The following is a 288,358-nucleotide window of genomic DNA, read 5'->3' as shown; positions in this document are numbered from 1 at the left end:
TCATCTGGATGACCAACATAATATACTAGAAATAGACTTAAGTATAGGGAACAAACTGGTGCTTGACAGAGGGGAGATGGGTCGGGGGATGGACTAAATAGATGAAGATTAAAAGGTATAGACTTCCAGTTATAAGATAAATAAATCATGGTGATGAAAAGAACAGCATAGGCAATATACTCAATAGTATTATATCATGTTATATGATGACAGATGGTGACTACACTTATCGTGCTGAGCACTGAGTACAATGTATAGATTGTCAAATCACTATGGTATACACCTGAAACAAATATGACATTGTATGTCAACTATACTTTGACAATAAAATAAAATTAAAAAAAAACAACATAGCAGAAATGAAGCTTATGTCACTTCTGAGCTGAGGTTTTAAAATCTATCTTGGTCATTCATACATCGCTGGATCCCTCACTGTTGGGGAAGCCAGCTGGCATGTCATGAACGGCCTTATAGAGAGGCCCATGTGTTGAGGAACCAAAGCCTCAGCCAACAGCCCTGTGATTAAAACTTAGAAGTAGGGGCGCCTGGGTGGCTCAGTAGGTTAAAGCCTCTGCCTTCAGCTCATGTCATGATCTCAGGGTCCTGGGATCGAGCCCTGAATCAGGCTCTCTGCTCAGCAGGAGCCTGCTTCCCTCTCTCTCTCTGTGTACTTGTTATCTCTGCCTGTCAAATGGATAAATAAAATCTTAAAAAAAAAATCTTAGAAGTAACATCCATGCAAACAGTGAGCATGAGATGCCTGGAGTACCTATAATAATTTCCAACCAAATACATTTTTAAACAAAATATATAACCAGAGATCATAGTAGTATTACCATTATAATAAAAAAGTCAATTCAATAGGACAGAATGATCATAAGTGCATTTACCCAATGAAAAGCTTCAAAATACATGAAGCAAAAATCATAAAATTAAAGGAAAAAAACAGATAATAATGGGAAATAAAAAAATAATGGGAAATAAAGGGAAAACCTCAATAATGTTGGGTATATTAACAGCCCTCTCTTAGAAATTGATAGAACAACCAGACAAAAAAAATCGGCAAAAACTTAGATCTGAACAAAACTATCAGTCACTATAATTTACTTCATATTTATAGAACACAAACAAAAATGGAAGTATACACATTTTTTTCCAAGAACACACAGTACCGTTCTGTACTTATACAGTCAATTGATATTTAACAAATGTGTCAAGTTAACTTCATAAAGAAAAGATGATCTTTTCAACAAATGATGTTGGAACTGCTTAGTTACATAGAAAAAAAATGAACCTTGACTTTTATTGCACACCAAACACAAAGATAACTCAAAATGGATCGTATATCTAAATGTAAGAGTTAAATTGTTAAACTTCTAGAAGAAAACACAAAAGAAAATTTTGTGACATTAGGTTAAGTAAAATTTCTTAAACAGGACAGTAAAAACACAAAATAGAAAAAAAACTGATGAAATGGATTCCACTAAGATTAAGAAAGTTTTCTGTTTGAAAAACTAATTAAGAAAAAAACATAATTAAGGAAAGAACAAAAAATTACCTACAGCCTGGGAGTATTTACAAAACATCCATCTGACAAAGGGCTCTTGCATCAATAATATATAAAGAACTCTTGCAACTCAACCACAAAAATACAACCCACTTTAAACATAAGCAAAGGATTTCAATAAACATTTCTCCAAAGATACACATATGGCCCATAAGTCCATGAAAAATGCTTAACATTAGTCGTCATTAGGGAAATACAAACTGTAACTGCAATGAGATAACCACTATTCACCCATAAGTATGGCTATACTCAGAGTGATGAATGATAACAAGGGTTGTTGAAAATTTGGAACAAGGTGGGAATATAAAATGGTGCATCCACTTTAGAAAACAGTCTGGTGGGTGCCTGGGTGACTCAGTGGGTTAAGACTCTGCCTTCGGCTCAGGTTATGATCTCAGAGTCCTGGGATCGAGCCCCACATCGGGCCCTCTGCTCATCAGGGAGCCTGCTTCCCCCTTTCTCTCTGCCTACTTGTGATCTCTCTCTCTCTCTCAATTAAATAAATAAAATCTTTAAAAAAATAAAAGAAAACAGTCTGGCATTTCCTCAAAAGGCTAAGAACAGAGTTATCATATAACCTAGCAATTCCTCTCATCAATATTTAACCAAGAGAAAGGGAAACATACATCCACACAAAAATAGCTATGTGGAAGTTCATAGTAGCTTTATTTGTAATATCCCCAAACTGGAAATAACCCAATGCCCAGTCACATACAACTAAAAAAATAAACTGGGTTTTATTCATAAATCATAATACTATTCATCAATAAAAGAATGAACTTTTCACACATATGGCATGGATATGTCTTGAAAACATTATGGTCCCCCCCCACCGGGAATAATTGGCAATATCTGGAGGCATTTTTGATTATCACAACTGGGAAGTTCTACTGGCATCTCATAGGTAGAGGTCAGCAATGCTGCTCAACATCCTAAAAAGTACAGGCCAGGTCCCCATAACAAAGAACAATACAGCCCAAATGTCCATCAGTGTCAAGCTGAGAAACCATGCATTAAGCAAAAAACATCAAATACAAAATATTATGTTGTGTATGATTCCATTTATATGAAATTCAAGAAAAGAACTATAGTGACATAAAGCAGATAGATGATTGCCTGGGATCAGGGATAAGAAGGAATGAAGTTAATGGGACATGAAGAAACTTTTTAGGGTGATGGAACATTCTACATATTGATTGTGGTGGTGTTTACACAATTGCATGCAATTACCAAAATTCATTAAAATGTGTACTTAAAATTGATTGTAAAAATATTGCATGCATATTGGTCACACTTTAAACAGAAAGGTATCACAATAGGGACAAAAGCACTGAAAGCAAATGTAAAGGAACGCCAAAGATGAGCTTTGCAAGCCTCATCTGTGTGAGTGAAGAGAACTGACTTTAAACTCTATGGACGCCTCCAGGTCTCTGAGCTGTTATTCAGGAGAACATACCAGCATACCCTGGTATCTTGAAAAGGAGTTAAATCAGTTTCCTACTTGATTCTAGGACGGACAGTGAATTACAAAGAGGTTTTATACTCTTTTAGATTTTTTCATTATTCACAGAATATTCTCATTAATAGCAAATCTGGTTCAAGATTATTCCACCAAGTGAGCACTTTTAAGAGATTATTCACTAAGATAGGTAGTGTGTTACACATACTGCTTTTATACATTTTTATAACCTTTACTATAAAGTTTCCTTGGTAAATGAATGAAACCTTTCCTGGAGCTGCTGAGATGAACTTATTTCTTTAAAATTCTGGGAACACTGGAACTCTCTTTATAACAGAGTACATTTGCTCAAAGACCATGAAAGAAACACCTATTACACTTCCTTAACAAATGCTTCTTTGACTGTGAAAAGTAAAGAAGGTAAAATTACAGTTGATGAAATCTAATCAATAAGAGGTGAGAGTTATTTCTCCTACTGAGGTTAAATCAGAACTTTTCTTTCATTTTGAGTCTTATTGAGACAGTTATATAGGAATACCCCCTCACCTCAGCTACTCTGAAAAAAAGTCATTTCTTCCATATGTGTCATTAGACCCGTGGAAAAAAATCATCTTGGAAGTAATAGAAATCATTCCATTCAACTCTGTGTAGATTTTTAATGAAAGCAGAGAATTACATAGCCAGGTTGCCTCCAGAGTTCCTGTAGGCCCCAGAGTTCTGTGTGAATCCTGGCAATCCTACTATAATTTTTTTCTAAGATTTATTTATTTATTTGAAAGAGATCAAGTGAGCACAGTGGGGGAGGGGTAGAGGGGAAGGGAGATTCAAACTCAAGCAGACTCCACGCTGAGTGTGGAACATGAAGTGAGACTCAATCTTAAGACCCTGAGATCACCACCTGAGCTGAAACCAAGAGTCGGGCACTTAACCAGCCATGCCATCCAGGTGCCCCAGTCCTACTACACTTAAGGAAAAAAAAACCCAAGAAGATGTAGAAAGCTCTTGTTCAGCGTTTAAACTGAGAAACAAGCATTTTTAATGCTGACTTAGAAATTATTTAGATTTTCCACCTTCTTCCAAGTTAGAGCCTTTAACATTTATTTTGAGAGAGAGAGAATGCATTGTGAGGGACAGAGGGAAAGGGAAAAAGAGAGAAGAAGATTCCCCACTAAGCACGGAGCCTGATGAGGGGCTTGGTCTTACAACCCTGAAGACAAGACCTGAACCGAAATCAAGAATTGGACCCTTATCCACCTGAGCCACCCAGACACCCCTAAGTGAAAGTCTTTCAATGTCAATAGCCTACTTTTGCATATTTTTCAAATGTCTTGCATGATCTTTTAGGTCTCATTTCTGTTGATGTGAGTCTAAGGGTTTTTAATTTGGGAACTTCAAATAACCACTCTGGGATGATGGCCACAGCCAGAAATGCTATCAGTTGGGCCAAGATGGTCAGTCTAATGATATGGAGCCAGGTTTTCGAAGTTGACTCATAACCATATCTTAGCACTAGTTTGGAGTAATGTGACTATAAAATAATTAGTTGTTTATACCAAATAAGAAAATATTATTATATCTTGGCTCTTATGTTGAGTTTCTAGAAATCCATACACATTAAGCAGGATCTTTCCAGTAAGACCCTCACTAGGAGCCAAGGCTGCAAAATATCATACTGGGGTTTGTTGCCCCATCTTCCCCACTCCTTCCACCTCCATCTCCGGCCTGTGTCTGCTTGGTATACAAAGCTTGGTTGGAGAAGTAGAAAAAGAGCTTTTTAGGGGCCTCGCTTTAAAATAGCAGAAAATGAGAGTTTTTGAGGAAGAGGATTCATGATTATTTAAAAATAGAATACTCTCAAAATATTATTACTCAGTAGCTAGGTTCTGTATAAATGTGTATTTGTACACATTATGCATAATTGCCTAATTACCTTTAAATTATCTTGCTATAGAGAAAGTATAGGGATTGCCTACATCATATACAAAAGTTACTAAGCAAAACATTTTCAAAAATACTCAATTGTTTTGAAGTACATTGTTTTGATACTTTAAGTAGCTCCAAATACCTCAAACTTGCAATACCACGAGTAAAACTAGCCCTGGAACATTCTCCCTTCATGTGATTTCAATGTGCCATATATGCTAGACATAGAAAAGTAAAGGTCTTTGGAGAATCAAGCAACATTTTAGATGTCCAAATAAGCCATTTTTTTGGTCATCCATGTCCTCTCCTTATACTCTCTATGTTCTGAACAATCATTCTCCTTAATCACCAGGAGTATAGTGCTCTATTGCCTTGTCAATGGTCCAAACCCAAGTATGCGCAACTCCCTATCCCATTCTGTTTCTCATTTATTAATATTGTCCCTCTCTCCTCTTCTCTCGCCTTCTGTATCCCTCCTGCCCTCTTTCCCTTTCTTGCTCCCTCCCTCCCTCTCCTTTATCTCTCCCCCTTCTCCTCCCTCCTACTCTCTCTTTTCTCTTCATTGCTTTCCCTTCACAAATCCCATCATACCCTAGATCATCTTCCTTCAGGCCCTTGCTCTCCATCAGGCAGCATACACAGAATACACACAGATGATCTTAAGGAGTACTTATGGGTTGATAGGCCAGGCAACCCAATGAATTTTAGTGCGATTCAAGAACCAGCTCCTCTTGGAATCGCAGCACATCCCTTCCTTGTTAGAATGATTCCAAAGTACAATTTTCCTTTAGAGAGTTACTCTAATTAATCCCACCCCTTCTCAAACCTGCCAACAAAAACTCAGCATCCTCAAAATATTTCTACGAGCAGAGGCACATATTTATTGGCACAAAAAGCAAGCTTCATCTCCAAATATGACTGCAGCACTGAGAGATTCCAATTCTGCCTCATCAATCTACAGATGGAGAGAACATATTAACTTCCTACATAACCCTACAGTCTACTCTTCAAAGTAAGATCTTTGCATAGACATACTTAGATAATATTTCTCAGTGAGAAACTAATCCCCTTAATTGTGAGAGAGAAAACAGTACTCAATGATAGGATAACTCAGCTAGTTGGAAAGAATGTTGAAAAGGCAAAACTCAAAAACAAGAAGAAAAAGTTTATTTGAAAATGATGTTTTGATACTGAGTCAATTAACTATCAGTTCTCATTCCTGCCCATACCAGACTGGAGAAACTCAGAGATGAGATACCATAAAATTGATTTAATGTCCATAATATGCATACTACTGTAGGGCTTAGAGTTTTCTTTTTAATGTCAAATAATTATTGTGGTCAGTTCATACAGTTGTCTGTGCACTAATCATAAGCATTGTATGTTGCTATTTAACTGTTCAATGTGGCTTTTCATTTTTTTGTGCTTATATGTCTATGTTATATGGATAGGGCTTTTCCCTACGTAGTCCATAAATCCCTGATGGGTATGTTCAATAAATAATCCTTGGGCTGACCTGAATTGAATGTGTTGGGGGGTGGGGGGGAATAACATCAATAATCTCCAGCTCATCCCTATCTGGCATTTTGATGGGTGTTTGTATTTCCATTTCAATAGGGATCTGTCTGTGTTATTAGGACTTTGCATGATTTCAAATAATGAAGTCACACTGGGAAGAGGTGATTTTGAAGAAAATGGAAAGTAATCCAGTTTATACTCATGCTGAGGACTAAACCAAGGCACCAAGCCCAGACTTGGGGGCTTTTGACAATTACAGGCTGAATGACTCACATCTTCCCCAGGGAATGGAAGAATGAATCACAAGGCCACTGAGCATAGATCAGGGTGGGGGGGGGGGGTGGGCAAGAAGATAGGGGGAGAGGTTCACACACCCTGAACATTGCCTCCTTTCCAACTCCTCCCAGCAGCATGCTAAATTAGAAAAAGAGAAAAGTAAAATAAATATAATAATGTCAACAAATGAACTAGAAGGGGGAAAAAAACAGCATGGCTTTGTTCCCTATTCTAATCACTTAGAGAAGAATTTAAAGATTCTTCTGATAAGCCTTAATGCAATAACTGAGAGTTAACTCTATCACTGGTCTCACACCTATCAATCATTTACCACACACAGACAAGCAAATCCTTCTGAAAACCACTGCTAGATTAATCCTAAGGCACTGCTTTCAGCATGTCATTCCTCTACAAGGCCATCCATTTGCCCATAGGATAAAGCCAAAACTAATCAACCTGACATTCCAAGTCTTCCATCAACTGACTCCACCCTATCTATTCAACCTAACCCCACACTAATCCCCAACATGATTGCTGGCCTCAGTTCTGTTAAACTGGCCCCCTTAAAATCACATACCAGATTCTTGCCTCTATACCTTCACTTGTTCTACTTCCTTACATCTGAAATGCTTTCTTTCCTTTCTCCTCACCATTCCTTCTTTCAAAGCACTAAATTCAAGATTCATCTTTTCCATAGGAGCTGCCCTATTTAACCCCATCCTTCAGTGACCATTTCCTTACTTGAAATGCCCACCACATGAATATGTATGTCGGTAACAAATACTTCCATGGACTTTAATGTCCTCGATATATGACTAGCTTCCACAATTCGATTCTAGGCAAACAACAAAGGATCTTTTTGTCATCATTGACATCACTTAACACAGTACCCAAGATACATCTGTATCTTCATATTAATAATCAATAAATAGAAGCCTGTTTTTAAGTCAATTTAGGGTTCACTTGGCATGAAACGGTATACTTGTTAGAACTTTCTTTCCTCTACATGGTTATATGGCATTTTTAAATGTCCAGATCCCTTTATTTGCTTCATTTTTCTAAAATGAACTCATTTTCTTTTTTTTTTCATTTTATTTATTTTTTCAGTGTAACAGTATTCATTCTTTTTGCACAACACCCAGTGCTCCATGCAAAACGTGCCCTCCCCATTACCCACCACCTGTTCCCCCAACCTCCCACCCCTGACCCTTCAAAACCCTCAGGTTGCCCCAACCTCCCACCCCTGACCCTTCAAAACCCTCAGGTTGTTTTTCAGAGTACATAGTCTCTTATGGTTCGCCTCCCCTCCCCAATGTCCATAGCCCGCTCCCCCTCTCCCAATCCCACCTCCCCCCAGCAACCCCCAGTTTGTTTTGTGAGATTAAGAGTCATTTATGGTTTGTCTCCCTCCCAATCCCATCTTGTTTCATTTACTCTTCTCCTATCCCCCTACCCCCCCCATGTCGCTTCTCCATGTCCTCATATCAGGGAGATCATATGATAGTTGTCTTTCTCCGATTGACTTATTTCACTAAGCATGATACGCTCTAGTTCCATCCACGTCGTCGCAAATGGCATGATTTCATTTCTTTTGATGGCTGCATAGTATTCCATTGTGTATATATACCACATCTTCTTTATCCATTCATCTGTTGATGGACATCTAGGTTCTTTCCATAGTCTGGCTATTGTAGACATTGCTGCTATAAACATTCGGGTACATGTGCCCCTTCGGATCACTATGTTTGTATCTTTAGGGTAAATACCCAGTAGTGCAATTGCTGGGTCTCATTTTCATTTTATCTTCTTTTTTAAAAGAACATGTTCTTTATGTTTTTTATGTTCTATTTTTAGAGCTCTGGTTTTTAGTGCACCACTGAGGGTATGAACAACCATCAGATCTTAAATGTTCCAACTGAGGTACTGTAATTTAACCTTTACATATATCTGCAGTTCTGTAACCTAGACTGATGAAAGAGGAAGAGCTATCCCACCAGGAGGCCTCAAGGAAAAGATGCTGTCCTTTAGAATTGAGTTTCACAGAGAGAATCACTTTCTCTCCCACTTGGATATAAGCTCTCCTTGGAGTCTAGAGGATGATTTCATGACTCAGAACAGATGGATTTTTTCCCTTTATGTATTATTCTTTACTTAGGTAAAGCACAGCTGCTTCCATTCCTTTTTTTTTAACCAAGTATTTTCTAAGTCACACTATTTCTTTTAATCTCTTCTGGGTATTTGGAATTTCAATCAGGGGGAATAATTTGTTAACATTCTTATAACTAAATTCATTCATTTTGTTGTCCTTTATAGACAGAGTATTGAAGGAAAATTTAAAATCTGCTACAGCAGTGAGTTTACATGGCAGATAGAGATCATGATGGTATGATTTTTAAGGGCAGGAATACTTACTGGAAATTTCTCAGTTTAAATCTGATCTACTTGCCCATGCCAAAATTCTGCTAGATAACACAGTGTCTTCTCTGGGCATCCTCTTTAAAATTTAAGTGTCCCTGAAAGCATTAACAAATGTGTCATTATACTATAGTTTAGACTAGTTTATCAAATTTCCCTCTTAACTGATAACTAGCTGTGTGCATTGAGGGAATGGAATTTGCAATAGTGTGTTCTGCTAATTAGCCACTCCGGAAATCTCAGAATAAGTTTGGATTGACTATATTAGTCTTATATTCCATATCTCCCAATACACCCATTATTTGCAATCATTCAAACTATGAATTGTTTTTAAATCATGTGACTCTGTGGCTTTGTCCATTATATTTATTTACTCCTCCATAGATTCCCTTTTATACAATCATAACTTTTTGCTATGGCCCAGATCATGCACCACATCCTTCAAGAAACACTCCCTGCGTATGTCACCTGGTAACATGCTTCATTCATCTTTTAGCTATTGGTTAATATGTTACCTCCTCTATGAAGCATTCTCTGACTTTTCCAGGCATCTGTTGGTATTCTTTTCCCCTAGGTTCCCACACTATAGCTTGAATCCTACCCTAATATATAATTATTGAAATTATTTTATTGTATGCCTCTCCCCCTCCATAAGACTGAGTTTTTCAATGTCATGGACTAGACTTCATCCATCTTTATTTTATAGCCTATTTTCCCCCAGATATTCAGTATTTGGTGAATTAATAAATCACAAGATTAGACTAAATAGAAAATTTAACAGGATCTGAATTCACTTCTACAGGTATCAGATGGTTCCTTCATCTTCAACCATGAAGACTACCCAACCACAAACAAGTATTTTATAAGGGTAAAAGAACAGAGCATTTAACTGTGTGTGGAAACATCAAAATAAAAATTTGGTATTCTGTTATACTGAAAAGAGTTCCTAAATAGATTTTTCATGTTTGGTCATTAAAGTCCCTCCAGGTTGCCCTTTTCTTACTTTAATTTCAGAGTTAAACAAAAGAGTCAGATGGAGAGCAGTGATTGTGAAAATGAACTCAATCATTTTTTTCATTAAATATTTATCAAATATACACCATGCACAAATATACAACAGTGATTAAAACAGACATAACACCTCCCTGCCCTCATGAAACTTACCATATAGTGGGAGAAAAGAAAGTAGAGATAGATAATATCATCTAATGATAAGTTTATACATAAAAATTCATCAGGATGAGAGGATAAAAATAATGGATAAAGATGTGGCTATTTTAAATAGGCATTTTTGAGATGATATTTGAAAAAAATCTAAAGGTAGAGAGTGAGTAATGCCACCATCAGGAGAAAGAGGGGCTGGGTCAACAAATGCAAAATCCCAGGACAGAGGAGAACCTTGCAATAACCTAGCAACAGGAAAGAAGCCAAAGCAGCAGAAATACTATGAGCCAGGAGTACCCAGTTTAAGAGATGAGTTTAGAGAAGTAGCAGGAATCTAGATCATACAGAATCTTATAGGTGATAGCAAGGTCTTTGGACTTTGTTCTAGGATTGACAGAAAGTCATTTGAAAGTTTTGAGTAGGAAAATTACATGATATAATTTATATATATTTTAGAAGGATCTTAGTCAGCTCAGGCTGCCATAAAAAACAGCAAAGATTAGGTGGCTTAAACAATACAAATTTATTTCTCACAGTTCTATAGACTAAAAATCCAAGATCAAGGTGCCCACAGAATAGAAGTCTACTAAGAACTCTCTCCTTAGATTTCAGACAGCTAACTTCTTGATATGTCTTCACATGGTCTTTCCTCCATACATACAGAAATAGTGAGAGGGAGCAAGTTCTCTTGTGTCTCTTCCTATAAGGGCACTAACCCCATCATAGGGGCCCCTTCCTCATGATTTCTCCTAAGCCTGATCACCTCCCAAATTTCTTATCTCCAAATATCATCACATTGGGAGTTAGGACTTCAACATGAATTTTAGGGGGACACAATTCAGTTAATAGCTGAAAGCTTAGTCTGAATGTTATATGGAAAACACACTATCAGGGGACAAGAGTAGAAACAAGAGAACTAGTCAGAAATTTATTGCAATAGGGGCACCTGGGTGGCTCAGTGGGTTAAAGCCTCTGCCTTTCGCTCAGGTCATGATCCCAGGGTCCTGGGATCGAGCCCCGCATCGGGCTCTCTGCTTGGCAGGGAGCCTGCTTCCTCCTCTCTCTATCTCTCTGCCTGCCTCTCTGCCTTGTGATCTCTGTCTGTCAAATGTATAAATAAAATCTTAAAAAAAAGAAATCTATTGCAATAATATAAGTGAGAGAGGATAGTGGCTTTGACATAGGTAGAAGTGTTGTTAGTTGTGAAAGGTGTTGACATTTTAGACACATCTGAAGATAGAGCCTATAGGACTTGATAATAAACTGTATGTGAGTTATGGAGAGAAAATAATCAAGGATGATTCCAAGGATTCTGGTCTGGACAACAGGTGAAGGTGGTTTCATTTACTATAATGGGAAATACTGGGAAAAGGTTTTGGGTGGAAGAAGGTAGAATGCTCAATTTTGAGCATGCTAAGTTTAAACTGCCAAATAATCCATGGGATATATCATTCTGGAGCTTGTGGAATGGGTCTATGATGAAGATATAAATTTAGGAGCCTTTAGTGTGTAGATGGTATTTAAGGTCAAGTAATGACATCACAGATGAAACAAATGTAGATAGAGAAGAAAAGAGAACTAAGGATTGAGTCTTGGGACACTCCAACATTTTAAAAGGTAGGAGTAGAGAAGAATCCAGAAAATAAGACAGATAGAACAGCTAGTGAGGCAACAGAAAAATTGAAAAAGCATAATAACGTAGTTTACTGGAAGCCAAGTGAATAAGCAGTATCAACTTTGAAGGAGTGATCACCTGTGCCAGTGCTGCTGAGAGGTCGGGTAAATGACAGCTGAAAATTGACATTGGAGTTTAAAACATAAGCCTCATGCCGTTTATTAATAACAGTTGTCAGAATGTAAATGAACTTGATGAACAGTAGCCACCTTCAGAGATAATTTAAATGGAAATAAGATAAAACCACAGGTTAGAAAAGAGGATTTTTATCCTGACAATAGTTTATGGAACATTAAACATTAACACTGCAAGGTTGTCTCAAAAGCCGTCTCTAGAAATCTATAAAACATGATAGATAATGATTTAGGGCTGCTGGTGGGAGAATTATTCAAAGGTAATCCTGCAGGGAGGTGTAGGCTAGGTTGTCTACAGATCATTTTCAGCTTTCAGGAACTTTTACTATCTTTTATGCAAACCAATGGCTTTTTTACAGAGATGCTAATTAAGACTATAGTTCACTTTTATAGAACTCTTTGTGCATGGAAATGTTCATGAGGCTTACCTCACATTTAACAAAAAAAGGGGAGGTTCAGTGTTAGAAGCAAATGAGATTGGAGAGTGGTGTGCAGAGAAAGAAGAGACTTAATGTAAATACTGAGGAGTATATTCCTGGTAATTGCTCATAATAAGACGATGTCATGTGTGGAGTGACTATTTTGATTCCTACCCATAGTAAATGCATTGCAATTTTTTTGGTCCAAGGATGATAACAAAGTTAATAAAATTTTGTGATGAAAGCCAAAGTCTCTGTTATACATGGCGAAGTGTTAGTCAAATCTATTGTTTGGAGACAATATAACACAGTTAGGGTTAGACATAGACCACATTCCTGTATTCATACACAAAGGATGAAAGGAACTTGAGGTCTTAAAGTCATAGAATGTGTTTATAGTTGTACGTCTTCTTGCTGAAAGACAAAAATACCAGAGGAATTACTCAAATAAAACTTGTTTAAATAAATGTCCATCATTTTCTGAAAATTCGACTGGTACTTTTGCTGGCAAAATGAATTTCCCTTAATAGCAAATATTCTGCGCAGATCATGTTTTTCACCCAAGCATGAATTCTGTCCAGAAAAAAAAAACTGTCATATTTATCTGTTTTTGTAAAAAAACAAAAAAGAAACCTTAAGGAGTTTTACTTAATGTAGAGCATCTAGATTTTATGTGTCTCTTGTGAAATCTTAGGTTCTGTCTAGATGATTTGTATAACAACAAATGTAAATGAATAGGGGCTCCTGGGTGGCTTAGTGGGTTAAAGCCTCTTCCTTCAGCTCAGGTCATGGTCCCGGGGTCCTGGGATCCAGCCCCACATCGGGCTCTCTGCTCAGCAGGGAGCCTGCTTCCCCCCCTCCACTCTCTCTCTGCCTGCTTGTGATCTCTGTCCATCAAATAAATAATAAAATCTTTTAAAAAATGTAAATGAATAACAAAGATATGCAAAAAAAAGTTAAGCATTACTACACACCTATTAGAATGGCTAAGATCCAAAAAACTGACACCACCAAATGCTGGTGAGTATGTGGAGCAACAGGGACTCTCATTAATTTTTGCATTTCCATCAATAATGTTATAGCCACTTTGGAAGACAGTTGGTAGTTTCTTACAAATCTAAACATAGTCTTATATGATCCAGCAACTCTGTTCCTTGATATTTATTCAAATGACTTGAAAACATGTCCATATAAAATTTGCATATGAATGTTAATAGCAGTTTTATTCATAATTGCCAAAACTTTGAGACAACCAAGATGTCTTTCATATAGGTGAATAGATTAAAAAAAAAGACTCTTATACATCCATTCAAAGGGATAATATTCAATGATAAAAATAAATTAGCTATCAACTCACAAAAAAGACATGGAGGAATTTTAAATGTATATTCCTCAGTTAAAGAATCCAATCAGGCATTCTGAAAAAGGCAAATCTATGGAGATAATGAAAAGATCAGTGGTATTCCCAGGGATAGGAGGGTGGGAGAGATGAATATGTGGAGCCAAAGGATTTTTAGGGTTGTAAAAATATTCTGAATGATACTATAATCATAGATATATGTCACTATACATTTGTCAAAACTCATAGAATGCACAACACCAACAGTGAACCTTAATGTAAACTGTGGTCTTTAGTTAATAATAATTTATCACAATTGGTTCATCATTGTAATAAATATACCACATTAATGCAAGATGTTGGTAATAAGAGAAACTGTGAAGGAGGACCTTTATGAAAGCTGTACTATGCAATTTTTCTGTAAACCTAAATCTTTTCTAAAACATAAAGGATATTAATATTTTAAAAATCCCACAAACTTCTAAAACTGACTCAGTAAGACATAGACAATCTAAATAGACCTATAATAAAGGCATGGAATTATTAAACAACAAACCTTCAAAGAAAAGTCCATATTCAATGACTTCTCTGAAATCTACCAAATATTTTAAAAATTAATACCAATCCTCAAGATTTTCCAAAACTAGAACACTTCCCACATCATTCTATAAGACTCTGATACCAAAACTAGACAAAATAATGCCAAGAAAATTAACTGACCAATATCTCTTATAGACACAAAAGTCTCAACAAAATATGAACAAAGTAAATCAGGCAATACATAAATTGTATTTTTTTAATTCCAAATTCTAATTTTCATTGCTGCAATATAGGAAAACAATTTTTATTGTGTAATAATCTTTTATACTAAAATCTTGCTATAACTGTTTATTAGTTCCAGTTTTGTTAATTCTTTGGCATATTCTACATACACAATCATTTCATCTGCAAACAGTTTTATTTCTTCCTTCTCAATCTATAAACCCTCTACTTCCTTTTCTTGTCTTATTGCATTAATGAGGATTTCCAGGACAATGTTGGCTAAGAGTGATGAGAACTGACAACATTTTCTTGCTCCTAATATTAGCAGGAAAGGACCTAGTTTCTCATCATTAAATAGGATATTAGCTGAAAGCTTTTTGTAGATATTCTTTATCAAGTTAAGGAAGAGCTCCTCTATTGCTAGCTGAGTTTTTATCATGAATAGTTGTTTATTTTGTCAGTGCTTTTTCTGTATCTATTGATATCATATGATTTTTCTTCTTTCGTCTGCTGATGTGATGGAATGCATTAGTTGGTTTTCAAATGCTGAACCAGACTGAGTATTTGGAATAAATTCCACATATTCATGGTGTGAATTTTTAACATGTTGTTGGATTTCATCTCCTAATATTTTTGCATCTATGTCCAAAAAATGACATTGGTGTCCAGTTTTCCTTTCTTGTAATGATTTTGTCTGATTTTGGAATTACTGGTCTCATAGAATGAATTAGAAAGTATTCCCTCTGTTACCTTCTCTAGATATTTCTTCTCTGATATTTGTTATTCTTCTTCTGCTTAGATTTAATTTTCTCTTTTTTACAGTTTGCTAAGGTAGAAGCTTATTAATTTTAGATATTTCCTCTTTTCTAAAATATGCATTCAATGCTACAAATTTCCCTCTAAGCTTTGCTTGTACGGCATCCCACAAATTTGATAAGTTGGATTTTCATTTAGCTCAAACTATTTTTAAATTACTTTTGAGACTACCTTGACCCACATGTTATTTAGAAGTGTTTTGTTTAATCACCAGAGTTGATGTTTTCCAACTATCTTTCTGTTATTGATTTTTTTGTTTAATTTCTTTGTAGTCAGAGAACATATTTTGTGTGATTAATAATCTTTTAAATTCATTGTGTTTGATGGCCCAGACCATGTTTTATCTTGGTGAATGCTCTGTGAGCTTGAAAGGACATTTATTCTCCTGCAGTTGGATAAAGTATACCATAAAAGTCAATTATATCCAAGTGACTGATGGCGTTGTTCAATTTAACTATGTCCTTACTGATTTTCTGCTGGCTGAATCTGTCAATTACTGGTAGACAGGTATTGACGAATCCACTGTTGTAGTTGGAGTCATTTGTCCTTGCTGTTCTATTGGTTTTTGCTTCCACAAACTAGAACACAGTTTGGCCAAGTTCTTTGTCACTTTATAACATGGATTGCGTTTCTTCCAGTTTCCAAAAACATGTGCCTCGTTTCCATTTGAGATTTCATCAGAATCTCCATTAATATTCTACCAATATTCACCATATCTCTACCAATAGTCTCTTCAAGGCAATCTAGTTTCTTCCTAACATGCACTTCAAAATGCTTCTGGCCTCCACCCATTAACCACTTCCAAAGCAATGTCCACATTCTTAGGTACTTGTTACAGCAGCATCCCACTTTATAGTACCAAAACTTGCTTCAGTCAGCTAGAGCTACCACAAAATAATGCCACAGACTAGGTGGCTGAAATCACAGTTTCACAGTTCTAGAGCCTGCAAGTTCAGGATCAGGTTACTGGCAGGGTTGATTTCTCTGGAGACCTCTCTCCTTGGCTTATAAATGGCCACCATCTTCCTTTGTCTTCATGTGGCCTTTTCTCTGTTCTTGAACATCCCTGGTATCTGTTTTTAGTCACATTGGATTAGGACCTTTTCCTTATAACTCAGTGAAATTAATTATTTCTTTAAAGGCCAGATCTCCAAATCCAGTCATAATGGGGGTTAAGGCTTTAACATATGCATCTGGAGTGGGTGACATAATTCAGTACATAACAGTATATTTAAAATTATATTCATTCCTAATGTATTATCTTTTGTCATTATAAAATGTCTCTATTTTTAGTAACATATCTTGCTTTAAATTTTATTAGTATAGCCACTCCAACTGTTTATGGTCACATGATACCTTTTTCATTGTTTTGCTATTCACATGTTTGTATCTTTAAAGCATGTCTGCTGTGAACTGCATATGTTTGGATTTTTCTTTTTTAATTTGGGCTAGTAATCCTTCCTTTTTATTTTTACTTTTAATAGACCTTTATTAGGAATTGATAAATCAAGTAGATTAAAAAATAATGATTTTGTACAAAACTGATAGCTTGATCTGTACCCCAAAGTAGAAAATATAGATTCTTTTTAAGGATAAATGAAACAATAATAAACATGGGCCAAGTATTAGTTCTCAAAAGAAGTTCCAGTAAAGGTTGGAGCGGGTCTTCTGAACACAGTACATTAAATTAGAAGCCAAGGATAAAAATTATTTAGAGCACTGGGTGTTGTGCAAAAAGAATGAATACTGTTACGCTGAAAAAATTAATAAAAAGGGAAAAAAAAATAAATAAACGTAAAAACCAGGAAACTTGAAAAAAAAAATTATTTAGAAAAGCTCCATAGACTTATAAACTAAAAAAGTAATACTGCATAAGAGATAAAGGGGAAATCAGAATGAAAATTATAATCTATTTAGAATTGAATGGCAATGAAAGTTCCACTCATCAGAGTTGCTAAGAAAAGTACATAGAAGTTCATTTATAACTCATTTTGAAAATAACTCAATTTAAACAAGGGCTCAGAAAGCTAAAGAAAATCGATGAAAGGAAAGAAGAAAAATAAGAGAAATGAAACAGAAACAGAGAATCTAGAAAAACAAAAGCTGTTTTTTTATTAAGATTTAGGCTGTATTTTGGTATATGTGAAATATTCTCGCATAATTACTCTTATAGAGATGAAGAAGGAAAAGATGTGCATTCAAAGAGGAGAATTTTAGAATTTTTCAATGAAGTTTTGGTCTCTGCTGTCATGTTATTTAATTACACAGATGTCTTTCTTTCCTTACTTTCTATTGTTAGTTTATGTTCTAAGAAATAAGAAAATATTTTCCCCTTTGGAGTTCATATGGTTTAGGAAGTAAATACATTTTCTGATACATTTTCTCAAGTATGTTTGTCCTACTATAAATTCAAAGCAAAATATTTAAGACAAAATTAAATATAAATGTAAAAATACATATTTAAGGCAAAGATAGTTACATGTTCCTCACAAAGGGGAATAGAAAGTATAGTGGCAAAACCCAAATTCCTACCTAGTTTGAGTTAAAGTAGAACGTTTCAGACATACATATGAGAATGTAATCCCTACCTTTTGATGGGATTTTTTAATTCCAGTGTAGTTAACAGTGTTATATTAATTTCAGGTGTACAATATAGTGATTAAACAATTCCATATATTACTCAGTGCTCATCAAGACAAGTGTACTCTTAATCTCCATCTGTTTCACCCATTCCCCCCAACTACTTCCTCTCTGGTAACCATCTGTTTGTTCTCTATAGTAAAGAGACTATTTTTCAGTCTTTTTTTTCCCTTTGTCCATTTCTTCTGTTTCTAAACTTCCACATAATGAGTGAAATCATATGGTATTTGTTCTGACTGGCTAATTTTGTTTAGTATTATATTCTCTAGTTCCACCCATGTTGTTGCAAATGGCAAGATTTCACTCTTTTTTATGGGTGAGTAATATTCCTGTGTGTGTGTGTGTGTGTGTGTGTGTGTGTGTGTGTGTGTGTGCGCCATATCTTCTTTATCCATTCATCTGTCAATGGATTGTCTAATCTATTCACATTTAAAGGTATTATTGATATGTTCAATTTACACCTGCCATTTTACTTGTTTTCTATAGGTTTCACGGTTTTGTTCCTGTCCTCCTTTACTGCTTTTTTCTGTTTTTCATTGAATATTTTCTACTATATATTAATTCCCTCAAATATTTTGTAAATAAATCCTTTATTTTCTCTTAGTGGTTGTTCTGTTGCTTAAAATATACATTATAGCTTATCAGAATCTATTTCATATTTACACTACCCTATTTTCTGTGGGCTATAAAAACATTACACCTATTCCCTCTTATTTCCTTTTCTCTGCTATTGTTGTACATATTTCATCTACATATGTAACAAGTTTAAAAGTGCATTTTTATAAGATAGGTCATTTAGAAACCTGAAAGGAGAAAGGAAACAAAGTATATATTTATAAAATTTGTCATATTAATCTTATTGTCCATTTCTGTTTCTCTTAATTTCTTAATATGGATTCAAGGTACCATTTGATATAATTTAAAGTCCTAATACATTAAATACATTTTTACATATTTTTTCTGTAAAGTTTAAATGATCTTGTTGAAATAGTTCTTTAGCACCATATTTTTAAATATGACCTGAGCTGAAACCAAGAGTTGGATGCTCAACCAACTCAGTCACCCAGGTGCTCCTAATATATTCCATTTTTATGGGTTCTGTATGATTTATCTTTATATCCACTTGCTCTTTACTCACATTTTTTAATTCTCTTTAATTTATTGAAATAGAGAAAATTATTTTCTACTGAGTTTGATAGTTATACAAATGAAGGTTTGTGGATGTTATTCTGTTGTCTTTTGTTTCTACTGGGTCTCACTCATGGTGACATTTTCTGCATGAATTCAATGAGGTTTTTTTTCCCTATTATTTTCCTTCAACCTCTATCTGTGGAATCATCCTTGGCTTGTGATAAAGGTCAGTTCCCTCAAGAAAGGGTTTGAGTTTGGATCTTTCAGGCCTTTGGATGAACAGTCAGTCTAGACTGGCTTTAAATACTCAGCTTTAGGTTTTCCAGGTCACCCATGTGTTGTCTACTTGGGCTGTAAACCTATATGAGGGCTACTGTGCTGTTATAAAATCTCAAGAGAGGATTGCCCCACATTCTTACCAATGTTCAAAGCAGGTAGTATAGTTTGGAACAGATTTATTTCTAGTCAACCCTTCAACTATGGGTATGACCTTTTGGGGCCAAAACTCTGTGGAAGGATCTTCTGTTAGATGTTCCAACTTAGGTGGGCTTTGTGTCCTATTCCTTGACCTCCAGAAGGCTGTGAAAAACTACCTCATTAGGTTCAGCAAATGCTCTTAAGGTAAAAGTTGGCTTTGGAGAGCTGCTTAACTCTTTTACATCTCTCCCTTCATTTGGTCACTAGATGATAACTTATTTTCTTTCCACCTACCTTATAGAAGTATTCAAGATTTATAAAGTGTTTTTGTTTTCTGTAAGAGAGTTAGTCCTGCATCTAGTCCTGCTAGTTTAAAGAAACAAAAATGATTGCCATTTTTTCCATGTGGTAACACTCAATTCTGGTAAGAATACAGTGAAATAGATACCTATATTATTTTGGTATAATCTTCTGGGACAATATGTGAATAAGCCTTATAAATATTTACATACTTGGTCACAATAATTGCAAATATAGGTTTATGATCTATCAAAAGGACCAGAAATTCAGGAAAGTAAGTTTTGTTTATGGCAGTATGGTTTATAATATGCCATGTATAAAAGCAATTTAAATATCCTGTAGTACAGAAATAGTAAAAAAAAGAATGGTATATCCATAGGCTATAACATTATCTAGCAATTACAACTGTGTTTTAGAAAAATATTTTGGGATCTATGAAAAAGCTTTAAGTATAATATTAAATATTGGGATACAAAATTATAAAGCATATTCTATGCTAGAAAAAAGTGTTGAGATGAAATAATTACTTGACATTTTGTTGTGTCTTTTTTGTATAAATATGAGCACTTTTAGTTAATTTTGAATTTTCTGTATCTTCAAAGTACTTTTTACAATGAACTCTTATTTTTATAAGATAAAAAGGAGATTATTTTTCTGTTCTTAAACAGAAGTCTTAGACAATGAAATGTTCTAAAATTTTGATACTCTGAAAAATTGACCTTCCCTAGTGTTTCAATAACACACTTCATTTTGCCAATGTTCAATGATTAAGAATACCCTGTGTAAAAAAGATATGATTTGAAAAATTATACCTGATTAAAGGTAATTAAGAAACAGTCTAGAAAATGGCCAGTCTGGTGTTCTCAGACATTTTAACAAGCAGAAAGGATTTACTACAAAGGTGATCCCATTGATTATGCAAAAGTGCAATCATTAAGAGGTCTGAAAAAAACAAGTGGACCTAAAAAAAAAAAAAAAACCTCTTTTCTCTAGCAAAAGTGAACTTGGACCAACTTTGCATGTTTTTCCATCTCTCTCTCTCCCTCTAAAGCTCAAAATCTTGCTATAATGATTGTCATGACATGGCCTCAAAAATGACTAAGCCTTGATGGATCTGTCACATTTGGCCCAACTTATATTTGTGAAATGTTTACAACTAGAGAGTGAAAAGCTCATAACAAAGTAATAAGAAGTAAACAGGTCCAATCTATGTAGAGAATAAGATTTACAAAAAGCCCAGGAGCCATGAAGAAGGTGTCAAAGTGGTAGTTTAATGCAAAATGAAAGGAAAAAGATTTTAAAAACTCAATATAATCAAGAAGTGGTCCAACTGCAACTGACTCTTGGAAAACCTGGGTTTGAAATGTGTGGGCCCACTTATATGCAAATCCTTTTTGATAAATACAGTACTATAAATGTATCTTCTCTTATGATTTTGTTAATATTTTCTTTTCTCTAGCTTACTTTAAGAATACAATATATATGGGTGTCTAGGTGGCTCAGTCAGTTAAGTGGCCAGCTCTTGATTTTGGCATAGGTCATGATCTCAGGGTCCTGGGACTGAGCCCTGTATCAGGCTCTGTACTCACTGGGGAGTCTGCTCAAAGATCCTCTCTCCTTCTCCCCCCCACTCTCTTAAGTGAATAAATCTCTGTCTCTTAAGTGAATAAATCTTTAAAAAAAGATTTGTTCTCTCTCTTAAGTGAATAAATCTTTAAAAAAAGAATATAATATATAATACATATAAACATGTAAAATAAGTTTTAATTGACATTGGTAAGGCTTCTGATCAACAGAAAGCTATTAGTAAATTTTTGGGTAAGTCAAAAATTATATGTATTTAAATTATATACATTTTCAATTACATGGGGGTATTGGTATCCCTAACACCCAAGGGTTAACTCTAATTCTACATATTGGTTGTAGAGGGGACCATTTTTAGTATAACAACTTTATGCGAGCTGCCTTTTGTCCTCAGTGGGAAATACTCTGGCACCATTCTTTACATGTGTTAAGTTCTATAAACACACAGACTGTTTTATTCACTGCTTAGTCTGGACTTATAGTAAACACTGGTACAACCTACTGGACTTCATGACTTTGGATTGGTGGATGCCTGTGTTGTACCAATTGTTTAAAAATCATACATATGACCCCTGGATGATTCTCAATGCCTATTGCTTTGTCTGGCACATTTTAAGCATACATACCCCCCCACACACACACACACTATATATATATATATATATGGCTATTGCAGTTATTCAAAAATTCTCCATCTGTCTTTTCCTGCCTATTCCTGCTGCCATGGCATAATTCCATGTATGACTTTCAATGACATATCTTGAACACCCTCATACTTATCTCAGCCATCATCAATGCCAAACTCTACCTGTTGATAGCTATCCTATCATCAGAATAATAGGTCTAAAATGCTATTTTTGTCAGGTCTCTCTCTCTCCTGTTAAAAACCAACAGAATACCAATGCCTCTCTTTCATCTCCAAAATAAAATCCAGGTTCAAACACTTCAATTGGCATCTAAGACTCTCCAAAATCTAGTCCAAACCTATCTTTTCAATTTTAGCTTCCAAAATTCTTCTGCAACTTTGCTTATAATGTTCTTCCTTATTGGATTATTCTCCTTGTTTCATCCAACAGCTCAAGTTCTAATTTCCCTATGAAGTCCATCCTCATTACTCCAACCCATTGTAAATTCTTCCTCTTACAAAATCCAATCTCTTAGGTTTTATATTTTTGTTGCAAAGTATAAACCTACCTTGCATTTTTAATATATACATATCTTATTTCAAAATTGTAAATTGTCGGAGTATAGGAACCATATTTGTTATTTCTTTGCTTCTTTGCTCACAATCTTAGACCAATATGTAAAGATAGTAGATAAGAACACAATCCTAGAATAATAGTTGAAAACAGTGGACAAGAACACTGATACTTGCTGGTTAATTGGCTCACTCCTCCCTTACTTCCCTTCCATTTATTCAACAAATACTTTTGTCTCTACTCTGTGCCTGGCAGTGAGGACATAAAAGTGACAAGACAAAGTCCCTGATTTCAAGGACTTTACTGTCCAGATTTCTACCACCAAAGATACTAAATAATCCACTCATTGTCCAATGGAAGAGGTCCGAACTATATTTTTTTAACCTGATAACCATTGCTGCTTTTGTAGAATTCTTTTTCTCTGAACTTTTTTATTGTTACATTTTTAAAGGAACATCTGCTGTTAAACTGAGGTTAGAAGTTTAAGCCAAATAAGAGTCATGTAGAAAACTCTAGGCTGGTGGTTCTCAAACCTGGCTGCACATAACAATCCTCTGAGGAGCTCTTAAAAGATATCCGATGCTTGTGCCCTAATGGAGACCAATTAAATCAGAATGGAGAGAGGGAGCTCATCTAGGCATCTACTTTTTAAAAGCTTCCTAGGTGATTCTAATGTGCAAAAGGTGAAAACCACTGCTCTAGGCTAAAACTGCATTTCCACAGATTAATTAGAATTATGTTGAGAGAATAGTAATAAACATGTGTAATATAAATATTCACAGGGAAATAAAATCATGCCATCATATCCATTGGTTTAAATAACTAAATTAGGTAATATTTGCTAAGGAAACAATTTCAAAATTCTTTACCATTTTTACCAGTGGGGATAAAGGAATAATCAGCTCTTTAACATATCAGCTCTTATATTTTTATTTTTCTAAATTATGAATTAAATCTCTCTTCACGCATTTTTAAAGTACTGGTTTGAACACAAGATCTAACAGGAAATGTGAAGGTCGACTACATTACACAAAGCCAATACTAGTCTAGAGCAGGGGTTCTCAAACTCCTCAGGCATCACAATCAACTGGAAGGCTTGCCCAACTCCAGACTTTCTGATTCAGTAGTTCTGAGTTGGAGCCCCATAATTTTCATTTCTGACAGATTCTCAGGTGCTGTTGATGCTACTGGTACAGAGATAACTTTAAGAACCATTATTCTACATAGAGTAACAGCTTATAATAGAGGCTTGATAACTTGATCAATTAAATGAGTCGAATGGTACATTTTAGGGCATAGGAACCTATGGTACGTCCCAATATGTGTAAAGGTAGACTACATTTTCATTATTTTTTTCTAGGTCTTGCTCATGAATCACTAGATAAAAAAGTCACCTGAAGTTGGTGGGTAATAGGGAGGGCACGTATTGCATGGAGCACTGGGTGTTGTGCAAAAACAATGAATACTGTTACACTGAAAAAAAAAAATAATAATTAATTAAACAAATAAAAAAACAAAAAACAAAAATGTCACCTGAAGTGATTGTTTAAAATGCTGATTCCTGGGTTCAATTCCGAGCCAATCTAATCAGGATCTCTTTTGGTGTGGTCCAGGAATCTGCATTTTGAATAAAATCTCCATGTGTTTTTTTTTTTAAAAAGATCTTATTTATTTTAGAGATAGAGAGAACACAAGTGGGGTGAGGAGCAGAATGAGTGGGACAAGCAGACACCATACTGAGTGCCAAGCCTGATGTGGGGCTTGATCTCATGACCCTGAACCAAAATCAAAAGTCAGATGCTCGGCTGAGACACCCAGGCCCCACTCCCCATGTGCTTCCTATGCACACTAAACTTTGAGAACCAATGTTCTGCTCTCTTATGCATTTGCTTACACTATTGCTTTTTTCTAGATGCCTTTTCTCCACATCTCTGCAAATACCCTGCCCCTTTCTTCCAAGTCCAGCCAAATACAACTTCCTCCGACCACTCCCCCTTGGTTTCATGACTACCACGCACAATAGATGGAATAGAGAAATACTGGGTGTTCTGGGATTGAGCAACTGGGACAATTGTAATGGAACTATAGGACTGGCTCTGAATTTTATACACAGAAGTTATACATCTGACTTCTTTATCATGAATGTGAAACCACAAGAGTTGTAAAGAAAGTAAATTCAAACAGTACTTAACCCTGAATCTCTTGGGTAAAGTAACTGTATTTGGGGCAGAGGCAATGATGGACCTGCCTGGACAGGAAAGGGGACAGGAGGAGAGAAGGAGACATAATGGATAACTTCAAGTGTGCAGTACGGGAATTGGATAGTTAACATTTGCTTAGAGGCCTTTCTTTACCTAAGAGGAGAACAAAATAGACAACTGCCTTGCTCAGTGGGTCTGGAGCCTATAATTGGGGACAAGGAACACAGAGAAGTTAGGTCTAATAGTTGGCAAGGACATCTGAGAGGGCTGGGGAGCTAACTGTGGAGCTAATACGTGACAGAGTTCTAAGTCTGGATTCAGGAACTACAAGATCTATGGTAGTTTTCTCTAAGTGTGGTACCTGTCTTACCAATAAGAATTTGCTACTCCTGTGAACTCTCTAGATGATTATGGTGAAGTTTAAGAACTGCTGGTCCACTCTACTGGAAATGTGTATGTGGCGACTACCTACACTGGAACAAATCCTTGTAGCTGCCTTCCATTCAGCAGCTAGTAGAAATTACACAAACTAATGTCCTACATCGGAACAGATGATACATATTTGGAAAGCACAAAAAGGACTCCCATGACTGTAGTTAGGCATTTTCTTCTATTTTTTCATCCTCAACAGTTTACATAAGATAGTCAGCCCATCAACAAATATTGAATGTTTCTGACCTATTTGTTATCACAAGATAATGGAATTGATAATTTTTTGTCTTAAGTCTCTGACAAAGAAAAAAATGGCCAAAACACTACATTTTTTTTCTTGTAATGAGACAGAACCACAGAGGGGACTTAAAGATCATTGATTTCTATCATTTCATTCTGGAGACATGGAATTGACTGAAGTTCAGAGAGATCAATGACTAATATGTTCCAAGTCCCTAGAGTGACACAGCCAGTGACCAGATTTCTCTCCCATCAGTCCTGTACTTTCTTAAATGTGTCAAGAATTAGTGAATATTCTGGCAGTTCACATCTGTGGAAAGAGGAGCAAACTTGCTGACTTCAGGGCCATATACATAGTGCTGTGGAGACGGGTGTATAGCTTCAGAAATTCACTTCAATGTACATTTTGCAAAGCCTTCACATAAGGGCAAGAAATTGGAAACTCTTTGCCATATACTTTTATATTAATATGTGCTTTCTGGGAGTAAAATGTACCTCCACACCATCAAAAATCGATTGCTAGATTATCTTGTAAGCTAAGAAATATAAAACATTAAGTTTAGTAGATCAGTACATTCTCCAGGTGGTACTTATTCTCATTTGACAACTGACTGGTCACACCTGCTTTCTTTTCCATAATATGCACATGGAATTATCTTATATAGAAAAAGGCCCACCAGACATTCAATTAACCCAGCTGTCACACATCTGTTGCTATCTCTATAAATGCGGCAATTTGCTGGTAATTACTCTTCTGATAATAATCAAAAACTTCACACCTCTTTTTTTATTGTGATAGTCTCTTACTTCCTCCATCCAAACTGCCTCAATGACTTTGTGAAACAAAGATTCCAGAACATATGCAACTATTTCAGATCTCACAAATGGACTTGTAAACAAGTCTGGCATCTACATTTAATGATTTGCAAGCTTAGAGATATGGTCTCAGTGTATTCTATAAAATTTCAAAACAAGAACCCAGACTAGCTAATAAAGTTCTGAAGCTGTTATTCTACTGCAAACATGACCATGAACTTGCTATGAAAGCATAAGTAAATTGTACTACTGCTTTGTACCTAAATTTTCTAATCTGTAGTATATGCAGGAAGACTGAGCTCTTCATTCCACTTTACAGAATTTGGGGGGCATAGTGCATGATTGCTGTGGTCTGAATGTTTGTGCTTCTCATTCCAAACATTGATATGTTGTTAACTTAATGCCCAAGGTGAGGATATTAGGATGAGAGATCTTTGGGAGGTAATTAAATCATGAGGGACAAGCCTCCATGAAGGGGGTTAATTCTCCCTATAAAAGAGCCCCGGGGGTGCCTGTGTGGTGCAGTGAGTTAAGCATCTGCCTTCAGCTCATGTTCTGTTCTCAGGGTCCTGGACTGAACCCTGCATCAGGCTCCCTGCTTAGCAGGGCATCTGCTTCTCCCTCTCCCTCTGTCCCTCCCCAGCTTGCTCTTGCTCTTACTTTCTCAAATAAATTAATAAAATATTTTTTTAAAGATTTTATTTATTTATTTGACAGACAGAGAGCACAGGTAGGCAGAGAGGCAGGCAGAGAGAGAGGAAGGAAAGCAGGCTCCTTGCTGAGCAGAGAGCCCGATGCGGGGCTCGATCCCAGGACCCTGGGACCATGACCCGAGCTGAAGGCAGAGGCTTTAACCCACTGAGCTACCCAGGCGCCCCAAATTAATAAAATATTTTTTAAAAAGAGGCCCCAGAAAGCTAGCTCACCCCTTCCACCATGTGAAGATACAAGAAGAAGTTCCTCACCCAACTATACTGGCTTCTGATCTCAGAATTCAGCTTCCAGAATTGTGAGGGGGGAAAAAAATATGTTGTCTAAAAAGCTGGTCTGTGATATTTTGTTAGAATAGCCCAAAATAGGGACACCTGGGTGGCTCAGTTGGTTAAGCTGCTGCCTTTGGCTCAGGTCATGATCCCAAGGTCCTGGGATCGAGTCCCGTGTCGGGCTTCTTGTTCAGTGGGAGTCTGCTTCTCTCTGCCTCTGCCTGCTTGTGTTCTCCCTCTCTCTCTGACAAATAAATAAAATATTTAAAAAAAAAAAGAATAGACCAAAATGGCTAAGACAATTGTTATATAAATTTCTTGGAGAATTAACTATGTCATGGTAAAATCTTCTCCTGGATTTGAAATATACAAATCTGGTAGCACAGCAGGTTTTTCTTAATAATAAGTATTACCATTTATTTTCACAGCACTTTATATTATTCCAAAGGGTTCATGCCTAAGGCATTTAGTACCTGCTATGTGCCAGACACTATGCTAAGTGCTAGAACAATAAAAATGACTAAAAAAGGACTAAAACCTAGCCCCTTGCTTTTGGGGGTCTTTGAGGCAGCCCCATAAATAAAATACCTCTTTCCTGCTTAAATTCTGAACCAACTCTATTGGCCTATGTAGGACATAGTAGTTAAGTTAGGTAGAGACCAAAATATTAACTTCACTTCTCATAAAACAGATATTCAAGAATCTGATGCTTCTAAAGCCAAGGAGATTTCATAATGTGAATCCCATAATTATAGGCTTAACCATTTAGCAGGTTAGGACCTGGAAAAACTGTCTCTGGAGAACAGTACAGTCTATATGCTTCCTGTAGGCAGCTGCTTCACTATGGACACTTAATTTCTGCAACCAAAATCACCAAAAAATTTACTCCTCTCCCATCCGCAGTAAAGAATGAGTAGAGAATAGAGGCCAGGTGTGTCACACTAATGGATATCCTTCCATCTGGAAAGAAATATCAGGAGTGGAGAGGAAGCATTCCCCTCCCCAACACCTGCCCTCAAGGACTTCATCTCATTGATATTCACAGAAACCCTGAGAGGTAAATAGAAATGTTTTGCCTGTTTATATAAGAGGCAGCTGAGTTCTACAAGAGGCACACAGCTAGGTTGAAATCAAAAGAATAACATCTCAATTCTTTATGGACATTGTTACCAATGCAATTAGATCATGGACTTGTCTACATTTTTTGCTCTTGCGAGTAAGACACAGGCCTTGATTGCAAATGGTCTTGTGACTAGCTAGGGTTTTGACAAACACATCTATCATCTTGTGTATAGATATAGTTATTTACTAATTTGCATCTTCTACCCAAAAAAGCAGGTAAGGCTTAAAAAAATGAATGCCACTATTGTAAACTTTTAGAGAGAAAGCAGCCAGGCAAAAGTGAGACAAACAGTTCAGGAAGACAAAATAAAATGAGGTGGTTGTCTAATTCTCAATATGAGAAAGAATGCTTAATTTGGTCAGCGGGCACTGTGTTGCCATGAGAGTTTTGGATCACTACTACTTACTAAGCATCTAATATGTAAAGTTGTGGTTAAGCACTGCTTACGTGCACAATGTGATTTAATTTTCACACCAAATGTATGAGGAAGTTACCTTTCTTCAGATAGGAACAACTTAATTAGATCAGGTGACTTGTCTAATGTCACATAATCACTAATACGTGCCAGGGTCAGCATTTGAACCCAAGACTTCTGCCGTCAGAACCCACACTCTTAACCAGTACATTCTACTGGTCTGTCAGTGAAGAGCATAAATTGAGTTACCTCTGAAGGCAATGCATCCAGTGAGGAACAATAAAATACATCTAAGAGAGCAGTTTTATTTCTAAACTTATAATACAGTTAGGTACCTACAACACAAATATTAAAAAGGCTTAAAAAAAAGTTTACAGCGCAGAGGTGAGCACAAATGGACATATTAACAAGCATAGGACTCCCGAGAGGAGTTGAAATGAAAAAGTGATCAAAAGCAGGAGTTAAGCTGACTAGCACGTGTGAGCTGTTCAAAGCTGGGGTAAGCTACATCGGGAAGTAGTAAATTCTCATTATGTGAGGGGCTTCCCACACAGGCTGGATGGATGAACACTTTGTCGATCAAACTGGGTTGTTTTCTAGGGCATCTAAAGTTCCCCCAGTCCCGAGATTCTGTGATTTAGTCCATTTATTTTGAATAGCCATTGTGCACCAAGTACTGGGATAAGGTCCTCTCATAAAGGAGAATAAGTCATAAGTTCAAAGAGACCACAGTCTAGAGGATAAATAGCACAAAACCACACATGTAGAATGAAGTGTTATATGGCATAGGGGCAAAGAAGATCTGCACCTAACTCAAACGGGAAAGGGAAATTAAAAGTGCAAATCAGACGATTCTTGGAGGTGATGCCTAAACTAACCCTTGAAGGAAGAGTAAAAACTAGCCAGGTGTTCCAGCTCTCTATTGCCATGTAACAAAGTATCTTTAAAACTCGAAACAACAAATATCCTGTCTCAGAATTTGGGTACTTACTTAATAGCTGGGCTGGTAGGTGGGCTGCAAGAAGTTTCACTCTCATGCCTGGCACCTTGAGGGAGACAGCTTTAAAGACTAGTCTCTCGGGGCGCCTGGGTGGCTCAGTGGTTAAAGCCTCTGCCTTCTGCTGGGGTCATGATCCCGGGGTCCTGGGATCGAACCCCCGTGTCATGCTCTCCGCTCAGCGGGGAGCCTGCGTCATCCTCTCTCTCTGCCTGCCTCTCTGCCTACTTGAGATCTCTGTCAAATAAATTAATTAATTAAAAAAAAAAGACTAGTCTCTCTCTGCTAGAACCTTCCTTTTTTTCATGAAGTCTCGGGGCTTCTCCATAAGATCCTGCCTGCAGGGTAGGTAGAGTCTTACAAGGTGGCTCAGGGCTCCAAGAACTACCACCCCGACAGATCAAGACAGAGGCTCCACTGCTTCTTATAACAGCCTCAGAAGTCAGGCAATATCACAGGCAACACAATTTATTGGTTACACGTGAGCTGGTGTGGGAGGGAACACATAAGTGTGTTCCCACACTTAATAAACCACACCAGGGAAGTGTGGTTTATCTGAAACTATCACGGAGACTGGTTACCACGCCAGGCTAAGAAGATTCTAAGGGTACAATTTTCTGCTAGAAGGAATATCATGCACAAAGGCAATAGCTCATGTAAGAGTAAATCCTGAGAAGCATCAGGCTGCCACTATTAACCCACACAACGTGTGAAAGGCAACAGAAGGGAGACTTGGGCTGCACTTAGCAGGCTCCTGAGTCCTGGGCCCCACACAGATGACCTTAAAACCAGAAATGAGGACTCCTTCCAACAGCCTGTTAAAACATGTGGACTACTCTGAAGGTCTGGGCATGCGCAGACATGCCTTAGCCAAAAATATTAACAAGTCATTATCAGAGGGACACCTGGGTGGCTCAGGGGGCTACGTGTCTACCTTCAGCTCAGGTCATGACCTCAGGGTCCTGGGATGGAACCCAGCATCGGGCTCTCTGCTCAGCGGGGAGCCTGCTTCCCCCTCTCTCTCTGCCTGCCTCTCTGCCTACTTGTGGTCTCTCTGTCAAATAAATAAATAAATAAATGTTTTTTTAAAAGCCATTATCAGAAACTGGCACTGAAGTGGCATCCAGGTAAAAAATCATGAGAATAAACAAGCAGGAGAGAGAGAATTCAAACAAGGAGCTGAGGTATATATTATTTAGATGCTCAGAAATGAGACCTCTGACAAATATGGTGAAGAAGGATTAAGTGGTAGAGGGAGAAGTCATTTTGACAGTCCGTTTGAGTTGGGCTTCACCTTGCATAACTCAGATAATGCCTTCACAGATTGATTGATTGATTGCTGGATTGATTTAGTGGAAGAGACCGATTTTTATTCAACTTCTTTGAAAACCCACTTGTGTATGTGCTGCCAAAGAGGGCACTGAAAACCCACTTGTGGACTTTTTTGGGGAGTCACCGGGGTGCCCCCAAAGAAGCTGAGGCAGAGAATTGTTTTTCACTGCCTTCAGTGGATTTGCATATTTTGAAGGGAATTTGCTCTTTCCGATAAAGGATTTATGTCTTTAGGTTCACTGGGTCATGGAAGCCTCACTTCATTCTCTTCCATGTCATTTTAGGATAGTTCGGCAGGCAGCTCCAAATCCTTATCAGCTTTTACTAAAATTGTTAGTGGCAGGAAACTCACTACAGAGAGAATAATGTTGAAAATGGTCAAGAAAGAGTCAAAGCTGAAGACAGCCAGTTAAAGTCCTTAACCATAAGTGGTAAGGGGCAGCTGCTATGCTTGGATAACAAGTAATTCAATGCAACCAATTAATGCAAAAGTTAACTATAACAAACACCATTTGAGGATTAGCAGGAACTTCTTTTTTGAAGATTTCAAATGAACTTGACTTTCAGTGTTACTGTACCTAATCTTAAGTATTCATAACCACAACTCATGTTAGCCTCTATTTGTCAGACTCTTGACTTATTGTTGGGGCCTCATAGGACTTTTTTGTCTTTAAAATTCTTGTAAATCTTTGTGTGCATCTTGCTTTTTTTTTATTAAATATAATCCAAGGTGGCTATGACTCTTTCATGCATTAATACCAGCATGGATCTATTTTTCTCAATGTGTTTGGAGTGTGAGACAAGTAGTGTTAACTTGCTGTGTAGTTCATATTGCCTGGATGAATCTTCCACAACAATAATTTCATTTTTTCCAGTATTCACTAGTGCAAGATATTAATGCATAATGGTAATACATTTCTGATTTAATATAAATTGAGGATGATTTCTAATTGTGCATGAATGCTGGCAACTTAGTGAGTTTTGACAACTGTTTAAATATATAGTGTTAAACTTAGGCTGGTAAACTGGGTCTTTGTCATTTGTGTGCACGCGTGCTCTCTCTCTCTCTCTATATATATATATACATATATACGCACATATATATAATGTGAAAATCACTATAGATAGATGATAGATAGATAGATAGATAAAAGAAATGTGAATGTGCATTTAGTGCCTTGAAAAAAAAAAGTCCTGAGAAACACCAAGCCACAAAACTATGGTGTTATGGCTACGAGTGCAGGCTCTAGAGTTAGACTTTGGAGCCAGTTTTCTCCAGTGCAAATTTTGTGTCCTAGAACCAAATTATTCAAGGTTATTAAATTTAAGTTAATTAATTGAATCAGTTAAATTAAAAGTTCAGTTCTCTAGCTTTCCCTCAATCACAGTGGCCACAATACCATATTGGACAACACAGACATGAAACATCCCCATCACAGAAAGTTCTCTTGGACAGCAGTGTGCTTGAAGGTTTTTTATAGGCTTCCATTTAACTAACTTGCCTCCTTAACTCTGTATTCCCATTACAAAATTTATCAATTGATAGCCAAGACATACTGAAATGCATGGATAACCACACATTTTTTCACCCCCCAGTTCAACTGCTTATAAAACATCCAGTTGTGTTTGTTCCCAAACCTGTGTATTCCAGTTTACTTACATTGTAATTACATAACTTAGTTTAATTTGCCAACAGATAAAATACAGACGGGAAAAGTCTTCTATGCAAATAAGTTGAATGCCTTGTTAAGAATCAATAAAGACAAGTTGAAATTTATTTGCTGCATAATTAGTCATAGGATAGATAATTATAAGATATTAGAAGGAAAAATATCTAGAACTCTATGCTCAGCTAACTTTGAGAGTCCTTAACTACTTACTCCACTTTAAAGAGCTTGAAACTGAAAAGTATTGCAAAATAATGGATGAAATTTATGAAAGAAAAATGAAGCTAAACTCCAATAAATAGAACTATTTATCAAATGATGGATAAACACATATGATATTCTAAATTAATATAAATATATTTATGAAGATAATAAGACATTGTATACTTCCTATGGGATATGACAATACCATATATTAAGTCTTGAAAAAAGAATCAAACCTCTAGATCCAATCAAGTCTCTAGATCCAATTGTGGCTAATCTCCAGCCACAATTACAATTTTATAGGAAATACAGAGGACAAAGGAACTTGTTAAATGTTCCCATGTACAGCATGGGAATGCAATCAGCAAAATCCATACCTTGGGAAACTCTACAAGACAAACTTTTTTTTAAAAGATTTTATTTATTTATTTGAGAGAGAGGAGCGAAGGCAGACGCTTAACCAACTGAGCCACCCAGGCACCTCTGACCTGGTTTCTTCAACACCTTGCAAAGAGAAAGAGATGGAGGGATAACTAACAGATTAAAAGAGACTTAAAATATAGAGCAATCAATCACAACATGTAGACCTTGTTTGGATCCTAATTCATAAATGGTGTGCAAAGTATTTTAACATGAGACAATTGGAAATTTGTACAACGGCAGGTTATTTGATATTATTAGGGTAATTATTATTATTACAGGTGAAATCATTGTCATTATGTTAAAAAAGAGTTCTGTTCTTTTACATACATATTGAAATATTTACAAATGATATGATGACTGAGATTTGCTTAAATATACTATGGGAAGGTATAGTGAAGGAGGTATGGATGAAGCATGATGGGATTTTTTTCAAAGATTTTTATTCATTTGAGGAGTAGAGAGAGAATAAGTGAGTGGCAGGGGGCAGAAGGAGAGGGAGAAGCAGACTCCCCTCTGAGCAGGTAGCCTGACGCTGGGCTCGATCCGAGGACCCAAGATCATAACCTGAGCTGAAGGCAGACACTTAACTGACTGAGCCATCCAAGCATCCCTGAAAGATTGATTATTATTGGGCCTGGGTATTGGGTACATAGGGACTCATTATATTATTCTATCTACTTTGTATACATTCTAAATTCTCCATAATACAAAGTTTTAAAAAGATAATGTATCATTTTCCTCACCAAGTTTTTCTAAGAGACCAAATAAGTCCCAAAAGCATGAGATGAGGAAAGTGAAAGCAAACTAATATAATAAAGATTAAGAAAGATCTAGTTATTTTCCATAATGACCCCCTCTTAATATCAAACCAAATTAAAAAGAAAAATATGTCCCTGCTTCAAACATGGGCGGAAGGCACTAAAGACTGCCTATTGGGTATTCACCACTGATTCGGGAATCAGCACTGATTGTAATCCCAGGTTCCTCACTAATTGCACTACCCATGGACAAAGTAATCAATGTTTATAAAACTCAGTTTCCTCATCTGCGAAGTGGAAGTAAGAATAAAAGTACCTGCATTATAAAGTCATTAGGAAAACTCAATAATATAAAGCCAATGTAAGGTGTTTTGCTTGTTTGCCACAGAGCCCACCTCGGGAACTAATAAGAGAATACACAATGGAAATTGTTAGTGAAGTGATAGCTTTGAAGGTCATACCAATGAATCTGGATTTGCTCTATTACATGAACTCTAAACACTCGAAACACTTGAGTGAGAGAAAATAATGTTTGAGAGAATTGATTTTGATGGGACAGAAATAGAAGGTAGAAAAACCACATAGTTGTTGCAATTTTTGCAAGAAGACCTACACTTATGTAGAGGCTATAGAAATGGAAAACATGGGTGCGTGTCAGTTAAGTGTGCACTCAGGTCATGATCTTGGGGTCCTAGGATTGAGCCTCGCATCAGGCTCTGTGCTCAGCAGGGAGTCTGCTGGAGATTCTCTCTCCCTCTCTCGGCCACCCCCCCTTCAAATAAATAAATAAATTGTAACAAAATAAGAAACAGAAAATAAAGGACATCCAGACACTCCTATGAAGAGGCACTGAAGTTAGAAAGAGCAAGGTGTCCATTTGACTCTTGACTACTAATTATCAGGGAGCCCCATCTTCAAACTACTCACCTCAGGTAGGTAGAAACACAGAAGAAAAGAGATGGAAAGAAAGGTGGAGAACAAAAGAGACATTAGTCTTGGGTTTCAAAGACTGTTGTGTATTTACTCACATTAGTCAGCTCTAACACTAAAGATGTCAGAGGCTTTATGCAGAATCAGGATAAATGTGTAAAGTAGAAGTTGAGGTTGTTTTTTTTTAAAGATTTTATTTTTATTTATTTGACAGACAGAGATCACAAGTAGGCAGAGCAGCAGGCAGAGAGAGAGGAGGAACCAGGCCAGAGAGCCTGATGTTGGGCTCGAACCCAGGACGTTGGGATCATGACCTGAGCTGAAAGCAGAGGCTTTGAGCCACCCAGGCACCCCGCAGTTGAGGTTTAATAACATCTGATGGCTCGAGATGGGGTGAAGAAGGATCGGGAAGATACCCAATGCAGTTTCCTGCAAATGACCAGATACATTCCTCTCCTGCTCAGCTTCCTTGCCTGTAACTCCCCACTGTGGGCAGCTAATTGCTCACAAAGGGAATTATGAGAAAAGCTAAAAGTCATTTACAACTTTCACTCTTACTCAACAAAATAGACTGTTTTCCTCCGGGAAGTGGTATTCTTTATAAAGTTACAATTTCTTAAGCAAACGTTCTCCAGGCCCACGGTAGTAAGAAATGCATTTAAGATTCTCATTCCTTCCTAACTCCAATCATCCCCAATGTTATTTTTCCACTTTAAAATTGAGCAATACTCCAGCTTTTCTTCGATGATAGAGCCAGTCTTGTAATGTTCAACTGGGTAGCTCGGAGGTTTCCCTCGGGCTACTTCCATCCCTGTTTCTCCTGATCAGCTAATTGAAAGGCAGCTCAAAAATGACAAGGTTTCTGCAGCTAGACTCCTAAGAGAAGACAACAAGGGACTGGAAGTTCTGTCCCTGCCAACCTTCTTGACTACAGGTGACTATAGAGTAAATCCCTTACATCTGTGCTATCAGGATACCTACTTTCAAGAGAAGGTCTTTTAACTCTGCAAGCGTCATGGGGCCTGATGAATCAAACTGATTTCTTTGAGTCAAATGAATTCTGGAAGCATTAAGCACTTTTACAGGATGCAGAAAAAGACTGAACTACACAACAATGGAAAAAAAATGCTTGATTTTTTTAATGGGACTGTAACCTTTAAAATGAGAGATTTAGAGCTTACAAAACATCTCTCAAATGCACTTCGTTCGTATTTGATCACTTTCTCAGCTGTGTACCTTTACAGCATATTCAAGTATAAACCAGATCACTGAAACAATAAGTTCATTCACAATTCATAGACTGTCCTCAGCCATGTAAAAAAAAATATTCGCCTCTGCCAATAACAGGCACAGTTTCTGCATTACTCCGAATTCCACAAGGAAGTATTCTCAAAAGTTGTTTCCTAACCTCCTTTTTGAAAACAATAACACCTTATTAATTTAGATGGCTGGGGAACTTACTATCACTTCATCAATATTGGTTTGCATAATCTGTCCCCAAGTAGTTTTTTTTTTTTTTTAATGTACTAGATATGTAACCCTGCTATGAGAACATGCCAACACCAGATGGCACTTGGATGCCACAGCCCCCAAGGTTTGAGCTGTATAAACTGAGATGGTTTGAGGTAAAAGACAAACGTCCCTTTGCACTGTGTTCATATCAAAAGCATATTTTATATAACACCCAGTGCTCATCACCCAGTGCCTTCCTTAATGCCCATCACCCAATTATATGCAACTGATAAATTATTGAATACTACATCTGAAACTAATGAGGTACTATGAGTTGGCTAATTGAACTTAAATTTAAAAAAAAAGAAAAGGAAGCATAATATAAACTTAAATAATAACTAAATCCTAAAATAATTCTTTAGAGAAAATATCCACCAACTGAGTTCCAGAATATAATTTTGTTCACTGCTTCTCAAAAGTCATCACACAACCTACCTCACCCCAAGCCCCAACCGTGTAATAATATTTGATTAGAATGCTAATCTTCATGTCCGCTATCTCTTGCACTTACTTTTCCTGATTTTTTTATTGTCAATATCTTGTTTTTAGCACCCTACCCTTGACTTAGTCAAGCATGATAGACACACCCTGCCTAGCTATCCCAGCTAATTGAAGGAACGGTGTTTCTTGTGGTCTCTCCATCTTCCTGCAGCTTTCTTGTTCTATTTGCTTTCTCTCTCTTCCTCTTCACTTAGGGAACATGATTTACACTCCACAGTTAGTGGTAGGATTCTCTTCATAATTTTGTCCCTGATTTTCTAAATTAGTTTTTTTTTTTTTTCTTGATGAGAAGAATTTACTCTGCTCTGTCGCTGGAGCGGACTGGAGCTTAGCAAAAATAGCAATTAAAAATGTACCCAAACAACCCAATTCAAATATAGGCAAAGGACTTGAATAGATATTTCTCTACAGAGAATACACAAATGGCCAATAATCAAATGAAAAGATGCTCAACATCATTAGTCATTAGAGAAATGCAAATTAAAACCACAATGAGATACCACTTCACATCCATTAGGATGGCTCTAATAAAAAATATGTGGAAAATAAGCCTTGGCAAGGATGTAGAGAAACTGGAACTCACATGCATCGATGGTGGGAATGTAAAGCAATACAACCACTGCAGAAAGTAGTTTGGTTGTTCCTCAGAAAGTTAAACACAGAATGACTATATGATCCAGCAATTCCATTCCTAGGTACATACCCAAGAAAAATGAAAGCAGAGATTCAAAGAGATATTTGTACATACATGTTCTGACTGACATTTTTCCAAAGCAGACATCCAGATGGCCAACAGCTGAATGAAAAGATGCTCAACATCACTCATCAGCAGGGAAATGCAAATCAAACAAAATGCAATGAGATACCACCTCTCTCTCGTCAGAATGACTAAAGTTGAAAACACAAGAATCAACAAGGGTTGGAGATATGGAGATATGGAGAAAAAGGAATCCTCTCTCACTGTTGGTGGGAATGCAAACTGGTACAGTCACTGTGGAAGAGAGTATGGAGGTTCCTCAAAAAGCTAAAAATAGAGCTACTCTATGATCCAGTGTTTGCACTACTGGGTATTTATCCCCCCAAAATATAAAAACACTAATTCAAACAGATACATGAACCCCTACGTCTGTTGTAGCATTATATACAATAGCCAAACTATGAAGGCAGCCCGTGTCCATCAACAGACGAATAAATAAGGAAGAAGTGTTACACACACACACACAGACACGAATATTACTCAGCCATCAAAAAGAATGAAATCTTGACATTTGCAATGACATGGATAGAGCTACAGAATGTAATGCTAAGTGAAAGAAATCAGAGAATGAAAAATACTATATGATTTCCCTCATATGTGGAATTTAAGAAACAAATGAACAAAGAAAAAAAGAGACAAACCAAGAAACAGACTCTTAACTCTAGAGAACACACTGATGGTTACCAGAGGGGAGGTTGGTGGGAGGTCGGAGGAAACAGGTGATGGGGATTGAATCCGCATTGTGATGAGCACTGAGTAATGTATAGAATAATTATAGTGTACACCTGAAACTAACATAACACTGTATGTTAACTACACTGTACTTAAAGTTTTGAAAATAATTAGCAACAAATAAGGAACAAAAAATATCTTAAAGGCTTCTCCCAAACCACTGAAGCAACCTCATTAAGTTACAATTTGATTTAGCATTCACAAAATTATATTACAGACCAAACATATGCCCATTAATCAAAGACTAAAATAATTCCTGAGTAAATGGTATAAAGTTAGCTTATGACAAAGTTGACCTTGAAAAACCTTTCAAATATGGTTCAGTGTGGTTGTAAGTTACACGTGAATATGTTTTCATAAGGATGTGTCAGTGATTCCTCAGTGTATTTTTTTTGAAATAAAATGTATCTGAGTGGCAGAAAAAAAAATGTGCCCATAGGCCACTTGCTGATAATGAAAGCCTAAATAAAAATTATTTCAATTTTAAGGACAATATGTCACCAAGGAAATTTCAAATAAAGGAAAAACAACCAGAACTTTACCTGGCTGTATCACAAACCCATTAGATCAGAACTAGCCACGCTAGACCAATGTTGACATTTAAGTGGCTATCAAACAATTTCCTCTGGTCGATGTAAACAAGAGGCAGAATTAATCAACTTAAAAGAATAGCAATTTAACAGTTCTTTAGCATATTTATGGTCTACATAGAAATGAATGTTACTAATTAGGACCAATTGCCCCCAAAGTTGAATTTCCCATAAATAGGAGTACTTAAATCCGCTAGTCCATGTCCCAGGCGGAGGAAAGAACGTGGATTCTCCCTCCACATCACACTGGCTGGGAACCTAGTTTATGAGACCACTGCACTAGTACTTTTCCTCTGTTATTTCTAATTCTTAAAACCCTGGGAGACAGACATTGGTATCTCTATTTTAAAGATTACAGAAATGAGGCAATAGCAGCTATGTGTCTTTGATCAAGGCCACACAGCTCTTCAGTCCTGAGACTAGGTTTCAAACACAAGTCTTTCCACACCAAAGCCTGGTGTGTGGCCTTTCTGATAACAGCGCTAACCTTCAAAACACTGGCTTGTTACAATCAGACTAGGTATATGAGGATTTGTGCTAGTCCTCAAGAAACAAAGTTGAATTTCTGAAAGAATGTATAATCTGAGCTTTTCCCTTCAAGTGGCCTTGCTCTTTAAATTTTTCTGATTTAGTGCAGTTTGACTGTGAAAGCCTTATAGCTCAAAGGTCCCTCAGTTCTCAGGTTAATGTTAGAGTGTCTCAGGGGACAGCTTTCTTCCTGATGACCTTGGCAAGAAAAGAAGTTAACCCCCTCATCAACTCAGTCTGTACGCAACACCAAAACATGAGAGAGCCTCAGTTTTCTATTCAAATATTGCTTTATGTAAATCCCTGGAGCCCAACCAAGCATCCAGGGTAAAGCAAATGTCTTCTGTAACTGCAAAGAATTCTGTTTCCAGGAAGCAGGGGATCTCACAAGCAGCCCCCAGCCATGCTGTCAAAGAACTAGCAAAGGAATCAAGAACAGATAAGAACAAGCAGATAAGGGAATTTCCAGTGTAGCCTAAAACAAACTAGCAAAGATGAGATAAGATGTTTGCAGAAAAAAAAAAATAACCTTTGGATGTCCAAAGGGCTAGCCTTTGACAAAATTGTGAAGGAGGTTTTCTGTTTTCTCTTTCTCTCCCTCTGCCCTCACCTCTGCTCCCCTAATTCTACTCCTCCACCCTACATAGTCTCAGAGCTAATGATATTTTTTGAGGGCCTGTCCAAGCCTCCTAGAGTGGGGCTCTCTCCTCTCTGCTACCCCCTTAACATATCTTATGTCCCATAGCATCCTCCCGACCTCTCCTTCCTGTGATTGTTCTCATTTAGGAGCTCTCATTAAACTCATTTGGTGAATTTATATAGCAACGATCTTGACCACTAGGAATGATGTAAAGCATTACCCCTACCAGATCACACATTTGCATTGTGATTGGACTTTACAAAACCTTAGACCTGCCTTTCCTCCTGAGCTAGTCACTTCTTTCCCTTCATCTACTTGTGAGCTCATAAATTCTGCTATAGTATTTTTACAACCTCTCCAACAGCAAGCAGGGAGAACATTTTGACTCCACAAGATAAAGGACTAACGGGCATAAGAGATGTGGCATCTGTTTGTAAACATTAATGGAGCAATGCCTGTTGGCTTGGTACTACTCCCTAACTTGCAGAAGCTTAGAACGTAGCTGGGGAGACAAAGTCAACACCTATGAAAAGTCAAACAACATCACCAAATAGGACGGCATTCCTTGATTTGATGATCTGGTCACCAGGTGACTCCAGTGGTCTGACACTATCTAGGGGAGGTAGGAGGGCCCAGGGAAAGACCCAGAAGCAGTATCCTCAGAGTATGTGGTGCAGGAACTAAACGGTGGAGGGTAAATGAAGCAGTGACAGGGTCACAAGGACACTGTGAAAACAAGCCCATAACCCCAGCATCTACTTCCATCCATCTCAGTGTGTGCTGGATTATTCCAGTGGTCAGGGAACACATGGATGAATCACTGTTTGATAAATAACTCCTGAAAACTGCCTTCCATCATTTTCCTGTGAACACACTGGAAACAGAATTGATGGATTTTTAATTAATTCTGTCTCTAATATCCAGATGGCAAGTTTAGCAATTACACGAAGCTCTGAAACCATGATTAAGTAACTGAATTTTCACACACATAAAAAAAGATATTTAAAACCACTACTTCCAGGAGTGGTTCTCAACCATGGCCCAAAGGGATTGGAGGGTATTGGGGAAAAGGAGGCTTAAAAAGAACTATTATGCTTTTCTTCACCCCTCCAAATACAGGCATGGAAGAAACAGCTGCATACATCCTTCTAAATATGGAAATGGCGGTAAAAATCATTCAAATGGTCTGTTTTCAAATTATTTGAACTTCTGTCAAATTTAGATTAAATACTTTTTTCTAAAGTACTTTTCTCTTTTTGTAGGCCTTGCGGTGCCAAGTATAATGTCGTTCACATAGAAGAAATTCAACAACTATTTTCCCATTGGTTGGTTGTTCTGGGAGACATCCCAACCTTTTAGGAAAAAATTCTGGTATAAACTGCAATTTTCCTAACTTTAAGCTCTATTTCAGAAAGCTGTCTCTGAACTGACTGGGCCCTACCTACTAAGAGGTCCATTGAGTGTTAACCACCAGCTTCCATTAGATGAAGATAAGATACTGATGAGAAAGGAGAGGATAAGACTGGAGTAGCTCCCCCAGCAAGATAAAAGGGAAGAGGTAAACAAAAAGACAGGTGGGGCAATAAACTCTTCCTTCCCTCCTTGAAAAGACAGTATCATGTACAAGGAAAACTTACAGGATTATAATTGTGGTATATATAGGCACATAACTTTGTGTGCCCCTGATATAGTCCAAAGTCAAGGATATGTCCTTGACTTTGGTTCTAGAGGACTTTCTCATGTAGGCCTTCCTCGGATCCTCTTATTTAATTACAGCCTTACTTCATCCCACTCACCCCCACACCTTATACCATTTTCCTCCCTGGCACCTACCGATGCCTACTTCACTGTACATATATACTTACTGGTTTGGTTTGTTATCTGTTTGCCCCCCTAGGATTTAAGTTCCATGAGGACAAAGGTAGGCATGTCAAATTCACTACCATTAAAATGCTCCTAAGAAGGGCAAAATCACAACATTCACACAAATACAGAAATAAATACGCATTAAAGATTTTATTTAACCCAGTAATGAAGAAACTGGGAAAGTGTTACAACCAGTTAAAAACAGAATCCAAAGAACAGACACATTTATAGATCAACAATGCTGACATTTTAGAACGTATAAATGGGAGGCAAAACTTTTTTCCACAGGGGAGGAGATGTGCTGATAGAAACAGATTTGCTTGTTTATAGTCAAGCATTATTGCCTATAAACAATGATTATTTTGCATTAATATCAGTTATCTCAAATCTACAGGGTTGCAAGATAACTGCCCTCCAAGCAGGATTAGATAACCCTGAAGGTCTGCTTCAAACATGGCCTATCTTTCCACTGAAACACAGAATCCTCCCTAGACCAACAATAGTGTCTAGCACAGTGCCTGGCACACAATGGACACTTGAAAGGGCAGCAAGAGGGCCAATATTATCAACATTAACCTCATTCACCAAACCAGATACTTGGACATCATCCCCAATTGCCCTCTCTTTCATGCTGTCCTCCCTCCATACCCGATCAGTCCCCACATGTTATCATTTCTACTATCTGAAAATATTTATTATCCTGCATAAGAGAAATCTGTTATAATGCGTGCATCTCAGGATGCCACTCCTATTCTAAAACCCACTACTTCAGAAATTAAGGCCTTTTATTCTGGGAATTAATTAATTAAATTAAATACTCCAGAAATTAAGGCCTTTTATTCTGGGAATATCTAACAAAGAAGAAGTACACAAAAAGATCATAGACAAATCACCAATTTAGCATAGCTGTTGGTACATCATGGATGCTCAGTAAGTATATGATTATTAATTAATTAACAGTTATTCAAAGCAGGACCTGTATAACTCATCTTTCCCCTGACATTTTTCTGATTATAATTACAGCTTATTCTATAAATGTATCTTCTTTTACTTTTCCCATTTTAACTCATACTTCATTTAAAAAAAAAAAAAGAAAAAGAATACTTGGATTCTACAAAAACTATTACTTTGAATCTAAGGTACTAGCATGTTAAAAGCAGAGTTAGCATCTCCAGCCTGACAAAATTTTACTTAGTTACAAGCCCCACCCCATGCCCAAGGGAGTCTCTACATGGTACTGTCAAAGTTCAGATTGGTGTAATGAAAATTAAAGACCAATATCAGAGTTTCACAGATGGGGAAATTGTTTCCAAATTAAGTGGAGCTGGCTGGAATGGATAGCCTCTCTGACTTCACTATGACTGATGTTATTTGGTATTTTATTCTCTTCAAAGGGAGGCTGTTGTCTAAAGAAACCTTTAGAATTGACGACTAAGATGCAGCTTGGCTTTATGGCTGTGTTCTCTCCAAGAGTGCATGTTTTCTCTTGGGAGAATTTCCTTATGGTTATTGTGCACAAGAGCTCACTAGGAAAAGAAAATGTCAATTTAAAAATTTACTTCCCAGATGCCCTTCACTATGGATTTGTATAATCAAATGCAGCAATTTATATTTAGCAAAATAAAACTTAAAATAAATTACAAAAAGCACTGTAGTGAGACCATTTTGAAATGCTGGGAGAGAATGTAAGGCTGACCTCAGAAAAACTCTAAGTTTTGATTTGCTATCTTCCAGGCTTCCTTTAACTGCCTATTCCCAAGGATACTTCTTCCTATAATTCCCTACTAGATAACCAGGGTCCCTCATGTGGGAGCCATGTGAGGTGTGCCAAGCTCGGACACTATCCTGTCCTCAGTCTTCAACCTACCCTTACCTCCACTAAACTTACCTGTTATGGGCATCTCAGTGAACTTTCTTGGTGGGAAATATCTAAGAAACTCTATTGAAAGGTGTAACCCAGTAATAAGATTATGTAATTCTCTTATCAAGTACAGTTGTATTTCACTATTTTTTTCCATCGAAGATAAATAACAAAGGTAGACGTTCAGGCCTTATTAACAGGATGCTATTACTGGAACTAGAATTCTTCCCAGGGTTCCTCAAAACACAAGGAATAGGCCTACTCATTGGAACAGCGTATGATTACCAACTACACTGACACTATACTTGATACTAAATTGTCTTGTCATTTATCTTGTTCTTTTAAAATTCAAGTGGAGGTTTTAAAAAATCCTGTTAATTGAAGCTTCAGGTTAGTTAGATTCAGGTCAATCAAGGTTTTACTCTAACAGAATTTACATAATGTGGTGACTTTCAGGCATGAGAGAATTTTTTGATTAATCAGTTCAGTTTGCCTGTAATATTGATTTAATGACCTGTTTGAATGAGTCACACTAATTGAACTAAACTGTGTTGTTTACAAGAGCAGCTGGTAATGAAAATAATGTATCCTATATCCTTCTACACAGTACAGTAGACAATGCAGCTCGTTTTACTTATTGTTTAAAATTGGCTTGCACGAACTCTGTTTTGCATGTACATTAATTTTTCATTTTACTTATTTCATATTGGTATGTCCTTTTATACATCACAAAATGAGCTAATTTCAAGTGGAAAACTAGCATAATGAACAAAAAGGTGACAACATAGTCTTTATTTTTATTTTATTTATTTATTTGACAGAGAGAGAGCACAAGTAGACAGAGAGGCAGGCAGAGAGAGAGGAGGAAGCAGGCTCCCTGCTGAGCAGACAGCCCCATGCGGGGCTCGATTCCAGGACCCTGAGATCATGACCTGAGCCAAAGGCAGAGGCTTAACCCACTGAGCCACCCAGGCGCCCCCAACATGGTCTTTTTAATCTTGCCCAAAAGTTTAGTTTTAATTTCTGTGATAGTTCTGAGAAAAAGTGGTTCTTGGTGCTCACATAAAATATTTAGGCAGGCATCAGATTGAGGATATATATTAATTGCTTAAGGTATGTCCTAGGGATATTTTTGAATGTGGATGAAAATGATAAATACATCCTTTCTAAGGTTTTACCTGTAACCATTTGAACTATGCCAAAATACCTTTCAAATGTATTGGTTTGTATGGAAATATAATTAGTCACTAAATTAAAACATTCAAATATTAAGGTCATGTCACTATAACTTAGTAGTTTTTAACCATCTATAGTTCTGCTTAAACTGTTCTTTTCCTCCCAGCCCATACCCCAACCCCAACTATAAGATGCTATGAAAATAGAGAAACATGTTTTGTACATCAGCCCTACTCTGTCTGGGTCCGGGACCATGCTAGGTACCATGAACAATACACAGATAAAACATTTCCCAGTTAAAGGCAGTTAAAGAACTTAAAATCTATTTGAAAAGGCAAGATAAATACATATAAGCAATAAACCTCAGTATGAAAGAAAGGATAACAGGAGAGCAGAGGAAAGGCTGCAGAGCAAAGATGGGAACATCAGCTGAGCCTTACAAGAAGGCCAATTATTGATGGGGAAAGAGGAGTAAGGGATCATTCTAGAGCAAGAGAACGGCACAGGCAAAAGGGCAGAGAACAAAGTTGACATGGTACGTATTCGAATGGGGAGGAGAAGAACAATTAGCCTGACATGGCTTTAATGGTTATATTGTCTGCAATGAGCTAGAAGGCTGCAAGAGTATTAGGTTTTGTCTCACACACGGGATAATTTGCTCTTCAAGAGCAAGAAACATGTGGGAGAAAAGCACGACAATGAAAGAGTAAGGGAGCTCATTAGATCTGGTCCCTTGAATTTAGCTAGATAACTATCAAATCATTCTGAACACCTATGAATTCAACCTGAGATGTAAGGGAAAAAATGCTGGAACTTTGCAAATACAAAAGTGACCACTTTTTGCAAGGTAGGAGTTTTAGAGAAGTGAATCTGAAATGATATATGGGAAGATAAACGTCAGGGGGAGGGAGCTTCTTTAAGCTGGAAAGTGATACAGCACCAGAGCCCCAAATTGGAACCTTTAGAAGTCTGTTCCATTGAGACAGATCCCTTCCTGAAAGGTGTTCAGGTGGTGAAGTGGGACAGAATCCTAGGTGGGACAGTGAGGTTTCAGGATCCCCAGGGTCGCTAAAGCACGGGAGTGCCTGTGCTGGCAGAGTTCCCAAACACTGGAGCAGAGAAATAACCGGTTACAGTCAGCAAACCTGGGAGTGGGCTCTTGAGATCAGTTTGCTGTAAAACATGAACCACAACACAACCAGGCAACTGCTTTCCATGTGGAACCCCTGCAAAGGGCAGAGACACAGTGACATTCCTCCTTCGCCCAGGAGGCTGAGCGCAGGTGTGCACTACAGACATCTGCAGAGTTTGGCAGACAAAAAAGTGAAGATTGTTTTCCCCTGAGAGTTTACTGAAGAGAGGGGGCCACGATGTTTCAACTCCAGGGTTGGGGACCAGGACATGGCCTTTTTTATTTTCATCCTCTAAAGAGGCACAGAAAGACTTCAAGGAACAGAAGCCACATAGAAGAACCCGGAAGAGCTTACACTGAGCCCAGTCCCTTTCAGGCAAGGACACTTGAAAACCAGAACAGCAGGCCTTTCCCCCAGATGACCAGTTGAAACATCAGGGAAATACCAAGTTTACCAAGTACACAGAAATGCAAAACTCCAGCTTTAGGGGAAAATAGTGTATAGAAACTAAGGTTTTTTTTTTTCTTCTTTTTCTCATGATTCTTTTTTCTTTCAGTTTTTCATTATTTTTTCCTTTTATTCTTTTTTCTTCCTTCTCACCTTGTTTCTTATTTTATCATCTCTTTGGGTTTTTTGGTTGTTTTGTTGTTGTTGTTGTTGTTTTTAAGATTTTACCTATTTATTTGACAGACAGAGATCACAAGTAGGCAGAGAGGCAGACACAGAGAGAGGAGGAAGCAGGCTCCCTGCTGAGCAGAGAGCCTGATACAAGGCTCGCAGCTCTATCCCAGGACTCGGGGATCATAACCCGAGCCAAAGGCAAAGGCTTTAAACCACTGAGCCACCCAGGCACCGCTATCAACTCTTTGTTTTTAAGTCTTTTTTTAAACTTTCATTTTTACATTTATATTTTCTAGATATATTCTTCATTCTTGGTTTCCTTTCATTGTATTCAATTTTATTTTTGAATAGTTATAAATTTTGCTTTCTTTGTAATTTTGGACTTTAGTGTATTCTAACAAACAGACCAAAATACACCAGGACCAAGTGGATCACCCTGTTTTGTCCACCTGAAAGACTATATTCTCCATTTTTTCCCTTTTTTCTTTTTCTTTTCTTTTTTGGTTTCTGACCTCTTCAGATTTGTCTAGTGTGTATTTTGCTTAGGTTGTGGTTGGTATTTTTTTATTTTGTTCTCTCGTTCATCCATTCTCCTCTGGGCAAAATGATAGAAGGAGGAATTCACAACAAAAGAAAGAACCAGAGGAAATACTCTCTGCCACAGATCTAATCCATACAGATATAAGTAAAATGTCAGTGCTGGAATTCAGTATAACAATTATTAAGTTACTAACTGGGCTTGCAAAAAGCATAAAAGACACTAGAGAATCTCTTAGTTCAGAAATAAAAACCAACCAGGTTGAAATTTAAAATGTTCTGAAATACAGTCTAAATTGGATGCTCTAACAGTTAGGGTAAGTGAGGCAGAAGGGAGAGTCAGTGATATAGAAGACAAGATGATTGAAAGGAAGGAAGCTGAGCAAAAGAGAGGGAAAACAACTAATGGACCATGAGGCAAGGCTTCATGAAATCAATGATACCATAAAGGGAAATAATATTAGAATTATTGGAGTCCCAGAGGAAGAAGAAAGAGAGGGACAGAAGGTATGTTGGAGCAAATCATACCTGAGAATTTCCCTAATCTGGGGAAGGAAACATGCATTCAAGACCAAGAGGTAGAGAGAATGCCCCCTAAAATCAATAAAAATAGATCAACACCCCAACATATAATTATGAAGCTTGAAAATCTCAGAGATAAAGAGAAAATCCTGAAAGAAGTTCAAAGCAAGAGCTCCTTAACTTAAATAGTAGAAACATTAGACTGGTATCAGACAGATCCACAGAGACCTGACAGGCCAGAAAGACCTGGCATGATATATTCAGGGTATTAAATGAGAAAAATACACAGCCAAGAATACTTTATCCAGCAAGGCTGTCATTAGAATGGAAGGAGACATAAAGAGCTTCCAGGACAACAGAAACTGGAAGAATTTGTGATCACCAAACTGGCCCTGTAAGAAATATTGAAGGGAATCCTATAAGAGAAGAGAAAGCCCAAAAGTAACACAGACCAGAAAGAAACAGAGATAATCTACAGAAACAGGGACTTTACAGGTAATACAATGGCATTAAATTGCTACCTCTCAAGAGTTACTCTGAATGTAAATGAGCTAAATGTTCCAATCAAAAGACACAGGGTATCAGATTATATAAAAAAGCAAGACCCATTCATATTCTGTCTACAAGAGACTCATTTTAGACCTAAAGAAACCTGCAGATTGAAAGTGAGGAGGTAGAGAACCATTTATCATGACAATTGACCTCAAAAGAAAGCTGGGGTAGCAATCTTAATCAGAAAATTAGATTTTAAGCCAAACGCTATATAGTAAGGGATGAAGAGAGACACTATTTCATACCTAAAGGGTCTATCCAACATGAAGATCTAACAATTATAAATATTTATGCTCCTAATTTGGAAGCAGCCAATTATATAAACTAATTAATAACCAAATTAAAGAAATCCATTGATAATAATACAATAATAGTTAGGGACTTCAATACCCCACTCACAGCAATGGACAGATCATTTAAGCAAAAGATAAATAAGGAAATAAGGGCTTTGAATGAGACACTGGACCACATGGACTTCACAGATATAATCAGAACATTCCATCCTAAAGCAACAGAATACACATTCTCAAGTGTGCATGGAACATTCTCCAGAATAGATCACATACTGGGTCACATATCAGTTCTAAACTGATACCAAAATCGGTATTATTCCCTGCATATTTTCAGACAATAATGCTTTGAAACTTGAACTCAATCACAAGAGGATATGTAGAGGGAGCTCTAAAACTTGGACGTTAAAAAGCATCCTACTGAAGAACAAATGGGACAACCAGAAAATTAGAGAAGAATTAAAAAATTCATGGAAACTAATGAAAATGAAAATACAACTGTTCAAAACATTTGGGATAGAGCAAAGGTGGTCTTAAGAAGGAAGTGCATAGCAATACAAGTCTCTCTCAAAAATTAGGAAAGTCTCAAATTCACAAGCTAACTTTACACTTAGAGGAGCTGTAGAAAGAACAGCAAATAAAGCTTAAACCAAGCAGAAGAGAAATGATTAAGATTAAAGCAGAAATCAATGAAATAGTAATCAAAAGAACAGTAGAACAGATCAATGAAACTAGAAAATTGTTCTTTGAAAGAATTAATAAGATCGATAAACCTCTAGCCAGACCAATCAAAAAGAAAAGAGAAAGGACCCAAATTAATAAAATCATGAATGAAAGAGGAGAGATCACAACCAACACAAAGGAAATACAGTTTTAAGAACATATTATGAGAAACTATATGCCAACAAATTAGGCAATCTGGAAGAAATGGATGCATTCCCAGAAACATAAATTACCAAAACTGATACAGGAAGAAATAGAAAACCTGAACAAACCTATAACCACCAACGCAATTGAAGTAGTAATTGAAAATCTCCCAACAAACAAGAATCCAGGGCCAGATGGCTTCCCAGGGGAATTCTACAAAACATTTAAAGAAGAACGAATACCTATTCTTCTGAAGCTATTTCAAAAAATAGAGAGGGACGGAAAACTTCCAAACTTGTTGTAAGAGGCCAGCATTGCTTTGATCCCCAAACCAAAGACCCCTATTAAAAGGAGAATTACAGACCAATATCCCTGATGAACATGGATGCCAAAATTCTCACCAAGATACTAGCCAATAGGATCCAACAGTACATTAAAAGGATTATTCACCACGACCAAGTGGGATTTATTCCTGGGATGCAAGGGTGGTTCAACATTCACAAATCAACCAATGTGATACATCACATTAATAAAAGAAAGTATAAGAACCACATGATCCTCTTGATTAATGCAGGAAAAGCATTTAACAAAATACAGCATCCTTTCTTGATTAAAACTCTCCACAGTGTAGGGATAGAGGGAACATACATCAATATCATAAAAAACATCTATGAAAAGCCTGCAGCAAATATCATTCTCAATGAGGGGAAAACTGAGTTCTTTTCACCTAAGCGCAGCAACATGACAGGGATGCCCACTCTCACCACTGTTGTTCAACATAGTACTAGAAGTCCTAACCTTAACAACCAGACAAAAAGAAATAAAAAGCATTAAAATTGGCAAAGAATTCAAAATCTCACTCTTTACAGATGACATGATACTTTTTGTGGAAAACCCAAAGGAATCCACCCCCAAATTGTTAGAACTCATACAAGAATTCAGAACTGTGGGGGTGCCTGGGTGGCTCAGTGGGTTAAAGCCTCTGCCTTCAGCTCAGGTCATGATCTCAGGGTCCTGGGATCAGGCCCCACATCGGGCTGTCTGCTCCGCGGGGAGCCTGCTTCCTCCACTCTCTCTGCCTGCCTCTCTGCCTAGTTGTGATTTCTCTCTGTCAAATAAATAAAAAATATTAAAAAAAAGAATTCAGAACTGTGGCAAGATATAAAATCAATGGACAGAAATCAGTTGCATTTCTATATAACAACATTGAGACAGAAAAAAGAGAAATTAAGGAATCAATCCCATTTACAACTGCACCAAAAACCATAAGATATCTAGAAATAAACACAACCAAAGAAGTAAAGGATCTGTACTCTAAAAACTACAGAACACTTCTGAAAATTTTGAAGAAGACACATAGAAATAGAAAAATATTTCATACTCATGAAGAATAAATATTAAAATTCTTATGCTACCCAGAGCATTCTACGCATCGGTGTAATCACTACCAAAATACCATTGACATTTTTCACAGAGCTGGAACAAATAATCTTAAACTTTATATGGCCCAAGGAAGACCCAAATAGCTAGAGGAATGTTGAACAAGAAAACCAAGCTGGTGGCATCATAATGGCAGACCTCAAGCTATATTAAAAGCTATAATCATCAAGACAAAATGGTATTGGCACAAAAACAGACATGTAGATCAACAGAGCAGAATGTAGAGCCCAGAAATAGATCCTCAACTTTACGGTCAACTAATCTTTGACAACGCAGGAAAGAATATCTAATGGAAAAAGGACAGTCTCTTCAATAAATAGTGTTGGAAAAATTGGACAGTCACATGCAGAAGAATGAAAACTGGCCTATTTTCTTGCATTAAACACAAATATAAACTCAAAATGTATGAAAGACCTAAATGTGAGACAGGAATCCATCAAAATCCTAGAGGAGAACTCAGGGAGCAACCTCTTCGACCTTACCCACCGCAACTTCTTGCTAGATACATCTCCAAAGGCAAGGGAAACAATAGCAAAAATGAACTATTAGGACTTCATCAAGATAAAAAGCTTCTGCATGCAAAGGGCAATACTCAACAAAACTAAAAGGCAACCTACAGAATGGGAGAAGATATTTGCAAATGACAAATCAAATAAAGGGTTAGTATCCATGCCTTATAAAGAAATTATCAAACTCAACACCCAAAAAACAAATAATCCAGTCAAGAAGTGGGCAGAAGACGTGAACAGATATTTCTCCAAAGACGCCATACAAATGACCAATAGACTCATGAAAAAATGCTCCACATCCCTTTGTATCAGGGAAATACAAATCAAAACCGCAATGAAATACCACCACACACCAATCAGAATGGCTAAAATTAAAGACAAAAAAGACAGGAAACAACAAAAGTTGGTGAAGATGCAGAGAAAGGGGAACACTCTTACACTGTTGAGAATGCAAGTTGGTGTAGCCATTCAAGAAAACAGTATGGAGGTCCCTTAAGAAGTTAAAAATAAAAAAGAAAATTAAAAAAGCTTTTAAAAAGTTAAAAATAAAACTACCCTATGACCCAGCAATTGCACTACTAGGTATTTACCTTGAAGATATAAAGGTAGTGATCCAGATGGGCACCCGCTCCCCAGTGTTCATAGCAGCAATGTCCACAATAGCCAAACTGTGGTTAGAGCCAAGATGTCCATCAACAGATGAATGGATAAAGAAGATGTGGTTCATATATACAGTGGAATATTACTCAGCCATCAGAAAGGATGAGTACCTACCATTTACTTCAACATGGATGGAACTGGAGGGTATAATGTTGAGTGAAATAAGTCAGTAAGAGAAGATGATTATCACATGTGGAATATAAGAAACAGCACAGAGAATCATAGGGAAAGGGAGGAAAAACTGAATGGAAATTCATTAGAGAGGGAGAAAAACCATGAGAGACTCTTAATTATAGGAAACAAACTGAAGATTGCAGAAGGGTTGCAGAAGGGGAGGTGGGTAGGGGGCTGGGGTAACTGGGTGATGCATGTAAGGAGGGCACATGATGTGACAAGCACTGGGTGTTATATGCAACTGATGAATTATTGAACACTACGTCTGAAACTAATAATGTACTATATGTTAGCTAATTAAATTTAAATTTAAAAAAGAACAGGAAACATGTTTATTACATTTTTCAGGCTTTTAAATACCTATTTCAGCAAAATATATGCAATAGATGTTAAATAAAACCTTGCTAAAGAAATTAATCAGAAAGAATATGATCACAGATACCAGGGAAGGTGGGCTAAGAAAGAACATCTGGAGTTAGATTACAATGAAAAAGCAACAGAACAGGGTTGCTAACTTTGGAAATTGTCCTACTGACTTGAACTAAGAGAGGGTTTGTAAATATTTTGCTGATGACAAGGTACAGATCTGTGTACCAAGTTTCTATGCTTTTATACACATGATTAACCCATCTCCCCAATTAAATTTCCTAGCCTGGTATTGGTCCCTATCCCTACACATTCCAATTAAAAGCTTGAAAATCAGGTATATACTGCATTCATGGACTTCTGAATGTTTGGATGACATTTCCCAAAGTGTATTACAGATTAGTAGTTCTGAGAGATGTTAATAGGTGTACCTTAAAAGCATGCCACATAATCAAATAAGTTTGGGAGGTGCTGCTGACTATCACCAGCTTCAAGGTTTCAAATGAATATTTACTCATTTATCAAAATGTTCTAAAATGTCCTTTAATAATATGTTTTAAATTGTTTAAATTATCTAATGCAATACTTCTTAATCATATGTTATTTTTTTAATGGGCGACCCATTAAACATTAGTCGGTAAAAGATTAGGATCCCAGCTTGTGAAAATGGGCATTAGGAATATCAACAAATTTGCCAAAGGAAAAAAAACTGGCCATTACCATATTAAATCAATAGCAGAATGTGCCTCACTATCATCTCAAAGAGAGTGCCGTGAAGAAAAGGGTCATGACTCTCCACCTCCACAAACTGTAGATTTCAATCATATAATCTTCATATTATCTGCCTACTTGTGAAATAATCTAGGATTGCTCAGTAATAAAATAGCTAAAGCAATATGTGATAGTTATAAACCTAGTCTTTCCATGAATGAATGAATTCATTCATTCATGAATGAATCATAATATAATTCTGAAATTTGGGCTTCCAGGGAGTCTCTAGTTTTGAGTATTTGATTACAGTCTTGTGAATATGGGCTCTGAGTGGCATATGATTTCAATATGGATCAAAGATTTTGGGTATTAACAAGCAAAGCCTGCAAGCTGTTTTAAGATGGTACTTTATGATGTATCACATTTTTTTTTTTTTAATTTTTATTTTTATTTTTTTTTTATTTATTTTTTTTCAGCATAACAGTATTCATTCTTTTTGCACAACACCCAGTGCTCCATGCAAAACGTGCCCTCCCCATCACCCACCACCTGTTCCCCCAACCTCCCACCCCTGACCCTTCAAAACCCTCAGGTTGTTTTTCAGAGTCCATAGTCTCTTATGGTTCGCCTCCCCTCCCCAATGTCCATAGCCCCCTCCCCCTCTCCCAATCCCACCTCCCCCCAGCAACCCCCAGTTTGTTTTGTGAGATTAAGAGTCATTTATGGTTTGTCTCCCTCCCAATCCCATCTTGTTTCATGTATTCTTCTCCTATCCCCCTACCCCCCCATGTTGCTTCTCCATGTCCTCATATCAGAGAGATCATATGATAGTTGTCTTTCTCCGATTGACTTATTTCACTAAGCATGATACGCTCTAGTTCCATCCACGTCGTCGCAAATGGCAAGATTTCATTTCTTTTGATGGCTGCATAGTATTCCATTGTGTATATATACCACATCTTCTGTATCCATTCATCTGTTGATGGACATCTAGGTTCTTTCCATAGTCTGGCTATTGTAGACATTGCTGCTATAAACATTCGGGTACACGTGCCCCTTCGGATCACTATGTTTGTATCTTTAGGGTAAATACCCAGTAGTGCAATTGCTGGGTCATAGGGTAGTTCTATTTTCAACATTTTGAGGAACCTCCATGCTGTTTTCCAGAGTGGTTGCACCAGCTTGCATTCCCACCAACAGTGGAGGAGGGTTCCCCTTTCTCCACATCCTCGCCAGCATCTCTCATTTCCTGACTTGCTAATTTTAGCCATTCTGACTGGTGTGAGGTGATATCTCATTGTGGTTTTGATTTGTATTTCCCTGATGCCGAGTGACGTGGAGCACTTTTTCATGTGTCTGTTGGCCATCTGGATGTCTTCTTTGCAGAAATGTCTGTTCATGTCCTCTGCCCATTTCTTGATTGGATTGTTTGTTCTTTGGGTGTTGAGTTTGCTAAGTTCCTTATAGATTTTGGATACTAGCCCTTTATCTGGCAAAGCTGTCATCATCAAGACAGCATGGTACTGGCACAAAAACAGACACATAGACCAGTGGAACAGAATAGAGAGCCCAGAAATCGACCCTCAACTCTATGGTCAACTCATCTTTGACAAAGCAGGAAAGAATGTCCAATGGAAAAAAGACAGCCTCTTCAATAAATGGTGCTGGGAAAATTGGACAGCCACATGCAGAAAAATGAAATTGGACCACTTCCTTACACCACACACGAAAATAGACTCCAAATGGATGAAGGACCTCAATGTGAGAAAGGAATCCATCAAAATCCTTGAGGAGAATGCAGGCAGCAACCTCTTCGACCTCAGCCGCAGCAACATCTTCCTAGGAACAACGGCAAAGGCAAGGGAAGCAAGGGCGAAAATGAACTATTGGGATTTCATCAAGATCAAAAGCTTTTGCACAGCAAAGGAAACAGTTAACAAAACCAAAAGACAGCTGACAGAATGGGAGAAGATATTTGTATCACATTTTTTATAGTTGTATAGCATCCCAGTCTGCGACCTTCAGGAATTTTGGCCAATGACTTTCTTCACTAGAGTTCTGAAGGGAATAAATCAGATAAACTTCATGGATTACTCAGGGAATTTAATAATTTTTTACAACAGTGATTCCATTGGAAAATGCATTTGGCAGTTCACTAGAGGCAGCATAATGTGGTAATAGGGAGTTTGACCTCTGGAAACAGGCATACCTGGGTCCAAACTCTAGATTATCTCATGTAATACATGAGATTATTTGCAAGGAAGTTACTGTTATTTTTTTTTAAAGATTTATTTATTTATTTTAGAGAGAGAGCGCACACAAGCAAAGGTAGGGGCAGAAGGAGAAGGAGAGAATCTCAAGCAGGATCCGACTCTGAGCTGAGCATGGAGCCCAACTCAGGGCTCAGTCTCACCACCCTGAGATTATGACCTGAGTGGAAATCAAGAGTTGGCTACTTAACCAACTGAGGCAATGAGGCATCCCAAGGTATTGTTATTTTTACCATTTACTACATAGAGAAATTTATAGCCAGTAGGGTCAAGAAGTGGAGTTTTCTCCTGAGGCAATCTGCATCCAAAGCTCATTGCCTTTTCCCACAACACTGCATTCCAAAGCACTGTCAGAAAGTGGTTAGGGTTACTGACAGTAACAAAGAAACTAATCACAAAAATGAAAACTGTATGTGTAAACAACATTACTATGTACACTCTTAAGCTATCAGACAGAACCAGGGTCCTCTGCTGAATCAATGACTCAGTAACTGCTTTCACTCTGAGGGTGAGTAGCCAGATAAATACCTGATACATAGCAACAGGGACATCTGAAGAGACACTAAAAAAATAAAAATGAAAAAAAATGTAGATTTTTCTTTATATTTTCACTTTTTAAGAACATTGTAGAATTTTTATTTTATTATTTTTTAATTTAAAATCAATTAACCAACACATAATACATCAATAGTTTCAGTTTCAGATGTAGTGTTCAAGAATTCACCAGTTGCATGTAACACTCAGTGCTCATCACATCACGTGCCCTCATCAATGTCCGTCACCCAGTTACCCATTCCCCTACCCAGCTCCCCTTCAGCAACCTTCAGTTTGTTCCTGGAGTTAGGAGTCTCTCATGGTTTGTCTCCCTCTCTGATTTCTTCCTATTCAGTTTTCCCTCCCTTCCCTTATGGTCCTCTGTGTGTTTCTTATATTCCACATATGAGTGACACCATATAATTGTCTTTTCCCAATTAACTTATTTTACTTAGAATTTTTATTTTTAAATACAGAGGAGAACACAATTATTTTTAAAAAGCTATTATAAGGTTTAAAAAATTACCAAAATTATGGAAAGTGGATACAGAAACTTCTCTTCACCCTCAATGCCAACAATATAAATCTTTTTTTAAAATATTTTATTTATTTCACAGAGAGAAATCACAACTAGGCAGAGAGGCAGGCAGAGAGAGAGGAGGAAGCAGGCTCCCTGCAGAGCAGAGAGCCCAATGCAGGGCTTGATCCCAGGACCTTGGGATCATGATCTGAGCCGAAGGCAGAGGCTTTAACCCACTGAGCCACCCAGGTGCCCCCAACAATATAAATCTTAACCTCATAGGTAACTACAGTTCAGAGACTGGTACATATGTTTCAAGACATTTTTCTATGTTTCCACAGATAATAGCTATGTAGAAAATACCTCCCTTTAATCCCTGTTTTTAAAATCACAATTATGGAAAAAAATCAAAATTACAACTAAAATTTTTGAATACTATTATAGTACAATCAATTTTTCTAACATTAAGATATTTATTAAAAGCATATTTATGTATATCAAAGTTTTTATTTTAATTTGCAAATGGCATCTAAGAGTATATTTATGTTTAAAATTGAAAGATCATGTACTAATTTCAAAGGGCCTGATTCTAGGACTGAGAAGGGATAGAATTATCTATTATTTCAGAGAAGGAAAAGATACCCCCTTTTCTGCATGTATTCACAATTTATCACATGTATTTTGAATTTATAGGTCACTTCATTTTTTAATTTATTTATAATCTACATATAATAAAATTCACTTTTTTGATGTCCATATCTGTAAGTTCTAACAAACACAAATGTTGTATAACCACCACACAATCAAGAAAGATATCGATAATTTCATCACCCCAAAATAGCATAGAGTTTTCTGAGTTGACACTTATTTTCTTTCAGCACATTAAACTTATCAATCTAAGATCTTTGGTCTTTCATGATTTGTGATGACAAATACACAATCATTCAAATCACTGTTCTCCCAAGATGTAATACATTCTTTCTCTCATTTTTAAGAGTTTTTCTTTTCCTTGCTTTTAAGTATTTTGATTATGATGTATATGACCATAATTTATGTTCATTCTGTTTGGAGTTGGTGAACTTTTGAATCTATAAATTAATATCTTTCACGAAATTTGGGAATATTTCAGCCAATCTCTTTTTCCTCTTTCTGTCATCTCTCTATTCTTGCTATTGAGCCTCTTCAAGGAATTTTTTATTTTAATTGATATATTTTTCTGTACTACATTTTTTTATTTCTTTTCAGTGTAACAGAATTCATTGTTTATTTACCACACCCAGTGCTCCATGCAATACATGCCCTCCATAATACCCACCACCTGGCTCCCCCAACCTCCCACCCCACACCCCTTCAAAACCCTCTGGTTGTTTTTCAGAGTCCATAGTCTCTCATGGTTCATCTCCCCTTCCAATTTCCCTCAACTCCCTGCTCTTCTCCATCTCCCCATGCCCTCCGTGTTATTTGTTATGCTCCACAAATGAGTGAAACCATATGATTATTGACTCTCTCTGCTTGACTTATTTCACTCAGCATAATCTCTTCCAGTCCCATCCATGTTGCTACAAAAGTTGGGTATTCATCCTTTCTGATGGAGGCATAATACTCCATCGTGTATATGGACCATATCTTCCTTATCCATTCATCCGTTGAAGGGCATCTTTGTTCTTTCCACAGTTTGGTGACCATGGCCATTGCTACTATAAACATTGGGGTACAGATGGCCCTTCTTTTCACTACATGTGTGTCTTTGGGGTAAATATCCAGTAGTGCAATTGCAGGGTCATAGGGAAGCTTTATTTTTAATTTCTTGAGGAATCTCCACGCTGTTTTCCAAAGTGGCTGCACCAACTTGCATTCCCACCAACAGTGTAAGAGGGTTCCACTTTCTCCACATCCTCTCCAACACATGTTGTTTCCTGTCTTGCTAATTTTGGCCATTCTAACTGGTGTCAGGTGGTATCTCAATGTGGTTTTAATTTGAATTTCCCTGATGGCTACCTTTTCATGTGTCTGATAGCCATTTGTATGTCTTCATTGGAGAAGTGTCTGTTCATGTCTTCTGCCCATTTTTTGACGTGATTATCTCTTTTGTGGGTGTTGAGTTTAAGAAGTTCTTTGTAGATCCTGGATATCAACCTTTTGTCTGTACTGTCATTTGTGAATATCTTCTGCCATTCTGTGGGTTGTCTCTTTGTTTTATTGACTATTTCCTTTGTTGTGCAGAAGCTTTTGATCATGAGGAATTCCCAAAAGTTCATTTTTGCTTTTGTTTCCTTTGCCTTTGTACTACATTTTAAGTTAGTTCTTTTTTATAGCTTGTATTTTTTGGCTGACATCTTCTATCTTTCCATCCATTTCAAGAGGGTCCAACCTTACCATATGAAGAATGGATAAAATAGCTGTTTCGAAGTTTTTGATAATTCTAATATCTGCATCTATTAGCATCTCATAAACGTCTCATGTTTATTGTCTCTTAACAATTTATTCTAAACATTCTGAATATTATATCTTTTACTTCAGATACTTTTGAAGTTCTCTGGTGAATGATGAGTTTGTGTGTTTGGTTAGTTTGTTAGTTAGTTGGTTAGTTGGTTGGTTGGTTGGTTGGTTGGTTGGTTTAGTTAGCAGACAATTCATTTAGGTTCAGATTGCAAGTTCTTCCTTGCCTACTGTGAGCAACAATTCTAATATCAGTTCAGTTTTCCAAACCATTGCTCTGCTGTGTGGGTCTACCCCACATACACACCACTAGAGACTTACTCTAGGTCTTGGCCCATAGTTTGTATGGCATTTCAGTTTTCAAAAAAAGCCTTTGCTGTTCTTCTTTGTGTTTGTGCCCTGCATGCACACTGTGGATGTAAGCCCAGAACTTGTGTCAGTTTAAACACAGAATTAGAGAAACCCCTTCTTCTATCATTTACTATCTGGGACTTCCCCACAGTCTCAACTCCAAGACACCTGTATTCCCAGTATCTCTGTCTAGAATACAGGGGTTCATCTTATAGTTTTAGGCCTATTGTGGAGTTCCATGCAACTAATAGCAAAATTAGAGTGAAATAAGAAAAAAAAGAGAGCAAAAATAATCAGTATTCCCAACACACACAAGGCCCCTTTCCTTGATTCCTCTAGAAAGAAACATGGGGATTATTTTTGTCTTGGGGTTTCAAGTGAGTACCATTATCATTACAGCACTGCAACTTTGTGAATAGTAATAATCTCAGGCAAGGCCTGGAGATAAAAAAAGAAAGAAGATAAGGATTTTCCTTACATTCTCCAGACCATTTTCAAAGTCCTCTGCCTAGAAAGGGGGTTACTCAATTTTTGCTGTCCACACTCACTGGACAGTTACAAAAAACATTCACCGCCCTTGGGTTAAAGGCAAACAAAGCAAAAGCAAAAGCAAAAATATAAAAATATAGTAAACTCAAAGCTTTCCTGGTCATTCTTCAAGTTTTTACTTCTTTCCCCAACCTACCTACTACTGTTTACTTTTCAGAGATGTCGATTAGTCACATTTGTGTCTTGTCCACAATTTTTAGTTGTCATTAATGGGGAAAATTGGCTGTAGGGGGCTTCCTCTGTCTTGTCCAACACTGTAAGACCCAGGCCATTGCTTTTAGTTGAGGAAAAGATAATTATAGGGGAATCACACATATTGGATGTACTGGATTACCAACTCATATGTCTCCTTCCCAAGGAGACATAAAAACATTGGGTAACCCCTGGGGCTAATAATACATTATATGTTTATAAAAAATAAAAAGAATATTAAAAAAATAAAAAATTAAAAAATCAGGTAAAAGAATGAACAATTATGTAGATGAAAACAGAACAAATCAGGAGAATCATAATACTAATACTAATTAATACCAAAGTAGAAGTCAAAGAAAAGGAGCTTATCTGATACAGAAGATAATTTGTTTTTATTAAAATGTATAACTTATGAAGAGGATGCAACACCAGCAAACCATTATAAAATAGCATCGTATCTCTACTGCTACATATGCATATAAGCAAAATCTGTTCTATATTCAAGGAGAAGTTGAGAAAACATAATTGCAGTGAGAGATTGATGTATCATATCACTAGATCTTTGGTAGAGGAAAGCAGAAAGAAACACATGATACTAGAGAAATTTTTAAAATATATTTTAGCCATTTGAATTATTAGGTATATAGCTAATAAAATATTCTAAAAGAGAATACGCATTCTTTTCCAAAGCTCATGATCATCTCCAAAAGTTGATCATAATCTAGACCAGGGAACTCTACAAATTTTTTCTCTTAAGGGCCGAAGAGTAAATGTTTTAGGTTTTGTGGGTCTTATGGTCTCTTTCACAAGTATACAACTCTGCCATTGTAATGTGAAAATAACCATGAATAATTCATAAACAAATTGGCATGGCTTTGTTCCAATGAGACTCTATTTACAAAAGTAAGTGGTGAGCCAGATTTGGCCCATAGGCCATAGTTTGCTGACCCATGAACCAAACTACTCAAAGGAACTGAGAGCTCTAAATATTGCTTCAGTAGGAGGCTGCAAGATAGGTCAAATAACAGAAATGAGTCTTCAGTCAGATACAAACTAATTCTCAGTTGTCTTGACAGATGAAGAGTAAGGCAGCCTGATATAAGAAGATGCAGGAATATTTTGATATTGATCAATGAGAAAGGTGAGAGCAGAGGAATCATGGCATTATTAGGGAAATTATATTACATCTGACTCTTTATGAGATTCAATGTGAGTTGATAAATGTATTCTACTAATTTGGAGGCAAAATTAGAGCTATGTTCAATAAAATTTTCTAGCGAAGAAGTTTACTAAAGTAAGTAATCATGTTTATATAGATGCCAACTGGTTTTGATGGAAAGCCACTGGATTAAGAATGGATTTAATTAGGAGTTCTGTTGCTAATTAGTTGCATGTCCTTAGGCAAGTCATTCTGTCCCTTTTGGTCTCTGCTTTCTCAACAAGTAATGAGGGACTTGCAGTGAATAACTACTCACATGACTTATAGCTAGAAAATTCTGTGATTTATTAGGATGCTTGGGTGGCTCAGTGGGTTAAACATCTGTGTTTGGCTCAGGTCATGACCCCAGGGCCCTGAGATCTAGCATTTGGCTTTCTGTTCAGTGAGAGTCTGCTTGTTCCTCTGCCTGCTGCTCCCCCAACTTGTGCTCTCTTACTCCATCTCGCTCTCTCTGACAAATAAATATATAAAATCTAAAAAACGAAAATTCTGTGATTTATTTAAATTTTAGTCTGTTATCACTCTAAAATTTATTAATAATACTTTTCAGTGTTTAATGGTCTACTTATTTATTTTTATGAACTACATATCTTTAAAGAATAATCACCTGGAAAATGATCTATCCCTTAAACAAGTCAGCAACCAATTCACTTCAATTGCAAACGAAGCAATAGAAATAAAATAAATGGTTTCTTGAGGACTTGTCTTAAAATCCCATATCTAAAAAGTAGTAATAAACACCACAGAGGAAAAAGGCAAAGGAGTGAAGAAAGGTAAGAAAGAAACATAGGTAATATGGTTAAGATATGATAGAGAAGTACATTGGTGATTGTTTCCAGCATCAAAGATTGTCTGGATAACTATGGAGTACTGTTTGGGGATGGTGATTATAGTTTTAATGAGGAATAAATCCACTATACATGCAAAAATTAGACACTGAATAAGCTCTTTTAAAAGGATAAAATAAATTTTATTTTGTCCAGTGCTTTTTTTTGCCTTTACTGTTTTCTCTATGCCAATTATTTAGACGTTGTCACTTTTAATTCTTACAATAAACTTCTGAAATAATTACTAGTCTTTTCCCTCTTTTACAGAAGAAAAAAAGAGAAGCATAAATAGAAGAAGAAATTAGTCCAAACCCACACAGCCAAGTTTCAAAGCAATGATGTGAACTCAAGTTTCTCTAATGACAAATGTTTTAAATATTACACTACATTGTTTCTCAAGTGTGAATTTCTCCTCAAAATAACTGCATCAACAAATCAAGTACTTGCAGAGTACATTCTATGTAACTAACAATATTGGATTCAGTGGTAGATCCAAAAATAAGTTTATAATATATTGAGGCAAATAATACAATATTTTTAAAAGAAAATGATCATTAAAAAAAGAACAATTAATCTTTGAGGGGAATATATGAAGATATGAAAATCACTGCACTAGTTCTAGAGTTTTATATTTTAACTTCTTGTCAACTTTATATTGAGGTATAATTTATATACAGTAATATTCTTAAATGTCAATAACAAATGTAGCCAGTTATATAACCACCACCACTACAATCATTATATACATTTCCATCATTCCAGAGTGTTCCCTTTTGGTCCTTGGTACTCAATATCCTCCCTTAACCTCAGACCAAGCTGGCAACCACTAATCTGTTTTCTGTCACTGTAGTTTTGCCTTTTCTTGAGTGTCATATAAATTGAAATTTACAGTATACAGTCTTTAGTTTCTGGCTTCTTTCCCTTAGCATAAGACTTTTGAGAATTACCCTTGTTGGGTCACTGGGGTGGCTCAGCCATTTAAGTGTCTGCCTTTGGTTCAGGTCATGATCCCAGGATCCTAGGATGGATCACCACATGGGCTCCCTGCTCAGCGGGGAGCCTGCTTCTCTCTCTCCTTCCTGCTTGTTCTCTTTCTTGCTATGTCTGACTCTCTCTCTCTCAAATCAATAAATAAAATCTTTTTAAAAAGCGAGAGAATTACCCATGCTATGTGTATCAGTAGTTTGTTTCTTTTTATTCCTGAGTAGTTTTCCATTTTATGAGTGTACCACAATTTATTGATTCATCTGTTGGGTTGAATCTAGGTTTTGACAATTGTAAGTAAATCCCCATAAGCAATTAAGTACAGGTCTTTGTACTTAGATAAATGGCTTTGGATTTTCATTGTGTCTTGCATAGATAAATGCTTCCAATTTTCCATGCAAATGTTTATAATATATAACAGAAATTAATGTGGAGGACACCTATAGCTAGGTAGGAGAAAACCCATGGCAAAGAAGTTCTTCCATATAAAGGAAAAAGAATTTTAAGAAGGATATGGTAGTCAACATATGTACTTACGTCTTAAGTATATATGCCTTAGAAAGTCATATGTCTTAGAGTAAGGCTAAGAGGATGACGATTGGAAAAGCCATTATATGAAACTATTATCGGAACATAAGAACTTTGGAGAAAGAATTTCTATACAGTTGTGAGAATGGAAACCAGATTTCAAGGAGTACAAAGAAAGAGTAAGGAAGAAAACTGCAAGTGCAGCCTATTCTTTTAAAAGTATTGGCAGTAAAGGGTGTGGCAGGGAAATGAAATGGCAATTTTAGGAGATACCCAATTTCAAGGAAGACTGTGGAGGATTCTGGGGGAAGTTGATGTTATTCGTGGGAAGAGAAGAGAGATTGCCATTGTAGAGAGGGGATTAGTGATACAGCAAGAGGAGTGTGTTGAGGATGAGATGCCAGAGGAGTGTGGAAAGGATGAGAACAAGAGGTACCTGCCTTGAAAAAGTCTCTTGGGGTGCCTGGGTGGAGCAATCGGTTAAGCATCCAATTCTTGGTTTCGGCTCAAGTCACAATCTAGGGGTCATGGGACAAAGCCCCGTATTGGGCTCTGTGCTCAGCTGGGAGTCTGCTTGAGATTCTCTCTCTCCCTGCTTGTGCATGCTCTGTCTCTAAAGTAAATCAAATCTTTTTTAAAAAGTGTCTCTTGGGGTGCCTGTGTGGCTCAGTGGCTTAAAGCCTCTGTCCTCCACTCAGGTCATGATCCCAGAGTCCTGGGATCAAGCCCCAAATTGGGCTCTCTGCTCAGTGGGGAGCCTGCTTCCCCCTCTCTCTCTGCCTGCCTCTTTGCCTACTTGTGATCTCTCTCTGTGTCAAATAAATAAATAAATAAAATCTTTAGGAAAAAAGTGTCTCTTACAGGACAAAGACAGGGTGTTAGATGATTAGATATTGGATGGTTAGAAGAGGACAGTTTGGCAATAGAAATTTACTTAGAAGGAAATGAAGAAAGGTCAAGGAGCCACATCAAATGACCTCAATCTTACCCAAGGAATTAAGTAATAGCCATATTTAGAGCTGAGATACTAGGGCCTGTCTAAAATTTGGGCATCTACCATAGGGAATGATCAGAAAATGTCAAGTAGCAGTAAAAGAGCTCTAGCAACTAAACTGCAAAATCCAACTGAAGTTCAGGAGCCCAGATTTATTTTGAAATTTGTCATCATAATTTTGTGAGTTCCCTCAGATATTATGGCCTAAGAGTAAAATGAGAGGAACAGAGAAACAAGAAGTTTCTCTCCTGGATTGAGACTGGGTTTTGTAGACTTAACAAAAGATCAAAGAAATAAAGAATTATTTGAGTTAATGAAGAGATATGTTAAAGTAGCTGATCATGGGTCCCAGAATGGGTAGGCAAGGAAATTAAAAAAAACACTGAATTAAAAATTCATTAGAAGACCTAAAGAGACTGGAGGTTATTTGTGGGGTGGGAGCAAAAGAAGAAAAGTCAGTAGTTATAAAGGAGTAAGGATAAGGAAGGAAATATTGTGGTCAGAAAGTAATGATAGCGGATTCTCAGAATGGACTTACTGAAGAAGCAGTGTGATGGGCTAAATAAAGAACAAGTTTGGGAACAATTTGCTGAAAATGGAATTGCTAAAGATCCCTTACCAAAGATAAACGACGGCAAGACACAATGAAAGAAGAAATGTGATGATAAACTAAAGATCTATTAAGATAGTTTCACCTTTTTCTGCAGCAGCACAGATTGCCTCCAGAAAGACTGAGGTTCTATCACCAGAGAGCAGGGACAAGCACTTACCAGTTCTTTGTGCACTGCTTTTCTTTACAATCCATTTATCAGTTTTAGCGCATACTGCTGCCATGCTTACTCTTTCAATTGCTACCACAGTCATAAAACAGTTGCTGTAGAGTACATTTTAACTGTCTGTCACATTCCCCCAACCATCTACTGGCAAGTTGAATAGAAAACCTTTAATTTTGGTAAACTCAGCTAAAGTAATATACCTTTATTATAAACAACGTAAACAATGCCAATATACTCTTGCTGACCATGGCAGAAACAAAAGCATGAGGTTACAATAATAAAAACAGCCAGTTGCAAAATCAGGGGTATAAGATGAGAGCTTGCAGCCAAAGATCATGACAAAGCCCAGTCATATGAATCTAGGAATTACAAGGTTCAACCCAGAGTCAGGGCAGCAATTTAAGATTTGCCTGATACGATGGAAAAGACATGGATATTCCAAATTACTTATGGGGAGTATCTCTGGAGAGTAAAGCAGGGAGGAGGTAGAAAAAGAGGCTTTGATTTTAACTCTTTATACTTTTATAATGTTTAGGTTTTTTAAGGCCAAACATGTATAACTTCTGAAAACATTTTAAAACTAATAAAAGAAAAAGAGGAAGGGAAGGAGGAAGGCAAGAAATTTACCACCTGTGTACACTTGAGCTATAAATTTAACCTATCTGAATCTCAATTTCTTCAATTACAAAATGGGAATATAAAGAACTACGTTGCCTGTTTGCTCAATCAACAAGTATTCATTGAGTTTATTGTCTTAGCTGCTATGAGTTGGCAATAACTGATGTCATTGTGAAGAACTGAACAAAATGATTCAGATAATGCTCCTGGCCCAAAGGAAGTGCCCAGTAGATGTCATTACTTTCCTTCCATTTCTCTAGTGTAAAAGTGGAATCGGACTCACAACTTTTTTAAAGGTTTATTTATTTGAGAGAGACAATAGAGAGAGAGAGCATGAGCAGGAGGGAGGGGCAGAAGGAAAGGGAGATAGCAGACTCCCCCGCTAAGTGGGAAGCCTGATATGGTCCAGATCCCAAGACCCCAAGACCACGACTTGAGCCTAAATCGAGAGTTGGGTGCTCAACCAATTGATCCACTCAGGTGTCCCTCAAAAAAGTTTTCTTAAGTAGGCTCCACACCCAATATGGTGCTTGCACTCACAATTCTGAGATCAAGAGTCACATGCATTATGGATGGAGCCAGCCAGGTGCCCCTAGTCTCAGAATTCAAGGCAAGTTAAAGTAGTCTCAGCTGTGGGGATAGGTGAATGAGGAAGAAATCTGGACAGATTCTATGTGAAATCTAACTCCATGTTGTCCTAGGGAAGCAGCCTCCTGAGAAGCCTGAAAGTCCCAGACTTTCACACCTATTCTAAATGAGTCCACTCTTTTACCAGTAAGATTGAGCTACAAGTCTGATGTCTTCTTTCCATTCTTAAGAACTTGCCTTTTGAAATAGATTAATCTTTATCTCACTCCATCAAAAACTGAGCCCTACAGGTAAATTTATCATTTCTTGAAGTATTTTACTTGTTGGATGAAGGATCTCTAAATCTTGGCTGTTCAAGTCTAACTTTAAAGGTTAAATAATCATCAAAAACTAGAGTGTAATATTAAAGAATACAAATGTCTCCAAAAAACTGAATGCTAGTTATAAAAACAATAAGAACAATAAAAGTTTTCTTCAAGTTTGATCTCATGTGTAATGTCTTTGGGGAAGAAGGGGATGGTGGTACTAAGGGGAATCAGCTCATAACCTATCAATCAAATAAGGTTGTGAGAAGCCAAATGAAATTATTTGGGTAACGTGTCTGGCACAGAGTAATTATGTCTGGTGCACCAATTATTGTTAAGCTGCCAGATTCAGTCACCTATATCCAATCTCCTCATCATTTATCCTATGATTCTGGAATACAAGAACATTAAAAGCCATTTTTTTTGCAAACTCTTAGAAGCTTCTACTAATGACTACATTTTGAAAAAATAAAAATAAAAAAGCAACCCAATCGCATATATTACAATGGGACTGCTTTCCCCTTTTCTCAGAGCATTAGAGAGGACAAAACTGAGCTAGAAATCTTGTGCATAGAAAAAATGTAATATGGGGATTAGATTTGAACTTTAGATAAATATGGTTCAGAGGAAAATTTTTAAATAAAAATGTGATAAGAAAATCAAAGTCCTAGAAATTAATGGGCTCTCTTACTTATGAAAGAGTCTACATTTTCCTAATGCTGTTCTATTAAAATCAGAATACCAAGATTTCTGATTTGGGAATTTTGGCCCTTCCATAGATTAGATTAACTGCCATATAATATTGAACAACTCACAGACTCCTGTTTTCCACTTGTAAAATGAGGATAGTACTAGCTGACTTGCCTAACTCATGGAGATATGATAAAGCCTAAATGAGATAATACTTGTAAAAGCATTTGGAAGAGTATAAAGTACTATAAAAGTATAAAGAAATATTCTTTAATTTCCCTCTGTCTATTCAATGCAAGTCTTCTACAATTCTAGAACATACACTTTTGGCCCTTCTCTAAATATTGGAAATAATAGTTTTCAAATATCTGTGTTTATTTCTAATCAATGGCACTCTTTCTTCAAGTGAAATAATGGGAAGACCAAGGAAATCCAAAATGTAACACAGGTCAAAGTAGAGCTGCTCCATTTAAGCTAGAATATGAGCTCACCGGGCTGTCCACTCCTCCCCCACTGTCTGAAGACCCCTGGGGCAGGCCCACCAAACAGAACCAGAAAACTACTAACCAATCTAATGATTGTAAAATGATCTCTACCTGATTTAGTCCTACATTATTCAAAATATTAATTCGCATTTTACTTACCACTCAGTTTCTCAGATTTTCAAAGGCAGGAACCATGTTCTCTAATTATTCTGTATGTACGATGCAAGGCAAATTGACAGGCAGTTCAAATGCCATGCTTCATCAAGTCAGATGTCATCAGCTATAAGATGCACATTATTTTATATACCCCTAGGAAGGACAAACAACTCTATTCTGACCATCTTTTCATAGTTTCTCAACATGATATATTGTTGTATAATCTACAGATTGGCAAAGATGAAAAATATCCATAATATCCATAGTTGGCAAGGGTATGGGAAAACAGTTCTCTCAGATGCTGCTGGTAGAAATGGAAATTATTACAAGCATACTGAAAAATGGCCTCATTAATTCACGGATTCAGTTCATGTCTGCTATATATATAGCAAGAAAATTTAAAAGGCCATGGCCCTAGCAGAACGTACATTCTTATGAGAAAAAATAAATTAACAAATGAATATATATTGTGTCAGGTACTGAGAAATATTATGACAAAATGATTGAGCAGGATAAGGGGGAAAAGAATAGCAGGAGGTGGTACCTTAGATTGGGTGGTCAAAGGGAGGTCCTTCCCCCCTAGGTAACATATAAATGGGAAAAAAAGTGAAATAAGTAAAAAAACAAAGGTGACCCTAAGAACAAAGGGGGCATTCAAGAGATGGCAAGGAGCCCAGTGCGTATGGAACAGAAAACCGTGAATTTCAGAAGTGTACTGGGCAGCCATTGGGGGATTTTGAAAGGTCCCTGGCATAGTCTTGTTTACTTTTTTTTAAAAAGATTTTATTTATTTATTTGACAGAGAGAGAGATCACAAGTAGGCAGAGAGGCAGGCAGAGAGAGAGGAGGAAGCAGGCTCCCCGCAGAGCAGAGAGCCCGATGCGGGGCTCCAGCGCAGGACCCTGAGATCATGACCTGAGCCGAAGGCAGCGGCTTAATCCACTGAGCCACCCAGGCGCCCCCTTGTTTGCATTTTTAAAGGATTACTCATTCTATGGTGGATAGAGTAGATCATAGAGGGGCAAAGGGGACAGTACTTAGGAGCCAGTTCAGCTGACATATAATGATGTCTTGGCCTAGGATGGTTGAGGCAGAGATGGTGAGAGGTTGCCAGATTTGGGATATATTTTGAAGGTAGACCTGAATGAACTTTCTGATGGATTATACTTGGATGAAGGGAGAAAGAGAAGAATCAAGGATATTTCTCATATTTTGGCTGAAGTTACTGAGAGTGGGAAGGATAATAAATGAAAAGCAGACTGAGAGGTGGAATAGGAATAAAAGCATTGATTTGAGACAATATTGAAGTTTCAAATGTATATTAGCTATCTAAGTGGATAGCCTGGAATTCAGGAAAAGGTCAGAGCTGGAGATAGAATTTGGAAGTCATGAGACCAGCTGAAATCATGTAGAAAGCCATTGTAGATAAAGAAGAGCTCCAAGGACTGAGCATTTGGATACTATGAAGAGAAAGAGGATCCAGCAAAGGAGATAGGATGGTGAATGGATTAACCAAAGATTAAAAGGAAATGGATTAAAAAGAAAAGCCAATGAGTTAAAAGGAAAACCAAGAAAATAATAGCATCCCCAAGAAACAGTGTTGCAAGAAGGATTTACCAAACTTCCAGCTATATATCCAAAGTCTCAAGAATGTTTACCCATTGACCATCCCCTAGCAATTTATTCTGCAAAAATATTTATGTATGTGTACAAGGAGGTAGCTACAAGAATATTCATTAGACTCTTCTGTAGACTAGTGCAACTGTAAACTGCCAAAATGTTAACAACACAGGATTTAAAAAACAATAATTAGAATTCCTCCACATGATGACAAAACAATGTGAAAGCTAAAAAGCAAAATAATATTCTTTCATATATTTCCTTAAATGGCTGTCTAAGATAAAAAATAAAAATGCATGTGTTGAATTCATATCAAATCGGTTCTATAGCATGGTACGACTTTAAAAAATAAGCTATAATCTATGTGAGTTTACATGTGTACAGAAAAAATCTTGAGGAATCTGCACCAAATTAACAGTGATTTTCTTTGGGTGATTTTTACTTCTTTAAATTTTCTACATTATCTGAAGCTATTTCCATTTTAAGAAAAAAAATTCACATGCTCCACTGAGCCTGCATGACTTGCACTGAAAGTGAGAAGCCAATATCCTTCCTTGAATCAACTCACAGATGTCACATTTTACCACTCTTTGAATTTGCATTTAAATCTACATGCAATGCATATATTATGCTCTTTCCATGTATACCCCCCCCACTGGAAAAACACAAATTATTATAGATTGAGCTATATGATATTCTGACAGTCAACCACTTTCAGCCTATAAAAAGAGCAATTTCATGTAGTCCAATCTATTATTTGAGGTCTGACCTAATACTATGTTTCAAAACCTGGGAGACTCTAACAGATCACTTGATAAATACTGATTCTTTCTCTCTGTCCGCTATCCTCAAAGGTTCCATTCCCAACCCAGAGATGCAACTGTGCTATAATAAAAAGAGCTCCAGACTGAGGGTCAAGCCCACAGTTTTTTAAAACTTTATTGAGACCTAACTGAAATAAAATAAAATGCACATAGTTGAAGTGTAAAATTTGATTAGTTTTGACATATGTGTACAGCTATGAAAAAACACAGTACAATTAAGGTAAGAAACGTTTCAATCATCGTAAAAAAAGATAATTTTTAAAAGATTGTATTTATTTATTTGAGAGAGAGGGACAGAGCACAGGAGCAGGAGGGGCCAGAAGGAGAGGGATAAGCTGACCTCCTGCGAAGCAGGGAGCCTGACATGGGGCTCAATCCCAGGACCCTGGGAGCATGACCTGATCCCAAAGCAGACACTTAACCAACTGAGCTACCCAGGGCCCCCTAAAAGGATATTTACGCAGCATTCCATCCTTCTTTCCACCTTCATTCTCAGTCAACTATTGACCTACTTTCTGTCACTATAGATTGGGTTGCCTTTTTAGAATTTTATATAGGAATCATAAAGGACATACTCTTTGATGTCTGGCTTATTTTACTTGTCACAATTATTTTGAATTCACCAATGTTGTTTTGAGTAATGGTACTCAAAAATTTCAAAACTCAGTAGGTTGTTGCTCTTTGTTGTTCATCATTTATGACAGTGTGGACTCATGGGTATTTATTCCATACTTTGGGTTATAATATGACATTATTTCATTTATTTTTTGGCTTAAATTATTCCAGCTTTGGCCACCGGGACCTCTCAGTGAGATCCCGTGTCTCTGACATTTCCCCATCAAGGGGTTTTTCTTGATGTTGCTTGCTTGCTTTCTTACTTTTAAGCAATACAAAATGTTCCAGGCTCATATTGTATATTTCTTCCCTGCCCCTACATTTAGCCATTTTTCCAAGAGTCCAGGGTTCCTTTCATTGGAGAATGGTAATAGTAACCAAGATAATAGTAATAGTAATAGTAACTATTATATAATAATAGTAATAGTTACCAAGATGTGGGCACTGGATATACTCGTTTTTTTTCTTTTTGCATACTATTCAATTTTTCAGCCATGATTTTCGAAAAGACTATTTTTTCCATTTAATTGACTTTAGAACCTTGTCAAAATTCAGTTTGACAAAAGAAAGGCAATCCTGATACATGCAAAACATGGATGAATCTCGAGGACATTATGCGACTTAAAATAAGGGAGTCACAAAAAGACATATACTGTATGATTTCACTTATATGAAGTATCTAAAGTAGTCAGATTCATAGAAACAGAAAATAGGAGAGTGGTTTCCAGGGGCTGGAGTGAGAAGAAAATTAGCAGTTCTTTAATGGGTATAGAGTTTCAGTTTTGCAAGATGAAAAATTACTGGAGATTATTAGTTCACAACAATGTGAATATACCTAACACTACTGAACTATACACTTAGACATGGTTAAGATGGTAAATTTTATGTTATACATTTTTACCACAAAAATATTTTTTTAAAATGCAGGAACAACAAGAAATCCAGTAGATGTAACAAAAAAATTGATTGTCTATATCTTTGTGGCTCTATTTCTGTACTTTAGATTCTGTACCAATAATCTGTGTGTTTATCCTTTCACCAATACCATCATGTCTTGATTACTGTAGCTTTATAGTAAATCTTGAAATCAGATTGTGTGAGTCCTCCAACTTACTCTTCTTTTTCCAAGTTGTTTTGTCTATTTAAGTTCCTTTGCATTTCTACATACTTTTCTGAGCCAGCTTTTCTATATCTACAAATATCCTGCTGTGATTTTATTGTGATTGAATTGAATCTATAGATTGGTTTGGAGAGAAATGAAATGTAACAATATTGAGTCTTTTTATCCATGCTCAGTAATTTTCAGCAAACAGATATTTATGTTTTGTTAAATTTATGCATAAGAGTTTCATGCTGTGTGGACTTAAAAAGTTTGTTCTCCAATTGTTCACTGTCAGCATTTGGGAAAATAACTGATTTTTGTGTATGGACCTTGTTTGTAGATTCCTCGGTATTTTCTATTTAGAATATCATGACATCTATGGATAAAGACAGATTGGTTTCTTCTTTTCCAATTTGTATACATTTTATTTCTTTTTCTTGCCTCATTTCACTCAAGAGGAGATCAAGTATGAAGTTACATAAGAGGTTGAAGTGAACATTATACCCTGATTCCTGATCTTAAGTAAAAAGTATTCAGTCTTTCACCATTAAATATGTTATCACCTAAGGAATTTTTTCTTGTTTTGTTTTTAGGTGTCTTTTTTTTAAGACTTTATTTATTTGACAGAGAGAGATCACAAGTAGGCAGAGAAGCAGGCAGAGAGAGAGGAAGGGAAGCAGGCTCCCTGCTGAGCAGAGAGCCCGATGCAGGACTCGATCCCAGGACCCTGGAATCATGACCTGAGCCGAAGGCAGAGGCTTTAACACACTGAGCCACCCAGGTGCCTCTAGGTGTCTTTTTTTAAAAACATATTCTCCTTATCAGGTTGGATAAGGTCCCCTCTGACTCCTTGTTTATAGACAATTCTTAAAATAACCAACTAATGTTGAATTTTATCAGTTTTCTTCCAGCCTTTCTTTTATATGATTGCATATTTTTTCTTCTTTAATCTATTATTTTGGTGAATTAAATTTGTTGTTTTCAGAAATAACTCATCTCTACATTCCGGAGATAAATTTCATTTGGTTCTCATATATCATCATTTTCATATATTATTGATTTTTACTTGTTAATATTTTGTTTAGGGTTTCACAATTATATTCATGATGGATACTGGATTCTCATTTTCTTTGATTTTTTTTTCTGATTTTGATATCAGGATGATGTTGAAAGAGATGGTATAGATTTAGTACCAGTCCTTCCTTAAATGATTGACAGGGTCCTCCAGTGGTGCCACCTGGACATAGAGTCTCCTTTTTGGAAGTTTATTTAACTATGAATTCAAATTCTTTAATAGATACAGGACTATATACTTTCTTATTTCCTCTTGAGTGCACTTTAGTAATCTGTATCTTTTAAGAATTGGTTCAATTTCCCTGAAGGCTAATAATGATGAACATTTTTGCACTACGGGGTATTTACTCCAAAGGTACAGATGTAGTGAACAGAAGGGCCATCTGTACCCCAGTGTTCATAGCAGCAATGGCCACAGCAATTTCCACAGTTTCCAAACTGTGGAAAGAACCAAGATGCCCCTCAACAGACATATGGATAAAGAAGATAGGGTCCAGGGGCACCTGAATGGCTCAGTGGGTTAAGCCTCTGCCTTCAGCTCGGGTCATGATCTCAGGGTCCTGGGATCGAGTCCCACATCAGGCTCTGTGCTCGGCAGGGAGCCTGCTTCCTCCTCTCTCTCTCTCTGCTTGCCTCGCTGCCTACTTGTGATCTTTCTCTGTCAAATAAATAAAATCTTGAAAAAAAAAGACGATATGGTCCATAGGTCCATATATACAATAGAATATTACACAGCGTTCAGAAAGGATGAATACCCAACTTTTGTATCAACATGGATGGGACTGGAGGAGATTATGCTGAGTGAAATACGTCAAGCAGAGCAAGTCAATTATCATATGGTCTCACTTACTTGTGGAGCGTAAAGAATAACATGGAAGACATTAAGAGAAGGAAAGGAAAAGTGAGTTGGGGGAAATCAGAGGGGCAGATGAACCATGGGAGACTGTGGACTCTGAGAAACAAACTGAGGTTTTTGGAGGGGATGGTGGGGTGATGGGTGAGCCTGGTGGTGGATATTAAGGAGGGCCCATGTTGCATGGAGCACTGGGTGTGGTGCATAAACAATGAATCTTGGAACATGAAAAAATTAAATTAAAAATAAATAAATGAACAAATAAATAAATCAATAGAAAAAAGAATAATTGGTTCAATTTAAGTTTTCATATTTACATGCATATAATTGTCTTTAGTATTCCCTTCATATCTTTTTATGCCTGTATGTTCTGTAGTGATATTCTCTCTTTCGTTCTTGATTTTGGCAATCTGTCTTCACTCAATTTTTTGTTAGTGTTGATACAGATTTATCAGTTTTACGGAAAATTTTCAAGGCTATACCTTCTAGTTTCATTGATTTTCTCAATTGTTTTTGTTTTCAATTTCATTAATTTCTGCTCTTATCTTTACCATTTCCTTCCCTCTGTTTTCTTTGAATTTAATTTGCTTTACGAGTTTCTTAAGGTGGAAGCTTAGACTCCCACTTTGAAACCTTTTTCTATTCTAAAACATGCATTTAGTGCCACACACTTCCCCTGAACAACTACATTAGATGAGTCTCACAAATGTTATAATTTAAATTTAATTTCAGCTAAAATATGTTCTAATTTCCCTTGGATCTTTTCCAATAATTCACTTGTTATTTAGTAATTTTTTCCAAATATTAGAGGATTTTCCATATATTATTTTGTCTCCATTATTACTATCTAGTTTAATATCATTATGGTCAGCAAAAGTACCTTGTACGACTTCCATTAACGATTTTAAGGTTTGTTTATGGCCCAGAATATGTCCCATGTGTACTTGATAAAATTAATTCAAGCTGGTGACAGTATCGTTTAGGCGTTCTATATTCATATTCATCTCCATTCTAGTTTTTCTATCAATTACTGAAATACCTGTATCGAAGTCACCATATACATTTGTGTATTTGTCTATTTCCTCTTTCATTTATATTACTTTCTATCAGGTGTCTTTGGAAGATCTGTTGTTAGCTGCATATGCATTTAGGATTGTTATGTCTTGGTGAACTAATTCTTTCATAATTAGTTCCTTCTTCATTCCTGGTAATAGGTATTGCTCTGAAGTTTCCTTTGTCTGATATACATAGCCACCACAGCATTTTTTTCAATTATTATTTGCATTGTATATTTTTTTCATCATTTTACTTTCTTTATTACTTCAGGCTTCACTTTTTAATAAAAGAAATGAGTTGGATAGTTCCAAGATACAAAATTAACCAGTTTTTTAAAAATATTTTATTTATTTATTTGACAGACAGAGATCACAAGTAGGCAGAAAGGCAGGCAGAGAGACAGGAGACGCAGGCTCTCCACTGAGCAGAGAGTCTGATGAGGGGCTTGGTCCCAGGACCCTGGGATCATGACCTGAGCTGAAGGCAGAGGCTTAACCCACTGAGCCACCCAGGCGTCCCAAAACTAACCAGTTTTAAAGTGATTAATGATAACAATACACAGCTCAATCCTTCCGCAGGGGAACTGTCCCCTCCCTGCTGCCCTCCTTAGTTATGATGCAGATATGAGTGCATCCCCAGTAAAACCATCCCTCTCCACCACAGAAGTGAAGACATCTTTCACAAGATGCGTGACTCTGTCCAAGGACAGTGGGACATGGTCCGTATTCTGCCTGCTCTTAAAACCAACCTGGTGGTCAAGCAGGGGATTTGCTGCGCCTCCAGACTTGAAAGAGTCTCAGTGGTAGAATCAGACCAGGTCAAAGTTGTACACAGCTCCTTTCCCTTCTTCATCCAGTTCCCAGATGATGTTGTGAACATAATATAGAAAGAAGTGTCTTGAATGGACGGTTGTGGACAGCATTGCAGCAATTGTCCCTGTAGTCATGGTCTTGTTATTAGAATGCTTACATGTTTTTAGTCTTGCTTCAGTAATCTTGGTCAAGGTAAGACAGTCTCCATGAAAACTGCTGCATCCAGTGACTGTTTTGTCTGTTAATTTGTAACACCTGGGGCCATCCCAGGTGCGAATTAAAAGCCCTCACTCAATCGAGTGTCAGAAGCAACAACTGAAAAATCTCCTCCAGCGATTACCAATACAGTACCTCCACTGAAAGCACAGGGCGAGAACCACAGCAGCAAAGGGCACAGGGCCTGGCAAGGCTCCAACGCCAGGTCTTGGTCTGGTCCCCAGCACAGGATCACGTGGCTCCAGCTGCTGCTGTCTCATGGTCAGATGACTCCATCATTTTACTTTTAGCCTATATATGCCTTTATATTTAAAGTGTATTTCTTACAGACAGCATGTAATTAGGTCTTGTTTTTTATAATTTAATTTCAATGTCTGCCTTTTAATTTGTGGTTAGAGTTTTAACACTCCATGTAATTGCTGTCATGATTTGATTTAGGTATGACAGTATTTGTTGCTGCCTGGCCCCACTGTTTTTACCCTTCTCTAACCCCTTTCCTGCTTTCTTTTGAGTTGGCTGGATATTTTTCTTACTATTCTATTTCAATTAATATATTGGCTTGTCTGATGTTTTCCCTTGAATTATATTTTTCATAACTTCAGTAGAAATTACAATGTATACACTTAACTTTCGCAATCTGTTTAGCGTTAGTATTTTACCACTTTTTAAAAAGATTTTATATATTTATTTTTGAGAGCGAGAGAGAGCACGAGTGGGGTGAGGGACAGAGGGAGAAGCAGGCTCCCTGCTGAGCAGGGTGACCAATGCCATGCTGGATCCTGGGACTCCAGGATCATGACCTACACAGAAGGCAGACACTGAACCCACTGAGCCACCCAGGGGTCCCATAAGTAAAATACTAAAAAAATAAAATAAAATAAATGAAATCATACAGTATTTCTTTTAGTGACCTATTTTTCTAGTTACTAGTTCTATCCTCTGTCATCTCTAGTCTACTATTGAGTCCAGATGGTAATTTTTTCATTTCAAATGTTGTAGTTTTTAGTTCTAAATTTTCCATATGGTTCTTTTTTATATACTTTTTATTTCTCTGCTGAGAATATCTATCCATTCTAGGGTTTCTTCCTTAACTTCACGGAGCCAAGGTATAACTGATGTTTTAAATACTTTGTCTGATAATTCCAACATCTGGGTTTTCTCAAGGTTCGCATTTGCTGATTGTCTTTTCCTTTGAGGATTGGTCATATTTTCCAGACTCTTAATACGTCTAGTATACATAGTCACTCAGATATTTTGACTATTAAGTTGTTTAGACTCAAGGTCCTGAAACTTCTGAGTTTTTTGGAGAACATTGACTTTTGTTTTGTTTTGTTTTCTCAGGTAATCACCCTGTTAGGTTTAGACCATATATTCTGTCTTGCCTTAGATGGTTGACAGGTCAAATCTTAGTTTTGAATGTGGAATAACCATACAATGAATACTTTTCATCCTTAAAAAAGAAACAAAATATGCATACATACATATCAAAAACATGTTAAGTCAAAATAGCCAGATGCAAAAGACCACATATTGTATGATTCCATTTATATGAAATGTCCAGAAAATGCAAACCTACAGAGACAAAAAAACAGATTAGTGGTTTTCAGGGGCTAGAGTTGAGAACAGAGTTTAACAGTAAACAGAAACAAGAGATCTTACTGGGGTGATGGAAATGGTCCTTGATTTCCATTTAAAAAATCACCGAATTTTAAACTTAAGACAGATAAATTGTACGTATGTAAAGTACAATAAAGTTGTCAAAAATTAAATCTTGTTTTCTTTCTTTAAGAAGGTGCTCTGCTTATTTGGATTTGTACCATGCAGGTATTGTTCAGGGTTGATGTGAGATTTGTGTGGATGATTCTAATCTCACTCCAATGCTCAGAGCCTTTGCTTGGCTAATTATGGTCCATCCCATGCATGCATAGCTCAGGAGTCTGGCTGAGACTTATATGCAATTCAGAGGCCTCTTCTCCAGCTCTCTCCTACTGTGATTCCTCCCATACTATCCAGATTTGTGGTGCTCCTATCCTTTGTTCTTCTGGCCAGAAAGTTCATGATCTCTCTATCAGAGTTTTATTTCCAACACCACCACACGACTATGTGACTGAGATCCACTCTAGGCACAAAGGAGCACAAGGGGGAAAAATGGAAACTCACCCCCATGCGGGTCACTTCTCCAAATTTTGACACCACTCCATAACCTTACTGCTTCTATTAACTTTTTAGAGTCCTCAAATAGCAGGTTTTGGTTTTTTCCATATTTTTCTGTCATAATCAGCCAGAAGGATGGGCTCTGGTCAACTTACACAGCCATAGCAGAACTACAACTATGACAGAGCTAGCTCTACCACTCACTAGCTATATGACAGCAAACAAATTATTGAATTTCTGAGTCTATTTTATTTTCATCTATAACTGAAAGCCTATTCTTACTCCAAAAATGATAGAAAAATGAGGAAGGGAAGGCTTCCTAAAGATAATTCCCTTATCATTAGCTACCAGAATACCGAAACCCCCTTGCCTAAATGTATTTCTACGGTTTCTGAAAAGTAACACCCATCATACTTTCTTGTAATGATTTGTTTAAACTGTCTATCTTGTCTACTAGAATAGAAGGTCTATGAGGTCAGGGACTGTGTTTTCCTCATTTACGGCTATATCTCCACAGAATAGCTGCTCACTATTCATCCAGTCAATAAAGATCCCTATGGACAGTCAGTCCACTAACACCCTACATATAGAAGTCTTAACCTCAGCACCTGTGTCATTAACCTTCACTTCTCTCTACCCACTCACAGCCATGGAAGCCCTTGGAAGCAAGGAAGACCTTGCCATCACCAGAACTGCTCTGCATCAGAAATCCTTAACTCCAGTATCCTATTATCTGACCTCTATCCCTTATGCTTCCAGCAACCCTTTACCTTCCAGCTTCGCTCTAACTATACATGCTCTTGACCTCACAGTGACTTGTTCTTTTTTTTTTTCCAGTCTTGGTAGAAGGCTTATGTAGCCCCTTTGATGCTGTAAAACACCCTTGGACAAATTTCTCAGTTTGCTTCTCGGTTTCCTTTGGGCTCCATTTGTCAAGTCGTGTGGATACAACAACATGTCTCTGTGGTTATTTTATGTATGAGGGATACATAAATATAATCCATTTAGATCATTCATATCACAGCTTGAAGAACTACATGCTTGGTGTGCTACATAAAGAGCCAAGCTCTGAGAAGCCAGGATAGGTTATTGTAACATGACAAAACTCCAAAACTGATTCTCATTATGGAAGGTTTACTTTTATACCATATATATTCTCTGTCTACTCATTACTCATTGAAATGATATCTATTTTCAGGAAAAACATAATTTTGTAATTACATAGACTTCTTGTTTTTTTAAAAAAGTGCATGGTTTGAAAGACAATGTCTTCAAATAAGTAATTTTCACTCAGTCATTAGAAACAAATGTTTTAATGGAACTAGACTGGTCAATATATCCTATCTTTTAGTTTTGGGTTGGTGTTGGGGAATAAATTCCTCACAATTCTCTTCTGGTTCTTTAATCTCCTTAACCTAGGGCACTGGCAGTTTTGCAAGGGATTTATATTCATTGTGATAAATTTACATGTCCTTCTACTTTCCTGTATTAATAAAATTTTTACATGTTTTCTCTTTTTTAAAAAAGATTGTGTTTATTTGAGAGAGACAGAAAGAGAGAGAGAGAGAGAGAGAGAGCATGAGCAGGGGAAAGGACAGAGGGAGAAGCAGGCTCCCCACTGAGCAAGGAGCCAAACATGGGACTCAACCTGGGACTCCAGAATCATGACATGAGCCAAAGGCAGAAACTTAACTCACTGAGCCACCCAGACACCCCTTTACATGTTTAAAAAAGGATTCTGTTCTTAAAAATGGGAATTGTGGGTGCCTGGGTGGCTCAGTGGGTTTAGCCTCTGCCTTCGGCTCAGGTCATGATCTCAGGGTCCTGGGATTGAGTCCCACCCAGAGCAGAGAGCCCACTTCCTCCTCCTCCTCCTCCTCTCTCTCTCTGCCTACTTGTGATCTTTCTCTGTCAAATAAATAAATAAAATCTTTTAAAAAATAGGAATTTTTATGATATTTTGAATTCTAGTGAATGATAAATTCTTCTTTGGGGAAGGTGGTTCTCTGGGGTGTGGTGAGTGAAGGGGAGCGAGAGAATGGGGAAAGATACTTCTCCTTATTGGTAAAGCAAATTCTGACCCTGTTTTCCCTAAGCCTCGATCTATTCTTGAATTAAAACCTCTTCTGGTTCTCTTTCCCTCTTCATTCTTAGCCTGCTAGAAAATACTGAATCTTGTTTATCTTATCACTAGAACCATGTGGTTTCTTAGGAAATAGATCACAAATGTCATCTGCCCAAGAAAAAAGCTACATATATTTAATATATACTTGGGCACCCTCAAAGGTCACCAGTCAATGACCACTGAGATAGATATCACTTAATAACCATTCACATCATATACACACTGTCACACTACCAACTGAGGCCATAGTATATGATTTAAAAACCTGAAAATGATAGAACTGAGAGCAGACAGAGATAACAGAACCTAACCCCTCATTTATTTTATAGATGGGGAAACAAAGCACCTGAAAGGTTAATCGACATGCCCAAGGTCACACAGCTATATCATTGTTTTAAATTGTACACTCATTCTGTACCAGTAGAACATTTTGTGATGTCATATGCTAGGCTAACCACTGTCCCTGCAGTCACATAATGAAGTGTGCTCTTTGAACCTCATTGCAGAAAATATGAAAATAATCACAAATATCTGTTCATTGTCAGAATGCCCGGTTGGCTGCTTTAGGTCATAAGCATGAAATTGCATCCACTTGATGTTTGGCTTTCCATAGCTGCAAAATGCAATTTCATGAAATACCACTGATTCATTTATTCAGCAAAATTTGCAACTTTCTTGAAACTAAAGGCCAAGGGTAATATGGGAAAGGGTGTTGTTGCAAACAAAGTAGGAGATGCATTCCTCACTGCCACTGAAGAGCTTTGAAACTGGCTGGAGAAGGAGCGAAATATGCAGAAAATGAATTAAGAACAAGGCAAAACTGTATGCTTGCAGGTGCAGAGGATTATACAGACTGATTACGTGAGTGCTGAGATGAACCAGAATAATGGTGAGACCTAAGTCAAATGGGGTTAATTAGGCAATTTCCTGGAAAAGGTGAGTTTCGTGCAACATTACGAAAGTAATTGAAATACGGTGGCATTGAAGAGTGAAGGGCACTTTCTGTGGGGCAATGAAAACAGTGCAAGCATGGGACCAAGAAGCCGAGTAGTATATAAGGGCAGAAAGGAACTCAGTCTGGCTAAGACAAAGGGACCTATCCTAACTAAGCCATAACAAACGAAGAGTGTTGATGCCTGGGATAAACATGGAAGCCAGTTCTTACAGGGTAGGATCAAAAATTTGCATGTTATCTTCTAAGCATTAGATACCTATCAACTAATTAAATCAATAGTTATTGAATACCTAGTATGTACCAGGGCTTACCTCAGGCCAAGTGCTCTGCGAAGAGCTTTAGACATTTTCTCATGTATCCCTCACAACAATATTGTCATTTGTAATATATTTCCCCACTTTGTTTATAAGGAAACTGAGCCTCAGAGGGAAAAAAATGGCATTCCCAAAGCCACATGGCCAGCAAAAAATAGAGGATCAGACCCAGAACTTCTGTCTCTACAACTCCTACTCAGAACACTAAAGCTATAGGCATTCTCTATAGGTTTTTGAGCAAGAGATGAATATAATGAAAATACTCTTGGTAAGAGATTATCCTGGCAGTTATGGGAAAGATGAACATAAAAGCAAAGTTCATAATTTTTAAATGGCTCATATGAAATACTATCAATTTAGTAGCAATTAATATTAAAGTACATACAGTTTCCCCGCTGAATTTTTAAAAAATCATATATATGACTATTCTGATGTGAAAGGAGAAAGATTAAAACTTAATAGCACCAGTTTCCTATTCTCAGCTGTGCTGAACAAATGAAAATAATAGACACAAATTTCATTCTCTTCCCTGACATTCCAACATTCAATGAGGTTTTATTTATGTTTTTTATGCATTTATTTAATTTTAATAGGACATAAAATCCAGGCAAATAATTGCTTTTTCTCTTCATATATCTGACAAAATTATATAGCAGTCAAATATCCCTTTTGCAGCAGTTTCATGATTTAAAAAAATACCAAAATGAATTGTTCAATTAGTTTCTGCCTCAAAGAAGAGTTGTAGCCTTAGGTCAAAGAAAATACACTCTGAATATCACAAAGTTACTTCCACTGCCAGTAGTGAGACATCTAGATTAGAAACATGAAAAACTAAATAGAAATCTATGGTGAGCATCACTGCCTCTGGTCGCTGAACACATATAGGTTGAAAGCCTGCAATGAACTCAGCACTGAGCTAGGCGCTTCTGTTTAATTGGTTTGCTTCTTTCCACAGAGATGCACAAGATATGTTAGAATTTATGATTAAATAAAGAGATGTGCTAGAAAATTTTATTTCTAGGATCTCAAGTACTAGACCAATTCTGCCCCATTCATTTGGAATGCCACATAAATTGTTGCAAATTTTTCATGGGTTCAGATGAACTCATTTTGGTATTTTAAGACTCAACTCCCTTTCCCCTGAAAGATTGATCCACAGTAAATGTAAACTCTGACCCTGGGCCTCAGCTGCCCCATTTGACAAATGAGCTATGAAAGGTCTTGGAGATACCTAATCTAACTCCCCAAGAGGGTAAGACAACTGCTAAGGAACTGCTAAAGTCCTTTCCAGCTCCAACATTCTCTAATCTACAGAATGTCAAGGGGATTATATTATGTTCTCTTCCTGTAGTCATTCCTCTGGCTAATATATAACCACCTCTATTTACTTTTGTGCTAAAAATGCAACCTGCAACCTAGAAGAAACTCTAAAAGAAGGAAGTTTGAAGTTATGTGCTTTTAACACAATACTCTTACCCCCAAAGAAATTGTAACATAAAAAAAAAAATCAACAAATTGAAAAGAAATTGAGCATCTTCTAGATTAATGTCTAGCCTATTTCTAAAGCCAATCCAGGAAGGAAATCCCTAAAACCTAACAAAATAGTGCCAAATATTTACATTCTTGCTCAAGACTGACCAAACTTGGACTCCTTGAACATGTTACCTTTCTTCAATATTCCCACAGTATTTCATGCCGGGCCACATCCACGATAGGCTCTTTACACCTATTTGTAGATGTTGATCTAGACTGTTTTTCAGTATAAGACTCTGGTGACCTGAGAAACTCAGCTCTTGCAATAGAGCTTAACTTGAAAAGAGTTTCTAGTTTGCTTGTACTGAAGGTGACTGATCTAGTTCATTTTCATTCCCATCAACATGTAGCTTCTCAAAAATATTCTTACTATACAAGTTAGGACCAAAACAGATTAAACAGTCATTTCAAATTCTAGCACAGGCACAAGCATGTTTAAGCTGCTCATTTTCCAAGGTCTGGCTAGTTTAGGGAGTTGGATTATCAAAGCGATGAGATCACTGTCCAGTTTTCAACCCTTTTTAGCTAAAATGGAATCTGAGCCTTTTTTTAATTTTTCAAAAATCTCTGACATGAATCTACATGTTTGGTAAATTCAAGTGTAAATTTGCATAAATGTAAAATGTAATGTAAATCTGTAGATTCTGTATATAAAATAAATATATGCATATTCAATGATACATATGCAAATTACATCTAATCTATGCTTATAAATACACAGATAATTATAGAACGGGCACTCAGATACTGTTCTTTCAAATATATGTGTGTTCTTCCAAAACATTAGTGAAACTTTGGGGGTTTGATATTTCTTCTCTCTCTTTCTTCCTACTCTCAAACATTGTAGAAGATACTTCTCACAATAGCAGTGATTTCTAGAAGAAATTTGATAGCATTAGAATATTCATTTACATAGAATCATTATTGTATAAAATAAGAGCTTGAAGGAAGGGACGCCTGGGTATCTCAGTTGGTTAGGCGGCTGCCTTTGGCTCAGGTCATGATCCCAGGGTCCTGGGATCAAGTCCCATGTTGGGCTCCTTGCTTAGCTGGGAGCCCGCTTCTCTCTCTACCTCTGTCTGGAACTCCCCCTGCTTGTGCTCTCTCTCTCTGTGTCAAATAAATAAATAAAATCGTAAGAAGAGCAGAAACAGTATCTACGGGTCGTTGGCCATGAACTACCCCATAGCGGTCTAGTCTATGTTTTAATTCTCCCAACACTTAAAAAGCAGGAGATATCACTTTATTTATCTGAAAATCCTGATTTTGGGGGAACCTGGCTGGCTCAGTTGGTGAAACATGTGACTCTTGATCTTGGGGTTGTGAGTTCAAGCCCTACGATGGGTGTGGAGATTCCTTAAAAATAAAATCTTTTTAAAAAGAAAAAGAAAAAAGAAAAAATCCAGATTTCTGAATTCCCTTGAAAAATCAAAAGAACTGGCAACACAAGGCAACACACAATTCAGTGTGATCACAATCAAGAGGAATCAAACAGCTGCTATTCCCACCAGATAGGGCCGTATTCTTCGGTATATCACAGCAAATGGGCCATCTCGGTCATTTGTTACATTCTTAACCCTATACTCATTTGAATTTGCAACTACTGGGGCACCTGGATGGCTCAGTCCATTAAGTGTCTGCCTTCAGCTCAGGTCATGACCCTCTTCAGCTCAGGTCACGATTCCAAGTTCCTGGGATGGAGCCTGCATCGGGCTCCCTGTTCAGCGGGGAGTCTGCTTCCCCCTCACCCTCTCCCTTACCCTGCTTGTGCTCTCTCTCTCAAATAAATAAATAAAATCTTTATTTAAAAAATGTGCAACTACTGATTGGTTCAACCTTCTTACATAATAGAGGTTGACTTTCTATCCTAAAGTCTTTCAAGGGTAGAGCACAGTGAGTAGATATAGTCTTTGCCCTCAAAGACCTTATTATCTGCTTCACGGGAATTCACATATTCATAATAAAGCACAGAATATGATAATTACCATAAAAGAAGCATACACACAATGCAGATAAAGTTGCAAAAAGAGATCACATCTTGTTGAGCGCATCAAAAAAGCCTTTATGACTGAAGTGTCTTTTCACCAAGTAGAACATATCATGAAAAACCAGTTTTGTCAGGTTTCTCTGCACAAACTCTAGCTCCTACAGTTCCACGCTTTTGATGCTGTTGCTTACCCTCTTGGAGCCTCACTTACCTCATCTGTAAAATGGAGTTAATACTAGAATGTACAAAACAGGACTGTTGTGAGAATTGAGTGGCAAAATAGAGGTAGCCTTGCACAAAGTAAGCGACTAGCAAAACATTCTGATTATTATTATTATTGAGAAAGTAGCATCTTTACAGATGGAAAAGGAAGAGGAGGCTCTACCCTGCAGAGTGGGCACCAAGTTGGAAAAGTATAGAACATAGTCAAGGAACAGTAAGTACGAAACGGGGTTGAATCACAAGTAAAAGCAGCAGCCAGGTGCTTCCTAAAGCTGACGGAATTCATTCCCGGAGATAACGTGTGAGGACACAAAGGAAAAGCAAAAGCTTGTCCCTCACCCAGGTGACAGCACCTTCCACCCTGCCACCACCCTGGCCAGCTGGGAGCTCCCACCAGCCCCAGCCACACACCCAGGTGATAAGCATAATAAAGGGACACACAGAGGAATAGGAGAATGTAAGCCGCGGAGAGCTGACAAATCAAGGAAGTCATAAATATCGTTCTTAAAGAAAAATAAGTTTGGATCTGAATGATGAGTGTGAGCTGACCAGACAAAATGAAGCAAGTGCATTCCTAGCCAAGACAAAATCATGTTCAAAGGTCCTGTGGCAGGATGTAGCCTAGAGAGACCAGGCATTAAAGGAAGGCCAGTGCAGTTGGGGGCACAAAGAGCTAAAGAAAGTGCAAGGTGAGAGCACACTGAAGAGGGTGAGAATGGTTCAGATCATTCAAAGCTTTCTAGGTCTTATTAAAACTTCTAAACTTTTCTCAAGATCAGTGGCAAGGAGAATTACATGTTCATATCTGTATTTTGAAATGGCTGCACTGCAGAAAATGGATTGAAATGGGGCAAATGTGGATGCAGGAAGATAATTTAGAAGGTTTTGAAGGTGAACGAGTATAAACTACACTAGACTCTGGTGGTAGGGCCAAAGAGAAACAGAACTGAGAGACAGTAAGAGAAGAAATGGAGAGAGTTAGTGACAGATTGGATGGGGCAAGGAAAGGAGAGGAGACAGGTATCAGAGATGACTTTGGCTTGACATGTTTGGTAGAGACCATTATTTGGAGAGGTAAATTTTAATCTTATTTTCGAACATGGTGAGTTTGACTGCCTTTAGAATAAGAAGATACATCATGTAGGTAGCTCGAAGAGAATAACCTGTGTTAGAGATAAAATTTTGGGTCATGGAGTAAGGTGATAATTCAGATAAGATCTCCAAAAGAAAGAGCACAGAGTGAGAAGAGAAAAGATTCTAAAACTGGCTAGGTAGTAGTATAAGATGAATCTACACACAAGAGAGAAGGAAAGAAGCCAAAGATGTAGGTGGAAAACCACGAGAGTCTTGCATCAGGAAAATTCAAACCATCAATCATTACAAGGAGTCAACAGTTTAAACTATAGAATGCTGGCAATCAGAGTCCAAAAAGCCAGCACAGCTTTTTTCTTTTTGCTGTTAATCATACAACCGCATTGCTAACCGATGCATCAAGTCCCCGTCTTGTTGGCTTCACAACAGTGAAAGTTTTCGTATGGAAACCATTATTATTTAAATAGAATTATGAGGTATAGGAGAAAAAGGTGAGAGCCAAGAGATAATCAAAATGTACTGTAATTTCCTCCATGTACACTTGAAGGGTTCCTATATCCAATTTTGCTATAAAAAAAAAACAACCCTTAAGAAGCTGTATTCTTATGCAACTTGTTGAAAACACTTTCATTTGTCCTATTTCTGTAATTGTGACTGCCTCTCCTCCAAATGGAGCTAACTAATCAGATGGTTGCATTTTAGAAAAAGTAAAAGCTGCAGCGCACATTGCAATAATCACCAATTAATGTTAACACAAGCTTCGTGACTGCATAATGCTCTCCCTTCTCCTCTCTCCACACAGCAGATGACAAAATTAGTCTAAAATCACCATCTATCTGCAAAGCCATTCTGATTTCTAGTTAACGCTTTCTCATTCTGGAATAGGGAAAGAAGAAAACAAAAAAGCAACCGCAGTCAGATGCCTCCAGATTTCATGTTTGTTGTTAAATAAGAGCAACAATGAAAAAGATAAACTTCAACAAACTGTCAACAATCCACGCTTCACTCCTCTGGTTTTGTAGCTTATCAAATTTCCCATTCAATGTTCTTTGTACTTTCAGCCATTATTAACTGGGTACCTACTATTCCCAGGCTTTCCTTTAGGTGGTAACAATGAGGTCGTGAAACAGACATGAATCCTTGTCCTGATGGAGCTTATCTTTGGCTTTATTTTGATTTTGTGAGGCTAACTTCAACAAACACCTCTTGCTAACTAGTTTACCTCTTTCCTTATGTGAGATTTGGATAATTGGAAGAAAAAATTCCTCAAGAACTCTTCGCTTTCCTTTCTCTTTTATTGCTCCTACTGCCAAGCAACACATCCCAAGTCCTTTAGAAATTGTGGCAGAAAATTATTTGGGTGGCCTGGCTCTCTGCATGACTTTTATCCTTCTCTATTATTACTCTGTACTTTTTAAAAAAGATTTATTTGTTTATTTATTTATTTGAGAGAGAGGGTGCGTGGGGAAGGAGGTGTAGAGGGAGAAAGAGAGAATCTTCTTTTTTTAATTAATTAATTTATTTTTTCAGCGTAACAGTATTCATTGTTTTTGCACCACACCCAGTGCTCCATGCAATACGTGCCCTCCCTATTACCCACCACCTGGTTCCCCCAACCTCCCACCCCCGCCCCTTCAAAACCCTCAGGTTGCTTTTCAGAGTCTTAAGCAGACTCCATGCTGAGTATGGAGCTTGATCCAGGACTTGACCTCAGGACCCTGAGATCACAACATGAGGCAGAAACCAAGAGTCGGATGCTTAACAGACTGCACCACCCAGGTGCCCCTTACTTTTACTTTTTAATTAAGTAGGCTCCGCGCCCAACGTGGGACTTGAACTCATGATCAAGAGTCGCATGTTCTACCAAATGAGCCAGCCAGGCGCCCCTCTTACTCTGTATTCTAAAAGGCCTGAGGTGGCATGTCCTCCAGCAGATGACACTCCTAACAATCTCACCTGGCATCCCAGCACACCCATAAACCATTCACTTGAGTATGAACATACAAAACACCAGCAGTAACAACCAGAGACACGCAGAACGAGAAAAATTTCCCCCTTTGGAATTATTGCCATTCTCAGCTCCAAACAGCTATTAGGTGGTGATAGTAGAGAACACAAGAACGAAAAGGCATGATGAGGAGCATGTATCCCTCTCTATGCCAAGGAGGAAACAGAATTGTGACCTGAAAAGATACTCACACTTTTAAAATTTCTGATGTGCCAAATGACCTTCAAAAATTGTATCAAGGGGCGCCTGGGTGGCTCAGTGGGTTAAAGCCTCTGCCTTCGGCTCAGGTCATGATCTCAGGGTCCTGGGATCGAGCCCCGCATCAGGCTCTCTGCTCAGCAGGGAGCCTGCTTCCTCCTCTCTCTCTCTCTGCCTGCCTCTCTGCTCACTTGTGGTCTCTGTCTATCAAATAAATAAAATCTTAAAAAAAAAAATTTAAAAAAAATTGTATCAAGTGACACTTCCACCAAGTGGTGAATGACAGTATATTATTAGTTTTCTATCTTTGTCAACTTGACTGGCCAAAAATAGTGTCTCATTTTATTTGGGGGGGGGGTTGTTTTGGTTTTTTTTTTTTGTTGTTTTTTTGTTTTTTGTTTTTTGTTTTTTTACTAAAGAGATAGAATTTCTTTATGTTTCTTGACCCTTTGTATTTCTTGTTATGTGAATGATGTGTTAATGCTATTTTGTCTGATTCCTGTTATCATTTCACTTCCCACCCACTGGAAGACACATTAGATGCCTCCCCCAACACTCCACTGAAACTGTTCTCCGCAAGACCACTGTCAACCTCCTTGTTACTAAACCTAAAGGACTCGCTTCAGTGCTACTATCTTATACAACCTCTCAGCAACATTTTTTTAAAGACTTTATTTATTTATTTACAATAGAGAGAGAGAGAAAGAACAAGTAGGGGGAGTAATTAGGATAAGCAGAGTGTGGAGCCCCAATGAAGAACTTGATCTCACGACCCTCAGATCATGACCTGAGCTAAAATCAAGAGTCAGATGCTTAACTGACTGAGCTACCCAGGCACCCCTCTTAGCAACATTTGATACAGTTAACCATTTACTTTTTTTTTTAACACTATCCACCCTTTGTTTCCATAACACAACAATACCTTGGCCTTCCTCTTACCTACCCTCTCAACCATTCCTTTTCATCTTGAGAATTTTTCTTCCTTTGTATGTGGCAGAGTTCTATCCCAGGGTTCTGTCTTAGCCCTCTTATATTATTACAATACTCAACTGTCTCCAGATGAACTCAGGACTGATGATTCCCATACCTCTATCTCCACAAGTCCTCCCACCTGAGTTCCAGACTCATAAAAGTAAATTCCAGAAATTTCCATTTCCTTTAGACACCTACAAATCAACATGTCCAGAACAATATTCATCATCTTAATTTCCAAAGCTGTTCTTACTTCTTTTTATCACCACTCCTGATACATCATATCAATTACTAAGTTCTAACAATTCTACCTTCTACATAAATTTCAAATCCATCCACTTTTCTCTATTACCACTGATGCCCTCCTTATCATTCCACCATCATCTTTCTACTAGGTTACAGAAAAAGCCTCTTAAATGGACATGTTGCCCACTCCAATCCATTCTCCACACTATAGTCAATCAGATTGGCTAAAGCCCAAATCTATCATAGTATTGCCTTCCTACCGAGAACATTTCAATGCCTTCCTTAAGAAAACACAAACTTGGGGCACCTGGGTGGGCTCAGTCGGTTAGGTGACTGCCTTTGGCTTGGGTTGTGATCCCAGGGTTCTGGGATGGAGCCCCACATGGGTCTCTCTGCTCAGCGGGGAGCTGGCTTTTCCCTCTCTCTCTGCCTGCCGCTCCCCCTGCTTGTGTGCTTTCTCCTTCTCTCTCTGTGTCAAATAAATTATTTTAAAAATCTTTAAAGGAAAAAAGGGAAAAAAATGCAAACATCTGGGGCACCTGGGTGGCTCAGTCAGCTGAGTGTGTCAGACACTTGGTTTTGATCCAGCTCGTGATCTCCTGGGTCATGAGATCAAGCCCCATGTCGGGCTCTGCCCTCAACATGGCTTCTGCTAGAGATTGTCTCCCTCTGCGCCTCCACCCACTCATGCATACTCTCTCTCTCAAATAAATAAATAAATCTTTAAGAAAAAAAGAAAACCCAAACTTCTGCACATAGTTTTCAAAATTTGCATTATCTGACTTCTCTCTATGTACTCTGCTGCAGCCATATTAAGTGCCTTCATTTACCCCAAATATACCATGCTCTCTCTCAGTTCCAGGTCTTCACATACGTTGTTTGCTATGACTAGACTACTCTTCTGCCCCTTCACCCCCAGCCCACTTCTGTGTCTGTCTATATACTACCCATTTTTTGCCTTTAAAACTTAGAAGTTTGACTTCTTCAGGAAGCTTTCTCTGGCGCCCCAACTATGAATTAGATGCCTCTTCTGTGTTCTGACTATAATCTCAACACACTAAATTGTAATTGTTATATTTACTTACGTGTGTCTCCCAATAGATGGCAAGCTCCATGATGTCAGGGAGTATATCATTGTTACTATTTTGTAAATATACTAAGTGTCCAAGAAATATTTTATATTAATGTTTGTCCATTTTTCTAATGAGGTGTTCATCTTTTCTCACTGAATTTTAAAAGCTCTTTATATATGAAAGATGTCAATCTTCTCTCATTTTGTTGTAAATATTTCCATACCGAAGAAACTATTCTTCTCACGTTTCCTGAACAAATTATTCCTTTTACTAGCTCCTTTCCTCTGTATGCACTGTTGTCTCTGTTAGGAATATATTCACTCCCTCTGCATTATTTAATACCCATTCAAATGGCATTTTCCCCATGACTCCCTGGGAAAGAATTATTCAATCCTTTCTCTGTACTCCCATAGCACCTTGTATACATGACAACTTCAAGAACTTAATGTTTTATTTCTAGTGTAATTATGTTTTTGCATGACTTTATCCTCCATTAGATTGCCAACTCCTTAAAACCAAAGACGGTTTTAATCATTTTTGTATTTTCCATGTCTATCATTATTCCTGAAACATAGTAGTATCTGTAAAATATTTTGCTAAAAGCATTAATTTGGGCTTATAAAATAGCATGTTTAATAATAAAAAATTAAAAAACAAAATATTTTTCTGTGAATAATCATAAATTCAGAACTTCAGGAAAGTTCTGCCTGACTACTAACATCTCAGCTAATAGAAGCCTCAACAATTATAAAATGGAAAATTATTGTTCGTAACTAAGGGTAAGTCAAGAAAAGACTCTAAATATATACACTCTCTGTAATTGTGTGTAAAGCATTCAGATAAAAGGAAAAATGCCAGATATTAATTAAGTACCTTAATTCAGAAATTGATGAGTCACATACATTACATGTAAACCTGGGCTGCAGGTTGAATAAAGAGAAGCCACATAACTAATAGCTTTCCCTGTAACCCTTTAATAACTCTAGAGCTTACTGCTTTTAACCTCGGTGGTTTAACTGAAGGGGGGGAATAATTGACAGAGATTTATCCTTGGTTACTAAATTGTGCAAGGCAAAAACCTGAGATTTAAATCATTGTGCTAATTACATTTAATAACACTTTCTAATTGCCCTTTTTTAAGAAACTGTTTTTGCAGGGTACATGGGTGGTTAAGTCGGTTAAGCACCCAACTCTTGATCTTAGCTCGGGTCTTGATCTCAGGGTTGTGAGTTCAGGTCCCATGTTGAACTTTGCACTGAGCTCAGAACCTACTTAAAAAAAAGAAATTGTTTTTGCATTTGTTTTGGGTTCTTTTCAGAATCACCTGTAGCTTCTTATATTTCTAATTAGACTTTACTCTTCAAAACTTGCCATTTCTGATTGATTTTAGAAAACTTTTCAGTCATGGGGCACCTGGGTGGCTCAGCTGCCTGAGCGACTGGCTCTTGATTTGGGCTCAGGTCATGATTTCAGGGTTGTGGGATCAAGTCCCATGTTGGGCTCCATGCTCAGTGGGGGGTTTGCTTGGGATTCTCTGTCTTCCTTTCCCTCTACCCCTCTCCTAGACTCTTTCTCTCTTTCTTTCTCTCTCTCAAATAAATATATAAATCTTAAAAAAAAGAAACTTTTCAGCTATATAACTCTTAAGAAGAATAATTTACATTTTGCCCTGAGGTTTTTTCTGCTTAGTTAAAACAAAGGGCATTTGAACTTTGCATTTTAGAATCACAGTCTAGAGCTAGACAGGACCAATCACAATCAAGCTTGTTCAACCACCTTATATTTCATACGAAAAAAATTGAGATTCAAGGGAGATCCTAAGTGTCTTGATCAAGGTCAAACACCAAGTAGCAAACCAGATTTCCTGCCTCACATTTTCCAGTAAATAACCATGTCTTTTGCAAAGGTTGATTGGCCATTTAGCCATGAGTCAGTAATCCAGTAAAGGCTGATGCATGATTCAACAAATCTATATTGAATGCTTACAATGTGTCAGATACCGTGCTAAGACCATATTTTAATTTTTTTTTAAACTTTGCAACTACTCTTTAACACACAGGGGATACAGTGGGTAAATTAAGCAGACAAGGTCCCTGGCCTACAGCCTGATGGATGTGCAGATATATTTCTTCCTTCCCCTACCCCAGCCCTAATTCTTATTTTTACTAGCCTCTCTCTTTACTAAGACATTCAGTTCTTCCACAGGATGAGGAATGACTAATCTGATTGGTTGGATTCAATCACTCACTGAGCCATGTTATCCCAGTGACTGAGGTCCCTTTGCCTCCAAAAGCAGGAAAGAGGATTTACTTTGTCCCTTCTATTGTCTGCCTCAACTGTAAGAAAGGCAGTACTCTCACAACTTTTGGATTCATCTGTGTCAACAGACTCTGCTCTTTTCCTGCTTCTCACCAGGGTGGGTAGATTGGTCATATTAGCACCAGGGCCCAGGGGGCAAGAGAACAGAAAGGCCATTTTAGCCTTAAGTCCAGTCTGTGCCCTCTAACAATTTTCCCTATATCTCTGGGGGTATTGACCACTGTTTTCCATTCTTCGTGTACAGGTTCAACCGGTTAGAACCCAGGAGGTTAGGGGGTGAATGATGATTATCCCCACAAGCCAGTCTAGTAGGAAAGATGGAATCAAATTAAGAACTAAAAAATAATGAACTACACTCGTATTTAGTGCTATAAAAGACAAGTTCAGAATGCTATGAGGCCATCTAGATGAGGGAAGACTTCCTGAGGGAGTGCCATTTGACCGGCACCTAAAAGTTAGGTAGAAGCTCAGGTATGCAAAGAGAAGGGGAGGGAGGCAGAGCAGGCCCAGCAGAAGGACCAGCACATGTGAAGGCTCTGAGGCATAAGAGACCATGATACATTCAAGGAACTGAAAGGAGACCAACGGGTCTGGTTTGACACTGTAGGAGAGTGCCATATCATTCACTATTTAAAAAATAACATTTGGGGGGCACCTGGGTGGCTCAGTGGGTTAAAGCCTCTGCCTTCGGCTCAGGTCATGATCCCAGGGTCCTGGGATCGAGCCCCACATCGGGCTCTCTGCTCCTCGGGGAGCCTGCTTCCTCCTCTCTCTCTGCCTGCCTCTCTGCCTAGTTGTGATTTCTCTCTGTCAAATAAATAAAATATTAAAAAAAAAATAAATAAAATAAAAATAACATTTGGTTGCTACTATTTCTAAACAGTGCATAATCTCAACTTGCACTAATACAATTGCACACACATGAATAAAACTGGAGAAGTATTATGCTTGTAGGGGTGTCCACATGTCAGGAAGTTTTGCTGCATAGATGAGTTAATAACACTTAAAACAATAACAAGTCCAGCTAACCAAAATGCCCTTATCTCCCACTAAGCCAGCCAACCGAGGTACGAGCCTAAGGTATCTGTAAAATACCCCCAGAAGACATATCAATTTGCCCCTCACCAAGAGAATTAATAAAAGCTCCCTGTTTATCCAGCCCCATCTTCAAACATGAGACTCGACATCTAATTTATTAACTTCTCAAGATCTGTGTTTGCCAGCCACTAGTTTTTCTTTCTTCAACAAGATAAACAAAAATATCAAAAATAACTTATCCTTCCTCTCACTCATTAATGCTTGGAAATGGTGCCCATATGCAATTCCTTTTGCCTGGCAATATGCTCTTCTGGGAGGCATGGTAACAGCCCATCACTTTGACTACGCTGGCTGCCCTTCATCCCTGGAGTGCTTGCCGAACTTCCATTTTTATCAGTAGCTTCTGTTTCTTTAGGAGCCCCATCAACACTCAGCTTTTGTTTATCTGAAACTACCAGCTTTATTTTTGTTCTAATTGCTGCGGTAAAAAGCCATTATGGTAGAATTTTAAATTAAGCCATAGTTCAGACATCCACTTGTTTATCTGTACTATTTGCCCCACACACCATTTTCTTTCTTTTAGAAGTTGAAATTTTCACTCAAGGCTCTCTTAATTTATCCTCAGTGTTCTAGATAGTTGAGAGAGATGGGGAAAGGGAAAATATACTTTCTTGTTTCATTCCCTACAGCAACAAGGCACAGATTCATACAATTTATTGCTGAATGGTACCTTGGGGACTAGACCTTCTCCTCTCATCCAAACCCCAATTCCCCCTACTACTCCCTACATTCTTGCTGTCAGGAAATGATCTATTTTCTTAAAGTGAAATCCCCCTAAAATGTTCTCCCTGATCTACTCCTCACATATCATGTTTATTTCTACAGTTCTTCTTTCTCCCTTCGTATAAATCTCAAAGGAACAGGCACAACTTTTTCTACTGCTGAAACATCTCTAATACTAAATTTTAGTTCTTTCCATCCTCTTTTGACTGTTAATTTTGATGATGATGGCAATGATACTAATGAGGATTATAACTAACATTTATCCAACAATTTAGTTGTACCCAGCACTGCCTTATTTAACCCGGCCTCAAGCACATGATTCAAGCGCTATTGTTATTCCCATCGGACAAATGCAGAGACCGTGAGCCTCATAAATATCTGGACTTCAGGTGATTTATACTTTGTTCTTTGTATTTTCTGGGCTCTTTGGGTGGTTTAAAATGAACTACATACAACTTCTAACATGAAACGCAAAAGATATAATCGAGTTTTTTTTTCTAGGGGGGGAATAAATGTAACAGTCAGGGCAGTTTACCTCCAGTCTTTGATTCTTTCTCCTCAACAACCATTAAATGAGCTCTTCCATCCACCAAAAAAATATTTGAGCGTCTACCATGTGCAAAGCACAGAGGGAAACAAAACAATAAAGCAGTGACTGAGGACTGTTCACTGTTTCATCTGAGTGGTGGTCACTCCAACAGTTTTGAGAAACAGGAGTAGGCCCAGCCTTACATGTGAAGTGCTGTCAGATATCAGGAAAGAGAAGGCTTTTTAGGAAGGAAGGAAGGCATGCCAGTGTACTGAGTCCCATCATTCTCTCTAGCATCACTTGATACTTGGTTTTCCTGACTAAGGAGGATATCTGAGTCCTGGCTGGATTATTTTTTCCTATCCCTGGCTTTCTTGACAATCTTTAAGTCATGACACCAAACCTTATGGTTTTTTTTTTAATTAAGCAAACTTCTAGCTCACTTTCAGACTTGACTTGATTCACTCGCTTTAGGTAACTTAGAGCAGAAAGTTTGAAGACACATCTATCCAAGAATACTTAACAGGAGATATAAAGGGACATCTCCTTCAATTTTGTTTCACCTGAACAAATTGCAAAATGTATTTAGCCCAATGGCAAGCATGCTGCTGGGCACATTAGAGGCACTTGGTCACTTGTTAAATGATTGATCACTAACTTCTATACCTTTAATTACCTGTGTTCCAACATTTCACAATAAATTACTGACTCTCAGAGAGTAGGGTTTCACAAAAGTAAGGCAATTTATCTCCGTTAAGATTTAGAGATTTTTTTAAAAAATAACATTCTTTGAATTTAAGCTCTCTTCAGTACCAAAATAAACTTCAAACCATAAATAAAGCCCATCAAGAAGCTGAGAACCTCACTATCCTGATCCCTTGATATATATATATATACATATATATATCTACAAAATCTAGATCAATTTAATAGATCAGAACATAAAAGTTTATTCTCTTCTTTCATCATCTATATAAATTCTATGGTGTTAGTTGCCATAGCAAGAGACATCGCAGAAATCCTTAGAGTTAGAAGTTACTTTAATTCCATCACATACAAAGACGGAAAGATGGCTTCACTCTTTCTTCACTATTGATCTTCTGGCTCATTTATTCTCCCTCAGAACTGGCACTCTTTTCAATTTCTAAATGCTCATATCTAAATTAGACTTCCTGGCATGTCAGCATTTGATGGTATCTTTCACATTAGGTAAGCTCATTTTCACCACCAAGTCCAAAACTATACGACAGAACAATAACATTTGCTCCTATAAGAAGACCTTTAAAAAAATAAAAAGGTATACGATTAATCATTACAACGGCCATAACATTTGTTTTTTTAAGCATCCACCTCTACGCCAGATGGGTTCAAGTCTAAAAGGAAATGACTGTAGTTTTAATATATTGATTTATTTATTGACGAATTTTGCAGGTAAGAGCATCATGCACAATTATTATTAGTTTGGGCAAATTTATTTCTCCACCTTGACAAATAATTAAAGAAGGTTCTATAATGCTTTTCCAGGGTGCATAACAGACTTACTAAGTGGAGTAATGGATAGTGAAATTTAAAAGGCTCAAGGAAGGCCCTTATCTGAAGAAGATTCATCCACACAGACTGAAAGTATTCTTTTCTCATTCCCCATGGGTTCTGGCATAAAGCCTGATGGGATCATAACAGCACGGGCCCAAGGGAGTGTGAGGAATAAACCCCAAGGCAGGGTGGTACCTCATCCTTATTAGCTAGCCTAATAAGGTACCTAGCCTTATTAGCTAGGGGAGAGCAAATTTCCCCTGCGGAGCATAGCAGCAACAGGAAGTTCCAAGCATGGGATACTTGAAGCCAGGAAGGTAGAAACATCATAGTCTAGCATTAGTGATTCATTCCGAACAGGCCTCCTGAACCAGCAAATCGTAGGCCTAAGGGACAGAATTTGGTACTTTGTGGGAAGAGACTAGCAAGAACTGACCACAGCCAGGCAGAGCGTCAGAGCTTTGTGATAATATAACCTGGGTGTGGAGTCAGGATGCTGGACTGTAGGAGTTGGGTGCCTTGAAGCAGAAGCTCAGCTCCGCTGATCAGGAGAGATTGGAATTCAACAGGTATGCCAATGACATCAGATGTGCCTCCCTGAGTTTTAATTTTTCTCATCTGTAGAAAGGGGATAATACAGCTTCCTATTTGTAGAGTTAAGGGAACTTACCCCACCCCCATGGCAGAGGCAAATAACTAACTCTTTCAGTACATGCCGTTATGAAGACAGTTATGTAACAAGGAAGCAAAGTGCTGAATGGAGAGAATATAAGAGCAATAGATTTTCCATGAAAATCAGAAGAAATGGGGATCCCTGGTATCATCAGCAACATTGGGAATTGAGCACGGGTCCATGTTGATGATTCAGACATCCGTTATGATATATTCCTATGTACCTATGTGTATATATCTACCATTTATTGAATACTTACTGTGAGTCAGGCACTGTGTGAAGCACTGTAACTGAATATCTTCATAATTTCACCAATACCCTGTGAGTTAAGTACAGTAATCATCCTCACTTTACCAAGGAGGAAACAGAAGCTAATGTAGGACAAACTAAAGCAAGGGGAAGAAGTAGATCAGACTGACAGTATTAGATTCAGTACTACTGAATGACATCATTAGGAAAAGTTTGCATTCCGTATGGATTTGTTTCCTGAAAACTACATTGATTATGATATAAATTATACATGGATTTCAGCTCAAGATGGCACTACCGTAAGAAATCACCAAGTATCAAGTAATTAAATATAACTAGTGGCTATTCAAGGGCAGCAAAGGGCCAAGAACTGCCAAGGAATAGGTACAAGGTTGACAACTTCAGAAGGGCAGCCTAGCTGGCCAGAAGGTCAGACTGGAGAAGAGATCCCATTTTGAGCATCATACTCCAATAAGAGTTCCCATTTTCCCTACAGATAGTACAACAACTTTGGGGCAGCAAAAAAAACACTGAAAAGTGAAGCAGATTTGAAATTATTGAGCTTTTATCATATGTTATACTCTTTACTAGCTTTACACATATTCCAACCCCCCACCAACAAGGGAAGATAATATTACTCCTGTTGTACTAAAGAAGAAGCTAAAGAAAGTAATCCCTATTATTCCAAAGTTACAGAGCTGGCAAACGTCAGAGCCAGGATTCAAACTCAAGTCAGTACAATTGACCTACAAATGTTGCTCTGGGAATTGATGCCGAAAAAAATGCACAGGGGAAAAAAAAAAGGAGTCAAGAAGGGCACATGGGTGGCTCAGTTGGTGAAGCATCAGACTCTTGGTTTCAGCCCAGGTCATGATTTCAGGGTCCTGAATTGAGACCTACATCAGGCTCTCTGCTCAGCAGAGTCTGCTTATCCCTCATCCTCCCACTCTGTTCCTCCTCACACTTCCACTCTCTCTCTCAAATAAATAAAATCTTTTAAAAAAGAAGGAGAAACTAAGAGAGTCTAACACTGAATGCAATAATAGACATTGAAAGGCTGGTGGTAACCTGAAGTAATATGAAGAAGTTATGGAACCTGAAGCTCATGTCCCAGATATAACAACACCAGCAGTAGTAATAGCAGCTAACATTTATTGAGCATTTTCCATGTGCCAGGCATTGTTAAAAGCACTTTACATGTTTTTTAAAAGATTTTATTTATTCACTTGTCAGAGAGAGAAAGAGAGAGCGTGCACAAGCAGGGGGAGCAGCAGGCAGAGAGAGAAGCAGGTTTCCTGCTGAGCAAGAAGCCAGATGTGGGGCTCGATCCCAGGACCCCAGGATCATGACCCGAGCTGAAGGCAGATGCCCAACCCACCGAGCCACCCATGTGTCCCGCATTTTCCATGTTTAATTCATTAAATCCTCACAACAACTCTATGACATAGATATTATTGTCTCCATTATACAGTTGCATGAACAGACACAGAAAGGTTAAATGCTTTGTCCAAGGTAGTAAATGGCAGACCTAGAATGGAATACTGGAATTCAAGATGTGCTTCAAGGAAACTCTCAAAAAGACAATTCTAATGATACCATTGTAAATTATACTGATGTAGCAGAAAAAAATAGAAGTGAATACCTAAATAAACCAGAGAGCTATCCAGGGTGATGGATGACATGAGGAAAGTAGACTCTTAAATTCTGTTTCATTTCTGTCTTCCCTGTCAAAGAGAATTATTTTCAGGCTGGAAAGTGTAAAAAAACAACCATTGCTACCATTGCTGAGAAAAAACTTAAGCCGGAGGTGGTTGAAAAGATTATAAGCACACACACACACACACACACACACACACACACACACACACACACCTCTAGCATTCTGGTGTTTTAAAGGCATTTCTTTAAAAAAAAAAAAAAAACTGAACAAAGAGAAATTATTTTATCTGGCGTAATTCCAAGGTAGAAAAAGCAGAGCAGGGAGGGCCTTGTGCCCCTCCACTCGCCACCATGGGGGCTGGTGGTAGAGGCACATACACAATCATAGTATATTGGCAAAAGAAACACACAACAGATTCCTGGCTAGAGGGAGAGAGAGAAGGCAACATGAATGGGGGATCCCAGAAGGGAAACATGGGACCTCTACTCTTCCTGTGAAAGTTTCCCCTTTGGCACCAGATGAAGACTTGGTTGGCAGTAGAGGCTAAGAATACCATGTCTTCCCACTCCCTAGCTTCCGTGTTCCCTGTGCTCTGAGGCAAAGGAGTGCTGTGGAAAGAGACACGTTTCTGCATCAACCCTGCTCTAGGCCACTGGGGAAATAGATTCTTCCACCTTTCTTTCTTCTTTCTTTCTTTCTGAGAGAGAGACAGAGAGCACATGTGCATGCGTGGGGTGAGGGTGGGGCAGAGGGACAGGTAGAGAGAGAATCTTAAGCAGCCTCCACACAGAGCATGGAGTCCAATGCAAGGCTCTGTCTCACAACCTGGAGATCATGACCTCAGCCAAAATCAAGAGTCTGATGCTTCACTGAGCCACCAAAGCACCCCAGAGTATTCCATTTTCTTTAACTTCACTTTCCTTTGCTCCATGGCTTGTGAACATAAGGCAATATGAATAGTAGGCTCAAGATATTTGCAATATTTGGAATATTTTCAATAAAAAAACTTACTGGCTGGTTCATTCATTCATTCATTAATTCTTTCTTTCTTTCTTTCTTTCTCCCTTCCTTTCTACAACAATACCAATGTCTGGGTGGCCCATTACTTCTTCAAATGACTCACGTTCCTTGGAGATAAGGAACTATCCCAGGGATTCTCATTGCTATTGTTGGACCTCTGGCATAGCCTACACTGAAGACCACCTGGTCTGCTTCCAGTTGGAATTCCTCATTGTTACTGTGGAAAGGCAGGTTGTGAAACTAATTCAGGAGAGCCCAACCGTAAGCAACCTAGCTTTCATGTCTGTCCTACAACCCTTCTACTATTTGGTGCAGCAGATCATCCACTGGCTCTTCATGGGTTACTCAATGACTGCCTTTTGCCTCTTCATATGGGGAAAATGGTTTAAGGTGTATAAATCCACGCTCAATTTCCTGTGGCTTATGAATTAAACCCATGAATGAATACAACTTGTGAACCTATCTTAATTACCTTTGAGCAATCATGAAGAGAAGAAATTGTGGAAGACTGCTTAAGAGGCACTCCTTTCTTTTTTCTTTCTCTTTTTAAAGATGAGACAGAAGGCAGTCAGTTAAGCATTGGACTCTTGATTTTGGCTCAGGTCATGCTCTCAGGGTTGTAAAATTGAGCTTCACATCACACTCCATGCTGGGCATGGAGCCTGCTTAAGATTCTCTCCCTCCTTCTACCTTTGCCACTCCCCCCCCACAAAAAAAAGATAAGGGGAGCGCCTGAGTGGCTCAGTGGGTTAAGCCGCTGCCTTCGGCTCAGGTCATGATCTCAGGGTCCTGAGATCAAGCCCCGCATCGGGCTCTCTGCTCAGCAGGGAGCCTACTTCCCTCTCTCTCTCTCTCTGCCTGCCTCTCTATCTACTTGTGATCTCTCTCTGTCAAATAAATAAATAAAATATTTTTAAAAAAAAAAGATAAGAAAGAAGGCAGATTCCACAATTAAATACAGGTAAACTCTCTCCATTCTACTCTTGCTTCTTTACAATTCATTCTCCACACACAGCAGTTAGACTCTTTGAATAACATAAATCAGACCATGAAACTTTGTGGCTTCCTACAGCCTTCACTCTACTTAGAACAAAGTATACACTCTTTATCATTGCCATCCAACAACCCTCACTGAAGTTAGAACAAAGTCTACACTTTTTACCATGGCCATGACTTGTTGCCTCCCTTTTAAATTCCATCACTTATTATTGCCCCACTCTTCACTGTGCTTCAGTGGAATTGACCATCTTTCTCTTTCTTGAATACTCCAAGATCATTCCTGCCCCAGGGCCTTTGCATTGTTGTTATCTTTGCCTGGACTATTCTTCCCCTATATATTTATGAACTAAATCCTTGTCAACGAGGTCTAAGCTAAAATATTCTCTAATAAAAGACTTCCCTGACCCATCTAGTTACTGCCCTTACCCCATTTCAGGAACTTTTTATCCAATGTCCTTATTTTATTTTTTATTTTATTCAGAGCATTCACCACTACCTCAAATTATCTTGTGTGTTTGTTTATTGTCTGACTCCCTCCCTAGTACATAAGCTCCAAATAAGCAAAGACTTGTCTTTCTCACTCTTTTAGCCCTAGTGTTTAGAATAGTTCTCAACACAGAGCCAAAACTAAATAACTATGTGTTGAATAAATGATAGACCACCTGAGTCATGGGAAAAATTCTAAAATAGACCATTAAAAGAATTTTTCATGAGCAACTAAAAATATAAGTGGTGATTAGCTTAAATTAGCTTCATTTCATTCTCTGACATGGCCAATAGCCTTGAAAACCAAAGATACATGAAATGCAAAGTATACATACATGAAAGCATTTAACAAGGTCTTTCATGACATCCATGTGTTCAAGATGGAGAACCATTGGCTAGAAACCTTTCAAATAGATTTTTTAACTGATTTAATGAATGTGCAGCCAGAGTATTGATTTCTACGCCATTCTAGAACATGACTTCTTAATTTCTTTGGACCTTGCACACCTTTAAGAATATAATAAAAGCTATGGAGTTTTGTCCCAGAAAAAAAAATACCTATATGCACACATTTGCATAAAATTCATCAAGCTTCTATTGGTTCATAAATCCCAGGACTACTAAGGGCATCTTGGTGGCTCAGTTTGTTGAGCGCCCAACACTTGGTTTTGGTTCAGGTCATGCTCTCAGGGTCATGAGATAGAACCTTGTGCTGTCTCTACACTGAGCTCAGAGTCTGCTTGAGATTCTCTCCCTCTCCTTTTGCCCCTCCCCCTTCAAAGAAAAGAAAGAACTTCTAAACTAGCATATTTCCAATAAAAATACTTCCTGGTTCATTCATTTGTTCTTTCTTTCTTTCTTCTTTCTCTTTTTCTTCCTTTCATCATCTCTTCCTTCCTTCTTTCCTCTCTCTCTTTCTCTCTCTCCCTTCCTTCCTTCCTTCCATTTAGTCCCTTGCATAAATTTATTCCCTCATAATTCAGAAGGATGGAAGTCAGAAATCATGATATCAGCAGGGATGGTTCTTTCTGGGGAGCTGGTTCTTTGATGTTGTAAAATTTTATCAGTTTTTTAGATGAAGAACAAAAAGGCTGATCTGCCATGGTTGGAGATGGCAGAGCTGGAAAAGACAGAAGACACATTAAAAATAAAATCTTTAAAAAAAATAAAAATAAAAAGGATAACAAAAATTTTAAGAGCATGAAGGGACTGATTGTGATGTATTGTATGTAATAGAAAGTTTAGAGTTTTAGTCAATAGTAAGTTTGATATGAAAGAACACTGTGGTATGGCCATCAAAAGCACAGTAGAACTGTCCTGCATTGGCTGCAGCATACTGTGAGTACACACAGCATTCTGGGTGGTACGCTTTAAGAAGTAAATGGACAAATACATTCAGATGCACTTGACAGGAATGGTAGAGAAACATGAAATCAGTTCTTATAGGGAACCACTGACTGAAATGGAAACATTATGCTGAGAGGAAAGAGTAGTGGGAGAGAGACTCTGTCAAGCTTGAGTTTGGTTCCAAACATTTGAGAAGTCTTAAGGTGAAAAAAGTGATTAAGCCTATTCCTTTTGGCTGTAAGTCATAAATCTAGGACCAAAGACTATAAAAAGACATGTTAGTTTAATTCAGGAAACACCTTCTAAATAGCACAAGTTCAAAGATGGAATGTTCTGCCTTAAGTGGTAAAGACTGTCCCATCATATCACTGAACCTGCTAAAGAGGAGGCTCCGTAGTTAATTGACAGCAGAGCTAGACAGGGGACTCGAGCATAAACAGGAGGTATGTATGTATGTGAACTCCATACCCAACCCATCAGGAGCAGTGAGGATCCAACAGTCACTCTAATTTAGAATATTACGGAAACTCACTCTCCTCAAGCCTATTAAGCTCCTTAACTTCTTGAGTTTTTCTCCCCAAACACATTATATTGGAAATGACTCTTTCTTATAAACATATGAAAAATGTTCTCCTAGAAATGTGGTATGCAGTATGGCGATTACAGTCAATGGTACTGTAGCACATATGCAACAGGTGCTAAGAAAGTGGATCTCGAAGGTTCTCATCACAAGAAAAAAAATTTTCTGTAACTTTTTATGGTGATGGATGGTGACAAGACTTAATGTGGTGGTCATTTCACAGCGTATACAAGTGTTGAATTGTTACATTGGACGCACGAAACTAATATAATGTTGTAGGTCAATTACACCTCAAAAAATGTTCAGATATCTTCATAGCACAAGCAGAAGGATTGCTTATGGTCACACTGGAAAAAAATATAGAGCCAAACAATGTCTAGTTTTTTCCAAAAGGCAGGCTGCTGACAGTTTGATAGATTTGGGGAGAGGGGGAGTGAAAGAGTGAATTCAATCCTACCACAGCTGCAACAATTTTGTTAGGTAAAGTTCTGATTACAAATTGCAAAAATGTTTCATGTTTCATATCTATGACAGAGTCATTTAAATATGTCACCCAGCAACAACAAGCAGATCCAATCAATTGTGGACATTGCTGGGCTCTGGTACATTTACTACCTTGAGGACAGAACTTGCACAAAATGTTTTCTAAGTTTCAGCCTCTAAATAAACAAGGACATCAAGCCACATAAGACACCCATAATTTCTGTAAACCCAGCAAATCTCCAGAGGGAGAGAAGGAAGAAAAGATTAGTCGGAAGACAAATGGAAGGAAGCAAGAAAGAAATGGAGAAAGAATATAAGATGAACATACACTGATTCGGGGTGCCTGGGTGGCTCAGTGGATTAAGCCGCTGCCTTCAGCTCAGGTCATGATCTCAGGGTCCTGGGATCGAGCCCCGCATCGGGCTCTCTGCTCCGCAGGGAGCCTGCTTCCTCCTCTCTCTCTGCCTGCCTCTGTGCCTACTTGTGATCTCTCTCTGTGTCAAATAAATAAATAAAGTCTTTAAAAAAAAAAAAAAAGATGAACATACACTGATTATTTACTAGTTCTGTGCTCGATAACTTCACCTATACAATTAACTCGTTCACACAAACAGAAAGTAGAAATAATCATCCTCACTCTTAATGGTAAAGTAGCATACTGAACGCGGTTAAGGAACTTGCCCCATGTCCACAATAAAGAAATGACTGAATGTGGATCTGTCTGACTCTAAAATGATGAGCTTTTCACAACGGCACATTACCCCCCTACAAAGTCTTAAGTTTAAGACTATTTCAGGGGATGGGGCGCCTGGGTGGCTCAGTGGGTTAAAGCCTCTGCCTTTGGCTCCGGTCATGATCTCAGGGTCCTGGGATCGAGCCCCACATCGGGCTCTCTGCTCAGCGGGGAGCCTGCTTCCCCCTCCCCCTCTGCCTACTTGTGATCTCTCTCTCTCTCTCTCTGTCAAATAAATAAATAAAATCTTAAAAAAAAAAGACTATTTCAGGGGCATAAAATCTAGTATCCTTCACTGACTTTCAACCATCTTTAGCACACCAGGCCCTTGCCCTTATTTACTTCTCCAGATACTTCTTCCATTATCCCGCCCCCCAAATTACAGGCCAGACAGACAAAGGAAAGGAAGCTGAGAAGCCTGATACCTTCTGTTCTCCCTGGTTTCCTCCTTTGCCTACTTCCTACTTTTCCTTCAAGATCAAGCAAAGCCTGACTTTTCCAGAAAGTCTTTATTATTTATCTCAGATCCGTAGCAGTCTTGCCTCTGCCATTCCACAGTCCCTTGAGGATACCTTACATCACATCCTTTATCAGACTGTATTGTTTTACTCACCCTCTCTCTCCACTCTAAACTAGAGTCTCCCCAAAGCAAGAATTTTGACTTGTCTTCACATTCTATCTCTAACATCTAGGATAGTGCCTAGAATTTAGTAAGCACTTATAAATCCTCAAAGAATGAATGGATAAACAAATAGCAACAAAAACAACAGAATGAACAAAAGAGGCAGGCAGGTCCAGTTTACTAATAGGCAGACAGATTGCATGTGAGCCTGAGGAAAACAACTCAGATGCACAATTTTACAATAAAACAGGGAATGTTCCATTAAACCAGGAATCTTCATCCTCTCTCTGTTAAAGAAGAGCCATATCCTCCAAATGGACTCGGATCACTTCCAAGTTATACTTCTCCTTTAGTACCGAAGTTAGGGTACTCAATAAGGAGTGGTCTACTCCCTTTAGTGTCAGCATCCACATCTTCTAGGCCCTGAGCAATTTGGAAACAGAGTTCCTGAAGCTAGCCTAGTCCATCTCTACTAAAAGAGACAGATTCAATTGCCTGTTTACACTCCACCAATGAGCAGATGTTTGTTTTCTCTAATGTATGTGCCCTCTGCTCCATGCAGCATGTGGATTGTCTTGTCTTGTTTCCAACTATTCCCCAGACTCCCTTGCCTCTTGATCCAGAGACAAAAACAGAAAGGAGCGAAGAAATAAGCCACATATATCATTTTTTCAATTTTCTTGTGTGAAACGCTGTGACTGCCTCATTTCAATCAGAAGGAAATTAGTTCTTTGCCCTTTGAAGTGAGGTGAGTCACTCATAATCTGAAAACAATGCAACTGTAGAGAGAGACAGAGTAGTGCCTGGAAAGGAATGCATGCAAGATGACCCAGGTTCTTTCTAGTCATAGCTGTACCACTAGCCAACTATGTGACCTTGGACAAGCCACTTAACCTCTCCAGGCTTTGGTTTCTTCATCTGTAAAATTAGAAGATTGGGCTATATGATCCCTAGAGTCCGTTTTTGCTCTTCAATTATGTCTTGAACACATAAGCATGGATGCAAAGTGGTTTCACCACAGTACAGAGCCCTACACTTTAAAGAATTACTGATTCACTCTAGGTACAAACCTATAAGCCTATTTCCACTGTTCCATGCCTCTGTTTTATTCTGGTTGGATGCATGTTTGAAACATGTGATCCAAATTCAAGTATGACACGTTCGGTCTCCTAGAGACTGCAGCCTTGCTACTGCATTCTAAATGCCCCAGACTAGCTTCTGAAGACCGTAATTTCCTGTGAATACGCCACTGTGGTGATCCTATGGGACAGGCCACATCCGTCATTCACCTGACCCCATTCCCACCTTCTAACTCACCTGACTGGGTTTTCTGTCAACATTGGGAAATTACATTATGGAGTGAGGGTGGGAAACTGGAACTGAAGGTTTACCTAAGATGTGAAATTCAGTCTAAAAAAACTAATAGGTCAAAGGTTGCAGGAGGCAATGAGTCATAAGTGAAGGATTTATAGTTATCAGTAGAGAGCAGTAGGCCAGAAACTAGGTAGACATGGAAATAGAAACCTTGAAAGCATATATACCGATGCTTAAGGAAAGAAAATCAAAAGTCAAAATTTGAGCAGATAGAAAAGAGCCTGATGTGGTCAAATTCCAACTGACAGGATCGCTGGTAAAGCTCTCGGCTAATGGTTCTGGCCTAAGAGATCCTGCAGAATCAATAGTATAGGACAAGGCAGACAGAACAGATAAGAGTTTTTGAGTGTCCAAGAGACCTTGATTGTAATATGAGCAGATATCTGCTGCTAGGGAAAAAATCATTCCAGAGCATGCACAGGCAAGTAGATGAGTGAAGTCATCTGTCTAGTCTGGGGAGTTAAAAGTACCTAACTCTTAAAGGTACAGTCTGACTCGGGTTCCTGGCTGGGCATCAGACTCTTGGTCTCTGCACAGGTCTTGATCGTGGGGTCGTGGGTTCAGGCCCCATGTTGGGCTCCACGCTGGGTGTGAAGCCTGCTTATATATTTAAAAGAAAGGTAGAGACTGACTATCCACCTGGCTCATGGTGGCCTGTGGCACCATGGTGTCAGAAACCAGCCCTCACAATACAGGGAGCCTCAGAAAAAAAGGTGCGATATGATCACATTTCCACCTAACTTACAAGCGGTGATCCCATCAGCAAATAGAAAAGTAGGCACACTGGTATCTAAGGCCAGATTCCCCTCCAAGGCTCCCTAAAAGTGATAGGAAATATTTACCTTGGTCATAGCTTACAAAGGTGAGAGAACCTGGGAGAACATCCGTAAGGAGTTGGCCAGGCAAGATCAGACTGAGCTGATAGGAACTGAGTCTGAGAGATAGCAGCAACTCCCAGTCCAGGAATGGCAATCACTTGGCAGATTTGCACCCACTTCCAGGTTTATGGCACACATTGCTATCTAATCTCAACATTCCTTCCAGATGAGCCCGGGGATCCTTCTCAACACAAAGCTCACTAATAATTAACCAATCATCAATGTTGTCATCTGAGATTTAAGTGGATTTTCCACCTGTATTGCAATTGGTAGAGAAACTATAGTCTCAGACTCCATGAAGCCTCAGAGAACTTTTTCTGTGTGGACCTTTTAGCCTCAATCCCCAGTGCCACTGTACAGGTCACAGATGCTACAGGGGGAGTACAGGGGGGTGCTGGGATTAAGAACAAAATCATCTGACTCATGTAAGCTGGCTACCTAGATTCACAGTTAATGACAGTGTCTACCCAACTGTGCTTCTGTCTTGCGTTTTGTGGTTAACCCCTCATGTAACGTAACACGCGGCCAGCACCACTGCCCTGCTGGCCAAGGCACAATGGATAGAGTCTTGGGTTTTAATTCTGCAGGGTCATTCCACATGCTATTCATAACATTTTCCATTTTTCTAGAGTGATCCAATATCCTAAAGAAATCATTCTTGGAAAGTTATTACCTTCTTAGTAATTCTTCAGGCAAAAGAGTTCCAGAAGCTGGTTGCAATGGCATCTTTCCAATGGAATGTATAAATCGGAAGGTTTGCCTTATTTAAAAGAGTTCCTTCTATTAAGTTAAACTCTTCTTTTGGAGAATATTTGCTTCCGGTCTCCTTGCCTGATTTACAAGCCATGTAAACAGACTGGAATATACCCCCTTTCTCATTTGAAGATTCTCAAACAAATGAAAACAGCTTGCTAAGTAGAGCAGTGATAGGCCATTTTGCATGATTGTGCTGAAGAAAATCCATTAATGATAAGGCAGCCTTATGTTTTCTAAACAAGTTTAAGGCACAGGAAGCATCTATTTTTCCTACCTTTAATTTAGATGAACCTTGATAACATTTATCAATTTGAAATTAAACAAAAAGTAGAGAGGTCCTCAGAAAGATATGTATTTTTTTAATCTAGGAAAAAAGATTGCAAATTTTAGTATTTGGAAAACAGTTTTAAAGGGAGATGATTTTATTGGGAAGTATTTGCATCTATAATGTAAGCAGTTTTACTTTATGGAAAAGAAGCCTGTTTCAAAGAATTAGAGTTACTGTTTCATTTTGTTCTTTTACTATTAAAAAAAGTCCCACTACTTCCCAAATACATCCTGAGTGCTAAAGAACTTTCTTCAGAAGTTAATGGTCCTTACAGATCTTGAGTATGATTCAAATATTTTCTAAACAACTACAGTGAACATTAACTGGAGCACATTCAACAACACTAGAACTGTTGAGAGTTTTGAGATGCACTTTTTAAGTATCTAGAGTAACTAACAATTTAAAAAATATCATCTGATAATTATGTTTTTACATAATTTTTATTAAGTCTTTATGCAGGAGTTTATTTGGGGGCTCTCTATGCTGTTTTGTTGATTGGTGTGTATTTTTATGCCAGTACCATACTGTTTTGATTACTAGAGCTTTGTAATACAGTCTGAAACCAGGAAGGATAATGCCAGCTTTGTTCTTCTTTCTCAGGACTGCTTTGGATATTCTGGGTCTTTTGTGGTTCTGTACACATTTTAGCTTTTTTTTCTTTTTGTGAAAAAAAAAATGCCATTGGAATTTTGATAGGAACCACATTTAATCTATAGATGCAGTCAACTAATATTGGACAAGGGGGCTAAGACTACTCAATGGAGAAAGGGTAATTTCTTCAATAATGGTGTTGGGACAACTAAATTAAATTGGACCTATATCTATACCACTTATAAAAATTAATTCAAAATCAATCGAAGATTTTACCATATGACCTGAAACCATAAAACTCCTAGAAAAAAAAAGTGGGAAAAAATTCCTTGACATTGGTCTTGGCAACTGTTTTTTTGGATATGACACTAAACATACAAGCAACAAAGGCAAAAATAGACAAGTGGTACAACGCCAAACTAAAAAGTTTCTGCAAAGCAAAAGAATCAACAAAATGAAAAGATAACCTATAGAACAGGAGACAAGATTTGCAAACCATATATCTGCTAAAGAGTTAATACCCAAGAGGCGCCTGGGTGGCTCAGTGGGTTAAGCCTCTGCCTTCAGCTCAGGTCATGATCCCAGGGTCCTGGGATCGAGCCCCGCATCCAGCTCTCTGCTCAGCCGGAGCCTGCTTCCCTCTCTCTCTGCCTGCCTCTCTGTCTACTTGTGATGTCTCTCTGTCAAATACACAAATAAAATCTTTAAAAAAAAAGAGCTAATACCCAAAATATGTAAAAAAATACAAGTGTTGGCAAGGAGGTGGAGAAAAGGAAATCCTTGTACACTGTTGATGTAAATGGGAATTGGTGAAGCTACTCTGGAAAACAGTATGAACAACCCTTAAAAAGTTAAAAATAGACCAACCACACGATCCAGCAATCCCACTTCTAGGTATATATCCAAAGGAAATGAAAACAGGGAATCCAAAAGATATCTGCATTCTCATGTTTATTGCAACCTCATTCACAATAGCCATGCTATGCGAACAACCTAAGTGTCCATCAATGTATGAATGGATAAATAGATGTGATATAATTATACAATGGTATATTATTCACTCATGAGAAAGAAGGAATTCCTACCATTTTGACAATATGGATGGACCCTGAGGGCTTTATGCTGACTGAGATAAGTGAGAAAGAGAAAGGCAAAGAAAAATGATCTCACTTCCTTGTGGAATCTAAAAAATCTAAATTCCTAGAAAGAGCATAGAATGGTAATTACCAAGGACTGGGGGTGAAGGAATTGGGGAGATGTCGGCCAAAGGGTACAAAGTTGCAGTTAGATGATGAATAAGTTCTGGAGATCTAATGTACAACCTCGTAATTATAGTCAGCAATAACTGTATTATAAACTCCAAAGTTGCTAAGAAAATACATCTTAGTCTCACCATAAAATGAAATAGTAATTATGTGGCATGATGAAAGTACTAGCGAACACTATGGTGATACTCATATTGCAATATATAAATGTATCAAGTCAACCCATTTTGTACCCTAAATTTACACAATGTTACATATCAATTATAGCTCAATTTAATAAACAGACTTTATTGTTTTAAGTAGCTTTAGGTTCACAGCAAAACTAAGGGGAAGATACAAAAATTCCTCATATAATCCCGGCCCCCTTACATGCGTAGCCTTCCTCGAATATCAACACCCTCCCCCAATCAGAGCAATGTATTTGTTACAATTGATGAACCTACACTGACACATCATAATCACTCACAGTTTATATTTTACATTAGGGTTCCCTCTTGGTGTTGTACAATCTGTGGGTTTGGACAAATGTATAAATGATACGCATCCATCACAATGATATACTGAATATTTTCACCGCCCTATAAATCCCCTGTGTTTCACCTATTCATCCCTCCTCTTCATCTCCAACCACTGGGAACCAGTGATCTTTTAACTGTATCCATAGTTTTGCCTTTTCCAGAATGTTATATAGTTGGAGTCATACACGATGTAGCCTTTTCAGATTGGTTACTTTCCCTCAGTAATATCCATTTAAAGTACTCCCTGTCTTTTCATAGCTTTATAGCTCATTTGTTTCTAGCACTGAACAATATTCTATTGTCTGGAGGTACCAGTTTATCCATTCACCCTACTGAAAGACATCTTGGCTGCTCTTAAGTTTCGGCCATTATGAATAAAGCTGCTATAAACAACCATGCACAGGTTATTGTGGGGACATAAGTTTTCAGAACTTACATAATTTTAAAATAGAAAATAGCTGAAGGACTAGGTTATTCAGCTTACAAATATTTGAAATACATCTGCCACATCGCTATTATACTTCTATTGAAACAATTAAATTTAAAGGTAATACAACTTAGATTTTTCAGTTAAATGCATGATTTAAGCATTCTACCCTAGAAATAAAATAGAGCTGAGGTTTTCCAGATTCAGATGTCTCATAACCTTAGCTTTTTTTTTTAATATTTTATTTATTTATTTGACAGAGAGAGAGGTCACAAGTAGGCAGAGAGGGAGGCAGAGAGAGGGAGAATCAGGCTCCCCAGTGAGCAGAGAGCCCGATGCGGGGCTCGATCCCAGGACCCTGAGATCATGACCTGAGCCGAAGGCAGCGGCTTAAACCACTGAGCCACCCAGTCGCCCCTCATAATCTTAGCTTTTAAAAGCAAACAAGAGGGCGCCTGGGTGGCTCAGTGGGTTAAGCCGCTGCCTTCGGCTCAGGTCATGATCTCAGGGTCCTAGGATCGAGCCCCGCATCGGGCTCTCTGCTCAGCAGGGAGCCTGCTTCCCTCTCTCTCTCTCTCTCTGCCTGCCTCTCTATCTACTTGTGATCTCTATCAAATAAATAAATAAAATCTTAAAAAAATAAAATAAAAGCAAACAAGAATCCTCCAAATGAAGAAATCATGAAAATAGTAAAGAAGCAAGAGTGCAGTTTACAGGTGTTGTTGTTAATGATTATTTCACTGGCCAGAGAAAAGAAGTACAATTTCACACAACTCCCTCACCCCACTCCTTGCCCAGGGAAAAGAAATGGCTGATGGATTAGCCTGCATGGCAATATCTAGTTCCATTACAGCAAAACTGAGAAGGATAGGAAGGGAAAGAGAGAGATCAGAGAAAAACAATGGAAAGAGATAAAAGCAGAGGGGAAAAAAGGATGTATGCTGCAAAAACCAAAAAGAGTAGCAAGCAGCAGATCCACTGGCATCTGTGATCAGAGGCAGCAGATCACAAAGAGAAAAGAAGCATCTCCTAGTTGTCCCGGGACTTACCAGCCAAAGGAGAAAATAAGTGCTCAATAAAACCGAGAAAAATCACTGAGCTGGGGAATAGAAATAAAGAAAGAAAGAAAGAAAGAGGAAGGAGCAAGGGAGGAAGGAAGGAAGGAAGGGGAAGGGAAGGAAGGAGGACGGAAGGAAAAGGAAGGAAGGAAGGAAGGGAGGGTGAGGGAAAAGGGAGGAAGACAGGGAGGAAGGAAGGAAGGGAGGGAGGAAAGAGGAAGGGAGAAAGAAAGAAATGGCCAATGAATCTGAATATAGTCACTCACTATGGGTTCACACCATATTCCAAAACTTAATAGTTTCCAAAGGTTTAGTTTCCAAAGTAAAGGAGTTGACATTTCTTTTTTATGCATTCTATAGTTTTCAGAAGAGAGGAGGTAGGCAGGGGGATGGGTTAAATGCGTGACAGGTATTGAGGAGGGCTCTTACTGTGATGAGCGCTGGATGTTGTATGTAAGTGATGAATCACTAAATTCTTCTCCTGAAGTTAGTATTACCCTACATGTTAACTAACTGGAATTTAAATAATAATATTTAATTTTAAATATTTAAAATATTTAAAATAATAAATAATTTTATTTAAAAACTTGACAAAGAAACAAAAAAGAATTGACATGTATAAAAACCCTGAGTCAATCATAGTTGAAAAATCTCCCTGATATGAGGACATGGAGAAGCAACATGGGGGGGGTAGGGGGATAGGAGAAGAATAAATGAAACAAGATGGGATTGGGAGGGAGACAAACCATAAATGACTCTTAATCTCACAAAACAAACTGGGGGTTGCTGGGGGGAGGTGGGATTGGGAGAGGGGGAGCGGGCTATGGACATTGGGGAGGGGAGGCGAACCATAAGAGACTATGGACTCTGAAAAACAACCTGAGGGTTTTGAAGGGTCAGGGGTGGGAGGTTGGGGGAACAGGTGGTGGGTAATGGGGAGGGCACGTTTTGCATGGAGCACTGGGTGTTGTGCAAAAAGAATGAATACTGTTACGCTGAAAAAAATAAATAAAATGGAAAAAAAAATCTCTTTATAAAGGCAGTGAAGTTTACAGTGTATTTTAGTAAGATTTCCACTGTAAACAATCTTTTTTAAAAAAATGCTTGGGGGATAAAGCTTCAGTTCTCTGTGAAAAAAATCACAAATCCAAGACACTTAATACTCAGATCATGTAAGACAACTGACTAATTGTTCTACATAGAAAATCCCCAAACTGTCAACTATTCTTTGCTAATGGGTGAACATGGATGGCACTTGGAGAGTTCCTGACTGACACATTAAAGACCGTACATCACCGTGTTTAAGCATGAGGGCTCTGGAGCCACACAGTCTGGGATCAAATCCTGCCTCTTCTTTGATGACCTTACTCAGCTCTTCTACGGTGACCTCCTCCTAAGTAACAGTTTAGGTAAATTCTTAATTGCTCTGTGCCTCAGTTTCTTCACCTATGAAATGGAGATGACAAATGCTACCTACTTCATAGAGTGGCTGAAGAAATCAAAAAAGATAAAACCAAAAATTAAAAAGGATTAGCACAGTGCCCAGCATAGAGTAATGTTCACAATTATTACCATGATACATAATTTGGGGATGTCAAATCATCCCGTCTTTAGTCTCTCCTGACACCAATCCTTGCTACCCGCTGCCATCACACCAGTTTTCTTAGAACTAACCTGCTTCTAAAAAGTCCAATGACTACCTGTGGTGTAAGTCCACATTTCTTGTCTTTTTTTTTTTTAAGATTTTATTTATTTATCAGAGAGAGATCACAAGTAGGCAGAGAGGCAGGCAGAGAGAGTGAGAGGGAAGCAGGCTCCCTTCAGAGCAGAGAGCCGGACGTGGGACTCGATCTCAGGACTCTGAGATCATGACCTGAGCCAAAGGCAGCAGCTTAAACCACTGAGCCACCCAGGCGCCCCACATTTCTTGTCTTGAAACTGAAGGCCATTAAGGTCCTCCCAGAATTTGGACCCTCTCTCCTATAATTAATATTTATTCGGTATTAGTAGGATCACTCCTCATTCTACAGACAAGGAAACTAAGACTCACACAGTTAAGAAAAATAGCACACGGGCGCCTGGGTGGCTCAGTGGGTTAAAGCCTCTGCCTTCGGCTCAGGGCGTGATCTTGGGGTCCTGGGATCGAGCCCCGCAATGGGCTCTCTTCTCAGCGGGGAGCCTGCTTCCTCCTCTCTCTCTGCCTGCCTCTCTGCCTACTTGTGATCTGTCTGTCAAATAAATAAATAAAACCTTAAAAAAAAGAAAAAGAAAAATATCAAGCTGTGAAAAGAGCTTTACGGCTTTATTTTCTGGCTCAGCAACTTCTAATAAGCCTTGAAGCTAAGCACAGACAGTAACTTGATTTTAGTCCCCAGATAATACTGCTTCTTCTCAGCTCTGGATAACTTCATGCCATGGAGAAGAATCTGAGAAAGGTCTAAAGACCCAAATGGTTCTGTATTTTCCAGTATCTCTGTATTCTTGGTGGCAGCTGGGAAAGACTTTTCAAATCCTTCCTAACAACTCCATGCTCCTTTATACTTCATAACACAAAAGAGGAGAGAGTATGTGAAGAGGAGAAGAAATGGAAAGGAAAACCAAATAAAACCAAAAAGACTATTCTCTCTCTCTCTCTATCTCTCTCTCAAATAAAAAAATAAATAAATAAAATTTTAAAAAAGTAATAGAGGGGCGCCTGGGTGGCTCAGTGGGTTAAAGCCTCTGCCTTCAGCTCAGGTCATGATCTCAGGGTCCTGGGATCGAGCCCCACATTGGGTTCTCTGCTCGCTGGGGAGCCTGCTTCCTCCTCTCTCTTTCTCTCCACCTGCCTCTCTGCTTACTTGTGATTTCTCTCTGTCAAATAAATAAATAAAATCTTTTTTAAAAAAAGGAATAGGAAGAAAAATAAAGGGCTGGACCAAAGATGTTTCCATCACTGCTTAATATACATTTACTTTTGTTTTCTGAGAATAGGGAAAATAGTTCAAAGTGTGCGCCCATAACAATATCTTTCACAAGAGGGCACTGGTACACAGGATGACAAGATGACTATGAGGAAACGTACCTCAGAGCCACAGAACAAAGGTAATCTGCTCACTGTTTGGTGCTTGCTATAGAGTCATTCATAGTATGTCCCGTGGGCAGAGTTTGCTCTGGGGCACTTGGAGAGTAAAATGCCTTATTTGTCATTATATCAAGGTGAAGACCAGGCCATTTTCACCCCAAATAGGAAACGAAACAAAAAACATAAATACTGCATTGCCAAAGAAAGCTGGGCACCAGTAGCTATTAATGTGAAACGGCTGATTTTTGGAACAATTTTACAAAACCCTTTACTTTCTAGTTTTTTATTGGCAAGAGTTTTACAGTTACCTATCCAAACCTATGAAAATTGTACCCTTGGTAAGATCTAGTTGAGGTCCTCTCTGAGCATTTTAACACAAATCAATTCAATAGGTCTGTAAAAAACACACACACACAACGTTAATAGTGGATGTTTTAACTCCTTTCTTTCCTCAGACTGAAAGGCTACTGGAGAGGCCATTAATCAGGTTTGAGCAAGGTTCTAAGTTGGGCATTAACTCAGATGTGAAACTAATGTCATACCTAACTTGGGAAACTCAAAAATGCAATTCTGCCTGTGAAACTGGAAATGATCCTCATAAAAAAGGAGGGAAGGTTGTGGTGTCTGCATAAACCAATGTCATCACACAAGTAGCTCTCTGATGCATTATTTTAAAGGGACTTTTTTTTAATGGGAAGAAAGGAGAGACCACTATAAAATATTTATACATCTGAGGCATAAAGAACATTCTGCAAGCTGAGTACTGTCCGATTGCAGATTTCTAGTTTGTAACAAGCATGCAGGGATTCACTAAGCGATGCAAAACCTGCTCTTTGTCCTCTTTGAAATAGGAATCATAGAGAACAGTGTAGGTTGCTTTTAACAATTTGCATAGTGCTTTCCTGTGCATTATTTAATCTAATCCACATGAGAAGCTTAAAGGAGAAATTCTTATTTTCTCCATTTTACAGAAGAGAAAATGAGAGGTAGGAAAAAATAATTGACCTGAGTCAGACGGCTAATAGCTTGTGGCCCAGAAACTAGAAGCCACGGCTTCTTGCTCCAAAGACCATGCTTGTTCTTTGCTGCCCCCTTTTAGAATGAATGTGCTGCCATGTAATTGAGAAAAGTGAGCCAGATTTTACTTCTGTTTGTACTTCACGGAAATTGATATATTTAAAATATGTAACTGTTAGAACTCTGTTCATTCTAAGACATAACAGGCTATGGCTATAATTTAATTTTGCATTGTTTTTATTTCAACAACAATGCCAAGGAATTCAGTTTATGTTCCGTTAGCATGAAAAGTATAACTTTTTACATAATTGATTTCTTGGAGGATTTGGTATATAGAAGGCTTCATCACTTTTAACCTAAATTGGAAGTACTTTTTTTTAAAAAAACAGTTTTTTAAATTTAAATAGGTCTGGGTGTGGTGCATAAACAAGGAATCTTGGAACACTGAAAAAATAAAATAAAACTTTAAAAAATTTAAATAGGGGAGCGCCTGGGTGACTCAGTGGGTTAAAGCCTCTGCCTTCGGCTCAGGTCATGATCCCAGGGTCCTGGGATGGAACCCCGCATCGGCTCTCTGCTCGGCAGGGAGCCTGCTTCACCCCCTCTCTCTGCCTGCCTCTCTGCCTACTTGTGATCTCTGTCAAGCGGATAAATAAAATCTTTTTAAAAAAAATTTAAATAGGTTTTTTAAAATCATTTATAGAAGTCATACATTATTACATTATTATTGTATAACACTTGGAAGAGACAGAATTTTAGCACTTTTAAAACTATTTTTTCAAACATGCCTAAGTAATTTTATTCACATTTTGGTTTTACAAATTGCGAGCATGTTTTATTATATAGTATTATTACTTAATTTTTGTTAACAAAATCATTATCAATATCCATATTGCCTAAAATATTTTTTGAAAATACAATTTGTTATGGTTGTAAATTATTCATCAAATAATATACCCTAGTTTATTTAACAAAATCCTTCTTTTCGGAGGGGGTTTGTTCCAGTGTTTCATATTTTAAATTACGGTACTCTAAATTATTTAAATTATGGTACTCTAAACTTTACTTGGAGCAGTTGGTACTGTTGAATCCCATCAAAGAGAGCAATGTTACTGTTCTTTTGAAGTTGAGTAAATAAAAATGCATTAGTTTAGATTGCCTACCTACTACAGACAAAAATCTACTTTGGGGTACGGAATTCTTAATTAAACTTTCTATTTTGAGATAATTGTAGATTCACAAACAGTTGCAAGAAACAGTGCAGAGAGTCACATCTGGCAAAACTATAGTTATCACAAGGATATCACAAGGATATTGCCATTCCGTTGATACAGTCAAGATACTTATTTATTTGAAGGAGAGGGAGAGAGAGAATGAATGAATGAATGAATGAATGAATGAATGAAAAGGGGGAAGGGGCAGAGGGAGAGGGAGAAGCAAGCTCTCTGAGGAGCAGGGAACCCAGGGATCCTGACCTGAGCGGAAGGCAGATGCTTAACAGACTGAGCCACCCACGCATCCCTCCATGTTGCCATTTAATAGCCAGACCCACTTCCTTCTCTTCCAGTTCCTTCCTTAAATACTGGCAACCATTCCTCTCTTCTCCATTTCCACAATTTTGTCACTTCAAGAATTTGTAAATGGAATCACATGGCATATAACCTTTCAGAATTGGCTTCTTCATTCAGCATAATATTCTGAAGATTAATGCAGGTTGTTCTGTGTATCAGTAGTTCAGTTTTACCACGGAGAAGTATCCATGGTACGAATGTACCACAGTTTGTTCATCCTTGTGCCTATTAAAGGATTGTTGTTCCAGAGTGGGGCTATTACACATAAAGCTGTTGTCAAAATTCATATACATGTTTTTGTATGAATGTAAGTTTTCATTTCTCTGGGAAAAGTGCCAGAAGGGCAACTGCTGAGTCATGTTGTAAATATTGTGAAAATGTCTATGCTACCTAAAGCAATCTACACATTTAATGCAATCCCTATCAAAATGCCATCCATTTTTTTCAAAGAAATGGAACAAATGATCCTAAAATTTATGTGGAACCAGAAAAGACCTCGAATAGCCAAAGGAATATTGAAAAAGAAAGCCAAAGTGGGTGGCATCACAATTCCGGACTTCAAGCTCTATTACAAAGCTGTCATCATCAAGACAGCATGGTACTGGCACAAAAACAGACACATAGGTCAGTGGAACAGAATAGAGAGCCCAGAAATCGACCCTCAACTCTATGGTCAACTAATCTTCGACAAAGCAGGAAAGAATGTCCAATGGAAAAAAGACAGCCTCTTCAATAAATGGTGCTGGGAAAATTGGACAGCCACATGCAGAAAAATGAAATTGGACCACTTCCTTACACCACACACGAAAATAGACTCCAAATGGATGAAGGACCTCAATGTGAGAAAGGAATCTATCAAAATCCTTGAGGAGAACACAGGCAGCAACCTCTTCGACCTCAGCCGCAGCAACATCTTCCTAGGAATATCGCCAAAGGCAAGGGAAGCAAGGGCAAAAATGAACTATTGGGATTTCATCAAGATCAAAAGCTTTTGCACAGCAAAGGAAACAGTCAACAAAACCAAAAGACAACTGACAGAATGGGAGAAGATATTTGCAAATGACATATCAGATAAAGGGCTAGTGTCCAAAATCTATAAGGAACTTAGCAAACTCAACACCCAAAGAACAAACAATCCAATCAAGAAATGGGCAGAGGACATGAACAGACATTTCTGCAAAGAAGACATCCAGATGGTCAACAGACACATGAAAAAGTGCTCCACATCACTCGGCATCAGGGAAATACAAATCAAAACCACAATGAGATATCACCTCACACCAGTCAGAATGGCTAAAATTAACAAGTCAGGAAATGACAGATGCTGGTGAGGATGCGGAGAAAGGGGAACCCTCCTACACTGTTGGTGGGAAATGCAAGCTGGTGCAACCACTCTGGAAAACAGCATGGAGGTTCCTCAAAATGTTTGTTTTTAAACTGTTAACCTATTTTCCAGAATATCTGTACCATTTTACACTCCCATTATCAATGTATGTGTGATCCAGTTTCTCCATGCCCTTACCAGTGTTTGGTGTTCTCACTTGCTTTAATACATTCTGATAGGTGTGTCATTATAGCTCACTGTGGTTTTACTTGCATTTCCCTAATGGCTAATGATGTTGAACACTTTCTTCACGTGTTTATTTGCCATCTGTATATCCTCTTTGACAAAATGTCTCTATGTTTTTTTGCCCATTTCCTAGTTGTTGTTGTTTTTTTTATGTTGAATTTTGTGTGTTGTAGGTACTATATGTATTGTAGGTGCTAGTCCTTTGCAAATATATGGTTTGCAAATATTTCTTCATGGAATACAGCTTTGGTTTTAATACTCTTAACAGGGCAATTGGTAAAAGAAAATCTTTATACTTTGATCAAGTCCACTTTATCAATATCAATATTCCCTTTTATGAACTGTGATTTTGGTGACAAATTTAAGAACCCTGTCTACCCATAGAAATCAAATATTTTTCTCCTTTACTTTTTAAAGAAGCTTTAAAGTTTACAATTTACCTGTAAGTCCATGATCAATTTTGAGTTAATTTTTAATAAGGTGTCAAACTTAGATAAAGGTTCATTTTTTTTTAACCTCTGGCTGTCCAGTTTCTCCAATACCATAAGTTTAAATGGTTCCCTTTTCTCTGTTTAGTTGCTTTTGCATTTTTGTCAAACATCGGGTGGGAATATTTGTGTGGATCAATTTCTGGGTTCTCTATTCTGTCTGCTGATCTATGTGTTTATGCCTCCACTAATACTACACAGATTTAATCTCAATTATTTAAGTCTTGAAATTAGGTAGACTGATTCCTCTCACTTTATTTTATTTCCAAGATTGTTTTATTCTCTTTTATGTATTAAGTTATTCTAGATCCTGTTCTTCTCCATGTAATTTTTTTTATTAGCTTCAAGAGTAGGGTTTAGTGATTCATCAGTTGTGTATCACATCCAGTGCTCATTCCATCAAGTGCCCTCCTTAATGCCCATCATCCAGTTACCCCATCCCCCCACCTCCTCTCCAGTAACTCTCAGTTTCCTAGAGTTTAGAGTCTCTTATGGTTTGCCTCCCTCTCTATTTGCATCTTATTTTATTTTTCCTTCCCTTCCCCATGTCACTCTGTTTTGTTTCTTAAATTCCACAAATGAGTGAAATTATATGGTATTTGTCTTTGACTGACTTACATCACTTAGCATAATACCCTCTAGTTCCATCCACATGGTTGAAAATGGTAAGATTTCATTCTTTTTGATGGCCAAGTAGTAGTCCATTCATCTGTTGATGGACATCTGGGCTCTTTCCATATTTTGGCTGTTGTGGACATTGCTTATGTTTATAACATAATGTTTATAACATTGGGGTATATGTGCCCCTTCAAATCACTATCCATGCAATTTTTTTAAAGGATTTTATTTCTTTGTTTGAGAGATAACAAGGGAGAGCACAAGCAGTGGGAGGGGAGGAGGAGAGGCAGACTCCCCACTCAGCAGGGAGTATAATGCAGAGCTTGATTTCAGGGCCCCGAGATCATGATCTGAACCAAAGGCAGACACTTAACCAACTGAGCCACCCAGGCACTCCGCCATGTAAAGTTTTCAATAATCTTGTCTATATCTATAAAAATCTTGTAGGGATTTTGAAAAGGGTTAATTTGAAGTTGAATATTAATTTGGAAAGAATTGATACCTTTGTATACTCAGTCTTTCTATCCATGAAGAATGTCTTTATTTATTTAGAACCTGATTTCTTTCATCAGTGTATTATAGTTTTCAGCATACAAGTCCTATATATGTTTTGTAAGATTTCCCCCTAAGTATTTCATTTTTTAAGCAATTGTGAGTTTAACTTTTAATTTCAGTATTTTAGTTTTGTACTTTTAATTTTGGGTTCCATGTGTCTGTTGCCAGTATATAGGAATACAATTAATTTTTGTACATTTATCATCTTATATCCTGAGACTTTGCTGAACTCACCAGTTGTAGGAGTTCTTTTGTTGACACTCTGAGATCTTCAACATAGACAAATATGTCATCTTCAACTAGGGAAAGTTATATTTCTTCCTTTCTCGTCTGAATAACTTTTATTTCCTTGCCTCACCTTATTGCACTGGCTAGAATTTCCAGAACAATGTTGAATAAGCATGATGAGATCGTTCCAAACAAACCGTAGTTTGTTTCTGCTTAGAGCAAGAACATTCAGTCTTTCACCGTTAAGTATAATGTTAGCTATAGTATTTTGCAGATGCTCTTCATCAAGTTGAGGAAATTCCCCTCTATTCTATTTTTCTCAGAGTTTTTATCATGAATAGGTGTTCAATTTTGTCAAAAGCTTTTTCTATGTCTATTGGGATGATGTGTTTTTGTCCTTTATTCTAGTATTCTCATTTTCTTTTCTCGTGATATCTTTGCCAAATTTTAGTATCATAGCATAGATGGGGAAGCATTCTGTCCTGTTTTCTGGTAAGGATAGTGTGAAATTAGTCTTAATTCTTTAAATATTTAATAGAATTCTCCAGTGAAACCATAAAAGAAGTTTTCCTTCTGAAGAGTTCTTTTTTTAAAATCATGAATTTAATGTATTTAATAGTTACAGGAGAATTTACATTATCTGTTTTATCTTAGTTGAGATTTTATAGCTAGTGAGTTTTCAAGAAATGGGTGTATTTTCTACCTGTCAAATCTATGAACACAAAGTTGTTCCTATTACTCTTTTATTGGCCTTTGAATGGCTACAGGATCTTTAGTGATATCCTCACCTCATTTCTGATATTGATGATTTGCATATGTCATTTTTTATTTTTGTCAGCCTTGCTAGAGATTTAGGCATTGTTTCGATTATTTTCAAAGAACCAGCTTTTCCTTTCATTGATTTCTTTCTATTGTTTTTCAATTTTCAATTTCGTTGATTTCTGCTCTTATCTTTACTATTTCTTTCTTCTTGCTTTAGGTTTATTTTACTCTTCTAGATTCTTGAGGTAGGGACCTACATTATTAATTTGAAATTTTTCTTTCTTTTTGTTCAGCTCTATGTCTGTTTTAAATTCCACTGGAGACTTCCTCTATGATTAATGAATTATTTATATTTGTGCTATTTAATTTCCAAGTGTTGAATGATCTTCCCTTGCCATTCTGTTATTTATTTCTTATTCAGATTTGTGGTGGTCAGAGAACATACTCTATAATTGAAATTCTTTTACATTTCTTGGGATTTGTTTTATAACCCAGGATATTGCATATCATGGTGAATATTCAATGAGTGCTTGAAAAGAATGTGCACTCTGCTGTTTTAGGGTGAAGTGTTCTATATATGTCAGTTAGATTCTTGAGGTTGTTTTCTTTGATCTTCTATATCTTTGATGATTTTCTTAAACAGAAAATCTGCTAAATTTAGAAAACTACTAAATGTAGTTCTACTAGTTGCTGAGACTTGGGTTTTGACTTTCTGAACTACAACTGCGGATCTGTCAATGTCTTCTCAGCTCTGTCAGCTATTGTGTCATGTAATTTGAAGCTATGTTGTTTGGGTTGTACACATTTAAGATCATTATAACTCCCTGGCATATTAATCTTTTTAGTATGATGTAATGCTTGTTTTTTTTATATATAATTTGCAGAGCTGTTAGTTTTTCTTAACAGGAGGAACAGGGAAAAGTCTGTCTAATCCTTGTCCCTGGAATAGAAGCCTCAAAACTTACTTTTAAACATGAATAGGTTGAATTAACTTGAATTATAGGTTATCTCAAAATGAAATCAGTATTGGTTTTATTCAAGGTAACTGATGAAGGAAATCTACTACTGCAAAAAACAATGATACAGGAATACTCCCAAAGCTACAGAAAGAAGTATGTTCAAGGTTGTCATGCAGGTATTGTAAATTTCAACAAAGATGAGAAATAATCTAAATGTGCATCAGTAAAGGATTGATTAAATAGTTTATGGCTCATTCCTGGTTGATATTTAGCCAGCATGAGCAAATGCAAATAAACTGGTTGGTAAAATATTGAAATAATTCCTAAATAGCCTGTTAATAATTTCTGCCTTGACTCCCATACCAAGCATAGCCCTCCAGCACTCTGGCCATCTTGGCCCTTTCTCTAGGACACCTTGAAGCACTACACAATTCAACAACTAAATTTAACATTTTCAACAAACTTAACATTTGCATAGCAGGAGGCTTCGGGGCCATGTTTTACCACTATGACTGGTGCCCATTCTGATTGGTCAGAACTCATATTCTACCAGATGTTAAATACTTTTTATATCACTCCTTGGTCCGTAAGTACCACAGAATACCATACAGCTATTGAAAATGAATAAAAGGAGCTCCAAGTAAGCATGGCAGATTGAACAAAGACATTTATCTTTCAGGAATGAATTTCTTTCTATTGTCTTCTAAAGTGACAGCAAAGAATTTTAAAAGTCATAAAACCCAAAAGGACAAAGAGAACACAAGAGATGACAGCAGAAGAGAAATGTCAACACAGGTTTTGGAAGCTGGAAAGCAGATGTACAGGTGGTAACTGATTTAGCAGAGTAGATAATACCGAAACCCAAGCCTGAAACTGGGGAAAACCCAACAACAACAACAAAGAAAGCAAGGCAATCCACACTGCAGAACCAGAGAAAGACATGGCATTTGGGAACACCAAGCACCTCTAGAGGCAGGGGTGTGGGTAGGACTGAAAATGGAAAGATGGACAGTTACTATGAGGAGTATGCAGCCCCTCCTATGTTCAGTCATGCACACCATGGAGTAATTTCTCTTTGACAATTCATGTAGAAGACTGGGGATTTTTTCTTGCTGGACAAGTTTACATGCCTAAGAACTGGGGTGAGTGGCCACACTGAAAGCGAAGATATAAAGTCTGCATATTAAATAGCATCATCTTCCGTCTGTCCCCACTGCTTTCATACATCCCAGAACACCCGCATCCAGGCTTATTACCACCTTACAGGAAATTGGACTATTCTTTTCTGTGGCAACTAAATTGTCTGGCGGAAAAGACCTAAAAATACTGACATTTTGGACTAGTGAAAAAGTTGAGTTGCAGCCTTCTCAACCTAAGGGAAATGTACCACGCAACACAGTGCCTATTCATATACAAAGAACTTCTAATCAGCGTTAGTCTCTTACTATTATATATAAATGGGCCATCCAGCAAGAGAGATAAAAATCAATAAAGCAGAGGTGCCTGGCTGGCTCATTCTTGAGGTTGTGACTTCAAGCCCATGTTGAGTGTAGAGATTACTTAAAAACAAAAAAAAAAACCTTTTAAAAAAGATCATAAAAAAAATAAAACAGAAAAAGTGAGCTTGTAGGAAACAGACAAACGAAGGAATAGAAGAAAATTTTTAAAAGACTTCTTTTTCAGAAAGATGAGAATATACAGAATTCATTAATGATTGGGTATAAAAAATAACATTCAGAGGACAAGAAAAATATTTTGGAAATAAAAACCGATAAAATATAGAAGTGTTGGGATATACATTGGAGGAATCCTCCTGAAAACTAGAATAAATCTGGGGATCAATCTAGGATGTCTGACATCTGGATAATAATGTTTATAGAAAGAACAGAGAAAAGGAGAAAAAGGAAATTATCCAAGAAATAATGCAAGAAAGTTTCCTAAAACTGAAGGACATTACTTTCCTGACTAAAAGGGCCTACCTAGAACCTAGTATAATAAATAAACATAGATCACAAAGGACACACCATAATGAAATTTTAGACTACCATGTAATCAAAATGGGAGGTTTGACTCAACAGCAGCACCAGAAGCTAGAAAGCAATGAATCAATGTTTTCAAAAGTTTTAAGGAAAGTTATTTGCAAACTAGAACTCTATACCCCGCCAAACTTGATGCTAGAATAAAAAGATTTGCAGACATAAAAGTTCTCACTGAATATTTTCTCTCTCAAATAGCCTTGCACAGGAAGCTCTTGGAGGTTGTGTTCAATCAAAATAAAGGAGCAAACCACAAAAGAGGAAGAATGGGTGGAAAATAGTGTTGAGAAAGGTTTTCAGGGCTTTCCCTAAGAAGCTGTGGAACCTGTATAAAGCTCCCTCCCACCGGTGGTTAAACCAGGTATAAACTACTTTAAAGAACATTTGGTAGGAAAAAAGGTTGAACAGGGTTGTCTTGATTAAAGGATAAAGCACTAAGAATGCTAGGCAACAAGGAGTGTTTTAAGGAAAGCTTTTCCAAAAATGACAAGAAGACACCCAAGAAAGTTGTGAACTGAGCAAGATGTCAGAATTATATTTATGCCACTTGTGTACAGATCATCCCACCCAAGGCAGTCTTGAAAGTTACTCTGGTGGGGGCACCTCGATGGCTCAGTGGGTTAAAGCCTCTGCCTCTCACTCAGGTCATTGTCCCAGGGTCCTGGGATCAAGCCCCGCATCGGGCTCTCTGCTCCGCGGGGAGCCTCCTTCCTCCTCTCTCTCTGCCTGCCTCTCTGCCTGCTTGTGATCTCTCTCTCTCTGTGTCAAATAAATAAATAAATAAATCTTAAAAAAAAAAGGAATTTAAAAAAAGTTACTCTGGTGGTTAGATGGCAGAATGACAACCAGGCAGTCTAACCTTATCTAGAAGTCAACAGGTAAAGGCTGACTTTCAGGAAAATGGAGCAATCTGGTAAAGCTGGTGTAAGCATTCATTTTTTAATAATTAACATATAATATATTATTTGTTTTGGGGGTACAAGTGTGTGATTCATCAGTCTTGTGCAATTCACAGCACTCACCATAGTACACACTCTCCCCAGTGTCCATCACCTAGCTACCCCATCCCTACCACTCCCCTCCCCTCCAGCAATGCTGTTTTTTTCCTGAGATGTGCTACTTCTCTTTTCTCTGCCTGCACTCAGACATCTGATGCCATCATGCTTCCCTTGCCTATCCAAAACTTAACTATTCCTATAAACAGACTTCTCCCCTACCTTAACCAATATCAAATCCTGAAGATGTGCCATCCACCATAACCAATATCCAATCTTGATCTTGGCAGTCCCTTCCAGCTAATTATCAGAGGTCTGCTCAATAAATCTGTGCTAAGATGCTAATGACAGATGACAGATTCATATACTACCCACCCAGAGTTATTTTCATTTCAATGGACCATTCATAGAGACCAAAGACCTTCTAATTTCAAATGAGCTAGAGAAGGAAATATTTTTTTTAGAGATTTTATTTGTTTATTTGACAGAGAGAGAGAGATCACAAGTAGGCAGAGAGGAAGGCTGTGGCGGGGGGCGGGGTGCACAGAAAGCAGGCTCCCCACTGAGCAGAGAGTGCAGTGTAGGACTTGATCCCAGGACCCTGAGAACATGACCTGAGCCAAAGGCAGAGGCTTAACCCACTGAGTCACTCGGGTGCCCCGGGAAATATTTTTTAAAAGTAGGAATCCTCGGGGCGCCTGGGTGGCTCAGCGGGTTAGGCCTCTGCCTTTGGCTCAGGTCATGATCCCAGGGTCCCGGGATCTAGCTCCACATCGGGCTCTCTGCTCAGCGGGGAGCCTGCTTCCCCTCTCTCTGCCTGTCTCTGCCTACTTGTGATCTCTCTCTCTCTGTCAAATAAATAAATTTAAAAAATCTTAAAAAAAAAAAGTAGGAATCCTCAAGTCTCACAATAGACATAGCCACCTAATTCACCGATGGACAAAACTAGCTGGAAATCTGTGTCTGAAACAATGTATTTTCTGAAACCCGGTTAATCACATAGTCATGGTGAGCCATAAATCACCCCCTCCCCAAATAATGAATAGCTCCAAAAAGTAGAAACGTTTTTCAAATTATCACGTGGTTGTCCTGGCTTGGAGTGAGGGAAGTCTTGAAATAATTATAAACACGATCCAAGAAATGATAGAGGTTAATGAATGTGCCACCAAACATGCTCCAAATTTAAAATCTTGTATGTTTAGAATTAAAGCACCGAGAGATGATCAAGTCCACTTAAAACTGCCTTGTATCAAGATATTATATTGTAATCTGATACAATGAAATGTCTGAAAAGACATATAATATTATTACAATAGTACATACAAAGGAATTGAATGCAATCAAGTCATTTATAGTGGTTATCCAAATCACATTAAAACATGTAGACCAAGATAATTGACAACAGAATCATGCCCAGAATAACACTTAAGTCATATCAGGTCATTCTGAGCAAACATACTGGACAATTCCATAACTTTGAAATCGAAGGAAAGTGATAGGGGACCAAGGGATTTCAGTAAACGCAGCAAGTACATATCTCATGTTTAGAGCTATCAAATTCGCATTGTGAACTTTAGCACAAATCTCACTGCAACTCACGGAGCATGTTCTAATTCTGGTAATAATATTTACTGAAGTGTTCTGAGGACTTCAGCTAAATCATATCTAAGTCAAAGTGTAAAATCTAAGTTAGGGCATAAGGGAGAACATGAAAATCAATACATATGGATATATGAGGTGAGGATATTATGTAAATACTTTGCAATGTACGATGAGGCCAGGAACTCACTTTGGTATGCTGGGTACAGTGGCAAGAGCCCAATATCCAATGCCACATTCTCGGAGGGGCAGGAGGCAACGATGCCATAACATTCCACAAATGTCCTTTCACGCGGTAAAAATATTTCTGACAGTCACTCTACCCAAACCTTCCTATTCATAACACTGTCAGCTGGCGTGTCACTCACAGTGACAGGAAAGGAGAGGGAAAGATGATTGTGGAAAAGAAGATGGCAGGAGTTAAATCACTACATGGTGAACAAGCAAGATGCACCTGAACTACCCATTTGTCACACAGATGGCTGACACACTCCTGACTCAAAGGGCTAGGGGGGAAATATTCCACTCCCCATATTCAAATGATTGCAGTCCAAAAGAAAGACATGAAATCCAGTAGTTCAAAAGATGGGAAACCCTGAAGGGATCTTGATGGGAGAGACATTTCATCCCGTGATTTATTTATTATTTTTTATTGTTTATTGTTTTGCCCATGTAGCCTAGCTTCAAATTGAATCCTATGCAGAAGATCAGTATTTTAAGTCAGAGAAACCCATTTTGATTAAAGGGGTTCTCTAGAACTCCCCTCTGATTCCCCATAACCACCACGTTCATCTCCAAGGCATTCTTAAGGAATTCCGGGACTCTGGACCACACCCTTGGATGATGACATCCCCAAGCAGAATATTATCCAGCCCAAGGTCTCCCGTGGTCAATCTAGATTTTTCTCCTAAACTTATGCATCACTACATCACCGGCCTCATGTCATGTGGCCCTCCTTGGTTTCCTCAAATAAGCACTTGACATTGTTATCTCTAATTCACTGAGCAGGTTCAGCAAATCAGAAAAACTTTATTGTAAAGAAATATTTAGGAATATAGATTATACATAAATGTAAGTGATGTTTATTTCAAAGACGTGTTCACAATGTTAGAAACCAACTAGGGTCAGTCTTAAGACATTTAATACAGTTTGTTTCTATATCCTGACAAAATCAGTTACCTAGCACAATGCAAGCCCACTCATAAAACAAATTGTGTTTGCTTTTTTTCTGATTAACATTCTGTGGCACTCCGTGGCATTTTCAGAAAGGATCCATAATATGCCAACTGAAACATTGCCTTTTTCATGTACATATGACATAGAATTTTTTTTTTAGGAACTTAATTGTCTTTGTAGAAAAAATATTACCAAAATATTTATTGTATATTTGGTCACACTAAGCTGTGAACTATGTAAAAATATGTGACTCCCTGTAAAGTTTATAGCCTTTATTTACAGCAAACCCCAGAGTCTTGCATTGAAGTACCTTTGTTTCCACGAGAAAAAAAAAAATTGAACAGGTTTGCCTTAGGGCATCTCAATGACCAAAACAATCTCATCATTCATTTCAGACTCTGTTCATAAAAGGCAGCAATAGATCAAAGCTGGGTTTTTTTTTCTCCCTTGCCGTGATCTTGTAATCACAGTCTCTTAAGACACAGAATCAATCGGACTGATTTTGCCTTCACCTCTACTCTCGTGTGTTACTTCTGAATGGCCCTCAGTCGGCCTATGGTCAGGAGTCTCACAGCCACAAGAATGACTTTTCACTTGAAGCTGAACTTCTTTGATTGGGATTTAATACTAGGCAGCCTGAGACAGGTTTGTGATTCTTCTGCGCCAGGCTTTTTTTTTTTTTTTCCCCTTCTCATTTTTTGAGGCAGCATTGAATTTCTACTTTAGGTCTGTTTGATTTGTGAGATGAGGTGACAAAATGACCCAGGAGGGTAGACATTCACATCCACGGTTAGCTGAGAATTTTTGTTAGCTCTATGACCTCCATCTATCCCACACTCTACTACTCCATTCTGGATGGTTTCTGCTACTTCTACTGTCCATGCTGGATGCCTAGTTCTCTAATCATCTGTCCTGCTTTTTGTCTGGAAAGTCCTTTAACTTTGGATTCAGTTAAGATAAGGTTACTCATTGTAACCAGAACATTTATAAGGGAAAATAAAGCAAAAACAGAAATACAGCAAGAAATAATCTCTCAGAGCAAGCTTTTTATTCTAACAGAAAGCCCACTTTAGCTCAGTTTGGCTAGTGCAGTTTCAAAACAAAATGTTTATTTTCTTTGCCTTACTCTTGCTAGGAAAAAAAAAGAATATGCTAGAACAGGCTATTATCTTTTAATCTGGAGTAGATTTGAGTTGATGCCACTTTCCAATGGGTGGGATCCTTACTTTCTCATAGAACTTATTTCACATTCCTTTCTGGACAGTAGTCCTCCATCTTATCCCCTCTGACCTTCGCTTATCCTAGACTTCCACTTGGCAGATGCCCAAACTCATCTTGAGTCCTATCCCGCTCAGGCCATACTAGTTCTTGGTGCTCTTCAAAGCAACAGGAATTCATATTATGTCTCAAAATTTCTCATTAAGCTGCAGGTTGTCCATTGTTGATCTTTCAGCTACCTCTTTCACACATCTCTTTGGTGATCTCTCTGACTGTAGTTTTCTGACTCATTTCTCTCATTCTTGCTCAATTCTTTTAAAACAGATTCATCACCCACTGAATTCCTCTCTTAATGTTTTTAGTCATGGTAGATATTTCAAATTATCAGGGACTATCTCTTTCTTTTAGATAGAACTCTGTGCTCTTAGTGGGAAATACCCAGTAAGTCCCATTTGTCCTCTCTTCATTGGCAGAGTAGAGTTCACTGGCATGCCCTTTTCCAGATGGATGGTTAGGACATTCCAGGTTACTAGGTTTCTCTGTGTCCCCAGGGAGCAATCATCCAGAACCATGGTCACAATTTTATGAAGCCAAAACTCTTTACATACTCATTAAATATAACAATTCTTAATAAAACTAATGTTTACTCATAACCACATTTGTCACTCTACTGAACTTATAAGAAGTCACCTGCATTTGTTCATTCAGACTGTTTTGTTAACACATAAATAGCTAGATTGCTAGAAGAGGCCTATGGAGAAAATCCACCCAGAGAGTTGGTTAGTATGGTTGGGTATCACAGAAATTTCTTCTTAACACTTTGATTCATCCTTCCCTTGGATACACTTACAAAACTGAATCCAGGGCATTTTGGTCATAAAGTAATGGTATCCCTCATTACTTCTTCATGAATATGCATAACCTAAATATAAATAATTTGTGAACTTAGCTTTCACAATAGAAGCTAGTTAAGAAACGCACCTTTCAGTAGAGTAGTATGTTTAACATATTTTCTAAGCAAAGATAAATAAGCATGTTGTCAGTTTATTAGCTTGTGTAATCCTATCAAAACATAAACATAATTCCTTAAAGAGAACCATGATGAGTGTAGTGTGGGTACAACAAAATAGGGTAGTTTGACATCAAATAGTTTTGCCTTTTAAGGGTTAATTTGGTTATGTTTGCATACCTCTCAACAGCCAGAAATTATTAGGTGACTTCTCCCAATATCCATTCTTTTCCACTTGTATCCATTGTCCACACTAAAGTCAAATTGCTAATTTAAAAACATGTAAATCTGAGGGTACCAGGGTGGCTCAGTCTGTTAAGTGTCTGACTCTCGATTTTGGCTCAGGTCATGATCAGATTCTCTCCCTCTCCTTCTGTCCCCCAACCAGCTTGCAAGCATGTACTCTCTCTCTAAAAAATGTAAATCTGATCATATGACTCTTCTGGTTAAGACCCTATAATGGCTTTCCTTTGCATTTAAAAATAAATTAGAAATATTTTAAGAGCCTGGTCCCTGCCTACGATTCCCATCTCATCTTATACTATTGTCCAACTGTCACTTTAAGCTCTAGCAGCACTGAAATTTTGAATTACTGCAGCATGCCTTACACCTTCATAGAGATTTTTCTTCCTCACAGAACACTAGTCTACCCACCCTCTCCATGGCTGGCTCCCCATTCTTCAAATCTCAGCTTAAATATTGCCTTCACAGGAAGGGCTTCTCTTACCCTTAAGCTAAAAGCCAAATTAAAGTATGTAATTCCCAACAATTTTCTCTCTCTTTTTTAAAGATTTTATTTATGTATTTGGCAGAGAGAGACACAGCGAGAGAGGGAACACAACAGAGGGAGCAGGAGAGGTTCGAGAAGCAGGCTTCTCGCTGAGCAGGGAGCCCGATGAGGGTCTCCATCCCAGTACCCTGGGATCATGACCTGAGCCAAAGGCAGATGCTCAACGACTGAGCCACCCAGGCGCCCCCAATTTTCTCTCTTTTTGTACTCTTTGTTTCATAGAATTTATCAATATTTGCAAAATTATATATCTATTTGGCCATTTAAATGTCTGTTGTCCGTCTCCCTCAGACTGAAAGTTTCATGAGGCACAGAATGTATCTATTTTATTGTAACAGTATATTATCTCTTTTTTTAAGTTTATTTATTTATTTAAGTAATCTCTCCCCCAGCGTGGGGCTTGAACTCACGACCCTGGATCAAGAGTTGCATGCTCTACTGACTAAGCCAGCCAGGTGCTGCTAGCAATGTATTATCTAATACAGAACCTGGCAGCTAGTAGGTAATCAATAAATATTTCCCCATTAAGTAAATGGTAAGCAGATAATTTGTTGCCAAAATTTATAGTTTTCTTTATATATGGAAAAAAAGACTAAATTAGCCAGCATAAAATAAGGACCTGATTTCAACCAGGATTATAAACTTGAGTGCAACTGTAGAATGTTTTAGAAAGAAGCAAATATAATTTTAGATAGCATCAAGTATTTCTTTTTTTTTACATCAACTATTTCTTGATAATTAATGTAAAAGAAATATAATGCGAGGCTTTTAAGAATGCTTTCTCTTGGGGCACCTGGGTGGCTCAGTCGGTTAAGCATTTGCCTTTGGCTCAGATCATGATCCCAGGGTCCTGGAATCAAGCCCCACATCGGGCTCCCTGCTCCATGGGAAGCCTGCTTCTCCCTCTCCTATTCCCCCTGCTTGTGCTCCCTCTCTCACTGTCTCTCTCTCTGTGTGTCAAATAAATAAATAAAATCATTTTAAAAATGCTTTCTCTTCTATTTAGTGCTTATTGGTTGAAAATAACTGCTTTTTCCCATGTAGACATAATTGTTTGTACTGTAAATTATTTTAAAGGCATTTATTTGGTCCTATATACATTGTAGTTAGATTAAAGCAAAGGATCTGCAGTTAGGATCTATTTGTTTCCTTTGCTCTTAAAGATGACTATGATGTTGCGTTAACAGATGTGCTAATGTGGGTAACTACTCCAAGGGAATAAAATCTTGAATTACATTTTAAAAGATTCTTTAGATCAGAGAGTAGGAATGGTGAATGACCTACAAAAGGAAAATCCAGAGGTAGCGCTAACCTCCTAAATATTTAAGGCTAACTGCCAAAATAAGCATTTCAACCCTCATTGCATATACATTCACTTAAAGAGAAATGAGAACTGTCCACGAAAACTATGCCCACTAGCTTTCCCTAGGAGTTTACATATTGTCAAGGACTCTGATTTTCGGGCAGTGTTCCCTTCAAAATAATCCAGCAGCCCAACAGGAAAGCAACAGCTGCCACAACAGAAATTCTTTTATCACTATGCTAACACAGGTCCAAAATGGCACCTACCTGAACTTGGGGTGAAACATACTAAGCTCTGTTTTATGATCTGGGGGCTTTATGGTCTGCTACATTTCTTTGCTGTTTTTTTAAAACTCCATGTACAAATACCATGCTGTTTTAGTTATTGCAGTTTTTGAACCAGTTTCTATGATTTGTTAGGGTAAGTCTACCTCATTAGCTTTCATTTGCAGAATATACTTGTTATTCTCAGCTATATACTCTTTAGCATGGAGTTAGCTTCATCCCGATACAAAAATAATCTCTGGTGTCTTTACTGTAAATTTTATTAAAACTATGTATTAATTTGAGAGGACTTTATAACTACAAAATTTTTGTATTCTCATCCATTTTCAAGTGTTTTTTTAAGATTTTATTTATTTATTATTCAGAGAGAAAAGAGCACAACCAGGGGGAGCAGCAGGCAGAGGGAGAGGGAGAAACAGGTTCCTGCTCAATGCAGCACTTAATCCCAGGACCCTGGGATCCTGTCCTGAGCTGAAGGCAGATGCTTAACTGACTAAGCCACCCACGCTTCCCAATTTTCAAGTGTTTCTTGTAAAGTTTTGTGTTTTTCTCCATTAAGTCCAGCACAGTTACTGTTTGAGATTATGCCTAGATCTTTTCTGCTTACGAGAAATGGACTCTACACTGTGTTTTATATCTCATTACTGAAATCTTTAGGGAAACTGGTAAACTCAAACGCTCATTCTAAATGCACTTCATTTAGATTCTCTGGGGTTAGGGAATCATCTTATTTGCTGGTATTAATCGTGTCTCCTGATTTCCAGAAGTGCTATCTCTTACTTGTTTCCTGCTTTATTACTCTGGTTAGAAAATAAATAAATCATAATGGTGACAGCCATTCTTCTAGTTTCTGATTTTAACAGGAATATGTGAGGGTATTTTGCCACTGCATATGATGTTAGCTGTTAATTCAGGATGGACATCTACTATCTCTGTAAGGAAAATATGTGATATTCCTTGTGAACTGAAAGACCATTCTTCTCCCCATTGTTCCAAATTTAGCACATGTGCGGTGGAAGAGAGGACTGCATTATTCTTCAAATAAAACTGGCCTGCTGTATTTGTCTTTTTAAACATTTTGACGGTAAAGGTCAAAGTATATTTTAAGAGCAACCCAAATTAAAAGTAGGGCTAGTTAAGGTCTGTAGCAGATTGCAAAATATTAAACCTGAAGCATTATGATAATGAACCCTATTTCTATGGATATGAGCCATTCACCAAATAGAAGGGGAAGTCAATTGAATGAGCTGGTAACTTGGTTTCCACTGGAGCTTTTCTCTGATTAGCGGCTTGGCATTTAGGAGGAAAATAAACACAAAGAAGAGAGAACCAGAAAGCCTTCTTTGCTGTGAATATTAAAGAAAAGAAGGCAAAGAACTGCCACTGCTCTCCAAATCTAATTAGCAGCCCTAAGTAAGTTGTTTCCAGAAAGGATAGAAAAGACAGTTAACAGCTTTTGAAACCTGCAGGAGAGGGAGGCAGAGCTTGGGTATTTGAACATTGTTAGCTTGAGGATTGTTAGTTAAAGTAGTAGCTTAAGAAAACTGCCGGCCCTTGGCAGGATGCTGTGAAAATAGAGAGTGCCAGACCTTTTCATGCTTGGAAGCATTGTAGCTGAGAATGGTAAACGTTTTCTTGAACGCAGAAAGAAACACCAAGCTTTATTTCGCTGATTAATAACAATCGAACATAGTGAAAAAGGCCAGCCTAAGTAGCGGTAGTATTTCTTTTTATTTCATACATATTCTATACCTAGGTTTGCTATAATGAGTGCTAAATGTTTACCCTGCTTTTTTCCCTCTTGTGTACAAGATCTTTATCCATTCTAACTTAAGATATATTTCCATAGTGCATTTTGGTATTTAGAAGCATTCTCTCTCCATATGAACTATTGTTGCTTATAAAAGAAATAAGCATGTTTTAAATATTTAAGTTTGAAAGCTTAAGAACATTTATTAACATTACCTACTCTTTGGTACTATTTGAATTATCATGTGGGTATTACTTTTTCAATTTAAAAAACTGACCTATTTTAAAATATTTTACTAATAATATATATTCATTGTGACAAATTCAAAAATAGTAAAGTGTGTAACATGAAATTTGAAAGTGACTGACACATTCTGTCCCTCTCCCCCTAGGTAGTCACTGTTAAGTGTCTGTTGTGTATTCTCTAAGACTTTTCCTTTGCATATGCAAACATGTAAACACGGGTTTGGTTTGGTTTTTTTTTAATGTGAACATACTCTACAGAATTTCTGCCATTTGCTTTTCCCCCCAAGCAATTGATTTATTTCCATACCTACACAGTAATTTTAGAACCAGTCATATTTCTATAGAAAAGGAGAGAACCTAAATTCTTAACTTTTTGTGTGTTTTAAGGTGGCCTCTTCTGGGTAAGATTCACTATTGTACCAAACCTGTAAGCTAATTTAACACCATCCACTTGGGGGCAGCTACTGGAATTGTTAGCTAAAGACTTGAAGTAGTGATTCTTGAATTTTCGCATGCATCAGTGTTGTACCACTTAATTGTCTTCTTACTCAGTCCTAGGGGGATGATTTACAAATTTCTTGAGAGCACGGCTGTGAAATTGAGACAATAAACTCCCTTCTGAGGACTGCTGTATCTCAAAATTATGCAACAAATTACCTATTAACAACTCACTTATACAAAACAGTTGTCCTCATAAGCAGATTAGGGAGAGAAGACATAGGACCTTCTCCCAAAGACTGCTCAGACCAGTGGTTCTCAAACTATAATGTGCACCAAAGTCACCAGAGGACTTCTTAAAACACAGGCGGCTGGGTTCCACACCCAGAGTTTCTGATTTTCAAGTTGGGCCCAAGAATTTGCATTTCTAAGAAGTTCCCAGATGCTGTTGCTCCTCCTGGTCCCAGGATCACATTTTGAGAACTACTGCTGGGAGAGGGGAGGACCTCAGCCCATGTAGTGGATGTCCATTTCCCAATGTACTTGACTTAGACAAATTTCTCAGAACAGAATTCACCAAAAGTCAAAAAAGTAGACCCAAATGAGAATTTCCATATAAAGTACTCCTTACTGTCCAGCTCTTAAAGCTCTTAAAACCTCACTGCAGTTAAGAGTTGTTTAAGCTCTCCTTTCTATTGCTGGCTTGAAAATACAGGGGTCTCTCTCTCTCTCTCTCTCTCTCTCTCTCTCTCGCTCTCTCGTTACCAGATCTTCTTACCTTCTTACCTACAGCTTAGGTAGGTTCCCCAATTAAGGCTGAACATATGCCACCTGAGCAGCATCACTTTTTTGAAACCTGCTGTAATCCTAGATAAAGAATGAAAGCACTAAATGGCTAATAGCATATTTTGTTCAGACTAAGTGGAAGATCCTGGTAAAAAAAAAATGTAGTTTTTCAAAAGAAGCCCCTTTTCATTCCCAACGCTAACCCAGGCTCCTCTTCTACTCTATTGTCCCACATTCTTCGGAGGGAGTGTAACGAAGGGAGAGAGGGTCCTGCTCCAGTCTCAGCTTCATACTCTGGCCTGTGTCATCAGAACTCCCTACCCTCACTTTCCTCATCTATAGCACAGATATAATAACAACACCTACCTGAAAGGTTGTAAGTATTCAGTGAGGCAATCTACATGTAAATTACTTAGCATAGTACCTGGTGCATGATAAATGTTCAATAAAGAGATGTTACTACTGATACTGCTACCTCAGAGTAAATAATTGGAATAGAGGATGGGGTTCCTGGTTATATCTCTTTCTTTCAATCCAAGCATAACCAACAATGAGCCCTTATAATTCTTTTAGCTTGAGTGTTACATGGTCACATATGTTCATTGAATGATCCGTGTGACTGTCATATAGAGAACGAATGACAGGTACACAAAGATGAACATGGGAAATTAGCTAAGACTCTATTGCAGTAATCAAGGGGACAGATGGTGGTGCCTTGGACTAACTGTTGGCAATAGAGGAGAATAAGATTAATATGAAAGACTTTAAAGACAACAGACTTGGGAAGTGATTAGATATCAGAAAGACTGAAGAATCAAAAGTAGCAGGCAATGAAGGGGATGGTAATACCATTAGCAAAAATGAGAAGGAAGTGAAGGTTAGGAGGAGTGGCAATGGAGGCAAAATGACAGGAGTTGAGGACAGTCTGCCGTGGGCCTAAGCACTACTGCAAATCATTGCTCAGTATGTCAAACTGCAAGTCCTAACCATCCTCTGTCCCTGAGCTTTCTCTGTAGCTGGTTACTTAAATGATGAAGTAGGTCAAGGTCTAACAACCATGTCACTACCATACAATTGCTTGCACCCTGGAGTGAGAGTCTGGCTTGTTTACTGCTTGCTACAAAAGGTGCTGAGCCCTTAGTCCTGCATTCCTCTGGTTGCAATGCAAGTCACTGCATGCATAACCACCAAGTAGGCCCAGTGTGACATCGCATGGGACTTAGGGCAGGACAACAAGCACTACCATGGGAATGCAACTTCTACATGCTGTACTGCAACTATCTTGCTCTGATCCAGATATCAGAACACTTTTCCTGTGAAGGGCCAGATAATAAATACTTATTTATAATTTTGTAAGCCATCTGTAGCAATTACTCAATTCTATCATTGTTCTATGAAAGCAGCCATTAACAACATAGAAACGAAGGAGTATGGTTGTGTTACAAAAAAATCTTCATTATGGGCATTGAAAGTTGCCTATCATATCATTTTCATGTTTTATACAATTTTATTCTTTGGACTTTTTTTAAATCATTAACCATTTACGCATTTAAAAATGGGTCAAAAATAATTTTTAATGTATAAAAATGGGTGGTAGGTTGGATTTTACCAGGGGGTATAGTTTGCCAAACCATTCTCTGAAAAACCAACTGAAGTTGTCTTCTTTTGACACATATGGCACTCAGTCATCTATTTTGGAGTTTTGTTATACTTTGGTGTTCTCTATGAGATAGATTCTTTCCTAACAATAGGATACACTTTGAACCCATTTTGTTGATGAGCTTATAGGAGTATAAGATATCCAAATGGAGATAAATCCCTGCCCCTAGGAAAGAAATCAGAGATAGAGATGTATATTTGAAAGACTTTAGTTTATAGGTGGCAATGAAAAGAAAGAAAATGGCTGAGTTTTCTTAAGAATAGCATGAATAATGAGAAAAAAAGAGAACCAGGAATATGAGGTCTTGAAAAACAAGTACATGTAGAGCATTGGTTCTCAAATGGAGATTATTTGCCTCCCAGAGTTATCTGGAAATGTCTGGAGACATTTTTGATTGTCACAACTGAGGGAGTGTCACTGGCATCTAGTGGGTAGGGGCTAGGAATACCCTACAATGCACTGGACCACCCTACACACACACACACACACACACACACACACACACAAAAGATTTGGGGTTCAAAATGTCAGTAGCACAAAGGTTAAGAAACCTTTTTTTAGGCGTGCCGGTTGGCTCAGTCAGTTAAGCAACTGACTCTTGATTTTGACTCAGGTCATGAACTGGTGAGCTCAAGTCCCATGTCAGGCTCTGTGCTTAGTGTGGAGTCCTCTTAGGACTCTCTATCCCACTCCCTCTTCCCCTCCCCCCTGCTTTCTCTCTCTCTCTCTCTCTCTCAAATAAATAAAGAAATATTTTAAAAAAATTTTTTTAAGGGTAGGAAGAGAAAAATGAGTCATAAAATAACACCAGGGAAAGTACCCAGTGCTCAGATCTTGGGTTCTAATACCATAATTAGTGAACGTTAAGGAAATGACTGATTTTAGGCCTGGGGCAGAAAATATAGAAGTGAGATTAAAGCACCTTTTGGTGCCAGAAAGTAAGTACTAACACACACACAACCCACACACAGTCTGATCAGGAATGCCAAAGGGATATAAGAAACTACTGAAAGAGCTCCCAATGATCAAAGCTGGAACAATTCGAGCAACAGAATAAAAACATTATGTTGGATTATAACCCAAAGATTACATACAAATTCATGAGTCCATACTGATATAAATGAATGGGGGAGAAGAAACAAATCTCACATGCGTAGGAATTCCGAATACTTTATGTAAATATTCTACTTTCAAGGAAATGGAGTAGTACTACCCATTTTTTAAGGGTGGTATGGGCTATGCACAATGACTTCCTTCCAAAAACTGCAGTATGGAAACGGGGGGGAGGGGGAACCTGAGTTACCTCAACCAGGCAATCAAGGTCAACATCAACAGTGATAAATCATGTTGATGTTATATACTACTGAGATAACGTGAGGAGAATGGCATTTTACCTCTGTGATATTCTTCCCTAAAACCCATAACTTCAGTCTAATCACGAGATAAACATCAGACAAATCAGAATAGAGGTGCATTCTCTAAAATGCCTAACCAATACCCTTTAACACTTTTAAAGTCATCAAAAACAAAAGGACTAAGAACATGTCACAGCCAAGAGGAGCGTAAGATATGACAACTAATTATAATTTAGTATCCTACATAGATCCTGGAATAAAAAAGAACATTCAATTAAAAAAAAACTAAGGTAATCTGACTAAAATCTGGACTGAGTTAATTATAATGTATCAATATAGTTTCATTAATTGTGACAAATGTACTATATTGTTGTAAGACAGTAATAATAGGGGAAACTGAGTGTTGAGCATATGGGAAGTCTGTGTTATCATCATCTAAAACTTAGAAAACTTTAAAATTTATTTTAAAGATTTTATTTATTTATTTTGAGAGAGATATGAAGCATCTTTTCATATGCTTCTTTGCGAGCTGTACATCTTCTTTGGTGAGGTATCTGTTAAGGGCTTTATCCCATTTTTAAATCAGGTTGTTTTTTTCCTTAATGTTGAACTTTAGGATATATTTTTTGGATAACTATCCTTTAATAAATATGATTTTTGCAAATATTTTCTCTTGGTCCATGGTTTATCTTCTCATTCCCATGATAGTGTCTTTGACACAGCAAAAGTTTTTAATTTTAAGAAAGTCCAACATACCAATTATTTCTCTCATGGATCATACCTTTAGTCCCATAGTTAGTGCCTTTGGACAAATTGAATAATATCATTGTTGGATTCAATTTGCTTTGAAGTTGTATATAACAAGCCATCACTAAACCCAAGGTTATCTAGATTTTGTCCTATGTTATCTTCTTGGGAGTTTTATAGTTTTGCATTTTGCATGAAGCTCTATGATCCATTTTGAGTTAATTTTTGTAATGAGTATAAAGCCTGTGCTTAGATTCATATTTTTGCATGCAAATGTCGAGTTGATCTGGCACCATTTGTTAAAAAGACTATCTTTCCGGGGCGCCTGGGTGGCTCAGTGGGTTAAGCCTCTGCCTTCGGCCCAGGTCATGATCCCAGGATACTGGGATCGAGCCCCACATCAGGCTCTCTGCTCAGTGGGGAGCCTGCTTCCCTCTCTCTCTGCCTGCCTCTCTGCCTACTTGTGATCTCTGTCTGTCAAATAAATAAAAAATCTAAAAAAAAAAAAAAGACTATCTTTCCTGCATTTTATTTCCTTTGCTCCTTTGTCAAAGATCAGTTGATTATATACATGTGAATCTATTTCTGGTCTCTCTACCCTTTTCCTGTTTTTGTTTATTTCTTTTGTCAATACCACATTTTCTTGATTACTGTAACTTTATATTAACTCTTGAAATCAGATAGTATCAGTCTTCCAACTTTGTTTTTGTACTATAATACTGTGTTGGCTATTTTGGAATTTCTGTTTCTCTATAAACTTCAGAATCAGTTTGTAAATATCCATAAAATAACTCAATGGGATTTTGATTAGGATTGCATTAAATCTATTGATGAAGTTTGGAAAAACTCACATCTTGGCAATATTGAGTCTTCCATCACTTTTGAAGAATCATTTTGCAGGATACATCATTCTAAGTTGGTGGGGTTTTTTTCTTTTTTAAAAGATTTATTTATTTTTTTAGAGAGAGAGTGCATGCATGCACCCATTTGAGTCAGGGGAAGGACGGGTGGTGGGAGGAGAGAGAGAATCTCAAGCAGACTCTGCACTGAGCATGGAGTCTGACGTGGGGCTCAATCCCATGACCCTGAGATCATGACCTGAGTTGAAATTAAGAGTCAGAAGCTTAACCAACTGAGCCACCGAGGGGACTCTGTGTTTTGGTTTTTTTTTCTCTCAATACTTTAAATGTTTTACTCTACTCTCTATTTCTATTGCTTCTGGGAAGTCAGACGTAAATTCTTATCTTTGTTCTTCTATAGATAAGGTGTTTTTCCCCCTCTGGCTTTTTTCAAGATTTTTTCTTTATCTTTGATTTTCTGCAGTTCAAATATAATATGCCTAGATGTAGTTTTTTGGTTGTTTTCACTGTTATTTATCTTGCTTGATGTTCTTTGAGTTCCCTGGATCTGTGGTTTGGTGTCTGTTGTTAATCTAGTGCAATTTTCAGTCATTATTGCTTCAAATATTTGTTTGGTTCCTTTCTTTCTTCTCTTTCTCGTATTCACTTTACACATACACACATCTTTTGTAGAACACATGGTTCTTGGATATCCTGTGCTGTTTTTTTTTTCCAGTATTTTTTTTCTTTACTTTTCCATCTTTGGGGTTTCTATTACGATATGTTCAAGCTCAGTGATTTATTCCTCAGCCATGTCCAGTCTACTACTGTGCCTATCAAAGGCATTCTTTATTTCTGTCACTGTGTTTTTTAATCTCTAGCATTTATTTTCTATTTTGTCTTCAAATTTCATCTCTCTGCATACATTACCACCTGTTCTTGCAGGCTGTCTACTTTATCCACTAGAGCCTTTAGCATATTAATCATAGTAGTTTTAAATTCCCAGTCCAACATGTCCATTGTCCCTGCCATATCTACATCCTGTTATGCTACCTTGACATTTTCCTTGATAAATGGACATGATGTACTGGGTAAAAGATGCTACTCTAAACAGGCCTTTAGTAATGTAGTCATAAGTTGTGGGGGAGGGTGAGTGCAAGTGTACTATAGCCTTGTGATTAGATTTCTGGTTTTTAGTGAGCCTAGGCCTCTGGACTGTGAACTTCCACAAATGTTTCTCCATTTATTTCACCCCTTTGGTGACACAGGATGGATTCAGAGGGCTAGAATTAGTTCCTTCCCTTTTACCATGTGGAAGGCCAGAGAGGAATTGCATTATTTTCCTTCGTTGTGGTCGGCTAGTCTCAGGAAAAAAAAAAAAAAAACAATAGTTTAGGCTCTGGTGAAATAATTTATCCTGAAGGAAGGCCTTATTAAGAAAAATAGAATGTTCTGGCTTATTTCAAAATGGTTAGTTCTCTCCTCCCCCTGCCAAAAGCATGAGGGAATTTTTCTCTGATATTCACTATTAAAACCAGGTCAAACTCTTTGAGATAACATTCACCAAAGCGAGGATCCCTCCCTATGACTGGGTCCTCCTAGAGTTTTTAACTCTCTGATTTGTCTACATTAAGAATTCTGAAATTTGTCCATTATAATACAGGGTTTCCTACCCCATCACTAGTTCTTGCAGAGGTTTCTGCTTATGGGTTTCTGCTCTGGGGTAAGATATAATTATTTGTATTCACCTGTCTGTCTCTCCAATTTTGGGGGTAGCAGTTTGCCCTTTGACCCTACTTCTCTGACAAATATAAGAAGAGTTGATAATTTTTCAGTTTGTTCTACATTTCACTTGCTAAGATGTAGTGGCAACTTCTAAGCCCCTTACACACTGGACTGGAAATCACATGTCTTAGTCCTTTTGGGATGCTATAGCAAAAATGCCATAGGTCAAGTGGTTTAAACAACATATCCTTCTCACAGTTCTGGAGTCTAGGAAATCCAAGATCAGGGTGTCTACAGGTTCTGTGTCTGATGAAAGCCTTCTTTCTGGTTCACAGATGGCCATCCTTTTGCTGTGTGCCCACGTGGTGGAAAGGGCAAGGGAGCTCTCTAGAGTCCCTTTGATAAGAGTAATAATCCTATTCATGAGAGCTCTTCCCTCATGACCTAATCACCTCCCAAAGTCCCCACCTCTTAATGCCATTGGGAATTTGGTTTCGACATCTGAATTTGAAGGAGACCCAAACATTCAGTCTACAGCACCAGATGTCCTGAATTTTTCATCACACTTGTAAATATACCTTAAAATAAATGATATTCCAATCTGGATAGCATGCTACTGTTTCCTCACACTATCACTAAGAGATTAATGATTTGGCAAAGATTGTGTCCACACCTGACATCAACATCCTCAAGGAAACAGTATCAACATTAATTTTAGCATTAAGGAAAGACAAAATTATACACCATTAAGAGATACTTTTTGTTTACTGTTCTGTTTTTTGTTTGTTAACAGGCAACATTGTTAAAAGTTTTCCACTGTTAGGCAAGTCATATGTAAAACTTCTCAGACCCAGACACACAGGACCTGATCTCAGGGAACTTTCCCACTGTTGAGCAGTGAGTGGGGTGGCAGGATCTCCTTGCAAAAGGGAAAAGAGTACATCTGAATGGGACTGTTTGGACTGGTAAAAGACCTAACGACTTCTCATGTCTGAGTGCTCATAGAAACTCTCTTACTCTCTAGCCATTCAGTAGCCTAGTTTCCATTAAGCTTGCCCTGCCAGATGACAACTGCTTTACAGGCAGTCCCCCAAAATGGATAACCGTCTGTGTCATGCTACCTTCATCCCCAGAATTGCTTCATATACTTTGCAGAAGACATGTCTTTCTTCCAGCTAACTGATGGGAGTACTTCCTTTTGAGCCAGATGCTGTTATTAATTTGCTGGAAGACATACTATATTAGCAAGATGGGGTATGCAGCCTCTTCGTGTTATTTCAGGGACAACAGGGAGGTACCCTTTGCCAAAAATATCTCTCCAGCCTGTTCTATGAGGCTTGAAGTCATTTAATGAGGACTTTGCATTCTCTTTCAGAGTTAGAGATAAAGATGATAAATCAGATACTCTTGGGAGACAGAGCATTTGGGTTTCTACAGCATTTGTCTCATATCTCAGTAATAGCACTTAACTCTGTTGCTTTATAATTTATCTGTTTGCTTATCTGTCTACCTCCATGAGGTTGTGAATTCCTTGAGGGCACAGACTATGCCTCACTCCTCTCTGACTCCTCAGGATTTCTACTAATGCCTGGCAGAAGGGAAACACTCAGTGAACAAAATGACAGAGGAGTGAATTAATTAATGAGCAATCTTATATTTACTGTGAATGTATAAAGGACTGAGAAGAAGCCTTTTTTCTTGGATGAGGGCTAGAGGAGAAAACAGAAACACTATCAGACCCCAACAGAGGTGTCAGGAGAGAATAATAGTCTTTAACAAAAAGATTTTATTTATTGATTGATTTGATAAAGAGAGCTTGAGTGGGGGAAGAGACAGAGGGAGAGAATCTCAAGTGGACTCCCCCTGAGCATGGAGCCCAATGTGGGGCTCAATCTCATAACCCATGAGATCATGACCTGAGCCAAAACCAAAAGCTGGACGCTCAACCAACTGAGCCACCAGGAAGCACTGAGAATAAAGACAGTCTTGACTAGAGAATGCCCATTGTTAAAGAGACTGTCATCTTTTCCTGATTCAGGGTTATTTCATCCATTGACTTTTCAAGGCACTATATCTGTGCTGACTGATCTAAGAAAAAAAGTTAAACCACTGTCTAAACATTTCATTTCTCAAAAAGCTAGAAAGACCTAGCTGAATTTGCCTCCAAGGACTGAGCTTTGCTGCTCCTTTAGAAAATTAGCTCTCACTGCAGAAAGTGAATTATGAGCAGTTGGAGAGAAGTTAAAGTTAAAGTCAAACTCTGTATGAAATGAAAGCTTGTCCAAAGTACAGATCTGGAAAAATTTTTAAAAATCCCAGCATGGCTAGTTCATTCTTATGTTCTAAGTGTCTTTAGAAAGATACATGTTCAAATGATCTAACTGTAAAAATCAGGTAGGTTCATGATATTTTTATACAAACTGGAAAAAAAGGAAAAAGAAAACTCTGACCATTATATTTTCAGCTCTAAATTCCAAATAATTCATTTATTTTGCAAGTACGTATTGAGCACCTACCACGTGATAGGCTCTATGCTAAGTGCTAGGCCTATAGTAGTGAATAAGACCAACATGGTTATGTCCTGCCATGGACCATCTTGCCACACTTCTGACTTATAATCTCCATGTGTGAGCTTGATACCTGCTGAGACTGGGTAAGAAGAATGAAGTCGTGGATAGAAGAAGTGCCACAAGTGTTTGCAGCATACACTGCTTATTAGTTAAGGGGGAAAAAAACAGCATTCAGGGCATCTGGTTGCTTAGCTGGTTAAGCCTCTGAACCCTGATATCAGCTCAGGTCAAGATCTCCAAGTCCTGGGATCAAGCTATGCTTCAGGCTCTACACTTAGCGCATAAATCTGCTTGTCCCTCTCCCTTTGCTCTTCACCTGGCCCATTCTCTCTCTCTCTCTCTTCCTCTCAAATAAATAAATAAATATCTTTTTAAAACTTAAAAAAAAACATATGTTTTTATCAAAATAGCTGTCACAAAATAGCTATGTCATTTGGAATCAGTTTTGGTCAGGAAGAACACAGAGGTTTCTGAGAGACTCTTTAATCCAGGCAGAAGGATCTCTGGCTCTGTGCTAAAGTCCTAGATTCTAGTCCCCACTCTATCACTACCTTCCTATGAGATGTAAGGCAAATGAGTTAAAATTTATGTGTCCATTTCTTCAAAGGCAAGGTAAGAATCATCTTCCTTGCTATTTCTAAACTATAAGATGATTCTGATGATAAGATTTATATTAACACATAACAATACTATTAGTGAATATTTGAGCACACTTAAATGTGTACCAGACCTGCACTAAGCCCTTTTATATAGACTTATTTAATGCTCTGAACTCTATAAGGTTACTGCTTCTATTTTCAATTAGTTTACAGGTGGATAACACAGCTCAGAGAGGCTAGGTAAGCTGTTCACAAACACACTCTGAGTAAGAGATGGAATTCAAGCTCAGCTCTGTATGATTCCAGAGTCTGACCTAGTTGTGAAAGGATATGCAGGATTAGGATATTTAACACATTAGACTGGAGTTAGATATTATACCTTAGTATGAACTTATTTATTATATCCTGAGCTCTGGAACCTGGATGAAGAAAAATGAGCTAATCATACTGTATGTGATATCTAAACTTATCCCTCATCCTTCAACTTACTCTGACTTATCACTGAAAAAGATCTGATCACAAAATTCACACTAACACACTACTACCTGATCAATACTTCTCTGTGTTATCCTTCTAAGGATCATCAAATTATAACAGGAGACATGAGCCACAGCTATCGCAAAGAAGGCATTTTTACATTTAAGAGTCTCTTTTAATTCTCCATGTATTACAATCATAGACAATTATTTACTTTGCATGTAGACAGAACCAACATTGCAAAGCTTCATATAATTATCTGTATAAACTGAGACAGACTACAGATGAGAATCTAGGAGCATGGCTGGAGGTCTGCTAATTCTAGAGCCATGCCTAATCTATTTATATAGGAAACATTTGAGGATCTACTATTTGTGGGGCATTTTTATTTTTTTATTTTTATTTTTTTTTAATTTATTTGAGAGAGAGAGATCATAAGTAGGCAGAGAGGCAGACAGAGAGATAGGGGGAAGCAGGCTCCCTGCCAAGCAAGAGCCTGATGCGGGGCTCGATCCCAGGACCCTGAGATCATGACCTGGGCCGAAGGCAGAGGCTTAACCCACTGAGCCACCCGGGCGTGTGGGACATTTTTAGAAGCACTATTTCACTGAACGCCCTGTGAGACAGATACTATTATGCCTAATGTTGTAGATGTATTAACTGAGAATTAGAAAGGGTAACTAATTTGTCCAAGGTAACATAACTAATAAATGTACAAATCAGAATCATATACACAGTGGCATATGTGGTTGGTTTCCTGGCCAACAGTCATTTCTCACTCTTTCTCTCCTAATAGATCCCTAGTATTGTTCTGGCAGCAATATGTCCATATCTACGAAGTGAATCAAAAGGATTTAAGCCAGGAATGGCAACTCTGCACCCCTTTGCCAGTAGCTGCAAATTGTCTGTGGCTTCTGAAAGAGTCATGGAAGAAGGAGGCTCTTCTGGTGCCACCGCTGTATCCTGTTTTGGACTCTGTAATGTAATGATGTGGTACTTGGAACTTCAGCAGCCATTTTCAAACTATGAGGGAAGACCTCACTGGCTCACTGAGGAAGGCAGTGGGAGGATCAAAGCATCTTGGCTCCTTAGTGACATTGTTAAGGTGCCAGATCCGTTCTGAAGCCACCTCCTTTTTGACAGCCCTATGGATCAGCTGCTGCTATTAATTAGGCATTCTATTATTTGCAGCCAGAAGCATTTTTTAAAAGAGATGTATTTATTTATTTGAGAGAGAGAGAGAGAGAAAGTGAGAGAGAGGAAGCACATAGGATTGAGGGGAGGAGCAGAGGGAAAGGGAGAGAGAATCTCAAGCAGAGTCCCCACTGAGTGCAGAGCTGGACAGAGGGCTCAATCTCACACCCCGGACAAAGATCATGAACTGAGCCGAAATCAAGAGTGGAATGTTTAACTGACTGAGCCACCCAGGTGCATCTGGGGCCAGAGGCATTTTTAACAACTACTAGAAAATATAGTATATGATGAGAGTCAGATGAATGGCATACCAATTAAGAACTAGTTGAAAGCAAGAAGAGGGCCTGAGGGTTGAGTTAATCAGAGAGAGGTACATACGATAGGACGACTTGGAGTCAGTTCTTGAAGGATGGTGGGTATATTTAAAGATAGGAAGAACAAAAAATATTTCAAGCCAGGACAACATTTGTTCTATTCACTGTCATAACTACAATTTCGAGCGTGGTATATCACACATAGCAGGTGCTCAATACATGTTTGTGAAATGAATTAATAAATGAGAACAGAAGCAGGGACAAGAAAGCATGGAGCATTTTAGACAGATAATGGACAAGGAAAAGAATGTATGGGATGGGGAGTGGTGGGAGCTAAACAGGTGACAGGCAGAGGATGAAGAGTTCAGGCTGTGTCTTGGAAGATTTGCCTCTTCCCTTGACCATTCCTTACCTCCCCAATTGTACAATCATAACAAAATCTAACAGGGGATTTGACCTGGTGACCTACAGTATATCAAGTGTACATTTGAGTGATAAAACAAATTAAAAGTCATGGGTCAGGAGCATTTCTGGGTAGCCTGAGAAATCCAAGTATCACAGACAACATTAAAATAAAGAGTTCAGCACCTAAAAAGTGCATAATTCTGCCTGTCAGCCTAGGCATTAAGCCCCAAGACCCCACCTCAACAACTTTTCCCAGAGATAAGAAATATGCCAATCTAGAGAAAGGCTTTCTTTTGGCTTAAGTGATGGCTTCTCTTCTGATAGCAATTTCCTGGAAAATGAGCTCTGACACCCTTAACACTACTCTTTTGCAGTTACCATATTAAGTGCTCTGGTCTAAGAAATGAAATAATTTATCAGGGGTCATAACTGGCATAAAAATCAGAATTAGCATATCAAGGATATTTTCTTCCCCAATGCAGTCAAGAGAGCTAATTTTATCATATAATAAAAAGACTTATAGACGGAGTACAATAAACATCATGTGGAATGAGATTTATCCAAATTGTTGGGGGAGAAAAGATTGAATTGGAATGCCATGAGATAGATATAATCCCTAGCAAATAAATTTTGTTCCCCATCATTTCTAGCCCCTGAATCTACTCCCCATCCCGCACTGCCTACTCTCTCTAGAATCCTGGTTCAGGAAAGAGTTTGAAACTTGCCGATGGCAACTGACAATAATAACAGCTACCAATTATTGAGTGCTTTCCACAGGCCAGGTACTATTCTGAGGGCTTTACCTACATTATCTCATTTAAAACTCACAACACTAGAGGTGCCTGGGTAGTGCAGTTGGTTAAGTGTCAGACTCATGGTTTGAGCTCAGGCCCTGAGCTCAGTCAGGGTTGTGAGCTCAAGCCCTGTGTTGGGCTCCATGCTCAGCTCAGAATCTGTTTAGGTTTCTCTCTTCTCTCCTTCTGCCCCTCCCCACTGCTCTCTTTCTCTGTAAAAATAATAAATAAATCTTGACAAAGATAAATAAAACTAACAACCCTACGAGATAGGTGTAATTATAATCCCACATTTTACAGTTGAGGAGAGAGACTGAGAGAGGCAAAGCAACTTATTTGATGTCATTCAGTAAGTGGCGGGGCTTTTATTTGAAACCAGGCATTCCAGATGGTACACTTATTGGCTACCCGATTCCCACATTTATTTTACTTTTTTTTTTAAGGTCAGAGATAAAACATTAGAATAGAGGAATAAAATCCCTTAGGACTTTAAGGTCCCTCAGCTATGGGGGCAGGTATCATTGGTTTGGTGTTCTAGCACCTTTCAGTCCATGTTGAGTATGCAAAATCCCCAGACTGGGGCACCATTTCAGTTTTAAATTCTTTTAAAAAAATGTTTAAGTAGGTTCCACACCCAATGTGAGGCTTGAACTCACGACCTTGAGATTAAGAGTCACACGCTCTACTGACCAAGCCAGTCAAGTGCCCACCGCTTGAGTTTTGAGTTATTTTTTTAAAAAGATCATGTTGCTCTTGAAATCAGCTCTATTAATTTGATTTGTGTTGCTGTGATCCATATTCCTCTACAGCCTATCAAATTGCTGATGTGGTGACAGGGTTTGAGTGTACGCTGATTTAACAAGTTTCCAGCCTAAGGTTATTTGCATGCTACATCCTCATATTTTCATGTTTATTTTTATTCTTCTTAAAGTTATTTTTCCTAACAACTTGATTTCTTGACTTTTTTTTCCAGTATTTGTCTAACAGGTAGAGAGTATAACCCAGACAGAAATAGGTCTTGGTATAGTGCCAGTGGACAAGAAGAACTTTTAGTTTGTCTGCCCACTCCATGGACAAGAAATCCTGATTACACTTATCAAAGGAGAACATCAGTTTTAATACACCAATAATAGCAGACAAAATGCTTAAATCATGACCTACAGGTTGAAAAACCTACCCTATGTAATGAACTATGTGTGTAATTTCTTAAGCAGTTAACTTTAGCGTGAATATGTATAAACCAATATACAAATAATTTCAAGCATCACTAAAAGGGATTTAGGTGTTGACTTACTTCCAGTGCTTTCTTAGGAATTCATGAAAATCTTAGCCAAAAGGCTGTGTGCTCTGGTTCTAGTCCAAGTCATCTTTATCTTTTGTTATCCTCTCTTCATCCGTGATCTGTGCCCTCATTTCCTTATATCAGGGCAAATATGCAAATCTCAAATGATTCTCAATCTCTCTTTATGCAATTATTCAAAATTCAAACTTCTAATGCCATGATTCCCAAACGTGGCTGATCTTCAAATCTATTAAATCAGAATTTCTGGGTAGAGAAGCCTAAACTGTGTTTTTTAAAGTGACCTAGCAGATGCAGCCAGGTTTGGGAATCATTGAACTAAGCATAGTTTTCATCAAATATATTTCTATAGCTGTTGCCTTTTATTTACTACTGCAATGACTTTTATAAATGTTCAAAGAACTAAAAGTGGTGAGGGTTTTCCAGCATGTGCTCTGTTAAATATTTTTATCTCCAAAACTGAATCTATTACAGCTGCCTGGAAATATTTTCTTCACTCTATGCTGTGGTGGGGTAGGATCTCTGTAGGGCAGCATTTTTTCCAAACTGCTAGTCCGCACATTACTAATGTCCTCCAGAATGTTAATAAGAATTCCTCACTACCAATGAAAGAAAGATCTGTTATCAAATGAGCTTGGGAAATAGTGGGTTAAAAAAAGGCAAACAAGTTTCCCTACTGGAGTGATGCTCAACACTAACAACACACTAATATTCAAGGCAAATACTAAGAGAAAGATTCAATGTCTGATATTTCCTACATTAATTTTTTTATTGTGAAAAATACATCATAAAATTTACCATCTAACTGTTTTTAAGTGTAGAGTACAGTAGTGTTAACTATATGTACATTATTGCACAATGGACCTCTTCTTCATCTTGTAAAACTAACACTCTACACGCACTGAGCAACAATTCCCTTTCCCCTCTTCCCCTCAGTCCCTAGCAACTACCATTCTATTTTCTGTTTGTAAGAAAATGACTACTTTAGAGCTCCTGGCTGGCTCAGTCAGTAGAGCACACAACTCTTGATCTCAGGGTTATAAGTTTGAGCCCCATGCTGGGTGTAGAGATTACTTAAAATAAAATCTTTTTTACAAAGGAAATTGACTAGATACCTCATGTAAGTAGAATCATGCAGTCTTCATCTTTTCATGACTGGCTCATTTCACTTAGCAGAATGCCCTCATGTTTCATCCATGTTGTAGCATATTATAAGATTTCCTTTTTTTTAAAGACTGAATAATATTTTATTTTATGTATATACCACATTTTTATCCATTCATCCACTGATGGACATTTAGATAGTTTCTGGATCTTGACTACTGGAAATAGTCCTGCTATGAACATAGGTGTGCAGGTACCTCTTTGAGATTCTGATTTTGGATAAATATCCAATAGTGGGATTGCTGGATCATATAGTAGTTGCATTTTTTAATTTTTTGAGGAACCTCCATACTATTTTCCATAGCAGCTACACCTCTTTACATTCCTTTCTCAAATTAATTTTGAACATGGAAATGTTTTCTCTTGGAAGCTTTGTTAACTTCTCATAGAAAATAAGAATACTAAAAGACAGCTTGAGAGACACTATTATAAGGCACCCTGGATTTTAACAAGAAAAAGAGCAACCTCTAGGCTGAGTGTACCTCAAAAAGTATTATTCCATCATGTTAGGTATATTCTATGTTTTGCTACCAGATGTCCTGCCCTTGTAAAGTTTATAATCATTTATAGGAAACAGAAGCCACTCACGTTTAACATTTAGTATAATAGAGGTATATGCTCAAGGCTTCAGTTTAAAGGCTAAGAACTTTCTTTTTGATAATGAAATAGTACAGAAAAGTTTTGCATTAAATAATCTCATTTAAAAGCTCTGAATTTGGGGCACCTTGGTGGCTCAGTTGGTTAGGAATCTGCCTTCAGCTCAGGTCATGATCTCAGGGTCCTGGGATCCAGTCCCACATCCCTGCTCAGTCCCTGCTCAGTGTTGAGCCTGCTTCTCCCTCTCACTCTCCCTTTGTGCTCTCCCTTGTGCGCTCTCTCTCTCTCTCCCTACTAAATAAATAAAATCTTTTAAAAAGAGACAATATGAGAAGAAGCAAGAGTCATCATAATGCAAATTATTCATGAATGAATTGACCACATATAAAATTAGTCTACTCAAGCATCTCTTCCTGCCTAGTATGAACCTATATTGATCATTGTCTGGCAGATTTTCTAAAATTGTCAGACAATACAAAGCAAACCAATTTCAAAGTGAAATTGCAAATCCTGAAAAATATTTAGGATTTCACGCAGTTGATAAAAGTGATGTTGAAGAAGTACTCTGATCATATACAACACCATTGACAACTGAAGATCTGGTACAGTAAGTTCAGTTAATAAAAGAAGAATGAAACGGGGCGCCTGGGTGGCTCAGTGGGTTAAGCCGCTGCCTTCGGCTCAGGTCATGATCTCAGGGTCCTGGGATCGAGCCCCGCATCAGGCTCTCTGCTCAGCAGAGGGCCTGCTTCCTTCTCTCTCTCTGCCTGCCTCTCTGCCTACTTGTGATCTCTTTCTGTCAAGTAAATAAATAAAATCTTAATAAAAAAAAATAAAAGAAGAATGAAAAAGGAAAACTAACAAGGATGATACCAAGAAAAACACATTGAAGAAAATGATTTGAATATCAAAAGTTTAAGAGAAGTCCTGGGAAAATTAAAGTCTTTGACTATTTCAGCCTTTTAAGCATTTTGATCAAAAAATTGTGGAGAACTACAAGTTTTGCCCCAGCTTGGGCACACTTTGGTAAGAATAAACTTTATTTTCATTTTTTTGTTCCCATTTTATGAAAATTGGAATACTTTTGTCATTATCAAGTTTTGACTTCTATAGACGTCATCACTAGTCAAACAGAACAGTCCTTTATACTGCTTGGAAGATTAGCCAAACACATTGCATCTTCTCAGCAATTTTGAACAAGAATGGCTGTGCTTGGAGGCTTCTTTATTTACTTCAGTTTGCAAATATTCTAGACATTTGCAGGTGCCAAATATCTCAGCTCTAAATAAACAGGGTAGCATGCTACTTCATTTATCTCCCTTTCCAGATGCAGTACCTGGCAGAATACTGGAAATTTAGTCAGTGCTTTAAAAATGATTAAATTAAGTTGAACCCCTTCCCTGAAGATTCACAATCAAGAAAGTTTATCCACTTTGATTTCCGAAGCTTGAAAAACAAGTCCCAAAATACTTCACAACTGTATACTTGTTTAACAAAGAACAGCTAGGTTCTCTCTCAAGGTGCAGTCATTATAAGAACTCTGTGGATATGGGGTGCCTGCGTGGCTCAATTGGTTAAGCAACTGCCTTTGGCTCAGGTCATGATCCCAGGGTCCTGGGATCCAGTTCCACATCAGGCTCCCTGCTCAGCAGGGAGTCTGCTTCTCCCTTTCCCTCTGCTGCTCCCCCTGTTTGTGCTCTCTCTGTCCCTCTCTCTCAAATAAATAAATAAAATATTTTTTAAAAAAGAGTATGTAAGTGAGGATACTCTGTTCCTCAGATAGTTTTATCAAGGACCAAAGCATGTAATTTGTTAATTAAGATTAACATTATGGGGGTGCCTGGGTGGCTCAGTGGTTGAGCCGCTGCCTTTGGCTCAGGTCATGATCTCAGGGTCCTGGGATGCAGCCCCGCATCGGGCTCTCTGCTCGGCGGGGAGCCTGCTTCCTTCCCCTCTCTCTGCCTGCCTCTCTGCCTACTTGTGATCTCTCTCTGTCAAATAAATAAAAAATCTTAAAAAAAAAAGATTAACATTATGTAGACATGATCTGAATTGGAAAGAAGCAAGGGGTTATAACTTTTATTTCTTTTCAGAAGAGTCCTTTTTTTAACAAATATGTGGTATTTAGATGTACTATCACTAAAGTAAACTAGTTAGCATCATTCATAAAGTAAAACAAACGTATTAAAGTGTTTTTATTTAAAAATGAAATATGTTTATTTGATGAGCACTGAGAAATGTATAGAATTGTTGAATTCTTATGTGGTATACCTGAAACTAATATAACACTGTATATTAACTATACTTCAATATTAAAAAGGACCAGCAAAACAAATGAAATATGTTTAAATTTATTTTACTATTCCTAGTGAAATGTCTGAAAGGATATTTTTATTGGCACAATTGGCACAGAGATTCATGATTACCATATTTACTTAAAAATTTCCCCCTTTGGGGGTACCTAGGTAACTTAGTCAGTTAAGTGTCCATCCAACAATTGGTCTCAGCTCAGGTCATAGTCTTAGGGTCATGAAATTGAGCCTGAATCTGAATTCAAATCTGAATCTGGGCTCCAACTCAGCAGGGAGTCTGCTTGAGATTGTCTCCACCTCCCTTTCCCCCTCCCACTCTGTCTCTCAAGTAAATAATTAAAATCTTTTTTAAAAAGTCTCCCTTTGAGGAGGCATTTTATTTATGATAAAAGACACTATGAAGATGAATCCCAAAATCACTGCTATTCCTAGAAGTGTAATTCCCTCCATGGGTAAGTTTTTGAAGGCATAAACAAGGCAACTAAAGAGGCTTTGACAGTTATTAAGTTATCTTCCTTTTACATTCAGCAGAATTTTTAATACCTTCTCCACTGTTCTGACCAAGCCTTCAGTGGGGTTACTCTTAGTAAATACAGTGCCTGCCCAGGAGGGAAATCAGACAAAATAATTCATTTATTTTTCCTCATCACTGGGGAAGAGGAATTATGAGAGAAGAGAATTTTATGAGAAAACAAAGTAAGGATCGAAATTGCTTCTGCCTTCAATCAGCAATTGATGATTCCTTTCAGTAAATGTATGGAACATTCAGGGATATTGTTCGCTATGCCAGAAAGTTTTGTCAAAAGGAGCAGTTCTCAAATTTTCTCATTCCTCAAGAAACAACAAGCAAGACAAAGCAAAGTGATTCTTCAAGTGAAAAAAAATATTGCACCATCCCTACCCACTCCTACGTACTTTTGCATTCCTTTTGATCCATCTACATAACCACTCCTGCAGCCAGCTTCATTTATTGAGCATCTTACTATTTCTCTGCCATTTTAAACTTCGATTTTGAGATGGTTTAAAGATAAATCACCAACCAGAAAACTTCAGGCTCTCTAAGATATTTAAAACTCATGGCACCCAGAAAGTTCTTAGAGATATTTCTTTCACAGGAATTTCCTAATGCCTGATATTTAAGCTCTTGGTTCACTTATTCAGAAGACATCCAAAGTAAATGTTAATTTGAAAAAAAGAAGCATTGGACTCCTACCTCTTTTTGGCTTTGCTATAAAAATATAATCCTGAGAGGAATATGTGGGCTCAGTGTGCCACGTGTTGAAGTAAAGGAACATTCATCAAGCTCATTTCCTGCAGAGCAAACCCTTCCACATCATTCAGCCCAGCCACAACATCTGGATAATTGGCCCCAGCCTGGTGGGAGATTCCCCCGCCCCCACTACACAGGATTTCTGGATAATTCTTGATCATTAAGCATACAAACTCTCCTCAGTGCTCACCTTGAATGTCTTTCCTCCCTTCTGGTTTGTCTACAGTTTGTAGTTTCAGCTGCTCACCAACTATCAAAACAGCTGAAGAAATTAAAAATAAGGCTATTTGAAATAAACTCCCATTAATTTAAGAAAAATGTGATCTGAAAAAGTTCAGAAGTGATCTCAAAGTTTCTTTTCCTTGTGGTGATGTAGATGATATTCTCTCTCCTTCCTAGGCAATACTCGGAAGGGTTTAGTTAACTCTTCCTGTACAGCGTTTTGGGTCCCAGAATGGAGAAAAAAACATCTTAAATCCTTCTCCTACTGATCTTATAAAAAGGAAAACCTAGTGCTTATCACTGTTAGATTATCCAAGTCACTAATATCAGAGTTTCCCATCAGCCCAGAGTACTTCATTTTCTAGATTTCAAAGGAAATTTAACATAGTTTCCAACCCTCATATAATTACAGGAATAGCTTATAAAATTCCTTCAGCTCCTAGGTATTATTACAATCAGTATTCTACACAGTTTGTGGCACATAGTAGGTTTACAGTAAACAATTGGATGATTAATTAATTAAAGTCTGGCTTTATGCTTGTAAAATGCTTTAGTATTCATCTGGTGGAAATGTTATGGCCAAGGCTGATATTCAACTGATATGCACAATTACAGCCTTAAAAGTTTTCAGGACTTGCAGACTCACCTTCACTGTTGGTATTCATTGTGTTCTTATTGTTAAATATTTTTAGTATCTCTCTTAGCAGCATGATGCCATGCACAAGAGATATATATCTGTATAGATAGATAGATAGATAGATAGATAGCTAGATAGATTTTTTTTTTTACTTTAAACATGTTTTCGTAAAGTGTTTAGGACACAGGTCCTTCCCTCTGAATAACAGTGACTGGGTTTATCTGAGTTTAGAAGTGGTCAAGGATCAAGAGAAGTGAAGCTATCAGGGAACAGGTCAGGCATAGGGAGGGGGGTGAAAACATTGTATCATGGCTGGTTTTAAACATGGAGACTAGGATGTCAAGTTATGGTTTTCCAGAGGTGAAAGTGTCAGGCACACAGGAAATCAGAGTTAGATTGCTACTTATAAGTTAAGAACAAAGGAGGTCAGATATCTCTTCAAAATCCTGTTTTTGTTTCCTTTGGGTATATACCCAGAAGTGGAATTTCTGGATTGTATAGCATTTCTATTTTAAATTTTTTGATGAATCATTATATTATTTTGCATAGTGGTTGGCCAATTTACATTCCCACCAACGGTGTCTAAAGGTTTCCTTTTCACCACATCCTCTCCAGCACCTGTTGTCTCTTGTCTTCTTGATGATTGTAATAGGTGTGAAGTGATATCTTACTGTGATTTTGATTTGTATTTCCATGATGATTAGTGATTTTGATCGTCTTTTCATGTATCTGTTAGACAATTTGATGTTCCTTTTGGAAAAATGTGTCTTTAGCACTCTGGACCATTTTTTATCAGATAGTTGCATGCCTATTAATGGATGGATCAGAAAAAAAGATGTAATATACATAATGGAATATTATTCAGCCATCAGAAAGGAGGATACTGTGCCATTTGTCACACATGGATGGACCTTATTCACATTACACTATGTGATATAAGTAAGACAGAGAGAGACAAGTATTGTATAATATCACTTATATGTGAAATCTAAAAAAAAAAACAAAAAACAAAGAAGTAAAACCTGTAAAAAAAAAAAAAAAAGAAAACAGAGTAAAATGGTGGTTGCCAGGGTAGAGGGAGCACAGGAGGATAATACTGATGCTGTTTAAGGGTATGAACCAGCAATGAGTCCTAAATAAGCCATAGAACCCTAATGCAAAGTGTAACGGTTATAGACAACAAAATTTCACTATAACTATGTGATGTGATAAATATCACTTTGATGGAAACATATTAGGATATATAAATTTATCAAAGTAACAGGTTGTGGGGGGGGGCAAGATGGCAGAGGAGTAGGAGATCTAAATATCAGGTCCCAGGAGTTCAGTTAGATAGTTGTCAAACCATTCTGAACACCTACAAACCCAACAGAAGAGAGAAGAAGAGCAGCAATTCTAGAAACAGAAAATTGACCACTTTCTGTAAAATAGGACATGTGGGGAAGTGAATCTGAGGCGACATTCAGGAAGATAGACTCCGGGGGGGAAGGGCTTGCTCCTGGTAAGTGACAGAGCATCGGAGCACAAAATCAGAAATCTTAGAAGTCTGCTTCACTGAGGCATGTCACTCCAGGGGGAGGGGGGTGAGACCTCGCGGGGAGAGTATGGTCTCGGGACCCACAGGGTCACAAAAAGACCCCAAGGGTGTCTGAGTGTGACAGAGCTGCCAGGTATCAGAGTGGGGAAACTGGCTACAGAGACGGAGCTGAGGAGTGGGCTCAGCTCAGGATTACCTTAAACTGTGCTCCGTGGCACAGTCGGGCCACTGCTCTTCAGGCAGGAACCCAACAAGCAGCCGATCCAGGGAAATTCACCTTCCACATCCAGGAGGAGCAGCACAGCACTGCACTGCAGGAATCTACTGGGTTTGGAGACTCCAAACGGGGCCATATGCCAGAGATAGAAACGCTCAGTAATAGGCCGTCCGGGTGGGCACAGAGTGCAGCCAGAGACCATGGAAATGGGAGAGACTGACTGCTTTTCTCTGAGGGCACACTGAGGAGGGGGCTCCTGAGCTCTCAGCTCCTACCAGCCAGAGATTGGGAGGCTGCCATTTTCATTCCCATCCTAAAGAACCTACAGAAAGTGTTCAGGGCACAAAAGCTCCCAAGACCAAAACCAAGTAGATTACTTAGCCTGGCCCCTGGCAAAAGTAGTACAATTCCACCTCAAGCAAAGACATTTCAGAATCACTGCAACAGGCCCTTCCCCCAGAAGATCAGCTAGAACATCCAGGCAAGACCAAGTTTACCAATCAATGGGAACTAGAACTCCAGAGCTAGGGGAAAGCAACACATAGAATTCATGGTTTTTCCCCCATGATCCTTTAAAAAGTTAAATTTTTTTAATTTTATTTTTTTCTTATTCTATTTGTTTAGTTTTTCCTCTTCCTCACTTTAACTTTTTAAAATTATTTTATCTTATCAATACCTTTTTAAAAATCTTTTTTAATTTTCATGGTTATAGTCATATTTTATCCCTTCATTGTATCTAACCTCATTTTTTGTACACATATAGTTTGTTTTTTCTTCAAACTTTTAGGATACAATTTCTTCTAATAGATCAAAATATACTCTAAATCTAGCTCATGGCTTTGCTAGTCTCCAGTCTGATCACATTCTTTCCTCTTGTTTTTTTCTTTTCTTTTTCCAAACGACTTCTTAACTTATCAATTCCTTTTTTAGAATATTTTTTTAATTTTCATCTTTACAGTCATATTCCATCCCTTCATTGTGTTAACCCTTTTTTTGTATATATATGTTTTTCTTTCTTTAAAATTTCTGGAGGTAGTTTCCTCTAAAAGACAAAAATGCACTCAAAATCAAGTGTGTGGCTCTGTTCTATTCACCAGTCATTCATATTTTTTTTTTCTTTTTTCCCCCTTCCTTCTCTCCCCAGTTTCAGGTCTCTTCTGATTCGGTTAGTGTATGTTTTTCTAGGGTCATTGCTACCCTTTTAGTATTTTGTTCTCTCATTCATCTATTCTTATCTGGATAAAATGACAAGGCAGAAAAACTCACCACAAAAAAAAAGAACAAAAGGCAGGACCAACAGCTAGGGGCCTAATCAATATGGACATCACTAATACGTGAGAACTAGAATGCAGAATGACAATTTTCAAGGTGCTAGATGGGCTCGAAAAAAGTATGGAAGATATTAAAGAAAAAAACAATGCAATTATGCCAAACAGTACCTAGCAGAATAATTTATTTCCTTTTGTTCCTTTTTCTTCTTGTTTTGTTTTGTTTTGTTTAAACAATTAATAAACCCCCTTTCTGGAAGAGGTAGGTCCCAGCATCCAGCCCAGATCTCCTTTTCTGCAATAGTTATTTAAACAAACTTTTTTTTTAATTTTCTTCTCTTTCTCTCTCTTTCTGAATTAAAAAGACAACAACAAAAAAAGAATCCCTTTCTGGAGCAATAAAAAACTAAAATCTAACCAAGTTGAAATTAAAAAAGCTATTAATGAGGTGCAATAAAAAAATGGAGGCTCAGCATGGTACTGGCACAAAAACAGACACATAGATCAATGGAACAGAATAGAGAGCCCAGAAATAGACCCTCAACTCTATGATCAACTAATCTTCAACAAAGCAGCAAAGAATGTCCAATGGAAAAAAGACAGCCTCTTCAATAAATGGTGCTGGGAAAATTGGACAGCCACATGCAGAAAAATGAAATTGGACCACTTCCTTACACCACACACGAAAATAGACTCAAAATGGATGAAGGACCTCAATGTGAGAAAGGAATCCATCAAAATCCTTGAGGAGAATGCAGGCAGCAACCTCTTCGACTTCAGCCGCAGCAACATCTTCCTAGGAATATCGCCAAAGGCAAGAGAAGCAAGGGCAAAAATGAACTATTGGGATTTCATCAAGATCAAAAACTTTTGCACAGCAAAGGAAACAGTTAACAAAACCAAAAGACAACTGACAGAATGGGAGAAGATATTTGCAAACGACATATCAGATAAAGGGCTAGTGTCCAAAATCTATAAGGAACTTAGCAAACTCAACACCCAAAGAACAAACAATCCAATCAAGAAATGGGCAGAGGACATGAACAGACATTTCTGCAAAGAAGACATCCAGATGGCCAACAGATGCATGAAAAAGTGCTCCACGTCACTCGGCATCAGGGAAATACAAATCAAAACCACAATGAGATATCACTTCACACCAGTCAGAATGGCTAAAATTAACAAGTCAGGAAATGACAGATGCTGGCGAGGATGCGGAGAAAGGGGAACCCTCCTACACTGTTGGTGGGAATGCAAGCTGGTGCAACCACTCTGGAAAACAGCATGGAGGTTCCTCACAATGTTGAAACTAGAACTACCCTATGACCCAGCAATTGCACTACTGGGTATTTACCCTAAAGATACAAACGTAGTGATCCGAAGGGGCACGTGCACCCGAATGTTTATAGCAGCAATGTCTACAATAGCCAAACTATGGAAAGAACCTAGATGTCCATCAACAGATGAATGGATAAAGATGTGGTGTACATACACGATGGAATACTATGTAGCCATCCAAAGAAATGAAATCTTGCCATTTGCGATGACGTGGATGGAACTAGAGGGTATCATGCTTAGTGAAATAAGTCAATCAGAGAAAGACAACTATCATATGATCTCCCTGATATGAGGATGTGGAGATGCAACATGGGGGGTTAGGGGGATAGGAGAAGAATAAATGAAACAAGATGGGATTGGGAGGGAGACAAACCATAAGTGACTCTTAATCTCACAAAACAAACTGAGGGTTGCTGGGGGGAGGGGGGGTTGGGAGAGGGGGAGGGGGTTATGGACATTGGGGAGGGTATGTGCTATGGTGAGTGCTGTGAAGGGTGTAAACCTGGCGATTCACAGACCTGTGCCCCTGGGGATAAAAATACATTATATGTTTATAAAAAATAAGAAATAAATAAAAAAAATTTTAAAAAATGGAGGCTCCTACTGTTAGGATAAATGAGGCAGAGGAGAGAATTAGTGATATAGAAGAACAAATGATGGAGAATAAAGAAACTGAGCAAGAGAGAGACAAACAACTACTGGACCATGAGGGGAGAATTCAAAACACAAGTGATACTAAAGGCAAAACAATATTGGAATAATTGGGATCTCAGAAGAAGCAGAAAGAGAGAGAAGTGCAGAAAGTATATACTATATATATATATATATATAGTATGGTATAATATATAGTATAAGTATATACTATATACCTGCAAGTTTGACAATCTGGAAGAAATGGATGCATTCCTAGAGACATATAAACTGTAAAAACTGAACCAGGAAGAAACAGAAAACCTAAACAGACCCATAACCAGTAAGGAGACTGAAGTAATCATCAAAAATCGCCCAGCAAACAAGAGCCCAGGGCCAGATGGTTTCCCAGGGGAATTCTACCAAACATTTAAAGAATTAATAACTATTTTCCTGAAACTGTCCCAAAAAATAGAAATGGAAGGAAAACTTCCAAACTCATTTTATGAGGTCAGCATTACCTTAATCCCAAAGCCAGACAAAGACCCCAGAAACTGAGAGCTTTTTCCCTAAGGTTAGGAACACTGCAGGGATTTCCACTATCACCACTGCTATTCGATATAGTACTAAAAGTCCTAGCCTCAGCATTCAGACAATGAAAAGAAATAAAAGGCATCCACATCAGTAAAGAATAAGTCAAACTCTCATATGATACTTTACATGGAAAACCCAAAAAACTCCAGTCCAAAACTGCCAGCACTCATACAGGAATTCAGTAAAGTGTCAGGGTATAAAATCAATGCACAGAAATCATGTGCATTTCTCTACACGAACAGCAAGACAGAATAAAGAGAAATTAGGGAGTTGGGGCGCCTGGGTGGCTCAGTGGGTTAAGCCGCTGCCTTCGGCTCAGGTCATGATCTCAGGGTCCTGGGATCAAGTCCCACATCGGGCTCTCTGCTCAGCGGGGAGCCTGCTTCCCTCTCTCTCTCTCTGCCTGCCTCTCTGTCTACTTGTGATCTCTCTCTGTCAAATAAATAAATAAAATCTTTAAAAAAAATTAAAAAAAAATAAAAAAAAAAAGAAATTAGGGAGTTGATCCCATTTACAATTGCACCCAAACCATAAGATAAACCTAACCAAAGAGGTGAAGAATTCATACTCAGAAAACTGTAAAGTACTCATGAAAGAAATTGGGGAAGACACAAAGAAATGGAAAAACGTTCCATGCTCATGGATTGGAAGAACAAATATTGTGAAAATGTCTATGTTATCTAAAGCAATCTGCACATTTAATGCAATCCCTATCAAAATACCATCAATTTTTTCAAAGAAATGGAACAAATAATCCCAAAATTATTATGGAGCCAGAAAAGACCCCGAATAGCCAGAGGAATGCTGAAAAAGAAAACCAAAGTTGGTGGCATCACAATTCCAGACTTCAAGCTCTATTACAAAGCTGTCATCATCAAGAGAGTATGGTACTGGCACAAAAACAGACACATAGATCAGTGCAACCGAACAGAGAGCCCAGAAATGGACGCTCAACTCTATGGTCAACTAATTTTTGACAAAGCAGGAAAGAATGTCCAATGGAAAAAAGACAGTGCCTTCAACAAATGGTGTTGGGAAAACTGGATAGCCACATGCAGGAGAATAAAACTAGACCATTTCCTTACACCACACACAAAAACATACTCAAAATGGATGAAAGACCTCAATGTGAGACAGGAATCCATCAAAATCCTTGAGGAGAACACAGGCAGCAACCACTTTGACCTCAGCCACAGCAACTTCTTCCTAGAAACATCACCAAAGGCAAGAGAAGCAAGGGCACAAATGAACTATTGGAACTTCATCAAGATCAAAAGCTTTTGGACAGCAAAGGAAACAGTCAACAAAACCAAAAGAAAACCGACAGAACAGGAGAAGATATTTGCAAATGACATAACAGATAAAGGGCTAGTATCCAAAATCTATAAAGAACTTGTTAAACTCACACCCAATAATGATCCAATCAAGAAATGGGCAGAAGACATGAACAGACATTTCTGCAAAGAAGACATCCAAATGGCCAACAGAAACATGAAAAAGTGCTCCATATCACTCTGCATCAGGGAAATACAAATCAAAACCACAGTGAGATATCACCTCACACCAGTCAGAATGGCTAAAATTAACAAGTCAGGAAATGGCAGATGTTGGCAAGGATGCAGAGAAAGGGGAACCGTCCTACACTGGTGGTGGGAATGCAAGCTGGGGCAGTCACTCTGGAAAACAGTATGGAAGTTCCTCAAAACATAGAAAATAGAGCTACCCTATGACCCAGCAATCGCACTGAGTATTTACGTGAACTGAAGGGGTACATTCACCTGAATATTTATAGCAGCAATGTCCACAAGAGCCAAACTATGGAAAGAACCCAGATGTCCATCAACAGATGGATGGATAAAGAAGATGTGGTGTGTGTGTGTGTATACACATACATGTATACACATGTACACATACATGTATGTCTACATATGTGTACATATATACATCCATGTATATATGTACATACATGTATGCATATGGGATACTATAGAGTCATCAAAAAACACAAAATCTTGCCATTTGCAATGACGTGGATGGAACTAGAGGACATTATGCTAAGCAAAATAAATCAATCAGAAAGACAACTATCATATCATCTCTCTGATACGAGGAATTTAAGAGACCCGGCAGGGGGTTGTGGGGGGAAGGGAGGAAAAAAATGAAACAAGATGGGACCAGGGAAGGCGACAAACCATAAGAGACTCTTAATCTCACGAAACAAACTGAGAGTTGCTGGGGGGTGGTGGGTAGGGACAGGGTAGCTGGGTTATGGACATTAAGGAAGTTACGTGCTATGGTGAATGCTGTAAAATGTGTAAGCCTGAGGATTCACAGACTTCTACCGCTATGGCAAATAATACGTTACATGTTTATAATAAAAAAGTAACAGGCTGTACACCTTCAATTTACACAATGTTATATGCCAAATTTCTTCAGTTTTAAGAAAGGACAAGGGAGTTCAGAAGCATAAGCAAAAACAAGATAGATCACAAGAGTCTCACCCTGTCTCCAGCAGAAAGTTCAGCTATGTTGACACCCAGCACCCACTTTTTATCAGCCGTGGTCAGGTTAACCACTTGTTGCCCCATCAGCCTAATCCCCGACTTGGGACTAAATAACATCTCAAATCTCAACTTCCAGCTAAATAGAAACTCGGGTTGTTCCCTTCAGAAGCTACTAAATTTTCCTCTTCTAGGAAGCAAGGCAATGTTTTTCTATAATGTGTGTGTGTTATGGGGAAGGAATGGTATCCTGGTGCTAGATAAGTGTTATGAAGTAGAATGTACCAAAATATTCCATTTTACCTTGAAAGAGACTTTTTAAATGATAGGCAGGCTCATAAGGTGTTCTTGGCCATCTGTAGGTCACAAAGATGTGCCATTTTAATATTTCTCATCTTACTAACTTCATCGGACATCAACCTACTTTATAAAATTGTCAAAGTACTCCACCCTTAGTTCAGAAATGTAAATACCAAAATCCTCATGAACAGCTCTCGGTGCTTACCACCATGAGTAGCACCATCAGACTAAATATTGCTTGATGAGTTCTTCAATAATATTCTGTAGAATCACCTTGTATATGGAGAACATGGTAACTCTTGACTGGATTCAATTTGACATTTTAATGGCCCAGAAAAAGCTTTTAGATGGTGAAACAGTATGCTAAGTCTCGTAAATCAAAAGGGTGTTTACCAATATTAATCCTGTTCAAAATATGCAGAATTCTGATCAACTGAGTCAACAGAGCACAGAGAGCACCTGGCCCCAAGATCTATAGGTCATTTCAAATATACCAAGCTCTGTGCTGGCTCTGGAAGATTCAATTAAAATTGTGCTTGCTGACTCGAGTTTATAGAATGCAGTCTCAAAAAGGAAGAGCCATGCTTGGACTTTGCCTCTCAAAATCCATTTTTTAAATGTCCTAGCAGTATCACATAATCTCACATTACCCTACTTCAGGTAAGCATTTATGCTTCAAGGTAACAAAAGTTGGAGTGTATTCAGAGTTGACAGCAAGGTATTTCTTAAATTACAATACTTTGCAGCAGTACTAAGCAGCAGCACAGACGGCGTGGCCCTAACTTGTTAAGGCACTTGTCACAACTTTGTTCCAAAGGCCCAGCTCTCCAAAGTTATAGACCTTTAGGAATAAAATAATAGCAGTTGATGGAACTGGAAGCTTCCCCAAATATATGTAGTGTGGCTTCTCCACAGACTTGCCAGCACTTGTTACGGTAAGAGAATAGAACAGGAACCTCTTAGGAAGTGACCAGATAAACATTTATATCCTTAGAAGTGCTGGCTTAGGAGGTGATAACAAATTTCCCAAAGTGTCTTCCAGAAAACCGAGAGGTTATTGGAAGCCCATGTTACAGACACTATTTATATATATCTACTTATCACCCACCTCCTTCTGCCAAGGACTTGAAGTCATAAGCATATATAAAAGAAGCAAACATAAACAGTTTAAAGAAACAGGGCAAACCGAAAAGAGTGAAAACTGGGGGGAAGATCAGCCATCAGATATGTACATGTATGGGCCTATGAAGTTACTGAAAGTGGACTTCAGATTTGGTTTTAAGCTATCTATTGGCCCAAGTGAAGAAGGAAACTTGATCAGTTTTCAAACTTACTGTGGGCACGGGGGCGCCTGGGTGGCTCAGTGGGTTAAACCTCTGCCTTCACCTCAGGTCATGATCTCAGGGTCCTGGGATCGAGCCCCACATCGAGCTCTCTGCTCAGCAGGGAGCCTGCTTCACCCTCTCTCTCTACTTGCCTCTCTATCTACTTGTGATCTATCTCTATATATCAAATAAACAAAAGCTTTAAAAAAAAACAAACTTACTGTGGGCAGAAAAATAGCTCTCCGAATGCAGCCTTTGCATCTATATGCTTGAAAGTTAAAATTGTATCTTTAAAATTTAATAAACTATGGTAGCATCTGAACCTCAGGAACTCATACCCAAAGTGTTATAATAATAGTATCCATCCCAGACGCACCAAACACAAAGGACAGAGATAGTAAATGGCAATGAATTGTTTTTTAAGATTATTTATTTATTTATTTATTTGACACAGAGAGAGAGAGAGAGAGTGAGCGAGTGCACAAGCAGGCAGAGCTGCAGGCAAAGGGAGAAGGAGAAACGGGTTCCTTGCTGAGCAGAGAGCCCCATGCAGGGCTCCATCCCAGGCCCTGGGATCATGACCTGAGCCAATGGCAGATGCTTAACCAACTGAGCCACCCAGGTGCCCCTAAATGATAATTTAAAATCCATGAAAAATAAGCCCAATAGTTGTTGAATAAGTTCTCAAAAATCAAAACATCTTGCTTTACAAAAACTAAAAGTGAAAAAACTTGAAACTCTCAGCAGCCAAAATTCAGATTTTAAACCACCCAGTGAAGTTTCTAAAGAGTTCTTTTGCTGCCAAAGAGCAGACTGAAAGGGAAAAATCATGAAGAACTGCAAAGAGAAAAGAAATCAGCTTTTGTTATAAACTGGCCGACATAAAAGCTACAGGCTATCCCAGAATTGAAGGAAGCACCAAGTATTAAATTTGATCCAGATTTAAAATGACAGAACTCACAAAAATTGCTTCACTGAAGCAAATGGAAAGAGATCTTGAGGATGAAATCTAGCTGTGGAAGTAAAAAACAACTAGAAATTCTAAGCAACCTCTTGTAACAGAAACATCCTCGTACTGAGAGACTCGCTCTCTCATACACACACACTCTTGCTTATTATAAAATGGTGCATCTGGGGCAGGGTGAATGTTGTTTATTTTAGAAGCCTAGTGCCATTTATTTGTATGTTAGGGGAGATGGGGACTATGTGGTTGTGCAGTTTTTAGCGGTAGCCAATTTCTATTGCTCAGCTTCTTCCTGTTACGAGAATCCCAAAACCCTAAGGAAAATAGACCAAATCAACTTGAAACTTTTGGATCAGATTCAGTCCAATTGCTCCCATGCAGACATATAGTGAATCCTTCTCTTCTGAAAAAAAAAAAAATGATGAGGCCAAAAAATTAAAGCACAAAAAAAACCCCACAAAACTTACTAAAGAATTGTTGAACAGAGGTGGATTAAATTCAAACCCTGGAATCCACAGGGCTACAAATGTGATAGTGACATTTGCAAGGTGTGTGCCTATAAACCAGTAATTTATACATATGAATGAATGTCATGAAAACACGAAAGCATCTCTTGTCCTAGATTTAGAAATGTTACTGCCTTAGCATTGAGAGGATAAATGAAATAAAATTAATTATGCTCTGCCAAAGTGACTGTTGATAATAACGAACATTCTTACACCCCTACATGATTTTACACCATTTTATAAAAGCATTGCTTGGTTCTTAAAAGATTTATCTATATTTCCCACAGCTTTAGTATTAATTACTTAAATTAATTACAAATATACAAAATATTCTTCGGAAATAATTTCAGAATCCGAGGAATACGTGAAACCCTTAGTCAAACGCTAATGCTAATGGGCCTGGTCCTCCACCCCAGAGATCAGAGACAAAGCATCCTGTAGAGGTCTTCCCAATCTTTCTGGTTCAAGTCCCTTGTCCCACCTATTCTTTCTAACCCCAAGCCCACCTGACATAAGATCTCTCATGGTCCCTCCCTTCAATCCCCTCACCTTGGTCACACCTTCCTTTCCTAAATCACAGAAGATGAGGCCTTCCACGTGTACTCTCTTCCTCCCATCCTATTTCTCATCTCATCATTCACCCCTTCTTCTGGGGCCTCTTCAATCTCTTGCTCTCTACTGCTCTCTTCTCTGTACATTAAAAACACACCCAGGTCCCCCATCCCCTTCACATTGTTTTTTAAAAGGCCTATTTACCCTGTGACTTCTTTCAGTTACCATCCTAATTCTCCCACCTGTGACATAACCATTTCCTCAACTTGGCGCCTCCCATCTTCTCATCATCCGATTACTCTTTACCTTTTGCAATCTGATTTCTGTCATAAAAACTCCAGGGAAATTCCCGCTTTCCAATGTCCTTTTCATCCACTCATTTAACACATATACACTGACCATCTACCATAAGTCAGGCACTATGCTGGGAAAATGAATGTAAATATTGAAAAAAACCCGATCACCATCAAGAAGCAATCGAACAAAAATGAAGAGACTTCTCAACCTGATCTGCCTTGTTTCCTCTGCAGATGCATTTGAAACTGTTGACTATCCCTTGTAAAAGATGTCTCCTCCCTCGTGTTACATGTAGATATTCTAGTTCTACTTCTTGAACTCTCCTCTTTTGGCTTTGTTAGCTCCTTCTTTAACTCCAGTTGGTGGGTTTGCTCCCAGGTTCAAGCCGGAGGTCCTTTTCTCTTTCTGTACTCACTCTCTGCTAATAAAAAACTTTTTAAATAATTATAATGAAAAAATAATAACAGAAAACACTGAGAACTTTCTATGTATATATAATGACATACATTTAGTATCACACAAACCTCATCATAACCTTATAGAACAGACTGTCATTCTCACAATTTCATGGAAAAGGAAACTGAGACACCAAAATTAAATAACTTGATCAAGTTAATAATGAAGAAGGAAGGGAGAAAGGCAAACTTCACATTACACTAAACTACTAAGGACCTATAAGCAAAAATCCAAGCAGTGGGAATTTGGATTTTTTTAAACTAATGCTCTGTAATGATTCATTTTCACAGAGTCCATTTTTCTGAATGTCAAGGACATCATGACCCAGAAGCTGAAGTTATAAGAAGTTGACTAGAGAAAAGAAGGTTCCCATACGATTTTCTTTTCTTTAATGAGTACCAGTGAGACATTTGAATATCACCCTTACTGTACAATATAAATAATGCCTCTGAGTTCACTGATTAATCCATTTGTTTACTATATGTTTGTTAAGTAGCTCCTATGAGCCTAAACTGAATATGTCATGAAAACACAGAACAACAAACAACTGAGGCGGTGAAAGACTCTTAGGAACATGGTGCTTCTGAATTTTCATGACCAATAACACTTGGGCATGGTAACTCAGTGACCCTGTTTGTACCCTTTGATCATAAGGGCATTTAAAGACTCCCTTTTAATGTCAATACAGGTAGTGATACATGAGCCTAACAAGAAATGTCTTCACATTAGTCCTTCTTAAATGGGGAGGAGGAGAAATACATAGAGAGTTATCCAATCTATGTATATCCCAAACCCATTCTGTACTCAAAAAGGCCCCAAAGAAACAGACCGGGGCAAACAAACATATCTTGACTCAGTTAAGGTGCACAATGATGGTAATTCATATTTACACTGACACTCAAAATGTCAAAGTATGCTCACAAAGAGACATCATCTCATTTTATATACAAGGAAACAAAAACTTTGTTTTCAGCGGAATAATAAACTATACTCAGTCTATCTTTTAGGCATCTGTCCAGGCCCCCCAAGTTATATGCCCTCAAATCTATCCCCACACCTTTCTGCCATGTTCTTCTCATTCTACAGATCCTCTGGACTTTTTTTCTGTCCCTATTACCAATCGCCCAACTCAGAAAAATGACTAATTCACTCACTCAAGAAACATTTATTGAACTCCTACTATGTGCCAGGCACTATGCTAGATGTTGGGAATAAAACTGCAAGAACAGAGTGTCTTCCTTAACTGGGCTTTGCTCCACCACCAACAGAAAACACTGTAAGTTGCACCAGAGAGAAGTGTCCTGGCTCCGCTTTATTGGTTCTTATACCAGATTTGTCCCTTCCAACTCTGGTTTTTGTTTGCTCTTACTCAGACTTAGAGAAACAGTTTCTAAACTCAAGTATCAGGGCTTGGTTCAGCAGCAGCTCTACTTTGAGACTATAGCCAGTGTTTGGTTCCCTATATCCCATCTGTAATATTCACAGAATCTGCCAAGCCAATCTGCCTCTGCTATCTCTATTTTAATGGTAAGAGCTCAACTGATTTGTAAGCCCATGATAGATACTAAGATCCCTGTCTCCTTTCTTTGAATTCTTGCTTTTACTTTTTTGTTCAATTATCCTCTCTTCTATCTTGGCCTTATTTTCCACTTCCAACCCTCTTATTTCACCCTTTTTATCCTCTGGCCTGTACCCTTTAAAACTCTGGTAATCTACACTGGTAATCTCCCAAATCGCTCTTTGATAAAGCCTGAAAACCCGTCACACATTTCTTTTTAAAATCACAATGGCCGCACTAAGGCTTCAGCAAAGCTCGATTTTAATTTTTTTAAAAAATATTTTATTTATTTGACAGAGAGAAATCACAACTAGGCAGAGAGGCAGGCAGAGAGAAAGGAGGAAGCAGGCTCCCCGTGGAGCAGAGAGCCCGATGTGGGGCTTGATCCCAGGATCCTGGGATCATGACCTGAGCCGAAGGCAGAGGCTTTAACCCACTGAGCCACCCAGGCGCCCCCTGTCACACATTTCTTAATGGACTGTGTATATTTACCAGACTTCCTGGATATCAAGGCTGACATAGCTGACATGGAATCCAGCTTGCCCAGTCAAAGAAACCTACCTCAGTGAAATCCTCAGAGTCTCTCAGAGCCAACTGATTTTTTTCTGGAATGTGGGAAGTTCTTCAGCAGTCAGCCTTCTTAAAAACATCATCCTCTGGGTCATTTGCACTTCATGGTCATCATTGTTGCTGGGCAAACTTCCACACTCCCTGCTGTGGTAGAAGTAAGGCTTTGGATTCTGGTCCTCTCCAGAGGTTTTGAAAACTTCCCAAATTCCATGGCCTAAGAAGATGCCGATATTGCCTCAGTGGAAGGCTGGACCCTAATCCTCAAACACTCTCTGGGAACAATGTAATGCAGTAGAATGAATACTACATTGGGGATCGGAAAGTCTGGGTTTTCTCCTTGCTGTGCCACTGATTTACTTCAAGACTGTGGACAAGTCCTTTGGGGCGGGCTTCTGGTAACTCACATGCAGAAAGTCGACACCATCCTAAATCATACTTTGTCGCCAGCTTGTGATGTCCGCAGATCTATTTGTGTAGCCTCTATAACCAACAAGATAGATTTCTGTGCCATTTTATTCTGTTTGGAAAGACATATGTTTATGATTCTGAGACGACATGACCGTGCTGGGAGGGGCTACATAAGAACAAACAAACAAACAAAACATAACCAAACTCCAGAGGAGCACAGTTCACAGTGGTCAGTGTCCTGGACACCACCACCTAGCACTGTTAGAAGGATCACCAGTGAACCGAAAACACCAGCATTGGTAAAGAAGATAGAAGTGGAGAGGCCAAAGTTTCATCCTTTAATTGAACCACTCTGCTAGCAGGAACCAAACAGCAATCCCCTTAGACATTTAGAGGATGTTCATATTTTAGCACTTGAGCATCAGCTCTGTGAATACCTAGAATGGGGCTAAGTGAAAACTGGATAACATTTGCCTGACATTGTCATTGGTCTTTCTCTAATGTCAAAGATGGATTTGCATAATTATGCTGCAAGCTAGGGAAACTGCACACAGCAGGAGGTTTCCTGGCCTGTTTTAGGTTTTAGTCATGCTCCAGCTGTGACTCTCAAGATGAAGAAAATCTCCTTTCAGAAATGAACAGACAGAGCGCACATTTTCTAAGACAGTAGAGTAACAGCTTAACGACAATTTAACTCGCATACTGATTTCCAAGGTATAATTAAGATAGGCCTGATAAGCAACTGGTTGACTGAACAACCTTTAGCTTGGTATCAAAAGGGCTTCAGAGAAGAGCGAGACCAAGCAATGTTACCTCATAAACCTCTTCTTGATTAAAATTCTTTTTAAGCTGTCCAGATGCCAGATAGAAGCCAACTTCTAAAGATTGCCACTGTAACAGGTGTGTGAGATTGGGCAATCCTCTCTTTTCAAGGTCACTGCAGTCATAAAATGTCTCTTTCGACTATGTCTACAAGGGAAAAATGCTGAAGTAGGTGAGGCCCCATTAGCCTCCAACTTTTTCCCCTTCCACAGGGTCTCCAAATAACCTCAGGCTCTTTGTTCTGGAATGCTTTTTCATGATCCACCCCTGCTCTCACAGAAGGATTTGAGAACCCTTCTCTTTGTCCCTGAAGACTAACCTAAAGGGTTACTTCTCTTCGTCTGTCACGAGGTTGTCTAATTTTGTTTGACTTTCAATTGTAAACAACACATCCCGTTTTCTAAGGATACACAAGCACTTGCAATACACTGAGAAGAAAAATTAGGAGAATAAAATTCTTAAAGTACTGGAATGAAGCTCCAGGTAAAAGGATCATTCAAATGCAGTCAACTAGTGGACAGACACATTTCTGAAGGCAGCAGGTTCACCTGGCACCTGGGAAATCATAGCATTTTATCAGCAGTGAGATGGGCTTTCCAAAGGAATACTTTGATGCAGACCTAACAATAACGTTGAGATTTCCTGGCTTACAAAGCCTTTTCATATTCTGTATTTTTCATTCTCCCATTGATTAAAAGAATTTCTACACAAAGTCTGGATTTCACTATGGAATTGATAAGGATCTAGGATTATTTCATGGGGAAAATAAAAAATGGCAAATAACCCTTTTTCATTCACTCGCACTAGTTATTAGTTATTATGTATTTTTCATTCTCCCATTGATTAAAAGAATTTCTACACAAAGTCTGGATTTCACTATGGAATTGATAAGGATCTAGGATTATTTCATGGGGAAAATCAAAAATGGCAAATAACCCTTTTTCATTCACTCGCACTAGTTATTAGGTTCAAAACATGATTGTTTCTTTGTTTAGTTGTCCTGCTTCTAAGGCACTATCAACAAGATCATCTTTGCGTTGTTCTGCTCTGATCATTTTATCTTGTCCTGTATAGAAACAACTTTTACCAGACTTCAAATGCCGCAGAGCATACCTTCCAGCTCATTTCTGGTTTGAAACAGAGTTGCAGCTTATACAATTTGCTAACCGGCAATTTGCCCTAGAACAATCTCATAAACACGGAGTAGGCTGTTAGATTGATTCAGAATTTCTGATTTTTTTTTAAAGGGCAAAAGGGCAAATGACTAGCTTCTCTAAGGCAAAAAGGCAGCTGCAGAAACCAAAGCCACAACCATTTCTTACCACACTACTATCATCATCATCATCATCATTATTACTATTATTACTAAAAAACTGCACTTGGACAGCACTTCAGAATTTACAAAGCCCTTTTACAACCATTATCTCTTTTGATACTCAAACACCCGCCAGGTGGGACAGGTGCTCAGCAGGACAGGCGCTTGACAGATGAAGAAATTCAGGCACAAAAAGGTTAAGTGACTTACCCAAGGTTGCCCTGTGAGTTGGTATGCGTAAGAATCAGTTGCCTTTCTTGCTAGATAAAAGAGGAACTGAGGTATCTGAAGAACTCATAATTCTGTCCTTAGGAGTCCTGATTCAGAGGAAAATTTCACGGCAGTGTGTGGCATGCTCATTTTTATTTCCACTAGTGTTTTCAGTGTGTTAAACATGCAGGAGCAGCAGACATGCAGGCTGCTCAGTGAAACTGATATGATGCAGATGTGATCGCTAACGTTCAATAATGAGCAAACGCTCAATATTATGTGCCAAATAATCAATGTGCACTATAACCTAAGCCCCACAAAACACCCTGATTAAGGCGTGGATTCGCTTGGATTTCGTACTTAATTCCTGATAAACTTGGTAAATGAAAATCTACCGTTCTAGGAAGTAAGAGAGTAATTGCCTTATGGCTTGAGTTTTACTAACCATCAGCCAGCCCACCTGACAAACGTCAAACATTAGCCTGTTGAATATTTACGGTGACAGACACATCTCAAGACAGATATTCCACGAGATCTATTGGGATTAATTTCCAAGACTTAAAATAGCCGTGTTCCCCAACCTCTCCAGAGTTTAACAACAAATACCAATTAATGAGAACATGACAAAAGCGTCAGCTCCCCTCCCTGCTGAATTTTTTTTCCAAAAGGGAAAAAAAATGGACTTTCTAGTATATTTTATGAAGGCAGGCTTTCAAAAATAAGAAATGGGAACTTTGCAACATTTGTAGCAAACTTTCTTTTCCTTAGAGATGTTTTTAGGTAACTCAATATTCTGTCTTCTAAAGGCCACTTCTTGGGAGAAAATGAAGTTTATTCAGTGAATTTTATTGTTGAAAAATAGCTACTAAGGCTGCTGTCTGAAATGTGTTTATGTGGAAAGCTGCACTTTGAAGAAGGTAATTACTGCTTTTATATGTTTCCATTGCCACTGCTCAATTCTCATTTTCATAGTTGAAAAAGAAAAACAGGTTTAAATAATGCAATGCTATTAGTGTACGAATATGGACTTAATTGTCCATTTTTGACTCTCAGAAGTAATTGGCAGTGTCTTCTGTGTAAGTGGATTAAGAAATGTGCCATGGATGCAATTATAACTAAAAACTTTCATTTGGAAAATTACAACCTTCTCTTCATTGTCTTTTAGTAGCAGCACAATAGCTCCCCATCACCCTGCACCTTCCTTAGAGGATCTGTTCTAAGGATATGTGTAGGTGGTAAAAGCAAGTATACCCAGTGCATTGAATTATATCAGAGTGCCCAGTAGCCCTCCGGAATACCGCACATACTCAGGTTGCATCGAACAAAGCCAAAAGGAGAGTTGATAAATAAAAGCAAAACGGTGACTTGGCATTAAGTAGACCTTGAAATAACCCCCAATTTCGTTCCTTTGTTTGTTTGTTTGTTTGGTTGGTTGGTTGGTTTTTATTGTTGTTGTTTTGGGGTTTTTGTTTTGTATTTTTGTTTTGTTTGTTTTTTTAAATTGGATTCAGTTTCCTTTTCAACTGGACAAACCGATTCAGGAAGTAGCATGGCCTGACTGTTCTACAATTTTCTCAGAAATCTTTTCAGTGACCTTTTCTAAGACTCAAAAAATGTTTCCCCCTAACACTGCAAGTTTCTTTTTCCTCCCAGCTTAGAAAATTCCTGTCGCATTTCAAAACATGTGCCAGAGATTGATGAGATTTTAGTTAAATTTGCTTGATGATTATAAACACTCACTTAAAAAACACTAGGCTCATTTCTATATATGATTGCTCAACCTGGGAAAGTAAAAAACTAAAAAAACCAGATTTCTTTTTCGTTGTGTATTGCCAAATACTAGTTTAGCTGATTGTGTTTGTTTGTTTGGTTGGATTTTTATCCAGAATGACTAATCAAATTGCCATTTCATAGACCCTCATATATATGAATTTCAAAATAGCCTTGCTATGTATATTCCATGAAGCCAGTTTTCAGTACATTTCTTTTATGTTATACTGACATCTATGGACTCCATAAGAGAAATTCAGCCTTTTAGAAAAATTCTGTTGGCTGCTTATAAGCAACTTAAAATGTAACTCAGTTGTGAAGGCCAAGAATCTCTAAATCTACTGTGAGTAAGCCACTGACTAATCTTTCAACCTTTCAACACTTAGATCAAACTCATTACCTACCTTCAATGGAAACTTAAGGAACAGGCACTGGGTCTCCACTAGTAAAACATTAGCATCTCCTCTTTAATGAAGAGTGGTCCTTATCAGTGAGACAATAAGGGGAATCCTGTCAGCACATACACATTTGTTTACTGTATTCTTAACAATAATATCCATTACTGTACTTACTGTGTGCTGAACACTGCACTACTAGGGACATAATGGTGCATAAATAGACACTGGCCCTGCCCTTGAAGAACTCACAGTCTAATGGAGGAGATGGAGAAATAAGATAGGCAATTTGCAATAGAGTATGATAACTACTATGATAGGATAGGATATATCTGTCAGGATAGGCTACATGCTATAACAAATCTCAAGATATCAGTGGTTTAACTCTGTAAAGGTTTTTTTGTTGTTGTTTGTTTTTGTTTTTGTTTTGTTTTGTTTTGCTCATGCAAGTCAAAGTCCAATGTGATCAGAAGGAGGTGGAGGGGTCTCTACTCTGGCCAGTCATTTAGGGACCTAGACTCCTTCAATCTTATAATACCACCACCTTCAACACATGGTTTCAAGATCGTTATGGAGAGGAAAGAGTGCAGGAGAAAACACATCACATCCACTCTTAACTGTCTCTGCCCAGAAGAGACACAATACTTCTGCTCACACTTCACAGGAGAGAACGAGATGGCCCCACTTAGACAAAGGAGAACTGGGAAAGGCAGTTCAGCTATGTCCCAAAGAGAAGGAAACGGGCTTGGTAAACAATTATTGATAAGTAGACGTAACTAGTGGCAACTAGAGGAAGCCAAAAAAGTTAAAAAAGAATCCTTTCAAATCTAAACTTGTATTTCTTTGAACTATAAAAAACAGGGGAAAATGGTGGAGAAAGTTAACTAGTAACTAGCTAACTCAGAACTAGATAATGAATAACCTGAGTAAGCCAAGAGGCTTAGAATGATACTTGCAACTCTAAATTTTCATTTCTTGCTTGAATTAACTATTGATAAGTTGATATAACTAGTGTTGACTATACAACCACTTAAGTGAAAATAACTAGAATAAGCAGAGTAAACCAAGAAGATAAAAAACTCATTCTTTCCAAAACTAACTTCTTATTTTTTGTTAGAACAGTAAGATAGAACTACAGAAAACTAGAGAAAAAAGAAAAATTTTATAATTAGTTAACTAGTAACAAGATAACTAATAGCTACATACTACAGACAACTAGAATAACTGGAGTAAGCCAAGAGAATCAGAAACATACATTCTACTTAATACTAATGTCCCATTTCTTATTTGAGTAACAATGGATATTGCTGGCAGTAACTAGGTAAATAGTTGACTAGACAGAACTAGAATAACTAGAGGACATCAAAATCCAAAAATCACATTCTTCTCAACTCTAACTTATTTCATGCTCCGAGTATGTCTAGCTCTGGATTCCCACTTTATTGTAGTATGTTCCCTATTAGGATGCCTCACTGTTTCATTGTAAACCCTATCTGCTCTTACTTCACACTACCCTGATGCTGAAGACCCAATTTCATGACTGGATGGCTACTTCCAAAATGTCAGCTCCATTACAAGTTAGAGTTCTAATACTGCTGGATTGTGCTCTAGTGGGCCACAAAAAGCCAGGTATAGAGAGAGGTCCTCTTTACACAAAAGGAGAAGGAGTTTCTGGAACATGGAATATATCTGAAATACAGAGAGAGCCAGGCAACGAGATAGACAATAGCAGTTGTGGCAAAGTACATTTGCAAATGACATAATCCCAAATTGAAGTCACTTGAAAAGAAAAGAAAATTATTGGCTCCCATAACTGGGACATCTAAGGTACGTCTGAAACGTCTGGACAAGACACTCAAGTGATACCATGAGGAATATCTCTGTCCATCTTTTGCCTTTGCTTTTCTTTGTCTGTTGGCCTTATTCTCTTCTAATATGTTAGGTTTTTCCTTATGGCAAAGATGATGACTCCTTCTCTAGCTCAAAATTGAAAACTTCAAGGAACAACTCAGATTGGCGAAGCTTGGTTACATGCTCAACACAGAACAATCAGTGTGGCTAGAGGAATGAAGTTTTATGTTTGGAGAGGCCTTGTTCAGAAACCCATCCCTATGACCAGTGAGATAGGGCATTAGGATTAGCAGCTGCCTCACCAGATTGGACAGAAGGAGCATTTCCCCAAAGGAAGTGGGGATGCTGGACAGAAAAACCAAGATATAACCAGCATAGGGTCCCAGAACCTATAATCTATTTTTCCAAGAGAAGTCCAGACTTGGACCTCTATTCAGATATTATCCAGGGGTTTGACACAGATTGGAACCAAATTTGTTCTAGGATGTTACTAGCTGAAGAATATTTGTGCTGTTGGGATCTTTATCAGGCAATCATATCTAATTAAGATAGCAGTGGACATGGCTGGAATTGAAAGATACAAAGGTGAAGCCACATTTGGTGTAGAATGGAGGATTCTCAATAGATATGTAATCTGTAGATATGTAATCTTATAAGAGGTCCAGTGAGGATTGGAAGGCAACCTGCATATTTTGCTCTAATAGGTATAAAAATAGAGTCATTACCCAAAAATCTGGAAATGATGTAAGAAGAGAAGTGTAATGTAATGAGTAAGGTGTCAAACATGAACCCTACAGATCAGGAGATGAATCTGGGTCATAATTGGAGATATAATGTCAAAGAAAGATAGGGAGCAGGATGTTTGCCCAAAGATGCATGTATTTGTGCATATTTTTGAGAGGATCCAGTTTCAAAACAGTGGATGGCATCATAACTCCAAAGTTGTGACACACCCATGATCAAATTAAGAAGGTCCATGCACAAAATAGTGTTAGATATACTAAATTATATAATGCATACAAAGTATTTAGCACAATGAGCACATATTAGGTATTCAGTCCATGGTTCTATTATTACTATTACTACAGGCATGGCATTATGCCCATACAATATATATAATATGTGATGATAACCCTATTTAATAGGTATTGCTACTGTAATTTAAACAATTTGCAAAGATAACAGAAATATTCATTTGCAGAGCTGGAATTTAAATTTAGCAGATCAGATTCAAAGGTGTGTGTTCTTACCATTATGCTACATTTCACAGAATGCCGGAGATATCCCACCAAATCTAGAATGACCAGGCAATTTATGGTCTATTTTTGACGTTTAAAGCATGGTGTAGACTTTGGTAGTTAGCATCTTCATCCCTTATAAGATGAGAAATCTGATGTTTAGAAGGTTGGCTTGACATTTCTGCAGGTTTTCATAGAATTAATGATGCCCCTAGTTCCCTACAGAAGGAGGTGTTCTATTCACTCAAGCAAGGATGTTAGAGTACATCATATTATTGCTGTGCATTGCATTATTGCTAAAGCAGACAGAAATCCCACGCTGTTCGAGTGCGTAATGAAATATCATATTCATAAGTGTCTGGGAGACTTCAGGATTGTAAGATAGAGGAGAGCAATCTGGCATTCACATTGTGTATATTCAGTTGGAAAATGGATTTCTCCTTCCTTCCAAATTCATATCAATTTGTATGTCTTCCAGAAACATAGGCAAAAGAAAATGTAGCCTAAGAAGTCATGGATAAGAGGTTTCAGTCCTCAACCCTGGACCGTGGAGGCACTGAAGCCTCAATAATAGTTATAAAACTGGAGGGGGGGATGGGATATGGTTAGGCCTGCTCTTTGTAAGCAGTTTTTAAAACCTGTGAACTAATGGATTTATAACTTAAACCTCTTGGCAGAAATCATCACCCCAGGCATTTTGGTGATAGTCTAATCATACTTGAAGTTAAAGATACTGCCTTGGAATCTTGCTTATTAAGCCCAGTTCTGATTCGAACATATCTGGGATGCTTCCTCAGGGTGGCCTTTGTCAATTCCTGGATGGTTGCTACCTACTCACTGTGCTTCTGGGTTCCATAGAACACTAGGGTCCTACCACGTATATATTGATGTTTCTAGGGAGAAAAGTAAAAATTAAGATATAATAAAAATAAAAATAAGGAGCGCCTGGGTGGCTCAGTGCGTTAAGCCTTTGCCTTCGGCTCAGGTCATGATCCCAGGGTCCTGGGATCGAGTCCTGCATCAGGCTCCCTGCTCAGCACGGAGCCTGCCACCCCCTCTCTCTCTGTCTGCTTCTCTGCCTACTTGTGATCTCTGTCTGTCAAATAAATAAAGTCTTTAAAAAAATAAAAATAGAAATAAAATAAAACAAAATAAATGTATGGGGTCAAAACGGGAATTAGTGGTTAAATTTTCAACAGGTTTATTATTCATTATGGGACACCTTAGAGGCTTTAATAAGTTCATGCACGCTATGAATCTTTAGGAGAAGCATCTAGTATGAACAGTGTTCCAAATGTATTTGACCAGGGTTTTGCTTGTTTGTTTCTTTTGAGGACTACATACTACCATCTTATAGAAAACTAGTATGTTTCCATGAAATACAGTTTAAGGAATACTAGTCTAGACTAGTGTTGCAATAATATGTATGACGGACATCCACTGTAACTACACTAGAGTATCAAGGCAGTGTCAGAAGTTTCTGGCAGGGGCACCTGTGAGGCTCAGTGAGTTAAAGCCTCTGCCTTCGGCTCAGGTCATGATCCCGGGGTCCTGGGATCGGGCCCCATATCGGGCTCTCTGCTCAGTGGGGAACCTGCTTCCTTCCTCTCTCTCTGCCTGCCTCTCCACCTACTTGTGATCTCTGTCAAATAAATAAATAAAATCTTAAAAAAAAAGTTTCTGGCAGCCTATCTGAAAGTTCTCAAGCCAACCCAGAGAAAGCTCAACAAGAAAGCCATCCCCACCAGGCAGTATGTCTGACAAATCTTTCATACTCACAAGTCAGTGTGAGTTTACCCCACCTGGGCTATACACCTTCCCCCTTGACATGCTCTGCTCTGTTCCGTGTTGAAGGCTGGGCTTTCTTGCTTCTGGGAGTATATTGCAGTTTCCTCACTGGCATGGAAGCTCTTCTCCACATCTCAGTCATGGCATTAACCTTGACTGTTTTCCTAGTTCTTGTCATACCCTTCTCTCTGGCGACTACAGATGATTAAATGGTTGACTATGATGAGTAAATAAAATCACATATATCTTAAGAGCTAAAGTAAATTACATATGTAAAGCACTCAACACAGTGTCATATGGCATTCACTCAGCAAATGTTAGTTCCCAAATGGGCCTTAAAAAATCTCTTTAACAAAATCTGTACCTTCCATTCAATGCTTTTATTTTTCACTTGTGCACATTTTGATATCATTTGGAATTTTTTTAAAGCACAAACATGAGTCACTTTTATTTTAAAAGCTAAAATAACTACATGCCTGGGTGGCTCAGTGGATTAAGCCTCTGCCTTCTGCTCAGGTCATGATCTCAGGGTCCTGGGATCACGCCTGGCATCGGCATTGGGCTCTCTGCTTAGTGGGGAGCCTGCTTCTTAATCTCTCTGCCCGCCTCTCTGCCTACTTGTGATCTCTCTCTATCAAATAAATAAATAATATCTTTAAAAAAATAAAGTAACTACAGAAGCTAGTCACCAAAAGACAAGTACTGTATGATTGCATTTATATGAGGTACCTAGAGTAGTCAGATTCATAGAGAAAGAAAGTAGAATGGTGGTGGCTAGGGGCTGTGGGGGAGGGGAGAATGGGGAGTAACTAATGGTAGTGAGTTTCAGTTTGGGCAGATGAAAAATTTCTGGAGATGGATGGTGTTGACATTTGTATAACAATGTAAGTGTACTTAATGTCACTGCACTGTATACTTAAAAAATGGTTAAGATAGTAAATTTTGTATTAGGTGCATTTCACCATAATTTAATTAATTTAAAATTAAAAATATAACTAAACAAAAATGTTTCTCCCTCTCCTTCTCCTCTTCCTTAAAAGATCTCGGCCTCCCTTTAGTCTCCCAGTCAACCAGTTTCCATACTGCCACTAGAACAGTCAGTCTAACCACAATCCTCCCTATTAACCACTATGAGAAAAAATGCAGATTTCAGACTGACGTGCAAAGCTCTTAGCCTAAAGTCCCTACGTACCCTCATCTCCTAACACTGCCCTATTTCATATCTCTGGTCAAACCATACCAAACTCCTTTTATTTTTCCAAATGTGGTATTTCATGACTTCTTGTTTTTGCCTAAAATGTCTTTTCATGGGCACCTGGGTGGCTGAGTCGGTTGAGCATTTACCTTCAGCTCAGGTCCTGATCCCAGGGTCCTGGGATGGAGCCCCTCGTCGGGCTCCTTGCTCAGTGGGGAGCCTGCTTCTCCCTCTCCTCCGCCCCCACTCATGTTGTCTCTCACTATCTCCCTCTCTCTCTCTCAAATAAATAAGTAAAATCTTTAAAATAAAATAAAATAAAATGCGTTTTCAGACTCCCTTATTTGCCTGACCAACATCTCGCCCTTCAAGGCAAGGTTCGGTGTGGGCTCCATGGCACCCCCACCCCCTGAGGGCAAGCAGAACATTACCTCTTTTGTGGCAGCACTCTACCTAATATGGCACTCTATCACTGCAGTAGCAGGCTGCATTGCTATGGTTTGTTTATTTGTGCCTGTCACTAGATTGGGACGACCTCAAGGGCTCATTCATGTTTGTATCCCCAGGGTTTAGGGCTCAGTGCTTGCTACATAGCAATTGATTAATGCATTGTTGAGTGAGTGAATAAACAGAAGTGGCAGCACAGATCTGCTCATTTCTATCCTGGTTTCCAGCACTACTATCAATAAAAATCCCGAAACACAATCCTTTTTTTTTTTTATATATATATTTATTTTTATTTGTTTATTTACAGCATAACAGTGTTCATTGTTTTGGCATCACACCCAGTGCTCCATGCAGTACGTGCCCTCCCTATTACCCACCACCTGGTTCCTCAACCTCCCACCCCCCCCCACCCCCCTGCTGCCCCTTCATAACCCTCTGGTTGTTTTTCAGAGTCCATAGTCTCTCATGGTTCATCTCCCCTTCCAGTTTCCCTCAACTCCCTCTCCTCTCCATCTCCCCATGTCCTCCATGTTATTTGTTATGCTCCACAAATAAGTGAGACCATATGATACTTGACTCTCTCTGCTTGACTTATTTCGCTCAGCATAATTTCTTCCAGTCCCGTCCATGTTGCTACAAAAGTTGGGTATTCGTCCTTTCTGATGGAGGCATAATACTCCATTGTGTATATGGACCACATCTTCCTTATCCATTCATCCGTTGAAGGGCATCTTGGTTCTTTCCACAGTTTGGCGACCGTAGCCATTGCTGCAATAAACATTGGGGTACAAATGGCCCTTCTTTTCACTACATCTGTATCTTTGGGGTAAATACCCAGCAGTGCAATTGCAGGGTCATAGGGAAGCTCTATTTTTAATTTCTTCAGGAATCTCCACACTGCCAAAACACAATCCTTAAAGAGACTCTGTGTCATCAGGGCAGCAGGTAGACCAATGCCTGGTGATGGAAAAGAAAGAGCGACGCCAACCTCAAATGCCTAAAAGTTCCTGACTTCCTTCTTTTCTGCCTCTGAAGATACCACACCAGGCTCGGAAACCACTGCCTAATAAAGGATTCAGAGTTGGGGAGCAGCACTGGAGGGGACTCCCTGAAGGAAAGGGAAATTTGCTCTGGGTGTTCTGGGTGTTCACAGCTGAACTCTGTGTTTCAGAGAAATGCTATTGTATATGATGTACACACTACTTTACTTCAAGATTATGATGGGTTAAGTAGCCTTGAGTGAACTCATTTGGGAGTATGCTCATAATTTATAACATTGTTTATATGGGAAAATTGTTTCTGAGTTCAAAAAAACAGACCCTTGGAACTTAACTTGGTGACTTCCGGAATTCTTTCAGAAAGTACCGTGAGTGTATCAGTGGAAATCTAGAGATACATGAAAAATGGAGGGTTTTAACTAGGAGAAAGCAATGATGGCTATATTTCACGGTCACATTACAGGTATTATGACTAGATTATATACCAGTTCTGTTCTGTAGTTCTTGAATTACACATTATTGCAACCAGTATCATATTCCGTAACAAGGTAATGGAAATAAAGTAAAAAAATGCAAGTTTCCATTTTAACCCCATCTTACAAAAGTCTACCATCCAATATATCTTGTATGACACTATGAGTATCACACAAGATGACTGCAATGTTGCTTCAGAACACAGGCAGCCTGCAAAAGTGACGCACTCTCTTTCGAGCACTTTGACAGCAAAATGTCAGGCCATGAAAATGACTCATTGACTTCAGTTTGTCATCAGGGTAAAATATCCCCTGAAATAAAACAGTCTTCTGTAGAGACCCTCTGTGCGTAAACAGATGTATTTGCAAGCCCACATGACCTAAATGGTTATTTCTGGCCATTCTCCTTCCCACATCCAAATGTTTGTGATATATTACTATGCAGTTGAAGGCTGTAAGGCAATATGCATGATTTGAGAGGAAACAGTTCATTTACTGACACTACACAGAAAAGTTGAAGAAAGAGGCTTTCTTCTTAAAAAAAAAAAAAAAAAGAAGCAGGGATCTAAAACTGCTTTTAAGAATCACCATTTTCCTGTTAGAAAAAACAATCATGGATATCTGTCAAATACTAATGACAGTCTGTCAATCACACCCCAACCCCACCCCTCCCTGTTTTCAAGAGCTTGTCTTCTTATTGTAAAACTAGCTTTTAACTATTTCCAAAGCAACAGAATTATATTGCTGCTATGTGTGACTGAAATGTGTGACAGGTTGTTTGGATTGCAATCCCAAGGCCCAGTTATGACCCTACCAGGGAACACACTCTCCTCATTCAATAGAGCCTGTGTCTACATAATGTCAAACAAATGGTAGGGCACTAAACAAATAATGAGCTGATTCAGTAACCTGTGGAGTGTCTCAGGTTGTGCCTACACCAGAGGTTGGCAACTTGAAATTCTTCTGAGAAGCACAGTCTAGCTTGTCCTGTGAAGTTACGGAGTTGTCTGGGCCACCCTCCCACATCTCATCTTGATACATGATTCGGAACATGTAGAACACATTCATTCATTAAACACTTCAGTGAATGAACCCTGAGGAAAGACTCTCAGATCTTTCTTAGATGTACTAAAATCACCTGATTTTGTCCTGTTTTAACCACCTGATTCATACTCACTTAAAGGAACCATCTACACAGACATGCAATATTTTTTTTAAATGTTCCATCAGTGACATCTTAGGCTAAGGCAAATTAAGGGTACTGATTGGCTTGTCTGCTGACTTAGGGCAAGGCTGGGCTCAATAGAAGCCATATATTAAGGGTGGGTCCTACGGAGGAGAGGAGTAGGCTGAAGTGTTCAGGGAAGGTGACAGAGAAGATAGGGGTCTGGGCCCTGCTTTTTCAGAGGGGTAAACTTGTCCTCTCTACCTCTGCTTTTCTCTATCTCTGAATTCATCTTCTCATCCTTCCCTCTAGCTTCAACACAAGTCTTATACCCAATCATTGCCCAAACTCACCTTTCCTGCCTTTCCTATGAACACTTTTAGTACTGAGCGTCACTTTTAGCATGGACAGCTCTACTGACTAGTACAGCCAGCACCACGACTTGTCTACATAACGGGATTATAATCTACGGAAAGAGAGGGACCTTGACTTCTACTTCTTAGGTTGTCCATGCAATGCTGGGCATCTCTTCTCTTCCTGCTTCTGGTAGACATTTTTTTAAAGATTTTATTTACTTACTTGAGAGAGAAAGAGGGAGCACGAGATGGAGGAGGGTTGGAGGGAGAAGTGGGCTGGATCCCAAGACTCCAGGGTCATGACATGAGCCAAAGGCAGACGCTTAACAGACTGAGGCACCCAGGCACCCCTCCTGGTAGATATTTTACCTTGATCTTCTTTGCTAACCAACATGCACAGGGCCTCCTGATTGGTAAAAACAACAAAAACATAGTAAGTCGGCCTTCTCTTCAATCTTCTTCTCTTCTTATTATATTCTTTTCCCTAGGTGATACCACGTAGTCTCAGGATTTCGACTATTAACCATGAAGATAATTTCTACTGATGGTCTCCAGCTCTGATTTTGCCTCCGATTTCCAATGCTACCTCTCAAAAGAGACTGATGACCTGGATAACTCACTGTCATCTCATAACTTGGCCCTGAGAACAGAATCCCCCTCTTCCTTGAAAACTGACTTTTCCTCCCTGACATACAGATTCCTGCTAATGGAGCATGAGCCTCCAATAAGTTCAATAAGTTCAGCTTATTTCAACAAATATTAACTGGGTGCCTACCATGAATAAGACATTGAGCCCTGAAATCATGCAGGCATCTATAAATTTCCCCTCTCATTCTCTGTCTTAAGCCTATCCGGAGGCTCGGTCAGTTCTTGTGAAATGTCACCCATATCCAAACCTTCCTCTCTATTCCCTTTGGCACCCACTGCAGCAGACCCAGGACTCATGGTTTAAAGCTCGCATTATAATTGCCTCCTTGGCATGCTAGGTATCTCTCATGCTAGGTATCTCATACTAGTATCTCTCCTTCCTCTATCGCAGAGGTTCTCAAGCTTTTCTGCATATTAGTAATACTTGGGGATCTTTTTAAAATCCTGAGGCCCAGGCTACATCTCACACCATTAAGTCAGAATCTCTGGGTTAGGACCGTGGTATCAGTATTTTTGTAAAGCCTCCAGTTGATTTTAATGTGTGTCCAAGGTTGTGTATGAATCAATGTTTATTCCATTCCACTCACTACTGCCAGGACTTCTACCAACACTGCTTTCATTATGTAATTTACTGGCTCAAAATCTTTAATCAGCCTCCACGGACCAACATCAAGGCTCCTCATAACATGACTCAATTCAATCTCAGGAAACCTATGCCTTCCCACCTCCGTGACCATCTGCTGAACACCTCTTCCCTGCCTATCCAAATCTCACTCATCCTTCAAGGTCCAGTCCATCCAAGAAGGAGCTTGCCCTAAGGAATCTAGACCACAGTGATTATCTACCCCCTGAGCACCTCTACCACGTTTGGCCCCTATCTCCCTGTATTGGTTAAAATTCTCTGCTCTTATGTCTCATTTTCCTAATTAGTTTTTAGGACCTGGGGACATAATCTTCATTTACCTTACGCCCCCGCCACTGTACTTAGCCCAATGCTATGTACATTATAGACATGCAATAAATAAGCTGGATGGTTTATGTCCAATCTATCATAAAAAATGCTTCAATCAACATGTAACTAAATTTATATGTTTGTGCCATGTTGTAATATTATAAAATTGAGCAGTATGCTTAATCTCTACTCTTGTCAGTAGACAGACTGACAAAAAACAGGACAACATCACTTTCAGATGGGACTGCTTATCTTGAATACCTCCTGGGTATAGCTAAGGCATGTAGATATACTGTATATAATAAACCCAAGGGAGGCTATTAACAATTCAACATTTCCTGTTCGTGTGGGAATGCTAATTCCATTTATCAAACAAGGACAGAAACATTGTTTCTTTAAGCTGGTCCTCCCTTTTTGGCTCCTCAGGGTCCAAGGCTATAATCCCTATGGAGCCAGAGAAGGGAGAAAACCCTCCAACTGACCTCCTGACCACTGGAATAGAAAGTCAGGCTGAAAATAAAGATTTCTATGTTCAGAAAAGTTGAAATGGGCCATTTGTAGTTGGAGGTAGTTATGGTGTAGTGTAAAAAGCACTAGACCTGGGGCCAGAGGAGCTGAGTTCATATCCTAGCTCTGTTGCATAATTGTCCCGTGATTTTAAGTTAAACACTGAGCCTCTGTGGACCTTGGCTTCTTCATCCATGAAAGAGGATTAGTAATAAATAGCAAAGTGTTTGGGGAATTAAGAAATAAGAAAACATGTGTAACTATCCCTAGCACACAGTAGGCACTCAATAAATGTTAGCATATTTGAATAATAATGCTAAAATATGTTATTTATTTCTTTAGCATAAACTGCAAATATTTTAACAAAGGGGAGACATCCAGTTCCCCAATTAATGTTCCATACATTTTTAAATTGCTTTTTATTTGGTAATAATTTCTAACTGGGGTGCCTGGGTGGCTCAGTCAGTAAAGCACCTGCCTTTGGCTCAGGTCATGATCCTGGGGTCCTGGGATGTACCATGTTGTATCTGGAATTGTACCATGTTGTACCACGTTGGCTGGGATTAAGCCTCACCTCCCACTTTGGGTTCCCTGCTCAGCAGGGAGTCCGCTTCTCCCTCTCCCGCTGCCACTCCCCCCTGCTCCTGTGCTCTCTCTCTCTCTCTCACACATACTCTCTCTCAAATAAATAAATAAAATCTTTTTAAAAAATTTCTAACTTAGAAATTTGCAAGAATCAAAGAACATCTATATACCATTTACACAGATTCACATATTATTAGCTTTTTACCCTATTTTCTTTTATCTATCTATACACACTATATTTCTGAATCATTTGAAGGTAAGTTGCATGCATTATGACCTTTTGCCCCTAATGCTTTGGTGTACATTTCCCAGGTATAAGGATATTTTCTGACATACCACAGTCCATTCAACAACAGTGATATTTTTTATCCAAGCTTTTTCAGTTGGGCCAATGAAGTCCTCTACAGCGAAGGGCAGGACTGAAACATTTTCCATTGGCTTCATTAGTATCTCAGTCCTTCCTGCTTCCTCAAGAACACTCCTTTCCCCACCTCCAGTGTTTGCAAACTAAGAAAATAAACATATTGTAACACTGAAAGAATTTGAACAAAGAGCACTTTAAAAAAGAAAGTAAGCAAACCTAACACCATGGGGATGGGCATACCATTTCTCCAAGTAAATTAAGATATTAAAAGCGTGGCCATTCAAAAAAAATTATACATGTATTTCTCCCTGAAATAGAATGTTTGGGAGAAAGAGTGAGAGCTTGACCATGATGGAGATCAAACCTAGAGCTAGGTTTGGAGAAAGATTATGTTCTCCAAACTTAATAACCAGGAAATGCTATTGGGAACCTGGGCTCATTTGGGCCCTGTTGTGAGTTGAACCCTGACCCCAAAAAGACATGTTGAAATCCTACAGTACTTGAAGCCTACAGTACTTGTAAATGTCACCATCAGAAATAGGGTCTTTGCAGGGATACCTGGCTGGCTCATATGTGACTCTTGATCTCCGGGTTGTGAGTTCCAGTTCCATATTGGGTGTAGAGATTACTTGAATAAATAAAAAAATCCTTAAAATAAAAACAAGAAAAGAAAAAAGAAAGAAATAGGGTCTTTGCAGATGTAATCAAGTTAAGATAAGGTCATTAGGGTGTACCCTAATTCAATATGACCTATGTTCTTGAAGATTTTATTTTATTTATTTATTTGAGAGAAGGAGCCCGTGGGGGTAGGAGTAGAAGGAGAGGGACAAGCAGACTCCACGCTGAGCTCAGAGCCCCACATGGGGATCCATTTCACAACCCTGAGATCATGACCTCACCTGAAATCAAGAGTTGGACGTTTTACTGACTGAGCCACCCAGGTGCCCCAGAATGGTGTTCTTATAAGAGGAAAAGGGACAGACCCATAGAGAGGAAAGCACTATGTGGAGATATAGAGACACATGAAAGAAAGATGGTCATGAGAAGACAGAGGCAGAGATTGGAGTCATTATGCTGCCAGAAGTCAAGTGACGACTGGGGTTCCCCTCACACCTTCAGAGGGAGCAGGGCCCTGTCAACAACTTGATTTTGGACTTCTGGCCCCCAGAACTGTGACAGAATAAATTTCTGTTCTTTTAAGCCATTCAGTTTGTGGCACTTTGTTATGACAGCCCTAGGAAACTAATACACACTGTTATTTGGCCATCAATGAGACATTTACTGAAGAAGAACCATGTGCCAGTCACTCCGCTAGGCACCAGGGAAATACAAAAATAAGACAGGTTCTACTCTTTCTTTAAAAGCAGACTTCAGGGGCACCTGAGTGGCTCAATGGGTTAAAGCCTCTGCCTTCGGCTCAGGTCATGATCCTAGGGTCCTGGGATCGAGCCCCGCATCAGGCTCTCTGCCCAGCGGGGAGCCTGCTTCTCCTTCTCTCTCTGCCTGCCTCTCTGCCTACTTGTGATTTCTGCCTGTCAAATAAATAAATGAAAAATCGTTAAGAAAATAAATAAAAGCAGACTTCAGTTTTCTGTGATGGATTAGGCTATTTTCAGGGCCCCAAAGATGCCTTTCCTTAACCTGTAACCTGGCAAACATGTGTTTTTTGTCCTATTTGTTCATGTATGTGGAGTACTTATGTACTCTAAAGACCGGGTTTCTCCCGACATTCCAGAGTATTCCATTTATCAAGGGACACAGTTACTCACACAACTCCCTCTCCTTGGGGTGGCCATGAGAGAAGAGTAGGGAAGGTTCTAGGACACCTTTCATTTTGTTTCCTGCCCGTATCTTTCCTGCTGTATCCATCTTCCCAATGACATTTCTCATGCTCTAAAATGAGCAGCTCTTCACACACTTTATGAAACACTATGTAGGGACCACAATGTGGCACTGTTTCATTCCTAAAATGTAATAAAATACACAGCTCCTTTTATGTGACAATATGAAGACTTCACCTCAGAGTTTATGGTGTGGGGAGAGGAGAGTGCATATCTAGGGCCAATTAAATGTCCACCTCAGTAACAGAGTCCAGGCCTTACCTCTTGAACCCTGGTGCACCCATGGTAAGCCCTTGGCAATTTGATGAAGTAGACAGTATTTGTCTTTATTTTGCTCTGTTATTCATGCATAGAGACCCCATTTTCCATAATGTTCCAGCTTCTCCCCGCCCCCCCCCCCGCCTACTCCCAGTAAGGTGCCCTGACTTGTGTCCTTGCCACCTTCTTGCTTTCGCTTTGGTAATTTTGCCTACTAAGGTAATAACTGATAGCAAGGGGTCAGCTTGAGGTGTGACCCCTCACAGAAATATATTAGTCTTAAAGGGGCCTGCCTTACAGATCGAAAAGCTCTCAAAACCAAAAGAAATATAGCTCTAGTGATGGACTGGTATGCAGTGGATCAATCCTTTGGGACAGGAGTCCTGTACCCTTTCATATTTTTTTGAATTTTGTACATCTCCTGTGTTTCTGGCCTGGATAACTAGGCGATGAGGTAGATAGTGATATCACTCATGGAGATGAGGGATATAGGAAGAGGCAGATAAAAAAGATGGGTAGAGATGGAGGCAGAAGATACGTTTGGTTTCATACATGTTCATTTTAAGATGCCTATGTAGCATGCAGGGAATTTCAGGAGGCAGTTTGATACACTGAGCGTATAAGAGATGTGGCAGGTGGTATTGATTTTGAAGTCATCAGTCAACATGTTTCCTCGTTCTGTGAGGTCATAAGGCTTTGGTTTCTGAATCTTCAACAGCAGGTGCGTGAGACATTTTTAAAGGGGTAGAAACTTCCAGGTATCCTTGAAATGCTTTCATGGTCTTGACCACAAGCTGGCCTTAGCTCTCCCAGCTATCTATCTATCTGCTCTCGACCCAGGATAGGTGTGTGGACTTTGGCTGTGAAGTGTGACATATGCTGTGGTTAAGGTATTCTTTGGAGAGTGATAAGAGACCCTAGGAAGTCCAACGTGGGGCCTGTCAGTCTTGTTTCCCTCACTACATAGCATTTATGCATCAAGGAGAACTGGATAGAATAAATATGAGGTTGTACATTCTTGGCTTTCTTTGTTCTTAATGCTTTGTAAAGTCTTCCTGGCCTCCAGTTGGTATACCCTCCTAACCATTCTGTACGCCACAAGATTACTGTTCATAAAACACCACTGTTATCAGTCCCCCGAACCTCCAAAAGAACAATTTCCAATTGTTCTAGTTTGCATTCAAGTTCCTCAAAATTCTGGTCCTACCTCACATAGCTGAACTAAACCTTTCCTAGCCTCTACACAGACTGTTGACTCACTTGTACTGAAAACAAACCAGAGATTTTCAGATTGTAAATTCTTGCTAATGCGATTATTCCGTGACCTTGGAATACCGTCCACTAACTTCTCTACCTACATTGACTCTTCATTTAACACATAACTGTGTACCTACTTCGCCAATCAAAGTTCATTCTGCTCTCGCCTCTCTGTTCCCTATTACAATGAGCATGGTCACAGCAACCATATATTCAGAATCAAATGACAATTTGGCAAATATATGTGTGGTCTGGGAAAATGAAGGAGAGGCTATTTAAAATTGAGGCTATTCACTCATCTGAATCATGTCAGAGAACCTCTCGCATTGTTATTTTAGTATTTTGTCTCTCCGGCTACACTGGACGTTTTGGAGGCTGAATACCAACTTTAGACTTCTTTGTACCCCACATGGCACCAGTCACATGGTAGGTATGTAATAGTTTTTCAGTAAGTATTTGTGTTAGGACTAGCTGCTGGTGTTCTTTGTTTGAGTTTGGCAACATTCTTTAGGTGTGGCCCACCCTCTAACTATGAAGGTAGTTTGCAAGGAAAACCAATAAGTGTAGATTAAATTCAGCAGAAAATACATTTTAACAGGGGAGATTAGCCCTTCTGCTGAGTAAGCTAAGCCCTAGTAAACTGATCCTGCCTTCTTCCAAAGAGCTACGGAAATAAATCACCTTGTGGGTGAAACAGAGTTAGTCTTCATTTGCAGGGGGATTTTGAGTGTCTCCATGGTTTTAGGGCTCCAGAAAAATGTCCGCATATTTAACATACGCTCTGTCTTCAAATTACCTCGGCATTTTTCTTAAGACTCTGTGAAAATGAGCAAGAAGCTCTCACTTTCCAAAGTGTCCACCAAAGCCAAAGGGACATTAAGGAGAGGCAGGAGGGGCAAGCAAGAAGCCAATCTCACGGAAGGAAGTTAGTTCATTCCTTGAGAAAGAAAAGAAATGTGAGTTCAGAAGGTAGAACAGAAATCCTTTAAACTCTTCATGGCTAGACTAGAAATTGAATGGAAGAGATAGATGAGATGATAATATGTGGCAATAAATAAGTCAGAAATTTCCTGTAACTTTGGGAGAGAAGGTGATAGGGTCAAACTCCTCGGCATTGTTTTTGGATATCAAGAGAAACTCTGGGAGTCAGCAAACGTTTTCTATAAAGGGCCTGATTGTAAATGTTTTAGGCTTTACAAGCTGCAATCCCAGAGTCTCGGTGGCATATTCTCCTTAGTTTCTTTTAACGACCCTTTAAGTATGTTTTTAAAAAAAATTTGTAGCAGCAGCTTGTGCACCTTTGCTCTAAAAGATGGCATACGTGTAAATTTCAATTAGATTTAAACTTGAAAAATTATTTTCTTATGGTAAGATTAACTGCAGAATCAGCAGTGGAAATATTGGCAATGGAAACCCTCTCCGGTAAATGTGAAGAGGATTTTTGAATGAGGGACAGACTAAAACCAAGACACTCTAATCAGAGATCCTTTGCCAGCAAATAGAGCCAGTACTCTGCGCACTGAGTGCTAGCTGGAGGAGGGGAGCAGGTTTGGGTGAATCTAAGGGTCTGTGCAAAAGCTATTCAAAATGGGAAAAAAAAAAACTGGTGAGTGTGATCTGAGCAGGACACTGAGCATCTGGCCAAATTAAAGCTGGGGAACTCCCCCAGGAGCTTTCAGAACAGACCCAAAGGCAGTCTGGAAGCTGAGGTCAAGAAGAGGCAAATGCTGAGGCTGTTTTTTGACCACAAAGGCAGGGGAAAGTCCTGTGCTTTGTTAATTACCAAGCAGCTGAGATTGCACTTTGGGAATAAGTGAAATTTCTGCAAAATGTAACTTACCTGCCTGGGATCAGTCTAAGATACCTTCCAGGGTACACCCTGATGGATGTAAAGAAATTCTGCCTGAAAAATTGGAGTCTGGGGACACTGGGAGTTCTGGTGCAAGAGAGGAAGAGGGTAGAAATGTTCCCTTTCCCCATCCCCCACAGGAACCACTTTCCACTAGGGAGCACAAAGCAGGTCAGAAGGTACAACTTTGGAGTATCTAAAGCACACCTGACAAATATGCTTTTGAGAAACCAAGGGACGGGCTCCCCGCCCCCCATGCTGACTGAAAAGACCTGAGGGCAACAAGTCTTAAGCTGAGATCAACTTGTCAGGAAGATAGGAAGAACAATGCTTTCCCCCACCCAGCTATTGCCCTGGGCTAGAGTGTTCAAGACTGAATAAATGCTCAGTGCCTAATTGGGAGGAGGAAGGGTTAGTGTGGGTGGGAACAGTGCTTACCACAGGTGTCCTAAAAATAACCGTGTATTTCAGTTTCCAAGGTGTTTTCACAATCATTGCTTGATCTGAAGCTCACAGGCCAGTGTGATCCTAAAATGGGATGGAGATTATTTCCATTTACGTTTTACAACGTCATGAAACAGAGGCTCAGAAGAGTTGAGCTCTTTGTCCAATTTCGCACAGCTTTCAAGCAACAGCGCCACGCTCAGATCTCTCAAGATTCCAAATGCAATGCTCATGTTTACACAACTGCCTGTGTTCTTAGCGAGAAAACATCAAGGTGGGAAATGGCTGGCCAAGAAGTACATCCCTGGGAGAGGTGACCCACTTGGTAGCGGGAACGGTTAGGATGGAAATGAACAATTAGAAGGTGAGGATGATACAGTTGTGAGGAAATGTAAGGATTTCTGAAGGCTGGGAATTGAAAAGGCTCTTAGAGATTTATTTATTTATGTTAGGGAGAGAGTAAGAGAGCCTGTGTATACACACATGCACAAGAGCTTGGTGGAGGGGTTGAGGGAAAGGGAAAGAGAGAAACTCAAGTAGACTGTCCAGGAAGCAGGGAGACTGATGTGGGTCTGGGTGTCAGGTCCCTAAGATCATGACCGGACCTGAAACCAAGTCTGAGGCTCCACTCACTGAGCCATCCAGGCGCCCCTTTAAAAGGCTTTTAAATGGAAACAGTTCTGAAGCCAGAGTCTGTATTCCAAGGAAATGGGAAGATGAATTTTTAAAATGTCGAGGGTAACCTGGTAAAGCCACAGAGATTGGCTTTTCCAGGGTTTTCTCCTGGTGCAGAGGGATATACTAGAACAATGACTACCTGCTCGGCTGGTCACAGATACTGAGAAAAATAGCTTTGGTCTTGGATTTAAACACAAAGTAGGATGGGAGAATTGAAAAGGGTTATAAATACTAGGTGTTGGGGATACAGCAGCAAATTAAGGCACTGTCGGTGACCTCAAGGGAACGTAAAGTCTAGTTGGGAATCCAGAGAATAAATAGCTACAAAACAATGTGATAAGTAATCTGATAGAGGAACTAGGATCAGACCTGAAGCCCAGGGTAAGGAGGAGGAAGTCCATGGCGCACCATGCTTCCCTAACCCCCTGACCCAATGCCTGTCCCACTCCAGCACAGGAGGGGAGCAGAAATGTGATAGTACACGAAACATGACACCTCATGAAATGAACTACATAAACTGTGAAACGTTAAGTCGCGGTTCTCTTGTTCTATAACAAGGTAAAAACTGCATTTTTTTTCTTTATCAAGCTAGGAACTATGAACCGTGAAAACCTATGAGTAGTATTCCCTTCTTTTCCCCCTTCTGACATTATGCTTCTAGAAAGGAGACTATGGGACTAGTACACCAAGGCTGGAACACCAAACTTTTTTGTTTGGTTAATGTCACCTGGGTAGGAGTATGACTGGAGAGCTCGTAGGATAATGTTATGATCCCAGATTTATGCTCTTTGATTGCCTGGAGGTAACAGAGGAAAGTTTATCCAAATGGAGGATCAACCTACCGCTTAGGTCCACCCTGGGCTAAATTTTGCCACAAATGGAACTGCTGCTGAGGAAACCATAGTAGAAGAACATTACCACTTAGGACAGAAAAACTCACACAAGCCTCCTGCTATTACCATATTGCAAGAACCTCAAGTACTTTGTTCAAGCCATCTACTGTCTCTTAGAAATTACTTGGCTTCACCTGAGTTTTTTTCTTTGTTTCTTTTTGACAATCCTTTGTATAGCAATTTAAGCTTGTTTAGAAATTACCTGGTTTCACAGATGGTGATTGCTTTATTTAATAATAATAATAATAATAGCTACTATTTATTGAGTACTCACCATATTCCAGAACTGTGTAGACAACATTCTGAATCTTCACAGATTTAAAGGTCTACCCACCATTCCCACGTCCCTGAAAAATGTAATCTTCATAAGGATAGGCATTTGCCTGTTTTGTTTTGCAATGCATCCCAAGTGCTTAGAACAGTGTTGAAGACATAGTGGATCCTAATACACAGCCAACAGATTATAAAATTGAGACTTCAGAGGTTAAGTCATTTATCTAAGGTCACATAAGCAACTGAATGTGGGGATCTTAACCCAGTTCTATCCGAATGAAAATCTCTTTGTTTCTTCCACTGTACTAGGCTGCCTTTTGGTAAAATCTATTCCTGGTTTATGGTTGTGATGGGCATAGGAAGTCACCCCATCCATAAAGTCATCTGGAACCATCTTCTTGCCATCAAAGGCACTGATGCCTTTCTAATTCAGCTACTCTCCAGCACTCACGTCATGCCTTTCTTCTGATCCTGAAGCATTCACTTGCTAGACACCAAATAAACATACCATCTTCTGCTGAAACTGTTCATACCCACATGTCCACAGCGCTCTTCAAACTCTCCATTATACACCTAGATCAAGGCACTGGGAGGAAGGAAGATGTGGATGGCACTTCTGATAAAGCTTCTCACTCCAGCCTTCAGAAAACTTGTCAGCACTCTGACAACTGTCAGCAGTGGAGACTTGCAAGGAACCCCAAGCATCATCTACTTCAATGTCCCCACCTAGAGTAGGAATAATTCTAAAAAACAACTAACTCGGGCCGGGCCATGACCATGACTAAAGGGATAGGCAAGAGAGGACCAGGGGGCACACAAAACTACAGAATAAGCCTGAAGCTTCTTCCTGGACCAGTAATTTTCTAAATTGGGAGACAAAGTTAAAGAATTCACCTACTGAATAATTTAAATATCTTTTTTTTATGTTTAAACCACTTCTGGTATAGTTTATCACAGGGAATACCTAATTCACACTAATGTTTAAAGATAAACAGGAGGGGTGCTTGGGTGGCTCAGTGGTTAACCGTCTCTCCCTTCAGCTCAGGTCATGATTCCAGGGTTCTGGGCTAGAGCCCCATGTAGGGCTCCCGGCTCAGGGGAAACCTGCTTTTCCCTTTCCCCCTCCCCCTGCTTGTGTTCCCTCTCTCACTGTGTCTCTCTCTGTCAAAGAAATTTAAAAAAATCTAAAGATAAATAGGAGACAGGGATAGAGGTGACTGCTCAGGGAATATTTCCCTAAAGAAGTGATATTTGAGTTGAGGCCTGATGAATACGATTCAGTGAGCAAGGGGAAGGATGGGAGGAGAGTAGAGTGGAGGGAGGTGTGTATAGTGTCCTTGGCAGGAGGGATAACATGTACAAGAAGAGTTCTAGCACAGGGCAAAAATGCAGGATCTAAAGAGCTGGAGGCCTGAGGGTCCCAGACCCACACTCCACAGGGAGAATGTTCAATTATCCCTGGATCTCTCGCAGGCCCTCCCAGGAGTTCCTTTTTGCTCACATCCTGCCCAAATGCTGAAAATCTTGGGGGAGGAGGTCCCACAGCCTGGAACTGAGATGTCCATAGCTGCTCCAGCATCACCCCCAAGTTCCTTAGCTGAGACCAGGAAGCCAGGAACACATAGCTGTTGCTGTTTAAGGATTTTTAACATGCTTGCTAAAACCATCCACTGGTTTAGATTAGAAACTACTTGGGGTAAAAAGTAAACTAGTCAGCGCATTGTATAAACCATTGTAATTAACAATATCTACTAATATTTATATATTTGATCTTCACCTCCACCTTTTGAAATAGGTGCTATTATTACTCTTACTTTACAAATGAGGAAACAGGCTCCAAATGTACCCAAAGTCACACGGCTAGTGAGCAACAAAACAAAGACTATATCACTAGGTCCCTTTGGTGTTCAGACCATATACTTAGTACCACACTGCACTTCTGAGCAGGGTTCCTAGGGAAGAGCAATTATGAGGGCCTTAAATCCTGCAGGCCACTACACAAACCTGTTGTCCTACCCCCTGGGATTCCCTAAAATTGAATGGAGGGGCATGAGGAAATAAACTGTGTTAACTAGCTACTAAATGCCAGGCATCATGATAGATAACCTTAAATGTGTTATTTCATTTAATTCTCACAGCAACTCCTTGTGGGGGAAGAAGTATTATCCCCTATTTACACATGAGGGAACCATGGCCCAGAGTGGTTAAGCTATTTACCTCATTGGTAAGCTGTGACCGGAATCCAGGCTCTAGTGACTCCAAAAAGTCTATACCCTTTCCATCAGAACACACCAAAGACGGCTTAATATTTAACCCTTCCCTGGTTACATATTTGCACTTTAACAAGGGTCTTTCCTGTGTGAATCTCACAGGACCATGGCAGACTGGGAAGGAAGGCCGATTGGGGAGGGCACGGTGGGCCTGCCTTAAATCACACCGGAATGGAGTTGACCTACCTTCTTCCGGTAGTTCCTGAAGTGGGGCAGTGTGCCAGGGAAGATAAATCTCCACTCCTGTTCCAGGCTTCTTCTCCTCCAACTGGGGTAACAGCTTTCAGACACTCTGGCAACTACAGAAACAGAGAGAGAGCCGAATTAATCAAGAGTTTATTTGCAAAGGGTAAATGTCAGAGGACGGACATCCTTTAAATCCTGCAAACTCTATACAGTTAAAGAGCTTACTGGCTCAGGAATTTGATTTGTCTCTGACTTGCTCTCACTGATTTGTTTTTTATCATTGAATAATCATATTTTTTTCTCTCATCCCACCACCTACCTTTTGGAGTGCAGACTTGGATATGTGTTCCTAGGTCTTCCCACCTCCCTCTTGCTCCAGCTAACTTAGGGCTTTGCAAACAAACCCTACTGAGAAGTATGGACAGCCAGGGCCTTTCCAGAAACTCAAGCTGCTGAAGGAGATATGGTATTTAGTTAAGTTGAAGTGAAGCCCTGCATAAATCATAAAGAGGCGAACCCGGGTTACTCAAACAGGACCCTAGGAAGTGCTTGGGGAATAGTCTTGCAGGCAACTTTATTTTTCTACAGCCGATTTACTTCCAGAATGCTGGGGCCCACAAGTATCCCAGGAGCAACTTGGCTCCCAGATGCTGGAGCAGGTCTTGGCCTTGGAGCGCAGTGGTGGTGGTTGTTTCCTGAATTCCCACATTGCTGTTTTCCACACATGGATCAGGCTTCAAACTTCCTGTGTCTGGACCTTTTGTGTGCATGTGCACGTGTGCGCACGTGTGCGTGTGTGTTTGTATGCTTGCAAAGGGTGGAGAAGGGGGAGGCGGGATCCAAAACGAAGAGTTTGTATTGCATATGTGTCCCTTTGTTCCTCTCACATTCGGATAAAGCTGCTATATTCTGATCAGCTGGCTTCTGCATGTGCATAAATAGAAGTGAGTTTAGAAGATGCCTTCAAGAAGGCTACTTTTCATTGTTTGGCTTATGTATTTTGTAGGGTGCTTTTTTGGAGGGGGAGGGGAGAATTATGCGGAGCCATAAATCCTTAGGATTTATTTTCCCTGGTGTACGTGTTTCCTTCTGCTTTTGTTTCTTGACGCATTTAAATGATTTAGTTGTTCACCAGGCAATTAGAGGAAGATGTGCTCCTTTCACACTCCCAGTTGACTTGGTGGGTGGAGGAGAATGCCACTCAATACAAAGCACTCTGGTTTTGTGGTCTTTTCCTCTAGAAGAACCTAGCCAGGGGTTGAGAAATAGATTACGAGCCACATTCTCCTTCCTACTTTTCTGATATGCTGGGCAAAATATTGCATGCAAAGGGCAGATTTTTAAGAATTAGAACATTTCTTAATTGCCAAAATTAAAAAACTAGGAAATTTTACATTAAAACATTTCACTTCTGGTTTCTCTTTCAGAAGTTCTGGACACACTGGGCCTGCATTTCCCATGGTGTTAACCAAGCTGCCCCCTCTACATGGCCCCTTTGCTGCCAAGAAGGTAGCTTCCATCATCAGTCTTGTCTCCTGACACCTAGCCTGAGGGTTGTTACCTTTAAAAATTTTTTTTATTGCAGCAAAATGCATGTAAAGTAAAATTTACAATTTTAGCCATTTTTAAGCATACAATTCAAGGGCATTAAATACATTCCAAATGTTGTTCAACCATCACCACAGTCTATTTCCAGAACTTTTTCATCATCCCAAACAGAAACTATGGTCATTAAACAGTAATTCTCCATTCCACTCTCCCCTCGGGCCCGATCACCACTATGCTACTTTGTGTCTCCATGAGTTTGCATATTCTAGGCACTTCATATAAGTGGAATCACACATCTGTCCCTTTGTGTCTGGCTTCTTTCACTTAGCATAATGTTTTTCTAAGGGAGAAACTGATTTTTTAAGTTGCCTTTAAAAAAAAAAGCATAGACACTGATTTTTATTGCATGTTAAAGGAGGAGTTGCATTTTATTAGAGAAAAAAAGGCCAAACAGGACAGGTGGTTTGGTGTAGAGGCTCTTTACTTATAAGCTTAAAATGATCATTATATCCATCTTTAATATACAGAGGGTCTTAATGTACTTAGGCAACCCAGTGTCTTTACACAGGTGTTTTACAGTTAGTGGTTAATTCTCCTGGTATCCCCCAGAGGCCTCTCCATATTTTATAGTCAGGCTATGAAGACACAGGGATGCTCTGGGGATTAGTTAAATGTGTGTGGCATACTTTGCTGTATAAACTCACTCTCTGGAACTAGTTTTCGCTCCCTGCTCTCAACTTCCACAGCTTTTACTGTCAATCCCATTCATTTAGCACTTAGCTTACGCTTGTTAGTTGTCTTTTTCTGTATATACCCTTGAAGGCAGGAGCCAAGTCTCATCCCTCTTTGTTTTTTCAGTCCTGTCCATAATAGCAGCTTGATCAATGTTTGTTGATGTTGGCCTCCCCCTCCCCCTTCCTTTTAAGTAGAGCTGGCAAAGCATAACTTTAAATTCAAGCCCAGTTTAAACAAACTCAAGGGTTTTCAGGGTAAAAACAAAAGGAAGTCTTGCGTGGCGGGAGAAAAGGAACACCTAAGACGCTTGAAGACCTGGGCCAAGCCTAGGTACCAAAAAACCTGTTGTTTGTTTGCCACAGGCCTAAGAAGTGACTCACGCACAGCCTGAATCGACCGTTAAACTCAGAGCTCTTGCTCACTCTACTCCATCGAAATTCACATTTAGAGAAGAACAGCAATGCCCCAGGCAGGATCTGAGGAGGGGGTATTAAAGGATTTAAGTGTTTTAGGGGTTTCCATTGCATGAAGGGCCCCATAGCTGTAGGGAAGACAGGCTGGCAAAGTCTTTTGAGGGCAACTTCAAAGCTGGGGACAGACAGCCGACAAAGAGCCACCATGCCTTTGCTACTAGGATTTGCTTCCCAGCGTTTTCTGTAATGGCAAAAGATGGAAACTAGCCTCCGTGGCCTCTCAATAGGGGAATGCATAAAGGAATTTTGGCACATTTGTGCAATGGAACACTGAGCTATCACGGAAAAGAATGAAGTAAAGGAAGTTATCCTGAGATGGAAGAGTAGTAAGAGACCTTGCTGAGGAAAGAAATGCAAGGTGTGCTGTGATTGATGATCCCACTTAGAAGGGGCAAAAACGGAACATCTCTATGTAAATAGTATGTTTTGAAGATTGTACACAGGCAGAGAGAAACGGGGAGAAAGGGACTGTGAGAACAGTGGCAGAGAGGAACTTTTTACTCCTTTCAGTACAGTTTTGATTTTACCATGTGCATGTTACTTTTTCCATTTGACCAGCATTGTTCATTTTAACAAATATCCTGTTGCCATTGTGATCAGTAGTAGTCCGCAGCATATACCTATCCAGTCTAGCTCCGCAGTCCACCCCTCCAAATAAGGGTGGAATAATCTTCCCTTGCCTCACAAGCCAGGTGCCCGTGTTTTGAACACTCAAAATCTTACTTTCCCCATGAAAAATCACCCAAATACCTTCACCTCACCCATAACCTCAATCACACCAAGAATCTACTTTGCTCGTGTTCCTGCTTCTGAATCTTTGAGCAGCCCTAGCAGAGCACCCTGCATACCCAGGCTACCGCACAGCATGCCACCAGCTTATTACTCTTCCTGGACCCCGTTATATTCGGAGACCCCATTCACAGTGAGATAGTGTTTCCTTTGAGCCCATTTCCTCTTGCATGCCTTGACCCATGGCTCTCAGAAGGCTTCCTTTGGGAGGCTTGAAATGGATGTCACTTTTTTATTGGCATGAGTTCATTATAATAGCTTTGCATTGCCAAGACCTTTACAATTAAGCTCATTTCCACCTTGCAACATTTTCTAGGAAATATGGATCTGTGGAGAATGGTGATTTCCACGGTAAGTGTTCCCTCATGTTTGTTTTCTCAAGTTCACTTTGGAGATACACAGCATGATTTCCTCTTTCAGTACCAACACCACAATAGATGTAGGTTGTGGCGCCACTTCAGAACTGTTTAAAAGAGAAATCTCACCCACCCTGGTTAGAAAGGGGGCAATTTATTATTCTAACTGCAGGGATCTGACTTCATATCCAACCTCAAAACTGCAGAAAAAGAGTTGACTTTTAAAAATAAAGCCACAAAACCTACACACCTTAGATGTAGATGCTTCAAACAGAGGAGCAATATGTTTGGTCCCTGGACATGGGACATATGCAGGGAGAAAGACATACATGTGTGAAGTGCTCTGTGGTTTACAGAGTTTTCACACACGATTCATTTTATTTTCATATATCAGTGTCGTTAATAGGGAATGTCTTACAGCCTTTACTTAAAGATAGATCAAGGCTCAGAGAAGTTAAGTGACTCAACAAATGTCGCACAACTAGGTGGTAAGTGCTACGGTGCAAAATGAGTTCTTCCTTTAGTTCCAAACTTCATGTTATTCTGCTAACCTTACACGGTTGCTTTGTGCTTTTGTTTCCCAGATGTAAAATGGTAGATTTTCAGTGTCCCAGGATGCTGTTCTCAACCCTGTGTTCTCAGGCAGTATCTTTTTTTGGGGGGGGGGGCAGCGGGGAAACGTGAACACCACATTGGCACTTCGCGTACTTTTTACCCCTCCTAGCCTAAAGAATTAAGGGGGAAGAAAAGTTACCTATTGCCAGAGGGCCGGACAGTGCCACAAAGGTGTACGGGAGCCAGCCGACACACTTGTCGCCCTCTCTCAGATTGAGAAGCCAACCGTCTCTTCTTTCTCTTAGCAATAGCTGGGGGAGAACGGAGAACTAGACAATAGTCTCTTGTTCAGTTTTATTAATTTTGAGGGCGGGTGGGACAAAAAGATCGGATCGACGATGCAAGTGACCAATCGGGAGCGAATCCTGAGCTGGGATTCGCCAATCGGTAGCAGCAAAAGACTGGTGGGTGGGATTACTCTTCGAGACCTGCTCCGTCCAGGCCTGCCCTCCCAAGAGGCGGAGACTCCGCGGAGCTCCGCCCAGGCCCCCGGTACCCCGCGCGGCCCGCCAAAGGGAAGCGGGGCGGGGACGCGGGGGTGGGGTGGGAAGGGGGAGCCTAGGGGGAGCGGAGGAAGAAAGAAGGGTGTCGCGCAGAACTGAGACCTGGGTGGGGGCCTGCTGGTAATAGGAAGCAAGAGGGGAAGGAAGACGAAGGAGCGCTGCTCCTTCCTGCATTATTTTGAGCAGGCTCTGCGAGTAGCTGCTTTTCAGCATTTCTATTATTTGTGTTTCTTCCTCCCGCTGTGGGGCGGGGAGCTGCACGGGCTCTCCCACGCGCCTCCGCTCCGCTGGTGTCGTAGATTATTATTGTAGTCTTTGCAGAACCCTTTCCTTCCTCCCAGCCAGTGCTTGCGTAGCCTCTCAGGACTGCAGCGAGCGCGTTAAGCCACGTTACTGGAAGGACAAGAGTTAGGAACCCCCCACTTTCGCCAGAGTGGCTGGGCCCCGCCGTTCAATTGTTTGAAACTTCCCCGCCCTCTGGCCCCGCCTCTCTTCCGCCCCCCCCCGCCCCCCCAGTCCCTGGTTCCAGGCCGGCTCCCTCCCTCCATTCCCCGCCCTCTACTCCGCCCCACTCTCTAGTCCACCCTCCCGCTCCGGGGCGGTCCTAGCCGCTCACCGCAAGAAGAAAAGCCACCCATTCGTCCCCCTCCCCTACCTCCCATCCTTTGCCCAGGAGCTGCCTTCATCGCAGTCACGCCCCTTCCTTCCGAGGAGCTTTCTGGCTGCCCAAGCTAGTAGACCCCCTGATTAATTCCTCCATCTCCGCTCTCTTTCGCCTCATCTTCTCTTAGTTCTTACCGCCCCCTCCACCCCCACCTCCAGCCGGTCTTGCCTCCGACCATCCGCTGCTCCACCCTCCGGCCCGGTGTCCTGCCTGTCCACTGCCACCAAGGAGAGCCCGGACGGAGCAGCGAAGAGCGGAGCAGCGGGGAGTTGGGGCTTCCCCCTGCCCATCCCTGGCCTCCGGCCCGGGACTGAAGCCACTTGAGCGAGCAGAAAGTCGTCACCTGGTCTTCGGTGCCTTCAGGGGTAGGAGACGCATGGTTACTTTTCGCGGGGAACTGGGGCAGGAATCCATGGTGGCATGAACTTGATCGTGCCCTCGGCGTGAGTGAGTCGATCTAGATGCGTGTGGGGATGCCCGTGTGTTCTACTTTCTTTGCAGCTGGCCGTGAGTTTTCCGGGATGAGCAGCAACTTAAATCGGTTAAAGAGTGTGCGCTCCTTTCTCGTCCTACAGAGATGCTAGTGGGTACCACTACTTCATGGTACTTTTACTTCCTTGCCTCCTGGGGTCCTTGTGGGTCTCTAGGTAATTAAGCACAAAAGGAATGAGGGAACTTCAGGTCTTCATTTACCTCAGAAGGAATGTCTGCGCTTATCTCAGATTGCTAGATGCGTTCCTCCAGAATGCTTAGAGCTGGGGTGGGGGCTCACATTGCCCTCCCCCGGGAGCTGTGAATTCTTGAAGTCTAAAAGTCTGGGAGTAATCTACAATTTTACACTCCTTTCGGTGTGTGTGTGTGTGTGTGTGTGTGTGTGTGTGTGTGGTGAGGACAGAATTACCCAGTATCTAGTTTATAGATGCTAGTGACCAGTTTCAAAGGATCATGCAGGTGTCTTGAGGGTCCCAAGTCTGGGTCCCTGTACACTGGTGCTTCAACAGCAAGATGGATTTATCGATACATAGAAACAAAAGGAAAAGTGAGACGGGAGAGTGACAGCCTTTGTAGCCTGATAAATTGCCAATAATAGTAGTATAATAATAGTTTGCAGCAAGGGACTAGATACAATTAAATGAGAGAGGAAAGCGGACGTTTGTGAGAAACAGCATTTTCAGTCTCTAGCATGTGTTTTTGAAAGAATTCTGGAGTTGTGTTGGATGTAGTTCTCCTATCTCCTTCTGTTCCCCACCCCCACGTTAAGACTAGAAGTTGGGAGGCATTTAAAACTTTTTAAAATATGACTCTCTTTTATTCAGAGAGGAAGATAATTAGTCACCATAATCTTCAATAATGGAGGGCTAAGGTAATTTAAGTCTCCTTGAACTAGGTTTTATGAAAAGCCCTATCTCCAGCCAGCCTTTGTGAAGCCTTCTCAGTTAGACCTTTCAGCACCCTTGTTTAGTAGCTAAGAATACTTTGCAATACCATTTTGGATGCAGGATAAATTTTCTCCCATTTCCCACCTATCTCCAATTGGGCGAACATGGCCAAATGAGAAGGGTGGTGGTATTCAAAGACCTGTAACCAAATTGTCAGCAACCCATCGTTTATTTGGGAACAAATTATTTACTTATTTTTTAAAATAGTTGTGTTGGTTGCTTTTAACAGGAAAGGAAAGCACGAACGGAGAGAAGGAACGGCACAGGGCGACAATTTTAAAGGCTATCGTCTTTCAGATCAGCTGGGAGGGAATAGTTGGCCTGACCAAACTACATTTTATAACTGGCCTGGGACATTTTAATAGCCAGGTGGTTGTAGAGTAGTTGCATCTATTTACAGATGATAACTCAGGTTCCAGTTATTCTGTATGGGTTTATCCGGTGTCATTTACAGACACTTTCTGGCACTACATCATACTTCATTTTAAGATACTTCTTTCTTTGGAAAACTCTGTAGCTCTGTAAAATTGAAAGTGCTTTTTCTAACTTCATAGTCTAGATATGCAGTAAACCTCTGACCATGCTTGTTTGCAGAGTAACTTTTATGTGAAAGTTGTGGATCTGCTTACCTATTTAAAATATTTTAGAAGGAAATTTTAAATTCCATACTATTTTGGATTTGGGTATTGAAAGCTCATTTCTGGTTTGTGAAGTAGGAATTATTAGACAGATGCATACCCAAAGCATTTTGTGGAGTTGCTTTTTTTTAAGTTTTGTAAAGAGCGAATGAGATTCTTTCTAGAATGCCTAAGAACAGTCTATTCAGAACACAGAGGGATGGATGCTATGACCTTGAGGTCCCATTGAGTGCCAGAATTCTAAGTGGGTACATCTGCTTCTGTGCCTCTCCTAAGAGCCCTCTCCCAGGGCCTGTGCCTTCTTTAAAAGGGTGTCTTTGTAATTAAGCAGCCTGTCTCCCCCATCCCCCTTTCTTCCTTTGATCCAGCTTTTTAAGGCCTTTTTTCCATTTGGAGACAAGAGGAGTTTCTCACACTCTCCTACTCCCCTCTTAAGGTTTCTTTTCCTTTCTCCCCAAAAACTCCCCCTAAGTTCTCAGGATGTTTAGAAGTTGTTTTGTTTTGCTGGGGTGAAGAGGATGTTACCAGTGAGGAGAAGTAGGGGATATATTCCCTCTTGGGAAATGCTTGTGACCAGGTAGCTTCCTCCATGGAGACTGAGCATTTGGAATGCATGAGAACAGGCTATTCTTAGGGACTGTCTGGAAGAAACTGTCCCTTGCACCCATTAAGTGTGGCTAAAACCCACTGAAAGGGGTGGAGAGAGGTGTGTGTGGTCAGGCTGAGCCTTTTAGGAGGGTAAATGGGTAAATGTTCCCCAATCTCCTATTACATCACCTCTTTCCCCCGTGGATTCAGTGGGTTTGGAGATCTGCTTGACAAGTTAATTAGCTTGGGACTAAACCAATTTGTTCAGAATTGTGCTCCATTGATTTCCTGTCCCCAGGAATTTTTGTTGGTGGTTTTCTATGATGTGTTGTCTTTAGTCTTGCTTACTTCTTCATTCCTTGCTGCCTTTTGTGGACTTTGGTCCAAAATCTAGGGTCCCACCCCCAAGTCAAAGGTTAGAATTTGGTCCCAGGAACTAAGGGGGCATTAAAACAGGCTGTGCATCCTGTACTGCTCTCCTCCACGGTGGGTTCTGACCCCTTTTAACCCAGAGAAAGGAGGGAAGTTGCCCCTTCCACACGCACACCACAAAATCTGAACTTAAAAGAAAAGGAAAAGGAAGGAAAATAAGAAGTCATTCGCTTTATAAAAGAATCCACTACAGGTTTCTTTGAAAGAACTAGCTTTCCTAGTTTGTGCTTTTGAGGTATGACTTGATATATACAAATTTACTATAACTGGGACTTCTCAAAAACATATTTATTGCATAAAGGAAGACATTAGAATTTTGTTGTAATGACTATAGCTTGAATTAAGTGAGGCGATTGTTTGGCCTTTGAAATCTTTTTGTTACATGGGGTGGAGTTAATTGTCTAAATCATTCTGGCTTGTAATAATGCTGGCCACGTTCAGCTCCAGCCTACAACCACTTGTAGAAGGGAGCTAGTATGACTTTCTGGAAATAAATCAGACTTCGCAGATTTTGATAAGTCTAAGGATGGGACTCTCTACCCCACATAAGTCAAACAGTTTAATTCTAGTTGTTGTATTTGAATAATCCCAAGATCCAGAAGATTGTTTCTGGCAAATAGCAGCAACTAATGCCATTTTTATTAGAAGAATCTGCCATAAACTTTCCTAGTGAGCCTCTTGGTGATTGGGATGTGGGCTCTAGGCCCACCTCTAACTTAGTTTACCACCCTTGGCACGTCCTCCTCTGTAAATTGTGAGAATTTGGACAGGGTGATTTTGAAAACCAGTTCTCAAAAGTTTATGGTTCCCTTCCTACATCTCTACTTGTGATGTGAATGTGAATGATTCCTACTAGAATGAGGCGTAACGATTGTTAGAAAATGCAATCATGTAATCATCTGGATGTTTAAAAAAAAGTCTTAAAGGATATATAATATAAATGCATTGTGCTTTGTATTTTAACAACATATCAAATTAAAAAGCTAGGATCCTGCCCAGAACTTCATCAAGAATCCCATCGCCCTAACAGATCACCCGCTTTCATTTTTCCTAGTTCCTTTCAAGTCTTTGTTTCTGTGCTTAACATGAATTTTATGTAGTTGGGGTGGGGTCACAGAAATTTACAGTTTCTTTTAAATAAGTGCTCACCTAAGACTTAACTTTTTAAACCTGTGGGGGAAAATGAAGGGAGAATCTGACTAAGTACGCATGAAGAATCATGTATGTCTGTTCCTCGAATGCCAAGAGAGAATAGTATTTAATTAGTCTCTAGATTTAGTAAGTGATCCCTCGCCCTTTCTGTGATTTAGGGGTGTTCATGTATCTAGCAAGGCTGTTCAGTCCACTCCCTTGACCTCCTGTTACCCTCCCTCATTCTATTTAAGCAAAAAGAAAACTAGGTTCCACTGTTTACTTTGTCTAAACCATTAGCAATGGATTCTTAAATCACTGTATCATGATATGCCATCAAAAAAGTACAAATTTGGGTGGACTATAAAATTTCCCCAATGAGAAAGGAAAAGCAGGAAGGCACAAATTTTTGTTTCATGGCTTTGAAAGTAATATGTTGAAATTAGACTAAAAAATAGTAGGGGAACTTATGATTTGAGACAAAGAGATGTAGGTGTGGCAGGATAACCCACACATAATGGGTTCTTCATTTGAGGCCTTCCCTGTACGGTGGAAGCTCAGTTACCGGTCCTTTAATTTTCCTTTGATAAAGAGAAGGTATAATGCACATATGATCTCCATTTTGGAGAATTCATTCCTGGAAACCAGTGGCTCATCATAAATTAGATTGTATTTCTTTAACCCGAATAGGAAAGTGAATTATGGGTTTTTAGTCCTTAGAAAGGTCCAAGTTAAGTACATTTTTTAATGATATGCATTCATGGGGAAAATGCAGATGGATATATTTCCTAATACCTCCGAAGATAGCTTTTGAAAATCTACTTTTTTTTTTTTTAACTCTATAGGCTGCCCTTGACGTTTGTAAAGTCACTTTCATTATTGCCCCAACTGCATGAAATACCATTAGACTGTGTGACTTGCAGCCAGGATCTGTGCTTTCTGTGCCCAACCCTCTTTGACTTGCCATGTGACCAAGCGTAAATGAATTAGCTGCTCTGAGCTTCAGTTACCCTTCTGGGAAGCAGGGATATTAATACTTCACAGAGGTGTTTAGGCATGCTTCATATTGGACACATGCTTCGAGGTCATTGGATGAAAGGTGTTTGCATGATGGCAGAGCCCGTTTATTATAAGGTCCTGAGCAGGTGTTTGCTTTTAATGAGCTTTGCTCTCTTATAACCTATCACACCCTTTGGTGCCCCATTGCCTTACTGACTATAACTGATCATCCCAACGTTTGTATTATTGACTCTCTTGGCTCTTAACAATTAAACATTTTCATTCTATGTGGTAAGCTGAAATTCTAGTAAGAGGACTCTGGCCTCTTCCAGGGTGATGAAAAATCGATTCGAAAAGAGACATTAGTTGAAATGTGCCATAGAGATCAGCGAGTTCTTCAGAGTGCTTCCAAAAGATTAAAAAGAGTACAGCAAATTTCTGTGTGTGTCTCTGTGTGAATGTGTGTGTGTTTTAAGGGAGAAAGTTTTGAATAATATTTGCTTGTGACACATACTGATGATAGCCAGTAACTGAAACCCAGCCATTGTAGTGTTTTATACACAGCTGGTTTTTATTAATGATGGAATATTTATGCTTGCTGTACAATTCGTGGCTCATTTCCATGCGTATGTCAGAACTCAGATACCCCCCAAAGCAACATTAAGATAACATTAAATATACATGTGGCCAAGCTAGAAAGGGTGGATTTTGGGGGGGTCTCCCTTATTCTTACTGGTGTTGCTTCAGATGACCATAACTGCCCCCCCAACTTTAGGCATTGGTGCCGATCTTCTTCTTCCTTTATATATGCCATAGCAAACTTCACATTTTGATCCTTTTGATATAGACAAATGATCTCCCCCCTTCAAAATGCAGATGAAACTGATGTATGTGTTTTTTAAGAGCATATTTTCCCTGCACATGCTTCTCATTATCCAAGAGGCCTGGACTCAATCAGTAAAGGAGCAGAGAAACCACATAATTGAAAGGAGAATGACGGTGGTGCATACTTGGAATATTTGTGGGAAGGGGATTGCTGACATCAGAAAATGTAGTGGCCTGAGTGTTAACAGCATTGAAGAGAAATAAGCTTTCTGTGTTTCTGTGCATTGAGAATTATTTTTAAGGGGATAAAAATGTGGGCCAGGTTTGACATCCTTTTATGAAGTTGCCCTGGAAACTTTGATGAAGGTTGTTATAGAAGAGTTCAATTAAAACCTTCCCCATTAGGAAGCTAATTAGTACATCACTTACTCATTTTGGTTGTTTTCAAGGGGCAGGATTTGCATTCAATTAATGGCATTTCTTTCCATGTGACAGCAAACTAAGATAAAAATCACAGATGGGGAAAATTATTTAGATAGCCTATTTCGAAGAAGTTTAATTTCCTCTTTATTACACTTAGGTTTTCAGTTCAGATTTTTGTTTCACTCTGTTTATATACAGTGATAACATTTTAGTTTAGTAGACAGTTTTACTTTTGGGATCACCAGCTGTAAACCAAAGCTTATTAATTTGAGTTTTCCATATGAATTGGAGAAATATGGTGAATGACAATAAGCCATTTTATTAAGGTAACATTTGGGTTTTTTCCCCCCTGCAATTAATTTCTCTTTGCTCTTCTCTCTCTCTCTCTCTCTCTCTCTCTCTCTCTCTGTGTGTGTGTGTGTGTGTGTGTGTGTGTCTTTGGGACGGGCAAATTGTTTCTTTAAGAGCAAACAATTTTTGCAGCTAAGGAAATTTGGATGACCCCGTTTATCCCCAAAGAGCATTCTGTCTGGGGGCGCCTGGGTGGCTCAGTGGTTTAAGCCTCTGCCTTCGGCTCAGGTCATGATCTCAGGGTCCTGGGATCAAGCCCGGCATCGGGCTCTCTGCTCATCTCTCTCTCTGCCTGTCTCTCTGCCTACTTGTGACCTCTCTCTCTGTCAAATAAATAAAATAAAATAAAATAAAATAAAATAAAAAGAGCATTCTGTCTGCCCCAGGCTCTCAGTTGGGCTTCCATGAGGGCAATGTGATGACTTCTTTGACCTGGTACTTTCTGTGACTAGGCTAAGTGGTTGTCTCTTGGCAGCCTGAAGGAGACTGGTCTTGATGGGAACTGGAGTCCAGGATTCTTAGTGTTTTCCTTCTACCGTACTCTGTGTTTTTTAGAGGAATGAATACTTGTGCGTGAGGTTTTAGGGCAGTTTCCAATAGAATTAAGTACTCTGTAGCTAAATACATAACATGGGCCTGCTGTGGTCCTCCTTTTCTCCATAGCTAGCAGGGGAACAGTCGTTCTGCACACATATCCCCTGATGCTATGCCTGCGGCATATGCCTACACTAGCTTCAGTTGGCTGGTTTATAAGATTTGCACTTTTCACTGATTTTACCCTAGGCCTTCCTGGGAAGGCAGAGTCTAGATTTAGTTTTGCAAAAGCAACTTGGTCAAGACAGGTTCCCGGGGCTTGCAAGTCAGTGTGAGGAGGAGGGGCTGCCTTTAGGGAGTGACTCAGGCCCTTTGGTATGAAGATATGAAACTCTGGCTCCCGTCCATGCACCTGCTGGATGCCACACCTGCAGTCAGCACCTGAGCCCCACTCAGACACAAAAACCAGACCGAAGGCAGATGGGGCTCCCTTCGAAAGGGGTGCAGCAGAACAGGGAACTCCTGATTATTTTAGTGCAGCACCACTGCAAATTATAGCTCACCGTTCCAGTGTTGGTACAGGAAAATGTCTTAGATTTTTTCTTATGGGTGCAGTGCCCTGGCTTGCTCAAGATACTGTTAGAGTCCTGAGAGAATTTCGCTTTCCTAACGAGTTTCTCTTGTGAACAGTCCTCCTCAAAAATGGAGAGTCCAGTCCACAGAGATTTGTGTCGAGTAACCCTGCAGAGGGGAGGTCACCAGACCTGGGTTCTGATCCTGACCCCACAAGTATGCCAGGGTGAAACCTTGGTCAAATGAGTTATCATTAGCTATCTGTTCTGGGCTTAAAGCTTCTCCAGTTGTAAAACGGAATCAATCACATCTGCCTCTATTTCTTCACAGAGTGGCTGAGAAGGACAAATAAGATAACGGAAGTGAAAGAGGCTTTATTTCCTTAGAAGAAAAACTGAGAAACTAAAGGTAACAGAATTATTGTTCTTGCTATTCTATGTCTTTCATCCCTTGTCTTCTCTTGCTTCTTGCTTCCCACAAAGTCTTTGGGAAGTTGTGATTTACTCAATAGGCAATATGCGGTTCTTCTGGGTATTTCGCGTACCAGTTAACGTTGTAGCTGTTGGGAAGGATACAGAGGGAAATCACTCACTCACCCAACCCATGATCTCTAAGATCTTCCATTTCTGGCTTAACCTAGCAGAGTGATTTCTGCCTTGGTATTTAGAAGCTTAGAAGACAAAATTAACTTCTCTCTCCTTCTTTTTCTTTCTTTCTCTGTCTCTGCCTCCCTCTCTGCATTGTAACTGCGGACTTCTGTCCTTGGAGCATGTATTCCAACACCTAGATTGAAGGCATGGGGGTGGGGGGTACAAAGCACTGGGGTAAATAAAGAAATTTCCCTCTCACTACCACAATTAAAAAGTATCTGACCCTTGAATGAGGGTTCTTTCGGAGGTCCCTTCTTGGTTTCATCCTTCCTGTTCCGCCTCCTGCCATACCTGTCCTAACCCACTTTGACCTTACCTGTTATCCGAATGCTAATGTCTCCCGAAGATCTATCTCGTCCTATCTTCTGCTCCTCCCTTTCCAACTTCCTCAACATCAAGTTGGTTATCAGAAGTCTCGTATTCAGCAGCTTGGTCTTTTCCTCTGGGAAGCTTTGCTAGGGGTGGGGGGCAGAGTTTTTGGCAGGGTCCTCTGCTTTGCCAGAGCTTCCGGCTGGCTGGATTGTGCCCCCTGTGCTTGACTGGGAGCTTCTTGAGGACTGATCTCTGGTTTCTTTCTTTTTATCCACCCTAGGGCCTAGACAGTGCCTGGCTACAGCAAACACTCAATAAATGTTTGTGGAAACTACATGGTGTGTGTGTGACTGTCCTGCAGTTGAGCTGTGTACAAAGTCCAGTGGCAACATCAAGGAGAGAGAATTAATTTTCCATATTGAGCAGAGTTGGGGGCAGAGGCAAGATGGAGGAGGCTTAGAGAAAAACCTGCAAGGGCAAGGTGGCAAGTGGACCTGGCCTCTTAGAAGAGCTCTGACTAAGCAGCCCAGGAAAGAAATGCCTTGTGGTGTGTGCTCTTGCTAAGCCTGTTGCCTTCTCTGCTCAGCAGTGGATGACTCTTATGGTTGAGTCTGCAAATAAACCTCTGTCTATAACAAGTTGACCATTTCAGACAGGTGCCACTTAACTCATATAATATTAAACAGAGCTGAACTTAAATGTGCCACCTTAACTGTGGCCGGAAAGTAGAGGTACACACACAGGCTCATTGGTCATGTATGCTTAGTTCTATACAGAAAGATACCCTTTAAAATAGAGGGAAGATTGGTATATGAAAACTAATAGATTTAATTCTCAGAATGTAGCAGGCTGGGTCACTAGAACTGAATGTCTTCAAGCTGACTGTCAGATCTTTCCAAGGGCAAAAATGAAACATGATATAAGCCATTACAGGCCATGAACCTGTTCTCACCCACCTGATGCTTTTACTAATTAGCTTCTTGGCCGGGTGGCAATTTGGGGCAAGTGCATGCAAGCTGGATTCACAGGGGAGCCCACATTCCACTCTGCCATTTCGCAAGTCGCTGGGATACTACAGTGCTTCTCTTGGCTTCTTTCCCTCCCAGGAGTCCTGCTCTGCCCTGGTGGAAAAATGGGAGAGGAGCACTCTTCATTAAATGAAGGAGAGATTTCATGGGGCTTTGGTGTTTTGCTTCTTTTATTTTTTTAGTGGACTGTCTAAAAAACATTCATGCACCTTGACCCATTAATTTCACTTGTGGGATTCTGTCATTAGGACACAATCCAAAATATTGAAAAAGGCTAAGTCTTAAAGATGTTTTTGTAACATTATTTAGACTAGCACAAAATTGAAAGCAATTTAAATGTCTTAATAAGTAGAGAATGGGTAAGTGAATCTTGATGCGCTCCTGTTACAGACTATTACACAGTCATTGGGATGTTTTTATGAGGTCTGTACCACAGTCTGTCTATACCATGGAGAAAGTGCTTATGAGAAAGTGAAATGTAGGATCCGACATTATATATATGTCAATATTTCATGACTTTGTAAAAACACAAATACACAGAGAAATAAAAGAAATAATCTGTGCCAGTGACAACATTTAGGTTGAGGTGCTGGGACCTTGGGCATTTTTTTCCCTCTTCATTATAAATATTTGCATGTTATGTTTATATTATAAAAGTAGGAACAAAAATAAAAGTGAGTAGTATAGCATCAAAGATAGGAAAATGGTAAAGCAGGCAGCTTCTAGGTATATTCCTGAACTTTTCTCAGTTTATGCTCTGTCTGATTCATGGACTGCGTCTCGTTTTTCTGAAGTAAGGAGACATGGGATGTCATGATGGGCCTCTTCCCCCCTTGAAATGGGTGTGTGTGGAGGGAGGTGGTGTGGTGGCAACAGGATTCTTCTTGTCACTCAGTTGCTCATGTACACTTCAGGGTTAATCACCTTGGTTGCCTGTTAACATGTTCAAGTTAATTGCTTTAGAGTATAGAAAAGTAAAACTGGGATCCAGTTGGCTGCACCTTTGAGGTAACCATCTCAGAAACAGAAACCTGACGCTGTCAGTATGATTTGGAAATGCCAAGGCCTTGCTGTGGTTCTTAAAATAATTTTCCAACATAATCTAGATAGCGGTAGCGCTCGAAGCAAAGAGGTGGGACCAACTCAAAGCCTTTTCTGAGTGCTGGACTTACGTAAGGGCAAGTTCCAAGTTGGTTTGATGTTGGCAAGACCAAGAACGTAGGCCTGGAGACATTGATGAGTGGAGGTTCATGTTACTCTCTGACTCACCTACAAATCTTGGCCTAAAGAAGGAAGATTTTGCAAGGTCTTTCTGCCATGCTTCTAGCTACACACATCTCTCTCAACTCTGAATTTTTCCTCCTGCTGTTAACATTTGGCTTCTGATGGAATTGGAACATGGTGGTAGCATTGAGCCAGGTTTATAGTCTCTTAAAACCAGAGTCAATTCAATTCAGTAAATGTTTATTAGGCATCTTCTCTGTATACAAACTAATATGCGAGATAATATATTACAGTGGAAGAACTGTTGCCCTGGGAGTCATAAAACCTGCATTCTGGCCCAGGTTCTGACAGTTGTTAAGCTCTGACACCTTCATATACAGAAAGAAGGAGTTGGACCACTAGATGGTCTCCTTAGAGTTCTGACCTTCGCTGATCTGAGAACCCCTGCACAAAGACCGAGTTGCAAATAAAGGTTTTAAAGAAAACTTTAATTCATAAAATTGCTATAGTCTTCTAGAAAAAAAGGCCACTTTGAAATAATAATAGTAATAGATTTTATTGAGCCTTTACTTTGTGCCAGGCTTTGTGCTTAACACTTTACATGAATTACCTCCCTTAATCTTTAAAACAACACTGTGGGGTATGAGCACTGTTATCCCTATCTTGAAGATGATGAAGTGAGATTTAAGGAGGTCAAAAGAAATGTATGAGGCCAGCGAATAAGCCATAGATCCAGGATTTGAACTTAAACAGTGTGAATCTAGGCCCAGGCCCTCAACCATAGACCTTACACTGTTTGCCTGTCATGCATTGAAAGGTTAGAGATAACCTGCAAAGGGATTATTATTTCTTACCTTCCAGAGGAAGTGAATTAGCATCCTGGGTGGCGAGACTGTCAAGCAAGGTGTTCTCTAGGACACTTCAGGCCAAAACCTGGACCAACCTGAGAGGACGTGAGAGAATTCAGAAGGCTGTTTTGCCTCTTTCTGTGGGAGGCTTTGCGTGCTTGCGTGCATGTGTGTTTTCTGCACAAATATATATGCACGTAGATATGTAGACGTAAGGGAAACTTTGAACTGTCTCCTTTCCATTCAGCTCAAAGTAATTGTAGGGAACAAGTTGATGGAGATTTATCAGAGAAACAGGTTTCCTAGACTTAGGTTCTTCATCTTGGTTGGCAGAGTGAGGGTTGAGGGAAGATTAGGAAGAGGAGGCAGAAGGGATAAGAAGAAGATCTTCCAGGCATTTATTCAAAGGGTAGGAATTTGGTCTATCCTGGCCACCTTGTAACACTGATTTTTCTGGGACGTAGCTTGAGAAACATGCGGGCTCTCACTCATGTGATTTGGTTTAACCAGAACTGGGTTTGACTGAGATATACTGGGAGAGGCAGATGACTGCGGGTATAGTAAGGATTTAGATTGGCCTTGCTGCCCTGTTGTTGTTACGGAAGAGATGAATATATAGATTCAAAATGTATTTTTAAAGAGAGAAGCATTGGAAAGCCTTTCTTCCCATATCAAATGTCCTCGGAGACCGTCTGTTTGTCCAGGGGAAACAAGGTTATTGATTGAAGATGACGTCAGAACCCTGGCAGTGGTGGGATTAAAGCTGCGGGCAGACTGAAGGTTGTGGAGTTCATACTATTTTACTTCTTGGCATGAGACAAGGCATCTTTTCCCTTCCTTTCTCTAATAAATAAATGGAGTAGTGTTTTCCTTCTTATGTGACTCTTAACATGTAGACAAACGTAAGTTCTTGAAGAGAAAAAAATCAGTGTACTGGAGAGGAATCAGCAAATCTTTTTTCTTAGGCTGATTTCTTTTCCTCTTTTAGACAGAAACGAAGAAGGCCAGGGCCCTGGGGTGGTGGGGAGGGACAATCTATGTTCAGTTCACATAAAGTGATTTGGGTTTTGAAAAGGATATGGACAAGAGGGGACAAAATTAAGGGAAGAGAGTAAGATTTTGGGTAAGGAAAGGTTTGTGTGTGTGTGTGTGAGAAGCTAGGTATGAGGAGCAAGGCAGTCAAAATCGGCATGAAGAATCGAAATTGTCCTGGAAAATAATTGTATGGTGCTTTCTCACCAGGGGCTCAAGTTTAAAGGCCTCAGGCTGTTTTCTGCGTGTTTTGGTTAGAAAAAAAAAAAAAGACAACCGTTTTGTTCAGAATCACACAATAGAAGCACGGTGGTTATTTACCACACTCTGTTAATAGTCCAGCTTTGATTCTAACTAGAAGTTGTTTCTCTGCTTTGAAATTAGGGAAGACACCCTAAAATAATTACCTTGCAGATTGGAGATGATTTTCCTTTTGATTGAGATTATATGTTGGGCCAAAACAAGATTGAAAGACAAATTTCCGTGTTTGCTCACTCCGTATCTCTTCACTTTATTTTTGGCAACATTGCAAGGAAATAATGTTAAATTAATCACTGTGTGGTTTTGTGGATTTTTTTTTAACTTGGATGTTTTGGACAGGCTCCCAAAATACAGAGACACTGTGGGCTTCCTTTGCATTGCCTTGCTCTTCAAATGGCATCTCTGATGTGGATTAAAGCCTTTCTTTTAAGTGACATGAGTGAGTCATGGTGAGTCTGGGACAGAAAATAGGAGTGTGGATCATGTGCATCTCACCTAAACACAAATTCCTCGGTTTCATAACCATTTTGCTTGGCCCTACTGGGCTTGTCAGAGGACCAGCGCAGTAATTAGAAAGGAAGACTACTGCAGATCCATACCTGGTGGGCGTTTGCATCTAGCTTCTTACCATGTGAGTCTAGGAGTTTACATCTGGGGAGATGCTCTGGGCCAGGCGGTGGAAATGCTGAGAAAGCAAGTGAAGGGAGGCATCTTGTCCTTGGAGAGAAGAGTTGCTGCTGTGTGTTGAGAAGAACAATCACCTTTGCTTCTCCAGTAAGAATAGATGGGCCCTCAATTAGATTGTAAGCTCTGTGAGGGCGGGAACCAGATGTGTGTCTTTTGTATCCTTCCTTGTGCCTAGCACAAGGCTGGCGAACATCTGGAGTAGCCAGCATGCAGTAAATACTTAAATGACTTGGTGGAAAAGAAGTTTTGGTTTCCCTTTGCCCATCTGAGGTGTGGCACTTAAATCGGGAGCTTTAGGGAGTATCTCCCCAACCTTTTTTTTTTTTTTTTTTTTTTTTTTTTAACCAAAATCCTGCCTTCTGATCCTGGCCTTCCCTCCCAGGATGTGGGGAGTGAGCCTGACTCATGTGCCCTGCTGCTGGTGGCAGTTTCAAGGTCGCACCCTACAGGGGACATTGGTTATGTCTTTTGTCATCATCCCCCATTTCAACTCATAGTGGAAGCAGCAGCATTTGGGGGCTGCGAGGCTAGAACAGCGCAATCTTTTCCGGTCCCAGACCTGAACGTTTCCATCCTCTGGAAACTGGGTGACCTCCTGAACACAGCTGCTGGTAGTGAGGTTTCTTTTTGTCCTAATGGAAATGGATTCTGCCACTCACGTAAAAGGCAAACACATGGGAGGAGAAGTCATTCCCTTGGAAAGACTGGTTTGGTGAACTGTTGGCCATTGGTGGCAAAATAGAAACGACATTTTTATTTCTCCCTCCCTCCCCCTCCTGAACATTTCAGAGTGACCAGTGGTTGGACTCTTGGCGGCGCTTACCCTGAACCTGAGTGTTAGGGGAGAGGGAATCTGCCGTTGCGGTTTCTGGAGCTGCTCATAAGCAAGAATTCCCTATCCTGATCAAGGCTTTAAGCCTAAAAGAAAGCAGAAATAGGTATGGATCATTCATGTGTGTGAGTGTGTGTGTGTGAGTGCACACACGTGCCTTCATGTGCTCCTGTGCGTGTGCGTAAGCCTGTGTGTGTGCAGGGTGGGGCGGGTGTGGACTGGGAGGGGGTGGTGTATTTTCATGGTCCTGGGCCGCTCCATGTCAGGGCTTCCCTGCCTTGTAGGATGGGTTTGCGAGTGATTGTGATTCAACCATACAGGCTCCCATTCCCATTTTTTTGAGAGAGGAAGGTTAGCTTGGTAGTCATCTTCCCAGTTTAAAGGCACCAAAAGACATTTACATGTTTTGCTTGTCAGCCTATCAGAAAACCCCAGTCTGACAGTTTAAATACAGGAGTCCCAGATGGTCACTGGGAGGAAGGGAAAGGGCAAGGCTGCTTGGCCCTTTGGTGTACCCTTCTTCAGAGAATATGATGAATGGGATTTAAAAAGGGCCTTTGGAAGGTTAACTGTGGGGTCAACTTGTCCTTAGAACAATTGGAGACCAGGTAGCAGTAATCATGCAAGAAATGCAAAAAAGAAGAGAAGATGACCTTTTGCTATCTTCCATACACATCTTCTGGCCATTCCCTGCACAACTAAAGGAAAGGGGCTATGTTTCCAGAGAGATTGGAGGCTGTTTACTATCATAGAAATCAGAGCCTGGGAGCCAGGATTCCAGAATTCTCATCTAAGAACCCGAGGCTGGCTAGGTTGACCTTTATTGTGACTTTTTCTGTGACATTATGCCCATGCTCCAGCACCACTTAAGATCCTTAGAGTAAAACTTTCATTACTGAACATGAATATTGAATTGCAATACTTCACATGACAGATTCTGTCCAAAGATTTTATGAGCCTCCGATGAATTTCTGTGTCCTATACTATGCAGAGAGAAAGAGAAAGAGAAGGAGAGAGGGGTCATCTACGACTAATTTCTCGGGTGGGAAAATAGAAGACAAGAAAATAGAAATCAGTTGCTTAGGTTACCCTGTAAATCCACTGTCATGATTAGAATTTGAATCTTGAGTTGTCTTACACCGTCACCTGTTTCACTCAACCCATATTTCTTCCTTAAGAAGAATTAGTGGTGGTGGTGGTGGAGAGGGAGGGATACGGTAATCAGACCCTTTCTAGAAGGGTGACCTTTTTATTTTTCCACTTCTAAATGCTGTCAGAGGCACACTTCAAATGAAAGAGAGCTTCCCATTTAAGCTCCTCCTAGCCAACAACAACAGCAAAAAACCTCACAAAAAAAACCCCCAAACTCAATGATTATTCCTGGATGGCTGAAAGAGAAACTTTGTCAATAGCAGTTATCTCAAGCCCTTCTCTTATTAAGCCAAAGAGAATCCAAAATGGACAATACAAAAAGGATTTTTTTTTTAAAAAGGCTATCTTTCAGAGTTTTATGAGATCAGAGAAAATGATTCGCATCAAGTGGGGATCATTTCTACTAAGTGCAAGCCAAGCTCTCTTCACCTCTTATTTATTTTAGTTATTATTTGGCATTTTGTAGCTCCCTTCACATGATGACCTGCTTTACAGATCCTGCCTGTGGGGTGAATTCTCCCTACTGGCCTGTCCCCAGTGTCACGGCCTCAAGAGTTGGATTTTTCATTTAAATAGAATACAGAGAGGTGAACTTTCTGAGTTAGGACCTCGGAAAATTGCCCTCTCTGGTCACCCTACCTGACTGCTCCAGGTCTCCCCAGTTCTCTTAGAAGTTAAGTCAAGATTATATATTTAACCCATGCTAAAAGCAAGAGAGGAAACAGTGAGGTCTTATGCCCCCATGTTCCTCATCATATCAATGCTAGAGCCAGGAGTCACCAAACAATTAAGCTATTAATTCTAAATTCAATTCTCTCCTTTGTCTCTGGAGTGGAATCCTCACCCCCAAATACCATTTTCTTCCCCTTTAGAAGAAATGATTTATCCATCAATTGGGTGTTAAGCTTCCTGTTTCCCCTTCCCAGGTCAAGGGCAGCCCAGGTGCCCAATTTCTCTCTCTCTTCACAAGGCACCACAAGCAATAGAGATGAGAAATTCTGAAGAACAGCCAAGTGGAGGAACCACAGTGTTGCAGCGTCTGCTACAAGAGCAGCTTCGCTATGGCAATCCTAATGAGAATCGCAACCTGCTTGCCATACACCAGCAAGCCACAGGGAATGGCCCTCCTTTCCCCAGTAGCAGTGGGAACCCAGGCCCTCAGAATGATGTGTTGAGTCCCCAAGATCATCACCAACAGCTTGTGGCTCATGCTGCTCGTCAAGAACCCCAGGGGCAGGAAATCCAGACAGAAAACATCATCATGGAGAAGCAGCTTTCCCCTAGAATGCAGAATAATGAAGAACTCCCAACCTATGAAGAAGCCAAGGTCCAGTCCCAGTACTTTCGGGGCCAACAGCATGCCAGTGTTGGGGCTGCCTTCTACGTCACCGGAGTCACCAACCAGAAGATGAGGACCGAGGGACGCCCATCAGTTCAGCGACTCAATCCTGGGAAGATGCACCAGGATGAAGGACTCAGAGACCTTAAGCAAGGACATGTCCGCTCCTTGAGTGAACGACTAATGCAGATGTCATTGGCCACCAGTGGAGTTAAGGCCCATCCACCTGTTACCAGCTCTCCCCTCTCCCCACCACAACCCAGTGACCTCTACAAGACTCCCACAAGTTCCAGTGAATTCTACAAGGCCCAGGGGCCACCTCCCAGCCAGCATAGCCTGAAGGGCATGGAACACCGAGGTCCCCCACCAGAGTATCCCTTCAAGGGCATGCCACCCCAGTCTGTAGTGTGCAAGCCCCAAGAGCCAGGGCACTTCTATAGTGAGCATCGTCTGAACCAGCCAGGGAGAACAGAGGGGCAACTGATGAGGTATCAGCATCCCCCTGAGTATGGAGCAGCCAGGTAAGAGAGTTCCCTTTCTGTCATTTCCTGGCATCCCCAACCAGCTTCTGCTGTGTGTTGGGAATCTGAAGGGAAGGAATGGGCAGGTGTTTGGTATAACAAACTCTGCAATGCATGGCTGGCCCCTGCCTTAGTAAATTTCCTGCCAACCTGGATTTCTAGCCTCTTCAGCCATAATTAGTGCTGTATTAACATTCCCTTGACCTTGTAGGTTGAGCATGGCCCCAACTGCGTAATGGATGAACAGGAGTGCAAGTCTTGATTCCTACAGCTACACGCTGTCCTGTCTCCTGGGATTGTGAAGGAAGGGTCAGTGTTGCTCTTCTTCTGAGTTGTTAAGCCATTCCTGGAGGAGCAGAAGCAAATTATATTGGACTTCAATCTGGAATAACCTATTGCTTTCAGTTATTCCCTTCCATAGTTCTCTCATCACTTCTTTTTAAGAACGAATCTTTCTGCAGAATTCCTATGATTCTTTTGGACACTCACCAAACACCTAGATAGTACTGTGGGGGGAACTGGATATGTGCAGGTTCAGAATGTTCCTTGCCTTTGATGTCCTTGCAGTTCATGAACTTTGGACTGCTTCGTCTTTCTTCCTTCGAGTGTTAGTTGCCTGTCACGTTTTTGTGACATCTATGCAACATCATGTCACATACAACTTTTGGTCAGTTGCCAAAATGCGGAAAGAATCACATCCCCATGATTTCTTTACCACGTGTCATTAGTTCAGGAGGACTGTTTCATATTGTCCAGTTATTCCTAAATGTACGTTTGCATTATTCCAAGGCCCATTGTCCCTCTTCGCTGTGTCACGGCACCTTAGGATACCGTGATTCTGTTTGTTGTTTCTTTTGTTACTGTTTGGGCCATGTCTCTGATTGGTAGGAGTTCGTTCAGCATATGGGGCAGAGGGGAAGGTTTTGACCATGGCCAACAATGATGGCAGTTTTGCGTGGCATTCCTTCCCTGTTACCATGGGCAATTATGGGTGACCGTGAGTTTTGAAGTCCCTGGACCTACGGGGGCCCTTTCCCAGGTTAGGCCTGTGATCTATCTCTTTGATGTCTAACTCTTCGCCTCCTATCTCCTCACTTACTTGGGAAAGAGCCGCTTGGCTTGAAGTTCATTGGGTGACTCAGGAGTGAAGGCAATCAGGGGGTCAACTAGGGTGAAGGTAAGAGAATGCACCTGGTATTTCCTGGTATTTCATTTTTTTCCTCCTTCAGGTCCTGTTTTATAGCCAGAAGCAATTCACTTTGGGCTCCACCCATCACTTGGCCAGTTTAGGACTTTTTTCTTCTTAACCCAGGTTGATATCCTAACCTTTTTCAACCCCTTCTGTACAGCTCTCAAAGGGCAGGAGCCTAAGTTCTGATAAGTGTCTTAGAACAGGATACAGGGTAACAGACAGGGCCCTTCCCGTTTAAATGAGAGCAAGAACCCGATTCCCATCTGCCCAGTGAAACGGAAGATCCAGGGAGGGTTTGGTCAGTTGGACTGCTTAGCTTAGTGGAAACCCATCCAAGCCAGCAAAATGTCAATGAAGCTGGGGATTTTTGTTTTGTTCTTCCCTTCAGCACGGAAGAGTCTGTGGGACTCTGTCCCTTATGTGGATGGGCTGACGTCTGTTGCCTTGTGGGAGGGGGAGTATGTTGGCTGGGGTGTGGAGCAGAATCCAAAGCCCCGCTTTAGTGCAAGGCCCGCCTTCCCAGGAAAGCTATTTTCAGAACTCATTCACCAGTATTGTTTGTGATCTGAAATGACTCCCACAGTGTTTGAAGCTAGATGGAAAAGCCCTTTGATCTGCCTAAATAAATAATAAGGAGCCCAAGGAGATTTTTTTTTCTTCCCTTACTGATTAAGCCACCAGAGAAATTTAGCTGCATATTTTTCACAGGACGATACTTGTAGCTTCTCTTCCCTCCCAAGTTATCTGTGGAGCTCTCTCCCTATCCCCAGAAGCAGTAGAGCCCATGCTGATTCCCCTCTCTTGAGCAGAATTTTAATACACAGGTTAGCTCTGTAGCCCCCCCCCCCCCATGGGAGAGGAACAGGGTACTTGATATGCTTGGTGAATAATCAGACCTAAAATGGTCCTCATCAGAAGATGCTCTGTGTGAAGTTTGGGTCTGCATCAGACAAATTCTGGCAATAAAATTTCTTTAGGACCTGGGGTGACAGAGTGGCACCTATTGACAAATGACTGGTAAGGGGAAGTAGTTGAACCGCTTTCCAGAAATGGACTGCTTTTAGGTGGTGACACATTTTTCCTCCTTTATTTCCTTGAACCAACTTGCTAGACACTTTGTGAGTACCTTTCCAAGTAACTGCTGCTAACATCAATTAGACGATGAAATTCTTAGTTCTTAATCCATAAATTACAGATCAAGAATGTACAGCAAACTCTTTGAACAAATTGCTGTTCAGAAAACCTTTGTTTGCTTTTAGAGGTGCAGTGAAAGGCTAGAGATTGGCTGTTAGAATTAACAAAATGTTATAAACAATTTTTTTTACTACTTCATCTTCCCCATGCCCTCCTCCCCGCTTGAAAAATAAATATCCCGAATACCCAGAACTCCAGATGGGAAACAAGGCCAAGCCATCTGAAGAATTAAAAAAATTTCTGAAGCTTTGTCTTTCTAAGTGCTCAGCCTTTTCTGCATCTGGGGTTTACACATTTATCAACTGCTTTTAAAAATTAAAACCTTTCTGTTTGTAAAGCAGCCACTTCCTTTCAGTTGTTGAAATCATGCCCAGATCTGAGGTTTCTTGAAATCCTTGGTTAGTGGAATCTAAGGGTGACCTAACTCTGTAGTTCAGAGCCGAGCTGGTTGTGCAAGAGAAACAATCAAGAATTTGCAGCCCTCTCCAGGATTCACAGATTCACGGTCACAGAGCCTGGGAAAGGCAGTTTCTGTGGGGAGAATAAATTGGGTTCCAGGCTGTTGGTGGCACCTGCTCTGGTGAGAGTGTGCATGTGTGGGTTTGCACACGTGTGGGCCAGGATTGTGTGGGGTGTGGGGGTGAGGGAGGGGGTGGGGTGTGTGTGTGACTGAGGAAGGCAGGGACTCCCAGTGAGGTGGCAGGGTGGAAGGTGCTGTGTCAGCTCCATGGACTGGCTTTTGCTTTCCCTTTGTGTCCTCGCAGGCCGTCTTCCGGAGGGAGTCCCTCCCTCCCCCGCTTTGGGGAAGGATGCTGATTTTGGTGGTTGGTCTCTGCCCTGCGTTTATGCCCTGTCCTCCCCTTTTCCACCCAGCCCCAGGGGCCCAGGTTGTCTTGGGAAGGAGCTGGATGAAGGGAGGGAAGGGCCCCGAGGCAGGTCAGGGCTTCCTCGGGAATCACGTGATTCTATTGTCTGCGGCAACTTGTTGTTCCTGGTTAATGTGTCAGCGGGAAGCGACTCACACTGCTGTGCAGTTGAAGCACTTGCAGAGCGCCCTGCTCACCCAGCTGCCACCTGTATTACTACTGTCCTTACTGTTACTCTTATTATTTCATCTGGAATGTACTTTTGCTTCCTCTGACATCCCCCCCACCCTCTTCCCCATCCCTGTCATGCCTCAGTCCCCCCCTTTCAAGGGGAACTTCACAGGAGTGTTAATACAGTCCTGCTTTTTTTTTTGTGGCGGGTGGATGCTGGAGCCCAGATGGAGTTGGTTGGCTGGAGGGCTTTCTCTCCTTTTGTGACTGCCCAAGCCTTGCTTCATGTTTGCAAACCTGCCAGGGACGGACTGCCTTGGTTTTCCCAACATCATAGTGTTCTGAAATCTGCTTTCTTTCCCAGGCTGGGGAGCCCAAGAGGGGCAGCTACCTTGTCTCTGTTATCTCTAAGTAGAGCTCAGAGTCATGGCCAGAGCCACTGCTGTCCTGGGCTTATCTGACTCCAGAGACCTCTTCCTGAGACCTTGTGGTCTCCTCCTTCCCGAGGCCCCTGGGAGGCCATGTACTGTCCAGGGCATGGAAGGGCCTATCAGCCTCCAGGCAGGAGGGAGGCCAGTGGCCAGTCTGTTTGAGAGAGAGGCTGGACTGCTGATGGGGCCCAGAGGAGCTGAGGGGAGGAAGCCCATTTCAGAACTGGGCATTCAGTCTTTAAAAGAGAATACCTCCCAGGCCCCAGATTTCCAAATCCTGGCAACAAGGATGAAGATGAATTTGGCCATTTTTCCCTTAAATTTTCAGAGCTGGATTGGAGAATATGAAATTTAAGCCCCTCTCTTCTGCCCAAGAGATCCAAAAGCCTTAACAAATCCAGTACATAATATTTTAACTCTAGGGATATATAAAAATTATGATAGTTCTTACTCAAAGAGGAGGGAGAGCACAGTGTCCATTTTACCCCTAAGGAAACTGAAGATCCACGGTACAGAAAATGGGTTAAGACTTCCCCAAATAAATATATAAGTAGCTCCTAGGCCTTTGATTGGACAAGTGTTTTGAACATTTCCAAAGAAAGGTAATACATAGTAGCAACTTTCCAGGTGTAATAATGGGAATCGTGTAAATTCTTCTGTCCACAAATAGGTCGCATGCCCTCTTCAGTATTCAGCAATTATTGATAGTGTTGTGTATATGGAATTGTAAGAACATGAGTACAACAGAGACATCCGTGGGACTGAGATACAGAACTGAGGGCTTGAGAAGATTTGAGGGCGCTGGCAAGCATCTGGGTTATTGGGTAGCCATCAGCAAGTGTTTGGAATGGCTTTGCAGCCATAAAAAAAGCCCTCACAGTGAGGATCTCTTGTTGAGATAGATATGTGAACAATAATGATAACTGCAATGTATGTGGGAGGGATGTGCTTTAGCTTCTGGAATGCCAGTTAAAAGTTCATTGCTCCTAGTGATTTGTCCCAGTTCCACCATGAATTCTGTGCAATGTGGTGCAAAGATGAAATGAATATCCCATAAGTAAAATCCCTAAGAGGGTCAACCTATCTTACTGGAAGGTAGATAAGAGACTCTTTGTAATTCCTGTAGAGCTCAAAAATGAGAGGAGCCCAGTATTTTTGTAATTCATCGGTGACCTCAGGATCAAAACAGGCTCATGCAGATTAAGTAACATGAGCAAGGTTACACAGCCAGTAGGCAGTAGAAAAGGTCTCAAAATTCTATTGGGATCCAAATCCCATGCTCTTAGCCATCTGTCTTCCCTGGATTGAGAAATATCAACTGTAGGACAAGCATCCACAGGATGTGGGAGTATATGAGGTTAGTTGGGCATGGACTGGGGGATGAACAAGCTTTTCGTCTTCAGTGTATACTTCCAAATATTCTTGCTGATGGTGGAGATGGTGAAAGTGATCCATTTACATACTGTCCTTATTTCCCTTAATGGCTAACAGTCCAGTAGTAGGTACAAAAATGGGAGAGCCACATTAAACAATGTACCGAAGTTCTCTTTCTGGAAATCTGAACGTCATTGTGTGGAAGTCAATGTATTATCATAGTGGAAGGAGCAGAAAAATGGAATTTGGACATAGGGGTTCTACCCTGGCACTACCAATAAGTCATTCTGTAATATCTGACAGATTGCTTCCTCTCTCTTGGACTTCAATTTCCTCGTTTGTCCAGTGACAGAGTAGATTAAATTATTTCTTGAAGGCTTTTCCAGTACTTACATTTTGTGGTTCAGGTCATTAAAAATAGTATAACAGTGTTGCCTGTAAATCCTCTCCAATTCTTTGTATCATCACTGCTAATAGACCGTATTCAATTATTAACTGTAATCAACAATAATTATTTGGTGTCTCTAACATAATAAGGACCTACACATCCTCAAGTAATTTTTTCTGACTATATGAATTATGAAAGAGAGTTGCTAATAGCGAGAGGAGGACTAATTTTGACTGCGGTTTGCCATTTCCTTGTGGGCAAGTGGAACACATTTTCTGAATTTGACCCTTTACATGTGCTGACCACATACAGAATGTCAGAGGTTTTGTTTAAAATAAAGATGTGAAAATTACCTTCTGGAAGACTCATGTTTGTCACTCAGATTTTCACCAAGCGACCCCGGAGGTCACCTGGTTCCATCCTCAGTGGGATCACACCTCCATCAGTCACTCATGGGTCAGGCCTGGAAAGGGCTGTGGAGCTCTTTGCAGAGATTTCCGAGTCTAACCCTGCCTGCTCCTCATTTTGCAGGTCTCCTTGGGGGCGGAGGGTGGGCCCCGAAAGCCCCCTCATCTCACTTTCTCGTGCCCTTCTCCCCCAGTGCCATGGGAGAGAGCTTAACCTGAGCGTGTACACCGTGTTTTCCAGGCCAGCGCAGGACATCTCTTTACCACTGTCAGCCCGGAGCTCACGGCCTCACAGTCCTACTTCTTCCCTCACGTCTGGGGGTTCCTTGTCCTTGCTGCAGTCTCCGCCAGCCACGAGATTGTCTCCTGCCCAACACCCCTTGGTCCCAAACCAAGGAGACCACTCAGCTCACCTGCCTAGGCCTCAGCAGCATTTCCTCCCGACCCCGGCTCACCAGAGTGATCATTACCGGCTCCCTCAGCCCAGCCTGAGTCAGCCGCAGCAGCAGCACCTCCACCATCACCAGCAGCAGGCCGGGGAACCCTATTCAGCTATGCCTCGGGCTCAGCAGTCCTCCGCTTCCTACCAGCCAATGCCAGCAGATCCATTTGCCATCGTTTCCCGAGCCCAGCAGATGGTTGAGATCCTGTCAGATGAGAACCGGAACTTGCGGCAGGAACTGGAAGGATGCTACGAGAAGGTGGCGAGGCTGCAGAAGGTGAGGCCTCCGTTTCGGGCTAGCAGAGTCTTCTCTCAATCACGTGTTGCCTAGAGATGTACGTCTCCGCTCGCTGGTGCCTGTGTGACTTATACTCGGGTCTTCTGGAGTCTTGTATCTGAAGGTTATATATGGACCAAACTGGAAAAAAGCCTCTGGCTGTCTTCCTAGGAGGAGTCACATTTTACATTTATGTGGGGGAGAAAAGAACATATTTGTACAGTTTTCCCAGATACCATAGCCCTAAAGAAAATGTAATTGTTTTCCAGAAGGCCGAGAAACTTCTTCATAGGGTCAAGAACACTGGCAATGGGTGTGTAGGTGAGGGTCCTGGCAGCCTAAAGACCTTTTGTCTTGATTATATTTTCCCTTTTAGCTAAATTTGGATCTTAACTGTAAAACCATAATTCTCACAAACATCTCACCACTGAAGTTAGATCGTGCCTTGCCTTGTTCTGGAAAGGGCTTAGAACAGTTTTCCAAGTGGGAGTTCTCATAGTAACTCTTTTTCAACACCTCTTCCTTTGCCTCCTCTTTGCTTTGGTTTTTCCCTGCAGCTCACATTCAACATCTGCTGTCTTTCTCTGGTGTGTGTGGGGGGCAGGAGGGGCTTAGCACCACAGCTGTGTGACAGGTGACAGCCCTCGGCTGAGGAAGTAGAAGAAGAAGTGTATGTCCCATAGCGTTCACATTCTTCCCTGGGCCCCTCTTGTCTCCTCCAGCTGGGACTTTAGCTCTTGAGTGCCCTAACCTGGGAACCTTAGCTCTTGGCTTCCAGTGGCTGTCCCTGAATAGGGTTATACCTTTGGCAGCCTCTTTGCAGCTTTTGTCATTGTGGATCTCATGTGGTTTGATCTCCCGGCAATGTGAACTGTTTGGGGAGGTGAGGGTGAAGGTGTGGGAGGGAGGGGACATTGCCCGGTTTTGTTCAGCAACTCTGTCCTTAGGAGACACCCAGGAGTGGAAATTTCAGGGGACTGAATGAAACTGAGAATTTGTAAACACCAGATCTGGGTCCTAAAGTAGAGGAGGGCTTACTGTCAGCTGAGTATTTTTATGTAGCAGAGACAACCCCCTCACAGTGTCCCCAAATCCGGATGGGGTATGTTGGGGTTCAGAGAGGACTGTTTCTTTGTGGCTTTACCCCCAGTTTTCCATTTTCTGCCTCCTCTCATTTAACTATATGCCTCACCCCCAAATCACATCGGTGCAACAGATTAATCCTACTCATGCACTAAAAGCAGACTGGCCCGGTTTGGCTGATTGGGTTTAACTGTTGACACCCCTCCCCAAACTCTATTCAGGGTGGCCCCAGCCCCATCTCTGATGCAGTAATCAGGAAGGTGGGTGACAGGGAAGAGGAGTGGAACAGAATTTGTGGCATTGTTAGTTGTTGCTTGTTCCCCAGCGAGGGCCAAGATGCCTCCATCAAGTGTAACTGACTGCTGGGGAAAGTGAAGGCTGACCCGATGCTGCAGTGGATTAGAGGCCTAAGTGGGGTTAGAAGAGGAAAAAGGAGATATGGGAGATACCAGCTGGTGCTAGAAAAAAATACGGAGGCCCGAGGCTCATGAGGGGAATAATGAAACAAAAACCCCCCACCACATCCCTCTTCCTTGCCCCCACCATCCCCAACCAAACAAGTGGTCTGCCTTTCTATGACTTCTTTTCCTGGAAGAGCCTGTTGATAGATGTAAAACTCGCCCTTTTGGAGGGTACAGTATTCTACACGGGGCGGGGAAGAGAAAGATTGGTACAGATCTCAAAATAGTACTCTGAACAAGGTGAGCAAAGGGCCTGCTTTCCAGGTGCGGCATTCATTCTGTGGGGAACTGGAAAGCCTTGCCATCGGTCTAAAGGCTGCCCAGTTCAGACTAATACCAAGACTGCTCTTTCAAATGGAAATGTTTATTTTCTGTACCCCGCACTTGAATTTCATGCAAAAGCTTTATCAGGCCCAGGCCTTGCAGATCTTGTCTCTAAATGCCATTCACTACCAGTTTTCACCTTCTGTGCTGCTATCTTGGTGCCATCTGCAAGGAGAAAAACACTCTGGAGCCTGCTCTTTTCTGTGGTGTAAGCCTCATTTGTTTGCAGGCAGTCCTGCCTTGGGCATAATGTTGGAGCTGGGCAGGTGGAATCTGAGTTGTTTGGTAACCCCACCTTTCCTCCAGTCTCCCACTGGGGACCTGATAGTTCTCCCCATAAAGTACGCTGAGCTTTGTTAAGGAGGATAGTGGGAAACTGAGAAGGAATGCAGAATGGTTGCAGGAGTCAAATTCAGTTTGCAAATTGCTGAATAGGCCACGGGGTTTATTTATCTTATACAAATTATATGCAAATATCTCTGCAGTTACTTCATGTGCAATGAAGCTGTACTGGTTACAGAAAGACTCTGGAGTCTAATTTCTTAGTTTCTTCTCGATTCGGGCTGATTTGGGGCAAGACCCTTTCTCTTCGAGGTTTTGTGTGTATGTTTTTTTTTCTCCCCCCATTTTACAAGACTTGCAGTGGTATCATAAAACATAACTCCGATCGTGAATTTCCGTTCAAAAATCTGTACTGGTTTCCCACTGACTATGGGATAAAGTCCAAATACCTGGCATTAAAGCCCTTTTATGATCTGACTCCAGTCTATCTTTACAGCCAGATCTCACCAGCTTCCCTCCGTGTACCCCACAGAGTCTAGCCGAATGAGACTACTGGTCATTCTGGGAATGCATTCGCTCACTCAGAATAGAATACCCTTCCCCTCACCTCTGCTCATTGAAATCTGACCTAGCTTTTAGGATCTGACTCAAAATGCCACCTCCTGCCTGAAATTGGTCTCCTCTCCCCCTCACACCAACCAGGAGTAACCTCTTCCTCCCTGTACTTTCGTAGCACTTACTTCTACTGCTCTGACTAAAGCATCCTTCTCTTTATTCTTTTACTCGATTAGATTGAAAGCTCCTTGAAGGGAAACAGTAATGTCCTCATTCATGCCTACACACCCTATGGGTATTTAAAAAAATTTTTTTTAATTTTATTTATTTATCCAACAGAGATCACAAGTAGGCAGAGAGGCAGGCAGAGAGAGAGAGGGGGAAGCAGGCTCCTCGCTGAGCAGAGAGCCCGATGCGGGGCCGATCCCAGAACCCAATCCCAGGACCCTGGGACCATGACCCGAGCCGATGACAGAGGCTTTAACCCACTGAGCCACCTAGGCGCCCCCGCCCCCACGGGTATGTTAGAGAGCTCTGTAAATATTTAGCCCTTGGTAAAGGTTTGTTAGAGTGAACTGAACTACTGGATAAGGCTGAGGCTTCGAGTTTTTAGGGTTCGCCTCTGCCACTAACTTGATCTCAGAAAGGTCAGTTTCACTTTTCCCTGTGCTAAAATGGGGAACGGTGTCCTTGTGAAGGCAAATAGCAGGGCAAATAGAAATAAACATGTGAAAGCCCTCTGGACACTCTGAACTAATGTTATTGACATACTGTATACATTATTAATCATATTTTCAAAATTAAGAAAATTCTTGTGCAGAAATTAAAATCATTTATAACTGTACTTATGAAATTTATTTTCTCCAACTAACCTTCTCTGAAGGCAGAAACCGTATTTGTTTTGAACCTGAGGGAATCTCATGACCCTGTGATTTGGTTGCTGAGCTAGCTGAACATTGACTTTAGAAATCCTTCTGGGGGCACCTGAGGAGCTCAGTTGGTTTAAGCGTCTGACTCTTGGTTTAGGCTCAGGTCCTAATCTCAAGAGTTCTGGGATTAAGTCCCCCGTGGGGCTCCGTGCTTAGTGCAGCGTCTCCTTGAGATTTACTCTCCCTCAGCCCCTCCCCCGACCCTGTGCATGCGTAGTAGATCTCTCTCAAGTTAAATAAATAAATCTTTTTTTTTTTTTTTTAAGAAATTCTTCTGGGAAACTTTTCTTATCTGACTGTTACACAGGCCTCTTAGTCATCTGTAAAGCCCTGGGAGAAGCTGTCATTAAGGATTTGCATATATCCTTTCAGACCATCTATCCCATTAAGCTCCTACCATCCCCACTATCTTTCCTTTTTTTTTTTTTTTTCTTTTCCAGGTGGAGACAGAAATCCAGCGTGTCTCGGAGGCGTATGAGAACCTTGTAAAATCCTCCTCCAAAAGAGAGGCCCTGGAGAAAGCCATGAGAAACAAGCTTGAGGGTGAAATTCGAAGGATGCATGACTTCAACAGGGATCTGAGAGGTGAGGGACTCACTTCTGAAGCATTGGCCAAGATGGCGAAGGGAAGGGCTGAGGAGCATACATTGAGGCCCTCAAGGCTTGTCCAGCCCACTAGTAGGACTAGTAAATTGCAGGGCATAGACCAGGCTAGGTTTTGGGGACGGCATCAGAACTTGGTCCCAAGCTTGCTTCATGAAAGTGGGATGAGCTGATGTGTTAATCAGACAGGATCCCCCTAGGACTCCTGGACCCACCTGGCTTGCCCCCACAATCCGTGCTGCTTCTCTCCTTTCTAGGTTTTGCAGAGGTCTGGCTTTTGGCCATGCAAGCTTGAAATAGTGATGTCCTCTGTTGTTTCTGGGACTCCCTCCTTTTATTTTTACCTTAACATGATAATACTGGAGATGGTGAGAAAAGACCACCTTAATCACCTTCAAAACTGATGACCTTGGGAATATTATTTTCTGTCTTTGAATTTAAAATGTCTTATTGATAAAATGAGACAACTGAACTAGACATTGCCCATGGTCCCCTTCTAGCTTTGATGTTACGTGATTTTAAAGACTTCATGATAACTTTGAAGCTCTTTTTCCTGGCAAATGAGCGATGTCATATATTCAGGGATAGATTCCTTCATCAGAATTAAGAATTCTGCACTTCGGTTTAGTCAGGGAGGGGTGAAAGTGTTAAGTGCTCACCTCCTCCTTCCCAACCACGGTTTGGATTTGTTTGGGGCTCCACATTTGTGAATCTGTGTCTGTATCACCTATTCCCTGTTAACAAGAAGAAGCAGGCTTGTTTTGCCCAAGATCAGTATTTAGAGAGCAAACACCATGTGCTTGGAAATTTGTATATGGAGCCCTGTTGATTGTCTCTGAATTCCACAGAGCGTCTAGAGACTGCCAACAAGCAGCTTGCGGAGAAGGAATATGAGGGATCAGAGGATACTAGAAAAACCATCTCTCAGCTCTTTGCAAAAAGTAAGTCTGAAAACTCTGGCAGCAGGTATTAATGTGTGGTTGGGAGCCAGATGTGTAAAAAGGTTACACAGATCTGCATATCCTTCTAGAACAGCCAGGACAGAGCAAATGACATCTAGGGATTCGTTTTCCTGTTCAAGCATCTTGTTCTTTTTTTCCTTCGAGGCCAAGAAGGCTGCTTGCCACGTTTAGTCACATCGGTATGGCTTCCTCTGTATTAAACCAGAGAAGCCCCTTGAAACCCCTGCTTTTGTCACGGCTAGCTGAAAAGGACCTTAGCGAACATGGGGTCTCTTAATGTTGGAGGGATTTATTGTTGAAGGCTCCGTGGGCTGGCTGTGGTAGAGACAGGATTAACATGCAGGATAGTAGCGTTTGGAATACCTAATCTGCACCTGCGGCTCCCTTAGTTAAACACCCTGTATTATATCATATCATTCCATATTGGCCAAGGGCAAAGGGAGCTAGAGGAGGCCCTCTAGCTCTAGTCAATAGCCTGAGCTACTGACTCTGGTCGCCCAGTTGGAGGATGTGGGGGAGGGCAGAACTATGTCTTCCCCATAATAGTGTTTCCTTTGTCTGGAAATACTCCAAGGACCGTGACAATGAACTAATCCTCTTCTTTATCGGTCCCTAATAGACTCCACCCCGCTAGACAATGCCTCATTCTTTGCAGTTGCCACAATAAAACTGGCAATAAAACTCTGCAGTGGATTGAACCCATAGGGGGAAACAGATGAACTACCCTCACTCTGCATGTGCCCGTAATTGGTGCTGCCGACCCCCAGCCTCCCTCCTGCGGCTCCCAGCTGGAGTAGCACACGGAGGGGACTTGTCAGGCCCCATCTTTGCTGGGCCTCCACATGACCCTTTCAAGTCATTCCATGCAGCTTCCAGTCCGCTTTTACAAGTTTGTTTGATCTTCACTTACAATATCCCCCTCCCTCCCTGGGTTGCTCTGTGGTGCACTGGCCCCAGAAGTGGGGCTTTTTTCTTCCTCATTTCCCTGAGCCTCCTGTTTCTTTGTCGGTATGTCTCAGAGGCAAGAACGCAGTTTTTCTGGTATAAATTGTTGTGCAGTTGCTTTTGGGGTGTTACGCTGCCTCTGGAAGCTGGTTGCCTCGTGGAGACAGTGATGGCCTCCCAGGATAAAACAAATCAAAAGAGAAAATGTATGGATTCTCGCCCCAGGTCTACTAGTTCATACTCCTCCTCCCTGTGTGGTAATGGTATTTCAGGGGTCCTGGGAGCTCTGCTACTGGTTTATAAAATGTGGGAACTCAGTAGATAAAAATTGTATTAACAGCAAGGGGAAAGGCTGCCACATGGTTCTAGAAGGGAAAAATGGACTCCGCTTAACAAGCAGAGAAGAGGGCATGACTTGTGGCCTCTTAGTTCTTTTTGCCTTTGGACATCGACAGGGTGCTGTGTGGTTGGAACTGTGGCAAGAGGCAAGAAAGCCCTCTTGAAGAGCCTCCATGGGGAATGGGCTTCACTCATCCTTGAGAGGCCAAACCAGCGCAACCCTAGGAGAAGGCAGTCTGGTTAGAAAGAGTTCAGAACAGCTTGGCCGTAAGCATGGGTTCTGCTGTGTACTCATTGACTAATTGTGAGACCTCGTACAAGTTACTCAGGCCTATGGGTCTCTTGTCTTTTCATATACAAGATGGAGAAGAGAATAACATTTTTCTTGCAGGGGAGTCCTTCTGAGGACTAAGAGTACAGTACTTGGTAGGTAATAAGTACTCAACAAATACTCATTTCTTTCCAAGGTACAGCTGAATAGATATGTAATGTCAGAGTGGGAAGGAAGGTAAGGCTGCATTATTAAACCTAGGTATCATGGTCTCCAGAGGAAGGGCACTGTACCTCCAAATGAGAATCAGAACTCCTCTTTTGAGTTTCTGGTATGAGGTCTGCCTTAGTTAAAAGGGGAGGGACCTGAAAGGCAGAGGGGATGACTACCTGTGTCTTTTTTTTTAAAATATTTTATTTATTTGACAGAGAGAAATCACAACTAGGCAGAGAGGCAGGCAGAGAGAGAGGAGGAAGCAGGCTCCCCGCAGAGCAGAGAGCCCGATGTGGGGCTCGATCCCAGGACCCTGGGATCATGACCTGAGCCGAAGGCAGAGGCTTTAACCCACTGAACCACCCAGGTGCCCCTGACTACCCGTGTCTTGATCTTCTCTCCCTACGATGCAATCCTGGACTTACACTTCAGTTGGAAAATAATGTTAGGAAAGAGTGGGATTTGGAATTTTACACAGTCTGTGAGATAACATTTTTAAATTTTTTTTTTAATTTTTTTTTAATTTTATTTATTTGACAGAGAGAGATCACAAGTAGGCAGAGAGGCAGGCAGAGAGAGAGGAGGAAGCAGGCTCCCTGCGGAGCAGAGAGCCCAACGCGGGGCTCGATCTCAGGACCCTGAGATCATGACCTGAGCTGAAGGCAGCGGCTTAATCCACTGAGCCACCCAGGCGCCCCTGTGAGATAACATTTTTAGATTGATTTAATATACTGTCCCAAGATAATAAGGAAAGCTCTGGGGGGCTCAGTGGCTCTTTTGCTAATACAAGACCCCTTGAAGAAATAAAATTGAAGAAACAAGCCTACCTGTTCTTCTGATGTGTGTGTATTCTTTGCATCGTACTTCTCATCACACTTTTTACATCCCCTTTCACATTGCTTCTGCACAACAGCCACTGTTAAGTGACTTTTTCTTTTTTTTTAAAGATTTTATTTATTTATTTGAAAGACAGAGATGACAAGTAGGCAGAGAGGCAGGCAGAGAGAGAGGAGGAAGCAGGCTCCCCGCTGAGCAGAGAGCCCGACGACGCGGGGCTCGATCCCAGGACTCTGGGATCATGACCTGAGCTGAAGGCAGAGGCCTTAACCCACTGAGCCACCCAGGCGCCCCTTAAGAGACTTTTCTGAATTAGCATCGCAAGTTGGTGGTAGAGCCAGTGAGAGAGTCCAGATCTTGGGCATGCCGGTTCTCCCAGCTGTGTGTTAGACAATGCTTAATAATGGGTCTCATTGTCAGTTTTACTCAGGTAAGGTTTTGAGCCAGCTCCGGAGTGGCAGTAATGACAACTCTTGTCTTGATAGATAAGGAAAGCCAAAGGGAGAAGGAGAAACTGGAGGCCGAGCTGGCCACTGCCCGTTCTACCAATGAGGACCAACGGCGACACATTGAAATCCGAGACCAGGCCCTGAGCAATGCCCAGGCCAAGGTGGTCAAGCTGGAAGAAGAGGTACGTGTAGTTACCTTGAGTAGCATATGAGGCTGAGGTGGGGAAGAGCTGGGAAATCAAGGAATCAAGGGTGCTGGGGACTCCCCACTTCGGTGAACGGGCAGCTACACAATCCCCCTGTAGGAAGGTACCATCTGCTACTTCTTTTTTTTTTTTAAGATTTCTTTCTTTATTTATTTAAGAGCATGGGCTAGAGAAACAACACAAGTGGGAGGAGGGGCAGAGGAATAGGGAGAGAGAGAAACCCACACAGGTTCCCCACGGAGCACGCAGACTGACTTGGAGATCCATCTCACATCCCGAGCCAAAATTATGAGTCGAACACTTAACTGACTGAGCCACCCAGGGCCCTGCCATCTGCTACTTCTAGTTATAGCTGTGCTGATGTGAGTGGACTTTGATTTCTTTTCTCTTCTCTGCAAGTTCCTTTGGCTCCAGAATAGAAAATCACCAAGGTCAAGGAGCAATTTCCATTTGCTCATTCATCTAAGAAGCTAGCCATCTCCCTCCAAGTTCTCACTGTAGACCTAGCCCTACTTCAAACCTGTGATCGATATATACTTTTTAATTCTTGCCCTTATAAGCTTTAAAGATTTTTTTAAGAAGGGCTAAAAAATGATTCCATAATTTTAAAGTACTCCAGGGATCTTAACATCAAAATGGTCCTTGTCTTCCCATACTCAGTGGGAAGTTGGTCCCCTTAGGCAAAAATTAATAAGATAAATGAAATTTGATGGTTATGCCCCTTGTCCTAGGATTTATTTTACAGATTGGTTTTGAAATAGAAGCAGTCTCAAACAGGATGGGACCCAGGGACAATTTACAGTTCGTGGCAGGCCACGAGCAGTGCCCTGGCTCTTCCTGGCTAGGTTGTAGAATGTAGGTATGTGGTGGGGTAAAATTGTCACTTTTTGTGTGTGCAAGGATGGAGTCTTTCTTTGACAAATACAGTGGCCCCCAAACTACTAAGCATATGATAGATATGTATCTGATTAGTCTTGATGTAGGTGTTACTCGATTGCAACACTGAACTGTGTTCATGTGAAATACAGGCAGTGTTGCTGCTGGCCTGTCACTAATTAATCTTGCCTGTCAGTTGTCATTGTATTGAAGTACTACTAATTCTTCGATGTTTAATACTTCAGGGAATGGGTCTGTTCCAGCAAAAATTGATGCCAAAGTGTAACTTGGTGAAGAAAATTTCATATCTCGCTAACTATTCTAAAATTTTGCATTTTGTTTTAAGAGAAAAAATAGCCTCCATTGTAACATTGGAAGCCTTATAAACTGGAGACCAAAAAAAATTTAAAAAAAAGTGTAGTGACCAAGCCCTCAGCACTGTAGCTCTTTTATGTAGAAGCTGTCCTTCCTACCTTCCTTCATTGCCTGCTTCTTCTCCTTCAGTAAGAATGGTCTAGTTCCTAGAGATCTGACATACAGATACCCTTTGGTTTTGGGGATAGGGATTAAAATGCTTGTTGGAGGGGCGCCTTCATGGCTTAGTCAGTTGAGAGTCTGACTCCTGATCTCAGTTCAGGTCATGATCTTCAGGGGTTTTGAGATGGGGCTCCGCACTCAGCGGGAGTCTGCTTGAGATTCTCTCCATCTCCCTCTCCCTTTGCCCCTCTCATTGCTTGCCCTCTGTCAAAGGAATAAATCTTTAAAAAAAAATGCTTATGGGTTGTGGGTTCATAGATTTCCAGTAGGTAATGTCACCTAACCTATATTATTGTTGACCTGATTTGCTTAATCATTAAACTTCAGGTTGGATAAATCGGGCTCATGTCCTGCTTCTTGAGCTGTCAACATGAGAAATACTGCTAAGTTTCTTTATTGAACATGAGGAACGCTTGTATATGTCTGGTCCTGGTATCCAGACCTAAGGAGCACACCCTTGAACCTTTTGCTATACCTCATTAATGCTTTTCCTTCCCCTTTTTGTGAGAAAATCACAGAGTAAATTACAAGACAAGGATAAGACTGTATTCTTTGAGAGAAGGGAATACTGAAAGACTGGCTGAGAAGTAGCTTGCTGGTGGTCACATGGCGAGTCTTGGGTAAAGCCAGGAATAAAACTGGAATCTCATGACTCTTCATTCCCTACCCTTGCTGCTTGTCTCCCTGTCTGAATCATCCTTTGGTTCTATTCCCAAAGAGAAAATGTGGGCGCTTGTTCAAATTTAGTAACCCCTGCGTCTTTTCATTTAAAAAAAAAAGTTTCACTCATAGGGCCCCTCTTTTTCAGCAAGACTGTGAGAAGCTTGTCCAGAGTGGTTTGAGATTGGGCTGTATACACAGCCCTGCTGCCCCTCCAGGAAGGGTGCCCATCCAGTAGGAGATAAATGGGGACAAATACTCCACAACTATCTTGGTTTGCTGTGTCCTAGGGCTCAGTGGTAACTGGTTGTTAATCATGAAAATAATATACAATATACATCTAAGGAGAGGATGTTAATTTGTAGTTCCCACTGGGCAGCCCTTACTGCAACAGTTGCCTGAAATATATTTCTGGCTTCTGAGGCTTTTCTGGGCATTTGTTCCAGAGATTTTTAGGATTTAGATTTCTAGGGCCCTGCCCCCGAAACACACAGATGTACGATTTAAAAAAGAAGTTCTGAAAATTGGGCTAGGATTCAATCATGGCACTTGGTGGCCAGGTATCTTAAATGAGCTCATTGATTATTGTTAATTTTTTAGTCTTCACCCAACTTGGACTTTTGCTCAGAGTCTGGTTGTTGGGAAATCTGAGTTACTGTTGCTAAAGGAGGTGCAACATTTGATGGAGAGAATGGGCCAAGAGCCTTCTACCCAATGGAATCACAAAGGCAGAGGTCATGTAATGTCTCCCAGACTCTTAAGACTGGTCACCTCTAGCACATGTAGGGGCTTGAAACCATGTCTCAGGAAAAATCCACTGATTCTTACTATCTTTTCTGTCTTAGCAGCCTATTTGACCTTGGTTTGCACTTGGGTGGTGGTTGCCTTATCTCCTTTACAATATTCAGAGGAAAACATTCCTTATCCTTAATCTCAAATACAGGAACTGATTATTGAACTTTCACTCATCTGCTGCGACTCAACCTCCGTTAGGCTTCTTCTGTCTGGGGTAAAATTTTTAAGTATGGAACATTACAGAAGGTAGCTCTGGAACTAATCTAGTAAGGAATCTTCAGTGTTCACAAAACTAGTTAACATCTCTAAATCAAAGAGGCTATTAAGGAATAGAAAATGTAGTTCCCTATCTGGAGATAACTCACATAAAATCATTTTTGAAGACAGAGGGATATGTCAGACATTTGCTGTGTCTCCTATAAACAGAGAATTTAGTTATGGCTTACAAATGGTACCATTACTTTTCCGTAGAAGTTCTTCCAAGGGAAACCTCTGTAATCTACTTAGCAAATGAGAGTTAGGGAAACTTTTCCCAAATTCAGTAGTTGGTCTAGGGAGTATTTTCTTAGCCTACTAAGTATAATGTCAGGTCAATACATATATCGAATTATTATGTTGTATACCTGAAACTAATATAATGTTATATGTCAAATATATCACAATTAAAAAGAAGGCGGCCAGGGAAAGATTATGGCTAGCTTAATGAACCAAGGACCCTTGCATGTATTTATGTCTTTCTGTGTATAAAGTCCTCATTTAGATGCTCTTCAAATTCATTTCATTTTTCTAATCCCATTAAGTCTCTTGTCCATGGTACAATTCACTGTGCTCTAAGCCTTATACAGAAATGTGCCTCAGGCTTACAGAGAACCTTTTCCCACAATCACGGCTTCTTCCTCTTCCAAGCGATGGACCTCTCTCTGTTGACATCTGGGGAGATATCTTGCTGGAAGCAACTAGCTCTTTTACTAAAGGAGAGACCTGGTTTTTTGGTGATTCACTATGACCCAGGTCTTGCCACCAATCTGCAGCCTATGCAGCAACTAGCAGCCAAGGTAAATGGTGCCTTTCCATCCTTGCCCTTATCTTTCTGGACACGTAGGTCATGTTGAAGTGGAGGCCCATTAAACTCCAAGGCAAAAGAACTCTGTCCACAGCAACCATGGCATTCTTCCAGGCAAAGGGACCTCCCCCAACTTCCCTCCCACCCCCGACACACACTACCACTAATTTGGCCTCACTGGAGAGTTTCAACAGATGCCTGGCATATCCACTCAACAAGGCTCAAGGCAGCCCAGACTTCTGGCTGGCTACTGTCTTATGATGATCCAGAGCTGAGCCACTGCTTGGGTAATTGTTTCAGGAATGGTGGGAAAAGGGCCCTGGCAGGATCAAAGAGGAAAGATGCTGCGGGTGGGCTGCTTACTGAGCAGTGGGTCCTGGAAGGGAGAGAGCAGAATGTGGGAGGGCTGGCAAAAAAAGTCAGTGAGCCTTGTTCTTTGGCTTTAGGTTAGAATGACAGTCACAGAGATTCAGGGAAAAGGGGCCCAAGTGTTAACCTTTTCTGAACTACAGTAGCTGGTGATGATTTAGACATCACACTGATAACTCTTGATGCCCATGCATTTTCCAGTGTCCTTTTGCTACTCCACTCAATTCTTCAAAACAAAATTCATGTTGTTTCCTTCCATTTCCACCATTATTCTTTTATGGCTGATATTTTTTTCTTATTTCTAATTCCCTTGCTACATACTTGATTTGTCATTTTGGTTTTGGAGATGGACAGTTTTCTGCTGTCACACTTACCCACATAGTACCATAAGAAGGTCTCCTTTCCCAGTACTGGAGGAAGATGTACTAGGCATAGACATTTACGTTTCATCCAAAATCATCTCCAGACAATAGCACATTGTGTGAGTAGGTAAAACTCACACAAGAGTTATGATGGATTATAAATGTGGATGGAAGATCTGAGGTTACTAATTATGTGTGCATTTAGAGTATTGATAGGAATTCAGATAAAGTACTTTATCTACCCAGGATGGATTTTTGGCTTATTTGAAGGGCATTTCATCTAAGGATGACCTTTCCCATATTTATGGCAGTATTTTTTTTTTAGAGTGAGAGTGTATGCGTTGATGGGGGGAGAGAGAGGGAGAATCTTAAGTAGGTTCCGTACCCAGTGTGGAGCCTGACAGAGGCTTCAGTCTCATGACCTAAGATCATGACCTGACCTGAAATTAAGAGGCAGACATTTAACCCACTGAGCCACCCAGGTGCCCTGGCAGCATATTTTTTTGAAGAAGCTGTTGTTGCACCCAGTATGTTAAGAAATTATGTCCCCACCCCAAATAAAGATTGAGTGACCACTAAAAACTTGATTTTCTCAGTTTTTCCTATGATTTTCACTTTTTAAATTCCCAACTAGAAGTCTTGTATAATTTCTTTAGTCTCCTTAACAGAATGAACTTCCTTCTCTTGGTAGCAAGTTTCTGGAGGTGGTTTCTACTCTTCAGTGCTTTTAATATCCACCAGTGGACCACAGCCTCTTGGCAATGGACAGAGGCAGCTTGCTAATACCAGGGTAGTGTTACCAAATTACTTCAGAGGGAACTCTTACTTGGAGCCAGTGGCTCCTGAGTAAGGCTAAATCAAATTACACAGAAATTACTGAAGGCTCATGGAGCAACATATGAACTAGTATTACAAAGGAGAGGAGCAAAGAAAATACACTTGAACTGTGACATCTGTGACATAGTGAGTGGAGTTGTGGCAATGGACAGGAAGATGAAAATCAAACATAATGAAGGCTGTCCTCTATGGTACTGCACTTAGTTCTGTGTGACCAGTTTTAGTGTCCTCTAGCCAATGAAGCAAGTGTATGCCTATGATGGTGTTAGTCTAGCCAGTAACAATAGCCTAACCCCTCTACCTGTCCATCTGTATATTTTTTTTTATTATTTACTAAGACTTTTCAGAGCAGTTTCAGGTTCCCAGGAAAATAGAAAGTAAGGTATGGAGATTTTCTATCTACCCCCTGCTTTCATACCTGCATAGCCTCTGCCATTATTAACACCGCCCACCAGAGAGGTCATATTTGTTACAGTTGATGAGCCTATGTTCACACATCAGTGATCCAAGGTCCATAGTTTATGTTAGGGATCACTCTTGGTATCGTACCCTCTGTGGGTTTGGATAAATGTATAATGACACGTATCGACCATTACGGTATCATACAGAGTATTTTCTCCTCCCTAAAAATTCTGTATTCTGCTTATTAATCCCCACCGCCTACATACTTTTTTTAACTCAAAAACATTTCCAAATCTGTATTGTATCTCCCACCATGAACCTTGCAACTTTTGTCCTCTTTTAACAGATTAGGAAATTAAAGTGTAGAGAGATTTTTTGTTAGTTAGTGATAAATCTAGGACAAAGCCCAGATCTCTTAATTCCAAAATATCCTGCCCTACACTTTGTCCACCAGCACCTACAAGGAAAAGTCAGTGATTCAATGACTTCCTTGCAAATGGCTGAGATAAATGGGTAACTTTAGGAGTCTGAGAAGCAATTTTGTATATAGCCATCTTTTAAAAAATAAATTTGAAAGACGTCCACAGTTGTTGGAGGGAAGGGATGCCATCACGTGGTATTCATTTGCAGAGATCAGATTTTCCTGAGTCAGAAGGAGGTGAAGAGATCTGCCAAATGCTTGGGAATGGGTTCAAATTATTGTAGAAGTGCAATGGAAAGATATGATTGATTGAGCTGGAGAGTATTTGCCCTATTCTTCATTGGATTGCCTTTCTGCTGTTCCTCCCATTTTATGATTCCCCTTTAAAAATTTATCTCTGAATCAGAGTGACTTGAAACCCTCGACTTGCCAGACAAAGTAAATACATTGATGAATGTGTATTTATTCATATATTTGTAGTGTTATAGCTAAACTATGATATGTTCATTTTTATTCTTCTGTTTGACAGCTAATTAATATTAACTGGTTACCAAGAGTGTAGTGAACAATAAACTAGAACTAGAACCTCAGAGAGATGCAAAGGAGTAGAAGGTCCCTGCCCTTACGGGGCTTATAGAATACTGCTCTCCAGTGGGGCAGGGGCTTCGTCTTGCTTCCCATTATTACATCACTACAGCTCTCCGATGTAGAATAGGGCCTGACATATGATAAGCATTCAGTAAATATCTGTTGAATGAATTAATGAATCCATACATGAATAAAATCTTTTACAGTGACTGCTAATAGAGTATACATTATGAGAGGCTTTTGAGAAAAGCAACAATCAGGGTCAGTTAAGATTAGTAAAGGAGAAACTCCTGGAGAGTTTAGTGATATGGTGAGGGGGGATGAAAAAATGATCAGACTAAAAAAAGAAAGAGAAATGATCAGACTAATACAAAGGTTGATTATTTGCAAGGTAGGCCTGGTTGAGTTTTAAGGCAGTAGGAGGCAGAAACATTTTGATAAAAGCAGTTTTAAGAGCCGTGTCTAGACTGGACGGGGTGATAGCAGACTGGGGATGAAATGAAAAGCATCAAGTAGCTTGAGATGAGTGAGAGAGAAGAGCTCTGGCCTAAAGAGTGAGAGAGGTGGTATAAAAAGTGCCTTGGATATAGTAGATACCTAATCAATACTACTGGAATGGATATGCTAGCAGTAGATTGCTTCATTCTTAGATAAAGAAGTGCCATAATGTACTACTTGAAGTCTGTTATAGCCACTGTATATAGGATGGACTGATGGTGCGTGTGTGTTTATGTGTACAGGTGCTTATATGTAGGTGGGAGAGGGCAGCTGAAAGGAGATCCGTTAGGTTATTACTACAATAACTTTGTTGTGAGATTGGTACTTAAACCTATGTAGGCCAAAGGGGCGCCTGGGCAATGCAGTTGGTTGAGCATCTGACTCTTGGTTTGAGCTCGGGTCATGGTCTCAGGGTTGTAGGACGAAGCCTGGCATCAGGCTCCACACTCAGCGTGGAGTCTGCTTGAGATTCTCTCTCCCTCTCCCTCTTCCTTTCCCACTCGTGCACACGTGCTCTATCTCTCTAGAGTAAATAAATCTTTAAAGAAAAAAAACTATGTAGGCCATGAAAATATAAGGAAACAAAAGAATTTGAGATATGTTAGAATTAACATGTAGGAATAGTGAGAGATTGGGTATGTTAGACAAAGGAAAGAGGGAATGATAATTTCAAGATTTTGAGACTGGAAAAATAGAGTAAATGATGAAAATGACTGAACTATCAAAAGGATAGCCTTTTGGAGAAAACGAAAGCAGTCTGGGACTCATTAAGTGTCAGAGTGAGAAATCTTGCACTCAGCTAGAGGTCTGTGACTAAAGAGAGCATGATAACGTTAAAATGTGAATATAAGCACTTATTGGAAGTGTGGCATGAATGAGATCTCCAGTAGTGCTGAAGTGTAGATCAAGGATTCTCACCCTCAATATTATTGGCATTCGGGGCCAGATAATACTTTACTGGCGGTAATAGAGGAGGCTGCCTTGTACGTTGTGGGATGTTTAGCAGTATACCTGGTTTCTGCCTATGGGAAGCCAGTAGCAACCTACCCCTAGTTGTAACAACCAAAAATGTCTTCACACATCGCTCCATGATTCCTGGAGAAGAACCACTGGCATAGAGGCAAAAAGAATAAACTTCATAGATTAGACCTTTGTGGTATAATGAGACGTAGGGATGGGGTTGGAAGGGAAGGTGGGTCTAAAATACCAACACAGAAAGTAAGAGTGATCTAAGGAACCACTTTAGGAGAATACAGAATTAAAGAAAGCAAGGGAAGGGGAGCTTTGACAAGTTTTTGAAAATTGGCCTTTGGTAAGAAAACTTGAATGGATAAAATGATTTCCCCTATTCACAGAATATCCAAAGGGAATTTGGTTTAAATGATGGATTCACTTGGCTTCTTCTAGAGGTGGGTGGGTACTCTTCTCTAGACCTGAGCCACGACCTTGGCTTTAGAAACTTTTCAGGTGAACTTTGACTTCCTTGAATACTGAAGATCTAGAAAAATAAATCATCTAGGATCCTATGGGGAGCGCACACATTGTATGTTCTGTCTTTTCCATGTACATACACACAAACTAAGGCACAGCTTCTGTTTTGTTTTTACCTCCAAGAATGTGCCCATATAGAATTCTAGGATTTCATTTTGCCTCCTTTCTTAATTATTGGTCAGTGTTCAAGGTGAAAAGGGGAAGAGCAGATCCATAAAATACCTGTGAATTGAAAGACCATCAGAGACCATCTGAGACTGTTTGTCTAGCCTATGTAGCTTTTTTTTTTTTTTAACTTCTTGAAACCTACTGGTCAGTAGTCTCTCCTAAGAGAGAGAATGCCATACCCAAAGGCAATGAGGCGTGAAATGGGGTCCTCGGGAACCTTAAATAATTTAACCATGCTGAAGAGTTAAGTATGAAAGACGATGGAATGAGGTAATATGGTATATATGTAGTAATCTTTTTTGTAAGTTAACTTTTACGTAGAACCCTATATATATAAATACATATATATAGAAAACACCTAAAATACATACATAAGATATAAATATATATATATAAAACACATAAAAGAGAAGCCATCTGATACAACTTACCCACCATAGTGGCCTCTGAAGCACTCCACAGAACAGTTTGAAAATCACTCCAGGGCCCGGCATTTTATCTACAAAGGACCGGATAGTAAATAGTTTCAGCTTTGTAGACCACAGGCCTGCTCATCATTGCCATTCTAGCCAGAGGGTATCTATAGCCAGTATGTATGTGGATGGGGTTGGATGGATTTGGCCTGCTGCTGACCAGTTTGCTTGGCTGACTCCTAAAACCCTCCTCATTTTTTACAAATGGGGACTCTGAGGCTGAAAACAGGGAAGCAAATGACCATCAATAGCAGAGCTAGGACTAGAATCCAAGTGTCCCGATTGCCGCTTTGTTCCTTTACCTTTCATTTGTTGTCAGATAGAAATACCTGATTGTGTATGTGCGTGTGTGCATGTGGTAGGGAATGAGCTCTGCCTGTGGCTCTTTAAGCAGTACCCTTGACCATAAGTAAAGTATTTATTTCTCATAAAACGGAGGTCATTTGGAGAAAATATCCTTGCAGCTACTTAGTGCTTACTTCTGATTGTACCACCAATGACTGGCCTTGACCTATAAAGATACCTGAAGCTCTGTCATATGAACTGTTTGAGGCTTACTTGTTTTTTGGGGAGGGGGAGCAGAGGGAGAGAGAGACTCTTAATCAGGCTCCATGCCCAGTGTGGAGCCCAACATGGGGCTCGATCTCATGACCCTGAGATCATGACCCCAGCTGAAATCAATAATAGGATGTTTAACCGACTAAGCCACCCAAGTGCCCTGAGGCTTAATTTTAATATGTTTTCCTAGGGGAAATTCCTGTATTTTTAATGTCTTTAAGTTTTTTTTTAAAGATTTTATTTATTTATTTGACAGACAAAGATCACAAGTAGGCAGAGAAGCAGGCGGGGGGGGGGGGGAGCAGGCTCCCTGCCAAGCAGAGAGCCCGATGCGGGGCTCGATCTCAGGACCCTGAGATCATGACCTGAGCTGAAGGCAGAGGCTTTAACCACTGAGCCACCCAGGTGCCCCTAAGTTTTTTTTTTTTAATCTTTAAGTATAGTTGACATACAATACTACTTGGTGGTATACAACACAGTGATTCAACAATTACTTACATGATAACATGCTCACCATGATAAGTGTATTGCAGTATTATTAGCTACATTCCTTATGCTGTGCTTTTCATCCCCATGACTTACATATTTTATAACTGGAAGTTTATACCTCTTAATCCCCTTCACCCATTTTGCCCATTCCCCCACTCCTCTCCCCTTTGACAACTGCCAGTTTGTTCTCTGTATTTATCAATGTGTTTCTCTCTCTTGTTATTTGTCTGTTTGGTTTGTCTTAATTAGACACTGATGTGATAATGAGAGTTACGGAAATAATGAAAACCATATCAAGGCTATCTGGCATGAATGTGCCAAGTTGAAAGGCTTAGAGCACGTGTGATTTGGTATTAACTTTTTCTTTAAAAAAAAGAAGAGTCCTTTTTGTGCTGGGTGATCTACTAAGCACTTCATGTGTTATTTCATTTGATTCTCATAGAGGTATAGCACATCATCATCATCTCCATGTTGTTGATGAATGAATAAATGGAAGCTCAGAGAGATTGTCTTATCTCAGGTTGCATACCTAGTGAGTGGGAGAACCAGGTTCTGAACTCAGACAGTCTGAGGCCAAAGCTCATAACCACAACCATTGTACTATGTGGCCTCTCTGTTTACCTAAGAAGGAACCACTGACATTTCTGATGACATTGGAAAGTGAAGTTGGGCACCCAGAATGTCCTAATTACCGATCTAACATTTGAGAAGATATGCACAGGAAATAAGTGTACAGAAGAAAGTCAGAAAAGAAAAGGGGATTTATCATGATGAAGGTAAAAGTGAAACTTATAACAATAGTAAAGGAATTAATAAACCATATAGACCTTTGCTCCTTTTTAAATATAGATGAGATCTAGTGGTGCCTGGGTGGCTCAGTCAGTTGAGTACATCCGACTCTTGATTTTGGCTCAGGTCATGATCTCAGGGTTGTGAGATCAAGCCCTATGTTAGACTCCTCACTGGTGGCTTGCTTAACATTCTTACTCTCCCTCTGCCCCTCCTCCTCCCTCTCTAAAACAAAGAAACAAATAAATATGAGATCTAGAAAACAGAGTATATAACTTAGAATATAGCTGACTTGATGATTTAATCTATAGGGTCTTTCATTGGTAGCATCCTAGAGTTGTCCTTTTCTGTCATAAGTTATCTAGGGATAAAGCATTTCCTAGGTGACCCTATTATTTATGGGTGAGCTATCCTCATTCTTCTTGTAAAAGAGGTAGGAGGAGAATTAGGCCGGCAGCAGTGGTCCTGGTACCTTACATGTAATCATCCCAGTGGCTCAGTGACTCCTACTGCTGGAGATGCTTTTGCTAAGATATTAAGATTTCCTTTCTCAGGAAAGGGAAGACATGGAGATACCCACCTGGCCCTGGACTGCTTCTTTTTCAGTTCTCTGTGCTTATACCAGAGTACTTTACCATCAAGGCAAGAACTGCATGCTCACTTTAATTGCCTTTAAGTATAACTGCTGTAAGCTTGAGTAATTATAGTTAGCATCCTCTGCATTAACATTGCACTGCTCCCTTAGGATTTTCAGAGTGATTCACAAATAAATGCATTCAACTTTAAATAGCTCATGAGGATTATAGAACCCAGAAGGTGAAGATAGAGAATATTCCCTGCTCTCCAGTTATTCAAAGCTTAGCAAATAGGAAGGCAGAGACATCCGGGGCCTGACAGTCTTCACTGCCCTAGTCAGTGTTGTTACAGTCACCCATCCCAGGAAAGAAAAGAGTTAGCTTCCTCAGAGGAAGATTACGGTGATTACTGTTTGTTTTATTTCCTAGGCAAAGATCTACTGGATAAAAGCATGTAGACTTCCAACTCACCTCAACTGGTTTACAAGGCTAAATTGAACTAGGTCTTGGAATGAAAGGAAATGACAAGAAACTATAAGAAAAAATTTTTAAATATTTTATTTATTTATTTGACAGAGATGACAAGTAGGCAGAGAGGCAGGCAGAGAGAGAGGAGGAAGCAGGCTCCCCGAGGAGCAGAGAGCCTGATGCGGGGCTCGATCCCAGGACCCTGAGATCATGACCTCAGCCGAAGGCAGAGGCTTTAACCCACTGAGCACCCAGGTGCCCCAAGAAAATTTTTTTAAGTTTTCTCAGTCACCTAGGCAAAGCATACCACAGATCTGGTGGGAAAATATAAGATAGGTTTCCTGCAACCAAGATAAAGTTTAGCAATTCCGACATTAGGAGAAGACAGTTATAAGACAAGGACGGTTCAGCACATGCTTTTGCTGTCTGACCGGACGTTCTGGACAGCAGCGATTTGGACTCATTACCGTTAAGAAGTTACCTGCTTTCTGCAGTGGAGAAGTTGGGGTGTTCCTGCTGGCTTGGCCCCAGCTAAATGGGGGTGGGCAAGGCTAGAAGGGTGGGTAACTTCCCACGTTGCAACTATCTGCCTAGGTAGCTCAAGGGCTTGGGAATTTGTTGAAAACTTAGAGTTGAGCTGAATTCTTCAATTTCCTTTTGACAAGGTTAACAATAATATTTTTATTTGGATCTTAATAGTAAAAGTATCCCTAACCTCAGCTTCCATGAAAGTGATAATGACAGCTGTGACTAGCTTGGAGGAATTTCTGTTTGAGAAAGACTCCATGCATTGATTTTATTAGCAAGATAGTACCGCACAAATATGATGAAAAGCAGAACCTCCTCATTGATGAACAAGCTGGGAAGGCTGCATTTACCCTGTCTTCTTAAAGCTGAGGAGGTATATGCCTTCTGTAAAGAGCCCTGAGGTCCTCCTCATTCCTCCATTCCAGTGGAGCCAGGATTAAGTTTATGAATTACAAGGGTACGAAGAACTCAATTTCTTAGTCCCAACCTGCTTCCCCCTTTGCTTTTAGTTGTGGTTCATAGGCTTGGAAAAAGGAAGAATCATGTTTGACTCATTTACTCTTAGATTCGATTCATTAGTTCGAGTCTTTAGATATCTTTAAAGGTCCCAGAATGAAGTTGAGAAATTATGGTCCACTGTTACCAACTCAGGCTCATGACTGAGGCAGAAATTACAAATAACCTGTGTTCTTTTAATAAATATCTAGTGGGGCAAGTGTTAGGTAATGAGGAGATTAAAAACTCTTCAACGTATGGTAGCTTCAATTTTGAGAAGCAGAAACTGTCTGGGAGAGCAGTGATAACCATATTGGGTAATTACAAGGACCACAGACTTCAAAAAGACAATTCTGGCTTCCTTGTAACTCCAGCACCCTTTCTCTGTCACTTGGAGAGGAGACATCTATATAAGGGCAGGGGTAGGTTTTCTTTCCATACCAAATTAAGGTTTTCTCCCTGGAGAGCCCCCATTTTATTTTTTCGAATTTCTGCACTCTAATGACCAAAATAATATATTGCTGCCCCCAGAGTATTCCAGTTTAGAATGGAGAAGAGCAGATAATCCATCAGGATTATTATTTTAATAATTTTTAAAGTTTCCCATCAAAGACAGACTTTGTTGATGGAAGTAGGTCTGGGGAAGACAGAGGGGTGGGGGAAAGAAGCAAAAATAAAAGGGAGCTCCTAATTCCTCTTCCTCGTCACATTCTGTGTGTGCTAAATACAAGGCAGCACCCTACTCATCATGAAGGACCTTCTTACCATTCATTCTTTTTTTGGAGCTGGACAGAAAGGGATCGAAACACAAGGATGGATTTGAGAGCTAAATACCTGACCCTGTTGTTCTCTTTCCTTCCATCTTGCAACTCTCCCACTCTGGAATTTCAGCTGAAAAAGAAGCAGGTGTACGTAGATAAGGTGGAGAAGATGCAGCAAGCCCTTGTACAGCTCCAGGCAGCATGCGAAAAACGTGAGCAGTTGGAGCATCGTCTCCGGACACGGCTGGAGAGGGAACTGGAGTCCCTCAGAATTCAACAGGTATGGAGAACTTAAAGAAAATGAGATTGTTCCAGGTCAGTTATGTTTCATTTGGTGTCTGACGTGAAGAATTGGCTCATCTTTTTGGTTTTTTGTCCCACCCAACTTTACTTCCAGACTGACTCCTCATGGTAAAAACGAAGTCGGCATCCTTAGCTTTCCTATACCAGCAGAATCCTCAATGCCTATTATCTTATGCCTTTTATCTTCAAATGAACAGTAAACTCTGTAAGAAGTCAAGATACTGTACAAATAGTCTTCTTGACATTTTAGAATTGAATGTGGTCTTTAGAATCATCTGGCCATACTCCTCCTCATTTTTATTTATGTATTTTATTTTTGGAAATGTTTTATTTATTTGTCAGAGAGAGCACAAGCAGGGGGGGTGTCAGGCAGAGGGAGAAGCAGGCTCCCCGCTGAGCAGTGGGGCTGGATCCCAGAACTCTGGGATCATGAGCTGAGCCAAAGGCAGGTGTTTCACCAACTAAACCACCCAGGTGCCCCATACCCCTCCTCATTTTAGATGGGAGAAAATCAAGACTCAGAAAAGGTTGCATGACTCACTTAAGGCTACACAACAAGTTAGGGGCAAGGTAAGGCCCCAGTCCTCGATTTTTAATGTCTATTTCTGTTGTGTACCATGCTGGTAGGCAGGGATAGTGATTTTTTTCAACCACTGATCCACTTTCTGAGCAGCATGACGATGGGATATAGCAAACTTCTTTACTGATCAAAAGAGTCTCCTCTTCAATCCCAAGGTAGACAGTCCTGTGGTCTTAGGAGGAAATCTGAATTTCCCCTGCTTCTGAATCAGAATCCAAACTGAAGTGGCTGGGGGAGTAATCCTCTCCAAGAATGGGGACTCTACGGATGGGACTTGGCCACCACGGTTCGCTCACTAACCCGAGGCTTCTCCACATCTCCCCACCTAGCGCCAGGGCAACTCTCAGCCCACCAACGTTTCCGAATACAATGCCACGGCATTGATGGAGCTCCTCCGTGAGAAGGAGGAGAGGATCCTGGCCCTGGAAGCCGATATGACTAAGTGGGAGCAGAAGTATTTGGAGGAGAACGTGATGAGACATTTCGCTCTAGATGCTGCTGCAACTGTAGCTGCTCAGAGGTAAGGAGCTGGCTGTCAGAGTCACTGCTTGAAGGGCCTGGGGGTGGGGGTGGGCGTGGGGGGCAGAACAGAAAGGGGACTGATGAAAAGATCTTTCAGTATTTTTTCTTGTTTTTCCTGTAACACTCTTTCCCCCTCCCCTCCCCTCCTTGGCTCATCTCTGCTAAGTGTGTTTTCTTTCATCTGGTGAAGCAGGGACTGTGAGGGTAGAGGGTGAGGAATTGGTAAATTAACGTTAATTTATGAACTTACCAGAATCCTAGCTCGGCTTTCCCTGGGAGCCAGAAACATTGCAGGTGGGATCACCCAGATGTTCACACACCTCTTTCCACCAGAGCCACAGCTTCTTGCAGCCACGTGTGTAGCTTTCTTTGTTTAGCCCTGGGACTAGAGTGGAGGCATCGCTGGAGAAATGCTACTCAGAAACTAAATGTCACTCAGGAGTGGTGGCCGCCATTTGATAGCTCTGGCTCACCCCAAGTATGCCAAAGGCTGTGCTCAACACAGATCCGTCCCTGCCCTTTGAGCAGCTCTATATTTGAAGGCCACATTCCCTGCGTCCATGAGTGGGTCACATGGAAACGATCACATTCCATTTGGTCAGGGAGAGAAAGTGGCAGGAGGATTTCTTACGTAATTTTTGCCTCTGACATTTCCCCCTTTCACATGAAAACATTAAATATTGGTCTTCAGAGGAAACAGTGCTCTTACCTTGTCTGGCTGTCTTGCCGCTGCTCAGAATCATGAGTTGGAAAAGAAAGAAAGAAACAAAACAAAAATTAAGTTTGAAGCAGGAGGTGGCCTGGGTTGTTGGAGAGACGGATAGAGCCTGGGTCTGTGGTTGGGTATCTGAGGGAGTCCAGAGCCTCTACCCAGAAAGTTATTAAAATCCATGGTGCTGTTTTTAATGTTTTCCTAAATGTGGTGAGCTGGAGGAATCTGGAAACGCTTGCCCGAGTTTAGGCTGGGATGTATGTGCTGTGCAGAGGCGGTGGTGGATACATTTATCTGTAATTCCCTCTCATGCCAAATCAGAAAGAGTGCAGGGCTGAAGAGCTGGGCTGGTGGTTTGCAAACCTACTCTCAATTCTCCAAGAAGACATCTTACATTTCTGTAACACTCTCTTCCCATCTCCAGGTATCCTCTATCAACCTTAAATGGATTGGAATTGCCTCTGCCCCAGTTTTGAGGCCCTCATGGGCTTAAGCTTACCAGTCTTTGTTTTCTGCAAATGGTAGATTAGAAGCACAATAGAGTGTCATTTTAGCTTCTATCTCCCAAGAAAAATATCTGTGCTCTGTCCTTATCTAACAAAGGTTATTCAGGCAACCCTAATACTGCAAAGGAGATGCAGGATGATTTCTGTCATCTTTGTGCAGAAACTGAGACAGACACCGCTTGCAAAGGTGTGCAGTGTGAGAAAGTATTGGGCAGCCAAGGTTGTTAATGCTGGGACGTTCGCTGTTAAAACTGACTCCAGAATAGACTTCAGGTCAGGAAAGGCAGGAACGCTAGGAGGTTGTCCCCAGGATCTTGTATAAAGAAAGGATCCCTCCTTCCTTCTTTCTGGAAGTTTTGGGTATCGGGGGAAAACCCCCTTTCAGGCATTTCTTTCCAGCATCTGTTGGCTTCTGTAAGGTAGATTTAAGTCAAATTCATTTAAATCACCAGATGGGAGGTGGAATCATTGTTTCCAGTTAAATGTGCATGCTTGTCATTTCTTATGATAAAAAGCAGCTAGTTTCCACCTAGTAGAAACACCTTAAGTTAGTTCCTCAGGCAAACATCCTGTATCTGGACTATACTTTTTGCATGCCTGTCAATCCAGTCCACAGAAGAAATTGAGAGAGTGTGTTCAGATTCCTGCAGAATGAGAGAACTGGACTAGGTAATTCCTCCAGAACCTTCTATTTCTAGGATTATACTATTTTTTTCCCAAAGATAATGCCTCTTACACTTGGCCACGGAGACTGGTTTCCCTTTCCTCCTTTCTCAATGAGATTTCAAATTTGGAAGGCAGCATTCAGAAAACTTTACTTCAGAACCTGTGAGTTCTTCTGCCTTGCCTTCCAACATCTCTTGTCATTCCTTTCCTGTCCAGTGGTTTCATTCTGTCTCTTCTCAGCCCTAAAAATTTGACCACGGTTCTGCTCTTTGCCCCTTTCCATGGTAAAAAACCTTAGATTCTGTTTTCTTTCTAAATAATATTTAAATGCCTAGGGTATTGGCTGCAAATAGAATGTGCTCAACATGTATTTGAGTAAGGAAGGAGAGAAAGAAATAAAAAGGAAAGAGAAAAGAAGCAAAAGAGAAGGAAATGACTTCCAATTCTATAACTTAAATCTCTAAATCTAGTGCCATTTTTTTTTATATTTTATTTATTTGACAGAGAGAAATCACAACTAGGCAGAGAGGCAGGCAGAGAGAGAGGAAGAAGCAGGCTCCCTGCAGAGCAGAGAGCCCGACGTGGGGCTCGATCCTAGGAACCTGAGATCACGACCCGAGCGAAGGCAGAGGCTTAACCCACTGAGCCACCCAGGCGCCCCAACCTAGTGCCATATTTTAATGACCTGCTTGGTTCCTGTCTATTCTGCTGGTATCTCAGACTTAATCTATTGCCAATGTAATAGCTTTAACGGAGGTAAAATTTGGAAAATGTTGCTTGGGTGGTATCAGTGGTAGTTACAGAGTTTTTTTCAATTGCGGTATTATTGATAATATTAAGAAAACACCTATTTCAAGTGTATGATTTGATGAACATGGGCAGGTGAATACAGTAATGGAACCACCACCCCAGTCAAAATAGGGGAAACATTCTAAAATGCTCTTGCATTCCTTCACCTAGATCCCTTCCTCCCCCACCTGACCAGAGACAACATTTTTGGGCATTATAGTTTTGCCTCTTCTAGAATGTTGTAAAAAAAAGGATTTATAGAGTATATACTCTTTATGTCTGATTTCTTTCACCTGGCATCATTGTTTTGAGATTTATACAAGCTAATGCATGGATAGGTAGTTTATTCCTTTTCATTGCTGAGCAGTGTTCCATAGTTTGGGTCATACCACAGCTGCTTATCCATTCACTTGGTGATGGATATTTGGATTGTTTCCCCTTTTTGGCCATTGTGAATAATAAAATACAGGTTTGAATATAATAACAGACAGCTGTCTTTTCTCAGGTGAGAAAACCTCTTAGGTGATCAGTTTATGCCCACGTTAGCACTTGGATTCTACCAAGCACCACTTGTCAAAGGGAAAGTGGTCAATGCAAGAAATCACAGGTAGTCTTTTCTGTATAAGGTACTCTGCTAAATAGTTTACAGTTATTGCTTATATTCATAAAAATTCTTTCAGATAAGACAATTGTCTATTGTATAGGTGAGGAAACTGAAGCAAAAACAGATTAAATAATTTGTCCAAGATCACACAGTTACTAAGAAGAAGAACTGGGATTGAAAATGACATTTTGACACCTTTACCACTATCAGCTCTGCTGCTTCCCAGATATGATGATTTCAAGATGGTACAATAGGGATTATGAACTGTTCAAGAGTTCCCATTTGAGGTTTCTTATTTAGTGACTTAAAAATACTATATAGAATCACAATAATATGGCCCAAATTATAATCCCATATTGTTGTGCTCCTAGAGGTGATCTAGATGCTTAATATAGATAAGGAAAATTATTACCATGTAGTTCATCCTAGAAGAACAGATTTGGCAGTGCAGATTGAAGTTCACAAATGGTGAATATATTTCTGAATAGCAGCAAAAGGATAAAAAAAATAACAAACTTGATCAGCTTTGAAATTTACAAGTTTGCATTTTCTGAATTAGGTTGTTAACCTTTTCCAAACATGCAACGTTTTGTTTTTATTTTGGGTGCTGTAAATCTGGGAAAGAAGGAAGGAAGGAGAAAACAGGAGGTAGAAGCTGCTTGCACACATTATACAGGCCTACCTGTCCCTTCCTTGTAGGCTTTCCTCAGTTTCCATCCTTGGCTTTCTCATTCTACCTTCTGTCTTAGTTATCTTGTTCTCTACTACAACTTCAAATAGTAAGTCTGATATCCCTTAAAGTTAGAATTGTCAACAACTTGTTGGATATTGTCATATGGCTATTCATAAGACACGTTAACTCCAATGTAACTAAAAATCAAGACGCATTATAATGTTTTCCCAGAGATCTCGCCTTACTTTCCTAGCACAGAAAATGAGTGGTGTGCCATCTTTTCTAGGCATTTGAATTAGAAACACCAAAGTTCTCATTCATTCTTTCTCTAACAGCTACCTTTAAATAGTCTCCAAGTTATAGCAATTCTGCCTCCTCTGGCCTGTTCCATTCTCCCTGCTGTTGAATTGGTTCATGATTTCAGTATCTCTGGATGGGATTATTACACTAACTGTCCTGACTGGTTTGCCCAAGTCTAGTGTATCCTCCCTGACAACTCCCCATCACGTTCAGGCCAGAGAGAACGCTATCTTTCTAAAGCACAGCTTGGATCATCTCAGTCCCATCAAAAATGTCGAATGGTTTTCAGTGCCTGTTGAAACAAAATTCAAACTCAGTTCTGTAATAACTAATTACCTTCTAATTTTTTTTTTTGCCTCAACTTGCAAGTCTCCTGCAGTCAGGGACTAGTCTTATGCATGTCTTGCAACTTTTTAGCATCACAGTAACTTCAAACACAGTGCCCCATGGTCAAGTTCACATATTAAATAAACAAAAGGATGTTCTCAATAAGAAAAGATAGATTTGAAGTGTAAAAGTATTTTTTAAAGATTTTATTTATTTATTTGGCAGAGAGAGACACAGTGAGAGTGGGAGCATAAGCAGGGGGAGTGGGAGAGGGAGAAGCAGCCCTCCCAGCTGATCAGGGAGCCCAGTGCGGGGCTTGATCCCAGGACTCCTGGATCATGACCTGGGCCGAAGGCAGACGCTTAACGACTGAGCCACCCAGGCGCCTTGAAGTGTAAAAGTTTAAAACACTAGATGTTTTAACGAGGAAGTCATGGGTGACATTCGAGAAAACAATGTCAGCAACAGGATGGGGATCTTCATTGGAGAAAGGAAGGAGAGAGATGACCGGAGGGGGAGGATCACCAGAAATTCCTTTACGTAAGAATTTAGATGTAGGATGTCAAGTTTGGGGATCTCCATTTTGGAGTATACACGTGGTGTTTTCAAGACATGAGCTCACTGCAGATGTGCCTAAGGATCGTCTCAGAGTATTGGAAGTTAGCAGGTCAAGTTGCTCCTTCCAACACTGTGCTTGCTTGCTTTTTGCCTGAACCATTGGCTTAGTAGTCCTAGTCTTCTAGAAGGAAGATTGATGTTGAAGGCCATCCTGGCAGCTCTGTCGGAATTCACTAAGTGTCCCACATTTTCAGGCTCCATTCCTGAGGAGCTCACAGTGTCCATATCAATTAGCTGGCAAGGCTCTAAGTCCCCAAAATGGTCTTTTATGCAATGAAAGTGGCAGTAAGCCAACATTGGCTCCCCCAGTGACAAACCGTACACTCATGTCCCCAGTGTCCATAGACACCATGAATTCTCTAGAGAGGCCTGGCTCTGAAGCAGCCATTCCATTGGAACTGTGCACTGTAGGAATTGGCCTCCGGGATATAATCCCTGAGCTGGAATTCTTTAGAGTCACACTCTTTTGTATGTTACTCTCCTCCTATCTATGTACTTTTCTCTCTTAGGTAATAGGTAACTTTGTTGAATGTTTTTACTGTGCCTGGCACTGTGTCTTTTACATGCATACTTTGACTTCATCCCCCCCAAATGCTACAAGATTAGAGGTATAATTATGATTTCTATCCTGCATATGAGGAGACAGAGCTTTCGAGAAGTTAAGTGACTTCCTGGGCTCATAGAATTTGTTAGTGGCAGAGTGCTTGAGAGAGTGGGATTTGACCCTGGTGTGGTCTGTAGTAAGAGCCTGTGTTCTCCACCTACACAATGCCATTTCCCCTTGGTACTTTGGAACACAAGAGCCATCCCCAATGGGACTGGAAGCAGGTGAACTCACCAGAGCAAGTGTGGAATTCTGAGATGCTGAAGTGTTTCGAATTTAGCAATTGACGTGAGCCCCTGTAGTGCTTGTGCTTCTTGCTCTCCCAATTATTTCACCACTCAAGTACATTGTTTCAGCCTTGTATATAAAGTGCAAGCATTTGGGGAAACAGTAGGTTTATAGAAACTCACCCCAATTCCCTAACTTTAATACCAACTTTCTGCCTCTTCATTCCCCTGCCCTTTCCTTCCCATCTGCACTGGTCACAATCTCTAAGCTAAGAGAACACAGCTAGCTGCCAGCAGAAAATTCTCCCACAGATCCTCATTCTCAAAGGAAGTATAATGAAGCTGTGCCAATTCATTGTTTTCTTGGTCTATTGTCAGCTTTCCTTGAAGACCCATATAATTACATCAATATTCTTCCTAATCCCTTTTTTTCCTCTCCAAGTGATTCAAAGAAGATCTAGTTTTCTTCATTCCCTTCCCTCTTTTTTCTACCACTAGTTCTAAACGCACTAAAGAAGGATGCATGACCTCATTTCAGGTCAATACAGGATTCCTTTATATCTTTGACTCGTGCTGTTTAGACATCAGCTTTGTCCATGGGCTAGACCCTCTCCCCAGCAGCGTCTCCTCCTCTTCCTCTTCTTCTTACTCCCCCACTCCTTCTTCTCCTTCTCTCTCTCATACACACACACACACACACACACACACACACACACACAGACAGACACACACACTTTTCTCATTACTTAGTCTTCGAGTTAATGGCCTGAGACACTTTCAGATGAAACTGGGTGGTGCCCCGTGCAGTTGGGACTCTGGCAAGAGACCAATAGTGTAGTTGGGGAAGAGACTCCTTGATTTGGCCCTAGAATGTTTCTGATGTAGGTCAGATAGGAATTAAGTGGCACTGACTCAAAGGCCCTGCTTCTTAGTCAGCTCACATGCTCTGTCTGACCTTCACTGTTGACGTGTCTCTAGTTTGTTTTTAGCACTCGGTGTAGTTGTTGTTATACATCTGTAGCAGTAACTGTCTAGTACATTCTCTGTCTTTCGGCAAAGTCTAGCCTTTTCCCATTTATAACTGTCATGAGAATAAAGTGGAAATCTATACTGTCTTATATGTAATATAAATAATAATATAAAGTGGAAATATAAATACCTTCCTGTTACCTGGCCATGATCAAAAACCTTGAAGGGACTCTGCCAGAAGCCTTTGGGAGGCTATCTGTCTAGTTCTGAAGGCAGGCCTGTGCTCCTTGTGCAGAATCCTTCTGCACAATCCTACTGACTTCTGCAGCTGTACTCATGCCAAAAACCTTTTCTAACTCTGAAAGCTGTGCTTTCCTGTCTTGGAGGTTCTTCTCAGTAAGTCGTCCAGAAATCAACCATTCCTAATGAGTTTGACTGTAGCTTACTGCTTTCCAGCAATACCTTTGACTTGAGAGGGAGTTGATAGGATTCATTGATTTTGCTGCCTTGTCATCATCACTGCCATCTTCCTTTTCAGGGACACAACAGTCATCAGCCACTCTCCCAACACCAGCTATGACACGGCCCTGGAAGCTCGCATCCAGAAAGAGGAGGAAGAAATCTTGATGGCCAACAAGCGCTGCCTTGACATGGAGGGCAGGTAAAAATACCGATCTGGACCCTGGTAGATCTGAGAAGAATGTATGGAGACCAGATAGGTCAGAAGGGAAGGGCAGGCATCTTTATTCACAGCCAGGAAACCTGATAATGCAGCCTCCCCCAACCCCTGCACCCCTGCCAGACTCTTACTTGGGATTTGAAATGCACTGACTTTTACCTGGCTGTTCCCATTGGCCTTGGTAATTGCTTTCCATCTTCCCTCTGCCAGAACTTTATTGCTGGTATTTGCACTCTGGGGTATTCTTTCTAGCATTGGACTTCAACCCTGTGATACAGTGGAATGCACAGTAAGAGAATAGCCATTCCAACTTGGAGGTAGGGTACCCGATACCTCTTATAAACTCATGATCATTTACTTATTAGCTGAAATGGTGGCCCATTCATAGTTCTTATCTTTTCATTAAATACATCATTCCATTGACTCAGACTGCTCACTTCAGCACCCACTACATCAGTTAACTCTCTCATATACAGTCTTCTTTTCCACCATGACCTTACTTTGGCCTCCTGATTTTTAAAACAAGTCCTGGATGCTCTGCTGTACTCATCTAGGTATTAAGAAAGGCATTTTAAGAAATGCTGAACACCGTTCCTTGCTTTACACCCCAGAAATAACTAAACCACTCTTTAGTCAAAAAGATACTGGAAGCTCAAGTCCGTGCAGGCAGTGAGACCATAACATGGAGGTGGCAACAACATTTTTATACGTTCTCTGTCTTTGGCTCCTAGGATTAAGACCCTCCATGCCCAAATTATTGAGAAGGATGCCATGATCAAAGTACTCCAGCAGCGTTCCCGGAAGGAGCCAAGTAAGACAGAGCAGCTGTCATCCATGCGACCTGCAAAGTCTCTGATGTCCATTTCCAATGCTGGGTCAGGCTTGCTCTCACATTCTTCCACCCTGACTGGCACCCCCATCATGGAGGAGAAGCGGGATGACAAGAGCTGGAAGGGGAGCCTAGGTAATGACAGCAAATAAAGAAGATTAAAATGATGCATTTAAGGAGAGCCCCGACTTCGATATGTGTCCACTCAGCAAGGAAAAGGAGTGATGGTCCAGAATCTAGAAAGGACGATATATCAGGTTGGGTTTCTGTCCTCCTAAGAGGAGCTCCTCCACACTTTGATGTCTCACTGAGAGAATACTGGTTGAAACCAAGGCCTTAGAAGATAAGAATTCTGAGTTCTGTTGGGGGGGGGGGGAAGGAAGGCAGCTTCAGTTTCCTTTTAAAAAATTCTCAGATCTGGCCTTGCCAAGTGAGACCCTTTGTCTTTGTCCAAAGCCCATGTGTCCTTCATGTCAATCAGTATCTCAAAATTCCACATTTTCTCTGTTCTTTCCTCCCATGGAATAGGAAGACTCAGAATTCTAGTTAAGCTAAATGGAGCTGGGTGGCAGGTTTTTGTTACCAGTATGTTCTGAGATGAGAACTGAATGTACTTTTTCATTCCATTCCTGTCCATTCCTTCCCCTCTAATCAAAACCCCAGAAATACCGTAGATACCACGAGGCACATTTTTAAAGCCTGAGAAAGCCCGCTTTGTATTTTTATTTTAGGTCTCTTTGTTGCTTCTAATACCTTTCTTGGTCCTCTGACACTTGCAGCGTCCTTTGGGTCGAAGAGGCATTCTGGGGATCATGGTCAGGATTAGAACCTTCAGTTGCACAATTACTATCACCCTCATCCATGACCACAGACTTCTTCGACCCCCAATCCTTTCCAGTTGTCTGGTGGTAAATGATATTGGCGATAAGTGGAACTGAATGGAAGCATTCTGAAAGCTTGCTGGAAATGAGTTGCCATTGGAAAAATAGAACAGATTCTCGACACTTCAAGGTTTCATACCTTGTTTGGGGGGTAGAGAACCAGGACCAGGAGGGATGTGCCTGCCAAACCGATTCCTGAGTTCTCTAGAGGCACAGGGAAAGTTTTTCCTGAACCTTCTGCAGGAGAGAAGAGGCAGCCAGACATCTGCGTTAGAGAGCCTGTACTTCCCTGACCTCTTTGCCTCTTTCCCTCCTAGGTATTCTCCTGGGTGGAGACTACCGCACTGAGTCTGTTCCTTCCACACCATCGCCAGTGCCGCCCTCCACTCCCCTGCTCTCGGCTCACTCCAAGACAGGAAGCCGAGACTGCAGCACCCAAACGGAGCGGGGAACAGAACCGAACAAAACCGCAGCTGTCTCTCCAATCTCTGTTCCTGCACCAGCCGCTGCCACCGCCACTGCTGCTGCCATCACTGCTAACGCTGCCACCAACACTGCCGCCGCAGCGGCTACCAACACCACCACCATGGTAGCCGCTGCTCCGGTTGCCGCCGCTGTTGCTCCAGCTGCTGCCACCACTGCTGCCGCCACCCCATCTCCAGCAACTGCTGCTGTTGCTCTCGCTGCTGCTGTTTCTCCAGCTACTGCTGCTCAGAGTCCAGCCACTGCCTCTGCTGTTGCCGCTGCTGCTGTTGTTGCGCCCACTGCTGCTGCTCAGGTTGCTCCGGCTGCTCCGGCTCCGGTTCCAGCTCCGGCTCCGGCTCCGGCTCCGGCTCCGACTCCAACAGCACCTCAGGCTTCTACTCCGGCTCAGACTCAGGCACCAACTCCACCCCCCGCTGCGGCTGCTCCTCCAGCTCCAGCTCCAGCTCCAGCTCTGGCTCAGGCTGAGGCTTCTGCAAGTCCGGCTGCCAGTTCTGGGTCACGTCGTTTGTCTATACCAAGTCTGACCTGCAATCTGGATAAGACAGGTAAAGATTCATTGGGTTCTGCCCTCAGTTATATAATGTTTGTTGGCACCCTGCTACGTAGACACTGGTGGTCATTTGGCCAGAGTTGTTCATGTGCTCAAAGGGGATTGATCTCAAGACATAAGTGCACAGTCTGTAGATGACTCCTTGGGACACCAGGATGGGAACAGGGATGAGCCAAGGCCATTCTTCAGTAGAAGTAAATGCTCAGGTGAACAGTGGGAGAGGGTGGCAGGCAAGTCTCACTTTGCCATTGGCTTCATGGCTCCCAAACTGTCTATTTCTAGGAATCTGTGGCTTTACCTTATTCCTAAGTGCTTTCCCATCCCTGTTTTCATTTAGATGGCCCTGTGTTCCACTCCAATACTCTGGAAAGAAAAGCTCCCATTCAGATCCTGGGACAAGAGCCTGATGCGGAGATGGTGGAATATCTCATCTAAACGGCATATTCAAGAGCTGCAGTTTATCAGCGAGAGTGCTTTTAATCATTTTTCCCTTTTGTTTGTTCTTATTTTGAGGGTGAGGACAAGGGTTGGGGGGGATGTTTTTTAAAGGGACTTTTTATTGAAACGACCTAGTACTTAAGTAATACCATACAAACTCCAGTCTATTCTGGTACACACTTAGAGAGTACCTCTGAAGACCGATTATTAGAATGTGCTCTAAAGTTTATTGTTTGGAATTATACAAATACTTGGACTGTTGATAGCTGGCTATACATGAATGTGTTCAACGTGCATAACTTTATTTAGCATTTTGGAGAGCACAGTACGTTTGGGAGACAGTGTGTAACATGTAGTTCAGAAGTGGGAAGCTGGAGAGAATTTGCACGTGTGCTGTTTTGTATACTTACCATCTACACAGCGTCGAGAGAGAGAGAGCTCTACGGCTCGGGCTCATGAAAGGGAATAGTTTTGGGAGCTGTGTAAGCTAGAGAAAAGGCAGGGAATTTGGGGGTGTGGAAGGGTGCTGGAGCTAATTTTCCCTCCCAATTTCCCAGTTGCCCTGTACCAGGAGATTGTGTTTATCTTCATTTCAGTGGTGCTTTGGAAGTGGATTCTTTTGTTCCCTCATGGAGGTTCATACATTCATATATATACTCGGGAGTAATTTATGCATTTGGATAATTAATATATTGCTTTCAGATGCTAGGAGAGTAAATTAGCTGTGTAATGTACAACTTCCTCTTTCTTAGGGAGTTAGACCATCAGAGGCCTTGATGGAGAGTTGTTTGAGGTGCTGTGTGCGGCCACGAACACAGCTCGCTTGCCTTTCCTGAGACCAATCTGCTTAGTGTTTATTTCTTCTCCAGCATGAACTCACTGGCTACGTCACCAGTCTCAAATTTCCAATCGTTGGCAAAACCAGGAAGCATTTTCAGTGATGGGCCGAATGCTTTGAATTTCTGGTGACTCCTCTGAAATAACTCCTTTTGTTTTCCCCAATTCTTAGCATACGTCTTAAAAGGCATCATTGACTCTCACCTCCAAGGGAATAGCATCAGAAACCCAAAGTACTATGCTGCAGCGGGGGGAGAGGTGGGTTGCAGATGTGTCCTTAGCTATCCCTTCTCCCTGCCAGTGACTCCATCTCAGAATACCTTCGGAGAGCAGCAGGAAATGTGCATGTGGACAGGGACCAAGGAGACTGTGGCTCCAAGCTTTGCCATGGGGCTGCCTCCAGGGACGAAAGAGCTGCTTTTTGCCACAGGTCCCTGCTCTGTGTCACCTCTCTGCCCTTCATTAAGGTGACAGATCTGCCATTGTCATTGACAATGTCATCTGACATTGTCATCCGACAGTGTCATTAAGATCAGTTTTCAGGGGGTATGGGAGGGTGAGGGAAGTGGGGGTGTTAGGTAAGGGTGGGGGGTAGAAGTTTGGGGATGTGTTAGTTAGAAACCAGATTAATAGAAGAGTAGGCCTGATATATTATGTTGTGAGGCATAGTGGCTGGAAAGAACCGTAGCGGTAGAGCCCTATCCCCTCAGTTTAGTGATGAGGCATCTGAGACCTGGAGAGGTTACGTGACTTTTTCAAGATCACACAACACAGCTTTCCATTTTACCATGCTTCTTTCCAGAAACCCTTATCTACGGCAAGCCTGTTTTAAGAAAAGGAATCTTGTCAGACCAGGGCATACATATTTTGTAAAATGTTCCTGGCCAGAGTAGTTTGTCCGGGGTTCTGAATTCCTACCTTGCCTCTCCTGCAGTGCCTTTTGCAAGGTCTTCCCTGTCCTGGTTCTCATTTCCACACTGAGTCACATGAAACTCTCCCTACCCCAATCCCGAAGAAATCAACCTCACTTCTTCTCTTGCTGTGGATTGACTGCCTCAGATCATCTTACAGGGTTCCTCTGTGAGCACAGGAATGGCGGCCTTTTTAACAGTACTTTTGCGCCATTCCTGATTCTCTTCCGTAGGGATCATTCTGTGGGGTAGAGGGAGAGACAAGAGGGAGAGTGATGTGATTTTCAGCCAGTCTTGACATTTCAGTAATGAAGTGATCATCCTACGCATTAGTCCTCTGTCATCAAGTAAATCCCAAATAGAAATTAAAAGCGCAGTTTTGTTAACACTCGTTCACACTACCCTTTAGTCATAAGGGGGAAAGTCCTCAACTAGTAGAAGCCACAGGTAGCAAACTTTGGGACTGCTACTTTCTAGCCAAATAAATAAATCCAAATAAATTTAAACCTTTCATCTACTCCTTTTATGGTTATAACACAGAGCCAGAATTTTTGCTAGCTCTGGGAGCCATCATTCTAATCACATTCTGTAAGGTGACAAATGTCATACATTCCACACTGTGTGGCAGCCATCTCTTTAGACTCATGTAATTTTGGGAAAGGAGGAAGTTCTTGGCTGAGTGCTACCTTGAACTTTCCACCGCATCTCTGCCCCCTCACACCAGAGGCAGTCGTTTTGGGCTCAGTTTTTACTCCCTGGTAATTGGCTACAGTAATAGCGTACATCTAAGAGATGGAGGAAGTCCATGTCAGTGTATTATGTTTACGAGGAAGGTGGATTGAGCCTTTTCAGCAAATCTCTAATAGGTGTCCTTTTAAAATTTCAGGTTTATGGGAGAAACGTAAGTTAGTCACCTTTTCACAATTGTGTGGATATGTAACATTTGGGGGATCTTTGTGGACTCCCACTTATCTATGCATTTTACCGGCACCTCAGGACAGAAGGGTGACCTTGTTGTCTTAACGTGTACTGCCCGGTGGTCTCTGGAGACCTTTCAAGTCAATTGTACCCCAATGTCCCATGTACAGAAAAACTTCATTAGAACGAACTTTACTTGATATAAAACTCCTATTAACGATTTTTTATTAAATAAAAGTAGCTTGAATGTTCTTTTAAAATCATGTATCTGGATTGTTGTTTCAATGAAGGATTTATTTTCCATGCTGCTTTCGAGCTTCGGGATGGTAGGATAGCAGAAACCTGAGATATCTGCCATCATCTGCCGCAGGAAACACCGAGTGTTCTCTTGTTACACAATTGGGTGGGTACAACGATTGGAAAATGAACAAAGTGACTGTGCAAACTACTTTTTAGGAACAGCCTAAACACTCAGAATGCGGCAGCTTAAAGTGCATACATATGGACTAACTTTTATAAATGATACTCTCATGTCTGTTAGCCATACAATCTCCTGTTATCTCAGTTACTCATTTCACATATGGAATGTGTTACTTCAAATGTGTGCTTTCTTCCTGAACATATTGTCAAAGGAAGGCATCAGCTATGGGCTAATTGCCATCAATTTCAGCCCGCCATGATCCTTGGAAAGAGATCTCCCAAGTGTCATTCATCATCAGTAGGACAAGTGTCGGGAGTTTGTTTATTTTTTTCCAGTAGCAACGATGGATACATGGAGTCGTCAAACCTCCTCCTGGCCTCCTTGTGATTAATGGCATGTGTTTATAAGATGGATAGCTGGGGTTGGCAGATGGCTAGAGAAGAAGCACCTTCGGTTTAAAATGTGTGTAATAATAATGATTGAGACCCCATTCTGTAATCGACTGAGCTAGTTCCAATAAAGATAAGCAGGTTTGAATCCACTTTGTGCCTATCTTTTCACTGACAATAAAGTTAGCTATTTTAAAATGCAGTGCCGTGTGGAAAATATTTTGGTGTTTACCCAACAGAGGCTTTATTTACACTGTATGGGTGATCACTTTGAATTTAGTATGCAGTGAAATTGCCTTTCAAGGGCAGCAAGCAACAGAATTTGCATTTGCTTAAAGTATGGAGTGTGATTATAAAGTATTAAGACAACAACACAGGCCACATGCTCTAATCGGTTCCTTTTTGTATTTGGGCAGCATATAGTAAAAGCTTTGCATCTTTTTATCTCCTGTTTCTGAGGGATAAAATGATGGCCACCCAAAGCAGAGAATTCATCCTTTAGTTAGCAATTTGGAAGGCCCCCTTGATGTTTCTTTTGTACCCTTGTTCTTATGCCAATTCATCAGTTTTGGTTGAGGGAGCTTGTTATTAAAAGCAAATCAAAACCGCAAACAAGTTGGCTTTTTTCACCGAAAATGTTAAAGCTGCCTTTCCACTGCCCTCCCTGCACCTCCTGTTTACAACTGGGTCCCACCCTGACTGCGAAGGGTAAGAGCCCCCAAGGGCTTTGAAATGACACTTCTTACAGAGAAATTGGCTGGATGGGTGTTGCAAAGTGTATGGGAAGGGGATATAGAATTCATTAAACTCTAAATTTGATTTGTTATAATGAAGTCAGGCTACATTCCCTCCATATTTATGATGAATACATTGGAAACGTCACACCAGGTATGAAAGCCCACTCCTCTTTTTTGGGATGAAGATGGCATTAAGTGAACCCATCTCTTTTTTTTTTTTAAGATTTTATTTATTTATTTGAGAGCGAAAGAGAGAGAGGGGGAGAGGGAGAAGCAGGCTCCCTGCCTGAACCTGATACTGGACTCTATCCCAGGACTCTGGGATCATGACCTGAGCCAAAGGCAGTCGCTTAACCCACTGAGCCACCCACGCGCCATCAACCCCACCTTACAAAGCTCTGTGAAACATTTTTTTTAAGATTTTATTTATTTATTTGACAGAGAGAGAGATCACAAGCAGGCAGAGAGGCAGGCAGAGAGAAAGGGGGAAGCAGGCTCCCAGCTGAGCAAAGAGCCTGATGTGGGGCTTGATCCCAGGACCTGAGATCATGACCTGAGCCAAAGGCAGAGGCCTAACCCACTGAGCCACCCAGGCGCCCCGTGAAACATTTTTTTTTTCAGAAGTATATTGTGACCAGTTCTTAATGAGCAGTCATTTGCAGGGAGAAAGAAACAGGTTCCTTCAAAAGTGACTGAGATTGCGTTGTAGGAGCTTTGTAGAATTAGCTGGTTTTATAACTGACCTGATCATCTGTGTGGGTACTTCATCTCCCCTTGCTGTGGGCCTCCCTATTGTGAAGCTATTCACAGTCTATGTGAGTTCCACAGTTGCAGGAAAAAAAAAAACACCTGCTGCTTCCCACCTTCTTCACCTCCCACTTCTCCTGCAGGGAGGTTTTTATGGGAGGAAAAAAGTGTGTGATTTAGTTTTAGAATACTTTCAAAATGGCTTGGCTATCACCATGATAATTGAGTGAAGACCTGTGGAGGACAGGACTTAGTTTCCAAAAAGGAAATGACACCAAAATTTCATACCACGCCACAAATACTCAGATGCATGAGCTGGCCAAATCCAAGGTATTTATTTAGGCTCCCATGAGTATTTTGCTTGCTGAATGCCTCTAACCAATGGTTTCAGGCATGTATGAGTTGTGGAATCTCACTGTGTATTAGATGTTGCCATTATGTAAAAGGCCCCAGGGTTTGAAAAAAAAAAGAACAAAAACATAGCCCATGGTTCTAATTTACGAGAGAAAATGACACATACACATGCACATACCTACATTTACAATTCTTTCTGGCATACGAAATGAAAAGAGTTTAAACAAGATTCAGAACTAGTGCAAAGGACAGAATGATTGCTGGGATGGCACAGAGTATGTGTGTGGGGGGCGGAGAGGTCTAAGGGGGGCTTTGAAGGATGTATTGGCATTAACCTGGTGAACTAGGGAATGGGGATGAGCATTCCATGCAGAAGGAATAGCACGTGCAAAGGCAATGTTACTTTGTTGGACCTGTGATCAAATGAAGACCACTGTTTCCAAGATCAAAGGCCTGAAAGAACTACGAATTTTAACACCTCTGAATCTGAATTGAAATTTACAAGCTTCCCCGATTAGGTGGTAGAATGTAGTGTACTGGTCCAGTAGTTGAAATTACATGGGCGTCTAGTCCTAAATCTGCAGCTAAACAGTTGTTTACCTTTGGATAAGTCCCTTAACAGGATCAGAGAGGTTTATCAGTAAAATGGGGATAAATACTGGTTTTTGTGTACCTCATGGAGAGGGAGTAAGATAGCTTCATAAAATGAGAACAGAAAAAGTTGCCAGCAGAAACAATGGGACAAATTTATAAGGATGAGGTTTCTGTAACTTCTATTAAGGAAAATTTCAAACATACACAGAAGAGAATAGGACAAGGCCGCTCCATGTGTCCATTACTGGGCGTTAGCATTATCAATGTGTGGTGAATCTTGCTTCATTTATCACCCGTGCCCATCAGCCCCGTATTATTTGGAAGCACATCCCAGACATCCTAGTGTGCATCCATAAATATTTCAGTATTCATAAAAATGAAACTTTTAATAATGAAAAGTGTAAAGTGCTACTCCTGGAACCCAAACAAGATGACAGCCCATTTGTGCTTTGCCATTGACAAAGCTTCTTTGTTTGATCTCACAACCCCTGCCTTAAACAAAAACCCACTTTCTCAAAAATAGAGGGGTTCATTCTCCCATAATCCAAATACCAAAGGGGAATATATTTTCTTTAAAGGCTCCTCAGTGCAGCTTCTAAGCTATTATTTCTCCTCCACTCATATGAAAAGCTCCAGCTTCTTTAAAGTCCCTGTCCTCCACCTGTTCTTTATTTATCCTCATCTACTGAGGATAGTGACCTCTAGTGAGGTCACTATCCCAAGCTCAGATGATTTTGGCCCCTAAGTCACAGTTGTCCTCTCCAGGCCCAGACATCCCAATCAGCATCCTGCGCTATTGGCTCACTGTCCTTTCCAACTCTACTGACCTCCACATCCACTCCACCTCAGCCTGCTGTGCTCACGGCTAACCCAGACCTGATCATCAGGGAGAACTGATCCACCATGGAAATCACATACACCAGTACCCCACTCTCTGTCCACAGGCTCCCATCCTCCCAGTTCTTCTAGCCTGACTTTATCTGCCCTTTGACTTCCAGGAGACTGAAATCCTTTGATGTCCCCCTTTTCTTCCTAGGTTTTAGCCCCAACCTACTTAATCTGGACATCATGCTCAATCACCTGAAATCATACATAGCCCTTAAAATCTCAACCATTCTTTCCAAACTAGAACCTCATGGGTCATCCTTGTTACCTCCTTCTTCCCCATAGCTGATATCCAATCCATCATTAATCCTAACAAAATGAAAAAAAATTCATCCACTATCTAATTATAGTCAACAACCTATTTTAAGCTACCATTATCTTTCACCTAGCCCATTTCTTCTCTCTCTCTTTTTTTTAAGATTGATTGATTGATTTGAGAGAGAGAATGGCCAGGGGTGGAGGGAGAGGGAGAAGCAGACTCCCCACTGAGCAGGGAGCCTGATGCCGGGCTGGATCCCAGAACCCTGGGATCATGACCTGAGCTGAAGACAGACACTTAAGAGATTGAGCCACCCAGGCATCTCTTGCCTAGCCTATTTCATAGCATATTAACTTATTTGCCATGTCCACTCTTGTTCTTCTATACATACACATACATATGTATACTACATATACATATATGTGTTCCATATACACATATGTATATATACATATATAGAACATATATTCTACTTATAGAACATATATATATAAGAATTTATATTTGTATTTACTCAGCAGCAAATATAAATCATATTGTGTTATTCCCCTGCTTAAAATCTTTTGAAAGCTTCTCGTTGCAAAGTGAATGAAATGGGGCCACAAAAGGTAAAACAACTAACCCAAAGTTTTACTGTGGATGGATTTAAGACTAAAAACCCAGATCTCTCAGACTCTTATTCCAGCAGGATCATCATCATGCTTTGTTCTGAATATCTTTTGTTCTCATGCTTATAGGACACTACTGCTATGATGTCATTATCTTCTCTGATGTTAACTTAAAACAGTACTTCTTGCAGTCGTCTCCAAGCCATCTGTATTGGAATCACCGCAAGTGTTTATTCACTGCACACCCCATGATCTTCCCCCCAGAACAATTTACCCTGTTGTTCCAGGGCAAGGCCCTGGAATTTGCACTGTAACAAGCTTCCTGGGAGATTTTGACGTAGCTTGTCCTGACAGCACATACTTGGACAAATACTGGCTGAGAATTTCCGGGCATTTATCTTATTTCCCTTCCACTCTCCCGTCCCCCTGCTACATAACTGACACTCAAGTACACATAGTTAAATGAATAAATCCAGTTTGGACATTAGCTATCACACATACCCTTACTTTAAGCAGCCATTTTATTTTCTTCATTTACCCTTAGTACTGATGGCAAAATGGTTGTCTTTTCTCCCCAGATATGACTCTTAAGTGGATGGATTTACTGCTCTGATCAAACAAGACATGTCATTGTTACTTTTGTTATTGGTTTACGTGGTTTATAGTCTTTGAAACAACCACAGCCATATTTATCATCTTGGCCAGCTTATTTAGCCCCAGTGACCGTTCTGTAATATGAGGTCACAGGATTATGATCTCTAATGTCCCTCCTGGCTCTTACATCCCTTGATACCACGAGACTAAATACTACCTCTGAGGTCATAAATTCTTTCACATGCATCCAAAATTGACTATGTAGCACAGATAAAAGACATTTTAAAATCTGAATAAACTGATAATATTCTACAGGCCTAAGATCTGTTCATCAGGCTTCAGTTCTTTTCGCCACTGGTTGGGCCCACACTTGACTTTTTTTTTTTTTAAAGATTTTTTATTTCTTCATTTGACAGAGAGAGAGATCACAAGTAGGCAGAGAGGCAGGCAGAGAGAGAGGCAGAGAGAGAGGAGGAAGCAGGCTCCCTGCAGAGCAGAGAGCCTGATGCGGGGCTCGATCCCAGGACCCTGAGATCATGACCCGAGCCGAAGGCAGCGGCTTAATCCACTGAGCCACCCAGGCACCCCCCACACTTGACTTTTTATTCGGTCTTGGCTATACCTACTCTATTCTCCTACTAGGCCTGTCATTTTCCATTGAAGACATGTCCACAAGAATAAATTTCCCAGGAAAACCTGAGATCAAAACAGGAGGAAAGCAGGGTAGTTCACATTTCTTTTAAACTATGAGTCAGTGGTAATTTGCATTTATCCAATTGTAAGGGACTGGGTGGCACTAACAAGGGAGAGTAGAAGGGAAATAATCAAGGCATGTGTCACATTGCAGTGGATGGCCAAGTAAATGATGACAGTTGCTGAGCCACCATTACAGCTAAGGAACTAAGTGAAGCTGGGGAAAGGGGAAAGGGAAATAACTTTTTTTGGTAACCTGTTAGGTGTTCGAAACTAGTTGTGCAAAAACACATACAATACATATCTTCCGGGGCACCTGGGTGGCTCAGTGGTTGAGTGTCTGCCTTGGGCTCAGGTCATAATCTCAGGGTCCTAAGATAGAGCCCCACATCAGGCCCCCTGCTCAGCGGGGAGTCTGCTTCTTCATCTGCCCCCCACCCCCTGGGGCTTGTGCCCTATCTGGCTATCTCTCTTTCAAATAAATAAATAAATAATCTAAAAAATATGTATTCTTCCCAATGACCAAAGTTAAAAGATCCAAAAAATTAAAGCATGCATTTTTATTTTATTTATTTAAGATTTTATTTATTTATTTGACAGAGATCACAAGTAGCAGAGAGGCAGGCAGAGAGAGAGAGGGAAGCAGACTCCCTGCCGAGCAGAGATCCCGATGTGGGGCTTGATCCCAGGACCCTGAGATCATGACCTGAGCCGAAGGCAGAGGCTTAACCCACTGAGCCACCCAGGTGCCCCTAAAGCATGTATTTTTAAAAACTCTTTTCTTTCTCTCATGCCCAGGGGTCAGCCACATCTTGTTATTCTTAAAGTTTAGACAATTTGGAAGACCCTCTTAATAGAAAAAAGACCTTAAAAAGTTATGCATACACTAGATTCTAAAGTATTTATTTAGAATGAGAAATCACAGCTAATTATAATTTTTGAAAGCTGACAAATATCACAAACATGATAATAAATAAGAAAAGCAACACATTGTTAAGAAGTTCTTATTTAAATTCCAGTTAGTTAATAGAGTATAATATTAGTTACAGGTATAGAATTTAGTGATTCAGCACTTCCATACAACACCCAAAGGTCATCACAACAAGTGCTGTCCTTGATCTCCATCGCATATTCACCTCCTCTCCCCTGGTAACCATCAGTTTGTTCCCTAGAGTTAAGAATCTGTTTCTTGGATTGTGTTTCTTTCCCCCATGATCATTTTTTTTTTGTTTCTTAAATTCCACATATAAGTGAGATCATATGGTGTTTGTCTTTTTCTGACTGAATTATTTTGCTTGGCATAATACTCTCCAGCTCCATCTATGTCATTGCAGATGGCAAGATGTCATTCCTTTTTATGGCTGAGTAATATTCCATCGCATATACTACATCTTTATCTGTTCATCAGTCGATGGACACTTTGGCTGATTTCATAATCTGGTTATTGTATATAATGCTACGATAGACATGGGGATGCATGCATCCCTTTGAATTAGCATTTTTGTATCCTTTGGATAAATAGCTAGTACCACTATTACTGGATCATGGGGGTAGTTCTAGTTTTAACTTTTTGAGGAAACTCCATACTGTTTTGCACAGTGGGTGTGCCAGTTTGCATTCCGACCAACAGTGCAAGAGAGTTCCCCTTTCTCCACATCCTCTCCAATACCTGTTGTTTCTTGTGTTGTTGATTTTCACCATTCTGACAGGTGTGAGGTGGTATCAACACATTATTTTTTATTAACTGTCCAACACACCTCTATAGTACTATTTTCCTATACTTTCGGCCTCATATTTTGTGCTTGCTTCTTCATATGCTAATGGTCTTACAATATCGTTTTCTGTCAAGAGAACAGGAAGATAATTTAGTCTTTTCACTAACATGGTTGATGAAAATGTATTGTTATTATCGATAGTTGACAAGCTAATGCACACAACTTTACACATTTGAAGTAGAACTGATGCTTATGGAACTGACCCAGGTTTGTACTCTACAAACATAAGAATTCTGATAAATTGTATTGTTATGCAATTCCCATCACAGAATGAACAAAAGTACTATGCATAGCTGTATACACTACATTATTGAGTGCATTCCTAACAGAAGAAAACTTCCTCTGTCTTTATACATTAGTGAGAACTGAATACTCTGCATCCCATTTTGCAAATCAGGTGATCGAAGGCATTTTCCATGGATTGGATTCCGGATCTATACATTTCAAACCTCACTTCAGTACCCACATATTTTCAGAGTCAAGGAACATAAGACACATTCATATAATGATAAGACCTCCGGATTTGAACTTTTCTATTACCATGCTAGACAGGTCAACAGAGTGAGCAATTGGGTATTTCTGGAAGCTATTCTTTTACCAGGATGTTTTAGCAATGATTTATCTATACTCAGGACTGACTGCAAACCACACAAATACATGTCACTGAACACAAACTAAATCTATCTCCAACTGAACTTCCCCTTTGTTAGATCTCAAAAATGAGAGAGAATGTACTGTATGGGAGTCAGAGTGGAAAGAGACAGCAGTTATATTGGGGTTCTCCAGACAAATGACAACAGTATAAATGTATGTATATGTAGTTGTATATGTATATGGAGAGAGAGAGAAACTGGCAAGTCCAAAATATTGAGGCAGAATTGCTTTTACTCTGGAAAATTTCAGTCTTTGCTGTTAAGGCATTCAACTAATTGGGTGGAGCCCACCCATATTATGAAGCATAATGGGCTTTATACAGTCTATTGATTTAAATGTTAATTGCATCTAAGAAATATCTTTGTAGCAACACCTCCAGTGGTATTTGCCAAACAACTGGACTCCATAACCTAGTAAAGTTGGCATACACAGTTACTGATCACTGCAGAGACCCTCCCACAGCACTGGAATGGGTCCATGAGATTCACATCCCATATCCAATCCATCAGCAAATCTCATTAGTTCCACCTTCAAAATATACCCAGAATCTGATCTTCCACTGAGTTCTGCTAGTTTTACCTTCTGTAGCATCACCATCTCTTCCAGTTTCTTCATGTCTGCTTTGTGTTGTCAGTGAGTTGGCTACCTCACTATTTAATTTTAAGGAGCAACATTTTTTTTAAAGATTTTTTATTTATTTATTTGGCAGAGAGAGAGATCACAAGTAGGCAGAGAGGCAGGCAGAGAGAGAGGAGGAAGCAGGCTCCCTGCCGAGCAGAAAGCCCGATTCGGGGCTCGATCCCAGGACCCTGAGATCATGACCTGAGCCGAAGGCAGCGGCTTAATCCACTGAGCCACCCAGGCGCCCCTTAAGGAGCAACATTTGCATACAATTTTCATCTACTCAGTGGTATGATTTTTTATGGTGTTTTGTTTTTGTTGCACTTTTCCACTTTTTAAAAGACAGTATATTTTGTCAGTACTGTGTCAGTTCCTTTTTTATTACTCATCCTTGAATGATTTGGATTATCTGGTCTCAGTTATTTGCAGAAGATTCTGGCTATGGAAAATGGGCCAGAGTAGCCTTCCATACTTCACTATCCAAAAGCTCTATCTCTTACAGGCAAAAAGGCGGATATCTTACTGCAAATGTGGCTCCTCTGAGTGATTCTTTGGCTTGTCCCATGTCATCAGTCTCTCTGAGCTAAACCTAGTTCAGGAAGGCATCTACCCCTGCTCTATCCATCCCAATGCCTGGACATGTTGCTGCAAACTAGAGACAAAGCATTTATAACTCAGGATGTACCAGTCAGTTACAGGAAGTATATTTTTGTTGAAGCTTCCTAAGATCAGCTATACCCTTGCTACACTCTCAGTTCTTCACCTCCCATTCCTTCTTCCCATTCCTCTCTTATCTCAGATACTTTTGGAAGCTGCAGTTTTATTTTTGAGTCTGTATAGTGGATAGATGAAGCTTATAAGGTTTCTTTTGTTCTCCTTGTTACTTTTGCATGATTTCCCAGAGAGTGAATGGGAAAAATGTACTATTTTGATTGTAATGCACTAATTTGATTTTGTAAATGACCTTATTTTTGCTCATTATTATATCCTTAGAGTATAGAATAGTGCCTCATTAAAAAGTAAGTGGGTGGCTCAGTTGGTTGAGTGACTCTTGATCTCAGGATCCTGAGTTTGAACCACCCCACCCTCTGCCCCACGTTGGGTGTAAAGCCTACTTAATAAAAAAAAAGTAATTGCTTATTAACTTTTTTTTTCAGTCTAGCAAACTATATTCTCCACTCCTGTAACTAAGTTACTGTAGTTTCTGGAGAAATATGAATAAATTGGTGCCACTACACATTTAGAGACTCCGGTTTCAGCTGGAACTTCTGCATTTGCCCTTGGCCAGTTCCTTGTTCCTTTCAGAATGTATTCCACACATTTTAACAATATTTGTTCTTTCAATCCATGAGCATGGAATGTTTTTCCATTTCTTTGTGTCTTCCTCAATTTCTTTTGTAAGTGTTCTATAATTTTCAGAGTACAGATCCGTTTCTTCTTTGGTTAGGATAATTCCTTGGTATCCCATGGCTTCTGCTGCAGTTGTAAATGGGATCGATTCCTTTATTTCCCTTTCTTCTGTCTCATTGTTAGTGTATAGAAATGCAACTAATTTCTGTGCATTGATTTTATATCCTGCCACTTTGCTCAATTCCTCTCTGAATTCTAAAAATTTTGAGGTGGACTCTTTCAAGTTTTCAACAAAGAGTAAGTATCAAGTTATCCAGAGAAATTCTACACATTCAAAGCAATCCCTATCAAAATACCATCAACATTTTTCACAGAGCTGGGACAAATAATCCTAAAATTTGTATGGAACAAGAAAAGACTCTGAATAGCCAAAGGAATGTTGAAAAGGAAAATCAAAGCTGGTGGCTTCATGATTCTGGACTCCAAGCTCTATTACAAAGCTGTAATCATCAAGACAGTATGGTACAGAACCAAAACAGACACATAGATCAATGGAACAGAACAGAGAACCGAGAAATGGACCCTTACTCCATGGTCAACTAATCTTCGACAAAGCAGGAAAGAATGCCCAATGGAAAAAGAGACAGTCTCTTCAACAATTGGTGTTGGGAAAATTGGGTAGCCACACGCAGAAGAATGAAACTGGACCATTTTCTTACACCACACACAAAGATAGACTAAAAAATGGATGAAAGACATAAATATGAGACAGGAATCCATCAAAATCCTTGAGGAGAACACAGATAGCAACCTCTTTGACCTTGGCCACAGCAACTTCTTGCTAGACATATCTTCAAAGGCAGAAGAACTAAGAGAACAAGGAGAGTGCCCTAATGTGGGAAGAGGGGTGGACAGTGATTGGAATTTGGAATAGAGGAGGCTAAGAGTGGCCCCTTGAGCACCTCCTGCCTCAAGCTTCACTTGTTCTGGAAATGGGCTAGGCTCAGTCCTTGGCATAGATCAGTAGGCCAAGCTATGGGGAGCTGGGTCAGGCAGAGGCAGAGACAGGGAAGCTGAAGAGAGGATGGCTGAAGAGAATAGTTGCCTTTGAATATTTGAAGAGTTGTCAAGTGAAAAGGAAGATTTACATTCTGTGCCCTAAGGGCTAGGTCTAGGAGCAAGGAGTGGCAGCAAAAATGAGGAAGATTTATGCAAAGTTAGGAAAAGTTTTCCATCAGAACTATCTGAAAATAAGAGCTGGAGCAAATAATCCTAAAATTTGTATGGAATCAGAAGACACCCTGAATTGTTAAGGAAATGTTGAAAAACAAAAACAAAACTGATGGCATCATGTTACCCGATTTCAAGCTTTACTACAAAGCTGTGATCACCAAGACAGCGTGGTACTGGCATAAAAACAGACACATAGACCAGTAGAACAGAGTGGAGAGCCCAGATATGGACCCTCAACTCTATGGTCAAATAATCTTCAACAAAACAGGAAAAAATATACAATGGAAAAAAGACAGTCTCTTCAATAAATGGTGCTGGGAAAACTGGACAGTGATATGTAGAAGAATGAAACTCGACCATTCTCTTACCCCGTACACAAAGACAAACTCGAGATGGATAAAAGACCTCAACGTGAGACAGGAATCCATCAGAATCTTAGAGGAGAACATAGGCAGTAACCTCTTCGATATCAGCAACTTCTTTTAAGATATGTCTCCAAAGGCAAAGGAAACACAAGCGAAAATGAACTTTTGGGACTTCATCAAGATCAAAAGCTTCTGCACAGCAAAGGAAACAGTCAACAAAACAAAAAGGCAACCCACGGAAAGGGAGAAGATATTTGCAAATGACAGTACAGACAAAAGGTTGATATCCAGGATCTATAAAGAACTTCTCAAACTCAACACACACAAAACAGATAATCATATCAAAAAATGGGCAGAAGATATGAACAGACACTTCTCCAACGAAGACATACAAATGGCTATCAGACACATGAAAAAATGTTCATAATCACTAGCCATCAGGTAGATTCAAATTAAAACCACATTGAGATACCACCTGACACCAGTTATAATGGCCAAAATTAGCAAGACAGGAAACAACGTGTGTTGGAGAGGATGTGGAGAAAGGGGAACCCTCTTACACTGTTGGTAGGAATGCAAGTTGGTGTGGCCACTTTGGAGAACAGTGTGGACATTCCTCAAGAAATTAAGAATAGAGCTTCCCTATGACCCTGCAATTGCACTGCTGGGTATTTATCCCAAAGACACAGATGTAGTGAAAAGAAGGGCCATCTGTACCCCAATGTTTATAGTAGCAATGGCCACGGTCACCAAACTGTGGAAAGAAACAAGATGCCCTTCAACGGATGAATGGATAAGGAAGATGTGGTACATGTACACAATGGAGTATTATGCCTCCATCAGAAAGGATGAATACCCAACTTTTGTAGCAACATGGACGGGACTGGAAGGGATTATGCTGAGCGAAATAAGTCAAGCAGAGAGAGTCAAGTATCATATGGTCTCACTTATTTGTGGAGCATAACAAAGAACATGGAGGACATGGGGAGATGGAGAGGAGAAGGGAGTTGAGGGAAACTGGAAGGGGAGATGAACCATGAGAGACTATGGACTCTGAAAAATAACCAGAGGGTTTTGAAGGGGTCAGGGGTAGGAGGTTGAGGAACCAGGTTGTGGGTAATAGGGAGGGCACATACTGCATGGAGCACTGGGTGTGGTGCAAAAACAATGAATACTGTTATGCTGAAAATAAATAAATAAATAAATAAAGAACTATCTGAAAATGGAATGAGCTGCTTAGAGGATGATTAGATCCTCATCATTGGAATAGTACAGTCCAGAGGCCAAATGATCACTTAACAGGCATTCATCAAACTGCATAATTATTCACAAGACTCCTTCAGGGCAGGGACACATAAGATTTATGTTTGTATTCTCAGCATTTGGTACAATACCTGGTTCAATGCCTGCTACATAGTAGGTGCTCAATCAGTGTTAGTTACTAATGATAAAAATAATGGCATGTTCTTAATTAATGTCTCATAAAATGAGTGCATTGTAATAGAATGAAAATAAGCATCACAAAGATAAAGAGACAACATGACCTTCCCTAAAATGCTGTTCTGGTGGTTGTCATAAAAATGGAATAAAATAATATATGTGAAAGCACTTTGCAAGCTCTTAAGTATTATACTAACATTTAAGCATTTTTAGGTAGTTCATCCTCTTGCCCCAACCCTGTTCTAAACCTTATGGGCAATTCAATGATATAAAAACTTAGCTCCCTGATTTTGAGAAGCTGACAATCTGAGGAGGCTGAATAAATGTATGTGAAATAATAGGAGAGGACTTCTGTACTAAATGTATGGTGCTGTCTACATAACAGCACCTCTGGGGCTCAGGGAGCCAGTGTGTCCCTATTACTTTATTGATGATTACTGACATTCCTTAAGACTTCAGTACTGACTCTATCAGTTTGTGATCTTGGGCACTGTCATAGCTCATTTGTATCTTTATCCTCATCTATCAAATGGGAACAACAACTCCTGGCTTACTTTGAGGACAAAATAGGGTAATGGACTAAAATGCATTTAGTCAAAGTAAACCATGCTCTACAAATGCAACTGTAATCATCATTGTACAAGCATTTCACATCCTTGCTCTTGTGCTACATAGCTAGTGTTCTTTTTTTTTTTTTAACTTAACATGCTGATGATCACTGATACCCAATTTATCCAACTTCCCTTACTCCTTCTCCTTGGAGGGAGGAAAACTGAGCTGTAGGGACCATAAATCTACTGTCTGGGGTAACTGTTGAAATGTGGGTTATAGTAGGCACTCCATGGCAGAGCATACACATCTAACCATTGAAGATGGAAACAGGGTAGGTGTGGGGATGGAGGATGGGAGTTAGGGAGTGCTGATTGGCCCTTTGGGAGCTGACTCTTCCTTTGTCTGTGATGTGCTTCTCTTTCCTGGTTTGGTCTTTCCAGAAGCTGTTTGCAAGCTGGGCTAAGTGTCTGTTTGCTGTCTTCCTACATTGCCTTCTTGCTATTGACTGATTTGTGGCCCCCCAGAATTCATATGGTGAAGACCTCATCCCCACTGTGACTGTAGTTGGAGATGAGGCTAAAAGGAAGTAGTTGTGGTAGAACGAAGTCATAAGGGTGAAGTCCTAACCTGATGGGATTTGTGGTTTTTTAAGAAGATGAAGAGAGATGTCTCTCTCCACAGGCACGAGCATGCCAGGAGGAAAGGCCATGCAAAACACAAAGAGAAGATGGCTGTCTGCAAGCCAGGATGAGAGCTCTCACCAGAAGCCAAATCCTGGCAGACCTTGATCTTAGACTTCCCAGCCTCCAGAATATGAGAAAATATTTGTTAAATCCAGGCAGTTGACAGTATTTGTATGAGCTGACTAAGACACATCTCATCACACTTTGGGCACATGCAGACTTATAACACAGAACCAGGGGAAGAAAAGGCTACAGATCAAGAGGAAGGGAAACTCCACCCTGAGCTGAGGTCCCTAAACATGGGGAGCAGTAGAGTGTGGTGTGTGAATGAATGATGCCATTATTCTCAGACAAGGATCACTGAAAGTCAGTGGTAGGTTTGTGGAATCAACAACTGTTTTCCAGCAGGAGGTCATTTGTGTTTTAAACTAAAGCCACATTCCTGAGCAAATTGCTGAAACCTTCTGTAGTAAGGCTGGCTCAATGGAACCATGAGAAGCTGAGTTGCTGAAGCAAGAAACAGTCTGTTTCTTTTTTTAGTGGTCAAGTTCTGTAGAGGCATTGTGTAGCAGATGGGGTTATTTCTGTACCTTCTTCTGCTATGGTTTTTTCCTGTTTCTTTAGAACTAAAAGTAAATTCGAAATTGAAGTCTATGTAGAAATTAAACTATTTTGCTTTTCCTTTTGTTTTGTTTTTTTAAATATTGTTATTGCTGCTTCTGATTCTGTGCTCGGATCTATTTATTTCCAGGTATCCAAAGCCAACAGTGGCTCCTTCAGACTGTATCATCTTAGCAGTCAATGCATCAAGATGAAACAAAAAACAAAACAAACAAACAAACAATGAACCCACAGGTTTGAGGATTGCTTCCTGTACAGGCTGTAGGAAGTTTTCTTCACCAAGATGTCCAAGAAAACATTTGGTATCCAGATGCTATGTATGACAGGGCTCTTGTTCTCTCTCATGGTCCGTGTGACCTGAGCTATGGATGACTCTGGGATATGGTCAGAGCTACTTGATACAGACAGCTTTCTTAGTAAATGCGTCAAGTTTAGGACAACAGGACAGGTGGGTGATGTAGGTTAGGTAGGATTCAGTGACAACTACTGACCAATCTTGACTATCTGTGAGGCACTGCTTTAGAGTCATTGGAGGCAGATTTCTCAAAATACAGGGACCTGGAATCTGTTCCCAGAGGATATGGTTTGGTAGGTCGGTTATGAGACCTGGGTATCTGCCTATTGAATAAACTCCCAAGTTATTCTGTTACACAGTCAAGATTAAAAACCCTTTCCTTTAGAGGGCCTCCAAAATTAAGAGGTAGACATAACTGGAGAAGAGCCAGTCTCAGCTTTCTTTAGCTAGATCAGTTCCAGACCCTCAGGCCACCATGGTATGAAAAAAAGGCAGTTATTTTGTGTTGATGTGTGATATGTAAGGCAAATGGAGGATCTCTCATGCTTGCTTTCAAACGAAGAACCCTGAAGTATAGCACATTGAACTAAATGGAATGGGAATATGTCATGTGCATATTGCCATTTAGTAAATATTTAATAAATCCTCAGAATGGGCAGGAAGGAATTTTCATTTTAGTGTTTGGTCAGAAAAATTGATCCTACCTGCTGATGTTGTAGCAGTGCCAGAACTTCAACCAAATTTTTCATTCTTTTGTGTATTTGTTCATGTTTTGATTGACATTCATTCATTTATTCATTTATTCATCAAATGATGTCATAGGATAGTGTGCTGGCTCTGGAGATATAGTGAAGAAGTTAAGTGTCTGCCTTTAAGGATATTAGTGATTAAAAGAAGAAGCAGTAGCTGTCTGGCACAAATGTTACCAAAACAAAGTTGCATATAGGGTGGACCATACACACGGCCAGAAGAGGCAAGAGCTTCAAAGAAATAAATTCACTGTCTTAACCCAAGAGTTCTGTAGTACTTGCTAAAGTACCAGGCACTGTTTTAAATTTTTAAATCTATTAAATAAGTACTATTATTATCCTATTTTATAGGTGAGGAAACTGAGGCATGGAGAGATTAAGTAACTTGCCTAAATTGTCAAGAAGCAGAGCTAAGGGTCAAATGTTTTCTTAACCACTGTCTTATATTCCTTTCTTTTTGATATCTGAAATCTCCACCAGAAGAGAGTCATTGTTTTCATTCGCTGTAACAGTCATCAATGGTTACATTTATTAAAATCTTACTACATATCACTTACTGTACTAAGTATTTTACAGCTATGACTTTATCACTTAATCTTTGTATCAACTATCTTCATTTAAGAAAGAGGAAGCTGAGAACAAAGAGGTTAGTTCATTGCTCAAGGTCACACAGTGAGCAAAGGGCAAAGCTTTGATTTGAAAAAAGTTCTGTCTGAAGATCCCACACTCTTTTTTTTTAAAGATTTTATTTATTTATTTATTTATTTATTTATTTATTTATTTGACGGGATGGTGGGAAGAAGAGAGAACCCAAGGAGGGGGAGCTGCAGGCAGAGGGAGAGGGAGACGCACACTCCCCACTGAGCAACAAGCCTGATGCAGGGCTCCGTCCCAGGACCCTGGGATCACTACCTAAGCCAATGAAAGATGCTTAACTGACTGAGCCACCCAGATGACCCTAGAGCCCGTAGTCTGAACTGCTATACTATATTGCCTTTCCACAAAGTGATAACACAGTTAAGGCGACATTAACAATAAGAGACCTAGAGTTAAGAGCACACAACCTGGAGCCAGAATGCCTGGGTTTAAATTTTCTCTACAACTTTCAAGCTGTTGTGAACCTGAATCATTGGTTTCATTTATAAAATGAGGATGCTAGTGGTACCTATCTCATAGAGCTGTGATTAGGATTAAATATATTAATATAAGAAAATACTCAGAAGAACATCTGTTACATGATGAGCACCACGTAAGTATTGGCTGTAACTAGCATTATTCTCTGACAAGAAGTAGCCACCAGCCATTTCAGTATGAGTGTCTATGAGATGTTAGCTAGCTTGTCAGCCAGCAAAGCTCTGATAAGCTGCACTATCAGATTTGAAAGGGGTAGAGGTGGCATGGAGAAGGGTATTCCAGGCAAAGCCATGAAGGTCAGAAATAGCATGGTGTGTTTGGGACTGAGGACGGCCAGATTCTCAAGATAACTGGGCAGGGCGTATTTGAAGTAGAGTGTCCAAACGGAAGTCACATTATATAGAGTCTCACATGCCACACTCAAGGATTTAGACTTGACCTCAAGCAGGAAAGGGACATGACCAATTTTGCATTTGGAAGCTCATCACTCCGGCAGCACTCTGGTGGATGGATTGAAAGGGGACAGTCTTGAGAAACATTGTTCCTATAGCTTTCTTTCCCCCCTTTTTCTATAGGTAATAATTAATGCTTGAACTCGGGCAACCAGAAACAGTGAGAATGGAGAAGAGGGATGGATGTCAGAGATAATTAGGAGGTGGCATTTACAGGACATAGTGAGTGATTGAATGTGGTAGGGGAAGGTAGAGAGAGGAATTTAAGATGACTCCCAGGTTTCTGGCCTGGGTATCTTGGTGAATAGTGGGGCAATGCACTAAGAGTACACAGGAAGAGAAGAAGGTTTGACGGGAGGGAGTACAGACAGTTGATTTAGTTTGGGACATGTTGAGTCTGAGATGCCTTTGGGACATCTAAGATCTCCTGAAGCTCAGGAGAGAGATATAGAGTAAAGGTAAAGACTTTAGAATCATCAATTTTTATGTTGTATTAAGGCCACAGGATCAGTTGAGATTGTGTAGGAAGGGGCATAGAGAGAACCCTGGCTCACAGTGGCATTTAAGGGGTGAGCACAAGAAGAGTGGTTAGTAATGCATCCTGGGGTAGAACAGCCAGAGGGGAAAGAAGAGAACAAAGAGGGAAGATTTCTGTTGGGATCTGGGGTGAAATTTTACGAGTTTGTCCACAGTACTTGGGCATGTTCATGCCAATCAGGTCTTTGTTCTTGTGAGATTCCTTAGGGGAAGATTTGCAAAGAACAGTATCCAAATGGAGGACAAAGTGTCACCTAATAGAAAAGCTGAAAACTTGGTGCATGAGTCTCTAGGAAAGTTGGATTGGTGTACATAGCTTAGGTCACAGGCCTAAATAGGGCTTCCACCTTCTAGAGCCTATCACTTTCTGGGTAGTTCTGGAGGAAGCTGTAAGAACAACAGAGCCAAGGGCAAATTCTGTGATCCCTTGTCTACCCGGGTGCCTGAAAGAGTGGCAATTTGAGAGAAAGAACCCCAGTTTAATCAAAAAGAGAAAATAGATGAGAGCAGAAGAGGAGCCAGAGAAACAAAAGCAGAAAAGGAGCGAGAGAAACAGAGAGTAAAAAAGTTAGAGAGGGAAGAGAAAAATCCCAGAGTGGTCAGTTATGTGAAAAGCCACCAGAGAAGTCACATAGCTAAGGCAGCAAAAGAAATCGATGGGCTTCTCTCCTGATTTTCTTTTCCAGTCCATACCCCTGAACACTGCAGCACCTGCAGTAGAACAGACTATCATAATGAGCTTAATTGTCTTTTGCTTGCACCCTTGGTTTGCAAAGCTGGTGCAGGCTGGGGCTCTGACTTACAACCGGAACAGGCTCATCGCATGTTGGAAGCTGTCAAAGAGGAGTTCGTAAACTGGTAGTTGGCAGACATGATTTATTTGACCTGAGCAGTGTTTGCCAACATAAAAACTCAGGAAAGGTCACATAAAAATCTGGATTTCTGACCTCTCTTGGAAAAA

The 288,358-nt window shown here is 39.9% G+C and overlaps 1 protein-coding gene and 2 pseudogenes across 5 annotated transcripts; 2 read left to right on the top strand and 1 right to left on the bottom strand.

The window, feature by feature from the left end:
• The first annotated feature begins 30,739 nt into the window (after positions 1–30,739).
• On the top strand, positions 30,740–31,743 carry LOC123934721 (annotated as a pseudogene).
• A 44,793-nt stretch (positions 31,744–76,536) lies between these two features.
• On the bottom strand, positions 76,537–204,341 carry LOC123934720 (annotated as a pseudogene).
• A 2,124-nt stretch (positions 204,342–206,465) lies between these two features.
• AMOT (angiomotin) lies at positions 206,466–266,479 on the top strand. Of its 5 annotated transcripts, none has more exons than XM_045996001.1 (14): positions 206,466–206,868; positions 214,767–214,844; positions 221,268–221,416; positions 223,433–224,322; positions 230,587–231,064; positions 235,139–235,283; positions 236,150–236,242; positions 239,354–239,499; positions 253,857–254,006; positions 254,939–255,129; positions 262,665–262,787; positions 263,537–263,769; positions 264,833–265,546; positions 265,889–266,479. In XM_045996001.1, the coding sequence occupies exons 4-14, from the start codon at positions 223,451–223,453 to the stop codon at positions 265,984–265,986; spliced, it is 3,243 nt and encodes a 1,080-aa protein (XP_045851957.1). In that variant the 5' UTR covers positions 206,466–206,868; positions 214,767–214,844; positions 221,268–221,416; positions 223,433–223,450; the 3' UTR covers positions 265,987–266,479. The 5 variants fall into 5 exon arrangements, with proteins under 5 accessions (XP_045851957.1, XP_045851955.1, XP_045851958.1 ...); XM_045995999.1 differs by having other exon boundaries at positions 223,389–224,322; XM_045996002.1 differs by lacking the exon at positions 214,767–214,844 and having other exon boundaries at positions 223,389–224,322.
• The last annotated feature ends 21,879 nt before the right edge of the window (positions 266,480–288,358 follow it).

This window comes from Meles meles, chromosome X (assembly GCF_922984935.1).
Source record: "Meles meles chromosome X, mMelMel3.1 paternal haplotype, whole genome shotgun sequence".
NCBI classification, from domain to species: Eukaryota; Metazoa; Chordata; class Mammalia; order Carnivora; family Mustelidae; genus Meles; species Meles meles.
Note: the sequence above shows the minus strand (reverse complement) of the source record. Positions and strands in the feature narration are given on the sequence as shown.

Bases quoted from the DNA above. Each gene is read 5' to 3' on its own strand.
- AMOT (XM_045996004.1), top strand. From the start codon at position 223,451: ATGAGAAATTCTGAAGAACAGCCAAGTGGAGGAACCACAGTGTTGCAG. The intron at 263,770-264,832 runs GTAATGACAGCA...TTTCCCTCCTAG, and splicing joins GAGCTGGAAGGGGAGCCTAG to GTATTCTCCTGGGTGGAGAC. The intron at 265,547-265,888 runs GTAAAGATTCAT...GTTTTCATTTAG, and splicing joins CTGCAATCTGGATAAGACAG to ATGGCCCTGTGTTCCACTCC.